This window comes from Gymnodraco acuticeps, unplaced genomic scaffold, assembly GCF_902827175.1.
Source record: "Gymnodraco acuticeps unplaced genomic scaffold, fGymAcu1.1, whole genome shotgun sequence".
In the NCBI taxonomy this organism is placed as follows: Eukaryota; Metazoa; Chordata; class Actinopteri; order Perciformes; family Bathydraconidae; genus Gymnodraco; species Gymnodraco acuticeps.
Window position 1 is genome coordinate 778,390 of NW_022990652.1, and position 288,358 is coordinate 1,066,747.

The 288,358-nt window shown below is 41.1% G+C and overlaps 1 protein-coding gene and 1 long non-coding RNA gene across 2 annotated transcripts; both read left to right on the forward strand.

Moving 5' to 3' along the window:
- The first annotated feature begins 22,204 nt into the window (after nt 1-22,204).
- On the forward strand, nt 22,205-23,642 carry LOC117554893. The gene is made up of 3 exons (XR_004570332.1): nt 22,205-22,363; nt 23,094-23,182; nt 23,424-23,642. It is a non-coding gene; the product is annotated as an uncharacterized LOC117554893 (long non-coding RNA).
- An 83,396-nt stretch (nt 23,643-107,038) lies between these two features.
- On the forward strand, nt 107,039-111,938 carry LOC117554892 (coiled-coil domain-containing protein 106-like). Its single transcript, XM_034229462.1, has 4 exons — nt 107,039-107,086; nt 108,267-108,416; nt 109,709-109,948; nt 111,617-111,938. Exons 2-4 carry the CDS (start codon nt 108,287-108,289, stop codon nt 111,910-111,912), a joined length of 666 nt encoding a protein of 221 aa, XP_034085353.1. The 5' UTR covers nt 107,039-107,086; nt 108,267-108,286; the 3' UTR covers nt 111,913-111,938.
- Nucleotides 111,939-288,358: the final 176,420 nt, after the last annotated feature.

Below are 288,358 nucleotides of genomic sequence, written 5' to 3' on the forward strand. Positions count from 1 at the left end.
TGTCATACCTGACGACAGCGTGGTTCCTGGAGCAGGTTGATCGTTGGTTTGATCTGATGTCATCTCGCCATCCAATTACAGCCCTGAGCAGGCTCAAGATGGAGGAGTACCAAAAGGCCATCACCTTCCTCCAGAACATCGTCCATCTGTTTCGTGGGATAAAGATAGGTCAAAAGGGAGGTTGGAAGCCTGTTCAAACAGGGGTGATAATGGCAACAACATCAATTTTGGCCATACAAGAGGAGATGCTTACACAAGGACACAGGTTTGTGTTAACGTCAAGGTTCACACAAGACTGCCTTGAAAATACATTCAGCTGTGTGAGGTCTAAAAATCCTGTCCCAACTCCAGTGGAATTCCATCATGCACTGAGAATCATATCTGTGGGGCAGTTCCTCACCACCATCAGCTCTGGGAGCTACCAGGAAGACCACAGTAGCTTTTTGGCAGACTTCCTGGACACAGGGGAGCCAAAAATCACTCCATCAGTCAGAGTGGAACAGCTGATGGCGGTGAACAGAGCAGCAGCACCTGACCTCACAAAAACTGAGAAATGTATTCTCTTCCATCTTGCAGGCTACATCGTCCACAAAATCATCAAGTTTGCCAGCATCTGTGAAAAATGCAAAATTGCAACAGAGCACCATGATGAGAGTCCTTCTGGTGACAACAGCTTGTTAGTGGACTTGAAAGACTTCAAGGCAGGTGCTCTTTGTCGTCCCTCCCAAGAAGCCTTTGACTTCATTCACCAAATTGAGGAACTATTTAGGACCAAGACTGGTTCCTCCCTCATGCAGCTCCCCAACGCAGTGGGTGTCTTGGAGAAAGAAGCTCAGGCCCTCTCCAGCAGGCTTCCGTCATGCTGTGGAGTACAACAAAAACTCGTAAAAATATGTATACGGCTGAGGCTGAGAATTGAGGCAAAACAAATCAGAAATGACAGAAAAAAAATAAAATTAAAAGATGGCCATTTTGGAAGCAAGAGCCAATCCAAAAAGGTGAAAAGGAACAACAGCAGCCAAGCTACCACATCCAGCAACCCCCAAACAGATCCACAGCTGCAATCATTTCCATTAGCCGTTGCAATGGAAATATTTGGACTAAACATTGCTCTTCCACCTGCCAGCACCCAGCTAACATCACTGCCCCTCCACCTGCCATACAGTAGGTTACTAACAAGATTACTTATATAATACAGTGATAGAATACATGTTTAGTATGCTTACTTATATAAAACAGTAGTATTAAACTTACCTTGTGTTTTCACACTCACTTAAGTCCCTCTCCCTTTGCCATCAATCCAAAATCAGCTGAGCTGCAACATTATACAGGCAGGTAATAATCAACATAATCACAAGGACACAATATGGCTCTGCTAAAAACACTCACTCTTACACGCACCAAAGTTATATTTATCTAATATTTAACTCCCTCCACCCCCGCATACAATCCCGTTTAGAAGCCCCTCTTCTCTAATTCAACAACGTTGGACCAAATGACATTTACAATTAAAAGGTTGTTCAACGTCTGTTGCTAACTTGCTTCGGTATCCTAGCTTGATCTGTTATCTGTAAACGTTCCCTAAATCTACTGATTTAGGGATAATCCACTGACATCCTTTAATACACATGTTAATTTGAATCAGATGTACTGATAATATCCGCAATATAAATCTTTAAACTTCTTCTTACCTTTAAAAGTCCGTCACGAACGGTTATTATGCTGCAACTCTACCGCTCTGCTAGCCTTGGCGCTAACTTCCGGGGAACGAATAAGAGGCTCCACGATCCGCCATTGCTGTAAAAAAGTGGTCCATTGGAGTGAACGGAGATGTCATAACTCTTCTATTATACGGCTCTGGTAGGTGTGTAACAGTGTAATGCGTATAGTCTACTCCAGTGGTTCCCAAACTTTTTGTGCCCAAGGCACACCAAAGGACAAGTACAGATCTCAAGGCACACCTATTGTGCAAAATAGCCCTTATAACACTTGTTATCACTCATATCATGTAAAATATCTGTAAATGTGCATAATTATTTACTAATGCCAAATAAAATGTGACAAAGACAACTATATTACTCATGAAATATTTATTAACGAAATATTTCAGAAATTAATTTGAAACTTTATCAAATTAGGCTTCATCAAAGCAGCAACACACTCATTTAAACCAGACAGGTCACAACATTAAAAATGAGGCAAAGGAAAGTCAGCAGAAATTCAGCACAGAGAACTGTCAATGCAAGGAAGCTGCATTGTCCATGGTCCTGAACTACCAATTATAAATGTAACATTTCAGCAATCAGCATTGAAACATGTGCTATTGTAAATATTTTGCCGATTTACAAATTAGTGAGATACATGTGCCTGTCGGGGCGCGCATACTTTTTTAATCCTTTGTGGCACTGAGGAGAGCGCCACTCGCAAGTCCTGTTCAACAGAGAGCCGTGACCTCCTGTTGTTCTTCATGTAAATCAGAGTAGAGAACGCCAACTCCAGAGATGGGGTCGTTACTAAAAAAATGTAATATATTACACTACTTCGTTACCATCTACATAAAGTAACTCGTTACTTTACTCGCCGAGCACGTACGAACTGCACATGCGTGAGTGGCAATAACTTGTCTTACCAGCAGGCGGCGGTAGTGTGTATTTGTCATTCAAAACAGGCAACAACCGGAAGACAGAGAAGAAGAACAGACTGCGTGATATAAACAAACAACAAATAGCGTGTGCGGTAGCTTCACCTTAGCATGTGTTCTTTGCAGGTGTGTGTTGAGGTTTGACGTGGTGTTTCCAGCAGTGGATAACAGCTTCTGGCCTGGACACAGTTTGCACCTCACCGTCACATTCCTCTCTATTCTTCGGACGAACGCAAAATAATGGGCATACCTTCACCCCTCGAGAGTTATCGCTGACTCAGCCATGTTTATGCAGCACTGCACGTGGAGATGTGGACGCGCAAGTCGCGCAGATTGCGTACATATAAACCTACAAAGTACTGATATAGTAAATTAAAAAATAATTATTTTTGTGTAGTTGTATATTGCAATAATAACGTATGGTTGTCACAAAATCCCACGGCACACCCGGACTTGCCTCACGGCACACCGTTTGGGAACCACTGGTCTACTCTACACTCTACCTTTCAGCAACGTTTTAGGGATTTAGGCTCAGTCAGCTCAGGGACTGTTTGGTTACTTTAGTTTGGTAAATGAAATAAATGTTTGAACTTTGTAGTAGTTCACTGTAGTTGCTGTCATAAGTCATTTGTAGACTAAGTGGCAAAAAGTGTTTTTTTTACATTTGTACTTTGTAGAGAAATGTAGACACAAGTTGGAAGGGAGCACAATAAACCTGACGAGTTTGAATTTGAGTTGATTATGAGTTTATTTTCAATTGATAATTAGCTCACAATAAGTTCACTTTAGTTACTCACACAACTTGACATAAGCCATGGGTTCAGGTCCGGACTTATAAGTCCGGACCTGAACCTGAATGTGAGTCCAGGTACGCAGCACTAATCATAAATATATCAACAATTAAACAACATCTTCAATTTATTTTCACAAAATACGTCTCCTTGCAGTATCAATAGTAATTCGGCTGACTTTTATATTTGATCCAATTGGTAGATAGGTTATATTTACACCATAACGGTGCAGAGCTGATAGAAAAGGACTTGTAGTTTTTAAAGATATTACTGATTTTCTTTGAATATAAGAATGTAAATACTGAGTTGAGAGAATAGTCAGGGGATTTGGGTGATGGGAGACACATCTATGGAATCACAATTTCAATAGATTACCATTAAATGACGGATATACCTTTCTGTCTGTGATGTTTTACAAATCAGATATTAATGTTAGAAGTAAAACATGAGAAATAGTATCGCAATATCCTGTAAAATTATGTAAAAACATGAATAAAACTACACATCTTCAGATGTTATACATAAGTGTCCTACACTAATAATACAAAGTTATTATTAGTATGCTGTGTGTACCTTGTGTGCACCGCCTAGTGGTTAAAGCAAGTTATTGAATTATTTTTGTTGAATGATATATCATCAATATTTGATGAAAAAAAATTAAGAGTACATACTTTCATAGGGGGAAAGTAGAAGGTCAATGATATAAATATAGAATATAAAAAGTCAAGAAGATACTGTAAGTGATCTCGACAATAAAACAGTTTAGTGCCGGATGTACAAAGATATTAATAGGAGGATGTGCAAAACAGACAAACTAATTAACCTTTATTAACACATTAAAGAATACTTTAGGTTAAGGTCTTATTTTAAACAAGAAAAAAGCTTTGGGGGTATCTATCTACCGATGAATATTAAGCCTGACAAAGTACTTAACGTCTAATATATTGCTTTCCTGCAATGTTAACTATGTTGAAGCACTTATTTTAACTGATAGTATACACATTAATTACAGTATACTCTTATGTATGTAGATAGTATAAGAAATGTGCAGAATATGACAGTTTAATGGTGGAGGTACACACATATTGATAGATGTCTTGTAATGCCCCCGACGACCTCCAGAACCACCGGCCGATCTCCAACCTTCCCTTCCTCAGCAAAACTCTGGAAAGAGTGGTCGCCGGCCAACTCCATCAGTACCTGTCCAACAATGAGCTCTATGAGCCCTTCCAATCCGGCTTCAGACAGCAACACAGCACTGAGACCGCCCTCATCAAGATCACCAACGATCTCCTCATTGCTGCTGACTCTGGCCGCCTCAGCATCCTCATCCTCCTGGACCTCTCTGCAGCATTTGACACCATCTCTCACAACATCCTCCTCACCCGCCTCTCAGACCTCCTAGGTGTCACTGGCACAGCGCTGTCCTGGTTGACATCCTACCTCCACAACAGGAAACAGTTTGTCTCCATCAGTGGCTCAAACTCAGCCCCGGCCCCAGTCCACCACGGTGTACCCCAGGGCTCTGTGCTTGGCCCCCTCCTGTTCACCATTTACATGCTCCCCCTCGGCCAGATCATCCGACATCATGGACTCAACTTCCACTGCTACGCTGATGATACCCAATTGTATCTCAGCACCACTCCATCCTCCCAGCTCCCCCCTCAGTCTCTCATCAACTGCCTGCATGACATCAAAGTATGGATGTCATGCAACTATCTGAAACTAAACAGCATGAAAACAGAGCTCATGGTTGTGGCACCCAAGGCCCTGCTCCAGAAGGTTGGTGACTTCGTCCTTGAGGTTGACGGCTGCTCCATCTCCCCATCTCCTGAAGCCCGCAACCTGGGTGTCATCCTCGACTCCACCCTTTCCTTCCATTCCCACGTCAAATCTGTGACCAAATCGGCCTTTTATCACCTGAGGAACATTGCCAGACTCCGACCGTCACTCTCGGAGTCGGTTGCCGAAACCCTAGTCCATGCATTTGTCACCACCCGCTTGGACTACTGCAATGGTGTCCTGTTCGGGGTTCCCAACAAAACCCTGGACAGGCTCCAGTATGTCCAAAACTGTGCTGCTAGGGTACTCACGCACACAAAACCGTGGCAGCACATCACTCCCACCCTCATCCACCTACACTGGTTGCCGGTCAAGTCCCGCATATCCTACAAAATCCTCCTCCTTACCTACAAATCCCTCCATGCCCTTGCCCCCCAGTACCTATCGGACATCCTTCACCCACATGCCCCACCCCGGAACCTGCGGTCCTCAGACTCTGGCCTGCTTACCACCCCCCGCACCAAACTGCGAACCTACGGGGACAGAGCCTTCAGTGTGGCAGCCCCCACCCTCTGGAATGCTCTCCCTGCGGAGATACGCAACATCCCCACACTTGAAGCCTTCAAAAGGGCCCTCAAGTCCCATCTGTTTGTCAAGGCTTTCGGCCCCTAAATCGATCTGTTGTTCTGTTTGTCTGTCTTTTGTTTTGTTATGTTTGTCTTTGCACTATTACTTGTGAAGCGACCTTGGGTCCCCTGAAAGGCGCTATAGAAATCGAAGCTATTATTATTATTATTATTATTAATGCACTGTTGAGGAACCTGCGACCCAAGTTGTGTATATGATCAATACACCTTAGAAAATCTTGAAAGGGATGTGCAAAATAGCCATTATACAGTTTTTAATTAACTATTAGTAGAGAATAACGAGTAATGAATATACTTTATAGAGATCTGCAGATAAATGTTTAGTCTTCTCAAGCACCAACTATCAAATATCTCTCCTGATTGTTGGCACTTGACAATCACCTTCCCTGAATTTTACTCAGGTGTAACTAAAGTCTGCTTTAAAGGGGACCTATCATGCAAAATGCACCTTTGGACGTCTTTTATACATGAATATGTGTCCCCGGTGTTCCAGGGAACTCACCAAGTGTCAGAAAACACAACCCTCTCTATTTTCCTCCTTCGCCAAATCTCTAAAAAAGTGGCTGAAACGGATCTGAAAAAAACGGATCCAGATTTCAACACTTTCCTACGTCACAAAGAGACGTGCTCTGCTTATTGGTCAACTCTCCACCTATCAGGGGAATGAGCCACGGCCACGTGCATTGCCGGGATCAATACCAACCATCCGGGAGCAGGCCAGTGAGGACACATCCAATTTTGAAGCTGTAAGTTTTTATTTAGCGGTGTTTTTCCTGATAAAGCTATCTCTAGCTTGTAGTATGTAGCATGTAGCTTTGCCGTATCAATGTCGCCTCAAACCCAAATAGTAATCGGTTAGGTGTTTATATGTTTTTGTAACATTTTATATTGTACGCTCCGCAGTCTTTGCTTTGTCTTTTATTTTAATTATCAGGCATTTGCTAACATGTTCAGACATACTGCCGTAATGGCCATCTGTGTGAAGGCTGTAAAGCCACGCCCTAGCCGATAACACAAGTATTTATTCTCCTATTTATTAGTATTTTGTATCCTCTAAAATCATATTGAGTAAGTTATAATAACAAACGTAATCTTCTGTAGGTAAGTGCCGTTTTTTGCAGCGTTATATGTAAAAGCTTTTGTGATTGTAGTCTGTAAGAACGATCAGATATCATCGATCTGTAAGCTACGCTAATGAGACATGCCGTTTTTTGCAGCGTTATATGTAAAAGCTTTTGTGTGTTTACTTGTTTGCGCACATGAATATAAATGGGGGTGTGTGAGGATACAACACTGTGTGTATGTATGCGAGGGGGGACACACACCACGAGTAAAACGGAGCTAAAGCCCCGTTGGTCTGTTGTTGTTGACGAGGCCTTACCTCTAGCAACAGGCTAATTAGTGGCTAGCACTCATTACAGTCAGTCTACTGAGCTCAGCCCCTCTCCAACACATCATCTGTATTGAGTCAGAAACACAGCATGCACGTTACGGTTCAAAACTAACTCAGATTGGAAAAGGCTAAGCAAAGAGCTTTGCTAAATAGAGAGTTTTAAGCCCCATCTTTTGGGATTTCAGACGATATTTATCCAAATAGTATTTTCTCATCCTGAATACTAAATTGAGATGATTTTGTTCTAACTATGTTTTCTTCTTTACAGGCCAGCACCTCACATACTTACTAATTAGTGACAATTTGTACATCCTTTGCTATTATTTACATTTGTTTTTATCATGGCGGAAATGAAAGACTGTACCTGGCAGCCCTGCACTACAATGAAAACGCTGAGCGTGCACAAGCCACTACATCCCCTGGAAACCCTCTGTATAAACTGCAGTTCCCAAAGGCCAGGAAGGGAGAATGCAGAGCAAAACCAGTAAAGACTGACCCCACATTCCGTAAGTGTTTAAAATATTTATTATACAACTATTTACAAATATAAAATTAGAAAGAACTTTCAGTTTTTTACATGCATATACTAATCTAAACCACATTTTTTGTTGTGCTTTTTTTTAACATTGCACAGGCTACGTGGCCAACTTGATGGACCTCATCTTCGACCAAGTCTTTGTGGACCCTGCACCATTATGAGCGACCTGACAGGGACGAGGTCATCGCCGGGTATGCTACACGGTTCAATTTGGCTGCTGTCTGAACCCAACATCGACATTTTGCGGATCAGGAAACTCCTGCCTCCTTGAGGACAACGCAGACCGGAATCACCACTCTGATCCTGCGTCCAAGGAAGCCCCAGCACCAGCTCACAAAGCTTCTGTAGGCTAGATACCTGTGACGCCTGAAATCATTAAAAAAAATATTTAGTGTAATTTATACAAAATACAAGTACATTTCGTTTTTTTTTTATGGGTTCAAAGAACCGTTCATTTTGACAATAAAGTTCAGAGTTGATATCAAATGTGTCGTGATTATTCATGTTTGGATGGGTAAAGAATATTCTGATTTCAAAAGCATAAGGTTGTGTGTGGACTTTTTTTGTCGTACACATGGGTGTGTTATGCCATTGCTGTGTAATAATATATATATATATAATAGTACATGTACAATGAAAGATTGCATAAAGCCATATACACCAGTATTTATTTCCATGAACAATATTAGCATTCGTTTTACAATTTCAGTCAAAAGAAACAAACCACTCACTGCTCTATTTGCCTCAACTGTAGTCCACCATGTTCAGCTCTGTAAATATTCAATGCATTCTGCAGGGAGAACACATTCAGGCACACAGGCTCCAATCCAGGATGGTCCACCATACAGGTTATAGAGTCCTCAAGTTCCTGCATCCGTCTTGACACCTAGTGTGATAAAGATATATTGAATGACATGTTAAAAATGTATTCTCTAAACAGAAAACTTAGTGAAGCTATCAAAAATGTTACCTGTGGTATCTCCATGCAGCACACATTCTCCGTTCAGAAGGCATCGTGGCGCAATTTGCACATGTACACCTGTAGAAAGAAGTCAATAACTGAGCTTTTAAAAACACATGAAACTACACACATTGCTGACAACTGAGGTGTTGTTGGAGTTATACTTTTTATCACCCTAAGTTATTGAACTTTCCAACGGTTGTTGCACGATGTTGGAAGAAAAGGACTAAACTATTAATAAACGCAATGAGGCCATTGTATATATGCTGAAAATATGAATGTCTCCCTTTATAAATATATATATGTATCGCTGTTTTTGCGTTACAAGCTCTAAGTTATAAACTGTACACATAGCATTCTTGCTAATTAGCCAAAATATGAACGGAATAAGTAGCAAGCATCGTAACAGAGTAAAATAAATAGGAACAACAGCTTGTCAACTAACCATTCAGAAACGTCCTGCTGCAACCGAGATGTTTCCACCTCCACCAAAACCTCCGCTGCTTCAGGGTCAGTCTCTGGATCAAATTGATAATACGCTTGAACACATGCATTGCTCTGAGATGACATGTTTATTCCACACTCGTAATCACAGCAAGCATGTTAACGTGACTCTCACCGGCTCATGCCCCCCTCTTCTGCAGGGGGCGTGGTCAGCTGCTGCTCAGAATTTTCAAAGACAGGCTTGGAAAAGAGCGAAAATGAGCGAAACGAGGCATGGCTAAAAAATGATCTGTTTGGTATTTTGAAAAATAAAATGTATAAATATACCTTATATAGGTATGGTCATACACTATATCATTTAAATATAGCATGATAGGTCTCCTTTAAGGATTGTTTATATTTCACATCATTAATCAGAATCTGCAAAGTAACTAAACTAATTGTAGTGGAGTAGAATTACAAAGTAACAATGAGCTGTCATGTGGGTATATATTAATGCTGCCCATACAAGCGATTTTCACCCATTTAGTAATTACATGTTTTAAATGTGTACACACCAATGTGTTTCCTATCGCCTAAACCTCCAGGGCTGTACACAGTTTAATACTGGCAACTTCTAATTTTTGGAAAAACGTCTTTTAAAACTACAATTCCCAGTAGAGACGTGCCATAGAGAGAACAGGTTGCGAAACACAATAGCCAGCATGTGTATTTCTCGGGGGGCGTTCGAGTCCAGTTTTGAATAGTCTGCCGTGGTTTCGTTCCATTTCAAAGAGCTTGACGCTCGGCGTAACCTTGGCGCACTGCCACTCCAACATCACGGGGTTTGTCAACGGGACTGTAGTCCCAAACGATAGCTGGGGATTATGGGTAGTGTAGTGTCTTCGGCCATCCTAAATCTCGAAATGTCCCGTCTGTTTCATGGTGACTTTATTTACGGCTAAAAAGCATGCTAAAAAGCCCAAGATTATAGAATTAAACGAATAAATAAAAACAAGGATAATTGTGTGTTATTGTTGAGTAAATAACAGTGTGTTATTTAGAAAAGAATAACAAATTAGAAGGAAAAGATTTAAAAAAATACAGATTTCAGTATTTTGAGGCTCGAAACCCCATTTATTTTCCTCACAGACGACAAAAAAAGTCCGACATTATACGATTTAAAATAAAAACAAATAAATAAAAAGATAAAACACTGGCATGTAATTTACGTTAGAATAAATATAATGGTTTTGAATAATAGATGAGAGTAAAATCTACGTCACTTTACAGCCCCGCCCACTTTTGGGGAAACCAACGCTGTCATTTGAACGGCGATCAAGCCTGAAGCCACAGAGCTCTTCTGTTATTGTCCTTTCTTCTTAGAGGAAGTACAGAAACACGTAACTGTGGATTTGTTTTGATGTTTGAGCTGCAATAAACGACACAGCATCTTTTTGTCATATTAAAACTATTATTTTCTGCCTCGCTCATGATTTTAATTTAAACATATATCGAGCCCGATTGTCGATTTCAAAGGTGTGCTCTAAAATGATATTTATAAATGACTATTATCATTATTATAAGCAAGACAATAAATGGCAAAGATATGTAGAAAATAAACGTATTTAAGATACGTTCATAAGGAACGTAACGTGGGAGAAATTATGTTTCTAGAAGATATGTAGAAAATAAACTTATTTTAGATACGTTCATAACGAACGTAACGTAGGAGTAAATCCGTTTCTAGCTAAACGTAATTTAGAATGCAGTTTAGTTCTGTGGGAACGTAATTTTTAGGAGACAGGGTTGCGCGGGTGGAAAAGACAACAAGACTAGAGCGAGAGACGACGCTGCGTTCAAGGACCATCCAGCACATCAGAGAAGCAACGCCAGCGGTGCACTGTCGGCATGACGACCACAAGCTACGGTGATTAGACTGTGTCAAAGTCCCAACATTTCAGGATAAAGCCAGGAAGTGCTCTACCACATCCTTCAAGTTAAAGGTGGTGTGAGAAGTGGTTAATCTGGAAATTGCAAATAAGGACCCAGGTCTATCATCTATGCTAAGCCTACATGCTGGTGATGAAGCTAATGTGTTGGTGTTCATGAATGTTATGTCAAAGGGTTTAAAGACGAAAATTAATCATATAAGAAAGTAAAGAAATGATAAGTTAATATTAAAGAAAGAAGATATTATTTATAAATTCAAGTTAAAAAGGAAGAACGTTTTCACATTTTATGAAAGGTATTAAACTTAAAGGACAATTTACTTGAGCTTTAAAGGGTCATTCCACTGATGACAAAAACATTTTCTTCATAAAGTATAAGTGATGTAATGCCTTTCTAAGCATATTTCACTACATTTAAGGTTTATTAGTAACAAGCTAACTCTTATTCTTGTTATTGTTATTTTGTTGTAAAGCTGAGATCAAGTTAAACTTGTTAAGGAGTGCATACATTTGATAACCTCACTGATTACTTACATTTATACATTCAGAGATCCAATTCAAGCTTAGTAGTTACATATGCTCTATTACAGTCGGTTATAAGTTATTAAGTCATCTCAAAATGTCAGAAGCAGGGACTGAGACCTGCCACAAAAATGCCAAATCATCTGCTCAACTTGAAACAACAGAAACAGAGTTGGCAGAAGAAGTGGAAGAGCTACGAAGAAGTGAAATAAATCAAACACTAACAGAAAAAGGAAAATAACTCCAAGCTGAAAAGTTGAAAAGTGTACAACGTCACTACAGAATCGTCTATGAGAAATGGAGGTACCATGTGAGAATAGGCAAAGAAATACTGAATGATGACGCCTCCAAGGATGAATTGAGAGAGCTTATTGCAAATATAAAAAGCTCTTGCTCAGATGTAAAAGCCATGTATGAAGAGTTACGTTTCATACATACTCCTGAACCAAACCTGCGACGCAGAGTTGATACATGCATATTATTCTCAGGATTCATTATTCGATTGGCAGAGAGACAGCTTGAAGAGAATACAGCAGACTTAAAGGAAGAATCTTGGCCCAATGTTAGATCTGTTCTAATGTTAACTGTGATGGTTATTCTCGCGTCCAGGAAAGAGAAGCTTAAAAAGGAGACTAAATGGAGTCTCTGAGATGTTTTCAAATTGGTACTTTAATTCATAAAAGGCGCGGTACAGTCACAAACAGGATATTGTCCGACAGAAAAACAGCTGTCTCTGGCCCTCGCTAGCAGAGAAAAGAGGCCGAACCGCTCAGGTGCTGCTCTTATATAGCTTCTGCAGGCTCCTCCCTGCGGGCCGGCCCTCCACATCTTAATGTCCGTTGTTACGTTTAAACAGAGGATTCAGGCATTGTACATTCAATACATACTTAAACACGCCTCTTCTCCTCATATTGTCTTTCATCACTTTTCCTTTAACACATTCTAAACGTTGTAGTTAATATTCTAAAAAATACAGAAAATACTTCACGGCTGGTTTGGTTTCTGGTCATTCCGGAAGTTGTCACATCTTACCCACGTCTGTAAACAATAACTTTATTCAAATAAACTATACCTTCATTTAATATTCAGCAATAATAATACGTCTATAGTTGCAGTGTTAAAATCAGTAGGTTTCTGTGTGCATCACTCCATGTCATTTCGCTACTAAATTAACCTCTATAAGAAATGGTAAACTAGCCACATGCTAACCGGAGATGAAGGATTTTCAGAATAAAAGCTTAACTGGTTGTGCACAATAATTTTCTGGTTTTTCAGTATAAAACAGCATTTAAACTGAAGGTACATTTAAGGTACATTATGCCATCAAAACATTGATTTTAATTTCTAACAATCCCTCCTTACACACCTAAAAGGTGTGTATAATACTGAAATCAATGAGTTCTTCATCTGAACTCTGCATAGTACATAACTCATATCAAAAACATACAATCAAAATGGAATGGTTCGAATATCCTCAATTTTACAAAAATACAAAAATACTTTGACTGTGTTCAAACATAAAAGTTTTCCCTTGTGCATAACTTCTAGTGTTAACATTCAATATGGTTCTTCAAAATAGCAGGAATGGCTTGGTATCAGAACATTTCTTCCTCCCTCCTTTCACAGAAACCGTTCTCATACCACGCTCAGTGTTAAGTCACTTGTTTTTACAAAGTGAAAAGAAACTACCCATTTTAGAATTGTAATGATTCGAAAATACATGAAATCTACCATATAGAACAGTGAAAAATAATAAAAATGAAATAAACTATCTTGGAATAGTATAGAGTAAATTTAAATAAAAATACACTATCTTGTAATATGGTATAAGTACATTGAAATGGATTCACTCCATTTTAGCATTTTATTTTGCTCACTTCTTCACATGATTTCATCATTTAAAGAATCACATCGGCTGGACATTCATTGAACAACCTCATCTCTGAACATCCATATCGTTTAACATCATTCAAACTAACTCATCATTTTCATCAACATCTGTATTGGGGTGGGCCGTCTTGTTCTACTAGCATTTGTAACTGTCTCCTCATGAGAAATGTACCCTCCCTCCTTTCATACCATTTAAGGTATGAAAGTAATATGTTCTCTAGAAGAGGCCGTCGTGATCAATCGGTATTTTAGGACATGGAATGAGTGCTACATTTAGGCCTCCCCTGGTCGCCCCTATGCTATCCTTGTACCCTGGAGCCTAAACTCCCCCTGGGACTGGTCTCTTAGCCCTACTGGCTTTGGGGTGGTCTGTTCTAATGCAGTGATAAAGTCCCTGAAATGGTGTGAAAACCGGTGGAATATCAATAACTCATTATACTAATTTATTTTCATTTCTGGTCTACTTAAATAACTATGCTAACCCCCTTTAACAGTGTGTGGAACCTTGGGTGCTTTAACAAGGACTTCAAAAACAGAAGTCATTTAATGGTTTGTAGTTCAATTCAGGAATTTTCACTCATGGCAGATATGTTTCTCCTTTTAAATAACATCTCTAAATGTCAGGTCATCACTGATTAAATGGAGGAGCATTAGGAGGTGGTGGCACTTGTCTTTTAAAACTCATACTCTGGTGCCGTGCGCTCCCTCTGAAGCTGCAAGTAAGATTTAAAACATCTGCAGGGTGGGTTGAGCAACCCCTTCTCCCTGAACGATATTTGTTGTTGAAAATATGCACCATTAAAATGAGTGATCCAAGGCCCCGCATGTATTACTCCCAATTGTACTAGTTTTTTCAAAATTAAAATCTTCAATCGCTCTTTGCCTAGTGTCTTTTTAAAACTCTACATCTTGGACGAGAAACAAATGTTGTTTCCACCTTAACAGTTCTCCTGTGGTAATAACCATGCTACAATGGAGAAACCAATACTCTAGATTGGAATACTTTCTTTGGCTTGGTTCCAGCTCTACCTTTAACATTTTCCATTCAAATAAAGATTTGCCTGCTATCTATATTGTAACAAATTAAATCTTCCCCAAATTCTCACATGAATAAGAATCTCTATAAGAATAATTTGTTTATATTATGAAAAGATTGAATAATATGTTCTACCCTCAGTGTGTTTTTAGGATTATTTTCTAATAAGTGTGTTTATGTGTAAACTCACTCACTCCTGTGTTCCTTCTCTCCCCCTCTGGTCGTCAAGCCACGACCCCCTCACGTTCTGCTGGCCCATGCCAACTCCTCTGGTTCTGTCTCCTCCTCCATCCTGTCTTCTCCTCAGTCCATCCGCACTTGGATCTTCCCGCTGTAATTCTTTTCAGTGGCCCAACTGCTTTGCATTTCATCTCCTCCTTTTCAGTCTCTTGGCTGTTGCATGGAGTGGTGTATTCTGCTCTCATGTCCCACTCTGCTCTTGTGCCAAATCTCACGGCTCAGTTTGGAACTTCATGTCCTGTTTGAGGGACCGATGAGAGTTTGCCTCTTTGTCAGCATGCTGGTTTGGTTCTGGATGCCTCAGGTGGAGATGGTTCTGGATGCCTCAGGTGGAGATGGTTCTGGATGCCTCAGGTGGTTGTTGGTTCAGCTCGGGTTGTCTGTCTTTAAACCGGAGGAGGAGTCTCCTGTGGTGAGGTCATTTGTCTGAAGATGGGGTCGTAGCATTCTGACAGGCAGAGAGAGAGAGATCTCGGGAGGCATTACCTATAGCTAATTCTAACACACTGAGGTAAAATATATCCAATCCTTTCCACTCTATTTTCCTAATCTTACTATCTGTCTTAGATGTTAAATGTCATCTAAACCCAATTAATGTCTACTAATGGTTGTGCCATATCCCTAAACATTGTTTCCACCCACTGTAACATGGCTACTCCAAATAACTCTTTCAGGAAACCATTTTCTTCTATAAATTAAAAATACCTACATGTTTCAAGCACCACATATTTCACACACTATAAAAGAACGTCCCCATATTTTCTCCATTACTTTAAATCTCACTGTTATTTAGAACATAAGTAACTTTTGTGACTGAACATATCTGCAATGTCGCCACAATCTGCTGGGGAATTTTGTTCATAGAGTTTGTACGTACAAAGCTGTACTTGTGGGTTAGTAGCCTGTTTCTACTGTAATCATTTTCAATAATTGTGCTCAGTTCACCGGTTGGTTGTCCATAAACTTAACAGGGGTGTTTCTGGCACAGACTAAAACATGGATCCAGTGTATTTTTAGATTCCCCTAATCTGTAAATTCCCATCACCTACATATCCCAATCACTTAAACCCATCTCATCATTTGATACAAGAACTGCATATATGGGGGGTGAATCATCTTGATTGTAATCGCCTCACCTTTGGGACCAAGTATTTCTAACTCCTCCTCTTGTTGCTCAGCTGATCTTTTGGCTCTGGGGATAAGTGAAACTCTCTGAAACACAGCTGGAGTTTTGTTAGTGATGTGGGCATTATCTATGAGTGGACTAATGGATCCATGTCTTACTTGATATTGTACTCCCCATCCAACCAGAAAGGTGCCAAGTGTAATGAGCACAATCAACAATGCTATTCTGACTCTTATCCCTAGGGGACCCCACAATAGCTTTGGCTTTGTTCTTGACATCATCTCTATTTTCTCCCTTGGTGTCAGTTACAGAATTTAAATAATGAGTACTATAATAACGTATACTAAAATTTGACTCTTTTTCAGATGTAAAACAAAAATAGGTTTTCACTTTAGTGTACTATCTATAAAAATCTATAGACAATTCCTCTTTTGAGCTGTTTCTATCTTTATCTTATTTATATTTATTGTTTTGTTCCAGCTCTGCCAAATCAGTCCTAACTCCCAATAATGTTCTGGAAGTTGCCAGTGAAGGGTGACAATGTGTGAGGTGGTGTCAATTTGCTCCTTTTTCTTTACCTTTAAACCGGAGCGCGTGTGAAGTTCGTTACAACTTCTCACTGTTCCGTCCACCGGGGATCAGCTCACTGTCTTTTGTGAACTTTCACCCTCACCCAATCACCTGGCCGAACAGGAGTCTCTTCTGGTGTCTCGTCTGGTATCTCTGTAGCTTTCTTAGCCTGTGTAGACAAAACTTAGATTATATTACTCAGAGTTCTGACATATTCATCACTTCTATTCGTCTAATATCCAAAACTGGACCACTCCCTCCTTGGAGGAGGCCCAAGCTTTGGCATACCTTTTGTCGTTATGAGACCTATTATTAACTACATGTTATTATTTACTAACTACAACGTCACTGAAATCAACATATCTGTATAATCATGACACTCCCTCCTTTGAGCAGAACATGCTCAATTAATATTGCAATGATTACCCTATTCTGAACAGGACATGTAAAACCCATAACGTTGCATTAAATAAATATAACTTCTCCGTGTACCCATAAGGCGTACAAAATATCGTATGATGTATGTTTTCTGCTGGTATAAAAACATATTCACTCAAATCTGCCATTAGCACAAAAATGGTTTACATGTTGCAATAATGGCTTTTGTCATGGTATTATGCATCATTGTTGCTGCGAAAAACAATACCCCTGGTGTCGCTAATGCGTCTCAATAATTCTAGGATTAGAGGATTGTTTGATACTGCTGAACAAAGATATAATAAAATAATATTTATCTAAACTAGAGGGAAACATACGAACCATTCTCACAGAGGGTGACATGCAGGAGAACATGAAGGGCTGGTGGCCCTCTCTCAAAATGAGATAGTGCCTTACGCACTACACAATAAATCAGTAAAATTACTCAAGAATAAATAAATAAAAACTGATTCTTGAAACTGTTGTAAAAACCCTACAACTTCTTCATCCAAGCTCTCAATCAGTGTTATGTTATTTAATCTGCAGCTCATTGCCTTAAAACAGATACTTCAGACCGATTATAAAATTGTGTTTGAGAAAAATGTAATCTGACTCCATAAATCACATAATTGTTTGACTAAAAAACTACACTTCCACTAACAATAAATGAAGTTCTCCTTTAAACACAGCCCCGGTCTTCTGACGGGGTCTATCTATGTACTGGTACTGTAATGTTGTGCCAGTCTCTGTCGCTCTGTCACTGTTCTCCCGCTAACAGTCACTCTCTAGTTCTGCTGGGTTCTTGTTGACTTCTTCACTGGTTTGAGACAAGCGACCCTATCGGACACCTCCCTTTGTAGCCAGACTTCACCACAGCAGAATCGAGTTTCTGTTTTTAGGTCTCAACAGCTCCACGTCAGGTGTATCGCCGCCCCTTGAACTGCAGTCGGTGTAAACAGGAGGATTTGGTATGGATCCTCCGTCTTGGGCGAGTACTAGGTTTCCGTCTTCATATTTTTGGGTGGAAACCCCATCGTCTTGACCTCACTAGCTGTGTGGACACAACAGTTTTCTGTGTGGGGGAACAACATCACTCGTAATGTCTTTCCTTCTCATAATTACAAAAATAGTCTGCTAAATGTTCTATTCTGTGGATGCTTTATGTGTAAATGCAAATGCTACTCTCGATTCTGTTTTTACATTAAACCTCTCCCTTCTGTGGTGACATATATGGCTCAATGTAGCTGGATTTCAAAATACCCTTGTGCTGAAGATGCATCACCTGGTGGTCTGGCCCTCTGAGCTTCCTCATTGTTGTGGTTGATACCAGGGTGTCAGTGGCATTTGGGTCATGTTTGGCAATGCTGTTCGTCTTTGACATCCCTGAGACCCCCTGCTTCTGTCGTAATCATGGAAACCTCCCCCAGGGTAACTACATGGAGGGCCATTGTTTGGTGCATGTTGCCTTAGTAGTTGCGGGCAATCTCTGGTCCAATGGCCCATTTGGTTGCAATGGTAACATCCCTCAAACCGTAAACGTCTTCTGCCTGTGCCTCCTTGGAAACCTCCTGGTTGTTGGTTCTGCATCTGATTCTCTGGCACTATCTGAGATTTAACTGTTTGAGGTGTCTGCTCTGCATTCTCTGGTTCTTCCTGAGCTTGGATTGTTGGAGGTGTCTGCCCTGCCTTCTCTGGAAGTTTCCCCTCCCTTCTCCTTGTCTTGTTCCTACAAGCTACGGTGTCTTGTTTTTTCTGCTATGTCTTCCCTCACTGGCGGGTCTGCTACTCGGACCACATTTATGCTGTGTGCCAATAGGCTGGCATATTCCAGATGGAGTATCAGACTTGTAACTCTTATAAATCTTTCTTCATCTTCACTCCAGATAGTTCTTTTAATTGGAAAGGTTAAAGCATCTGATCAGATTATTACCCTTTCCTTGATATCTGCGGTTGAGCCTGGCTCTGCGTCTAGTCTCAATTTAGTTTCTTTTGGTGACATGTTCTCTAACTATTCGAATGAATATTATTAAGTTATCAAAGATTGAAACACTAATCCTCCGACTAGCACCTTCGTTCCTGATAAATAATATCCTATGTCATCCGAACTTAACTTTAAATCTGGGTAGGTTTTTTTTTTTTTTTTTTTTTTCGAATATATATTTTTTTTTTTATGATTTAAGTTTTTTTTTTTTTTTTTTGTAAAATATTAATAAATTAAAAGATAACATTTTTTTGAAATGTTAAAATAAAAATTGTACAGTGTATCGTTTTTGACTTTGAGATAAGAAAATCGAAGTCTTGTGAAAATCTAAATCTACTGTGTACAGTGCATACTGAAATGTATGGAACTATGTAAATGTCATAATTTGTGTTAGATTTAATCAATTGGTGTTTGAATATTCTACAGTCTAGTTTGAAAGTCTATGATGTAAAGTTTCTCATATGTTAATTAGAAAACACTTTGTAATTCTGTCCCGGCGAATGTGTTCATCAATAACACTCAAAATTAAGCTTCAAAATGTTATAATATCTTTGTAATAATTCTGTATTACCAGCAGAGTGCGCTGTTGTAATTTCCAGCTTAATCCACTAGGGATAGCTGTTGCAAAACTGACCTCTTTTTAACAAGAAGAAGCTTATTTCCTTAAAAATGGGAAGAAAATGTGAATATGGTTAAACAACACAGCACATAACCGCCAAAACACACTTGCAAACAAGAATATCTCAAATAAACCGCCAATACACACTTGCAAACAAGAATATCTCAAATAAACCGCCAATACGCACTTGCAAACAACAATATTTTCAAAACCAGACTCCTACAAATACCAAACTTCCCACGGTAAGATAACCTGTCTATTTTATAGTTCCAACTTCTGCCAATAAATATGATTTGTCCTTATCAATATGGAGTGCCTAGCCTCATGTGAGTGGGACTGTGTGTCAAAACAAACAGAGTACTTTCAATTAGCATTTCACGAAATAGCGACTGCCGTGTGGCTTATTTTCAGCATGAGGACAAGACAAGATGGCAACTGATTTTCCAACCTTTGACCTGAAGAACAAAGGGATTTGAAAACACCTCGTGGCTCTCAGAGGGGAGTTTAAATAATGGCGGGGTGTAATCTTGTCAAGAAAATTGAACACAAAACAACACTGCAGTTTAAAATAACATTTCTATCTAGTTTACTATGAAAAAAATGGGCTTTATCTTATTGATATCATCACTTAAAGTTAGGAACCCTTACGCATAAGCTATAAACCTATCTACGTATTATTTGACTTTATAGTCCACTATTGGTCAACTGCTGCCATTTCGACACGCTAGGTGGGAGTATTATGGTAACTTATCAGCGACCATTAAATGACCGTCGTCAATTTAACGTAATGCTGTTGTAACTCCACATCTCGTATTCCACCCGCAATATCTTGGTTGAAACTAGAACAGTTATGACCACTGATAAAGCTTACACCTTAATCAAGCCTTTCCTCAAAAGGACTTTTTTAAAACAGTTCTCAACTGTTTTCGACTAGCACTGTCTTCAGTTACTCAACCCTAAGTTGATTCGCTATGCCTTGTTGGTTTTCAATTACTTGATCCTTAATCAATTCGCTATGTCCCATAGATCTTAACAATAATCGTTAAATGGACTTATATATCCTTACGTCATAGGCTAATTTAACTACTGACGTAACAAGGGACACCTACATGAAAACACAACAAGACACCTACCCAAAGTACAATGGCCACACACATTTATATTTTAAAATACTACACACACACAAATTAATAGCATGCAGGGTTAGATATATGAAAAAAGAAATTTGAACTCACCCTGATTGTGAAAATGCAACGCCACGTGTTATGGAATTCTTATTGTTATAAATGTGGTTGTTTTAACATTAAATACACAGCTATTTTCAGGATCCGCTGGCCTCCGTCCAACACAAACCTATTTTGTACTGCATAAACTATGAAGAATTTGATTTAACAGGTTTCCTCTTACCAAGTATTCGAGCTCGTTGTGTCGAACGGAAGCCGCGTCTCCGGAAAACAGCTGGTTGTGTAGTCTCTTCTGTCCAACGAGAATCACGTCGCGGAGCACCAATTGTTAACTGTGATGGTTATTCTCGCGTCCAGGAAAGAGAAGCTTAAAAAGGAGACTAAATGGAGTCTCTGAGATGTTTTCAAATTGGTACTTTAATTAATAAAAGACGCGGTACAGTCACAAACAGGATATCGTCCGACAGAAAAGCAGCTGTCTCTGGCCCTCGCTAGCAGAGAAAAGAGGCTGAACCGCTCAGGTGCTGCTCTTATATAGCTTCTGCAGGCTCCTCCCTGCGGGCCGGCCCTCCACATCTTAATGTCCGTTGTTACGTTTACACAGAGGATTCAGGCATTGTACATTCAATACATACTTAAACACGCCTCTTCTCCTCATATTGTCTTTCATCACTTTTCCTTTAACACATTCTAAACGTTGTAGTTAATATTCTAAAAAATACAGAAAATACTTCACGGCTGGTTTGGTTTCTGGTCATTCCGGAAGTTGTCACATCTTACCCACGTCTGTAAACAATAACTTTATTCAAATAAACTATACCTTCATTTAATATTCAGCAATAATAATACGTCTATAGTTGCAGTGTTAAAATCAGTAGGTTTCTGTGTGCATCACTCCATGTCATTTCGCTACTAAATTAACCTCTATAAGAAATGGTAAACTAGCCACATGCTAACCGGAGATGAAGGATTTTCAGAATAAAAGCTTAACTGGTTGTGCACAATAATTGTCTGGTTTTTCAGTATAAAACAGCATTTAAACTGAAGGTACATTTAAGGTACATTATGCCATCAAAACATTGATTTTAATTTCTAACACTAAACTCAACTGACTCTTCATTATCTCCACTGTCTTGTCGATCAAAATGTAGCTCTGCTCATTCTAGTCTTCTCTCAGTCAAAAGATTTGAAGCTGCAGCTGAAGCCGCTGCATCTCAGGAAGTCCTAGCAGTTTTAGGTGAACAAGAAAAGGAAGCAACTGTAGCGACGCGTCGACGACATCGACGCGTCGACTTCAAAATATCGTCGACGACATATTTCCTCGTCGACGCATCGCCACACACACGTGGGTCACCCAAAACAACAACAAGCAGTTCGCAATCGCACTTTAAAAACTATGGAGACTGAAACGGCTACCACCTCCTCCTCACAGGATTGCGCACAAAGCCCTGCAAAAAGCCCCCAAATAAAAACATCTCGCCCTGGGTCTTCAAAAGCATGGGAATACTTTAAATGTAGTCCAAAACGCAAAGGCATTGTTATTTGCAGTCTTTGCCAAATGGAGTTGGCATACCACACTAGCACAACAGCGATGTTGGAGCATTTAAAGCGGAGGCACCCCCTTGTCTCTCGTGGAGGGAAAAATTATAAGTAAGTAGGGCCTACTAACTTTGGCTAAATTAATTCCACGTTTGTGTAGTGTGTTGTGCAGCTTGAGTTCTGTGCACTTCGGTAGTGCTAACTATCTTATAGCTCTCCGTGCGGTTTGTTCGTGCTTGGTTGGTTAGTAGTTAATGTTAGCTACCTAGCTAGCGGCGCCAGCTGTGTGTTAGTTAACGTTTGTCAGCATTTAATGTTGGCTGGAATGGTAGCTAGTTTACGTCTGCAGAACACCGCTATCTAGCCGCTACTAACCCGGAACGAACAACCTGCACAGAGAGCTAACTCATGTTGTGGTCGTTTACGAGTCAAACATAACATTAGACTAACGTTAGTCAGCTTATAGTATCAATGTATGTCAACTAACGGAGCCAAGCAATGTCCAGGCCAGGGCTGCACGTAAGCTGGTGCGCAGTTGTCATGAATTAATTAATGTTTTTATGAGCATTGAAAACATTAAAATGAGCACCAGCACATCCAAGTGTGATAGGGCTCATATGCGTTGCACTACCAAACATTTTCACTGTGTAGATATAGTACTCTACAAGCTTTTAGATAAACATGAAATGCATTGTTGGACTTAACATTGTTTAAAAAGTAACCACGTTAGCCTTCAAGTAAGCTAATTATACCATAGCACTACAATGAGTTTAAGAGTAGATTTAATATGCCCCACTGTCATAGCTGTTGTTCCATTGCTCATTGCTGTTGTGTTTTCTAGGACAAAGCAAAGAACCACCTTGCTATCTTGGGAAAGAGGCGCAATGCACTCCACAGAAGGCAGCCGAACTCAGCAAAATAATCTTGAGAGTAAGTAATTATTTGCTTCCTTTGAGCATCCTTTAGGAGGGAATGGCTGTCCTGATCCCATTTATTGTGTCCTGATTTATTAGCTAGTTTTTAGGTGTTTCTTCACTTGGCCTTTTTATTTGTGTCCTTGTTTGGATTGTGTAATAATTAAGCTTATTACACTGTAAGCAACATGGCTCTATGAAAGGTGCTGTGTTATTATTAATAATAATAATAATAATATATTTGTTTTATCTTACAGGTGATCGTCAAAGACATGAGGCCTTTGCCATAGCTGGCAAATAAAAGCTGACAGAATAGTAGTTAAGAGAGTCAGTTTCATTGTGCATCAGGTTCTGTGTTGGGACTGTTATATTGTGTTAAACACTCAGGAATTTCTGTACTGTGCACGGCACAGTGTTTGTTTTTGCACTATATTTAGATACTAGATACTAGATTTTTTTGTTGGACAGTAAGAGTAAACAGGCTGGCCTTTTTATTTTGTATAATTGTATTCTATATTTCTTATTTTGCTGTGCAATAAAAAAAAAAAAATATTATTAAGAATGTTTTGGTATTTATTTGAGATACATTATGTTTTTTATTAATCGAACAACAGAAAAATAATCGTTAGATTAGTCGACTAATCGATAAAATAATCGCCCGATTAATCGTTTTCAAAATAATCGTTTCCCCCCAGCACTAAGCAACAGAACTTCAAAGGCTGGAGACTGAAGATAAAAAACAGATGGCAAAATTTGAGTTTGAAAAGCAAGCCAGACTTCAGGCAATGCAAGAAAAGCAGAGAAAGCTTGAACGCCTAGAAGAGGTTAAAAAGCTGAAAGCCGCAAGAGCTCGAGTCAAGGTGTACAATCGAATAGAAGAAAATTGTGAAGCAATCGACTCACTGTATGATGTTGAACCAGCTAGAGAAACCCAAGCTCTGTACTCCACAACTCCACCATTCGTTTATCAGTCTCAGCCAGTAACAGCACAAGTCATCAAAGCTTCAAGTCCTCCGTTCATACCTCAGCCTCTACAACCTGCAAGTCAAGCTTATAGTCTCCACAGTCCACAGCAAGTACCACAAGCTCTACCAACCTCAATGCCCTTAGCTCAGATGCAGAATAGTGCTGACTTGGTTAAAATACTAGCAGAAGCAATACGTGCAAATCACCTTCCAACACCAGAGCCTGCATTATTCACAGGAGATCCTTTGAAGTTCAAAGACTGGCAACTATCCTTTGAAACTTAAATAGACAGGAAAAACATTCAAAATAATGAAAAACTGTATTACCTAAGAAAGTACATAGGAGGTGCTGCAAATAAAGCAGTAGAAGGATTCTTCCTGTTAGGCACCGAAGCAGCATATGACTCTGCCTGGCAGCTGTTAGAAAAACGTTTCGGAGACCTATTTATTATTGGGAAGTCCTTCAGAGACAAGCTACATGGATGGCCAAAGATGAGCTCTAAAGATGGCTGCGAACTAAGAATTTGCAGACTTCCTTAAGAGCTGTGAGGCTGCAATGCCCCACATTAAGACATTATAAGTACTGAATGACTGCAACGAGAGTCAACAAATATTGATGAAACTGCCAGATTGGTTGGTATCCGGCTGGAACCGAAAAGCAATGGAGGCCAGACATGCAAACGGTGGTTACCCACCATTCAAAGTGTTTGTAGATTTCATATCAAAGGAAGCAGATCTCGCATGTGATCCCATATCCTCGATACAAGCTATCAGGAGTAGGGCTGAACGATATACGGTGTCATGGCGATAACCGCGGTATGCGCATGCGCGGTATTCACACCGCAGGGACGTGCGGTTTTATTCATTTAAAAAAAAAAAATGCTAACGTACTTTAGCACAGAATTCAAAGTAAAGATACCCTTATTACTTATCGAAACTGCACATACAATATATCCGATTAAAGCTGAGACTCCACAGATTATTTAAGTATAGTATCTAAGCGATCCGATCTCGCAACAGGGGAAGCAAAGACAGACATCACAACACGTACCTTTTACGGAGCTTTTACGGGAGATCGTCTCACCCTAGCTGTCAATCTGATCAAAAGACGTGTTCAATGGCATTAAAACGAGAAAGAAAAAACGCGGCTGAATCGGTTGATCCATAGGTTGATAATGTATCTGTGGCTTTGAAGCAATTGTTTATAATCCATAATTCCATTTTTATGTAAGAATTGGAGCACAAAAGTTAGCAGCTAATGGTAGCCACCAGAGTGTATGCAGCTTCCGGTTTTGGCTACGCGTCACTCTCACTCCTTATTTGTTCATGTGTTGGTGTGTGTAGAACTTCCCCTGAATGCACAGCAAACCACCAATCACAATCATTCTGTATCAAGATTGATGCAAAACAAGTGATATTTGACCTTTTTAGACAGATTTAGCACAAAAAAAACCCTCTTTTGGGGCCATTTGGGTGGATTTTCCATATCTCTGGCCCACCTTGCTGGATTTTGACATGTGACATCTCTTTCTGACCGTCAGAGCCAATGGAATCGAGGGCAAATCACAGAGTCCTTATTTGGTAATGTTTGTGTGTGAGACTTCCGCATAGCCAAGACCGGAAGCAGCAGCCACTCTGGTGGCTACCATTAGAAGCTAACTTTTGCTCTGCGATATTTACATAAAAATGGAATTATGGATTATAAATTAAATCATTTTAAATCAGACGTTAAAAACCTATGGATTAACCGATTCAGCCGCGTTTTTTCTTTCTCGTTTTAATGCCATTGTACACGTCTTTTGATCAGATTGACAGCTACGGTGAGACATCTCCACTAGAAGCTACGTAAAGGTACGTGTTGTGATGTCTGTGTTTGCTTTCCCTGTCCGAGTTCAGATCACTCAGTGATGATACTATATACTTAAATAATCTGTGGAACCTCAGTTTTAATCGGATATCTTGTAAGTGCAGCTACGATAAGTAATAATAAGGGTACTTTTATCTTGAGTTCTGTGCCAAAGTGCGTTAGCATTTTTCGCTCAGGGGTCATTTAGATGCTTCTTATGAGACTTGTGTTTTGTTTTGGTAAAAATGGTTTGTATCGTCAGTTAGCTGAGATTATTTCCGTTAATCTGGTATAACACATTAATAGGTTCTTAAATATTACGATCCCTTGAGACACTGTCGTGAAAAAAAAAAGTAAAGTACCCGCCGGGACTTTGAGGTTTAACAGGTTAAAAAAAACGCAATATATACCGCAGGGGGGGGGATAAATCGCGATGTCAGTTTTTTTCAATACCGTGCAGCCCTAATCAGGAGTGTCGAAAGTGAAAAAACAAAGAATACAAGAAGCCAAACTATTCAAGCAAAGACACTGTCCACAAACACAGCACAAAGTAGCATCCCAGCATGCATCTTCTGCAAAGGAACAGGACATGTCCTCCCAAAGTATAGAAAGTTTGTAGAAAAGACAGTTGAAGATTGCATTAAGTTTGTGTATGCAGAAAGGCTATGCTTTGGATGTTTGAATACTGGTCATCAGTCAAAGGCGTGCAATGACAAAAGCACATGTGAAAAGTGTCAGAGGAGACATCCACCAAGGGCGGTGGTGGAAAAGTCGATAGGGACTTGGCTTGGCAACTGGAAGGTCACCAGTTCAAGTCCCGGCAAGACCAAGTGCTACCGAGGTGTCCCTGAGCAAGGCACCGTTCCCTACACTGCTCCCCGGGCGCCGTTCAAAATGGCAGCACACTGCTCCTAACACAGGATGGGTCAAATGCAGAGAAACAATTTCCCCATGGGGATTAATAAAGTATATCAAATATCAACGTGTTTGCATGACGACAAGTTCAAAGGCAAAATGTCAACAACCTTTAATGGAGACGACATCTCAAAGGACAAAACAGACACCAAAGAAATCGCTGCAACCACCAACAGAGTTATACAAGAAGGCCCAAGCACACAAACGTCCGCAATCATACCAGTCTGGGTCTCATCCACAAAACAGCCAGAACAAGAAGTTCTTGTCTACGCACTCTTGGACACACAGAGTGACACGACTTTCATTCTAGATGAAGTGGCCCAAAATCTTGACACAAACAAAGAAAATGTTCGTTTGCGGCTATCTACAATGTCAACAAAGTCAACAGTCATAACCTGTCAGAAACTGACAGATCTTCAAGTGAGGGGATATGACCTGGAAAAAAAGATTTCTTTGCCAGCTCTTTTCACAAGAGAGTTCATTCCAGTTGACAGATCACACATTCCTACCTCAGAGACAGCTCTAAAATTGCCATATCTGGAACAGTTGGCAGACAAGATTCCACCACCATTGGATTGTGAAGTAGGTCTTTTAATCGGATATAACTGTCAGCAAGCCCTCCTTCCAAGAGAGATCCTTTCCGGTGAAGACAATTATCCATATGCACAGCGGACGGATCTTGGCTGGAGTATCATCGGCTCCTCGAATCCAGCAAAAGACTACAGTGACACAAAGGGAACTAGTCACAGAATCATAGTGCGACAAGTAACACCTGCTGTCCAGCCAGCAATTCAGCTGAAGAGAGAAGTACACTTTGTGTGCAGAACTCAAGTAAAATAGATCAATCCAACAGAAATAATCAAAGTCCTCAAGTCTGATTTCACTGACTACAGAAAATAACCCAGCCGACTACGCCTCAAGGGGGCTGAGTGCAGTTCAGCTCGAAGAGTCTAACTCGCAAAAAGGACCTGACTTTATTTTCCAGCTGAACCTCCCATGTGAAGAGAAGGTGGGAGAAGTGCAAACAAACAATCATGAACTTCGAAAAGTTCATGTTCACACAGTCAAGACTATGGAAGAAAACTCGATGGTGAACCGCTTCTCTAAGTTTTCTGACTGGTCCAGGGAAGTGAGAGCCGTCGCAAGACTCAAGAGATTTGCAGGAGAATCCAAGGGATTTCAGCCAAGAACTGATGAAGCAACTAGCCTTGAAGAAAGAAGAGTGCAGTTCTTTGCCAATGAATTATGTCAAAGATGGAAACGAGAATACCTGCTAAACCTCCAACAGCGGCAGACATGGCCAAAGGCATTGCGGAATTCACAAGTAGATGACATTGTCATTCTGCGAGATGACAGCCTACCAAGAAACGAGTGGAAGCGTAAGCGAAAGCTGAAGTTACTAGTCAGTAACACTACACTTGATAAAGGAAAACCACACACTAGACTAGTCTACCTCGAAAGACCTATTCATAAGGTAGTCACCTTACTTCAGGCCACTTAAGTCCCATACATGAGAGTATAGTCATACACACTGAAAACACTTGACTGTTTCTTTGCATTTTGTTTGAACGAAAATACCACATTTGAGTTAATGAGTGATTTGGTGGGAGTGTAAATGACGTAACGAAGTTGCCTTAATTAAAAAGAATAACACAATTAATGTCATAGTTCAATTAGATAAATAAATACTTTATTTCATGTTATTTTATAATTAAATATGGCATGATTTAATACAGTTTGTTTTACATGTTAAACCGATATGCGTGTGTGTTTCTTGTGCCTAGGAACTAATGTTTGTTCATGTGCTGGTACTGCGTGTTTTGCTGTTACACTGTACAACTCAACGTGGGTTGACGTCATTTTTGAAGCTCTGCTGAAGTCGGTGATAAAGTTATGCAGAAAAGGAACTAAATTAATCTCCTTTCACGACAAGCGGCCAACGAGGTATTAGTTTTATGTTTTCATTTTCTTATTTTCATTCATATGTGTAGCACAATATGCTAATATGTTTGGCTATGTATACGTGTCATTTCGGTGTTGTAGTTCTCACGGCGTAACGGAAGAGGGAAGGCTACAGGATGAAAACTCCCAAGAAATAAATGCCCGTTTTAAAGAACCGACCTGTGTCTGTGTCGTGAAGAGAGCTACAGTATGGCTGAATATTAAAGACACATTCTATACATATTTACAATGATTGTTTAGTGTTTTAGGAGGCTAACATCAGCTATTTAGTAACAGAGACACATACAACAATGGGACTAGATGGAAATCATGGGTCCAACTAGAGATGTCCCGATCCGATCCCGATCACGTGATTTTCAAAAGATCGTAATCGGGAGAAAAAAATCGGCGATTGGGAATTTTTTTAATTTTTTTATAAAATATTTGTATTATTTTATTTAATGTTACGAAACAAAAATGACCATGTTCACGTCTTAAAGTCATCCTGAGGACTTAGTTTTGGTTTAAAATTACACAACATCATGTATGTGTTGCTTTCTTTGAGCTTGTTTTCAGACCTGGTTGCTTATTTCTCTCAAATCTGGCAACAGAGTGGGCACAGTGTCTAATAGTAGCAGTAAGCTAACGAGAGGCTACTTTCAGCTGGTGAGTCGGGACAGAGAAAATGTCAGGAGTTTGGAAGTATTATAAAATTGAAAGCGAAGGCAGTGTAACAGCCAGATGCAATGTTTGCAAGGCGGAGGTTCCGCGTGGTGGAAAGAACAGAGCTACGTTCAACACGACTAATCTAATACGCCACCTGAGAAACAAACACCAACAACAACACAACGAGTACACAGCGGCCACTCAGGTAACGGCACTGAAACAACCAACACTTTCAGAGACTTTTAAAAGGAAAGAGAAACTGCCCCAGAACAGTGAAAAGGCCGAAAAAATAACAGCCAAGATAGCTGAATTCATCGCGTTGGATGACCAGCCGTTATCTGTTACCTTTTTTTTCTCTTAATGCATTGCATAAAGATCGGATCGGGAAAAATCGGTATCCGCAGATTGTCAAAATGAAATGATCGGAATCGGATCGGGAGCAAAAAAAGGTGATCGGGACATCCCTAGGACCAACCACATTATAATAATACAAAAGGTCATGTACATGTATATCCGTCCAATCGTTGGGAAGTTTATTTATTTCCTGATCAAATTGATAAAAGCTATCCCTGGATAGCAAACATTTTTATTGACAACAACATTAATTACAGTAGAGTAAAAGGTCCTAGCATGCATGAGTAGTGCTTCTGTGCAAGCGTGATGCTGTTTACCTGAAAGTTGAATTACTATGAAGGTTTTAGCTAAAATGCATGTTTATGAAAAGTAGGATCAACAACTGGATGAATTGAGTTCGGACTGCCCACCTTCACATTATTTCATATAGACTTTTCTCAGTGTTTGGATTCTGAGGGGGGTCTGGGGGGGTCCGAAAACCAGGCAGTATCTGGTGTGAGGGGTAGGGGTAGGGTTAGGGTTAGGGTAATGTGAATCGAGTGGCCCATGGTGGTGGTGGGGTTCTGGTATGGGCAGGCGTATGTAATGGACGACGAACACAGGCCACTCGATTCACAACATTACCCTAACCCTAACCCTACCCCTACCCCTCACACCAGATACTGCCTGGTTTTCGGACCCCCCCCCAATAAAGCAAAACTGCACGTTTCAGAGTGGCCTTTTATTGTGGCCAGCCTAAGGCACACCTGTGCAATAATCATGCTGTCTAATCAGCATCTTGATATGCAACACCTGTGAGGTGCGATGGATTATCTCGGCAAAGGATAAGTGCTCACTATCACAGATTTTTGCAGATTTTTGAACAATATTTGAGAGAAATGGTTATTTTGTGTATATAGAAAATGTTTTAGATCTTTGAGTTCATCTCATAAAAAATGGGAGCAAAAACAAAAGTGTTGCGTTTATATTTTTGTTCAGTGTAGTTAGAAGTGGGAAAAGCACACTATGGTTAATAATTGAGTTGCAAAAATAAGTTACGAGAGGCATCACTGATGCAGCCTGTGAGAAAATGGTGAATCATACACCAAAAGAAACAAAGACCTGAAAAACAAATACATTGTTTTTAAATTGTATCTGAAGCTAGCAGTGTTACATAGTGAATCTGAGTACATGTTTCCAATAGCAAGTACAGCAGGGGTAAAAAGTAATTTACATTAGTTTAAAGGCTTGAAAGAGGGATTGACTCATACTATCAGTACTGATATCAGTCTTCCATTCAAGTCCAAGTTAGCAGTCTTCTCCAGCTGTTTGAAAGGATAATTATCACAAGTTATGCTTGATAGAATGATTAACATTGATTGGGAAAATGAGACTCTATGGAAAAGGAAGCTTTCAGTTTGACATATCAAAAACAATCTTCAATGACAAGGACAAGAGCAAACACAATAAATGGCCTTTATGCTCTTAAATAGAGGGTTCAGATGGAGGGTGGCGGAATACAAATATTGATTTAATCATACAGCCTTCTTCACCCAAGTTAATGAATCATTATTTTCACGTCTGTACCCCGAGGATAGATAAAGTATTGTCTGACTGGTCCAGTGCATTGGATGATTAGCACTCTCATTAAGAGTGGAGCTGGAGTGTGTAAATCTCAAGAGAGATGGAACATCGAGAGCAGTTGTACAAGCAGTGTGTGCAGCCGTGACACACACTCTCTGCAATGTCCCTCTCTGCTGTTTATTGCCTGGCACCTGGCACCACTCTGAGACACTCTAATTCCTTTTGTCAAGAGCTATGAGTTATCTTTTCATTTTCAATTGGCTACGCGTCAATCATATCTAAAAATATGATTTTATTTAGGCTACATTAACACCAATAGGGATAGGGTTAGTGGGTCAGGCTTTTACATTTTCGTTCAAATAAAAAAAAATGGTGAGGGTCATATTTGTTAAAGAATATAACCCACATAGCAATCTGACCTGACAGCTATGTCAGAAAGAAGTGCCTGCACAGTGTACACATGACAGGAAATATCACATCCATCCTACAGTCGTCATTGCTGACAAGGCGATGCTGATGTGAATTAGAATTAGCCTTATGACAGAGTTATATGTAGGTCACAGGCTTCAGGACTTCATTGAGATTTAACAACATAAATACTAACTTTACATTCTAAGAGGTGCATATAATCTGGTTTAAATACTGCTGTAAAAAACACATGAAATGAAAAAATGTATTAGTGTTGCGTCTTTCATCAGTTTTCAAAGTCAATAACGCTAATGACTGCCCCACTTTTGTTGTGGTTTCTCTTCATTCATTCATTTTATTTTGAAGTACTCACCTCACCCCCTCTTTTCACATTTACAACCTTCAAAAGGAAATGTCCTGAAAGGTTAGTATTCAAGGATTAAAGGATAATTTGATAATTTGTCGCACAGTACAATGCTGTGTAGCTGAGTGCATAATGGTACACTGGTTAAGCATGACCAGAACAAACCAAAAGTGCAGTTGTTGATGTTGACCTTTTCAGAAATGTCTGAGGCCACGTTAATTTACAATAGTAACTGACCATCCAATAGTGGAATATAAATCTAGTTTGTAAATGTTATGATGTGTTTTAGGAACATCCCAACACTCTCATCTACTTCCTTTGCATTTCATAATGTTACCTACAGTACAGCAAGCATATTTATTTCACAAGTACCAATGTCAATACCACAATGTTACAAAAGCCATTTGACCGCAGCAATGGTCTACCCGTCCTCATACATTTGACATGTTGCTCATTGTGGTTTCTTCCTTTGTTCCACTTTCTTAGTGCCATTTTGTCTTTGTACTCAGGTTCAGTGTTTCAATCTTCTCTCCATAGTATCTAGTTTACCTGGTGTATTTGATCTCTTTTTCTTTTTTGTAATGATCTGTTTCCTGTTTTATCATTTCAAAGTTTTCTCAAACTTTGATGTAGTTTCGTACTTCCTGTTCTCTATTAGCCTTGCAAACACCTGTGCTCTTCTACACCTGCACTTAATCCCATCATTAGTTCAGCTTCTATTTGAGTAATTTTCAAATTCCTGTATGTCATAAGGGACTTCTGTTCAGTTTTGGCTTGCCTTGTCTTGTTTGAAACCAAGTCGTATATCCAAGTATTTCCTCTTCAAATGAATGTCTCTTGCAGTGATTCTACCCCTGCTCCAGTTGCCCGACAGTTAGACCCTACTTTTGTCTTGTCCTTGTCTGTTAAATTTTGCCTGACCTTCTAGTTGACTCTGTCTTCCAAACTTTTGCAATTACAGAACTTTTCGGATCCAGATTCTGTCTGTAAATCGTTCAGTTGAGTCCTCTTGCGAGTTATTCATCTAGTCGTTGCAAGCACAAAACCGCAACACATGTATACCATAAAGCTGTCCTCCCCCTCAACAAAAGGACAACACTAAAAATTAAAGCTTTTAACAGCCGCCACTTTTGTACAACTGAATGTGTTCTGCTGATGAGAGGACAAACTAATCTACTCTTCTTTAATGATTGGACCGTATCGATCGTAGATGTTTTACAGCCAGAGAGATGTATGTCCAGCTTACTCATTGTGTAGTAGGCATTAGCATTCACTCAAGACTCTGACTCAGTATAAGTGAATGTGTGCCGATTTGTACTAATGATATCTCAATCAGAACCGGCGCCAGAACACATCTACAGAGAGAGCATATGATTTTCATGGGAGGGCACACAAAACCGCCATGTGCCGCGGCCAGTGGCGGCACCAGAGATTTTCTTTTGGGGGTGCTGTGGGGTAGCTTGACGTGTCATAGAGGGTGCTCAAACATGTAGGGTTTCCCATTAATGTACCGGTGCTACAGTTGAATGTTCTACTGCAACACTCCCCACACGCACATACACAGTGTACCCGCGACTGTTACAATGAAGGCTCGATAATCAGCTCACGGCATATAGGTGTAAGCAGGGGTAAAGTGCTATTTTTTATAAGTGGGGGGTGGACCTCACATCCTCTAGGGGGGTCCGGGGGCATGCTCCCCCGGAAATATATATTTTTTTTAGGGCCGGGACTTTAACGCGTTAATTAAGATTAATTAATTACACAAAAATTAACGCGTTAAAAAAATTAACGCATTTTAATCGCACTTATTTTTGCACCGCGGAACGTTTCTCACTGGATGAGTTTCAGGCGTACCGATTATACTGGTTCACCAACTAACGTTCATGACATCAGACAACAACAAACCACAGTGAACAACAGTGGGAAATGTTGTTTTAAAAAACGGACGGATGGAAGTGTCGATAAGAGCACGGTTGTGTGCAAATTATGCAAAAAGGAATTCGCATATCACCGCAGCACATCAAGCCTCAAGTATCACCTCAATGCAAAACATATAGCAGCTAGCGTGGAAGCTAGCGTGGACGTTAGCCTCTTTTATCGCGTTCACACCAAAAAGAACCGGTACTAAAATTAGTTAATGAGAACCTTTTTATCCCCTTTTCAGTCCCTGCTAGAGAGCAGAGAGCTGCTAGAGAGCAGGGACTTTTGTACGGCTCTCTTGTGAGAAAAGAGCTATATGTCTGAATCGCTGGGCGGATTGCAAACCACGCCCCGTAAAACTCCCAAAAAGTTTTGTGCATTTTATTATCCTCGCATTAGCATTATTAGCATTAGCCCAGCGCAGAAACGCAGAGAGACTAATTTATGGCAACACAAAATAAAACATGGGAGCGGTGGCAGGGGCGGATCTAGACAAATATTCATGGGGTGGCAAGAGGGTGGCAGGAGATTTTGAGGGGTGGCATCCCCTGACAGAAGTATATGCTGACTGAAATCGCAATCATATCAATCAATTAGGGGTGTAACGGTACACGTACCCATACTGAAATTATCCGGTACGGGCCCTTCGGTTCGGTACACGTGTGTACCGAACGAATATAGCGTTAAACGTAAAAAATTGAGAACAACTTTCTGGAAGTAATCTCAGGTATATATCATAGAGCGACCAAATCATTTCATTGGACGAGAGGCATACTATGAGAGCTGGTCACAGGGATGCGTTCAAATGTAGTCAGTAATTTGAGGAACTGTCGAAATGGCGAACGCAGATAAAGTTGAGCTGAAAATCCTCCAGCATCATTGAAGTCTCCGATTTGGGAACATTTTGGTTTCGCAGTTACGTACAAGGATGACGGACAAAGACAGGTGGACCGAACCAAAGCTGTTTGTCGACATTGTTCAACTAACATTGGTTACGCGGCTAGCAATACATCACACTCATTTGAAAAGGCATCACCGAACGTGAATATCACCTGTACCAAAAGAAAAAAGACTGAAGTGCAAACCCAACTCCCACTGCATGTAAGCCTCCCCCACTCGAGAACAAGTTCAGACCGAGCCAAAGCTATTACAAACGCCAAGTATCCTTATGTTGCCATGTTAGCAAAGCGCTACCTGGCTGTGTCTGCTACCTCTGTCCCTAGAGAGGGTGTTCTCCACAGCAGGAGACATTGTTAGTGCCAGCAGATCTGCCATTTCAGCAAGCAATGTGGACAAGTTCATCTTTCTTTAGAACAACATGAAAATACAATGAAAAGCAAGTCCAAATGTCAAGCTAGCTGCTTAGGTACTAGTACAGTTCAAATACAGATTATTTCAGTTCATCGAAATGCTGCACCTTAATGTTTATTTTACTATATTTTGTATTTATTTGAATACATTAGTCAGTTTAATAATAATAAAAACAAAATATTTAATGTTTTGTGATTTTTTTTCTGCTATACCGAAAACGTACCGAACCGTGACCTAAAAACGAGGTACGTACCGAACCGAAATGTTTGTGAACCGTTACACCCCAACAATCAATGTTAACTTGGAAAGCCACAATATTAATATTTTAACTCAATCACATAGGTGATATTATTGTGGCACATCAGTAAAGCCTTACATATAAGGTGGCAGACGTAATTTAATGAATTTTAACTGAACAATAACTGAATGAGTTTGTCTCACTCTTAGACCAGCAGGGGAACCAAATCTATGCAGACTGCTGCAATAAGTACATTAATTAACTGTCTCATCGATGTTTGTCTGAATGGATATGATAATATTAACAATCATATTATTCCTATCAGCTGTCAATCACTGTTAATAAATAATAATAATAATAGATTTAATTTGTTAGCGTTTTTACAGGTGCTCAAAGAGTCGGTTTACAGATATAGTGAAGAACTGCATGATTCACATATTCATTTATTATTGAATAAACTATATTTTTTGGAGGAGTTAATGATGAATGTTCATCAAGATGCTTGCTCACCCTCCTTCAAATTTGAAAAACAAGTAATTATATCATTATTGATATACAGTTACAACCTTGACTTTACATCAGAAAGAACAAACATTAAAGAAGTGACTAACTGCATCAGTTAGGGTTAAAAAACGTGTATTCAGCTAAAACATAAACATCGCTGCAGTTATTATCCAGTGGAAGGTCCTTACTTACTGGCCTAGTTAAATCAAAGTGGTTACTTTCTGTTGGCTGGGCAGTGTAGTTTTACACACCGTCTTATTTTACTTTCTCAGGACTTAAAACTGTTTTTTGGGGGCAGACCCCCTCAAAGAAAAAAATATATACACGCATACAAGGTCATCATCTTAACAGTTTGTTATTCTCATCGAGTCATCCGTGAGCAGAGCATCAAGTTGGCATGTCTATTACAGCTGAATGTGGCGATTACTATTTTGTTCAGCAAAACGCCTCACAAATGTATTAAGATCAACAGCTGTAGTGCGTTTTGATTCAATGCTGAGTACAGCCAAACTGACAGTCTCTTCTCTGTCATTGTAGACCGCAACTACCTCATTCCTTCAGTGCTTGGGTCCGAAAGGCTTCTCGTTTTGCGCCGTCCCCCCGTTCAAGTGAATTCGCCACCAATCATATTTCCACTCTCGCGCCAGGACCGGGGGAGGGGTTACATGACGTGCATCTTGTGCTGCATTCACTTGCACTCGGACATTAGAGACTTTCTCTCATAAATGTCCGATGAGCCACAACTTTTCTTTCAAAACAAAGATGCCAACTGGGGTGGCAGCTGGGGTGGCAAGGCTATTGTTTAGGGTGGCAGTTGCCACCCCATGCCACCCCGGTAGATCCGCCCCTGAGCGGTGGAGATGAGGAGGTGTCGGCGTTCTGGCGATTTACTCGGAAGGCTGCTGGGACTCCCTAATCCACCCCCAGGTTCAAAGAGTTCTCATGAACCTTTGTGGGAAAAGTACTGCGGTGTGAATGCGCCTAATGGTATACTAAAATCCATGTGAAAAAAATTGCTTCTCACTGTTCTCAGGTCAAATATTTATATGTGATTAAAAATGCGATTAATTTCGATTAATTAATTACAAAGCCTCTAATTAATTAGATTAATTTTTTTAATCGAGTCCCGGCCCTAATTTTTTTAATACTGAAGTTAAAATTAAGAGATCTGGATACATCTCTCAACACCCATATGAAACATAACTGTAAACAGATGTTCTATTTCTTTATGGATATTTTACAAATCACTCCCCTTTTAAACTCTATTCTTGTTTTACTGTAGTATTTCATACCTGTTTTTCATATATTACTCTTATATTACTATCTGACATCACATACATCGTAGCATTAAAGTTCACAGTTTATTTATAATTAAAAAAATTAAAATGTATATTTTTTGTATAAATAATATAAAACGTGTTTATTGGGGGAGGGCAGGAATGTCAAATGGGAGGGACTGGCCCTTAATATGCATTTATTTTTTAATTCTACAGGCTCATATGCACTGGAAACCTTATTGAACTTGTGATGCACAATACAGTGGATCGAAGATAGGCATTTATTTAATTAAATAATTGGCATTAACACTTTCTTTTTCTTTTTTTGTCAGTTTATTGAACATGTCAGAAACAAAAACATACAACAATATATATATATATATATATATTCTCTTTTTTCCTTTTTTTTTTTTTTCTCACTCAAATTAATAATTATAACAAAGTACAAAAAAACACATAATAATGGTTGGGTGCTTGCAATCCAACTCTCTTTTGCCTTTGGTTGAGCACTGTTTTTTCTACCACACTACTTTGAATAATGGGGGTATAATTGATTTCATCTATTTTATTTGCATTGATTTATCAATGATATTCAAATGACACAACCCAATATGGCTTTTATGCCCTATTGGTATTGTACGCATCATAAAAAAGGTATCTATAAAGATGGCACATCGTAAATGTTATTGTAGGCCCAAGGGTAAATATGCACATTTATTTGATAAATAGGTATGTAGTAGGTTCGTAGCTCCGTCTTTCCTTCAGCGAGCTTTGTCCTGTTTGAACACCCCTGCTCGAGAATAATGAGTTGCATGTTTATATTTAACACAAAAAAAGCGAATAAAATAACATCACAGTTATCCTTCTTACTTTGTACTTTATGACCTTTAACTGGACAAACTATATTCATTTTGATTGAAAGCTTTTTTTCACCATTTGTTTCCCCTTCATGCTAACAGTGTGTCCAAATCCGGACCAATCATTCTTCACACAACAGATCAACCCAGACAAACTATGTTAAGCACTAATGGTATAGGAAATATGTAACAATTTAGAAAAGTTAGGCTTCTTGCAAAAATGAAATTAAAGAAAAAAGACAACACAGGGGACAGGGACTGACAGAAGTTTGGTCTAACACAGGAGAATAAATACAATACCCAGAATGAACCTCAGCTGGAGGTGCAGCACGAATCAGAATTGAGAGACTGAAGATGTGAGAGCGATTGGAGGAGAGTGGGTTGAAGAGAGTGAAATGATGAAGAGCAAACCTGTGTGGTTAACCAGAACTACTTTGATCTTCTTCTGTGACCTGCTTCAGCATTGACCTTTGTCCCTGCCTTTTAAAACATCCATTATTCACAGCACCGGGTTGAGGACAGGGCAACCCCAACCTGCTCAGTTACACAGGTGGAGAAAGGGCCAGGTGGGGATGGATGTTTGGGATGGAGATATTTCATGCACCTTTCCATACTTTGTCTTCTTCTCCCCTTTTGGAGATTTAGGACAACATTTAGGAAAATATTTAAGTTTCAGTATCAGAAACAGGTTTAATAACCTGTTAAGCCCGGGAACCCCTGCCCCCGGGGCAACATCTTGCAAGTAACAGCGTCTGAGGGCTTCTTAACATTTAAGTGACAAACTATGAATGTGTCATACACAATTAACAGAAAGAAACTCAGCTACCTGACGATATGAACAATTTTTACCGAAACAAAACTCAAGTCTAACGCCGAGCCTCTGAATTAGCACTAAGCGAAAGAGTGCTAACACACTTAGCACATAACTCACGGTAGATATATGTTATACTTCATTGGATCTGCACAAACTCGATAGCATATGAAAGCTGAGATTCCACATATTCCAATGGTATGAGTATCATCACTGTGTGACCAAAACTTGCGGCAGCGAAAGCCAGGAAAGACAACACACAACTTCACTTTACGTACCTTTACTGTTTTCTGATCAAAAGTTGTGTTCAAGGGCATTAAAATGCAGATACACGCTGCTGAAGGTTAATCCAATGTCTCTATGTCCCTTTGAAATGATTACTGATAATTCATCATCATATTTATGGCAATAAGCGTAGTTTCCAGTTTTCAGAGCGTAACATAGCTTTTGGTTTGGGCAAACTGCGTGCGCATCACTCTCACTCCTCAATGGTAACGTGTAGGTGGATTCAGGAACTTCCCCTTAATTCTATTGGCTCTAACGGTTCCAAAGTGGTGTCAATCACCAAAATCAACCAATGGGTTCTAGAGATATGGCAAATACACCCAAATGACCCCAGAGGTGGGTCTTTGTATCTAAACCTCAAGGTCAAATTTCACTTGTTTTGCATCAATCTTGATACAGGGTACTTATTATATGTTATAGTTTGGATTCCTAAAGCTTTTAGTCTACAATCCCATCATTCAAGGGTGGTTATCACTATAAGTAATGTTTTTTTTTTGGATGAAAATCTGAATTTACTTTAAAATAAAAACATCTATATTGATTCTGACTTTTCTACATCCAACTCACAGGTTTATCATTGCTTTGAGAAAAAAGATTAAGAATGTACCCCTTTTAGAAGTGAAGATATAGTCATTTGTTCTGGGCATGTCATTTTCGAGCCTTAAACCTTACCTAGGTGCCCAAGTGGCACCTAGTAAGGATGCCACCTGGGCGCCTCCCTAGGGAGGTGTTCCAGGCACGTCCAGCTGGGAAGAGACCAAGGGGTAGAGTAGGACCAGGTGGATGGATTATATCTCTTCCCTGGCCTGGGAGCGCCTTGGGATCCCCCAGTCAGAGCTGGTTGATGTGGCCAGGGAAAGGAACGTTTGGGGCTCTCTACTGGAACTGCTACCTCCGCGACCCGACCACGGATAAGCGGGAGAAGATGGATGGATGGAGATAGAGAACTATTTTATGAAAACTATTACTAACATTAAGAAATATTACAAATAATAAAAAATATAGTCAAATAAAGCAGTATACATATAAATAGAATAGAATAAAATATGGAATACAATTTGGCAGTAATACAACAATTTAAAAGAAGATTCAGAAGAAAAACAACAAAGAAGAGTCAGTTCAGACTATACAACTAAGTTTATTTTACAATATATTGCCTTTGTAAATCAAGTCACCATTTCCATTTCATAATATAAACCACTGGAAAAGATGTCAGCTCGGATGGAAGAAGACATTTTTTTTTTTTAAAGCTTACAGGCTTCAGGCAGTTTGATTTTACTCAAACTCCAATTGTATTTACCATTTATACACGGTATTAAAGCACTGTGATTTAAAGCCTTGTGATAAAGACTAAGGAGTAAAACTTAATTGACTAGTTTTAATGTAAAACAGTCATGGTTGAAGAGCAGTGAGATATAAATATGTGTGATTTATGAAGCTGGATTTGTTTTATTCTATTTGCAGTGGGTTATTTTAGATCGGTATGGATTCATTTTAGAACGTAGTTTAATTAATACCGTGGTAGATTAAGCTATTACTGTTTTATTATTACATGATTTGGAAACCTTTCCGCGGGTGAAGAACAGGTTGCGTAACAGTAAAAGAGGCCGGTGGGTTCATTGGTGTTAAACTGAGTTGCCTCATATTGTAACAAAGAGAATGATTTCAAAGGTTGGAAAGATTGTTGAGGTCCCTCTTTATCTCTGGAGAGTTTGACCCTCTGATGATCCAACAGGGTGAACATGTGCTTTATCTTCAATGCAACTGAGGATGAGCCTTTCATATTATACTTGATTGTGCTTTATTGTACTTAAATAGTAGGTTCTTCATAAATGTTATGTATTCATGTTTGCTCACAGTTAACCTATTCTTGGTTGCAAGCTTTTTAGGAACAATAAGACAATGTAATGCACTTTCGTCCTCTGCAATCAACGTTTTCTTTTCATACAAGCAAGGAACTAAATGAAAACCTGTAATGTATGTTTAAAAGTGATGAAACAAAAAATTGTAATAACAATTTCAGTTTCTTCAAGGCTTTATTAAATGAATACTTAATTCAAACTGCCCTGCAGACACAGTAAGCGTTTGGTCAAGTTCTTCATGCTAACTGTTTGTCGCCAAACTAAATGAGCAAATAGCTGGTGAAGAAACAAGTGAGTATTGGATTTAAATTCGTGAACTAGACAATAAAATGACTTAAAAAAAGATGACCAATGCTAAATGCTTTCGATAGTCAGGTTTGCGTGTATTTTAGCTTGTTGTGGAAGTTTGTTTTATAACGCCTAGTGGCCAATCACGTTCAATTAATACATTGTTTATGTATTCTTTTTTTTAAATCAATTAACCTGTTAAGCACCAAGCCTGTTTTTCAGGTCTCAGGCTCGAAATGACAATCCCAGAACAAATGACTATATTTTCACTTCTTAAAAGGGTAAATTAATAATATTTTTTCTCAAAGCAATGATAAACTTGTGAGTTGGATGTAGAAAAGTCATAATCAAAGTAGATTTTTTACTTCAAAGTAAATTCAGATTGAACATAGTAAAAAAATGTAAATTATAGTTTCCGTCCAAAAAAAACCTATTACTTATAGTGAAAACCACCCTTGAATGATGGGATAGTAGACAAAAAGCTTTAGGAATCCAAAATATAACATATAATAAGTACCCTGTATCAAGATTGATGCAAAAACAAGTGACATTTGACCTTTTTAGAGAGGTTTAGAAAAAGAAAACCACCTCTGGGGTAATTTGGGTGTATTTGCCATATCTCTGGAACCCATTGGTCGATTTTGATGATTGACACCACTTTTGAACCGTTAGAGCCAATACAATCGAGGGGGGTTTTCATCATAACATTTATGTCAATAAGAGTAGTTTTCATATATAGCTGCTATGAGAGCTACGAGAGTGTACGAGAGCTTCCGGTTTTAGGCATGCTGGCTGCGCATCACTCTCATTCACCAATGGTAATGTTGAGATAGATTTAGGAACCCCCTCTCGATTCTATTGGCTCTAACGGTTCAAAAGTGGTGTCAAACATCAAAATCAATCGATGGGTTCCAGATAAATGGCAAATACACCCAAATGACCCCAGAGGTGTTTTTTTTCTTCTAGATTGATTCTGACTTTTCTAGATCCAACTCACAGGTTTATCATTGCTTTGAGAAAAAATATTATTAATTTACCCCTTTTAGAAGTGAAGATATAGGGATTTGTTCTGGGAATATCATTTTCGAGCCGGAGACCTGAAAAACAGGCTTGGGGCTTAACAGGTTAATAGAAGGTCTACGGGGGTGTTACGGCCCACCCTTTACTCCGTGGTTGTGGCTTGTGGGGAGACCCGCAACATAAAATAATACGCGCAAAAACTGGTACTTGGGTAACAAGCATTTATTGATGTCCAGCCGTTTTACACACACAAGCGAACCGGAAAACAAAAAGAGGTCTGGAGGACTGGCCAAAAGGAACAAACAGAAGGAGGGAACCCGAGCCAGCCACACCACGGGCCGTAGGACCCAGAGCTTCCCTCCCCTAACCAGAAATCAAACACATACCCAATGGGAAAAACTGGACTACCAGGTATTTATCAGCAGAATGGTCTACAGCTCAAACATGGCAGAGAGTGTCTTCCGGCGTTAGGATAAGTGAGAGATCCTTCTCCTCCAGCTTCTCCTTATATATACACGGCTGAGTAGAATTTGGAACACCTGGGCAGAGGCTGAGCCAGGGGCAGACCAGGTGCATCTGCGCAGCAGGGAGACAGAAAGACAACAAGTAGGGGAACACGTAACAGGGGGCAACAGGATCCTCAGTTGGGGCCATAGGAACGAGGGATTTAAAAGGACAAGAATAATTGGAAGATAAAATACTAAAACGGTTATGATAGGAGCCAGCCATATGGCTAGTCGGCTGAGGGAAGGGAGGGGCAAAGCAGGGAAGGAAAAAGGAGAAGTAGAACAGGGGGCAAGAAGAGAGAACAAGAATGTACAATGCTAAAATATAAAACCATAAAAGCTCACAATCATATATTTATTATTGAAGCAATAAAACAATAAATCAATGGAGATATGCCGTTTGTTAGTAGCAGGTGAGTTAAAAAAACGCCAGTAGGGGACCGGTGGGACCATTGGGAATCTGTAGTAAAAAGTGGCAGGGTGGACAGGTACCCGCGATGGGTAAAAACAATTTGGAATAGGATATGTTTGTAGAAACCACTTAGTGGGTATCGTTCTGACTGCTGGGTGGCTTGAATGGTTCCAGTACGTGGTGAAGTGGCTTGGGAGGAGTACTCAGTCTTCAGTGTGCACACGCTTTAGAATTGGATATGCTAGGAAGGTACTTACCAGCCAGGGGAGGACAGAGGAGGGGCCACAACGTCCTATTGTTCTTGGCAGAACCCAAACAATATCCAAAAGCCAGAAAGCAGGCTATCCAGGTATACAGAGGGGCTAGCTGGGTAGTCAGGGGAGGCCAGGCGAGGGGCTGTGACGTCCTGTTGTTCTTAGCAGAGCCCAAACAATATTCTCCAGCTAGCAATCATGCTAACCAGGTAGGCACAGAGGGCCTGGCAGTTCTGGAGACAGGTTTTCAAAATGTTTGTTAAAGCCATGTGCTACAACAAACGAGTGTGCTCCTTAAAAGGGTGTTACGTTCTCAAAAATCTTGCAGACATGAAACATTATTATTCATTTGGGGGTCATGATTCTGGCAGACAGGAAAATATGAGTCCAATATTAACTCTTTTATATCCTCTATTACTAAATCCTGAGTGGAATACCTGGCTGTTTGCTCCACATGTTAACCAGCTAATAGCTAACTGTTTCCTGTTAGATGTCGAGCAAGTACTATACTTGGAGCTTTGTTCTCTGGAAACAGTACCTGCTGCGGCTGGAAATGAGAGTGGAGAGACTGAACCAGAATAGTCAGGATGTGGGCCATAAAACCAAAACAATGAGCTGAGAGACATTACAACGCTTCATAGAGCTGAGGGGAACTGCAAAGTAGGGTGATAATTCTCTGTGAGTGCATCAGAATGAGCACATCTTTCACATAACACATGTCTCTTGATCCATTGTTAATTCAAAACTATGGATTGGGGAAGCTTTAAAGACAAACCAAATTGAATCTCCTACTTTAGACAAATGTCTAATCTCCCAAATCGGTGCCTGATGTGCGCTTACATGCATCCTATTTGCCAATTTGTCAAATGTTTTCAACATCTGTGTCTCTCTCCACATGGTTCAGGAAAGTACAACAATGTTTTTCCTCCCGTGCACAGTGTGGATTATGAAGTGCGGGTGAAGCGAAAGGCTGGCCTTCTGCAGAACGTCTGTGTTCTCTGATCAAAGTCAACTATTGTTAGATTTCATCTCTGCCTTCTATGCTTTTTTATCTAAGAATTGGGGCACAATACCACCTGTCTTAATCATGTCATTTCCCTGCCTCTGGGTCTAAATGTCAAAGCTTAACATTGATTTGGTATGTCACTCTTAAAGAATACGTGAACACCTTACCTTGTGAAACTGAAACATTCCTTGTATACCCTCCAATCCTTTCTGCCTGTCTCTCACATACACACTCACACTTGTTATGTTCAATTGTGATTTCATAGAAAAGTGATTTTAAAACATGACAGCACAAAGTGAGAATATTTTCTTTATCTTTGATAAACTCAAATGGATAGTAGACTTTCAATTGAATCACTTAAGTTTGGGAATGTTATGTCAATAAATACAAGGTTCTACAACTATTTTTTCTCTAGTACTTATTAACGTTGGGCAGGGGATCTCTGGGGGAGAGAGCAGGTCAACAGGATATGCCATATAAAGGCAATACATTGTCTGTCATTATTAGACACAAACCCCAACAATTCCATGATTTGATTTAGTATAAGAAAAGTTGAAAATCCTTGAGGAAACTGATCAGACACTATTTTAATATAGCTGGGAACATCCATCCTCTGTATGACCTTACTTATTTAGCTTGTGGTTGGGGCTTAACAGGTTAAGTTTCACGATGGTGTAATTATCCTAGAGGTCACAACAACGTTTATACATTGTGGTGAAGTTTTTAAAAAAGGTATCCCTACAATGAAATGCCCTAATAGTAGTGTTAATTTCGTCAGCTATTTTTTTATTTAGTTTTAGTCTTAGTCCTGTGTTAAATTTCCTTTTTAGTTTTAGTCATATTTAGTCACCTTCATCCTGTTTTTATTTAGTCAAGTTTTAGTCGACTAAAAGTCTGAGCATTTTAGTCTTATTTTAGTCGACTAAAACAGTAAACATTTTAGTCAAGATTTAGTCGACTAAAAGTCTGAGCATTTTAGTCATATTTTAGTCAAAGAAAACTAATTATTTTAGTCTACTTTTTGTCAATAAAAACTGTTGAGTATTTTTTAGTCATCAGATTATATAGAACATTTCAGTCAAACTAGTCTAGCCAAAACCAATAATTTGTCATTTTAGTATATATAAATAAATAAGATTATATCTTGTCCTTATTTGATGAAAAACACAGGTTGAATGATTAAGAATGCAGCTTTGCAGAGAGTATCTGCTCAGGTTTGTGGTGTTTTTACCAGCTGTGTTATGGCCACATTGCTTCCCTTCTGATAAAACAATGCATTCGCTTTTTTTCTCCGCCTCATTGTACCGAAAATGGGCCCAAATATCACGTTGTTTCTTTCTCCCAAGCAGTGGTGGCTTTAGACTTTTTCGTTGTCAGTCATTTTGACGGATCGTAACATTTCCGTCATAATCCATTATTATCCGTCGAGTGCACAATTTATCAATCACTCGCGCTGACGGGGGGGTATTCGGTTAACGCGAGTGCGACCACTGCTCCCAAGCCCTGTTGCCATTTCATTTTCTGTTAAATAAGGTTAGTTAGACCATGAGTTAGACCCGAGTCTTCCTGACAGTTCATATTGTGCCGCTGCCCGGTGTAATTCAAATCTACCGCCGCGCGCAGCACAGACACACAGCTGCTGCCCTGCCGCAGCACCGGAAATGGAACTGCTGGGAGAAAAACTGACTATCAGAGATGTAACGTTATCTTTGATAATATTTCGTCTCCTCATTTTTCGTCAACGAAAGTAAAGAGAGATTTTGGCATAGTTTTTATTTAGTGAACTACATTTTCGTCTCGTCACTTTTCGTCAACGATATTGCATGATGATTTCGTTACAGTTATTGTTTACTGCCGTCGGTGCCGTCTCGTCATCGTCTCGTTTTCGTCATGGAAAAAAAGGTCGTTGACGAACATATTTCGTCATAGATTTAGTCAACGAAATTAACACTACCTAATAGGGAGTAACCTCGTCACAAAGGAAATGGTCCGGATCAACAAGTCTCAGCTCTCCAGTTTAACTCTATGTGAGCAATTGCAAAACTGTTTAGGCACAGGATTTGTTGTCCAAAACCCTATAAGATTAGCATTAGGCATGTATGCAAAAAGGAGACTATTGGGTATCCATAGAAGCCATTTGTATTCACCTATCTTGAGTTGAAGCGACCCCTGAGTTTATGCCAGTTATTCCCTTGCCAAAATGTAACTCTCCAGCGGTTTTTTGCCTCCTTACCGAAATACTACCGCTTCTCAGAGGCAGCAAATTCTAGTGAAGTGAAGAAGGTCAAGGCAATGCCTCCGAGAAAATCCCTAATATTTGGGGCTACACTGAGGTTTGGCAGGATTAACAGTTATCTAGCTGCTTCGTCAACCTCACTTGCACTCCAGATAAATCAGTGTGGGTCTGTCTTTAACGAGAGGCCTTATGCTAAAGTCTTCCTCTGAACACCATGAACCTGTCCGTGTAAAAAGGACACAGGAAGAAGACCATCAATTGCGCTTTAATCTCTCACTTGCAACCTGCATTATAACAGTTGGCCTAATTGAATTGATAGGTTTCCTTTGGTTTTATTATTTATCCGGTTGTTAAAACACATGAGCTTTCTCCACATATTCAAATTAAAATATGAAAGGGATAAGCAGGTGAGGCACTATAAACTAGAATATTGGCAAAACTCAGGAAATAAAAGTGTAGCCTTCAATGTGTAATTATCTACTTAACTATACCAAGTTGCAGTTTCAGTATCACTTTTTGTAACAGTCCCCCTACAGAAAACCCTAGATCAGGGATGGGCAACTTTGATGGTGGTGGGGGCCACATCATTGATGTACTGGCCACCAGGGGGCCGCAGATTCACTTGGAACACACACACACAAATTCCATGTGTTGTATGTAATTATTAACAAATATACTAAGTCTGACATCTTCATTGACATTTTACAATCAAAGGGAACATCCCCAAAAAATGGGAACATCCTCTAATAAGCTCACTATGTTTGTATTGAACAGGTTATTAAACAGTGGAATACAACTATTTTAAACTATTGGAAAGCACGGAAAATGTGTGTGTATTGAGATTAACCATTAGATGACATACACATGAAGTCATGAATACTAACCCAGACATTAGTTGTCTAACTTGAACCTAAAACACTTGTAGCCAGTCTCTGCATTCCCCTTATTCCACAATAAGGGGAATGTCAACACAGACACCTGTCAGCCCGCACTCTGCTGTTCCTCAGCACCACTCCCCCTCCCTCCCGCTGAAATTATGAATGAAAAGCGTAATAATCATAGATAACACGGCAGTTTGTTTTCATCTGATTTCAAATAAACAAAGTCTTGGTTTTAAGAATATTAAACTTGTTTCGCCAAATTCAGATGATAAATACAACTTTTAAGCTTGTAAAGGCATGATTACAAGAGGCAACTTAACGTCACAGCAGACATAACAACAGCCGGTGTTTCTTGTGAGGGTTTCCCTGGGAAACAAACACAATACACACAAATGCGTCACAGATTATTTCGCGGTATTTGAAATCATCTACGCAGCTCGCGACGTAACTAGGAGTCTAGTGGACGGTATCAGTACTACAAGTAAAAAAAAAAAGAATATTTACATTTTTATTTTTTTTAATTAATTACGTTGTTTAGAAATTAATCTGAGGGCCGCAAAAAGAGGAGGTGGGGGCCGCATGGGGCCCGCGGGTCGCCATTTGCCCATCCCTGCCCTAGATAATGATGAAAACACGCTTGCATCAAATACAAATGTCTGTTTTTGTTCTACCCTCCTGGTGCCTGTTTGTTTGGCTGTCAACTATACATATTATTGTTCACAGCCTGCAAATGTTACAAGTAATTGAGAAAGCAGAAAATCAAAGAATGCAACCCCTATTAAGTCATTTAGGGTGCTATTTATGTACCCTTTAGCATCATTTTCAATTTGCTTACCTAAAGTTAAGTTAAGAGGAAGTGCATTAGTGGTCCGTTTAGGAACTGATAGTACATTGAAACCAATACTGAAATCTAGCATGTTCCATAGATAATATCTAGATGTACAGAGCATAACTATAATCTGCTGCAAGAGCTGGATAATGACTATTTCAAAGGCCTATTTGTTCTTAATGTGGAGTTAAGATCCCCCAAGCTGCATTATCACCAACATCTCAGATTGTATCCCTAAAAATAGCTCTGTTTTTTTGTGTAGATTGGAAATGTGTTAGCTGAATGTAAAAAAGAGATGAAGAATGTTTTTACCTACATTCAATGGTACATTTTGAGGGTCACTCTTGTTTGTAGTATTAATGTGTATTGTTGTCCAATTAGCTTAAGTATGTAGCATGGCTTTGTCATAGGATTTCATACTTCTCAGTGATACAAGACTAGGCAGGCCATGTCCTGAGGGTCTGGGGGTTGCTCTGAATAATGATGGGATGCCAGATGGTCTCTGTCAGACAGGCTTTCTCCAGTGGATCTGGATGCTGCCCTGTACAACATCATCAGCCTGTCATAACAAACTAATAGACAGAGAAATAAAATAAACAGTCAAGAAATAATTAATCATGTGATGTGTAGCGTTTTTGCTCTGTGGGGGTGTGCAGGTGAGCCCCTCATTGTTTTATCCCCCACAACCTAATATAATCCACCACCTGTCACACACATACCTGTAGAGTATGGGTAGTGGGGGCCACAGTTTTTGCTGACTGAACAAACAGGTCCACTGGCCGACCAATAAGCTTGTTTTCACACACTTCAATGATTCCAATAATTTGTATTAATGTGCATTGACAACACATATTGGATAGCACGCTACAACAGACAGTCCTTTGCAATGGCAAGGACACACACAAACACTTTCAAACACATTGTTTGTCGTGATACATTTAAATAAAAATATAAATTCTACTTTTCTTATTGCCTGAACTTGATTTGATTGCCCTGTAATATACAGTACAGTATGGTTATTTTTGGGTCGAAGTGAGCCTGCTAATAAGAAACATTTGGCATTTCACAAAAGTTATTAATTTAGCTTTACATCATACATTTTAGTCCTCTTAATGTCGTCTAACAGAGGCTGCGGTATTAGCAGCTTTGAGACGTTTACCAATCAAAGGACATTTCATTTATTTTAGTTGACCTACCAAAACTTGTGAATCTTGTGTATCAATATTAATCCCACTGTTATTGTGGCCATTTCTCTGTTGTTATATTTCATGGAATTAGCTGGGTAGTGTAGGCCTACTGGCCAAAGGAATTGATTTCCTACAAAGCTCTTTATGGTCAACTATTTTTCCAATGTGCAGTACATTAGACCCAGCGCCATATAGACTGAGAGTTACGTCCTCTCCGTTCACTCCAATGGACCACTTTTTTACAGCAATGGTGGATCGTGGAGCCTCTCAATCGTTCCCCGGAAGTTAGCGCCAAGGCTAGCAGAGCTGTAGAGTTGCAGCATAACGGAGCGTCCACACAGCAGCGTGCGTTGACGCTTGGCGGTGGGCGTGTCTGAAGCTTGGGGATTTTTTGCGAGCAACGCGACCAACAACCAATCACATGAATCTCCCGCCCCCGACATACAAAGCAATAGCAATGTTAAAATGAAGTAAACTGGATATAAAATCCCCAAACAGGCAAAAACCTACCAGTTTCACCCACTGTCTCTGCCACCTCCCTCCATGCCTCGCTCCTCCGGTTTGTATCCCGGTAGATGAACAGAGACTGATCATACAGCACCGGGTGATTCACTACCGCCATAATGAATTTTCCCTCCATTTTTTGGAATATGAGGAAATGACCTGCGTTGTCTCTCCCAGCATACACGCGGTGTGATTGGCTAGCGCTTGTACTGGCAGATTTGCATAAACGGGATTTCATTGGCTGACGCTTCTGCCGAGGCGCCAAAAGTTGAACATTGCTCAACTTTTGAAGCGAGCAACGCCAGCAACGCTCCACGTCGCTTCCCAAAATGCAGTTCGGCTAAAGTGACGTCACCCCATTCAAAGTGAATGGGCAGAAGCGTTGGAAGCTTCAACGCACGCCGCTGTGTGGACGGCCCGTTATAGACCGTTCGTGACGGACTTTTAAAGGTAAGAAGAAGTTTAAAGATTTATATTGCGGATATTATCAGTACATCTGATTCAAATGAACATGTGTATTAAAGGATGTCAGTGGATTATCCCTAAATTAGTAGATTTAGGGAACGTTTACAGATAACAGATTAAGCTAGGATACCGAAGCAAGTTAGCAACACACGTTGAACAGCCTTTTAATTGTAAATGCCGTTCTCTTAATGTCATTTCGTCCAACGTTGTTGAATTAGAGAAGCGGGGCTTCTAAACGGGATTGTATGCGGGGGTGGAGGGAGTTAAATATTAGATAAATATAACTTTGGTGCGTGTAAGAGTGAGTGTTTTTAGCAGAGCCATATTGTGTCCTTGTGATTATGTTGATTATTACCTGTCTGTATAATGTTGCAGCTCAGCTGATTTTGGATTGATGGCAAAGGGAGAGGGACTTAAGTGAGAGTGAAAACACAAGGTAAGTTTAATACTACTGTTTTATATAAGTAAACACCTTATCTCCCCAAGGCAATTTCCCATCCAATAGGTGTGCTATATAGGTGTGTATAACCCTTTCTCCTGTCTGTTACTCCCTCTTTCAGCACAAGAACCAGAGGGGGATTCAATGGAGCCTGAATACCTGCACTGAGACCCTCACCCTGCACCCTGAGTCTCAACTCTGTGTTTTTCAAGCCTTTCCCTGTTTTTTTGTATTAAACAAAACATTAAGCTTTCCCAATGGTGTGGTTTTCGTTTTGTGAAAAAGTGCAAATGCAGTGTTTGTATATAATTACCTCACATATTATTTTGCTGTTGGTTGTGAAATTGCTCCTGCTGACTTGAGCCAGCCATTTTTTCCTCCACTCTGTGTCAGTGGGGAAGCCGTACATTCGTACTCCTTTCTCGGAGCGATTTGAGCATCCCCAGGCAGCACAGCAAACCATGGTAGCGACTAGGAGGCAGCACAGCAAACCAGGACAACACGGAGGAAAAGGCACAGATAAACTGCATGATATGCTATTCAATGTTTATTGAATTCCATGTATTTGCAATGGATGTTCCTAAAACAACACATTTAACATCATCATCATCATGCTGCTGCTGCTGCTGTTAGTCCTTTGATAGTCACCTGTCGGTCTCCTGTCCTTTCTGAAAGCCATAAAGATGACATTAGTCATTTAGATAACTTGTGTCCTCAATTACCATGGGATTACTGAAACTACCATGAATTTAAGAAAATGGTAGACATTAATCTAATCTGAATTTTAAAGCATTACTTTAGATCCCCTCCCTCTAAATATATCAATAAACATTAGAAAGTGATGCTCCTGACTACCATACAAGTTTAAGAAGATAATATTGGTTTTAAAGAATTCAAAGCTATAAATAAACCGCAACAGGCTCTTTAACCAAGGCACTGTTAGCCTACCATGTAAACTAGTTGTTCACACTAATCCTAATATTCTTAATATTAGCAAATTCTATTTTATTTTTTAAAACATATTGATGTAAATACATACACATATCGATTTGTTGTATAAATATTCCAAATCAAAACCTTTATTCACTAATAATTACTAAAAATCGTAGTTCTATCTACTGTTATCAATGCATTCACATTGCCCGCCATGAACTTCCGGGGAACGATCCCCGTCTACATGAACCACGTGACGATAACCGTTTTTGGACTTCCGTTGTCGTAACTCTTCTATCTATATGGCGCTGATTAGACCTATTTAAATCACCATCCACATCACAATCCACTTGACTGGTTACTTCCTTAGAACCAGTTTAGGCCAGGTTTGCTTGATCAAAGCTGTATATTCTTCATACCCATATTCACTTTGTAACCATTGGCATTATCAGAAAGTCTACTCAGAAAAGGGTTGTTCAAACATTGGCTTCACAAGCAGACCTCAGTGCCGCCACTACTGATAACAATCCATCAAGGGGCAACAGTCAACAGCAGGTCAGATGATAGGAAAAGGTGATACGGTTTATTGGCCTTCGCTGCCACCAATCTGTGCTAGCTCCAGGACAAAGTGCCCAGGAGGCCAGAGATGAAAAGGCCAGAGTAGGATAATACCACCACATATGACTTGGGTGCTGAGGGAGAGATATGTCTCCCAGAGGTGCCAAAGCATGGCCCACATACCTGCATATTATAAAAGAGGAAGGTGGGGGAATGAGTGGCTCTACTGAAAAAAGTGACTAACAATTGCTTTGAAAGTGTGAACAACTCCAAAATGTATCTATAGACTCATGCAATTCACTCCTAATGAACAATATCAACAGATGAGCAATCATGTTGAACAATGTAATTACCATGGGAATAATGATCAATTTACCCAGCAAGGGGACTAAATATGGTGGTACATTTATACACTGTTTAGCCACTCACCCAACAAAACACACGCTGAAGTGAAAACAATTAATAATTGCATTTTTTTGGATAATCACTCAAACGTTTTTAGCATTTTGAACTTGACATTAACAATTTAGTCCCTAATGAGGAGTGTCACAGGCTGTGTCTCGCTGTGACATGACTCCAGCTGGAGCTGTGATCATCCTAAATTCAAGGTGACAGCAAGACAAAATCAACACAACAACCCCTAGTTTTTACACAGACAATTACTAAATTTAGTACATTCAGCAGAACAGCAGATAGTGGCCAAATCATGTTACTTTGCTCAAAATCGAATGCCTTAAAAGAAGAGCAATTTATCGTGCAACTATTAATCATTGCTGCCACCTTTACAATTGTCAATCCAACGGCAAATTATCTTTCAATAACTATTTAAGAATACAACACCTAAGCAGATTGTCGATATTCTAGTGTTGATTATGTCTAATGTTTATTTCTTGCTCTGGTGAGGCTTATTCAAAGACTATGAAGAGCTTTCTTAATATAACACAATTAGAGGTGCACATGGGTGACATTATTCACAGTAGGGCCTATATACATCATAATATAAATAACAAGACTACTTAAGTTAAACCTACACCTAACCCTAACAGTAATCCTTTAAGTAAATAAATATACATTATAAATAGGAGCTACATCTGTAATCGTATTACAGATCAGTGGTGGTTATGTTCCAACACAAGTTGTGCTTAATTCAAATACATGTGTTTTAAGTCTTCATAAATTACTTGGAGTATAGTTAACTTGAATATGTTGCACCATGGTTTTCAATATTTATTATAAGTGATATATACAGTACAAAAAGTGAAAACAAAGTTAAGTGCTATTATCTGGGTCCAGGTCATGAGGGCACTAGGCTAAGCAGACCTCCACCACTCTTGGGGATCCCAATGCAATCCAAGTTAAAAAAATAAAGAAAAAGTAATCCCTCCAGCTTGTTCTGGGTCTGCCCCAAGGTTTATTCCCAGTTGGACATGCCTGAAATATCTCCGTAGGAAGACTTAGAGAAGTGCCTCATCTGTCTCTTCGCAGCGCAAAAGGAGCAGCCGCGGTTCAATGTGGAGCTCCCTGTGGAGGTCTAAGCTCCTCACCCTGTCCCTGAGGGTGAGCCCCAGACGCCCTGCCAAGGAAACTTATTTTGGGATGGTTGGTTTTATGGGTTAGATCAACTCGAAAACCAAGAGTTTTACTTTCAGGGTTACATTTGAAACTGGGTTAATGTAATGTGATTATTTTTTTGTTGAAATTGATTTCACTGTAAGTCTTTGGTTTTTAATCATTAGCAGACTTAAAGTAAGCATGTAGGCCTACTTTCCAATCTGAGGGCATATATGCAGGGATCAGCCTAAAAAAATCAAATGGATTACATAAGATAACTTACAGTTCAGACAAAGGCCTGCTTATTTAAATTCAAAGGACTCTTCTGTTAAGATCCAGTTGCAACATAACCTCAAGAAACAACCCCAACAGGATCCTAACAGCTCGAAGTGTAGAAGCTGACAGAGTTGGCCCAGTTACAAGGCCTAGTTTTCACTGAGGCTTCACGCTTAAAAAAAATCAGTGAGTCAGGAAATATCCCACAACTGCTGTTAATGCGCGAGGTTCTTGAATAAGTTAACAGCAGGAGGAGGCGACTTGTGACACAGAGATTCAGGTCTGCTTAACAGATTATTTGTTACTCAACGATGTAATAGCAGCACACATCACATCTTATCAATTCCACGATTAGTTCCTCAATTCAAGCTGCCACGGTTTTAATTTCTCAGCAGTAAGCTGGAAAATTATTGTCTAGACATTGTCAGTAGTCACACATTTCTCTTGAGAAATTGAAACAATACAGAAAAAACTATCAGTTCATAAATGAATTACGATGGAATGCGTGCAGTAATTACAATTATGATCAAATAAAGTTATATTGATGTCATGACTCCCCTCTAACTTATCTTATAAACTTTTCACAATCAATGCTCATTTACCTTTCTCAGAATTTGGAAAACAATTTAACTTAATTTACTCATTAGGGATTATTAAAAACATGTGGTAATGATTTTATTAACACCACTTACTGCAAATACAATGAATTACTTAAATCCCATGCTTTCTTCAACAAAACTTTTTTTAAGGGTTGCATAAATTAATAGAAAATAACTATTATTTTGCATGCATATGATGCCTAAAGTTTATCTGTAATTCAGGCCTTATTTTTCATCTTTCTTGTGGTACACATATACAAAGGCCGTAGCAAGAGCTGTTTTGTTACTAGATGCTTAAATAGGAGAGACTAAAAGGCTAATTCAGTTATGAACGTTAATTGCCATTATCACAAGGACGGATGAGACTGACTGTGGTTTAATAAGAAAATCAAGCAATCATATTACTGTTAAATTGAATTTCTTAGCAATAGTTACACATTTCGGGGTGGTGCCTTGAAATTGTTCCCTTGCTTTTCTTTGTTCTATGTTGAAATGTGTGGGTGTTTGTTTGTGTGCATGTGGGCCTGTGTGTCATTCCTCGCCTGATACTCACTCTCTAGTTCCTTGGTCCATGTTCATCTTGTTATGACCTGGCTCAAAAGGCCACAACAAAGAGGAGACACACCATATCAACGGTTAATAAAACATGCTTATTTAAGCAAACAATTCAAATGAATTAAGTGCAAAGTGAGTAAAGCACGAGGTGTGGACGTCAGTGGTATTAGTAGTGTAAATGCAGGGTGAGGGTTGCATGGACGTGTATGTGTGAGGTTGTTGAGGTGCACAAAGTAAAGCAACTGAAGTAACAAATAGCATACTCAACAGAACCTCTAGGGGAGAGCAGAGAGGAGCATATAGGCTTTAAGTAGCTGCAGGGCACCAGACCCAGGTGCCCTGAGTTACTGCAATCAAGGCTGGACACAGCACAGCCACACATTACATTACATTGCATTTAGCTGACGCTTTTACCCAAAGCGACTTACAATAAGTGCAATCGACCAGGAAGACACAACCTTGAAGAAAACAGAATCAGGTTTCATAGAGCCAAACATTTCAAGTGCTACTCAACTGGCTATAGATAAGCCAGTCCTTTATTAGTATATAAGTGCTCTGTTAGCAGTTCTTTGTTAGTAATTCTATCGCTCGAAGTGGAGTTAAAAGAGATGAGTTTTCAGTCTGCGCCGGAAGATGTGCAGGCTATCTTCTGTCCTGATGTCAATGGGGAGCTCATTCCACCATTTTGGAGCCAGGATAGCAAACCCACGTGTTTTTTGCTGATGGGAACTTGGGTCCCCCTCGCAGCGGGGGTGCAGCGAGTCGTTTGGTTGATGCGGAGTGCACGTGCTGGGGTGTACAGTTTAACCATGTCCTGGATGTAGGAAGGGCCAGATCCATTCGCAGCATGGTATGCAAGTACCAGAGTCTTGAAGTGGATTCTAGCAGTTACCGGAAGGGAGCGGAGTGGTGTGGGAACATTTAGGAAGGATGAAGACCAGACGAGCCGCTGCATTCTGGATGAGCTGCAGAGGTCGGATGGCACATGCAGGTAGACCAGCCAGGAGGGAGTTGCACCATCTCCAGATGAACCCACAGGGGCATCACAATCTACACACCTGTTCTCAATCAGCCTCGTTAGTCCTTCTTTGCTCCCAGAGTTTTTCTCAGCCAATCAGCTTCCTGCTGCCTAATCACCTCATTCCCCTCATACGAGGCTCTCCTCCCATCTCTGCACCTACACTTTATCCCCTCGTCAAATTTATTTGGAATTGTGGCGGTATGCACCTTAAAGTTGTTTGCAATCTGCCAAAAACCGAGAAGAAGAAGAAGAAGAAGAAGAAGAAGAAGAAGAAGAAGAAGAAGAAGAAGAAAGAAGAAGAAGAAGAAATAAGCATGAAAGAAGCAGAATAAGAAGACAGAAAGAAGAAGAAGAATAAGCTAAAAGAAGAAGAACGAAGAAAGAAGATAAGAAGACGAAGAAGACTAAGAAGAAGAAGAAGAAGAAGAAGAAGAAGAAGAAGAAGAAGAAGATTTGGAATTGAGACCTGCTGGTTTTCAGTTCAGTCCTCCTTGGATCCTAGGTTATGTTCATTTAGGGTTAGGGTTGCCTTGCCTGCATGAACCCTGTACACAAAGTTATTAAGTTCCTGTCACAATACATCTTCTGCCATCTGCTCCCATTTACTGTACATTACAGCAGTATATTATCTAAGCATCTTGTGAGACGGAGGTTTCAATATTTATACAGTACACAAACAAACACATTGGCTGATTTAAAAACAATTCTGAGTTTAATGTTGAAACAACCATTATAAACAATTCTAACAATGCTATGAATTACTTTGGAAATAATGATTAAACATATATATCATATAAATAATGTGGTACCATTTTGTTGAAGGTGGTGCTATAGTTACATTATATGACGTTAACCTTTTAAAGAAATCAGAGTATTTTCCTTCCTTGCTTCTGCACTTCTTTCCTGGTCAGCATAGGCATTTTACTTGAACTTGATCTTTATTGTGCAGTCTTGGTGGAGAGTATGTTAATATGCATTGTCCCGCTTCCAGGCCTTGATAACATCAGAACATCTAGAAAACTGTTGTTGTGAGTGTGCAAGTAATATTGGTGTTGTTGAATGTATATATCACTCGTAGACATTTGTTTATATATCCGTGAATGAGCCATCTGTATTTCTGAAATGTTGCCATCTGGATTTTTTCACCAAAATAAATGTGTCATATCTGGAATTACACCATTTAATTTCACTCCGGACAAAAAAGAAAATCCATATATTTAAGTGTTGATAACGTCATTGTATTTTTTGTTTTTTCCCAACTGAAAGCACCTACTGTACAGTACTGTATCTGAGGTGGACATATAAGTCATTGTGACAAATAACGTTTTGCAGATGTGGTCTATGATGCCCAACCACAAAAGCAAGAGGGAACAGCTGTGACTGTAACTCTATTAATTCCAGAGATTGCTTGTGCAAACGGTGTGAAGAAATATGTTGAAAAGGCTATTACAGCAGTGTTTTCCAAACTTATCAAAATGGCAGGAAATGATTGAATATTAGCCCATTCAAGTGAGTTCCTTTGTTCAGCCGTGTGCACTGATGTACAGCTTTGTCTGACTTATTAGCTTTTTAATACTGTGCATAAATCCACTTACCCAGTCTGAGCATGTACTGTGTGTGTGTGTGTGTGTGTGTGTGTGTGTGTGTGTGTGTGTGTGTGTGTGTGTGTGTGTGTGTGTGTGTGTGTGTGTGTGTGTGTGTGTGTGTGTGTGTGTGTGTGTGTGACAGAGCAATTCTAGGCCCCTTCACCTTTGCTAGGCCTGCAGAGTGTGAGTTGACGGAGCATAAAATATCAAAAGTTACAATATGTACAAAAAAACACCTGAGTCAGCTACAGAAAGTATCCTATGATAAACTAGAGGATTAACAGGACTGGTTCAAACAGAAAAATGCCAATGCAGGAAGTAAACATGCCTGATTTGTATATGATTGGAGGTCTATTTTTTGCGAGAGACTGGTGTTTGCATCCAATCACAAACCTTGATAACCTTACCCAATCCTAATTCAAATGATTTAGTTGCCTTGCATGTTAGTCATTTTGTTAGTCATAACAATGAGCTTCCAATATCTAGTTTTTAGACCCGCTGCTGACGGTCAAAAAACAAACCACAAAATGTGTTATCTTCTGCAAATTTAAATGTCAAGAATGGTAGATTGTCTTTTCTTGTGCTGTAAAGGCATTATTAAAATAATCCTCCATGTAATGGCCTTCATATATTTGATGAATTCTTCAATCATTGAAGCTCAATCCATATGTCGTTGTGCTCATATTGGAAAAGACCAAAGACTGTCTCAGATTGATTATTCCTTTTTCCAATTAAAGCGAGAGACCTGCGGGGGGACATGAGTCGAGTGAAGTGATGAAAAAAAAACCCTCTTCACAGGTCTGACGGTGCTGCCAGTAATCACTTCTCAATATCAGACCCATCGAAGTCTTCGCGTTATCGTCATTGGCATATGATGTAATCCCTTTCTTCTTCGTGCTCTCAGGCTGATAAATTGGGTTGTCACCATATAAGGAGAGCAAGCGGAAGCCAATCAGATTGAACTTTTAACAGCCCATATTCTTAAAATGATTTATTTTAGCGCCCTGAGGTTACTGAATATTTATAAAAAATGTTGCATTACAGATTTTAACTTGATGTCCATGGCAAAACATGTTGTAATTCATATTTCATAATACCATGTGTGCTGCATGGGGTCCGCAATTAAAATTCACTTGAATAATGGATGCACTGTTTTTTTTATTTTAAACCATTTAATATATGCATATAGTTGTTTGTATTTACATTAACAGTTTTCTTAGCAAAATGCAAATGTGGACACTCGTCTCAGATTAACCCAGGAAATGTTGAATAGACATGTGGAAAACAGGTAGGGAGGCTAAAAGGCTAATCAGATACAGCTGGTGAGGAACGCAGCACGGAATACAACTGATTGGGAAATCAGAAACAGGTGAATTCAATGACACTAGTGTGCAAATAAAAGGGTCATCATAATGGTTTGCAGAATCTAAAATATGTGCTAATGCAGCTAGCCATACACATTAAATACTATTTAACAATGTGACAAACACTAAGAATCCCACCTCTTTTTGCATACTTAGATTTGTTATGTTCAACTATCAGCTTCTCAGACATTAGTTTTGTAGGAAATAAATGAAGTTGCCAACGGATGTTTTAGCTGCTTCGGATAGTGTTCACGGTTTGGTGGCTAAAACTCAAAGGTGACATTCATTCTTAGTGCAAAAACAAACACTTGGTGACATTCACTACTATTCACTATTTCCCATGGCATTTTGTTTTAAACAGTGCACCATTTTCCCGTCTTAAAAAAAAAGAAGGAAAATACATTCATGATCAGAAAGAATCCAAGTTAATGAGTTCACTTTGTTAGTTTGTTTTACGGGTAGTTTGCCAGTTTGATCATATTTGTACCATTCAATACAGTCAATAATTGATCTTTTTTACAGTCCTTTTCTCGAACGCAAGGATTAATTAAAGCAGACGAATGAATCAATAGCTTTCATCTAATGTGTGTTTCATCACCTGCACCCTTAACATTTGTGAGAATTTAGACGGACCTACTACAAATTATTTCCCCATATTTTAGAGCAAATGTAAATCCAAAATCTGCTTACAATGTGTATGTAGCATAGTCCACACTACATACTAGTATGGTAGTACACAGTGGAGAAGCGGGAGGAAGTGTTTGTGGAGAGGGAAGGACACCTGAAAGAGAGCGATCACTGGGGGTCCTGGAAGAGAAAGAAGCATGTGTGTGTGGTTGTGTGTGTTGGCGTGGTTTTCCTTTTTGTTCTCCTGCCTGCAATCTGCTTGTTAGCTCTCCCAGACCTGTGATCAGCTCATCAGCTTGCGGTATTTCTACCCCGGCCCTTGAACAATTCCTGGCCAGGTCGCTATGTTAACTACAGGGTATAGCTACACTTCAAGACCAACTCAGTACATTCCTAGTTATCTTGTTTTGTTGTGTTTTCAGTTGGTAGCCTGTACCTCCTGTGTCCCAGGATCATCACTCACCTGTCTGTCCTCCTGCTCGTCTTGCCTGCCAGCAATCTACTCGCCTCCCAGCTCTCCCTGCTTGTCATAGTATTTATTTTTCTGTTCCTTGAAACTTTACTACTTTCACTCGATACATCTTTCTCACATCTCAAATTTCTCTTGTTTCCTCCTGTACTATTATGAGCTTGATTTTGCAGCGAAGGTTGCCAACGAGGCAAATTGAACTCAAACTCTTCGCAGATAAACCCTATCTACATCAAATTTGAACAGTTATATTAAAGAAATAATAACTTTACGATGAAGTATTTTAAGGCCTTTGAGTTTAAGATAAACACTTTTTTAACACGTCTTATGGTACATTTTCCTCAATTGTACAAACTTCATGAGAGTTCGGGCCATTGACAGGACATTTTCAGATACTGAATCTTTGTAATAGCAACATCTTATGAAAACAGGGTGTCATTTGTCTAACATAATTGTACATTTATAAATCATGCTCACACTTGATGTACAGCTATATAATACATGTTTGGTGCATTTCCCTAGCGCCATCCTTTGAAACAGAGAAAGGGTTTAGAATTGAACATTACGTCATCTCTGCTACGGCCTTCTCCATACTGAACATAACATTGTATTTAACTGTACAGAGCATCCACTTTATTACAGAAACAAACTATTAAGTCCAGCCAGTACCCCAACATGTGGGAAGGTGCAAGCGCCAGTTATTGGAACTTCTGGAACCAGCAATTGTTAGTTTGTAGAAATAAATGCAGATTTAGTTTCCGAAAAAAAATTCTACAAATGTGAAGACTCACTATGTGGTGCCATTGTGTTGTTATGCTACAGGGAATGTTAACATCAATGCAGTTTTCCACTGGCAGGACTGATGCCTCTGGGCATTTCTTGCCTGCAGTGAGAGTTTCAGCTGCCTGGTATTTTGCAGAAATAAAACTCCCTTGGTGTTTCATCCATTATATTTTCACACAAGATGTGAAAATGGTTTGTATTCCATATGATGTAACAAAACCTTTAGCAAGCTACTTTTACCGACTAGTGTGCCAAGAGGTTGTGTTATATTGTTAATATGTTGTGTCGCTTTAATTGTTGAGTTTATATTTCTTGCCAAGAGAAAAATATTGACTCAATTGTTGGACATATGATTTTGCTTTCCAAATTATCCTGGTATCTTCGAATTTCGGCCAGTCGCCAAATGTATTCCCAATAACTCATTGTAGAATTAGCATTTGTTATTATTTATTTAATATTAAAATCCTTCTGTTGGCATGTATTTAAAGACTCTTATACTATTTCTTGCTGTAGTGTTTGGTGCCCTGTACGAGACCTCCTTGTGATCCTTTCCAATTTGTCTTTATATGTTGTTTTGGCAAGGTATTCTGCTTTTTGTATTGCCATAAATAACCCAGACGATCTGCTGTACTGGAGGCCAATACAAATAATCCTGGAGGGCCATCCAACAACCATTCCTTCACAATCTACTTGGCAACATATTTTATAAGTAATGAATGTGGCTTTTTGGAACTTGCAAGGCTATAACAGGGATTAAAGACTTCAGAAATAAACTTTAAGCCCCAAGAAAACAATGTATTGCTTGCTAGCATGTTACACCACTATGAATTGCATTCAAAACCCAACTGCCAATTACCCTTCTAGCTCCTAAAAAAAAAAAAACACTATGCAAATCTTCTGTTGTACTTTAACTAATAAAATGTGTGAACATAGATGTGTGGCTCATGGTGTTTCCTGCCACCAGCAGCCCCCACAACTGTGAGGCTAGAGGCAACATCTAGCAATCCTCTGCAGTTAGCAAGTACACAAACACAACTGAAGGAATCTTGGAAACCATTTCTGTTCAAGGGTCAGCTTGAATCCAGACAGCAATTACCGTACGTTTCTCAGAAGCAGGGCCAGGGTTTGTTTGAGGGGTGGCAAAGGCCACAAAAGGACCACAAAGGGACGCTGAACAACATCAAAATGTCGCAAAACCACTACTAAGTGATGCAACATTAACACGAAAGGATTCAAAAAGAATACATGGGCTATAGAGTCACATACTAAAACCATAGAGATGCAAAGCAACTACAAAGGTACACAATATAACCACTTGCTGTTTGCCTCTTTTTTCATTTGGAGTGTATTTATCACATTCATTTAATATGGTAGTTAGATTAAAGGCCATACTTTAAACATTTTTTTTTTTTTACTAATTTCTCAATTTTGCCCAACTTCTTTGAATCTCTGTCCTACTCTACACCACATCCAACAGTTTGCTTATGCTATTATAAAGTTGTAGCTAGCCTTTTTAACTGTATATCATTTCAGAACATCATTCCATATCAACTGACAGCAACATATTGACACATTTGCAGGGCCTAAATGTTATATTTTTTAAGGATATAGGCCCTGTAAAGACTCTCAGTAAATATTTTATATTTTTGAAATATTGCATTAATTATATAACGTGCTTCCATTGCATTTCTATCATACCCATGCAGAGATAAGATAAAGCTGAATGGGGAATTTGTCACGTCGCCCACTGTACAATGTCATCAACTCAGTCAAAGCTGCTACTCCATCACTGTCATTGTTGTTTACTATTGTGCTGCATTGCGTCTCACTTAGGTGCAGTGCTCTATTCTGCGAGACCCATCTCAAACTACAGAATAATATCAGACATACTGAGAACACGTTTTAATTAAAGGTTCTGTATAAGTTCAAGGCTTTTATTGGTCATACCGTATGCACGTATGACTCATACGTACATAGCTACAGTGTAGTTATGATGACACAGGCTCCTCCAACAGTGCAACACAATAAAACAGAAAAAATAGTGCAATAAGAGTCTATATATACAAGTGATTGGAATATGATATATTAGATAAATCATTTCTAAGTTGCAGCCAGATGAATGTTATGGATGTTGTTTCAGAAGTTCAGGTGTATGCTGTGTTTTATAACCTCCCTTGTGCTGTTCAGTTTTCACATGTAGTTTCTGACACAGTGCTTAAAAAAAACAACAATTAAAGAAAAGTCTGCAACACATAGTGAGAAAAAAAAGATGCATTTCTTTCAAGTGTGAACCAAAGCACTAGGGAACTTTCCAGCCAGAGAGCTGGTTCTGTTCCAAATACATGTTTATCTTAATTGTGTTCTAAATACTGCCATATTTTCGGTACTATTGTAAATATAGATGTCTGCTAAAAAAGCTTTAGTATTAGGAGCCTCTATTTTGTAGGTTTTGTTACAATTAGATGTTTTCTGTAATCATGTATGTCCCCAAACAAGCCTCTGCACTAGTGAAACTACATCAATATGATTAAATATAATCAGATTAAAGTTAATAATGTAAAAATAAGTGCATACTGCATTATGTGAGGTTTTACAGTAGTGTTCAGGAACACTGCAACTGCTTCAGCCAGTTTAATTGAAAAGATAATGGGACAATTAGCTTTCAGTTAATAAATGAGTTAATAAAGTGCCACACTGAGACCTTATCATTGCTTTTGTCCTTGCTGAAAAAAACTGAATAAAATGCAGATCCTTCCGGGAAAAGGGAAATAAAACTATTTATGATACAATATTTAACAGCGTTCTTAGCTGATTTGTAGGTGCTTTAAAGAATCCCTTGTGTCTGAATATCTGATGCCAGTGAGGGAAATACAGACGGTACTTAGTTCCTCAATTAAAAGGGAAAAAAGAAAATATGTCTTCTATTTCCATTTGTACTATATCAGGCATTATGAATAATTTGCTATTCAACCCAAGAGACCTATGAGCTGACTTCTCTGAGCGCGGCTTGGACCGCCAGCGCTAGTTATTCAAAATAATGTGAAAATATAAATGGAATATTTAATATAAACCATATCATTATTGCATTTGTTTTTCATGAATTGTCTTTATGACTAATTTAAAATCGTGTTACCTTAGTATAAAAACTATAAATCATATTACAATTATATGCTGCAAACATCAAACAATATATATTGTGCCCTCATTCATAATTAAAGGGGCCCTATTATGCTTTACCCTATTAGCTTGTTGTTCATGTAGATGGTCTGCAAAGGCTAAAGTCCCCTCCAGAGGGAGTTTCTCTCCCATACACTCGCCTCCATTGGACTTATTTGTTTTCCTCCATAACATCATTTCATTTCAAACCTTTATTTAACCAGGTAGGTCCCATTGAGATAATGTATCTATTTTTCAAGGGATACCTGCAATAATTACATCATGTTACGTTCCCAATTAGGCTAGGGGAACTAAAGGGAAGAAACACAACCAGATTGGTATAATTATAAATGGTTTTATTATAAAGCAAGGTGTAACAAAATGGAAGGCACGCAGCCTGAACAAACAAAAGGGCACCGGTTGATGAATAACCGAACAAAAGGAGGACTCAAAAGGAGTCTAAAGGCATTCAGAAAATAGATAATAACGGAATTAAATAGAAACAAAAACCCTCACTATAAAAGTGGTACAGACTAACACAGGAAATATACAAAACACACAACTAAACTAAAGGCAACAGTCACAAAACCCTAAGCTACTCTAAACACTATATAAACTACTCTAACCTCTAACTAAGCTACTCTAGGCACTACTAACACACAATATCACACTACCTGACACAGACCACACAAGTTAACCACAGAACGAGAGTAAGTAGAGAGAGGCGTCTGTCCCACAATACAGAGCCTCCAGAGTGGTGATAGTCCGCAGCCTTTGTACTCCTCCCCAGCAGGTGTGCGCTGCGATTGGACGACGTCAAACCAATCCCCATCTTCAGAGGCGGACCAGAGGATGGACAGCTAATGATGTTGGGGCAACCACACAGCTCATTTGCATAATCACACACACAGCTGCAAACAATCCCAGACAGGTTACTGAGCAGGCAGAAACAGCAGCCGTAACACTCCCCCCCCTTAAGACACAAACCCACAGGTTTTGTGAACCTAACACACTAACGAACTCCTAATAACACACCCTAACATCTCAACTCAACCTGGACAAGCATCGGCCAACACATTCTCTGAACCCTTTAATGACGGGTGTCTACTGTGGTAGTCCCGCACAATAAGAGCCCATTGCAGGAGACGCTGATTGTGTTTGGACAAGCTGGGGCAGAATAGAAAGGAATCGTAACATGTAAACATCACAATTGGCCAAAGGCTGGGTCCAACATGAACCTTAACATGTTGTAGAGCTAACAACAAAGCAAGAGTCTCCTTTTCAATGGTAGACTAGCGGACCTGATGTTTGTTGAACTTACGGGAGAAATAACAGACAGGATGATCAACTCCATCCGCATCCTCCTGCAGTAAAACAGCACCGGCCCCTACTGCACTGGCATCCACCTCGAGTTTAAAGGACTTAGCAAGATCGGGAGCAGCAAGCACAGGAGCGTGACTTAAGAGGGTTTTTACACACTCAAAGGCATGTTGGCACTCAGGGGTCCAAACATAGTCCACCTTGGGACTTATCAAATTAGTCAGGGGTTGGGCTAGAGTGGAAAAGTTTCGGCAGAAACTGCGGTAGTAGCCTGCCATACCGAGAAAACGGCGGAGGTCACTCCTGGTGACGGGCACCGCACATTCAGCCACCGCAGCCACCTTAGCTTCCACTGGTCGGACTTGGCCTTGCCCAACCTGCTTCCCTAAATAGGTGACAGTAGCTTTCCCAAACTCACACTTGGCCAGATTTAACGTAAGCGACGCCTGTGCGAGCCGGGTGAATACCTGCCCCAGGATCTCTATGTGCATCTCCCACGTGGGCGTGTACACAATGAGATCATCCAGATAAGCGTCATGCTTTGTGGCTGCTCCTTACGCTTAAGAATCATGCAGTCAGCAATAACATGTCCAGGCTGATGACCAGTGCTTGAATTGGAATGAAAAAGGTGCCAGTACTCTAAAATCAGCAACTTTTTCAAGTCAATTTTATATATACAGCCCACAAACAAGAATTTGGCTACTATAATGCTGGTGGGTTTGTCTCTTTACTACTGTATATTTTAGAAAGGTTCACTGTACTTAACATTTTTTATGATAGGCAGCGGATATAGCTAAAGCTCAGTAAGGTCAATATTAACTGAAAATATAGCAATCAAAGTCTAGATCTTCTGCTGAAGACACATGAAGCAGAGACCTTTCAGGTGAGAGCCCCTCTGGTGGTGTTCAGCATTAATGACAAGGAAACAAAGCTCTGGTCAGAAGCATTTTTTATAAAAAGCTTTAACAAAATTAAGTATTTCTGTACATTTTGAATGCAATCTAACTTTCCAACTCAGAAAACGAAAAACGAAAAAGTGCCAAAAGTCTTCTCACATGGCTGAGCTGCTTTGCAATATACTTCACCACTGAAGAATACAAATATGTATAAAGTAAACTATGATGCAATCTAACTTTCCAACTCAGAAAAATTATAAAGAGCATGAACAAAGAACATGTAAAAACAAATGCAAAATTTGCACAATCTAAAATGAGAAACTGTAACTGCAAGTAACAAAGTCTGAGCCATGGTAAAGAGTTACATTGAACACCAAGCTGATCAGATAACTCCCTGGTTGGTCTGAAGTCCTTCTATCTCCAGGATCTGTACAAATCGGCACATTATGCCAAAAGTCTTCTCACTGGGTGAGCTGCTTTGCAATATACTTCACATTGTTAGAAAAGGCTCCAGAAGGCCTTGGGGACATCAGTATCAGGGGCTGGAGCTGGACAGGCTCTTTCATCAGCACTTCTCCTTCCCTTTGCCAGCCAGGACCTCACATACTGTTCCGGATGGAACTGTCCTAGTGATGGTCCATTACATTTAATGAAAACCAGGCTGGACAGTCGGCTGACAGAGAGAGCATTCCTTTTTGCAGTAAGGATATCGTTCATGCAGCTGAATGCCCGCTCACACTCACTAGTGGAGACAGCGATGGTTCGGACTGCTTTCAGTAGAGGCTCCATGGCAGCAGGTGTACGGGATGCCCTGGTTTCCTTGTATTCGCGAAAGCCCTGAACAGTCTCTCTTCTGTCCACTTTCAGCACTTCGCACAAACGTAGCACCTCTACGTCCCCATACTGTACGTCTAACTCCTCTTCAGGCCAACTTCCAGGATGGATAACTTTCATGTCCTGGATTAGCTGATTGTCCCGGGCCTCCCGGCCATGTAATGGGATTTCTCTTGTGCTGACATGAGAGGAGGTTGTGGAAGTCATTCTGTGTCTCAGATTCTCTACCATACTGCGGAAAAACTGACCTGCATGAATCTGTACAAGCCTGCCATTCTCACGCAGGGCAACACCCTTGAAGGACTTCTCAGCTAGAGCTGTATGAACTGTAGTCATGTGTGGGCCAGGCATGGTGACCATGGATTCAAAAACTCGTATTTCTCGAGTTAAGAGCCTATCTGCTGTAGGCAGTGTCATCTCTCTTTTTTGGAGTTGCCGAGAGAGGTCGCTGAGCTCTGTGAGCGCATCGTACATCAGTCCCAGATTGCTGACAAACGTTGCAGATGTGAGCACATCATCCAGGCCCTTGTACTTTGCTCTGTCTCTGGAATCCCTGCTCGTGTCGTTTGCAGCATTTGTGAAGTGATCATGAAGCACTCGGTAGTTTTCCCAGACTGCTCTGACGCTCCTTTCACTTGAAGCCACCCAGCGGATGGAAAAAAAAACACGCCCTATCACCAGGAGACGCTGTCCGACTGCTTGCGCACACTGCGCTAACTGCCTCTGATTTTTGGGGGAGGCATGGAACAAGGAATAGAGTTTGTCAAAAAAGATCTGGAAATGATTGAGCCCTGAGACCTCCTTGACCACATCCCCAACTGCCAGCTCTAGACGATGATTGGAGCAGTGCCACACAAACAGGCTTGGGAATTTACTACACAACTGGGTAGCAACGCCTGTTCTCTTCCCTAGCATGACTGAAGCCCCATCACATTTAAAAGAAACTAAACACTGACCTAAAAAGTCCTCGTTAAAATCTCTTCCAAGACACTCCATTAACGCCTTTGTGATGTCATCAGCCGTTGTTCCATCCAACTCGATCAGCTCCCAAAAAAACGTTTCGGGCTCAGCATCAGCTAATGCTGAGCGTAGACACACAACAAGCACCGTTTTACCACTAATAGTGGTAGATTCATCGACCAAAACACAGAGTTTTCTTTGGTTTTCTGGAATGTCTTTTGCCATTTTTTTCTTCAGCTCATGAGCTATGTGGTCGATGATTTCGCCACAGGTTTTATTGGAGTGCAAAACCCTGCCCACGTTCAGCCCATTCAGTTTCTGTACATTCAAATCAATTGGCATGTCTGTGAATGGCCGGCTATGTTTGCCAATTTTATATGCCGTTCGAAAAACTAGTGGTGGTGTCTAATTCAGATGTATGCATAGACTGCACTTGATGTTGAATAGTTTCACGTGAAGCAGATGTAAGGATGTCAGCAGCTTTTACATGGGCTTGTGATTCTTTATGTTCTTTGATTTTTTTTCTCAGGCTAGCTTGTTGTTTGCCCTTGTCAACACCGAAATGAGACACTGCACACTCACCCCATTCAGTTGACAGTTTCAGTCCTTGTCCAGTGTGTATTCCCAAAGATTTGACATCTCTGCATATCCGACATCCTAGCTTCTTATCTTTAAGAAGGAGCCATGCATTGGTCTTGCAAAAATATTGCACCTGGTCCGTTGTCCAGCAGTCAGGTGCATCGCTTTGCCCGGTGTTGGTGGTGGCAGTTGAGCCAGCAGCAGCTAACGTTAGAGGCTCTGGAGGAGGCGGCGGAGCTAGTGCTAATGCTAATGCACTAGAACTTGGAGCAGGAGGATCAACCAAAGAAAGCTCCCCATCAGACACAATTTCCAACACAGGCACAGCATTCTCTGTATTTGAAGTTTCTTCCGGCGACAAACGCTGTCTTTTTGCACTTGTATTAATCCACGCTAACATTTTAGAAATGCTAATTTGTGACGTGACTTGCTTTCCTTCTCTCGGGGGCGTGCCTGCTCTGTTCTATCACTCTACATAGCCACCCACTGGGTGGGAGTTGCACTGCATAAACACAACACACGTGCATCTAGGTATGTAAATTGTAAAGCATTAAAACATAGTTTTACTAACAGTTTTCAGTATGTTGTTACTTCGGCATTATTATTATTATTATTTTGAAACGTGTATTACTATTAAATCACGGTCAAATAGGTTAATTTTGACATAGTCGTTTCCACCACAGTATTTACATGGAGAAGATAAGCCCCGCCCCCTCTCCAGCACGTTCTGTTTGAATGACAGGAGTAAACAGCTGACAGCCGCTGTGAAACTCCAGCGGTTAGAGCGATGAGAATGTCCGTTCGGCACCTCATGACGCATCTACTGAGTACCGGGCGGCTGTAAATATATATGGATGTATAATAAGAACGGCGGGAGAGTGTTGAGTACTGGCACGGTGCATGAGTACCGGAGTACCGCCAGCATGCCGGTACTGAGCAAGAAGTGCCGGTACTCCATGGGTCAGAACCAGAAGTGCCGGTACTGCGTACCGGTGAGTACCGGCCCAATTCCAGCACTGCTGATGACAATAGTGACATTCTCTCTCCTCTTTGCTCTTCGTAAATACTTTCGCTGGCTGACCAACAGGTGCACCCGACATGCGGCGAGAGTTCTCAGCAACAGCCGGAGAAAACACCGATTTATGGATTAACACGTATTCGTCAGCCAGCACCGCAGCAGCAGAGAGAGAAGTCACTTTGTTCGTTTATGTACCCCACAATACGATCAGGCAAACCCCTTTTAAATTCCTCCATAAGAATTAATTATTTCAAAGCCACGTACTCCGCAGCGTTACAGGAATCAATCCACTTGCTAAACAACATCCCCTTCTCCCTGGCAAACTCGACATGGGTTTGATTCAGTGCTTGAATTGGAATGAAAAAGGTGCCAGTACTCTAAAATCAGCAACTTTTTCAAGTCAATTTTATATATACAGCCCACAAACAAGAATTTGGCTACTACAATGCTGGTGGGTTTGTCTCTTTACTACTGTATATTTTAGAAAGGTTCACTGTACTTAACATTTTTTATGATAGGCAGCGGATATGGCTAAAGCTCAGTAAGGTCAATATTAACTGAAAATATAGCAATCAAAGTCTAGATCTTCTGCTGAAGACACATGAAGCAGAGACCTTTCAGGTGAGAGCCCCTCTGGTGGTGTTCAACATTAATGACAAGGAAACAAAGCTCTGGTCAGAAGCATTTTTTATAAAAAGCTTTAACAAAATTAAGTATTTCTGTACATTTTTAATGCAATCTAACTTTCCAACTCAGAAAACGAAAAACGAAAAAGTGCCAAAAGTCTTCTCACATGGCTGAGCTGCTTTGCAATATACTTCACCACTGAAGAATACAAATATGTATAAAGTATGATGCAATCTAACTTTCCAACTTAGAAAAATGATAAAGAGCATGAACAAAGAACATGTAAAAACAAATGCAAAATGTGCACAATCTAAAATGAGAAACTGTAACTGCAAGTAACAAAGTCTGAGCCATGGTAAAGAGTTACATTGAACACCAAGCTGATCAGATAACTCCCTGGTTGGTCTGAAGTCCTTCTATCTCCAGGATCTGTACAAATCGGCACATTATGCCAAAAGTCTTCTCACTGGGTGAGCTGCTTTGCAATATACTTCACATTGTTAGAAAAGGCTCCAGAAGGCCTTGGGGACATCAGTATCAGGGGCTGGAGCTGGACAGGCTCTTTCATCAGCACTTCTCCTTCCCTTTGCCAGCCAGGACCTCACATACTGTTCCGGATTGAACTGTCCTAGTGATGGTCCATTACATTTAATGAAAACCAGGCTGGACAGTCGGCTGACAGAGAGAGCATTCCTTTTTGCAGTAAGGATATCGTTCATGCAGCTGAATGCCCGCTCACACTCACTAGTGGAGACAGCGATGGTTCGGACTGCTTTCAGTAGAGGCTCCATGGCAGCAGGTGTACGGGATGCCCTGGTTTCCTTGTATTCGCGAAAGCCCTGAACAGTCTCTCTTCTGTCCACTTTCAGCACTTCGCACAAACGTAGCACCTCTACGTCCCCATACTGTACGTCTAACTCCTCTTCAGGCCAACTTCCAGGATGGATAACTTTCATGTCCTGGATTAGCTGATTGTCCCGGGCCTCCCGGCCATGTAATGGGATTTCTCTTGTGCTGACATGAGAGGAGGTTGTGGAAGTCATTCTGTGTCTCAGATTCTCTACCATACTGCGGAAAAACTGACCTGCATGAATCTGTACAAGCCTGCCATTCTCACGCAGGGCAACACCCTTGAAGGACTTCTCAGCTAGAGCTGTATGAACTGTAGTCATGTGTGGGCCAGGCATGGTGACCATGAATTCAAAAACTCGTATTTCTCGAGTTAAGAGCCTATCTGCTGTAGGCAGTGTCATCTCGCTTTTTTGGAGTTGCCGAGAGAGGTCGCTGAGCTCTGTGAGCGCATCGTACATCAGTCCCAGATTGCTGACAAACGTTGCAGATGTGAGCACATCATCCAGGCCCTTGTACTTTGCTCTGTCTCTGGAATCCCTGCTCGTGTCGTTTGCAGCATTTGTGAAGTGATCATGAAGCACTCGGTAGTTTTCCCAGACTGCTCTGACGCTCCTTTCACTTGAAGCCACCCAGCGGATGGACAAAACACGCCCTATCACCAGGAGACGCTGTCCGACTGCTTGCGCACACTGCGCTAACTGCCTCTGATTTTTGGGGGAGGCATGGAACAAGGAATAGAGTTTGTCAAAAAAGATCTGGAAATGATTGAGCCCTGAGACCTCCTTGACCACATCCCCAACTGCCAGCTCTAGACGATGATTGGAGCAGTGCCACACAAACAGGCTTGGGAATTTACTACACAACTGGGTAGCAACGCCTGTTCTCTTCCCTAGCATGACTGAAGCCCCATCACATGCAAAAGAAACGAAACACTGACCTAAAAAGTCCTCGTTAAAATCTCTTCCAAGACACTCCATTAACGCCTTTGTGATGTCATCAGCCGTTGTTCCATCCAACTCGATCAGCTCCCAAAAAAAACGTTTCGGGCTCAGCATCAGCTAATGCTGAGCGTAGACACACAACAAGCACCGTTTTACCACTAATAGTGGTAGATTCATCGACCAAAACACAGAGTTTTCTTTGGTTTTCTGTAATGTCTTTTGCCATTTTTTTCTTCAGCTCATGAGCTATGTGGTCGATGATTTCGCCACAGGTTTTATTGGAGTGCAAAACCCTGCCCACGTTCAGCACACTCAGTTTCTGTACATTCAAATCAATTGGCATGTCTGTGAATGGCCGGCTATGTTTGCCAATTTTATATGCCGTTCGAAAAACTCTGATAGTGGTGTCTAATTCAGATTTATGCATAGACTGCACTTGATGTTGAATAGTTTCACATGAAGCAGATGTAAGGATGTCAGCAGCTTTTACATGGGCTTGTGATTCTTTATGTTCTTTGATTTTTTTTTCTCAGGCTAGCTTGTTGTTTGCCCTTGTCAACACCGAAATGAGACACTGCACACTCACCCCATTCAGTTGACAGTTTCAGTCCTTGTCCAGTGTGTATTCCTAAAGATTTGACATCTCTGCATATCCGACATCCTAGCTTCTTATCTTTAAGAAGGAGCCATGCATTGGTCTTGCAAAAATATTGCACCTTGTCCGTTGTCCAGCAGTCAGGTGCATCGCTTTGCCCGGTGTTGGTGGTGGCAGTTGCGCCAGCAGCAGCTAACGTTAGAGGCTCTGGAGGAGGCGGCGGAGCTAGTGCTAATGCTAATGCACTAGAACTTGGAGCAGGAGGATCAACCAAAGAAAGCTCCCCATCAGACACAATTTTCAACACAGGCACAGCATTCTCTGTATTTGAAGTTTCTTCCGGCGACAACCGCTGTCTTTTTGCACTTTTATTAATCCACGCTAACATTTTAGAAATGCTAATTTGTGACGTGACTTGCTTTCCTTCTCTCGGGGGCGTGCCTGCTCTGTTCTATCACTCTACATAGCCACCCACTGGGTGGGAGTTGCACTGCATAAACACAACACACGTGCATCTAGGTATGTAAATTGTAAAGCATTAAAACATGGTTTTACTAACAGTTTTCAGTATGTTGTTACTTCGGCATTATTATTATTATTATTTTGAAACGTGTATTACTATTAAATCACGGTCAAATAGGTTAATTTTGACATAGTCGTTTCCACCACAGTATTTACATGGAGAAGATAAGCCCCGCCCCCTCTCCAGCACGTTCTGTTTGAATGACAGGAGTAAACAGCTGACAGCCGCTGTGAAACTCCAGCGGTTAGAGCGATGAGAATGTCCGTTCGGCACCTCATGACGCATCTACTGAGTACCGGGCGGCTGTATATATATATATATGGATGTATAATAAGAACGGCGGGAGAGTGTTGAGTACTGGCACGGTGCATGAGTACAGGAGTACCGCCAGCATGCCGGTACTGAGCAAGAAGTGCCGGTACTCCATGGGTCAGAACCAGAAGTGCCGGTACTGCGTACCGGTGAGTACCGGCCCAATTCCAGCACTGGTTTGATTATAACCCTTTCTGTGGTTCCTAAACCTCTGCCGATAAACTTCGGGGACTAATTCGTATACCTTAAGTATGGCTCCCTTCACCAAGTCGTAATCCAGACTGTCCTCCAGCGAAAGAGCAGCAACCGCCTCCTGAGCTCTCCCGTGAAGTTTACACTGGATTAACAGAGCCCAGGCCTCAGCCGGCCACCGTAGTGCCGCTGCAATGCGTTAAAACGCACCAAAATACGCATCCACCTCAGTCTCACGGAAAGTTGGGACAAATGCAATATTTTTCCCTACATTGAAAGCCTGTGGATGAGAAGGAAGTGAGAGGCTTTCTCCAGGATTGCCAACAACACCGGATGCACGCAGTTGGGAGTCTAGCTCCAGCTGCCGTATCCGGATCCGGACTTCTTTATCTGCCTCGATTTTCTTTATCTCCAACTGAAACTGCCTGTCTTGCTCCTTGTCTTTAGCCTCCAACTGAAGCCGTGCGAGACGGACCTTTAGTTTACTCCCTTCCTGAGAGTCTGAACTGCCAGGAGACGGTGGACTATAGCAAGACGGCGTGGCCGGTGCTTTACACTGCTCGCTCCCCTCGCCGTCACTACCCTCTCCTTTAGCAAGAACCTTAGGCACAGTGAGCTCAGCTGGTGCAGGCAGCATCAGAAAACCCCTTTCCACCAACTCATCCACCACCAGAGCCTTTAATTATTTTTTGAATGTTTGCCTAGTCACTGCAAGACTGAAATGTTGCGCTAGCTCATGTAAATCATCTTTACCATACCGGTCTAACTGCACACCTTACCAAATTGTTTTTAGCTGTACAAAACCACTTATAACCCCAGGAAAGTATTTAAGGTGTCCCGGACGAGCCCCCACGTGTTACGTTCCCAATTAGGCTAGGGGAACTAAAGGGAAGAAGCACAACCAGATTGGTATTGGTATAATTATAAATGGTTTTATTATAAAGCAACGTGTAACAAAATGGAAGGCACGCAGCCTGAACAAACAAAAGGGCCAAAAGGGCACCGGTTGACGAATAACCGAACAAAAGGAGGACTCAAAAGGAGTCTAAAGGCATTCAGAAAATAATAGATAATAATGGAATTAAATAGAAACAAAAACCCTCACTATAAAAGTGGTACAGACTAACACAGGAAATATATACAAAACACACAGCTAAACTAAAGGCAACAGTCACAAAACCCTAAGCTACTCTAAACACTATATAAACTACTCTAACCTCTAACTAAGCTACTCTAGGCACTACTAACACACAATATCACACTACCTGACACAGACCACACAAGTTAACCACAGAACGAGAGTAAGTAGCGAGAGGCGTCTGTCCCACAATACAGAGCCTCCAGAGTGGTGATAGTCCGCAGCCTTTGTACTCCTCCCCAGCAGGTGTGTGCCGGCTGTGCGCTACGATTGGACGACGTCAATCCAATCCCCATCTTCAGAGGCGGACTAGAGGATGGACAGCTAATGATGTTGGGGCAACCACACAGCTCTTTTGCATAATCACACACACGCACACAGCTGCAAACAATCCCAGACAGTTTACTGAGCAGGCAGAAACAGCAGCCGTAACACATCACTATTTAAAAGTCATGCTTCAATTGGCTAGCGTTCCAACACATTGTACTTGATAGGCTAAGGGGTCATGGGACATCTAAGTGGTTGACTAATCACAACAGAGCCAGCCAGCTAACCAATCAGAGCAGACTGGGCTCTGGTTTCAGACAGAGGGTGAAAAGAGCTTTTGCAGCACAGGTAGTATGAGAAAAATGAAGACCTTTTTGAACATTAAAGCATGTAATACTGCCCCTTTAAATCTTGAAAGAACCCTTATATATCTATAGGTTTCAGCTTGAGACATTTTCCAGGGCAGTTCACATTTACCTCCTAATTCCAAGCTGTGCTTCACAGTTCATTGTATTTTCTCAATCTCCCTGCTGTCTGCAAAGTCGCAAGTTCATCTCCTATTTTCCCCTTTAGAAAACTACACGGAATGGATTCTGTCACGGCGAGGGCTGACTTCATTTTTCACACAGAGAGAATAGTCGGCAGCTCAAGGATGAGGGCCACTAACAAGTGCCTGCGCTCCTGTTATCACTGCTACCCACGTAATTCTACATAATCACAATGTAATTGTATTGGTGCAACACTCGCACTGTTACTTTCCACAGTGTGTTTTAGATTTGTGGTGTTCAGGCTTTGGGGGACAGCTTTGAATAATGTTTCTGTCTTGCAGCTGTTGTACCATCTCGGAGATACTAATTGCACCCATTTTCGCTGGACATGTTCCCATTTCTCTCTCCTCAGATAGAGCAGTGTTGCGTTTCTCTTTGGCCTAAGACAGATTTTCCAGTGAAGGCATAGTTAGGGTGAAGGATGAGAGAAAATAACTCAGTGAGAGAGGAAATTAGACGGGTAAGAACAACACAAAATCAGCGGGAAAATGTGGAACTGAGGATCTTTCAAATCTTTCAAATTAGTGTCACTGTAAATATGGCAAGTCGCTTTCACACTTGCTATTCCTGGCATGATAGTGTTGTAGCACTGCAGATTCAGAAATATGTTGTTTTTGTCCAGACTTTACTTTATATCCTTTTCAACCTTGAAAATGATTTGTTCATCAAGTTTAAAAAAAATCATAAAATATTACTTTCCCTAGAAATTCTGGCTCAAGATGCAACCTTGTTAATTGTTCTATGTTTTTTAAAGGATGTTTGCAATACCAGTTATCATTCATAACACTCCGTTCGATGTCTCACTATGGGATGCGCCTCATCGCGGAGCAAACAGAAGCATCAATCTCATTACGCCAATCCTGATTGGCTGGTGATCTTGACGTCAGCGTCAGGGAATCCACCCCCTATAAGTAGCTTGCGCTACGTCGCATGCGTCATTCAAACACCTCTTCTCACTTCAGAGCACATCTCAATGGTAGCCGGGCTAGCTTAACAGTCCACAGACTGAACCCAAAGCTAACTTTCGGTCGACGGGCGCTCGCCGGCTACTCTTCTGCTTCGCAAGAAGACTGTTAATGCTAACACACCAGTTAGTATTACAATCGACCTCGCCGTTTCTTTCCTCGGAAATTAAGGTACGGTTTTGATTTTTTCAAGCTAGCAACACACCTGTTGCTAGCTTGCTTTCCCTCACTACTGACACCACAGTAGCGAGGCTACGTACCTGTTACGAGCGGGTCCTCTCCACGCCACGCGCCGAACAAGATGGACGCCTCTCTCCCTCACACCAGAGGAGTCAGGGACTCGGAGGCTCGGCTCTGCGGCTGCGGGTTGAAAATATCAGGCACAGACTCACACCAGGTCTGCTCGTCCTGCCTCGGGCTGGAACACGCCCAGGAGGCTATTGACAACCGCGGCTCGTGCGGGCATTGTGCCCGCTTCACCCTAAAGAGCCTCCGCGACGGTTAGCACGCCAAGCTAGCTTGTCGGGACAGGACCCCCTCATGTCCGCTGATTTGCCGGCTGGCAATCAAGACGCGGGGGCGTCCGCCACAGAGATTGAGCCCCGCACTGTGTCGGTCTGGGGCTCATCAACAGCGGCAGCTGCGGAACCGGAGTCCCGCGCCGTGTAAGGCTGGGACCCGGTGGCGGCAAGAGACGCGAGAACGGAGCCCCACGCTTTACCAAGCTGGGGCTCCCGGCTGGACCTCACCATGGTTTCGCCCGCGGAGGATGTCCTAGAATTGGATTATATGTAGGACGAAGAGGGTGCCTCTGAGTTCCTCCTGTCTGATTCGGATGAGGGTTAGGGTTATTTCTATCATTGACCCCTATTTTGTAGGCTACTCTTAATATTTAAATGTTTTCATAAAAATTAAACTTATTCAACAACTAAATTCAATAACGTGCTTTAACCACTAGGAGGTACGGTTTAGATCAGTGGTCTAGTTAATAAAACATAATAATATCAAACATAATATGACTATTCACTTTATTGTGAAATTAAAACAGAACGGTAAAGGAACATACAGTTTCAGTCTCTCAATGTGAAGCTTATGCATTGTACCATAAACGTGTATAGACCTGTAACAGTCAACTGCATGAGGAGTTGGAAAGGTAGTTCAGAAAATCAGTAATATCTTTAAAAACTACAAAAAAATCCCTTTCTATCAGCTGTGCACCGTTATGGTGTAAATACAGACTATCTACTTATTGGATCAAATATAAAAGTCAGCCGAATTAGTGTTGATACTGCAAGGAGACGTATTGTGTGAAAAGAAATGGAAGATGTTGTTTAATTGTTGATATTTTATGGTCCACGTCACGTATTCAGTTTTGGCGGCATCTCTTCCAGTTTGTCAAAAGGTCTTCTGATCAGGGCTCTATAAATACATATCTACGGCAGATATGTAATATTTAATGCAGCCGAACCGTGTATTACAATGCCGTTATGTGATGACTTACAAAGAGTAAAGCAAGAACACTCGGAATAAAGTATTATTATTATTTTATTAAACGTTTTCCGATTTCATATCACATAAACACCATATCCCGACGTGCATTGCGGCGTGATTTTAGCCTATCAAAACCTCTGAAAAAAGAAATGTGTCTCTCAGAATCGAAAGAGAAAACCCTATGGGAAAAACACAAAAGCATTGTACACAATTTAAACCAATTAATGTCGTATAATTAACTAGGATAAACTGATGTTTTTTAGTGGATGAGTACTGCAGATATCACTGTTAAATCATTTGATCATTGGTTTTATTATGAAAACGTCGAGACCGGAAATACTGTTTTCAACCCGTAACTTTACATGGAAGCTTGCCGCATATACACGTTCTCCTGACGAAACCTCAAATCATCTTCGTAATAATATCTATCAAACTATAGATCCTACATAACGACTGGACGTGGATTCTAAAAGTACAATATATACTTCTCGCTAGAAATCTAATCATAAAGCGTTTTAATGGCCAAACTATCCTACAATTTAGGATTTTACAGAGAGGGTTATTTGTGAATAAACGACCATCTGTAACGTTTGCATTCAACGGGAGCACGAGAGGCCGACAACTTTAAAACGTAATTATAGGTCGTATTAAGCGCTTGAACAAACGACATATTTGGTCGTAATAAGGGCTTAAACAATCGACCCATTTGGTCGTATGAGTTGGAGGACTTGTTGGCCGTTTTATGGAAGGGGCTCACAGGCTCCTCCCTGTTTCCAGGTCACTGGTGTCCTTATGGGACTTGGCAGTGGTTTTAGATGGGCTCACTCTAACCCCATTTGAACCCCTTGAAGAAGCTGACATGAAGCACTTGTCACTCAAGACAGTGCTGTTACTGGCCCTGGCATCCGCCAAGCGAGTCAGTGACATTCATGCGCTATCTGTACATCCTTCATGCACCCAGGGCAAACAAGAGTGTTGTTGAAGCCCAACCCTGCCTTTATACCTAAGGTGGTTGGTTCATGTATCCCAATTGACATTGAGGCATTTCCTCCGCCGCTGTGTTCCTCCGGGGAACATCAGCCGGATTTGCTGTGTCCAGTCCGTGTTTTACGCACCTATATGGACAGATCAAAAGAGTTTCGTCATAATGACCAACTCTTTGTGTCCTGGGCTAACCCTCAGAAGGGCAAGCCCGTTACTAAGCAACGGCTCTCCCACTGGATTGTGGAGGCAATTGCTTTGGCCTATACGAGTCAGGGTTTGCAGGCACCTTCGGGTCTGCGTGCTCATTCGACTCGTGGTCTGGCTACATCCTGGGCTTTGTTCAAGGGTGTTTCCATCCAAGACATTTGTGCAGCAGCGAGCTGGTCCTCGCCGCTCACTTTTGTCCGCTTTTACAGGCTAGACGTCTCTGCTCCTAGTGTGGCCCGAGCAGTGCTGGGCACCTTGTTGAGTCAGAGCTCTACCTGTTAAGTTCTGGTTGGTTTGGTGAATTTCGAGATAAGCTCGTCTGGCAATACGGGAGTTACAATATCCCATAGTGAGACATCGAACGGAGTGTTATGAATGAGAACTATAGGTTACTTACGTAACACCAGTTCTCAGAGTAACATGTAGTGAGATGTCTCACCAGACGGCCCTCCATGCTATGGTGAAGCGAGAAGAGGTGCTTATTTTGAATGACGCATGCGACGTAGCGCAAGCTACTTATAGGGGGTGGATTCCCTGACGCTGACGTCAAGATCACCAGCCAATCAGGATTGGCGTAATGAGATTGATGCTTCTGTTTGCTCCGCGATGAGGCGCATCCCATAGTGAGACATCTCACTACATGTTACTCTGAGAACTGGAGTTACGTAAGTAACCTATAGTTTTAAAACAAATCCAATATTTTGTAATAATTAATTATGTTATTCTAATAGTATCAGTTACAAAAGTAGTTTTAGACACATACGCATTAGTATCTAATCTAAATACAATTATCAAACCTGAAAATGAGCACAATAGGGCCCCTTAATTTAGTAATCCCCCAAAAATCAGATTATTTTTTATAGAAAGAATGCAGTTAATCAGTCACAGCAACAATGACATGTTCATAACAAAACATAAAGAACAAAGTCAATAACTATTACATCATAAAAAGATATCCGATACTATGGCATGGTGATTACAATTTTAAATAACAGAATCAGAATCTTCAATGCGCTCCTCAAGCCAAGTTGTGTGTATCTAAATGAAATACTACACTGTACAGTAAACCATGTGTGCCATATATTACACTCCTAAATTCCAGCATGTTCCACCTCCTCTTGAGGAAAATCTGCTCTCTCAGAATTCGGATTTAAATTATTCTGTCATGTCTAGGAAACTAATAGTGAAAGTGTATTCTTTATGTTAGTTTTGTCATGTCCCTTTGCCCTGTGCTTTATGTTTATTCCCTTAATTAATCATCCCTCTCATTTCAGGCCTCCAAGCTCCCCGCCCCCTTCTGTCTCCTGCGTCCTTGATTGTTTTCCCCGCCCTGATTGTTTCCAACTGTGTCCCCTTTACCTGTGTATATATTGTGGTAGCTTCCTCCTGTTCATTGTCAGTTCGTTGTCTTACTATGACCCACGTTCCTGATGACCTCACGGACTTCCCACGGATCTACCTCATTGATCACTTGCTAGTTTTCCTCGAAAGAGTATATTTGTTTTCCTTGTTTTGATTACTGTGCTCAATTCCAGTAAAGTCTTTATTTTTTGAGAACACTATCTGTGTCGTGCAATTGAGTTCATGCCTCAGAGTCTCTCCTTGACAGTACGAACTGACCATTAAAATGAACTCAGCCGACTCAGACCAGCTAAAGAACGCCATCCGCTCTCAGGGCCAACGTCTTGGGCAACAAGAGGAGCAGATGGCCGCCATACAGCACGGAGTGCAGCACCTATCCAACAGCCACGGGGAACTACAATCATCGGTGACAACCCAGGTGAATCTGCTGGCAGCTGAGGTCCAGCGTGTGCTCACTCACCTGAAGGCTGCTTCTCCTCCCACGACTCCCCCGGTTCCGGCGGCGACCGGTTCCGATCCCAACCGGTCTACTGAGCCTCACAGTACTTCCATGCGTCTGGCTCCACCCGAAAAATACTCCGGAGACTCGGAGGGCTGCCGGACGTTCATTGTGCAGTGTGAGTTACACTATCACCACCAACCGGCTGCTTTTCCCACGGACAATTCCAAAGTGGCTTTCATGATCTCCCATCTCTCCGGCCGAGCAGCAGCGTGGGCTACGGCAGAGTGGTCCCGAGGCTCCCCCATCTGCGGGTCTCTGGAAAACTTCATAGACACTATGAGAAAGATCTTCAATCAAACCACGCCGGGCAGGGAAGCAGCTCGGGCTCTGATTAAGCTGAAACAACATCAGCGGAGTGTGGCTGACTACGCCATCGAGTTCCGGACTATGGCAGCCGATAGCGGCTGGAACTCCGCTGCATTGTTTGACGCTTTCGTCAGCGGTCTCTCGGATTCCCTACAAGACCAGCTGGCGCCTCTCGATCTGCCCGCTGACTTGGACTCTGTCATATCCATGGCAATACGGATAGACAATCGTTTGACGGAGAGGAGAAGGAATAAATCCAAGGATGCGGTTGATCTGCCTCCCCAGAGGAGACGCTCGCCGCTGGATACTACTTCTTCTTGGAGGCCCCGTCACCCCTCACCGGCGTTCCGGACAACAGCGCCCCCTGGCTCCGTGGAGGAGCCAATGCAGTTGGGCCGCGCCAAGCTTTCGATGGCAGAATGTCAGCGTCGATTAAGGGAGGGTCTGTGCTTCTACTGCGGGCAGCGCGGACATCCACAAGCGGCTTGTCCGGTAAAAGAGGAGGCTCACCAATAAAGAGGAGTACGTTGGTGAGCCGGATCTCTTCTTCTGATTTTCCTCCTCGCACCCTGACCCGCATCCAAGTAAAAATCAGAGACAATGTGGTTACTCATGGTGCACTCATTGACTCAGGGGCAGACGAAAGTCTGATGGATTGGGGTTTAGTTATAAAATTGGACATAAAAACTAAACCTCTACCCCAGCCTCTTGAAGCGAGTGCTCTTGATGGGCGGCTGTTGTTTAAAGTGACTCACCAAACAGAGCCTTTAGAAATAAGATGTGATGATAACCATCACGAGACAATGTCATTTCACTTGTTTAATTCAGCCCAACATCCACTCATTTTGGGGTTTCCCTGGTTGAAACTTCATAACCCTCACATTGATTGGCAATCTGGGAGGGTGGAGGGGTGGGGAAAGAATTGCAGAGATCACTGTGTTAAGCAGGTAGCGGAGATTGACAGAAGAGGTAACACTGGGAGGGTTAGGCAGGGAACTATCCCAGAAATATATTTTCCTGATGTTCTTTCAGTCCCTTCCTGCTACCACGATTTAAGTGAAGTATTCAGTAAATCCAAGGCTCTGACTCTTCCGCCTCACCGCCCCTATGACTGTGCTATCGACCTGATTGCTGGGTCTGCAATTCCTAAGGGTCGACTATATGCTATTTCAGGACCTGAGAAAGAGGCCATGAAGGACTATATTTATGCCTCCCTCAAAACAGGCCTTATTCGCCCTTCCTCATCACCAGCAGGAGCGGGGTTTTTTTTTGTTGGGAAAAAGGATGGGTCTCTTAGGCCCTGTATTGACTACTCGCATCTCAATGACATTACGGTTAAAAACCGGTACCCCCTTCCTCTCATCTCGTCAGCTTTCGAGCAGCTTCAGGGAGCCAAGGTTTTCACCAAGTTAGACCTGCGTAATGCTTATCATTTAGTCAGGATCAGGGAGGGTGATGAATGGAAGACGGGTTTCAACACCCCTTCAGGCCACTATGAATACCGTGTAATGCCATTTGGATTATCAAACGCTCCTGCTGTGTTCCAGGCTATGATCAACGACGTGTTGAGGGAGTTTCTGAACCGTTTCGTTTTTGTATATCTGGACGACATTCTGATCTACTCCCCTGACCTTGACACCCATAAACAACATGTCCGCCAGGTTCTACAAGAGCTGCTCAAGAATAGGTTGTTTGTCAAAGCAGAAAAATGCGAATTCCATGTAGAGACAGTCACTTTCTTGGGCTTCATCATTTCGCCAGGTCAGGTTAGGATGGACCCAGAGAAGGTTAGCGCAGTAGCTTGTTGGCCTACCCCTGACTCTCGTAAGAAAGTGCAGCAGTTTTTAGGCTTTGCAAATTTTTACAGACGTTTTGTGCGGAGGTTCAGTGCTATTGCAGCCCCTCTTCATGTCCTCACATCCCCTCAAGTGCCTTTTTTGTGGTCTCCTCAGGCTGAGGAGGCTTTTTCTCGGCTTAAAGGAATGTTCACCTCTGCTCCCATACTCACCTTGCCGGACACCACTCGTCAGTTTGTGGTAGAAGTGGATGCCTCCAACGAGGGGGTGGGAGCGGTCCTCTCCCAGCGACTACAGAAGGACAACAAACTTCACTTTGGTGTCTTCACAGGTCTCACTAAAAAATCTATTAGAAAGCTGCAGCTGATTCAGAACGCTGCTGCTCGAGTCCTCACTAACACTAAGAAAGTGGATCACATCACTCCAGTTCTGAAGTCTTTACACTGGCTTCCTGTGTGTCAAAGAATATATTTCAAAAATACTGCTGCTGGTTTATAAAGCACTGAATGGTTTAGGCCCAAAATACATTTCTGACCTCCTGCTAAATTATGAACCATCCAGATCTCTCAGGTCTTCAGGGACTGGTCAGCTTTCTGTCCCCAGAGTCAGAACTAAACATGGTAAAGCAGCGTTCAGTTATTATGCTCCAAATATCTGGAACAAACTCCCAGAAACCTGCAGGTCCGCTGCAACTCTGACTACTTTTAAATCCAGGCTGAAGACTTTTCTTTTTGTCGCTGCTTTTAATTGAACTATTCATATCTGAGACTGCACTGTAACTTTTATCCATGTATTTTTTCTTTTAATGTTTATTTTATTAGCTTTTCTTTTTAATGACTGATTTTAAATGCCATTTTCTTAATCTCTTTCATTTTTTGTAAAGCACTTTGAATTGCCTTGTGTTGAAAAGTGCTATATAAATAAACTTGCCTTGCCTTGCCTTGCCTTCACCCCTGCGCTTTCCTGTCCAGGAAGCTCTCCCCAGCAGAGAGAAATTACGACGTGGGAAACCGTGAGTTGCTGGCCGTGAAGCTGGCACTGGAAGAGTGGAGGCATTGGTTGGAGGGAGCCGAGCATCCTTTCGTGGTTTGGACCGATCACAAAAACTTGGAATATATAAGAAAGGCCAAAAGACTGAACTCCCGCCAGGCTAGGTGGACCTTGTTTTTCAACCGTTTTGACTTTGTTCTTTCCTTCAAGCCGGGGTCTCAGAATGTCAAGCCTGACGCTCTGTCCCGTCTGTTTGACCCTGTGCCTGCAGTCAAGGAGCCGGAACCCATCATCCCATTAAACCGGGTGGTAGGAGCGCTGACTTGGTCAGTAGAGAAGGAGGTAATACGAGCCAATGCTGGAGCTCCTGCACCAAGGGGTTGCCCGCCTAACCGGCTTTTCGTTTTCCTCTGCAGGAATTCACAACTGGTGAAAAGAGCAGCAGACCGAAAATGCCGACCAGCTCCTGTATACCAGCCAGGCCAAAAAGTCTGGCTTTCTACACGAGACCTTCCCCTCCACGTACTCTCCCGTAAATTGGCTCCCCGGTTTGTGGGTCCTTTTCCCGTCACCAAGGTCATCAACCCGGTTTCAGTGAGACTACGGCTTCCCAGGTCCATGAAGGTACATCCCACCTTCCATGTAGGGAAACTAAAACCCTTGAAGGAGAGCGCTATGGCTCCCACCGCCAAACCCCCCCCCGCCCCCCCGGATGATTGATGGAGGTCCGGTTTACACCGTCAAGAAGATATTGGCTAGTCGGAAAAGGGGTAGAGGGCGACAGCTACTGGTTGACTGGAAGGGTTATGGTCCTGAGGAGCGGATATGGATTCCTTCCCGCTTCGTCATAGATAAAAGCCTCATTGAGGATTTTGACCGCCTCAACTCAGAGGAGCCTGGGCCGTCAGGAGCCGTCCCTAGAAGGGGGGGTACTGTCATGTCTAGGAAACTAATAGTGAAAGTGTATTATTTATGTTAGTTTTGTCATGTCCCTTTGCCCTGTGCTTTATGTTTATTCCCTTAATTAATCATCCCTCTCATTTCAGGCCTCCAAGCTCCCCGCCCCCTTCTGTCTCCTGCGTCCTTGATTGTTTTCCCCGCCCTGATTGTTTCCACCTGTGTCCCCTTTACCTGTGTATATATTGTGGTAGCTTCCTCCTGTTCATTGTCAGTTCGTTGTCTTACTATGACCCACGTTCCTGATGACCTCACGGACTTCCCACGGATCTACCTCATTGATCACTTGCTAGTTTTCCTCGAAAGAGTATATTTGTTTTCCTTGTTTTGATTACTGTGCTCAATTCCAGTAAAGTCTTTATTTTTTGAGAACACTATCTGTGTCGTGCAATTGAGTTCATGCCTCAGAGTCTCTCCTTGACAATTCAGTGTGGTTAATTGAGGGCTAGGAATGCTCAGAATCTGTAAATGGTCCAAGGCTATGTGTAAGGTGGCCATGCCTAAATGCAGAAACATCAAAGTACACAAAAATAAAAAGAAAAGGAAATTGGTACTCTCATTTGGTCTGCATATTTGGCAGCTTTTCTTTCAACACCCGAGTTTCCATCCTGTGGGCAGAACCATCCGAAAGTGGTTGTGGAATATGCTGTACTGTAAATTGTATATTAGTAATGGAGTTCAAATCCCTCTCCATAAACCACATAATGAGAGACTCCGAGTTCAGCAGAGACAAATCTCCTTTTCCTTTTTCTCGAGAATTTGCATCATGACCTGCCACACTGATGATTTTGCTCAGCTTGTTTCTCCGCTTCGCCCACCAAGGGGGTTTGAAGTGATGAGCACCGTGAGAAGTGTAGGAAGGCTGTCAGTCTTCTTGATGTCATGGAGATGCCAGCGTGCGGAGGTGCATAATAGAGCAGCATCTAAATTCACAAAGTGCATGACGACGGTACACCACTCGTAAATAAATCCTGCTTCTGTCAGCTGTGTCTTGCTTGGGGGCTGCAAGACACCACTTTTGATATAGTGCATTACAAATCACCAACAGTACTAGGATTTTTTTCATGCATATTATACATACAATGACAGTGTTCAGTCCCAATTCAGGAAGTAGTCTCCCCCTGTGAGAAAAGTTGTCATTTTAAGGGTGTAGTGCTTTAAGCTTTCCCAAACACATGCACAGTTCAACAGAAATGGAACACGCTGCTTTTGAGAGCCTGCAGTCATTGTTACTATGGCAATATAACGTAACACCACATGCTTAACAGCATGTCAAACAATTTAGCCATCATTGACATGGCCTCACTTTGCTTAATACAAATGGATAATACACGTATCACTAGGCCACCAGGGTGGGTGGAGGGGGTCAGGAGGACGGGACTGAGCTGACTGCCCAGAGGCACAGCAGAGGACCAGGAAGGGATCTCGGGCGGACGGCCCGGGGGCAAGGCAGAGTTCAAAAAGGGGGATTCGGGCGGACGACCCGGGGGCAAGGCAGAGTCCAAGGTGGGGGTTATGGAGGGGCGAAGGCCACCGCGGGCGAACTCAGGGGGCCGAGCATGAGGGCGAGGACTGCGGCCGGAAAACTCAGGGGGCCGAGCATGAGGGCGAGGACCACGGTCGGAAGAGTCAGGGGGCCGGGCCCGAGGGCGAGGACTGCGGCCGGAAAACTCAGGGGGCCGAACATGAGGGCGAGGACCACGGCCGGAAGGGTCAGGGGGCCGAGCATGAGGGCGAGGACCGTGACCGGAAGAGTCAGGGGGCCGGGCCCGAGGGCGAGGACCGCGGCTCTCAGGGGGCCGGGCTCGAGGGTGAAGACCGCGGCTCTCAGGGGGCCGGGCTCGAGGGTGAAGACTGCGGCTCTCAGAGGACCGGGCTCGAGGGCGAAGACTGCGGCTCTCAGAGGGCCGGGCTCTCAGAGGGCCGGGCTCTCAGAGGGCCGAGCTCGAGGGCGAAGACCAGACAGCTCCGGAGGCCGGGCAGGAAGGCGCTGACGGGACAGTGCCGGAGGCCGGGCAGGACCCGGTGTCGGAGCTGGTGGGACAGGCCTCGGCAGGATCCCCCACGGAAGAGGACCAGGACACGGGATTTGCAGGACCCCCGGCAGGAGAGCAGTCGGCGGGGCCTCCAACGGCACAGGACATAGGATTGGCAGGACCCCCGGCAGGAGAGTAGACGGCGGGACCTCCAATGAGACAGGACAAAGGGTTGGCAGGACCCCCGGCAGGAGAGTAGTCGGCGGGGCCTCCAACGGCACATGACATACGATTGGTAGGACCCCCGGCAGAGGAGTAGTCGACGGGGCCTCCAACGAGAAAGGTCACAATAAACACTCAACAAAAAAATTAAAAGACTTAAATACAGGCAGAATTAATCACAGACACAGCTGGAGAGGGTAGGCAAAAATAAACAAGGGCAGCAGGTTATTAGACACAGGTGGATAGGATCATGGCAGGGCAAACAATCACAAAAGGCAGGAAACCACAAAGACAACATTTAAAGACACACATGAAAAAAGGACTTTGTTTTTACGAAATAAAACAGGAAACACAAATAGCATGATCATGAAATTAGAGATCGACTGAATGTTCCTTTTTAAGAAATATTTTGAGGTTTGCTATTTTGATTACAATATCCCATTGTCTGCTGAGATTCATTCATGCTCTCATTAGGATAGACTATGTTCGTTAAATGCTTTCTTAGCACACTTTGTATCGCTGCACGGTTGAATCATTATCCCTGCAGGTGCAAGGCAGCAAAGAAAGGATGGTTGGATGGTTTATAGCTAAATTAAGGCATGTACAGCCTTTAAGGTACTGATAGGCGGAAAGGCAGACTGGTAGAAAGGAGAAGGACAGGATGTGTGTAGCTTCAACTGAAGAACACGCACGTATTTTTGCAAAAATAAAGACTTCTACAAACTGGTAGGGAACGAATTAAACTGCTTCAGTGTATGGGCTCTTTCACACAGTCTCAAGAAAATATATTCGACAGTTTCAAACATTTACTAGAGGCTGATTTTATTTCATGCCTTATACATTTTTACCCTGCTGTTCCAACAGAAGTTTAGAAAAATACTGGAGCCAATCCTGAATAAAAGTGATAATGATACCATATTCAGCCTTCACCATAACGGCCTCTGACATTAAAGATATCATGACTCGCCTATCAATCCATTCATCTGTCCTCATTTGTAAACTTGTCCTGTGTCAAGAAACAACTTTTCTTGAGTAAATCACCACCAAGTGACACTCTCTCGACAGCAGTGGTTTCTCAGACCTTTTCCTAGTTACATTGCCTACTCTAAATCCAAATGGCTTTTCCTCCCACTGTATGCCGGAGCTTTGAAGTAAAACACGGTAGGGCGTATCACCACAAGGTGTCTCATTTGCTTTGCTACTGGCTGTGTCACTCCTTTGTGTATTCATTATAGTTTGAAATGCAGAACTTCCATGTCCCCCTGCCAGCACTTGGACTCAGCTGACATATTGCACAAGTTGCAATGTTTTAAGAAAAACCTTGCAGGGAGAAGGAGTTTGTCTTTGTACATTTGTCTGCATAAACACACATAATATATTTCGGGTAGGTTTTCAACACTTTGGTGTTTGGCAATATGAGGAGAACTGGAGCCGAACACTGTCACATTTTATCATTTCTGATGTTGGAAAAAAACAACCCAAATCTATTGTGGCGTACAAGCACTGTGTACTGTTTTAAGGCTAAAACAAATGTTGGTCATATTCAATTACAAATTTTACATTTTTGGAAATAGTTGTTGACTCACTGCTGAGAGTCAGTCAATACCTCTTTCTAGTACAGTATACATAAAGATGCAGCCAACAGTTGGGCTAACTTCGATAAACAGCTAGCACACAGGTAAAACCAAAAGAAAACTCGGCAACTCTAAGGGTACGTTCACACCTGCCTTATATAGTCCGGTTGAATCGAACCCTGGTGCGTTTAGCCAATTGGTGCGGTTCATTTGGGTCGGTGTGAACACAATCCGAGACCTCTTAAGTGTACTAAACAACCGGACTCTGGTCCGCTAAAATAGGTGGTCTCGGAGCGCTTGCTTGCGAACTCTGGAGTGGTTCATTGCTGGTGTGAACGCAGTCCGCACCAAAACATTGGAAGCGTATTATTTACGTGTCACAAGAACGCGGATATCTTCAAAATCTTTAGCGAAAGAGTCTTTCAAGACATCCGCGGTTGTTTAGTTAAAGATTGAAGCAGAATGAAGTGTTGAACAGTGTCGTGTAAAGTAAAAATTCTCCGTCAGCTAGGCTACATAAAATGAAGAACACCTGTTGTCGGTGAAACGCCCCTGCTTACTGCAGAAGGTCTCTCATTATGTGTTATAATCAGGGGTGCACATCACTTTTTGAGTGAGTTACTCAGATGAGTACCAGGAGACAGCGTTTGGTACTCACCCCACACGAAGCGTGGTCCTCCTCAGTGTCTCCTTCACTGTCCTCTATTTATACTTCTTGCATGCTAGATGATGAAGATGCACCACCCTGTCTCTTTTTAAGCCTCCAATTTGCTTTCTCCAAAACTTGTTGCCAAAACTGTGAAGTCCTTGCATTTCCTGAGGCCAAGTTGAAGGATCAAATACTAAGAAATGATCACATGACTTGAAGTCATATCTGATTTCAGATGTGGGAAGTTACTAAGTACACTTCTTCAAGTACTGTATTTAAGTACAATTTAGATATATTTGTACTTTACTTGACTTTGATCTAATTTGTAAAATTAGTTGTGTTGGGTAGATATGTAACAATGGATGAAACCATTTTTGGAGTGAGTTTTTGTAATATCATAAGTAGACATTAATTATGTTGTTTAGATGGCATTTAACAACTAAGACAGATAGTATGATTAGAAAGAGACAGAGTGGAAAGGGTTGGATTTATTTAACATCAGTGGGCTAGACTTCTTATAGGTAATGTGTACCGGGACCTGGACTCCCCCTCTGAGTTAGAAAGGCTTTGATCCCGACCCTCCAAGCAGACAAAAAGACCTAACCCAACAGGAGACTCCTCCTTCTCCATCGTACAGACAGAGAACCAGAGCTGAACCAACAACAACAACAAGACTACATCAAGACTGCAGCCAGAACTATCTCCACCTGTGGCATCCAGAACCAAACCAGCATGCTGACAAAGAGGCAAACTCTCATCGGTCCCTCAAACAGGACATGAAGTTCCAAACTGCGCCGCAAGATTTGGCACAATAGACATGAGAGCGGAATCCGCCCTCCATAAAAACAGCAGAGAGACTGTAAAGGAGGAGTGCAACAACAGTGGCATGATGGGGCTGCAGATGTGATTGGGCCAATGGCTGCCTAAAAAAGTTACAGTGGATGGATTCAACAGCTGATGGACTGAAGAGAAGACGGCATAGTTATTACCAGACTTCGGTTTTAAATCCTTGATAAAGGAGGGAGTAATTGTTGCATGTTCGGACACCCAAGGTTCCACACACTGCTAAAGAGTTTAACATCGTTTTTTAAGTAGACCAGAATTAAAGATAAATGAGTATGAAATGCAGAGCGACACAGATCCTAGTAATGTTTTGACTCAAGATAATAGTTATTGTACACAAGTTTCTGAAATAGATAATTAGACATTTTAATACTAATTAGGTGTAAATGGATTGCAGTAGTAGTACTCGAAGGAAGTGAGTTTTGTACCAAGTTTCAGGAAAAGTGGGAGGCAGAAGTCCCAATGACGAGTGAGAATCATCTTGAAAATTATAGTTGAAATCGTGACATATTTTTTTAGACAAAGGATACTGGCCTATGCTGAAATGTCAAAGTCTCTGCAGAGCACACACATGGCCAAAAAAGACGGAGACCAACTGACCTTTGACCCTGACCGACAGTGTAACTTGACAAGGCACTGTGGATGACTGACTCTGGGGTGAACCTGACCAAACTTGACATGACAACCAGACAGTGTGAGTGTGAATGAATGCCGGCATGTGATCAGTGTAACTGCATGATTCTAAAACAATAACTAACCAAGCATGTTTTTGGACTAACATATTATTTTGGAGCTCCAAGGGAAACGAGAGGTTTCCTAAAAATTCCACAAAAAGGGGAAACCGCACATGTGATATTTTCCTCTCACATGAGTTGGCGGTTTGCAAATGTAAAACTACAATCTGAAGATTCTGTTTCTTTTAGGCTGGAAGGACGGAGAGGAACACTTCTTTTCACTGAAGTGTTCACTGTGGAAATAATGATAATGATGTCAAATTTAAAATAATGTTCGTTATGTCCCTAACCAATTACCTGACAGTTTGTGTTCCCCTCCTATTACAGGGGTTTGTTACACATGATTTCATGTGTAAAAGGGGGGAGTGAGTATAATGTATAAATGTCAACATGGCTGTAAAATTCACAATTTAAATTTTTCTTTTAAGGATTGACAGAAACCTTCCGCCCCAACCCAGATGTTCAAACTGAGCATTGAATGTAATTAACCTGCTCCATATCTGGGGATAAGATACTGTTTGATGAATGTTGAGATGTTTCTAAATATTGATTTGAAGTATAAACAGGTAACAAAGAAGCAGTGGCCAAGGGGCTACTGTGAAACCGAAGAAGTTGACCTGTGATAATTAAACAATTTTGTAATATTTTAACAGACATTAGAGTAACTGAGGTTTGAAATGTAGAAAGAACATATTACAGTTAAGTTAAGCTAAAACATAGTAATGTAATGAGACAGAATTTAATTTAGACAACATCATGTAACTAGCCTGGTAAAGAAGTAAAAGCCATATACTTTATTATTTAGGTCATTATAGGGATATACATTTCATCTAAATTTATAATAGAAAGACATTTGATGACAGTTTGTTGGAATTCTGTATTCATTTTTTCAGCGTGATAATATCTAAGCACTGACAGGTAAGAGCAGTATCACCAGGAAATCATTCACTTTGTTAGTATCGTGATTTTGGTTGTTTTTGAATCCATAACATTAGTGTGTTTCTTTGCCAGAAACATTAGCAGTTCATATTAGATTTGGATTTTAAATAGGATTTCATTTAAAAATAAACACGGATGCTGGTCAGAAATTCAGAGCTATTGAAATATGTTATTTAGTTTACCTAAAGATGTTGAGGTTCTTATTTAGTTGGCACAGTTCAAGTATTAAGATTCTGAAGCTGCACTGGCAGATAGGAGGTCTACAATTAATTTGGAAAACCTGTTCACAGACGGCTGTTGTTTCAAGACACCCCACCAACAGGCTCCAAGTGGGTCAAAACAGCTGAGCGTAGGCTTGAGGGAGTTGTATCAGATTTCTCCACACAGGTCGCTGGCGCCAAAAGGGGGACCCGAGAAGCACGAGGCGGACAGCAGAGTTCGTCTGGCTGAAAGTCATCAGGACAAAGTGGCTCAACCCCAGGCTCTCCGACCCCGACCGAGTGACCCAGCGGACCTCTTATGCCGTCTGCCTGGGAGAAAAGGGGGACAGCTCGTACCACGGGAGCCAGTGTGCGGCGGGGAAACCACCTACTAGGACCAGGGGACGACATCAGGACGGACGTGGCCCTGGCAGACGTGGACTACTCGGAAGCAGCAGACTGGAGGAGCAGGACCCTGGAGACATCTCTACAGCATCGACCCGGAAGCCGCCATCAGCGGGCCGGAGGATGAGGAGGAGGAAGACATCTCTCTAGCAGGCAGCCCAGAAGCTGCTGTCAGCGGATTGGGGGGACAAAGACACGGCAAGCCAGGACGGCACAGGGGACTTGTCGAGGCAGCAGAGGAGTCTACTTCGCTCTGATCAGTTCTACCCGTGAAGGGAAAGCTGCATCTCCCCCTCCCTATTAGCTGTCCTTGTGGGCTATTCCTCCGAGGGGGGGGGGGCTGATGATTCTAGCACTCAGCTACCCCCTCATGGTTCCTTCACTGCCATGGAAAGTGGTGTTCTGTCTCCATGAAGGTTTCAAGTACTCTAAATGCCAGCTTCGGATGGATTTATGGACACAGTAGAAAAGAATGACCGTGGGTATATTTCAAAATGCCTTGTCTAAGTTTATCTCTGGAGAAGGAGATAAAAAGGGGGATTTGTAGAGTTATATTTGTATTTATTCATGTTAGCAAACTATGGATAAGCTTAAAATGAGAATAATTTGGGTAAAACTGTGAGCTGCATTTGGGGCCTGTTGACATGTGTTTTTGAGGACAAAGGAAGATGGGGGAAGGTGAGAGCATGTCCTGATTTGCATTCAACTTAGAACGAGCTACAGTGGTTGTGATATTAAGAGAGGTCCCTTGGGTTTCTCTGGTGGTTATCAATAGTAGCAGTTAAGTGAATACTGTTCAAACAATACCTGTGTTTGTGTTTTATATTGATTTCTCTGTTTTATCCTTTCATAAATGTAAGGACTACAAATGGCTATAAACATTCTGGGCTGGTTGGAGTAAACAGGGTTTTATTGCTCTGTGGGGGAGGTGTAGGTATGCAGGCCTTGAGACCTTTTGTTGTAAAGTGAGCCTGTTTGGTTTCCTGCTGGCCAGCGTTGCGTCTCCCAATGAGATGACCTGAAAAGATGACCAGCTGACCTAACACCAAACCCCTCCTTCTTACTCTGGTATATATCCGGTGGATCCCTGGCGTTCGGCCTCTCTTCACATGCTGCCCTCGGGTGAAAGTAGCTCTGCAGCACGCGAACCAGGGCAGGAGTAAGCCGGCATTACTCCTTAAGCATTACAATATAACTGTAATATATCATGTTGTATTGTAATGATTGTATTGCATTGTCATATTGCCATTAAAGTAGATTATTGTTAACGGTTACTTTGTAGATATGGATTCCTTCCTGTATTATAACCAGCTTCATAGGAACGCGCGGAGATTTGAAAAGCGGACCAGTTATCCCTCCAAATCTCCAACAGTACTTCTTCCACCTCTGTCTGATTTCAAACTCTTCCATAACACCCTGAGTAAGTTTTCAACTGTGTGTTTTACTCCACTTTGTTGTAAATAAAACTGCAGCAGCTTGACCACAGAGCGTGAACGTTGTGATCAGCTGATTTTGCGCAGTTCTCCAGTGTGTGCGCGGGGCACAGAATGTGCGCAGGGGAGTCTCCCACTGCAGCCAGTCATAGCCGCGGGAAGTAGGGGTGCTGGGGGTGCTGCAGCACCCCCTGTTGGCGAGTGGTGTACATTTGAAAAACTGAGTGACCACCTAAATAAAAATGATTAAACTACATTAAATAGTTATGATTTTACTTAAAATAAAATTAGCTGTATACAGTAGCATATAATAGTCATAGTATATATTTGTATATATCAGGTGGCTTGAATTTATTTTCCAAATAAAATCCGAGTCATCTAGGTCGTGGGAGAGTGACGTAATTGACGCGACACACACACTGCAGAGTGACAACTTTCTAGAATGGCGCAAAAAAGGATTTTGGATTTTTTTCTCCAACAAACAACCCAATAAAAAGAGTGGACCACCAGCTACTCCTCAGCCCACCACCTCTAACTAGAGTAATATGACACAGAAGAGACTGACACATCTGACTTTGATGCATGTCCATAGTAACATTTTGGACAATGTGGATGTATCTGCCAGTGCCACCCCTCCCTACAGGCCAATCACGCAGGCTGCATGCGGCCCCGCCTTGCGCAGGGGGCCCCGCCCAGAGGGCCTCAGCTGCTGTGCGCAGTTCTCCGCTCAGTTCTCCGCGCATCCCCCGCGAGAGTGAGAGGTGACAAGAGGAGCACGTCTGTAACCCGACACCGTTGCAATGAATCGACATCTGACCAATCACGGCTTTGATACGGCCACTAGTGCAGGTGAAGAGATGTCGGTGAAAAGACAGTTTCAGTCCGGCGCAAAAAACAAAACATGAAGAAACTAGCGCATCACTCGAAGGTGGGTTATTGTATGAGTCAAATGTACAACTTACGAATGTTGTATAAGTCAAATAGCCAATTGCCATCTTAAAACATCAGCTGCAATTCACGACATGAAGAAGGCAGTATCTGCAGAGCATATAGGCTAATGGAGATGCAGTTATTTCCAGTATTCTTTATTTACCATTCATTCATTATGTTATGCCTTTTATCTGCTAATATACAGGAAGAAGAGTGATACTGTCTGTCTACTTGGCTTACATAACAGTTAAAGTTTACAGCCTAAAAAACATGGAGCATTTGTTCCCCTTTTATTCATTTTTATGTCAATTTGCACATTTCATGGTGATGCTCAGCCTCTCCCCTTAACTCCTAACAGTCATCATCATGTCAACCACAACACAGAGAAACACTGATAGAAATGTGTGTGTAGTTGATTTAAGAAATATCAGTTTTTGAGCATGTCATAAGCATGTTTTGTCTTGACTATATTACAACTATATTATAATAAAACAATATAGTATTTTTATTATTGAATTGATTATGATTATTAGTAGAAGTAGTTTATTTGCATTAATTATGTTTTTATCTTTTTGAGGCTAGTATTTGGCAGGAAATGCAAAATTCACCTGTAAACGCATACTGAGTGACATACATGCACATTTACCATTTACCTCACTGTATAAAAAAGTAACCGTTGATAATAATAATAAACAGGAATTATATTTGCAAAGTAGCCTACTTTGTTTCCAAAAAAAAAAAGTTCACTCCTGTCGGTTGGGGGGGGGGGGCCTCATCTCACAATGTCGCTTGGGGCCCCAAGTTGGCCAGGGGCGGCCCTGGTATCTGCTCTAATGAGGGTCTTCATTAGTGCCACCCCAGGCTACATTTGGAGTTTTGTGAAGCCCCAACACAAGGTAAGACGATATTTTTCCTTTAATGCTGCTGCCGCTGTGCAGTGTTTTGCCTTGTCAATCAGTTCAAATTGAATTCATAGTTTTATTAATATTGTAAATAATATTTTCTGACTATTTGTAATGTTATGTAGGTTTGTAAGACCCATAGTTAGCATGTGGGCATGTGCAGCTGTTGCTAAGGTCTATAATGGTTTATTAAAGTTAAGGCAAGACACCCCAGGTGAATAGGGTAATTTCTCCAGTTAATTACCTACAATAAGGCAATTGTTTCTTATATTACAAGTTTTCTGAATATGCAAATGAGCCATTATCTCATTACATTTGCGCATATTTTAACACATTTCAGGAACCGAAATCTGAACTTTGGATAAAGCCAGGTTCAACATTATCGTTTCATTTTGTAGTCATATTAGCATCTAAGGCTTTTACAGAAGGGATTTTGGATATCTCTTTTTATCACTCCATAAATCAGAAAATACTGTAACATATCTGGCCAATCAAGGCAGGTTATATGACAGGATATGCTCTTGTAATATTCTTTCAGATTGACCATAAATCCATGCCACCATACATTATGATAACAGCAATCTATCAAATACTGTAATAAGATAATACCTTTGCATTGCTTACCTCTCTGAAGAACCAGCACCTTACCGTGGTAGAGAGGTTTGTGTGCCCTGATGAACCTGGGGGCTGTGTTGTCTGGAACCTTGTGTTCCTGGTAGGGTTTCCCATGGCAAATTGGTCTCAGGCAAGGGGCCAGACTAAGATTGGTTCAAAAGACCTCATGAAAGACGACACAAGAAGTGAGGATACCCGGCCCGGAGGAAGCCCGGGGTCCCCTTCTGGAGCCAGGCCCAGAAGGAGGACTCGTCGGCGAGCGTCTGGTGGCCGGGCTTGCCACGGAGCCCGGCCGGGCCCAGCCCGAAAAGGCAACGTGGGCAACACCTCCGCTTCTCCGTCCCGCGGGCCCACCACCTACGGGAAACATCGATGGGGTCGGGTGCGCTGCCAGAAGGGTGGCAGTGAAAGCGGAGGTTCTCGACGGACCAGACCCAGGCGACAGAAGCTGGCTTTGGGGACGTGGAACGTCACCTCTCTGGGGGAGAAGGAGCCGGAGCTTGTGCGGGAGGTGGAGCGTTACCAGTTGGATCTGGTTGGGCTCACCTCTACGCACAGCGTCGGCTCTGGAACCTTACTTCTGGATAGGGGTTGGACTCTATTCTTCTCCGGAGTTGCTCAAGGTGTGAGGCGCCGGGCGGGTGTGGGGATACTCACAAGTCCCTGGTTAGGTGCTTCGTTGTTGGAGTTTACCCCAGTGGACGAGAGGGTCGCCTCCCTATGCCTGCGGGTTATGGGGGGGAAAACTCTGACTGTTGTGTGTGCTTATGCACCCAACAGCAGTTCAGAGTATACGGCCTTCTTGGAGACCCTGGAAAGAGTGCTGTATGGGGCTCCTGAAGGGGACGTTTTAATCTTGCTGGGAGACTTCAACGCACATGTGGGCAATGATGGAGACACTTGGAGGGGCGTGATTGGGAGGAACGGCCCCCCAGATCTGAACCGGAGTGGTGGTTTGTTACTGGACTTCTGTGCTAGTCATGGATTGGCCATAACAAACACCATGTTCGAACATAAGGATGCTCATAAGTGTACGTGGTACCAGAGCACCCTAGGCAGAAGGTCCATGATCGATTTCGTTATCGTATCATCGGACCTGAGGCCGTATGTTTTGACACTCGGGTAAAGAGAGGGGCGGAGTTGTCAACTGATCACCATCTGGTGGTGAGTTGGGTTGAGTGGCGGGGGAAGCCTCTGGATAGACCTGGTAAGCCCAAACGTGTAGTTCGGGTGAACTGGGAACGTCTGGAGGAGGCCCAAGTTCAGGAGGCCTTCAACTCACACCTCCGGCGGAGCTTTTCGGGCATTCCTGTGGAGGTTGGGGACATTGAACCAGAGTGGTCGGTGTTCAAAGCCTCTATTGCCGAAGCCGCGGCGGGGAGCTGTGGTCTCAAGGTCCTAGGTGCCTCAAGGGGCGGTAACCCTCGAACCTCCTGGTGGACACCGGTGGTCAGGGAAGCCGTCCGACTGAAGAAGGAGGCCTTCAGGGATTTGTTATCCCGGGGGACTCCCGAGGCAGTTGCAAGGTACCGACAGGCCCGAAGGGCAGCAGCCTCATCCGTGGCCGAGGCAAAGCAGCGGGTGTGGGAGAAGTTCGGAGAAGACATGGAGAAGGACTTTCGGGCGGCACCAAAGTTGTTCTGGAAAACTGTCCGACACCTCAGGAGGGGGAAGCAGGGAACCATCCAAGCTGTGTACAGTAAGGATGGGACGTTGTTGACCTCAACTGATGGAGTGTTAGGGCGTTGGAAGGAACACTTTGAGGAACTCCTGAACCCGACAACTCCGCCCTCTATGTTAGAGGCAGAGCTGGAGTATGACGGGGGATCCACACCAATCTCCCGGGGGGAGGTCACTGAGGTCGTCAAACAACTCCACAGTGGCAAAGCCCCGGGGGTGGATGAGATCCGCCCGGAAATGCTGAAGGCTCTGGGTGTTGAGGGACTGTCATGGTTGACACGTCTCATCAACGTTGCGTGGAAGTCGGAAACAGTACCGAAGGAGTGGCAGACCGGGGTGGTGGTTCCCCTTTTTAAAAAGGGGGATCAGAGGGTGTGTGCCAATTACAGAGGCATCACACTACTCAGCCTCCCCGGGAAAGTTTACTCTAAGGTACTCGAAAGGAGGGTCAGGCCGATTGTCGAACCTCAGATTGAGGAGGAACAATGCGGATTCCGTCCTGGTCGTGGAACGACGGATCAGCTTTTTACTCTCGCAAGGATCCTGGAGGGGGCCTGGGAGTACGCTTATCCGGTCTACATGTGTTTTGTAGACTTGGAGAAGGCGTATGACCGAGTTCCCAGGGAGTTACTGTGGGAGGTGCTGCGGGAGTATGGGGTGAGGGGGGTCTCTACTCAGGGCCATCCAATCTCTGTACTCCCAAAGCGAGAGCTGTGTCCGGGTCCTCGGCAGTAAGTCGGACCCATTTCCGGTGAGGGTTGGCCTCCGCCAGGGCTGCGCTTTGTCACCAATCCTGTTTGTAATATACATGGATCGGATTTCGAGGCATAGTCATGGGGGAGGGGGTCTGCAGTTCGGTGGACTAAGGATTGCACCACTGCTTTTTGCAGATGATGTGGTTCTAATGGCTTCATCGGTCTGCGACCTTCAGCACTCACTGGATCGGTTCGCAACCGAGTGTGAAGCGGCTGGGATGAGGATCAGCACCTCCAAATCTGAGGCCATGGTTCTCAGCAGGAAACCGATGGACTGTCCACTCCAAGTAGGGAATGAGTCCTTACCCCAAGTGAAGGAGTTCAAGTATCTCGGGGTCTTGTTCTCGAGTGAGGGAACAATGGAGCGTGAGATGGGCCGGAGAATCGGAGCAGCGGGAGCGGTACTGCAGTCGCTTTACCGCACCGTTGTGACGAAAAGGGAGCTGAGCCAGAAGGCAAAGCTCTCTGTCTTCCGGGCCATTTTCGTTCCTACCCTCACCTATGGTCATGAAGGATGGGTCATGACCGAAAGAACGAGATCGCGGATACAAGCGGCCGAGATGGGTTTTCTCCGCAGGGTGGCTGGTGTCTCCCTTAGGGATAAGGTGAGAAGTTCGGTCATCAGGGAGGGACTCGGAGTTGAGCCGCTCCTCCTTCGCGTCGAAAGGAGCCAGTTGAGGTGGTTCGGGCACCTAGTTAGGATGCCACCTGGGCGCCTCCCTAGGGAGGTGTTCCAGGAAATTGCAGGACATCAAATTGTATGATAAACTGAACATTTTCTATGTGTGTGTTACGCACACATACACACACTAAATTGGATATATAATGTATTCAAATAACAGCAGCTGATTTAAAAACCATGATGTTTATGCAAGTAAGCCTAGTTCATGTCAGTGTCATTATCTATACTATACGCTGAAATAAATATGTTGTCACATTAGCTAGCTAGCTACTTGTCTAAATGGTATCTTGCCTCCATGGGTAGCTGAGGGAGAGAGAACAAAACTGTACATCCTAGAGGCCTCCTCACACTTGATATCTTCATTTTGTCCATACACAATCCCCACATGTTACTATTTGGTATTACAGCACTTGAAGTTAATTGACAAGGGCATTGACATTTGTGCATATTTCTTGTAGGTGTGTTACAAAATAACAAAAATGTGCCAAGAAAACAATGTACCGTCATAGACATTAATTTGTGAATTGCTTATCCGGGCCTTCTGGTTCCTTCCTATAGCAATCCATGGTTCTGTGTGAACATGCCCTCTAGTTAAGCTAACTTAATGCTTAATATTAGCAAACAATGTAGCAGAAGAATGTCCTATTCCTACCTACAGCCGATTGCATAACAAAATATGGGGCCCTTTAGTTTGCAAGCATTTTATTCTTACCAGATGTGATGGTCCTTGGTCTGGGAGGAGACCATCTTCATTTTGTGGCGGCAGTTTTTGCATTTCAATTTGCGTTTCATCAAGCCAATTGTTTGCAACCATTTTATTAATTTTAAAGTTGATTTTTTTGTTTCTTTAACATAAACTGTTCTCATAAGTTTTCTCTCCAGTGAAGCCATCGGACCGAGCTAGTCAATGTATATATTTATCTACCAGACATCCCAAAAATGCAAAACTGGCGCACTTTAATTTAATTGGCTGGAGAACTTATGGGATACGCTTGATTTATATATAAACACCTCCCGGAACCAGCGTTATATGTACAGTCTATCTATGGTGTTGGCAGAGTTGACACGTGACTAAATTATATTCACCAAGCACTTCTACCAGCGCCATACTTCTACTGCCTGATTGGTCTACTGCGCAAGTGCGCCCTTGGATTTCAGATGTTTTGGTCGTCGAGATGGTAAGTGTCAACTTCCTTAGGTAACATTGTCTTTTTTTAGAAAGCATTCCTTATTACTTGCATGTGAACCAATATTGCTATCTCACTTTTATTTTCAGCATCGACATGGCATTTTTGCTCAGGTGCATTCAGTAACCCGCCCCTCATCTGACAACGGGAGCAGTGCCGTTGGTCCCGTGCATTGTACCCGCGCAAAGTCACGGAGAGAGATTAATGAGGCAGTAGAAGGAGGCGATACCATACAAGAAAGTGGTAAGTTGGGTTTATAAATGTGAAAGTAGTTGACGTTTGTGTGCTAACTTCACACTCTAGATATGCGAACTATCCTGACAAACTACCACTAACTTTATTAGCTATGTTAAATAACCGATATGCATGTTTAAGTTAACATGCATATCGGTAAGGTTAACATTGTTAACCTTTCCTACCAGCAAAGCTAACGACGTATAGCCATAGACACGGTCTTAGGAAAAAGCTAATATAACAACTAAAGTTCAAACCGGAGAGACGTGATGTAAGAATTACATATTTATTGTTTACACGTCATATGAATGAAATGATTGCCATGATAATACAACAGGAGAATGTAATGGTGTTTGGCGATTAGGCCCCGGTTTGCAGGATAATCATTCAGGAGGGAAAGCACCGCTCCGATGAAATCCCCGGGGTCTAGACACTGGTGGTGGTGATGAGTAGGTGAGACCGGTCTGAAGGAGGAAGGTTTAGCTTTGTCCTGAAGGAGACAGGAGGCGAGAGGGGTGGAGGCGGGTTGCGTGTGATCATCTGCAATGACAACTGACAGGGAGGAAGAGCAGGCATTTAAGGCATTTAGCATGTGCAGCTATTGGCTGCTGAGGGGTGACGCCCTCGTATTTAATGAGGGGGGAAGGGAGCCATAGAGTGACGTGTGAGTGACTCGAGTTAGGTCTTCCTTATTGAACTTGCGCTAAAGCTTTCATTTCAAACCGGAGAGACGTGATGTAAGAATTACATATTTATTGTTTACACGTCATATGAATGAAATGATTGCCATGATAATACAACAGGAGAATGTAATGGTGTTTGGCGATTAGGCCCCGGTTTGCAGGATAATCATTCAGGAGGGAAAGCACCGCTCCGATGAAATCCCCAAAACCAGTGAAGTATGAATACTGAGATGAACTGAGTTGCTTACCTTGTGGGGTGACTGGTGATCTGGGAAGGAGAGATAATAGATTAACACGTATATGAGCGACACTGTGCCGGAATCACTGCCGGAGCTTACTGGTCATGCTGAGACTCTGACTGCCGAAATCAGTGCCGGTCTTACCTGAAAACGACCTGCGGGTCGCATGCCTGGCCAGCAGGGCTTGACTACGCCGAGGAGCGAGCGGTTTCGTTTTGTAACGGTGGCCCAACGTCCACGACACCGAAGTGTACGGTAGCCTTCCGCTACGACACCGAAGTGTACGGTGGCCTTCCGCCACGCCTGACTTCGCAGGCTATATATATATATATTTTTTTTTTTTTCTTTCTCTTTCCTTTGTTTTGTAACTGACACCGAAGTGTACGGTGGCCTTCCGCCACGCCTGACTTCGCAGGCTATATATATATATATATCTTTTTCTTTACTCTTTCTTTATTTCCTTTGTTTTGTAACTGACACCGGAGTGTACGGTGGCCCGAGTCCACGCGGACTGCAGGAAATACATTTTACACTGATACGTTTGAGCAAGGCCTGGGAATGAAATACCTGTGTGCCGGAGATGAAGCCCGTTACATGTGGTTGCAGCGTGAGACGAGACATTATTCCCTGTGGGCGGGGCCCGCGGAATTAGGACAGGAATGCAGTTTTGAATATCGGGAACCTTAGTGAGACATGTATACTTGTGAATGTGTTTGAGCCACCACCAGTTATATGTATAACTACCATAGTTAGGGTCTGAGAGATCTTTGGGAAGCCCGTACGGCGCTGATGTCCGGACGAATGAAGGTTGTGAAGGCGGAGGAGGACCACCGTCTTAGTTGTTGTAGGGATGAGGTAGAGAGACCTTGATTAGCAGCAGAGGTGGCTGCACCTATCCTGAAGGAATGCCCCGGGTATGATATGGGTGATAGGCTGGATTTAGTGAGAACTTGCTTGAGGTAGAAATTGACGGGGCCATGACCCTGCGAACCACTCTCCCTGGAAGAAACCCCCCAAAACCCATGGATGGGCGGCATCCGTGAAGACCTCATTGAGTCAGAGGAACGCACGAGGCCATCGTAAAATAAAGTAATTCCGTTCCAGTGGGCGAGCAGGAGGGACCAGAACCGAAGGTCTGAGCGGCAGCCTTCGTCTAAGAAAACGCAGTCATGGAGGTTGTCGACCGCTGATGCTGCGTCCAGGAGGCGGGAGATGAACGAGCGCCCCTGGGGGATGACGTGCATGGCGAAGTTGAGGTGTACGAGAAGGGAGAGCGACTGTTATTTTGTGATAACTTGTTGCTCGCAGTATGACTTGGTGATGTCCTGGATGCGCTGCGATTTGTCTGAGGGGAGAGACGCCTTCATGTCTATGGAGTCGAGGATGATGCCTAAGAACTCTAAGCGTGTGACGGGACCTAACGTTTTCTCTTTGGAGAGAGGGACACCTCACTCCTGAAGCAGTGTTTAAGCTTGGCCAGTGAGATCCCTGAGCTGTCCTGTGGCGGGTTTATGGGGAGGAAGTCGTCCGGTAGGTGAAGGACGGAGGGGATTCTGACGATGTTCAGCAGGATCCAATAGAGCGCTTCCGAGAAGAAATTGAAGATGCAGGGGCTGCTTCTGCACCCGAAGGTCAGTCGAACGCGAAGATAGAGTTTGGACTCCCACTTAATACCGAACAAGTTCCACTGAGACGGATGAATGGGGATGATTTGAAGGCATCGGTAATGTCCGCTTTGGAGAGCCGAGCTCCGTGCCCTGTGAACTTGATCATCTTATTGCATTATCCACTGAGGCATGGTGAAGGGAGAACTGATCTGGAGGGATGATGCTATTGACGCTGCAGAATGGGCCGGAGCAGGGAGCGGACAGATCGAAAATCAGCCTTTTATTTACGTGTGGCTATTCCGATGGGATTTGAACGGAACACTGAGAAGGGGGAGGAGCTAAAAGGACCGATTATATATCCTTTGAGAAGTTCTTTGTCGATGAGCTGGGAAACTATGTTGGGTTCTTTAGCGGCTGACTGTAAGTTTCTTGCTACGAAAGTCACTGTGGGAGATGGGAGGACCCCTACCCTGAAGCCTTGGGAGAGCCCTGACGGGAGATAGTCAACAAACACGGAATCTGTAGATAGCGCAGCTGCTGGCTGAGGGATGTTAATGGGAGTGGAGGGGTGATATTCCAGAATGTTTTTTTTTTTTTTTTCTTTTTTAGTTATTTATTTATTTGTTGATGTTTCTGGCGCAGAGCCACTGTGACGGCCCGTCCACACGGTGGCGTGCGTTACAGCTTCCAAACGCTTCTGCCCATTCACTTTGGATGGGGTGACGTCACTTTTAGTAGAACTGTATTTTGGGAAGCGACGTGGAGCGTTTGCTGGCGTTGCTCGCTTCAAAAAGTTGAGCAATGTTCAACTTTTGGCGCCTCGGCAGAAGCGTCAGCCAATGAAATCCCGTTTATGCAAATCTGCCGGTACAAGCGCTAGCCAATCAGACCGCGTGTATGTTGGGAGAGGCTACGCAGGTAATTCCTCATATTCCAAAAATGTGAGGGAAAATTCATTATGGCGGTAGTGAATCACCCGGTGCTGTATGATCAGTCTCTGTTCATCTACCGGGATATAAACCAGAGGAGCGAGGCATGGAGGGAGGAGGCAGAGACAGTGGGTGAAACTGGTAGGTTTTCGCCTGTTGGGGATTTTTTTTTTTCTTTTCTCCAGTTTACTTAGTTTTAACATTGCTATTGCTTTGTGTGTCGGGGGCAAGAGATTCATGTGATTGGTTGTTGCTGCTGTGCGGACCAGTAGCGTAGGCAGAAATGTACTTTAGGGTGGGCCAGATTTTTCTTCTGCGCATCGGAAACTAACCACGATCCCGCCGGTACCGGTGGCAGATTACTTTTAGAATACTTCCTTTCCTCTTCTTTTTCTTCCTCCCTCCTCTTCTTTTTATCTTTTCTTTTCCTCTTCTTTCTATCTTTCCCTCTTCTTTTTTATTTCTTCTTTCTCTTTAGAATACTTTCTTTTCCATAACAGATGGGTATGTTTTGGTGAACGGGAGACACGTATTTTACTGTTTTAATGGCTTATGAAGAGCACGAACACAACATTTTAGTGTCATTCTTGACAGCTCTCTCATCTGCACCGCACATAAAAAGAAAAACTCACCCAGACTGCATTATTTGTACTGTCTTAAAACCTTTCCTTGGAAAAGTTTATGCATTGTAAGGTGTCCTTGGGTGCTTTGAAAGGCGCCCCTAAATAGAATACATTATCATTATTATTTATTATCTGAAACGATGTAATCACTTTTAAAACTTTTCCCAGTTACTTGCCCCATGCATTCGGCAGCAGCAGGCCATTCAGTTAGATTTGATCCCGTTATGAATGTCATCATTTCGACAATAAATAAATGCTACATAAACGTTATCTTCCACGTTTTATCTAAACATCTCCGTTTCTACCTTCCAATATGTTTTGAAAGAGAACTCTCTCTCTCTCTCTCATCTGCGTGCGGGGCGGGGCCTCACGGACACGCTGCATCTCTCGCTCGCAGATACGCTGCAGCGCTGTGCACACGGTTCTGCCGGTAATGAATATTACATTGTGAGGAAACTTTCGACCAATAATTCCAATAAGTATTCACTTCAGGTTTACGAAAGTAACTGCACTCAGTTTACTCGTTTTTCAAATGTAACGCCAGCTGAATATACTGATTTTTTTTTCTTTCTTTTTTTTCTTTCTTTTTCTTCCGATTACGTAACACCGTTACATGTATTCCGTTACAACCCAACCCTGTGTAAGGGTCGAGTGCAAACGTTTTCGTTAAAACTGGTACCTGAGTGCAACGGAAGTTGAAGCTCCTGTGGCGGAGTCTTCCAGAGCCTGGAGGCGAGCATCGATAGCTATCATGGAGCTAGCCAGGGATTGCAGGGAGCCGGCCGCGCTACTCTCCATAGGGGTGTGTGACGCTCCCGGACTGGCGAGCCTGAGAAGGGGTGGATTTTTTGGAGGGGGACGGGATCCTGGGAGGGCTCGACTTCCTGCCCTTTTTTACCCTCCGCGGCTGCGGCCTCGTCCTGCTCTCTGGGAAGCTGGCTGGAGCTGCTGCCCCGGACTGGGGAGCTACGCTGGAGACCTGGTCCGAGAGCTATCGCCGCTGAGAGAGAGTGAGGCCTGGGGCTGTGGGAAAGCCCTGCTGCAGGAGCCGGGCGATGAGGAAGTCTTCCTCTGTTGATAAGCCGCTGTGGGGAGCCGAACCGGGATCGGAGACTTCCAGAGAAGGTTCGTGTTCCGAATTGTCCGAGTTGGACATCTTGAGCTAGTTGTTTCTTACGGTTTTTCTCACGAGAAGCAGTATTGTATTGCAACTACCATTGCGTGTGATCATCTGCAATGACAACTGACAGGGAGGAAGAGCAGGCATTTAAGGCATTTAGCATGTGCAGCGATTGGCTGCTGAGGGGTGACGCTCTCGTATTTAATGAGGGGGGAAGGGAGCCATAGAGTGACGTGTGAGTGACTCGAGTTAGGTCTTCCTTATTGAATTTGCGCTAAAGCTTTCATTTATCCTTACTGGAGCAGCAGGGCTAGCGGTTCATATAGAAGGTTCCTTGGTAGCTCAAACAGAATGCTAGCTAAAATGCTTAGTTTGAATCTTCTCCTTAATGAGACCCGCAGGATCGCGGCCGACTTTACTGTCTTTAAGCGGCTGTACCGGGCTCGGTTTTGAAGCTGGTAATGATGATATCATATGAAAGTAGATGACCTAATGGCATACAATGGTACCAACCACGTGATGCTAGCTTGTCGGCAATGGGGCTAAAAAACATTCTACATTTTGGAGGGAAAAACTGACATGGCAATTTCCACAGGGGTTTCCTTGACATCTAACTTCAAGATACCTGTATGAAAATGGGTTCTATGAGTACCCACGAGTCTCCCCTTTACAGACATAGGCCTACCCACTTTATGATAATCACATGCAGGTTTGGGCAAAAAACGTTTTTTACATGCAGTATAATGTGTTAATTACGCCTTTTCATAATGGTGTATTTCAATATTTCTGCATATTGGGGGCCCTATACAGTCTTGGAATTGCATTAATTGGGTTAGACTGTAAAGCGGAGACTCTTGTGGATCCAATGAGCTCAATTGTATTAATGTGTGATGATGTTAGTCCCCATAGTAGTCATTTCATAGTGAGACCATGTTTTGAAACTTGACATCAATGTATAAAATGAGATGTTGTGACATCTAGGATAATCACAGCCTCATGAAACTGTTCCAACCACAAACTAGAGACATTTAGAGAATGTGTAGCTTTCCTAGCTATATTGACAATAAGGGGGTTTCTGAGCAGTTCCAGAACAGAAGTACTCAAACATGTGAAACGTTTTTCATACCAAATCATCGTTTTAGCCTTCTGACATGTATTCCTAATTTGTCATGTCCTATTTTGCAGCTGGTAACGTGGAAAGTAGTATGCCTGTCAAGCAGCATATTGCATGGAGAAAGAAGGCTGAGATGCTCCAGTCTCAGGTGGATGAGCTAGAGGAGGAAAATGGCATACTCAAGCAGCAGCTTGAGGACAATAATTCTATACAAGAGCAAGGTTTGTACAGGTGGAGCAAAGTTTTACATTAGGGCTCTCCAGAACCTGTGTGGCTTCAAACATAATTATGGCGCAGTATACCACAACAGTATTTCAGCTATTATTGAATATTATTGCCAGCCTTTCAATATTATTTTTTCTCAAGTAACTATTTTTGATTTGGCCTTATATTTTTACATTTAGTGCATGTAGATATTTAGCTGGACAATGTGTAGGGTCACGAATGGCGTGTGTCCATATAGCGTTTTTCACTGAAAGAAAACTGCTGGCAGGGCGCTTGGGAGCACTTCATTTGTTTTTATGACAGTATCTTGACATCGCCCCTTTGCTTTTACCTATTTGGGCTACTATCAATTGCATTTAAAACTGTATAGCCTCCTATTGGCTGCTGCTTTATGTGCATCTTTTGAATTGCAAACAAAAATGGCTGCCAAGCCATCTATTTTTTTATTTATTTATCAGGGACAGTGCACATTGATAAACATTACTGTAAATATGCCAGTTAGCCAAGAGGCTATTTTTCATCCGTAGTCCCTGGACATGTACTTTCTACATTTATAGGTCTCTGCTCAGTGTTATACAAAAGGGGTTTGTAGTTTGTTCTTGATATTCAGGCAGAGTACTGCAAAAGTATTTTGCGTTATAAATCATACTCTTGAAATGTTCAACAAAAATATTAAAAACAATTTAACAGAGAAAATAAAAATTCCCAGGGAATTCATGTCTCTTATTTGGGCTATAATATTTACAATATTTCAGCTATTGTTGTCATTTTTAAGGAATTCCTTTAGGAATTTAATTAACTTCACTTGTGTATAGGCTGTTGACTGCTGCCTTGTCATAGCATATTGGCTCTCCATTTAAAGATGAATTGGCTTAGACCACATGAGCACTAATTGATTGGAATTCATGGAAATACACTAATAGTGATAGAAACATTCTACACAATGCAGTTTGAAAGTAGCAGACTAATGCATTTTCTCATACACAACTCCTTTTTGTATATATAAAACACAAGACATCCCATCTAAAGTGTTGTGCACATTATTTGTACTTCTGCAATGTTTCTTCATACCCAATCTAACCTCCACCGCATCAATTAGTATGCAATTCAGTTCATGTACAACCTCAAACCACCTTAGGTTATCAGTTGCTCAAGCTCAGTCACACCAATGTAATTCTGTAATGTTGTATATTGTGATAAAAGCAGACTCCTCTGGGCTTTAGGCAAATCCTTTGTGGGGACTCAACTTAAAGTTTATTTCTGTTTGTCATTTATCATTCATCAACAGATGGGAACTTGGAAGTAATGGCCACTGGAGATAAGGAGCCGGAGCCCATGAGGTTGGACTCCAGCACGGATTCCAGCAACGATTCCAGCACTGACTCCAGCACTGACTCAAGCTCTACCTCTGACTCTTCTGATGAGGGAAAGAAGAAAAAGAAGCAGAAGAAGAAAGGCAAGAAGAGAAGCAAAAAAGGGAAGAAGGAAAGCAAAAAGGCGAAGACGTCAAAAGGAAAAGTAGAGCGAGGTATAATAAACTAAGACACCTGCTGAATGTATTTAGGTGTTAGGTAATTAGGTTATTATTGTGAGCTTAGTGCTTTATACTGGGTTTGGGTTGGGGCATACAATCCCATTGACCAATCATCATCACTCTTATCACCAATGTACTCTTCATCGTGCCGGAGTGGTTGGGGTGTAGGTTGAATGAACTAAAATAGAGACACACCACATGCTTACTAGAGGTGTAAATCTTCACTGGCCTCACGATTCGATTTGAATACGATTCACCTGTCAACGATTCAAATTCCCAACGATCCTCGATGCATCTCAATGTATTGCATCCTCAATTTTCTATATTACTGCACATAGCAAAACATGTTATCAATTAATACAAGCAGTCAGATAAATCTGAACTCCCTTTTTTATTTAGAAAGTGCTTTCAAAGATCTGACTGTACAGACTTTAATATAAAAGCTTCTTTTCAATACCAGTATCTGTGTGAGCCACCTCACATAAACTTAATAAAAACAAAACTTAAATAATTCTACAGTGCATTACAAGTGTGTTGTAATCTACAACAATAAGGTTTTCACATAGAAGCTCAGTGTTTCCCTAGGCTGACTGCTTTGGGGGGGTGAATGGGCAGGGAGATAACTTTTCAGATTATTCCGACATCATGTGAATGCAGCACAAAGTCGATGGCATTTACACTGCCTAGCAGCTACGGACCTTCCCTTACTCATAGTTCTTCTACTATGCGATATCTATGAGCGCACAGCAGACGTTTGATTCTGCAAGGAAGTGCAACCAAACAAAAAGTTGGGGATATTTAAACTTTTAGTGGCGAAGCGCAGCCAGAGAGTACCCGCAGCCAATCAGTAAACAGAGTCCTGACATGTTGACCTATGTTATAAAGAATTTCTTGTCGCCTGAAACACATGAACACGCCTCAGAAAAATGTCATCATTGTGGCGATCTGCTCTTCGCAGCTGCCTGATGTGAATTTGGCATAACAGAGCAGCTGTTATTGGTAGTGACAGCAACAAGTTAGTGGACTGCAGATCGTTTGAATGCCGCCTCACACCTCCGCACACACAGACACCCTGTGTGTGCGGAGGTGAGAGGCGGCATTCAAAGTGTAAAGCTCTGCCCTCGTTGAAACAGAGATCAGAGGAGAGGAGAGAAAATAGCGCAACAGAAAATGACAGCAGAACGCAGTAAGACTCTCACTAAGCTGATATGAAACCAAACTCCTGATTATGTTCCGTCACTGCATCGATGCAGAATCGTACATCGCGATGCATCTTATAAATGGAGAAATGTCCACACCTCTAATGCTCATCTACTATGGCTGTTTGAGCTGAACCTGTAATGAATAATGAAATATAAATAATGTTCTCACCAGTTTTTACCACCAATATGTTTTTTATCAATAAATAGCCAATTATCTAACTAGATTTGCACACTGCACATACAGGCACACTACCTAGTACCTACTATAAAATACAACACATGTTCTAAAACAAATGGGAAGTCACACACATTCATCCAAGTTGTAGACCCTTTTCAAGAGAAAATATGTGAGAAACACTATGGCTCACCCTGCAACTAAGACATTGCACACAATACACACCACAACAATTATTGGGGGGCCATAACATTTATTGACATTAATGTATTCTTTATTTTTCAGTGTCTTCCATCTCAGATGTGGTGGGAAGATATCGGCGTGTCCTTAGACTGGTGCAGAGAGGCTTCAAGATGACCAAAGCTTTTAAGAAAGCTCATGTTTCCAGGAATGCTGTGAAAGACACTGCAGCAATTGCTGAAGTATTCCTGGTGGACAAAAGTGTCCTAGACCAGTTTAAGGGTAAAACCACACTTTTAAAATTAGCCCAACTCTGTCAGAAGAAAATAGTCGGTGAACTGGCAGAAAAGATTGCTGAAATGAAAAGCAACAAACAGCTCATCCCCTTTTCTGTCAGGTAATTCTGAATGTGGGTTGAGTGTTGTTGTGGGGGGTGTCACTACCCGATCTGCAGTGCGCATGTGCGAGATGGTCCGCCATATTGGATAACTCCGGACGGCAACCGACGGCAACCCAAGTAGGACAACATTGACACAGTGGCTTTTGGCAAAGCTCAAAAGGAAAACTCGAGAGAGATGAGTTATTGTTATTACAACGTGACTTCACTATTATTTAACAACTCTTTTTATTGGGTTCTTTTATTTGGGGTTATGCACATTGTCAGAATAAGTGAGGAATTAATTTAACTTCTGTTAGACAGCTATCATACTGAATACATATTGACTGTGAATGTATGCAAACATGTTTGGCATATAGCTGTCTAACAGAAGTTAAATTAACTTCTCACTTATTCTGACAATGTACTTAACCCCAAATAAAATAATCCAATAAAAATAGTTGTTAAATAATAGTGAAGTCACGTTGTAATAACAATAACTCATCTCTCTCGAGTTTTCCTTTTGAGCTTTGCAAAAAGCCACTGTGTCAAGTGTCCATCTTGGGTTGCCGTCCGGAGTTGTTCAATATGGCGGACCATCTCGCACATGCGCACTGCAGATCGGGTAGAGCTGCAGATCGGGTAGAGCTGCAGATCGGGTAGTGACAGGGGGGACGTTTTTTCATTTTGGGAAGCTACTTTGGGGAAGTGTTTTGGCGACCTGTTAATGATTATGTTTAGATGTCCTTTAGTAGGATTGAATGTGGTTCACAACTGTTCAGTGCTTTTACTTGTAGTATGTTATTAAAATAAAAAAGCTTTCTTTCTCTGATATGCTGCCTATAGTGTTTGTTCTACTGTGCTTTATAACCTGGTATTGACTTCAGTTATCCAGTGTTCGTGATCAGTTGTGCAAAACATTTCGCTTTATTTCCCATGTCTGTTGCATATAATTAGTGGATGAATGTATGTGTTCTGTTGATAGGTTATAGACTTTCTACTGTTCTCAACTGTTTTTCACTTTAATTGGATAGTCCTAACACATGCCTACAAACGCTTAGTGGATAACCTACTAAAAGTATACAAATAGTCAACTCTAGATTAGTTGACGATCAACAGATAGTCAACTAAACTCTAAAGTTGCTTATCTGTTGATCATCAACTAATGCTTAATGTAATAGTCAACTAAACTTGAGTTGCTTATCTGTTGATCATCAACTAATGCTTAATGTAATAGTCAACTAAACTTTAGTTGCTTATCTGTTGATCATCAACTAATGCTTAATGTAATAGTCAACTGAACTTTAGTTGCTTATCTGTTGATCATCAACTAATGCTTAGTTACTTGTCGGTTTTGAACGGTGCTGTTGAATGTCAACTGACACATGTCAACTGATGCACTGTTGACATGCTACTAAATGTCAACTGATGACTTATAGAGTGTTAACTATGGACTATCAAAATAAAGTGTTACCGAAGTCTGCATCACCGACTGTAGGACGTTCGACATTTTCCGTTATGAGTGGAGGAGCGATGAATGAGCTGCAGATAAACTACAATGCTAACAGTGAATTAGCCCCGAGCGAAAAATGCTAACCTATCACTCCTAGTGCGCTTATTACTTATCCTAGCTCCACATCCAACACATTGTTTATGATCGTAAAGACACAGAATCTAAGGGTGCCCACCTCTATAAGCAATAAAACTGCAATTCCGTTATCTGCGTTATCTGCTGTGCTCCGTGCACTTTGAAATCTAATCAAAAGTTGTTTACCTCAATTATTTGGCGTTTCTGCATCGCCCGGCTCTTTCGTTCTTTCAGTGGTTTCTTGTGCTGAAATGTGGAGGGGACGGCTCCGGGTTTCAGCCTCCGACGTGCTATTAATGCTTCTCCAATCTCCACCAACAGACTTCATGATAGCAGGATCAACGTCGTATGCATCACACGCGAAGTGGTCAGAACACAACTTGCTCCATTTTGTCGGTTGCCATCCAACACGATTCACTAAAAAAATCCATTTTTTGCGGATGATTTGGTCTTTGGGAAATGCATGTAAAACTCTCCCAGATCCCGCACCGTTCGTACAACAAAAAGCTCAACAATAACCCATGTTAATTCAGTTTTCTTTTCGAAAAACATGTGACCGAGACTGCCGAGTCGGGATATTTGGTCCAGAGACTGTTTGGCCACTATTACGTCACGTGCGCGGAGGCTGCTGGGAATTGCATGTCAGAAATTCAGATGGCTTTGGGTCGAGTTTTGGATCTATAAAAAGCTTTTTTTTGGGTGTATTATCTCGATTTAAATAAAATAAAAAATACAGGCAGTCTTAAAAACAACATTTCTATAAAAATGTAGCATATTTGGAAGCTTTGCATTTGATCTAATCTAGTACATGACCATTGCATGTATGATATGTGTAATGTGTATTTGTAAAGCGCTTTGAGCATCTGGAAAAGCGCTATAATAAATGTAAGGAATTATTATTATTATCTTTAAAGAAAGATGTACAACAGCAAACCCACCATTTTATGTTTTTTTCCCCAAATTATTACTTGACCAGGACTAAGCAGTAATGCTAAACTACTATAGTTTACAGTACAAAACAGTATTTGCAAAAACATAATATTATGAAAATTACTATGAAGTGAGGAAATATGAAAAATAAAAATCTGAGAAATCCTATAACTTCATCAAATATATCTTTGCTCTTCAGATCGAATGTCTTCCAAAACTGCTACAAATCACTATATAATGCACATGTTCTACTCTGAAACCACCAGTATGACCTATTCTGGTAGGGTATAGGTTAAAAAGCTACATTATTATGGCTAGGTAACAATCCGGTTCATGGTTAAAAGAAAGCAATCTTGACTGTTGGTAGGGAACAGGAAGTGTTCAATAAGAGATCAGATTCTCTCCATTGGCTGCGTTTGACCATAACTTGTTGTTTTTCTTGAGGACTCAGAAGAAAAACTGTTCCCAGAAACATGTTGTATCCTATTTTTCTACAGGGCAAAGTGGTATAATCTCCAAAGAATTGCAAACTTTCATTCAGACATAAAAAAGGAGTAAACAGCACCCCTGTAGCTTTACAGAGATATACTTTGAATTTGTACTGCAGCCTCCTCGATGGTGTTGCTGGGTATGTTTTATTCTGACAAGATACTGTGAACAGCAGTACGAGTCTAAGCTGTGTTAAATAATTAGCTGCAGTCCGATAGTGACAGAGGACTGGTGTGCAAGTCAAGTCCTCCTGCCCGAACTTATGTTCCTACTCACATTGATATATTGGTTCTGTAGTCAGTGCTGGAATTGGGCCGGTACTCACCGGTACGCAGTACCGGCACTTCTGGTTCTGACCCATGGAGTACCGGCACTTCTTGCTCAGTACCGGCATGCTGGCGGTACTCCGGTACTCATGCACCGTGCCAGTACTCAACACTCTCCCGCCGTTCTTATTATACATCCATATATATATATACAGCCGCCCGGTACTCAGTAGATGAGTCACGAGGTGCCGAACGGACATTCTCATCGCTCTAACCGCTGGAGTTTCACAGCGGCTGTCAGCTGTTTACTCCTGCCATTCAAACAGAACGTGCTGGAGAGGGGGCGGGGCTTATCTTCTCCATGTAAATACTGTGGTGGAAACGACTATGTCAAAATTAACCTATTTGACCGTGATTTAATAGTAATACACGTTTCAAAATAATAATAATAATAATGCCGAAGTAACAACATACTGAAAACTGTTAGTAAAACCATGTTTTAATGCTTTACAATTTACATACCTAGATGCACGTGTGTTGTGTTTATGCAGTGCAACTCCCACCCAGTGGGTGGCTATGTAGAGTGATAGAACAGAGCAGGCACGCCCCCGAGAGAAGGAAAGCAAGTCACGTCACAAATTAGCATTTCTAAAATGTTAGCGTGGATTAATAAAAGTGCAAAAAGACAGCGGTTGTCGCCGGAAGAAACTTCAAATACAGAGAATGCTGTGCCTGTGTTGGAAATTGTGTCTGATGGGGAGCTTTCTTTGGTTGATCCTCCTGCTCCAAGTTCTAGTGCATTAGCATTAGCACTAGCTCCGCCGCCTCCTCCAGAGCCTCTAAAGTTAGCTGCTGCTGGCGCAACTGCCACCACCAACACCGGGCAAAGCGATGCACCTGACTGCTGGACAACGGACCAGGTGCAATATTTTTGCAAGACCAATGCATGGCTCCTTCTTAAAGATAAGAAGCTAGGATGTCGGATATGCAGAGATGTCAAATCTTTGGGAATACACACTGGACAAGGACTGAAACTGTCAACTGAATGGGGTGAGTGTGCAGTGTCTCATTTCGGTGTTGACAAGGGCAAACAACAAGCTAGCCTGAGAAAAAAAATCAAAGAACATAAAGAATCACAAGCCCATGTAAAAGCTGCTGACATCCTTACATCTGCTTCACGTGAAACTATTCAACATCAAGTGCAGTCTATGCATACATCTGAATTAGACACCACTATCAGAGTTTTTCGAACGGCATATAAAATTGGCAAACATAGCCGGCCATTCACAGACATGCCAATTGATTTGAATGTACAGAAACTGAATGGGCTGAACGTGGGCAGGGTTTTGCACTCCAATAAAACCTGTGGCGAAATCATCGACCACATAGCTCATGAGCTGAAGAAAAAAATGGCAAAAGACATTACAGAAAACCAAAGAAAACTCTGTGTTTTGGTCGATGAATCTACCACTATTAGTGGTAAAACGGTGCTTGTTGTGTGTCTACGCTCAGTATTAGCTGATGCTGAGCCCGAAACGTTTTTTTGGGAGCTGATCGAGTTGGATGGAACAACGGCTGATGACATCACAAAGGCGTTAATGGAGTGTCTTGGAAGAGATTTTAACGAGGACTTTTTAGGTCAGTGTTTCGTTTCTTTTGCATGTGATGGGGCTTCAGTCATGCTAGGGAAGAGAACAGGCGTTGCTACCCAGTTGTGTAGTCAATTCCCAAGCCTGTTTGTGTGGCACTGCTCCAATCATCGTCTAGAGCTGGCAGTTGGGGATGTGATCAAGGAGGTCTCAGGGCTCAATCATTTCCAGATCTTTTTTGACAAACTCTATTCCTTGTTCCATGCCTCCCCCAAAAATCAGAGGCAGTTAGCGCAGTGTGCGCAAGCAGTCGGACAGCGTCTCCTGGTGATAGGGCGTGTTTTGTCCATCCGCTGGGTGGCTTCAAGTGAAAGGAGCGTCAGAGCAGTCTGGGAAAACTACCGAGTGCTTCATGATCACTTCACAAATGCTGCAAACGACACGAGCAGGGATTCCAGAGACAGAGCAAAGTACAAGGGCCTGGATGATGTGCTCACATCTGCAACGTTTGTCAGCAATCTGGGACTGATGTACGATGCGCTCACAGAGCTCAGCGACCTCTCTCGGCAACTCCAAAAAAGAGAGATGACACTGCCTACAGCAGATAGGCTCTTAACTCGAGAAATACGAGTTTTTGAATCCATGGTCACCATGCCTGGCCCACACATGACTACAGTTCATACAGCTCTAGCTGAGAAGTCCTTCAAGGGTGTTGCCCTGCGTGAGAATGGCAGGCTTGTACAGATTCATGCAGGTCAGTTTTTCCGCAGTATGGTAGAGAATCTGAGACACAGAATGACTTCCACAACCTCCTCTCATGTCAGCACAAGAGAAATCCCATTACATGGCCGGGAGGCCCGGGACAATCAGCTAATCCAGGACATGAAAGTTATCCATCCTGGAAGTTGGCCTGAAGAGGAGTTAGACGTACAGTATGGGGACGTAGAGGTGCTACGTTTGTGCGAAGTGCTGAAAGTGGACAGAAGAGAGACTGTTCAGGGCTTTCGCGAATACAAGGAAACCAGGGCATCCCGTACACCTGCTGCCATGGAGCCTCTACTGAAAGCAGTCCGAACCATCGCTGTCTCCACTAGTGAGTGTGAGCGGGCATTCAGCTGCATGAACGATATCCTTACTGCAAAAAGGAATGCTCTCTCTGTCAGCCGACTGTCCAGCCTGGTTTTCATTAAATGTAATGGACCATCACTAGGACAGTTCAATCCGGAACAGTATGTGAGGTCCTGGCTGGCAAAGGGAAGGAGAAGTGCTGATGAAAGAGCCTGTCCAGCTCCAGCCCCTGATACTGATGTCCCCAAGGCCTTCTGGAGCCTTTTCTAACAATGTGAAGTATATTGCAAAGCAGCTCACCCAGTGAGAAGACTTTTGGCATAATGTGCCGATTTGTACAGATCCTGGAGATAGAAGGACTTCAGACCAACCAGGGAGTTATCTGATCAGCTTGGTGTTCAATGTAACTCTTTACCATGGCTCAGACTTTGTTACTTGCAGTTACAGTTTCTCATTTTAGATTGTGCAAATTTTGCATTTGTTTTTACATGTTCTTTGTTCATGCTCTTTATAATTTTTCTGAGTTGGAAAGTTAGATTGCATCATAGTTTACTTTATACATATTTGTATTCTTCAGTGGTGAAGTATATTGCAAAGCAGCTCAACCATGTGAGAAGACTTTTGGCACTTTTTCGTTTTTCGTTTTCTGAGTTGGAAAGTTAGATTGCATTCAAAATGTACAGAAATACTTAATTTTGTTAAAGCTTTTTATAAAAAATGCTTCTGACCAGAGCTTTGTTTCCTTGTCATTAATGTTGAACACCACCAGAGGGGCTCTCACCTGAAAGGTCTCTGCTTCATGTGTCTTCAGCAGAAGATCTAGACTTTGATTGCTATATTTTCAGTTAATATTGACCTTACTGAGCTTTAGCCATATCCGCTGCCTATCATAAAAAATGTTAAGTACAGTGAACCTTTCTAAAATATACAGTAGTAAAGAGACAAACCCACCAGCATTATAGTAGCCAAATTCTTGTTTGTGGGCTGTATATATAAAATTGACTTGAAAAAGTTGCTGATTTTAGAGTACTGGCACCTTTTTCATTCCAATTCAAGCACTGTCTGTAGTCACATAGTTTAATAGTGTCTCAGTCAGCTGTGCATTTTTTTTCAGTCGGCTTTAGGGCTAAGAGTAAAAAAAGGAACACTGATGCTAAAACCTACTCTGGAAGTGGGCTGTAACTTCAGCTCCCTAAGGATTGATGGCTCTCAGCTTGAAACCCCCCTGCTGGGTTTCATTGATATTCAACAGCTTTCAATATTTCTTCATGACTTAGTATCGATCGGAGCAGGACCATATTTAACGCTCCTCCAAGTATGTGACTCTCTGTCAGCAGTGACAGCTGTTCTAGTGGATTCTAGTAAAGGGCCTTTTCGATTCATGTTTTCTTCCTGCTTGCGTTTGAACCCTGTCATATCTATGACTCATCTTCCTTCTTTCCCTTCTTGCTGTTCAGACTCAAATCGTTTTTCCTTTGGTTATTCTCATCTTTTGAAAAAGTCGGCCTAACTGCTGAAATACTTCAGATGTAACCTATGCTTTCACTTTAAATCAACCACAACTGAGAAAGTTTACTCAAAGTGCAGTTCAGAAGATGGTGTTACTTTCAGTTTTTGAAAAGTAATACTTTAGATCTCAATGTATGGGTTACGGACCCACTAGGAATGAGGAAGGCAACACAAACCAGATGGTTTTGGTAAATAGTCATAATAAGGTTCAATGAAATAACAAAAAGGGTGTACAACAAAATAAGAGCAAACGTAGCCTAAGCTGAACAGAGGAACCAAAAGGGCGCAAGTATCCTGCTAATAACTGAAAGAGGACTCTCGAAATGAGCCTATTTACACACCTGTAGTCACTACCAATCACTACTAAAGGATGGAGGCCACAGGGAAATGCAGCTAACAAGGGGAAACAAAACACGCTCTAAACACATAACATAACACGCTACTCTAAATACATAAATAAACACACCAAACACACAACACTAAACACGGATCACAAGAGTCAAAACAATCTCCTAGCTTATGTCTGAAATGTCCACACAGGAGCAAGATGTGTGAGGCGTCTGATTGCAGCAGAGCCTCCCGAGTGATAGCTGTCCCCAGGCTTTGTAGAGTCATCTCTGGAAGGTGTGCGCTGGGATTGCACGGGGATTGGAGCGCGTCAGGCCCGGCGTGCTCCAATCAGTGTCTTTGGAGGCGGAACCAGGAAATGGTAGCCAATGACGTTGAGGCAACTACACAACTCATTTACATAAGAAACAGGATTAACAGGACCGGAGAGGCGACAGCCGTCACAGTATGTCTTGACTTTTCTTTAAAGTGTGTCCGTATCCAGGATTTCCTAAATACGTGGTCCAAACATGCTAGGGGGGTTCGGGGGTTTAGATTTTTGGGATTTCCATGATCTAGTTTGGTGCTTTTTAAGTCCTGTGGGGGGTCACAAATTGAATGATATTGATTTCAAACCATGTCAGTGGGCTGCAGCATAAATACTTTTTGAAAGTGTAATGCATAAGAATCAGTTGATTGTTACTATTAATGATCTGGACATGCAGAAGAGGCTAAAATGATCACACAACATTGTCAACATTAATTGTCCATGTCTCTCTCATTTCCATAACCTGCACCCTCTCTTCCATTTTCTTTTGTCTCTCTCCTTTCCATAACCTGCACCCTCTCTTCCATTTTCTTTAGTCTCTCTGTCTTCTTCCTGTTCATTACTTTCTCTGTCCTCTACTCTTTCTCTTTGTTCAATCCCTCCCTCGTTGTTCACTTTTTGCTCCTCCTCACTTGTCACTCCTGCCAGTGAATTAAAAGCAATTCAGCAATTTAGTTCATTTCACTTGTTTGTTTGCATTTTTTTAAAATTGTAATCTGATTTAAAATTTAAATTAGTTTGATTCTCAAAAGAGAACAACAATGTAAGCACATTGTGTTTTATACAATTGTATGTTATTAAGACATCATAACTGCAATAGATGTATGTTGTTTTACAATTTTGCCTATTGTCTATATTGTAAATGAAGACTATTCTCATAGATAAATAGATGGATAGATAGATAGATATATAGATGGGGTTATTACATTCTTTTGTGTGACTGTACCTGCAGTTCCTCCCTGACTTCCATCACTTTCTCTCTCTCTCTTTTTCTCTGCCTGTCCTGTCTCTTCCTTACCAAAGCTGAGCTTCGACTGATGTAGTCTTTTCATTATATCTGAATCAGTGTAAAAATAAAACAATACAATGTTATATCTTCAATGTTTTATTCAAATTGAAATGAAAGAAAAGCATTACAACGTTTGTTAAAAGGTAATCCTTCTGACATTGGATGAATGTAATTAACTGTAGCTCTCTAACTAGTTTAATCACGCAATTTAAACCAAAGTATAGCCCATAGCTGCAATATAAGTTAGTGTGCATGTTGTCGGACGTCCACTGACTAACGTAGAGCGTTCACACAGGATCTGCTGGTCCTATGATGTCCTGATGAACAGAAACACAAGCAGCCCGCTGGACTCAGATCTCTAGATACCTCATCATTCTCCGCTGCTCCGATACATGTCCGGGCTGCGGTGGTTTGTTGATACGATACATGTCGTCTTCTTCTGTTTGCTTTAATCGAGGCTACAGAGTTATGCAGCGCCCCCATCGTCAGTAAATGGAAGTACTACAAATAACCCCGTTTAGTGCAATTATTTCACAAGTTTTGTTATACACAGCTCGAAAAAAATTACCGAGGTCCGGACCTCGGTGACCTCAATGGTGAATACGGCCCTGCCCGCGCCGACACCTTCCGCCGCCGATTCGACATGTTGAATCGGTAGGCCAAAGGCCGTTGGCCAAAGATATCACTCTGATTGGCTGTTCAGCTTAGCGAATCAGTGCATGAGAAGCGAAACGGAAGTGAGCGACCCAAACAACAGTACGTGTACATCTTCTGGCACACCATCATCCTTGCTGTGATCAACGCCTGCCTCCTCTACAAGCGGGAGTGCAAAGCTCTAAAAATGCCAAAGCAGGAGATCCTGAACAGGAGACAGTTTCAGGCAGATCTAGCATCCTCTCTCATCCTGGTAAGAATGCATTTCTGCTATTTGCCGTTTGTAATATTTTTTTATATTTGACTGTAATATTTTTGACTTGTATCCTAATGTATTTTTGACATGTATCTTGATTGATTCTGTTCTAATCAGGTGAACACAACTCTGAAAACACCCAAGAGAGGATGACCATATTCAGGCAACGGGAGCCCAGCAGCGACTGTGACATCAAGGAGCCCGTTGAATGCTCAGAAGAGACCATCCTGCATTTTTAAGGTATTTAATTATAATGTTTTTCTATATTTGGGCTTTACAGGGTTAATACACTCTGTTGCTTTTCCAATAATACAAATCCAACCATTTATTGTGAGGATTGAAGCTGAGAAACAAATCCCTACTACCCAGTTTGTGTTGCTACTGTATATTCTATATATTGGAGTGTGTGAACCAGTTAAATATACAGACTAGCTAAAGTCCCAGTTACATATTTTTTCTTTCCATGTAAGCTAAAACAGCTAGCTACAAATTATTCTAACCACTCCCACAGTTACATCCTCTGGTTAAAAACATGTTAGCTGATTGTGTCACTGTAACGGGGAGTGTTGGAACCCAAATGCAGCGCACAAGAAACTGGGAACAGTTCGTATTCAGGTTTATTTAGAAAACTCAGCTGGTGCAGAGCAGGGCAGGTATTGCACACGACAATAAAAACAAGTTAAAAAAATCAGCCTGTCCTTCTCCAAAAAACGACCAAATAGGCCGATTGTTCAGCAGCTTATTACGACCTATAGTCACGTAGTAGTGGTCGTGTAAGAACCAACAATTTGCGGCATTTGGGCTGATGCTCCCGTTGATTGCAAATGTAAGGTCGTATATTCACAAATAACCCTCTCTGGAAAATCCTAAATTGTAGAATAGTTTGGCCACTAAAATGTTTTTTGATTTGAGTTCTAGCGAGAAGTGTATATTGTACTTTTAAAATCCACGTCCAGTGGATGTGTAGTAGGATAGGTTTGATAGATATTACGAAGATGATGTGAGGTCTCGCCAGGAGAACGTGTATATACTACGTCTTCCCCCTATTCATTTCTATTGACGGCAGCGTCCATGTAAAGTTGGCGTCAACCCTCACGGGGTGAAAACAGTATTTCCGGTCTCTAAGTTTTCTTAATAAAACCGGAAGTATTCCCCTCACTGTCAAATTATTTTACAGTGATATCTGCATTACTCATCCACTAAAAAACATCAGTTTATCCTTGTTAATTACACAACATTGATTGGTTTAAATGGTGTACAATGCTTTTGTGTTTTTAACCTTCGATTCGGAGAAACAAATAGTTTTTTCGGAGTTTAGGATGGCCGAAGACACTACACTAGGACTGGAACTACAACATCCACTTTGCTTGACAAACCCCGTGATTAGTCCTCAAGCTCTGTGATTGGATGTTGGAGTGGCAGTGCGCCAAGGTTAGGCCGAGCGTCAAACAGCTCTTTGAAATGGAATGAAACCACGGTAGACTATCCAAAACTGGATTTGAACGGGTCCAGCCCCCAGAACTGCACAAGCTGGCTAATTGTGTTTCGCAACATGTTCTATGGCACGTCTCTACTGGGAATTGTAGTTTTAAAAGAGGTTTTCGTATTTCCCATAATTAGAAGTTGCCAGTATTAAACTGTACATCCCTGGAGGTTTAGGGGATGGGAAACACAATGGTGTTATCAAATTTAAAACATATAATTAATACATCGGTGAAACCCACAGCTACAGTAAGGTCAGAAGAGCTTTATTTAATAGCTGGTCTTATGTCTGTGACCCCTCCTGTTGTTAATTGATAAGCCTGAAACATGCACTTGTGAAGGTTCAGAGGCACATTTTGCAAATATGGCAGTAGCCATCGATCATCTTAAGATAAGATATACTTTATTGATCCCAAGTTGGGAAATGTTTTTGTTACAGCAGCATGTACAACATGCAATTTATTGTTACTTTGTAATTCTACTCCACTACAATTCAGTATTTTTACCTCACTACATTTATTTTAGTTACTTCTGATTCTGATTAATGATGTGAGATATATACAACCCTTGAAGCAGAATTTAGTTACACCTGAGTAAAATGCAGGGAAGGTGATTGTCAAGTGCCAAAATAAACTATGCAATATATTATACATTAAGTACTTTGTCAGGCTTAATATTTATCTGTAGAGACCCCCAACGTTTTTTTCTTATTCAAAAGAAGACCTTAACTTAAAGTATTCTTTAATGTTTAAATAAAGCCTTATTAGTTCGTCTGTTTTGCACATCCTCCTATTAATATCTTTGGACGTCCTGCACTAAACTGTTTTATTGTAGAGATCACTAAGGTTTCTTCTTGATATTTTCTATTCTATATTTCTATCATTGACCTTCTACTTTCCCCCTATTTTTTATGTAGGCTACTCTTAATATTTTAATCAAATATAACATATTCAACAAAAAAATTAAATAACGTGCTTTAACCACTAGGCAGTGAGACTTAAGGTCAGGTTTACAGTGTTAACACAATAAATAATACTTTCCAGTATAAGTTTCCAGTTTAGTTTATGACGGATTTATTTTGTTATCCACACATATATTGTAACACCAAATCAACAGAAAAGATGGTCTTAACATGACCCAGTGGTCTAGTTACTAACACATAATAATATCAAACTAATATTATGTTTGATATTATGAATTTTATTGTAAGATTAAAACAGAACGATAAAAAATAATACAGTTTCAGTCTCTCGATTTGAAGCTTATGCATTGTACCATGAACCTGTATATACCTGTAACAGTCAACTGGTGAGGAGTTGGAAAGGTAGCTTCTGAAGATGTTACAAATAACACACAGCATACAATGCCATAATAACTTTCTATTATTAGTGTAGGACACTTATGTATGTATAACATCTGAAGATGTGTAGTTTTATTCATGTTTTCACATAATCTTACTGGATATTGCTATATTATTTCACATATTGTAGTTCTACACATTAATATCTGATTTGTAAAACATCATAGACAGAAAGGTATATCCGTCATTTAATGGTAATCTATCGAAATTCTGATTCCATAGATGTGTCTCCCATCGCCCAAAACCCCTGACTATTCTCTCAACTCAGTATTTACATTCTTTAATTCAAAGAAAATCAGTAATATCTTTAAAAACTACAAGTCCTTTTCTATCAGCTGTGCACCGTTATGGGGTAAATATAGACTATCTACCAATTGGATCAAATATAAAAGTCAGCCGAATTACTATTGATACTGCAAGGAGACGTATTGTGTGAAGAGAAATTGAAGATGTTGTTTAATTGCTGATATATTTATGATCCACGTCAAATATCCAGTTTCGGCAGCATTTCTTCCAGTTTGTCCAAAGGTCTTCTAATCAGGGCTCTATAAGTAGAGAACTACGGCAGATGTGTACTATTTAATGCAGCCGAACCGTTTATTACAATGCCATTATGTGATGACTTTCAAAGAGAAAAGCAAGCACACTCAGAATAAAGTATTATTTAAAAAAAAAATGTTTTCAGATGTTATATCGCATAAACACCATATCCCAATGTGCACTAAAACATCCAATCACCGAGCTTCAACGAAAGCTGAGGATTATGGGTAGTTCGATGTTTTAGCCTATCAAAACCTCTGAAAAAAGAAATGTGTCACTTAGAATCAGTGTTGGGACTAACGCGTTACAAGTAACGCGTTACTGTAACTACATTGTGCGTTATTCCGTTACTGCGTTATTTTTTTTTGGGCAGTAACTAGTACTCTAACGCAATACTTTTTACATTCAGTAACGCAGTTACCGTTACTACATGGTGCGTTACTCCGTTACTGCGTTAGTTTTTTTATATAGTCAACAGCCAGGCGAACAGAGATGAGAACTGTACTTAAGTACTTGAGTAAATGTACTTAGATACTTCCTGTGTCACATGCGGAGACGGGCTGTGGGCGTGTTTGTGTTGTTTACTAACAAGACTATCATGGCGGCGGCGGAGCTCAAGTCTAGTTTCTCCACCTGGAGATATTCTCACTATTTCACTTTTGTCGAGCACAAAGAAAAGAATGTTTTAGTTAAATGTAAGTTGTGTCTTGGCGGGTCAAAGATCCTATCTACTGCCCAAACCAGTAATTAAAATATCTTAAAACATCTGCAAAAACAACATGCTGGGACGAAGCTAGTAGCTAAGACCACAGAGACTCAGCCGACGCCACTCCACCTCCACCTAAGCAACAGCGGCTGGATTTTAACCAAGGGACTGCTGGCCAGGGAAAAGTCGATAAAGCCATTGCACTGTATGTTGTAGAACACATGCAGGCTATTGCTACAGTGGAGTCACCCGCTTTCAGGGAGCTAGTTAGCATGATAGCATGTCCGGGCGGCACACGGCATATGGGACGGAACACTTTTTCCAACTACCTGGAGAAAGAAAATACAAAAATGGAAAGCCAGCTAATATCGATGCAATCCAGATTGCATATAATGCATGTCAAGTTGATCAACAGATTGTATTATTCTCCAATGCAATAACAGTACTGAAATGAAGGCTATAAGGGCATTAATGGGAGACATTTTTTCAAGTAACGAAAACGTTACTTTTCACAGTAACGCATTACTTTTGGGTGTAAATAACTAGTAAAGTAACTGAGTTACTTTTGACATGAAGTAACTAGTAATGGTAACTAGTTACTGGTTTTCAGTAACTAGCACAACACTGCTTAGAATCGAAAGCGAAAAACCTATGGGAAAAACACAAAAGCAGTGTACAGAATTTAAACCAATTAATGTTGTGTAATTAACAAGGATAAACTGATGTTTTTTAGTGGATGAGTATTGCAGATATCACTGTAAAATCATTTGACAGTGAGGGGTACGGAAGAGGATTAGGGCCACATAAAACATTTTTTTGGGAGGATTTGAAAAAAAATATTTTTTTTTTTGTTCTGAGAAAAAAGTCAGAATTCTGACTTTTTTCTCAGAATTCTGACTTTTTTCTCAGAACAAAAAAACATTTTTTTTTTTGGGAGAAAAAAAGTCAGAATTCTGACTTTAATCTCAGAATTCTGGCTTTTTTCTCAGAACAAAAAAAAAAACATTTTATTTGGGAGAAAAAAGTCAGAAATACCGGTAACTGTAGAACCAGCTTCACTGCGATTTACACATTGCAGATGGTTGTAAAATGACTTATTATGGTTTCCTCTTGGACCCCTCTGGCGCGCAGAAATTCACTCACGTCCTCCATTGTTGCCTACTGCAATGTGTAAATCGCAGTGAAGCTGGTTCTACAGTTACCGGTATTTCTGAGAAAAAAGTCAGAATTCTGAGATTAAAGTCAGAATTCTGAGATTAAAGTCAGAATTCTGACTTTTTTCTCAGAACAAAAAAAATAATATTTTTTTTCAAATCCTCACAAAAAAATTTGTTATGTGGCCCTAATACTCTTCCGTAGAGGGGAATACGGTTTTATTATGAAAACTTTGAGACCAGAAATACTGTTTTCACCCAGTGACACTGACTTTACATTACGATTGCTGTCAATAGAAATGAATAGGGGGAAAGAAGTAGTATATACATATTATATATATCTAATATACATATATATAATAATATAATATAATATATAATATACATATATATTAGGGCCGGGACTTTAACGCGTTAATTAAGATTAATTAATTACACAAAAATTAACGCGTTAAAAAAATTAACGCATTTTAATCGCACTTATTTTTGCACCGCGGAACGTTTCTCACTGGATGAGTTTCAGGCGTACCGATTGTACTGGAGCACCAACTAACGTTCATGACTTCAGACAACAACAAACCACAGTGAACAACAGTGGGAAATGTTGTTTTAAAAAACGGACGGATGGAAGCGTTGATAAGAGCACGGTTGTGTGCAAATTATGCAAAAAGGAATTCGCATATCACCGCAGCACATCAAGCCTCAAGTATCACCTCAATGCAAAACATATAGCAGCTAGCGTGGAAGCTAGCGTGGACGTTAGCCTCTTTTATCGCGTTCACACCATACAGTCTATGGTTCACACCAAAAAGAGCCGGTACTAAAATTAGTTCATGAGAACCTTTTTACCCCCACGAAAGTCCCTGCTAGAGAGCAGAGAGCTGCTAGAGAGCAGGGACTTTCGTACGGCTCTCTTGTGAGAAAAGAGCTATATTTCTGATTGGCTGGGCGGATTGCAAACCACGCCCCGTAAAATTCCCAAAAAGTTTGGTGAAGCTGCCATTTTATTATCCTCGCATTAGCATTATTAGCATTAGCCCAGCGCAGAAACGCAGAGAGACTAACTTATGGCAACACAAAATAAAACATGGGAGCGGTGGAGATGAGGAGGTGTCGGCGTTCTGGCGATTTACTCGGAAGGCTTCAGTAGAAGCTGCTGGGAGTCCCAGCAGCTTCTACTGAAGCCAGTCCCCAACTCCGGGGACTTCCGGCCGGGGACTTTGGGCGGCAGTATACGCCGTGAAGTGGTTTGCGGCCTGCCAGTAAACCCAAAGCAGAAGAAGAAGAAGTGACGTCAGCGGCTTCATTTGTTCTCATGAACTAAGTTCTCATGAACCTTTGTGGGAAAAGTACTGCGGTGTGAATGCGCCTAATGGTATACTAAAATCCATGTGAAAAAAATTGCTTCTCACTGTTCTCAGGTCAAATATGCGATTAAAAATGCGATTAATTTCAATTAATTAATTACAAAGCCTCTAATTAATTAGATTAATTTTTTTAATCGAGTCCCGGCCCTAATATATATATTAGACGTTATGGCTGAATTCTATTTCAAGTGCCGTAGCTCTAATCCGAAAACCATACATCATACTGTAAAACTAATAATAATAATAATTCCTTACATTTATTATAGCGCTTTTCCAGATGCTCAAAGTGCTTTACAAATACACATTACACATATTTTTTATACATGCAATGTCACAAGTGACTTGCCCAAGGACACAACGGCGGCGGGTTTCACCCCTTGATCTGATGATCATTGCACAGCGCACTGCGCCACACCGTCTATCTTCACGCCTCAAAGTCATCGAGGCGCTTTTACAAGTACACATTGATATTATACATGTACTGTGGATATTACCCACAGGAGCAAATCCGGGTGAAGTGTCTTGCCCAAGGACACAACGGCCTGACGCAGTGGCTGCAGGAGCGGGTTTCGAACTGGAGTTCCCCAGCACCCCCCTTGATCTGATGATCAGATGCACAGACCACTGCGCCACCCGTCCCGTACTAAGGTTTATTACTGTAAATTGACCAATGGAAAACAAAAAACACAGCTACAGAACACATAAATAAAACAAGGATAACTGTGACTTATTGTTGAGTAAATAACAGTGTGTGTTTTAAACATTGGTCCTCGCTGCAGAGATTTCTCCACTTTATGATTTTTCTTTTTTTTAATGATATTGTCAACTGTAGATGTTTACAATATAGTAAGTTATATTAAGCTAGGAATTTAATGAAAACATATTTATTTACTTTTGTTTCAACATTGGATATTTTGTGTTTGTGGTGGATTCAATCGAATATTAAGAAAATGATTTATGTAAACATGTTTTACTTACATTTTACGTTTTTTTTATTTGACGCTTTTTTTACAGTTGTATGTTTACCTTAAAATTACAAAGAAATATCTTATAGTCTTATAATAGTAATAGACTTTTATATTACGAGTTACATATTTAATTACAGATAATACTTTTTATTTTACGTACATCTGCATCTATTTTCTGAAAGTGCAAAAATACTGTAAATATTATATAGTCAATTTACTGTAAAAAAAAAATGAAATAAACGTTATTTGTTGTTATTGTCAAAATACTTAAAATAATGTTTTGGGCTGTTAATTTATAGTTAATATCTATCATTTTACAGGATTTTGCAAGTTATTTAAAAAAACATGATAATTACTATAAAAATGTACAGTTATTTCCTGTAAAATTACGATCTTTTTTTACAGTGCATGTATAGTTTTCATCTAGGAGCATCAGAAGTTGTATCAAATATATAAGGTTACAATATGCTATCCACATGTATGCAAGGCAGATGCTATAAGCACCCGGCTGACTGTAGACAACAATGCTATTTTCATCCGGATGACTAAAGTCATTTATTCTATTTACCCCTGGGGGTGTTTGGGGTGGGTTAGGTGATAATAGCCAAGTATCTGTGTTGTAGCTATTTCCCCCGGGTGCAAATAGACACTCTGCTTAAGAAAAAATACGATTAAATTGGTCATTTTTATATTGTGCCAGCCTTGGTCATAAAAGCTCATAATGTCATTATACCATTGAAACGTTCATGTGTGTGCATGTAGGTGTAAACAGCATCAAAGTACAGTACATGACATATTTGTAAGTCGTACACATATATCTTAAATAATACAATTGCTAAATGAATATATCGTGTTTTGTTGTGAGTGTGGTGTTCACAAGAGATATATTACATTTATTTTGCTGATGTAAATCAAGTTCATGCGGTATCCATGCCCATTTTGACTCTAAAATAGTGGAAGGAATTAGAAAAGGTTGCTGTGCTCCACTCAGTGGATTTATCTATACAGCATTTGCCTTATCTTCAGCCAAAGCTCTTAAATATATCAGAACACACACTTCAAAGGGAGTATCACTCTTTTATTTAAGGTAATCATAGTTTCAGGTTGTCTTTAAAATAGTTAAATCAAAAGGCATAACCAAGTTGTTATCTCGGGTTCAGGTGGAAGTGCACTTTCAATCAAGTGTTGAGGGAGACAGAAAACATGTTTGATTATTATTCCGCATGATGAGATGATATGAGCCAAATAATTATTCCGCAATACCATTGTTTGAGAGAGAAGTCTGCTCCACTCTTTGTCATGGAGTTCCCCGGAGTTGGCCTCGAGCAATATAAATACCATGAATTAGAATTGAAAGGATGGCAGCAGGTGCCGTCGAGCCGTTACATTTCAGTGGGTGGATGAACACTTAGTGACAGAAGATAGCTATTGCTCCCTTGGTTGCAGCAATTATACTGCTCAACGGGCACCCAGTATATAATGAGGGGGAAACTTCACCACATCTTTTTTGTACGTGTCATCCTGATATATCCTTGCGGCAGAACAGTATTGTTATGCTCGGCAGGATTAACATGACATCTATATTAATGTAAGGCTTTCATATGGGAGATAGAGACCTGTGCAAGATTTTATATGTGCAATGTTTTAAAACCAAAGACAATGCCTCGTTTTACAATGGAGGTTTTATTGATGGGATATCTCAGAGCAGCGCAATACATACCGAAGAGGGCATTCTTAACTCTAACCCCCATTGTGGTCAAGTGTATAGATGGAATCACCAATATATTAAAAATACTCCAGATAAGACACAACTTTTATAGTATGTCTTTCAAGTGTGCTGTTTGAGGCCTAAATAATGTTTCTGCATTCAAATCTTGTTATTTTATGTATGTACTATGGATTTAATTGTAATGTTGTCTCATTATGTTTATTATGTAAGGGGTGTTATCTGATACGGGATAAGCTTCCCTTCATACAGTGTTTGCAGAAAGATTAAAAGACCCCTTCCAGGTGATGGTATTTAAAAACATGTTGATATGTCATTTGTGAAGCTTATACTATTGTTAAATCATAGAAGTTACTTGTTTTACCACCTTGGTGTGGCATTTTAGATGGACTTCCTTTTATATTTTCATTCTTACATGTTCTATACATTGTGTATATAGTGAAGGCCTCCTAATAGTCAGAAATGTAAGCAAATCACTTCTGAAATGGAGCATCAGATGGTTTCTAAGCCTCCGTGTTTGAAGAAAACTGGTTCAAGTCAAGCAATCTTGGATGCCAATGCCAAGTGCCCACTCAATAAGCAAGAACATGTGAGAGTGAAATAATGTGCCCTCCTAATGGAAAATGGTGTGCTTGTCTCTCAGTCCTCAGTCCACCACTAAACCACAAATAGGTAAAAATAATGATTTATACTGTGTCAAAACTCTCAAGTTACTGCACACTGCAGAGTCAATTGTCAAGTTTTTATCGTGTAGGCAGCGGTCACTGAGAACAAATTGTCTTTTTGACGAAGACAATATGAAAACAGAACAATATTTACCCAACAGTTCCTTTAGATAAGACATAGAAAAAAGGCCACCATCTGGAGAAAGTGGGTGGCTACCATCTGGACACATGTAGAGCCTGCGTCATCACTCTGCTGTAAGGTAAAGTCCTCTCTTTTGGGAGCAGCCACTTCACCTGTGTGTTAATGACTTGTTGTTTACAGCGGAGGTGACAGAGGTCCGATCATCAAGTCTCTGAGAGAGAGGTGACCAAGAAGATTTGGGCCATGTGCCAAGGTATTCAGGTTGTGGGTGATTATTCACTGTAATACATTAGTTGCAGAGGGGATGCTGGATTGAGGAATCTCTTGCTTGTATCTCTAAATTCGACCAGGATTCTTTCATTGCCTTGGACGTCTGTTACAATAGTTGTCTTAGACAGAAAAATAGGTTTGTCACTCAGCAAATTCACATCGTTTTTCACTATTATCCAGTTTCCTTTCACATTGCTCAACCACAGACTCTGAGAAAGACAGAGCAACACAGCACTACAAAAAACATATTTTAGTTTCAGAATCTGCTTGTAATATGTCTTTCTACTTGGTGCACCGATAACATGGGTTCATCCTTCAATTTGATATTCATTGCTTTGGCCATCTGCACCAAAACTTGTCTCGGATAGAAAGTAAGAATCATCCCTCTTCAACCTCTCACAGTTTTTCAGTATTAATTCAGTTTCCTCTGCCCATTACTCACCATAGCATTTGAGAAATACAGCAAGACATTCAACCAATAAATAACCTTGTTTCAGAATTAGCTTTTCTTGTGTCATATCATCTTATCTCGTCCAATAAAAAGCAAAGATAGTCAGTCAATGAATGAAACTTTGGTCTGCCAATGGGATTAGTCTTTTCCTTTTTCTTAATCTTCAATAAGCATTTTTCATGCCACCCTGGTGCATTATCAATGTCTTCGTCCATCAGACATATTAACTGTGTTTTCGGAGACTTCTATTGAGGACAAAGCCTTATAACAGAATTGTGTATGGATCTGTATATGTTGTGAAACCCTCTTGAGTTGGTCCTTCAGTTACACATCAATGATTAACTTGTCAAGCCCATCATCTCTGGTTTTTGATAGTTGTTGAAGCGCAGTATAATCGACAAGGTAAGGCATTACCATGATCACCATTCTGCTTGGTCAGAGTCCTCTTTGTCCCCTATTACTTTAGAAGAGCCTCAACAATTGTATTTCAATTAATATTTAGAAGAAGTCCATGCTGAAAAACTCCTCAAAGATGACAGTACTTTACTCAGAATATTCCTCTCCTTGAAGAGGCCGGCTCTGCTTGTACTGACCAATCACAGTTTATTAGAATCACAACCAAGAGCCACTTGCTTTCCCCCTTCAGGGATCAGTGTCAAAATAAATATAATTTCCCCGGCTGAATGAAATATGTTTAATATGAAAATAGACCTAGAACCAATCCCAGTCACCTTGAGCCTGTTTTTTGGCCTCCTCCCTTGACTGTTAGAGGGCTGGATGAATTAGAAATAAGCTTAAGCCTTGAGGAGACAAATGCTCTACTGGACAGATGCTGTTTGAACAGCAAAACTGGTCTTAGGATATTCAAATAAGATGATGAAAATTAACTAATTAGAAATGAAGGACATCTGGGTCAAGGAAGTGCTCCTATGGGACTAGAATGATCTCAATGTAATATTGGGTTTGAGCAACGGACAATCTCACACTATCTGTTTCAATATGTTCCTTTAATCATAAGAACATTGTTAGTGTTTAATTTGTATTTGCATTTATTAATAATGATCTGTTTGTCATATTTGTTCTGGTGAATTATGAGAATGTGGTGTACGTTATAAACCAGTATATTGGTTAGGGAAATATACAATAACCAAAATCAAATGTTGTTTCCAAGCTTTTTATCTTGTGGCCCCTTCCAACAATGCTGTGTGTACTTGGGAGCCCTTGTGCCATCAGTCTATGTATTGTTTGCAGACATACAAAGGAGTACTGTGTAGCAGACCTCCATTTTCTTTTCTCACACCACGTAACTAAACCACCTTACATTTAATTGTAATGCAACATGTTGCTCATGCATCAATGCATTGGTATGAGTTATCATATTACAACACAACATTATATATCCTGTAAGTGCTTTTGAATATTTAGGTATAATTTGCTGATTGTACTAAAATGTTTTTACCTTTTAATAGAGTATGTTATCATATTAAAATATTTCTACTGTAAATATTTGTTGTTCATCTGAATACTTCTTTCACAACTGCAGTCTTGCAATATTGAACATATTATTTTCAGACATTGATTTACATTAGTTAATCTGTCTAAATTAGATCAAGAAAAGGGTTTTTAGAAGATAAATGTGAATGCATATAAAACAAAGCAGCGCCTCTAACAGACAGGGCACAACAATCGAATGTGGTCAAAGTTTCAATATGTCATTTTGGACATATATTAAGTATCATTTGTAGATATATGATATATTATACGACACTGCTAATTGGTTCAACCCCTTGGACACTGGAACATAAAAAGGTATCAAATCTCTGATGCACCATGGTCACACTCAACAGGCTCATTAAAAGGTCATGGCAATTTTTTTATTAAAGATTATGTGTTTCCTTATTCTTAATTAAAATCATATAAATATCCCCAGGGACAAACAACTACCATGTGTACATGCAGCTAGGAATACATTGTGTCATTAGCATTAGATTGTATTTCAAAACGAGAGTCTTATTTATTACACTCCTTAGGGACTATGTCCATACTGTGCAAGACCACACTCACAAACAGTTTTTGTTGTTCACTGACTATATGAGTTCTGGGAGTCCATGCCAGCAGCATATCTAATTAGATGTAATTTTGCTTGAAACCTTATCAAAGCCTGCTCCGTGCCACAGCCTCTGCGCTCAGGAACAAATGACATCGGGACATTAAAGTGCCATGCATGATTGCACTGCTTGATCTCGCTCTGACTGTTTGTTTCGCCTTTTGTAGAAAGGTATCCCGGCTGCGATAAGTCACACAAGGGTGGTCTGCCTCTGATAATCGCTCTGTTAGACAAACCGTGACCTCCCTTGCTTGTGTTTTTATGCAGAAGTTTAATGAGTTCCAGCTATCTAGACTGCACAGAATGAAAGTGATTCCAAAAGAAGAGAAGAACGTGATGTAGGGTGAAATTGATACAGAAATGTGTATGATAATATCAAAGCCAGAGAGTGTGTGGTTTCTTTTTACTTTAATGGATTGCCTAACACATTTACTGCACACAGACAGTACAGTTGATATCACTAATGGTGATTGGGCATAGGTTTATTTGATAGCAACACATTAATAATCAACCAAGTACAAAAAGTACAACAGTATTACTTTCATTAGTTTGATAAGGGTATAATTGCCCTAATGAAACCCATTAATTTGATAAGGACATTTGCTGTAATCAAACAACTAGCAAATAATGTTCACAAAGTCAAGCAGGCACATCTTCCACTAGCTTGTTGCATTGTCAACAAGCTAAATTAACCCTGCTTTTGATGAAACCATGAAGTCATGATGGCATTTTCCTGCATACATCAGTGGTCACTGATAATTTCTACTCCAAAATCCTTGAGAATAGTTGTTCAGTGCATCTATGAAATCAAAAAACATTCAATGTCACTGGGCATACACACTGTGTGGTTTTGAAAGGCTCAATCTCTGAATGATAGGGTTATGTTTCATTACCATAGCTTTGCAATTACAGTGAATTATTCACAATATGATACAGAAAGCAGGCAGAAATCGAATTTATTTACAGTACATTAAACTCATGTTTTCATGAGTTTTTTCCCTCCTATTCGGGATGGTGAAACTGCTGTGATTTAATTTGAGATGAAATGCTACAAACATGTCTTATGAACCATATCCTCTTGTGAGATGAAGAAAATAAAACTATTTTACACCAGTTCTACCCAGTGTCTATATGGATGGAAATAAATGATGCTTACACTTAGCATTTAGAAGAATGAGCTAATTTTTGTGCACAGAAATATCTTGATCTGACGCAAATACTTACATGACTGAATCTCTGTGAGGTTTATATAACAAAGTAGAGGACATCTGGAAACTCATTGCTCGAGATCTCCAGGGAGTCCTCAACCTAGCTTGAGTTTTGGTGGGCGGGGCTTATCCAGATCCAGAACTAGCACATGTGCTTCAGGCATCTTTTAATAGTCTGTATTTAACTTTTTGTGTTGGAGAGCCATGTTAAACAATACATTTATCGCGAAAAAGTAATTTTACGCACTTTAAAACCTATCCGGAGGCCCACATTAAGCATTAACCACATTGAGAGTTATGATTTGTCTTCAGGAATGAAAAGTGGTTGGTGCTGTGTGTTGTAGCCCCCTGTGTAAACTTGAAATACAAATTACCTCTGTGTGGTGTGCCCGCCTGTGGCAAGGCACTAACAGCAAAGTCATCTCAGGACAAGAACATTAAAGTACAACCTTCCTTCAGGCCAATCAATATTCCGTATAATTTAGGTGAGAGGGTATGCTTAATTTTTAGTGATTATTAATGGGGCACGGGAAAGGACAAGTGACCCTTCTTAGCAGTTAAATCAATGTCAGCACTTGCCTCCTTTCCACCCATCATCACCTCTTTAGGGAGTGTCACAGTTTAATCTGTCTCCATATGCAGCTCGCCCACCTGCTCTGCGTCATACTTTCATCTCATGAGAATGTCAGTTTATTTCTTAAAGTTAACTGCAAAACACTAACATGGTGATAATAGATTTTAATATTCACACTTCAGAGGGTAAAAGCAAGACGTCAACAGACGTATAAATACATACTTACAGAGAGGTTGAGTGCTAGTGAATTAGCTCTTTTGACATTCAACATTTATTGAGGGATAAATAAATGCTTTTATCACTATGTTGTTGGCATTAAATAGAGTCAGTGTTCAAGTACTGATGACTCTTTATGAAAATAACCATATTCCTGTCATTGTATCCATAAATCAACTAAGTAGGAGTCACATTATGACTTTGTATCAAGTTTGGACATTTGGGTGCATAAGAACTCCCTAATAAACTGACCTTCATTTTATATCATTATCATTTTCTAAAAGCTTATATGGATAATGTGTTAACAAGCAATTGTCTTTAGAAGGATTCCAGAATGAGTCTTTAAACCCGGGGATAATTGAGCACTTTGGCACTTCCATTTCCTACATCTTAAATACATTGTTTTTTTTAAGGGTTTTTGGTTAGAAGCCTGAAATACATTTTTGAAACCATAACATATGTGAGTAAATAGCCCACTTTGGAATTTCTGAATCTTCCATTCGCCTCAGAACAAGAGGCTAAAAGAGTCCACTAAACATTAACCCGCCAATTGAAACCAGCTTAGTGTTTGTGACCAGATTGTAGTTTGATTGCTACCAAACATTAGCTTGTAATTAACATTTAAAAATGAAATGTCCAAACTAGGGCCCGGGGGCCAAATGCGGCCCACGGACCATTTTGAATCGGCCCTCAGCTAATTCAAAAAGTATAATGGAATATGGCCCACAAATAAAACTTGTGCTTGTCTTGTATTGTACTTGTTAAATATACATGTAAAAATGTATTACACAGTAGTATTCATGTGTTAATAAGATCACTTTTCAAATAAATTCACTCACTAAAATATAAGAAAAAAGCCCAATGATTTATTTACATAACAAGCTTGAAATCTACCCTTCATATTTCTCCTTATTATAATCAATCTGAGGCTTCTGTTTTAACGGATGAGCTGCTTATAAATATATAAGTGATTTTTGAACTGTTCACCAGCTAGTCACTTTCTTTGTATGTCTATGTGATGTTAAGATGATACATTTAGCTCGACTAAGCTTGTTTAGGTGTTGATGAGAAGTTAGAAGCTGCAGAGTGTGGTGATAATTTTCACCTAATGTTGGAAATGGAATAAGTTGTGGGTTTCGGGATAGCTATTAAATATATTTATACATTTTTAGTTTCAATGTTTTAAATGCAGTGAATAAGGCTGACAACTATTATTCAGATAAAGAAAAATTATCATCGTCGCAAACTCTCTAAACATACTGCTCCTCAATCAATTTAAATCAGGGTCAACTCAATCCACTTGGGATTAGTCTTTAATGAAATTCAGCTCTTCCTTTCTCGTTGTGGGATCCCTCTTCTTGTATTCTAATTATACGCAGCGATCTATGCATGAAGAGTTACTTTTTGATGAAATACCAAAAAGCAATGCCAATATTATCATTGGATATCATTCCGTAACTGTTAATTTAGGATACTTATTGGCCTAAAATGACAGCATGATTTGATTTTACTGTAAGGCTGATGGGTTTTTCTTTATTTTCATATCAATTGTTACTATACATACTGTCACGGTAGAATGAAGGAAGCAGGACCCAAATGCAGATTTAAACTGATATACCTTTATTTCAAGGATAATGAAAAATAGAACTAGGACAGACAGAACACTCACCGGTGAACACAGTCAACAATGAAAGACGAACCGACAAAGACAGACAGAAAAACCAGAACTTAAATACACACAAGACTAATCACACAAACAAGACACAGGTAAGGAGGGAGGAGAAAACACAGGGGCCATAGGTGAACACAATCGGGTGATCAGACACACCAGGGAAACTAACGACAGGGAACCACAGACAGATCCAAACAAGACAAAACACCACAAAGACAGATCGTGACAGTACCCCCCCCCCCCCCCCCCCCTCAAGGGACGGATCCCAGACGTCCCAAAAAAAGAACACAAATGTCGAGCATGAGGGCGAAGGCAGCGGCAGGAAGAGTCAGGGGGGCGGGCTCGAGGACGAGGGCAGCGGCAGGAAGAGTCAGGGGGCCGGGCTCGAGGACGAGGGCAGCGGCAGGAAGAGTCAGGGGGCCGGGATCGCGGGCGAAGACCACGGCTCACAGAGGGCCGGGCTTGAGGGCGAAGACCAGAGAGCTCCGGAGGCCGGGCAGGAAGGCGCTGACGGGCCAGTGCCGGAGGCCGGGCAGGACCCGGTGTTGGACGGACAGGAACCGGAGCTGGTGGGACAGGCCTCGGCAGGATCCCCCACGGAAGAGGACCAGGACACGGGATTGGCAGGACCCCCGGCGAGACAGAGGATGGCGGGGCCTCCAACGGAACAGGACAAGGGGTTGGTAGGACCCCCGGCAGGAGAGTAATCGGCGGGGCCTCCAATGGCACAGGACAAAGGGTTGGCAGGACCCCCAGTGGAACCTCCAACGGACCAGGACATTGGGTAGGGACTTGAGACGGGACTCGAGAGGGGAACCAAGGGGGAACTCGAGAGGGGACTCGAGAGGAGACTCGAGAGGGGAACTAGAGAGGGGACTCGAGAGGGGACTCGAGGAAAGAGGAGGGACTAAAGGAGGGACTAGAGAAGGGAACTCGAGAGGGGACTCGCGAGGGGAACTAGAGGAGGGACTAGAGAGGGGACTAAAGGAGGGACTAGAGGAGGGAACTCGAGAGGGAACTGGAGAGGGAACTGGAGAGGGAACTGGAGAGGGAACTCGAGAGGGGACTCGGGTAGGAATTTGAGAGGTGACTAGAGAGGGGACTCGAGAAGGGACTCGAGAGGGGACCTGAGAGGGAACTGGAGAGGAGACTTGAGAGGGGACTCGAGAGGGGACTCGAGAGGGGACTCGAGAGGGGACTCGAGAGGGGACTCGAGAGGGGACTCAAGAGGAGACTGGAGAGGGAACTGGAGAGGGTGGAGAGGGGACTCGAGAGGGGACTCGAGAGGGGACCCGAGAGGGGACTCGGGTAGGAACTTGAGAGGGGACTCAGGTAGGAACTTGAGAGGGAACTTGAGAGGGAACTTGTGTCGGTCGGTACACCGACAGGACACGGGGAGCTGGCGTCGTCTGGGGAGCCAGCAGGAGACGCGGTGCTGGAGTCGGCCGGTACGCCGACAAGACTCGGGGAGCTGGCGTCTGCTGGGGAGCCAGCAGGAGACAAGGTGCTGAGTCGGCCGGTACGCCGACAAGACTCGGGGAGCTGGTGTTGGTTGGAGAGCCAACAGGAGACGAGGTGCTGCAGTCGGCCGGTACGCCGACAAGACTCGGGGAGCTGGCGTCGGCTGGGGAGCCAGCAGGAGACGAGGTGCTGGAGTCGGGACCATGACTGCTGGAGCCGGTACTTGAGCCGGAACCATGGCTGGAAGGGCCGGCACTGGAGCCGGATAATGGCTGCTGGGCAAGGAACCGGAACACGGATCCATGGCTGTGTGGGGTGGTACTGGAGCACGGTACCATGGCTATGTGGGATGGTACTGGAGCACGGAACCATGGCTGCTGGGTCCGGCACTGGAGCCGGAACCATGGCTGTTGGGGCCTGTACTGGAGCCGGAACCATGGCTGCTGGGGCTCGGGCTACTAGCCTGGCCTTGCGACGACTCCTCTTAGCAGCCTCCTGAATACTCCGTGGACCTCCATAAGCCTGACGAGTTCCGGAATACGACTCCTGGACAGGAGCAGGAACTGGGGCAGAAGCACGGGTTGACTTCAGGCGGAACCCACCAAGGCATATGGTGCCAGGTTGGGAATTGGGAGACAGGGAGCTAGCATGCCTGGAATCACATGCTTGAAGGAAGTCCAAAATCCAGTCAGGTAAAAACTCAACAAAACATGGTTTCTCTGCTGCCAACCGGAGCGCCTCTACCAGAGCGGCCCTCTTCTGCCGAACACTGGACGCTCCCTTCCACCAATCGAAGCAGCAAGCCAGATCGAAGGTTAAATGCTGTAATTCAACCTCCCATGGATCATCTGCTGGGTCCATTTTGTGGTCGGTTCGTTCTGTCACGGTAGAATGAAGGAAGCAGGACCCAAATGCAGATTTAAACTGATATACCTTTATTTCAAGGATAATGACAAATAGAACTAGGACAGACAGAACACTCACCGGTGAACACAGTCAACAACGAAAGACAAACCGACAAAGACAGACAGAAAAACCAGAACTTAAATACACACAAGACTAATCACACAAACAAGACACAGGTGAGGAGGGAGGAGAAAACACAGGGGCCACAGGTGAACACAATCGGGTAATCAGACACACCAGGGAAACTAACGACAGGGAACCACAGACAAATCCAAACAAGACAAAACACCACAAAGACAGATCGTGACACATACACAGATAACAGAGCCAAATAAATTGCCAATAAGCTTATCCACAACAAGTCCACATGTTACAAACGGATGCATCGTGTGGCTTTAGGGATTAAGAGCTAATTCACATTCAGGAATAAGAACCTTCATTATTATCCCTTATGGTTCAAAACATTGCAATATCGGCAGGCTGTCCATCCACCATTTGGGCCAGATTCTGAAATATTAGTTACTATTCAATGGATTTCCTTTTAATATTCATTGTTCCAAGTGGATAAATCACGTGACTATTTCTCTAGTGCAGGTCGACATATGTGCCTTTGTGTGAAATGTCTCAAGATTTCAAAATGGATTGCAATTATTTTTGATTCAGGCATTAGCCTTCACATGTTTATTGACTTTGGTGATTGTCTGACGTTTTAACCAGCTATCATCACGTCAACATGTCAAAAATGGCATGTTACCATGCTTTTAGCTCAAAGCACCAGTTAAGCTGTAAACTTATGTTTAAAAAGATGATACTATTTTATGATGTTAGAATTTGATATTGTAGTGAACAAAAAGGTTATTAGTGAAGACATGCAAATAGGATGTATAGGAAATGAAACACTGTGAAAATTGGTCTTGCGGGATTCTGATTTTCTTAAGTTGACGAACATCCCAGCCCGACAGCCTACACTTATTCATTTGCGATACATTTTGCAAATAGAGGGTTACCATCTAAACACAACAGTAAACTGTGCGGCAGTTATATGGTTAAACAATTTCATGATACAGCCATGACCTTTAAACTTTGAGACAGGTGTAAAAACTAACAAACCAACAATATCCTAGCAGCCCACTGAGTAGATACACAACCACATTTAGCCTGAGGAGACATTTATCTTTGTATGTCTCATTGGACATAACCCAACCTTGAAATATGTTCTTTTGTGAAACATAGTACAACTGTGTACTGACATCAGCACAACCCATTATTCCCTTTTTACTCTGCACTTTAACTCTTGAAATTAGCTATTTTAAAAGATAACCAAGAGTTGCAATCTCTGTCCTTGAGAAGTATTGAATTGTGTTCAAGAGATTTTTTATTTTCACGCAGATGTGTCAACTTTTCTACATAATTCTTATTAGTATGCTATTCCCTCTTAGGCTGAAGGTAAAACGTTGTTCACCTCTAAATAAAATAAATAATCATTACAATGTGAGAGGGAAGGATTGCAGTGTCTCACTTCGCAAATGGATTCAAATTTACATTGAGCCATCTGATCAATTTTCCTATCTGAAAACAAGTGTACATTTAAGGGCAAAGGGCTGTTTTCCAATATCAAGAATAATTCATTAAGGCAAGGCAAGGCAAGTTTATTTATATAGCACTTTTCAACACAAGGCAATTCAAAGTGCTTTACAAAAAATGAAAGACATTAAGAAAATGGCATTTACAATCAGTCATTAAAAAGAAAAGCTAATAAAAGAAACATTAAAAGAAAAAATACATGGATAAAAAAATTAAGGGTCAGTTTCACTTAATGGACACGTTTTTGAAATAAGTTATGCCTTAAAACTGTAGAAATATAGAACCATAAATACGCCTACATCTTGTTTGCCTTAGAATATAAGTATGGTAAATTGCAATTAACTGAAGTAAACCTACAAGCTAGGGTTTCATGCCTGGTTATAATATCCCCCTGAAATGTATTCAGCTATTATCCTTGGAGGTGGATTTCTCATCAAAATGCAACTACTGCATGACTGCCGACCCTTAAGCCAGGATCCAATTAATTGGATTTTACCGTCATTTGAAATTAACTAAAGGTCAAAAGCAAGACCTGATCACCAAACCCTCCTCTCTAATTACAGTATTGAGTAAAAAGTATATTTTACTTTTTTAGAAATAAATAATATAAAGCAAATTCACTTTAGTTAGACATGTCCGCTCTGTGAATCACATGAAAATGAAGGACTCTGGTGCAGGGGGTGAATAAGGGTTTACCAATCAGAGGCTAAGCATTTAATTCCTACCCCCTTTGATTAATATGTCGCTGAAAACCGCTGCATCTGAGGCATTGGGGTGTATGTAAGTCACTTTGGATAAAAGCGTTATTCACCAAAGGTTGTCCAATGCGCAACCAGACAAACATTCACCCAGGAGGGTTGCACTGATTAAGTTGCTTTAGCTGATCAGCTACTCGTGTATACCACTAACAACACCCAGTCTGTCAATGACTTGTCTGCTACAAACAACATTTGTTTCCTTTGACAAAAGAGCTTACAGGCTTTGATGACAGCAGTGTGACCCGTCTAGACACATTATTTGTCTCCCTTTTTAATAAATAAAACAATTAAATCCATCTGTAATCCATTTAAAGTTCACATCACGATATTGTGGTCTTAAAAAAGGGATACTTTGTGTGACGTTGGTTCAACTTTAAATTAAGAGTTAGGGTTAGGATTGTTTATGTCATATCTTTTTCTAACATATTTTAGACTTCCCGTGGCAAATGTATCATTCATTTAACACATTTCTACTCTAGGTGAATAAAAGAAAAAGCTAAAACAACCCTTTGTGCATTTCTGAACCTTTAAATAATAAGAAGTCATTGTGTCATTATACACCCATTTAGGAATAATGTTCCTAAATCTATATTTTACTGCTGACACTTCTCCTTTTGTGAACTCTGGCAGAGCATATCATATGCAAGGACAGAAAGTTCTAATTTGATCAAAAGCCCTTGGTTTAAAACCCACTTTAATTTCCCTCGGACTGATTATAGTTTTATGATTCTTAAGAGATTGGACCATGCAGTATCACTTTGAAGTCAGAGTAATGTTAAGACCCTATGATGTGGTTATGACTTCCCATCTTCCCTTGGAGCACCCTTGATACCCATTACAGTAAATTATCCTGTTCCTTACCACCATGGGGGCATTCTCAGAATCCCAGTTGTAACTTCATGTTGAATATCTTGAAGTACTCTTCATTGATGTTGCTAGATTCTCTTTGCGAAGTCTCTCCTGTGAATTAGAATACTTTGCCTTAAAATATGTCCTGCCTGCTGTGAATAATATATGTCCATCCTCATGAACACAATGCATGACACTTAAACTACCTTTAAAATTAGGTAAATGCAGACACATTATTTGTGTTTAAGTCATGAACAGCAAATTATTCTTAGTCTTTTTGTGTGCTTTCTTCAGTAGAGCTGGCTACTTTCTATTAAGTGTTTGGCTCAAAATACCAAACAGATCGTGCATTGCAGCATCCCATAATCCCCTCTGTTTCAGCCCCATTTCAAAAGTGCTGAGTCTCTGTCTTTTACTTTAGATGAAAATAAGGAGCCCCTCCCCACGCCCCTCTGTGAGATAATTGGTTAAAAAGAACACAATGGTGCTCTAGGAGGAGATTCAGGTGATAAGGTGGGTGGGGTGGGTTACCTTGGTTGGTGATTGGCTAATGGTTACACAAGCCAAAAAATCGTTATGACATCATAAGTGGCCAAAATCAGGTTTTTATATAAATGGATCAGGACAAAAAGAGAGCGAATCTTTTTTCCTGAAATGTTCAGAATCTCTTTACACATACATGTTTATGTATAAAAGATGTGAAAAACTGGATTTTGCATAATAGGTGACCTTTAATTCAATATTCGTTGTTTGTGTAAACATTTAGTCTCGCGGTTAAAAAAAACACTATAAAAAATCAGGATAAAAACTGCTCTATTGTTTTGGACATCGCAATATTCTATGGGTTGATTTGACCATTTGCTTGGATTGATGTCCATCTCATTGGTGTCAATTGGCGCTTCTAGTTTAGGATCCAGCCAGAGGGTTAGCAGGTTGAGAGCTTTATGAATTGGCTGAGTTTGTCGTTGCTTGAGAGGCTTTGGCCCTGTAAAATATCTATTAGTCCTTAAAGTTGAAGAATGGGTGTACATTAAAAACTGTAAAACAGCTGGCAAAAGAGTAATACACATTAAATAAATATTTGCAGTCACACTACTGATATTCATCGATATCACATAATTTGTGTACATTAGAGACTCACCAAAAGCATTACAACAAACACATAGTCTTAATTAAACTAGTTGTTATGAAAATATATATGCTTCCTTCTTTCATAAATATATCCCCTTAACTAGTAGTTACCATGAATTAAATTGCCACATTTTTGTGTTCTGAATAGTCAATTATATACAGTTTGTATAAGATAAATATGTGCATGTTTGTTTGCAAATGCAGCAGCTTATAAAAGTGATTCCCATTCAATTTCATTGACTTATTTTCAATATTTCCCTGACTTCTGGCTTGCTTATATTTACAGATTCCACATGTCTTCATTGTTTATTTAATGATTACACTGGAGTAATATAAATGCAATACAACTTTAAGATAAAAAGCCAACTCCTTTTCAGCTCCAACTAATAACCGACTCAGGCTAACTTTAACAACATGATGGACCCACTATCAAGGTCTACATGGAAAAAGTGAAACAGCAGTATTTTGCACCTCATTTGTGCGTTCCATTTCATGTTTTGTTCTTTTGTGCCTCCTTGTATTGATATTCTGTGTGCTGTAATAATATCTCATTGCCTGCAGTGACTTGCATTCCTCTACACTCTTTTGCCAGGGATACTTTTATCTGCACTGTGTTCTGCTTTCTAATGCTAATTGTAATTCCATCCAGCGAGCCTCTCCCTGACTACCACTGATTCCCTGCAGACAATTGAACTGTTAATGAGATCTGATGGACAGATGGAGCATCATCGTGAGGGCAGCTACTGTGTCCTCTGTGACTGGGGGGGGGGGGGGGGGGGGGGAGAGGTGGGTTAGACAGATTTCTTCGGGGTTCTACTTGAATTCCTATACTCCAATACCCATACTATTGAATGTAGAGTTGTCAAAGTAAGCAATGATAAGGAGCTGTTAAAATTATGCGCTGTTCATTTAAAGGGCAGCGGGTCAGATAATGAAACAGTGCATACCATTATCCTTGGCAATAAAGACCCATTCATTGAAGCAAAAAAAAGAAGAAATGTGACATATCATACCATAGACAGGTAATTTTCATATCCCATGACTTACTGTAGCAGCATGATGTATAATTATGGAATGTAACATACTCTTTCAAAGCTGAATTGGTTTCAGTGTACTTTAGAGGAAGTCATTTTCTCATATTAACTGAAATGTATTGAGAACTAAGTCTGGAAATTGCCCAGTGTTTTCTTCAGGAGATCGTCCATGTCGGACACATTCTCAATCATTGTAAATACTCTATGTTTTAGGTGAGTAGTGGCGCCATTGGTAGAGTGTGCAGGAGGCACTATATTACACAGTCTCATGTGGTTCCTTGAGCTTTCTCACGATACAACATCGACCCTTAACAACACATTTCCCCAAGTCTTGTTAGATGTTTGTTTCAAGCCAGCCATGACAGGAAAAGTCATTCACACGCTATTTGTCTGCTGTGAATGCTATTGACAATAGTCCTGAATGGCTCTATTCACACATGAGCTCAATCAGACATGGCAGGGTGAAATCAGAATCAGAAACAGGTTTATTGGCAAGTTGGTTAACACATATGAGGAATTTGCCTTGGTGCATATGGTACATATACACACATAAACACAGTAAAAAAAGATTCATTGCAATAAAAGTCGCAATATTGACATTAAATATAGATATACCAAAAATCGACATACAGTGTAATATGACCAGTTCGTTCAAAGACCAGTCTGGTAAAGTATAGAAAATGTCAAGGTTAGATATTGTGCGGAAAGGAAATTATAAATGCAGGTGAATCGTAGGGCCTGACAGTGTTGTTGATTCCACTAAGATTACTGTTAATGTGCTCGTTAGTTTTTATTAAAGGTGGGGTAGGTACGTTTCAGAAACCAGCTCGAGTGCACTAAAATTTGAAAGTACACAGCCGAAAAGAATCCGCCCCTTCCTTCAGACTTCCTTACAGAGCACCTCCTCCAACACACATGGACGCGCACATGACGTCAGCAGACTGGTGAAAGTGGCCGCCTGTTGCTGGCGAGTCATTGAAGTACTGCTGCAATGCACGCCCAATGACGGCACGCCCAATGACGGCACGCCCAATGAGGGCACGAGATACATTTGTGCGTGCACGAGATGGAAGGCTGACAGACAGGGCGGCGGCAATCCAATTGGTTGTACTTTTTACAGTACTACGGCTTCCACAGATGACATTTTTTTATGGATTTTTTGTCAAAGCACTTCAGATATTCATTGCTATCGGGATGTTAAGAGCATTCCATGGAATATAACAAAAAGTGTATCTCGAGCCGGTTTCTCAAACTTACCTACCCCACCTTTAAAAGGGAGATTTCACAGCAAAATAATTTATGCTTCATGCATTCTTTGGGATCTTCCTCTGCCAAACCTAACTGTATAACCATTTGATGTAGCTGTGCAATGACAGACAATGCCAATAAAAATGTACTTACAAGCCAATGATCAAATCACGAAACGGGTGAGAAATAATTTCAATCAATTCCCATATTTAACCCTATAGTATGGAAAAGAACATTGTGAAAATGCTCTGAAATTAAGCAGTTTGACCGGAGTCTGTCTTCAGAGTAACCTTTAAAGACAGAAGGTACGCTCCGTCAGTCCTCCGACTTGTTCTCAAGGCTGTCCTGGGATTACAGTGCAAATCCAGCCTTAATGAGAGTTGTTACCATCGAATGCACACAACCAGACTATCACGCTAACGAAGACTGTTGGATGAAAAAGAAAACAATCCTCTCCTCCAATCCTATGGGGTTTAATGTTGCTGTCTTGATCACATAACTTGACAACATGTCCAATGCTTGTCATTCCAATGCTTTGAACTTGATCTAATTTTGCATTTATTGTAGAGTTTATTTAGATCAGTTATTCAGCTGAAACAAGCTATTCCCCCATTATTCAACCTATTTAATCTACTAAACAATTAGTGCAATTACTGGCAATGCCCATGGCAGTTCTCTTGAATGTAGGAGAACTGCCAAGATAAAAATAAATGACAATAAAATAGAACATCTCTGTGACAGCGCGGGCCACTGCCAAGGAAGTTCCCATAAGTGAAAAATAATGTGTGCATGCGCCCCATAATATGGGATCACTCCAAAATGAAATGTATTATTATTTGGCCCCTCCACTAAGTTTCCAAAAAATCAGTTTATCCCTTATCCTGTTCACAAACCAACAAGCCATACCGAAAAAACATGGCCTCTTTGACGGATGTTTCCGGCCGTAGTGTAAATGACAGATCCTGAGGTTTAACAGCTCTGAAATATCCAGAAACTATGTTGGTCAAACAAACTGTCAGTTGTAAAATAAACAGTATCTCTCTCTTTTATATTCACCTAAATGAGTTTACCCCCCAAAAATAATCTCATAAGCTTTCTCTGATATGCGACTATGGTTGGCTCTAGCTGGGTAAAGTCCTTTGATATAAATATGGGGTTATGGGTTTTTTTAACGTAAATACCCCAAAGAATGTCTGATACAAAATGTGTTAGATTTGTTTTGTTCTACTGCTAGTTTAAAGCAACTTAAATACATAATGAAAACTTTCAATGCAAAGATTTCCTTTTAAATCAAGCAAATATGTGAACAAACAAATACAGACGCTTATTTCAGTTGATTAGGAATTGGGTGATTCAATGCATACTAAAACTTAAGATCATTTGGAAAATGTCCACCTGTCCATCATTCTTAACTCTGCCCTGGGTAACATTATAATTAGCAGTTAATTTAGAATACATTCTTAAGTTCCAATGATCCAATTGTCTTTAATGATTTATAAGAAAGTTTGAGTAAGGCACATGATATCCCAGTGTCTCCAATAACATCAGTCATTAACAAGTCAATGGCATCACTCTCATGATGAAGACAATAGAAAGACAGGTATTTATATATTAAATGTGCTTGTTAAAGAGTGGCAAACATAATGCTGTATTTTCGACATCGTCTATCATCAAACATTCAATGGAAATAAAACATACCCACGTTAGTCATATTTATTATTTCATTTCAGATTCTTCTTTATTGAACTCTTGTGAGCACAAACATGTTTACCTGCCAATATAAACTTCAGAAGAAAGTGCGACCAAATTGTCCATTATCGTTAAACCTCTGTGGGTGAAATAACAGCATGACAACAAACAACAGCTTTCATTTGTGTGATTTTCGCAGGCTCACCATCAAACGGATTGCACCACAGGACACCTCATACTGCGTTATTCTCTAATCTGCTCCGACCTGAAATAGAAAAACACAACAGCGGAAACGACTAATAGGGATGCAGGAAGTCCAACACGCTGTCAGAAAAAATAAACCGCAGTGGCCACAGCGGCCGTCTCGCTGTAACGCTTTTCTTTAATGACAATGAAAATGCTGCCCTCGCAACAGCAACAGATTAAAGCAAGATTGTAAATAACAGTCCCTTATCTTTCCTTCTCTGTCTTATGATGTTTTTTTTCTTCTGTTACACCGGCTGCAGGTTGGTTCCCCCCCCCCCCTTGCGGTCTTCATTTGTCTCTGTCTGTCTCAGCTTCTTGTTTAATTAGCTGGAAAAGTCGGCGTGAGGCGCGGAGCTCATGAAATACAGCCTTGTATGAATGGTTCCATTTATCCAGATAGCCGCAGCCTCCAGCCCTGTGTGAATATGACTCCTGGAGAAGTATGACATATACTATAGTGTGCTTTTTCTCTTCAGTTAGAAGTGATAGATGCCTGGGAGTACACATATTTACAGAACAGATTCGTGCCACTGCTGCACATCCATTTGTTTCTTGTCCGTTGGTGGCAGGGGACAAAGTAGGCCTACTTCACATTTCATTGTATACAAGCACACCTTATCTGCATATACTCTAAAGCTTTGAGTCTAATGGTGTAAAGTCCTTTGGGATGCTACTCGCTGCTCCTTTACAAATGATTTCACCTGGAATGATAGTTGCTTTATCTAAATTAATTACTACTGTCAGCAGTTGGGGGTTACAGGACAGAGTAAGTAATGTGCCTGGTCAAGAGGAAGCAACAGATTCCTGTTTTTGTGCACAAGGAAGCTTCCCATTGTTATCTGCCCGAGTGGTTCCAAACATTTAATGAGTGTATGAGGAGTTGGGGTTCCTATCTCACTTTTTGCTGGTTGTCAGGCTTTTCTCCAATGTGAAGCCTTCTTCTGGCAACTCAGTTCACTGGACCTTGACAGCATTTCATTAGACGGGAGGTCCTCAGGGTTTCCAAGGAGAAGAAGTCTTCCTCTGTGTTGTTGTGTTCTGGCCTGCAAAGACCTGCTAAAACAACTGTTAATGAGATTAGAAAAATACTGCTGCCCCTTCACTGCAGATGGACCTCGTGCTCAGCGGTGTGTGCTTTTTTTCTATTTCCTTTGGCATCACAGATGTCAAGTGTTAGTATAAATGAGAGGCAAAGGCAACTCTCTCATTGCACTTTAAAACTCTGTCTCCATAAGGCTTTGTCCTTTTGGCCCTTATGTTTTTAACAGGATATGCAAACTAGTGTCAATACACTGCAGCAATGGCGAACAATACATGTAAAGTCCAGTGGAAAAGCTTTTTTATTTAGTCTGTCCAAAACAAGTACAGTTGAAAAGTTTAGCATCTGATTATCCAAGGACGCGCTTTATTAATTGAACAAACAGGCGTGTGCTCACTTATTTTCTAATTTTCACAGCTTATTTCCAAACCGTAGCCTAATGCTTTTGACCACCTGTTATCTGACTTTTTCCTGGCCCATCCCCAGAATACCATTACATATGCCCCATTCATTCATTGGTTATTCAAGTAAATGTGCAAAATGTGCAATTCATCTTTAGCCTTTTGGCCCTGTGGAGATTAACTGGCATTGGGCTTGAGGAACACATAGATCCAGTGGTGCACTCAGAACATATTCATATTAATGAGAAGAGGTGAAAACTGCTGTGGAGGTGAAACACGAGGTCACTTGACACCGAGGTGCCAAAAGTGACAAAACCCTTTCAAGTCCAACACAAAATGTCTCTTTAATTAGAAATAAAACAGAGTAGCTACCATGATGACTTTTCTGGCACATAGGCAGGTTAATATGTTAAAGTAATTAATGCATTAGCCAATAAAGACGGCACAGTGGATAAGACAGAATAAATGCTCTGATCCTTGTTTATTTTAGTAATCACGGAATCTCCCCTCTGACTCAGTTTGAGATATGGACTCATACATGTACTGAGGGTCTATGAAAATAGGAGAAAAACATTTTCTAATGCTATTATTCCCATTCAACTAGGGAATGAGTTAAGCACAATTTGTTAATGTAACTTAAATTAGTTTTTTCCTCAGCTTGGTTATGGGATATAATAATTGGTAATCCTTTCTTTATGGGTTTTAGAAACTGAGAATAGTAACAGGTTATTTGCCCAAATTGAAAAAAGTGGATAGTTTGTGAGTGGGGAAATGGAAAAGTTCACTGGAAATCACTTTTAACTGGTGTGGACATATTGTACTTCCACAGACATGAAATGCTAATCAGGTCTTTCCTAGACTTCAATATTGACTGTTTTATGTAAACAATTACAATGGAGAACATGTTGAAATGACATTGGCAGCAGTCAAAGAGAGAATTATGATTAAGTCTGAAACTCAATGTAAGAAAACATAATTCAACATTCATTTTTTAAAGGAAATAAAGATAATTACTTCACATTCGAGACACATCATACGACAAAACCATGGAGATTCATAAAACAATGTGTGGTGGTGTCTTTACAGTTCTTAAGTAAATGAAATACTTCCATTAAATATAATATCACACTGTTCAAGTGTAAAATTATCCAAGCTTGCTGCTGCGTGATTGCATTATATTTATTGGTTAAGTAATGAAACAAGTGCAACAAAAACAATTCAGTGGTGTGTTTATGTTGTTTGGTGGTACAAAAACATTACATGCTTGGTAAATCATTAAAGAAATGTAGCTTTCTGTGAATGTATGGTCTTGTAAGCGACCTAGCTTATGAGCTGGGAAACTGACAGCTTTTTTAGAGTTTTGATTACCCTTCAATTACGCTTTAAAAAACAATAAGGGATACCATCTTAAGTACGAAATGATAGAGAAGGTAAACATTCCGCACAAAGAAAAGTGTAAAGGTTGGAAGTCAATTGTTAGTGACCAGTACTATTGTGTTAGCAGTTACCTACAATAGTTTACCAAGAATCTTTGCAAAAAGTCATTAAGCAACTAGAATTTGCCGGAATATGAATGACTTGAATGAATGGCGAGTGCCCAGTGTACAGAATATATTTTCCAAGGGGCCTTTTGTTTAGTTAAAGTGATATTTTCTAACCAACCATTATTCCTCTACAGATTTGCATGGACAAAAAAAGGTTAAAATATATAAATACAGGAATGTATCATATATTGTGTGTTCTTTATCACAAAAAATAATGTGTTGCATTCATGTCACCTGCTTAACAAACTAAGAATGCCAATGAATTCTGACAAAGGGTTATTTAGAGAGGCCCTTTTAGTGACATCAATCTGTAACACTCAGACTTCTATTAGCTTGCGCTCAGACACATTGTACATACTGGGCTAAGGGGCAGTATGGCTAGTTATTTAGCCTGTCATGGCAACTGTTGGTATTTCTGGTTTTCTGGTATATCTAGCAAGCCATACTTTTCTGCGACAATGTGCATATTACTGTTTTTAGAGATTAAGAAGGCAATATCATTATTAGAAGGATAGCCAATGCAAATGATTGCATTTCGGCCAATTAAGTCCACCTCTGTTGCTGTCAAAAAACAGACTCTTGACCTGCTCAAGACAAATAAAAACCAATATGTTCCTGATACCAAACATTTTGTATTGTCGGTATCCATATGCATATTAAGTAGTTTGCCATCATGGTCCGGTTCCTGCGTTGTATGTCACATACATTGGATTACATTATTATGCATTCTCACTCAATCTTCCAATTAATTGTATTTAATTTGCAGAGGCTGTTGTTACGGTTTTGTTACCATGCTAAATAATTATCTATTACAACCTCAGATGAGTTTAAAAGACAAACAATCCAGAAGATGTACACATTTCTGCAGTTGAGGTACACACTGTTCCAAACAAATACCTCCAGTGGCTGCAAGTAAATGAGGCAACTGGGGGTGAAGCCTGCCAAGAGCACTGCTGGAGTCACAGCTGTTCAAATGGAAAAGGGTGTAGACACTTATTATAATTCTGGAACGCTCACTCTGATCACACATTGGTGCCCCCCTAATTGTCATCCTCAACAAAGATGAAGTGGATTCCCGCTGCACCAAACATAATAAAGGAGTTGAGTTGGCCAAAATGGGTACAAGGGCAGAGTAAATAGTTTTTGGGAACCTGTGTGTGCAATAACATGGGTATGTCTTCTAGCTTTCAATGTTTCTGTCAAGTTAGGGTTGATATTTGTATTGAATCTGAAACTGGAAGGGCATTTTGACCCAGAAAGGCTTTTGATTGATCAGGACACTTTAGCCTAGAGGCTCCACAGTGGGCCTTGCAAACATCTTCATTACTTTCCCTTAAACCCTAGGAAACACTCTGCAGTGATGAATGAGGAAGAGGCAGGGGGGTACGCTGGAACAGGGGTGACAAAGCCCTGTGTCACAGCAGCACACAGCTGGACAAGGGCAGAGGAATGGAAGTCGGTTGGGCAGGCCTAGGGAGGAGGGGTCTTATAAATGGCCGCCGCTGTGGGCCAAATACTCAATTAGCTGATCTGACAAAGTGGTCCATCTCCTTTGTTTTTTTTCAGCGACAGTGTTTGTCCTCGACTAACAGGTGGAGAAGAAAGAGGAAGGGGTGGAGGTGTGATCAGACCACAAGGTCACAGAGGATGTTTTCAAGCTCATTCTTCATCATTAATTAAATGTGATGCAAAGAACGTTCAAAGAAAGGATTTGTTTTAACAACCTTGGCTTTATTATCAGAGTTTTTGGCTGTGATGAAATGTCACTCAGCAACTTAATTACTGGAATATAGGGCTGCAGGGAGTCGTGCTTGTAAAATAGCCCACTATTTCAAATTAATTCCTAAAGTGAGTTACTTTTTTAACTTGGACGATGGCCAAAGCTATTTAATTAATAAGACACAACTCCTGGGGTTACAAGGGCTACACAACAGAGTAGATGGGGCATTGCAAACATTATTCACAAGACTTTTTTTTAACATATGAAAACAGAGGTGAACAATCAAATATTAGTTAAGGACATTTTGGATTTGTAAATCTTAGTTTGTATTATGCAGAAAGTAGCTGGGATAAAGGGTATTACACTATTTTAAACTTGTGTTCACCACAACATGTCATTCAACACGTGGTTTTGACCTGCTATCCCATTAATAATGAATGTAACAAGGCTTCCTACTTACTAGAAAGGATATTTTAGGAACCGATTTATAGAAAAACACATAGGTCTGAGTGTGCCTGATAAGCACCTGTTGTTATAATACAACGGTTGCTAATGAGTGACTTAATAAGAATACACGCCATTAGCCGCCCATGCGACCAGGCTGTTTGTTTAAAGCGTTACGTTAACTATTTTACTTCTGGCAATTCCATTTACGCTTCCTGCAATATTAAGTCTAATGGAAAAATGTCATCACTGGTCTGTTACTTAGAGAAACAACTGAGTATGTGTCAAAATGATTTCTTGATGTAAGGACCGTCGTAATGGTTACAATATTGAAACTTGGTAATGGTTTGTGAATTGTTAAATATTGCCAGATAACAGAAAAAAAGAGCACCGTTAAATCCAACGTTCCATTGACCGATCCCTCCATTATGACCTTCTCTCTTTTTTTTTGTCACTCGGCAGTTATCTGCTCAGTTAGGCCTACATGTTATTAAGGCTATTAGGAGTGATATACAAGATCACTGCACCACGTTTACTCTTAATGCATATTATGTGTTCACCACCATCTCTGTTTCTATACCATATATCTGGTTCTGTGTTGACTAAGTCCCGGTCAAGTATTGAGTCTCTAAACATGTATTTGTCCACAATCTGTGCTTGTCTATATATCACCCAGGGAGAGTGGAGGGCTTCATTAAGACGCCCTCTATCGTCCTGCCGATCCATTTGCAAAGTGTGATCAGTAATTATCCTCTCTCATTACTGCGACCTGGAGAGCAGAGCCTGAGGAGCTCGCTGGGACCATGGCTGGGACCCTTTAGATAACACTGTGACACGGGGAGCTGTAGAGAACACCAATACTTAAACACTAACTACACAACACAAAACAGCCCTTATTTGGAGGCTCCAGCCAGCTGACAGAGGCTCTCTGAAAACATATTGAGGAGGGTTCCCTGGAGAGGATATGCACTGTGGAAATAAGCCAAGACCCTATACACACACATACATGTACAAACACACACCAACCAAACTTTATACGACATGTGAATATATTTTGCGTGTGGAAAGTTAACTTACTTTGCCACTGTCAGCTCTAACAACTAACACTGAGGATACACACATTTAATACTTAATATTTTGGGCATTTATTGACCCTTCAAACAGCTCTGGAATTGGCAACTTTGTAGGTAATACATACATTGAATAAGAGTCAATGAGAAAAATGTAACATTTTGCTTGCCATTCATTTCGATTGACTGTGTTAAAACTGTTACTTGTTTTTTGTATAATATCCAATCTTTCCACATGGGCACTAACATGGGCCCAATTGTCAGTATTAGACCAGGTTAATCGGCCATATACCCAGCACATGTATGATCGCCCCATCGGCTGATAAAGGTTTATATATGTGTGTGTCTTTCAAAAGAACATTCTGCTTTATAATCTATCGTATCATAATTGTTCATTTTTCTGTCAATGTGTCTCTAATTCATCTGACATGCGAACATTTCTAATCAAAGCATCTGGTCAGTAAAGCTTTATCTAAATCGATTTGATTTGAAAGAGAGCTAGAGAGAGATTAGAGTCAGTATGGGGGTTGTAGAGCAGGCGTCGTGCTGTAGCCAGCAGTTAGACGGGTTGGGACAGAGAGCCCTTTGGCAGCCTCAGTAAGGCTTACAGCTGAAAGCTTTGCAAAATGTTCGCCCTCGTTTTGGATCTACACCATCACCATTATTTAGCCAGGGAGCTTGCCAACACTAACTGCCTAATTAAGCATTCAGCAGTGCTCTCACTCTGACTTTGAGGTCATTTTCACTCTGGTTTACAATACCATGATTTAATTTAGGAGATACTACATCACTAGCTTATTGTTATAGATAGAAAGCTCTTGGAAACAGTTTTAGTAAGGCTGGTTTAATCACATAAATTAAACAATTGGCATTATCTGGACTCAGATGTTTGTATAAATCTAACAGACATGACAGGATCAGATCTGTTTTTGGCTTTGCAAGTAAATATAATTGCTGAAAGATTTTACCGGTCAACTACAGGGTTTCTTTCAAAAATATCCTCATGCTGTATTTCTGGCCTTTTTTTCTCCTAAATCACAGTTGGGGATCATTGTACATGGGTTCTTAGTTTCCTGAGTCAATGCTGAAAACAAGGAGTAATTGGACCTTCTCAGTATGGGCACTGGTTACACAAGCTTTATGAAATCAGACTTGCTGTGCTTGGCCTAGGCAGATAGAAAAAATATGTATCAATAGGCTTTGCAAAACATTCTGCTTTCAATTACCTTAATGTATTCAATATTCTTCTGTTTTTCTCTACTTGTTTAGACCTTGTCAAACAGAAATACAGTTGCAAGAAAAAGTATGTGAACCCTTTGGATTCTCCACACATAGCGTTGTTCCTTCCAAACAACTCAACTTTTGTTTCATCTGTCCACAGAATATGTTGCCGGTAGTGCTGTGGAACATCCAGGTGCTCTTTTGCAAACTTCAAACGTGCAGCAATGTTTTTTCTGGACAGCAGTGGCTTCCTCCGTGGTGTCCTCCCATGAACTCCATTCTTGTTCAGTGGTTTACCTATCGTAGATTCGTCAACAGAGATGTTGGCATGTGCCAGAGATTTCTTTAAGTCTCTAGCTGACACTCTAGGATTCTTCTTCACCTCATTGAGCATTCTGCGCTGTGCTCTTGCAGTCATCTTTACAGGACGGCCACTCCTAGGGAGAGTAGCAACAGTGCTGAACTTTCTCCATTTATAGACAATGTGTCTTACCGTGGACTGATGAACATCAAGGCTTTTAGAGATACTTTTGTAACCCTTTCCAGCTTTATGCAAGTCAACAATTATTAATCGTAGGTCTTCTGAGAGCTCTTTTGTGCGAGGCATGGTTCACATCTGGCAATGCTTCTTAAGAATAGCAAATTCAAAACTGGTGTGTATTTTTTATAGGGCAGGGCAGCTTTAACCAACACCTCCAATCTTGTCTCATTGATTGGACTCCAGGTTGGCTGACTCCTGACTCCAATTAGCTCTTGAAGAAGTCTATAGCCTAGGGGTTCACATACTTTTTCCACCCTGCACTGTGAATATTTACATGGTGTGTTCAATAACAACATGAAAACATATAATTGTTTGTGTGGTATTAGTTTAAGCAGACTGTGTTTGTCTATTGTTGTGACTTAGATGAAGATCAGAACACATTTTATGACCAACTTATGCAGAAATCCAGGTAATTCCAAAGGGTTCACATACTTTTTCTTGCAAATGTATACATGTATTTACCTGATCGGTCTGTTTCTGAAGTGGATAGTTCTCTTGTAATAGTTTGTTGAACAAGGTTGCAGAGAAAATGGTCTATAACCATGTGAATGGTCTGCTTTAACTGAACTACTGCAAGCGATGCAATGAGCGGTCCTTTTATTCTACCTACTTATCAATGATAACAGAGGCTTGGACTTCTCTGCAATCTTAATTTAATTGCGGCTAATCCAATAATGGGAAGAGGCAAAGGCTAGTGTAGCTTACACAGGCAAGGGTGTTGCTTGATAGAAGCTATTCAAACCGGCAGAGAAGATATACAAACTTTTGATAGTAGAAGCCTTTCACTTGTATATAAAAGCTCACCCATGTTCACCGTTGTCATGAAACGGTAGGATCAGCATAAGAGATCAAAACCCTAGGTTGTTCACTGTTAACATGTTTATGTTTAAAGTGAATTGTGGCGTTTTAACATGGAGTCTATGGGGACGGAATCGCTTTTGGATCCAAGATAAAATGGCCATTGGAGGCACTGCAGTTTCTGAAACTTTTGTGTTGGTTTTGTTTGAAAGTTTTCCATTTGGCGCTAACTGCCCAGAGACCGGGTTTTTGGGAGTTCATCTTTCCTTCCAAAATGATAGGGTTGAAAAGATTTAACTTAACCCAACCAACTAACCTATTAAGAATATTATCATGCCATTAAATGGCCGCCATCCAGCCACAAGTGGTCATTTGACGAACTGCAGTTTTTGACACTTATGTGTGACATCATTGTTACCAATACGTACATTATGTGAGGTAGGCAAAGTCAATTAAAATGACTTAGCATTGACATTTAGAGCCTGACCGGGAATTCTGTTTTTGTTTGGCCTGTTCTTAGACTTTGTCAATTGGACTTCTGCCCTTTGCCTCCATCATAATATCTGCAGTTACAGCAACCATGTGAATATTTGTTTATATGTAGTGTTGAGTGGGATATGGTTAGTTAGTTGGTGTTTAATAATACTGAGACACATTCTCATATCAGTAATTGCGCAAGTGAGCACAAATAACAATCCCTGATTTTCTCATTAAAAGTGATCTCTTGGAAGATACATATGGCTGCAAAAGACTGTGAGATAATTGACAATATACTGTTATATTAAAAAAAGTCGGCTCACTGTAAGAAGCATATCCCAGTCAAAGTGCAGGGAAGATATGTTTTAATGAACTAGACGTGAATGGATCAAATTATGGACATTAATAATGACATAGATCCAAGAACTCATCTCCATGGCATGTGACCATTACAAATGTGTTTTTTAAGGATGTAATGCTCCTTTACTGGTAGTTATGGGTATTAGATTTCCAATTTTACAATGCAACGTTTAAAAGTGGCATCTTATTTAAATGCTTTACTCTCATAACATTTGTAAATATTTATTTTGTATAGGAATTATCATAATTATTTATTTGAAGTCCTGTTCAACATGTCAGGATTTCAACTGATGTGTTTTGCTAGCATATTTAACAGGTGGTGCAAAAAATGACAGAGGGAAATCAATTTCACAGACATAATGATATCACAAAGATGAAAAGTCAGCCACCGTAAACCAATCCCCTCTATTCCCACGCAAGCACTCAATTGAAAAAAAGGTAATTAATTGCGTGAAAGACACCAGCACAATCAAAATTGTATCAATTGCATCATTCAGAATCAGCATAGCTAAAGTTGATTATGTGCCGCTGAATTACAGAAAGTGAAATGTAATTATTTCCTTTCTAATTTCATAATTACAGTGAAATATATGAGCCCATGGCATTCCCAGCTATCTAAAACCTTTTATTTCCTTACTGTTCTTTGCAAGTGTCATCATTTCTTTTGATGGGAAGCTTGAATTTCATTTTGAACATGCTTTTGGAATCAAATCTGAAGTTGAGTGTCCTTAAATAGTTTTCCCACTTCTCCAATCAACCGTAACTGGATGCATCTGCAGCACGGCAAGTGCAGCAAATGGATTTATAACCAGCATGAGCATATTATACATAATTCTAGTATGAATGGATAAGGTTTGCCTTTGTTTGTCACTGCTACATAATGGCTTCTATTCCACAATGGAGGTCAGTAGAGAAATCTTCTAAAACAAACAACATACTCTCCATACAAACAAAGCAGCGTTAGAGAGAGACTATTTGTTTCCTCAAGAACTGGCCTCAAATAAAATATTATGGGATGCTGAGATTCCACACTGTGCTGAATAGACTCCCTCTAAGGAATTCAACAAGATATATGGGTGTGCACTTTTGTAGCAGAAAATAACTACTTTCATTTTAACGGTTTATATTATCCAAAAGCCCGTCCTTTAGTACAATTAATACTGTGAACTTTTCCCATTCAAATATCGATTGAGGGATTTCTATTAAAGAAGAAAACTGACTATGACATTTAGATTAAAATAATTCCTTTACATGAGGCATGTTAACACACTGAAATGGCCCTGGCAATTAAAGTCAGAGGCAGATTCATGTTTGATTAAAACAGCAGGCTACTGTGAGAGTAATTACGCGGTATTATGTTTATTCTGTGTTGTGCTAATAACTGTCCAGGCCTTCTCTGGGGGAAGACTTTAAATGCAATATGGGCGACAATGAGAAATGCAAAAGATGAAATGTAAAAGGTCATCCTCAAGACATAGAGGATTCACAAAGGAAGACGCGAGAAAGAGATAGTGAGTTAACTGCCCTTATAATACGAGTTCACATTCCGCTCAATTATTTATCGAGCTCAGCACACAACAGTTACTCACAAGGATATGTCAGGTCAGCGGACTCTTCAACTTCAGACCTAATGCTCTTCAACATGGCTCACTCTCTGTCAGGACTGTGGACCGCACTATTCCTCTCTCTACGTGGGTGTTTTCATGCTTGGATTTATATAACAGTGACAAATGCACCAAACCTTCTAATACATCTCTTTTAGAGCAGGTAAGATAGTTGGTTTGACCTTCGGCACCCAACATTTCAACAGTTTGACTTAAGCCGCAATAACACATTTCGTTCTGGAAAACAGAAAATCTTGGTTCACAAAGGAAACATTTCTCTGACTTGATTGCTTGCAAGGTTTTCACTCAGTTTGAAAAGATGTTCCTACTCCACAAAAGATGTTCTACAGTTTTATATATGTAAGGGTTAGGGTAAATTAATCCCCAAGTACATTCTTTTCAGCCCCTGTATTATGGAACTAAGCTGCTTTTCCGTGTTTTTTTTTCCATGAAAGATATTTAGCATTTGTAGCCCTACATGTAAAAAGTCACTATGAAAAGTGATTTTTGTAAGATGCAAGATAAACATTGCAGTTGACGTTATTTTGGCTTTTCAAAACAATAGAATCAGAAAGACAATTCTATAGATTGTTCTGGCAGACCTTCTCTCAAAGTGCCTTTTGGATAACAGCACACTGACTGGACATGATATTGTCTTTGATAATAGTCAAACTGGACTAAACATGTGCAAGACAAGTGTTTGTAGTGAAAATGGTGAATGTTTCAGTGCCAGAACTTCTAAAAAGCCCTTATTTCGGCCGAAACAAGAAGTAAACACTCACCATGACGAAACACTGATTTCCTGCTGTCACTAATGTTACAAGCATAGCGAACCTAAATGTGCATTATTCTTCATCCAAAGGTAATATATTTCTGACAATGCTTTATTTTCCTATTGACAAGCGCACTTATTTGCTTGGTATTTAGAATCCAAACGACTTTCACTGTGGTCTATTACCCCTGAATTGATATGAACCAAGTAAGCTGGGCAGAGTCATTAAATAAAGAAAAAGTCATTAAGCAAAATTAGCTTGCTGCTGTAAATATTACCAGATGAAATGCCACAACGGGGTACCTTTCACACTCAAAGAATAAGCCAGATAATGGCTGGGCTAATGTTGTGCTGCACATTTACCTCATACATTCACGAGTAATTAAAACATTTATGGCAAAGAGGTGTTTGTTAAGATTGTGTTTGTTTTTGTCCAAGGTTTCCCCTTTGTGGGTTATTATTAGCTGGCACATTTCCACTCTAAATATCCGATAAGTCTCTGGAACCCTGAAATCCAACAGTGGATGAATCAAAACTATTAAAAAAAGACAAGCACACACTTCCTATGAAAGGTGACTGTACAAGCTCTTAAGTATTGCACACTTTAAATGCAGTCATTTGGACACCTCTTAATGCAAGTGTGCCGCACTTATTACCCAGGTACTTGTTGTTGAAGCATAAAACGCATATCTAAGTGGACTGGATTTGCACTTAGCGGGTTTAATCAAGTTTTCCCTCCAAGGCAATACTAAAAAATGCATGTAAACCACATTAGGGCTAATGGATTGAATGGAAAAAAGTAGTTATTCTTTCTTGAAATGTGATTTGTCTATAGTACATTGAGCAAGGAGTTATTCCCCTAATTGTGCTCTTGTTGGAAATAAAAACAAAGTATATGATAAGTCAATATTACATTGTTTAAATAATTAAATGAACTAAATTGGATTATTGCTGTCATTACATTAATGGTCACTGTTTTTTGAAAGTTGTGTAATTACCCTAACCCGCAAAATGTAAATCAAGCTGTGATTTTAGATCACATAAGATGTTTTTCTACTTTCAAACCAACAATGGGAGCGGATAGTAGTTTGTAAACATAAATATGTTAATACTGACATTGTTTAACTTTTTCGTAATTAGCTATTTGCTTATTATTAACTTGCAAACAATCTTTTAAATCTACCGGGGCCACCAGCCATGGGGTTATTACCCAAAGGCCCCTAAACCTTTGATGCCAATATTTTAAAGCTAAATTTTGCAAATACTCTACTCTGACTTACACTGTGAATAACTTCCTAACAGATTATTTAACAATCAAAAAGCCATGAATTTGCTGAAAAAATCTTTGATGTAATGGCATTCACTGATCTTCTCTGACCTGGTTCATCATGCCCTCTAATTATTTTAGTTTCCTTACCTGAGGTACAAAAACGTTTTTTGCTTAGCTTTTCCCCAATGAGTGTTGTCCATTATATTATATAAGCACTTAAAGACAGAGCAACTAGGATTTTGAGGCTACTATAAAATAGCTTGTAATTTGTAAGTTCAGCGCCGTGCGAGGGTTTGAATACGTGTTCCAACTCATGAACAATAATTAGTTCTTCTTGTTCTCCTTCAATTACTAAAATAATTTAAGTTGACTTTGGTTTCTAAAGCAGTTTCTTCTTGTGTTGATTGTGGCCACAGCTTTTGAGATATGAATATTACAATGTCATATACATCGAAAATGTAACAACAATAACCTTTATTATTTGCTATTCATGCTGCTATTGACATACGATTAGCTCCACAATGAAGCAAATAGCTATATCCATTGCCTTTCACCTGAATTCTACAAAAGCAATACACCATTTATTGAAACCCATGCTACAATTGTTTATAATAGAAAGCTAGCCACATTAATTGTTTTTGTATTAAGACTTATAATGCTATCATTGATTCAGTTTAGAATTCACTAAAATACAGAACACTGATTGCCTTGATTGTTTTAAATCAATTATTCCTGTATTTTCACCTGTTAATAACAGCTATTCTTCCAAGTGCCATAGACACAAACAAGGCTGTGGAATGTTGCCATATAAACCATGGGTGGGTTTCTTTCTAACGTCTCTTTGTTATAATGCAGAAGGAGGGGGGGGGGGGGGATTAGCAAGAGAGTGACTCCTGGCGGGCATGGCTGCTTTTGTTCAGGTCTCACCACATTATGCACAAAGGGTGCCATCTCGGTTTTTTTTAACCTTGTAGACATCCCGAGACAAATCTCATAAAGCCCAGACTCTGACACCGACCTGGCAGTTTTTACTGCGATTGGGTATTTAGTGACTGATCGTGCAGTCAAAATATGGCATCATGATAGATCACAGCATTAAAGTTGATATGCAGAGGCTCCCGTGGTGTATAATGTCGCAGTGGTTTCTTGTAGATTTGATTGTCTCAGCTTAACATGTATTATTTTCACTTTATTACATGGCTTATTTGGATACTCAATACTGATTTCAATTTGGACATTCCCAATGTTGTAATTCTTTGCTAACAGACCAATGCAGGAGAAAAGACAGTTGCTAAGGAAGAGCAAGGGACTATGTACAGTCATATCAATCCGCAGAGAGAAGTCTGGTAAATTTAACATCAGCTGTGGACAATAAACATTCTTTCTATTCGAAAAGAAAACACAATGGGGCGGTGGTGGCGAAGTCGATAGGGACTTGGCTTGGCAACTGGAAAGTCACCAGTTCAAGTCCCGGAAAGACCGAGTGCTACCGAGGTGTCCCTGAGCAAGGCACCGTTCCCTACACTGCTCCCCGGGCGCCGTTCAAAATGGCAGCACACTGCTCCTAACACAGGATGGGTCAAATGCAGAGAAACAATTTCCCCACGAGGGATTAATAAAGTATATCAAAACAATGGAATATTATTTTTCTATATCTGTGGAGAGCATGAAACTTTGAAGGCTAAACTTTCCCTGGTTGAGAAAATAAAAACAGCGCAAGAGAAAAAAAGAGGTTAAAAGACAGAGTGCTGGAGAGAAAGAAATTAACAGAAGAAGACAGACAGGAAGTAAACACTAACAGGAACACGGTATGGGCTCTGGCAGAGTTAAAAGACTGGTTAATGGAAAAGCAAATGTGAAGAGACTTGGGAATTTACAAAAAACCTTGATCAGTTCTACTGTCACTTTAACACTGCTGTCACTGCAGGTCCTGTTGGTGGAATGCAATGGAAGGGACTTTTTGTTACTAAGCAGAAGCAAAAGGATAATTTTTTAATCAATGAAATAATTTTAAATCAATATTGTGAGCTGAGTTTTTTTAGTCTAAATCTGTCTAATTTTACTTCAGGTCTTTGTGTGTTTTCCTGCCTTTTCTTGATTGTCGTTACTAGCCTTATTACTTCCACCTGTTTCCCATTAGCCGTGCAGGCACCTGTCCTCCAGCACACCTGCACATTATCTCCTCATTAGTTCTGATTGTGCTTCGGTCCCGGTCTTTTTTATGCATTGTCTGATCCCTGTGTATCATTCATCGTGATGTTCTGTTCTGTTTGCCTTGCCTTGCTTGAAGATCCCTAGATTTAAGTCTTATATAAATTAAGCATCCAAAAGAATAATTAGAATGCACAGACAGGTACGACTTTGATAAAAATAAGTAAAGGAAGGCTGTGTCCTCAAAATGAGTGTTGTTTCTACAGGTTTTAACTCGTACATATTTTAGCTGTTTAATTAGCACTAATGGCACTGCCAAAGAATATTGATGATGCAATCTACATTTTGACAGCAACCTCTGAATAAGAGTTGGTCATGGTTTCTGTGTCAATCAGCCATTGGCATATTTGACCATCTGACCTACCCTAACAGATTGTTCACACTGAAGGGTTTTACAAAGGCCATGTCCAATCACAAGTCTGAACCAACTCTGAAGATTGGGGTCATTGCCCAAGTGCCCTACAATTGCATTATCTCTAATTGCCGGTAAGGGGCAAAAAGGAATCTGTTTTTATAGAAGTCTATGAAAAAAGACTCTACTTCTCACTTCATTTATGATTGGTGTAAATATTTTCCTGATGTGTTTATGATCTCAGCTGTTAGTAGTCTTCTTTACAAGAGTTTGATGTTCTCTCTGTCAATTATTGTCCCATTTTAAGGTAACAAATAGATCAGGGCATGCTTTAGGACGCAGCTACTTTGTGATTAGGTTGTATCACACAGCGTGGTTTGGGTGCTCTCCCTATTTTGCTCTTAGAACTTTAACCTTTTACAGTTCATAGAATGAAATGTTACATTTTGTTTGCCTCAATATGTCTTGTGTATCGTGTACAACCCTCATCTTAATTCCAAAAAAAATGGCGGCGGCCACACTCAAGACTTCTAAACCGTAGTCTTTCAACTAAAGGTTACAATGATGAATAATGATAAATCTTCCACTTCCTATAGACAGTATGTGGATGAACCATACCTCACATTTAAACACCAAACACTGGCTGCATTGAACTATTTGATCAACTGCCAGAAAGATATACCCTCTTCGGTTGAGTCAAACGGTGCAATCATTCATACTTAAGTTGAAACTAAACATAAAGGCTCGTGTTCAGTCTGTTTCTCTGGCAGGCATTGCTGATGGCTCTCCTCATCCTTCACTGTGGGGGATGTGACAGAAGAGATGAGAGGGGAAGCAGACAGCCCTCCGAGGCAGGTCTCTCTGCGGCGTTCTTCTAGAAAGGTCACTTGTGCTTTGAGATAAATAAAACAACACCTGGCTCTTAGAGGAGCTGCCGGCTCCATGCCAATTCCTGCAGAGAGACAGAGGTCCCAGGTGCCAAGCGCAGCAACCACTTTGAACTGCCTGAGGCTGAACATTACACCCTTTATCCTTAGGATGAGCCAACAGCACACATACCTGACAATACAATTATTTGCTCTAAGTGAAACTCTACAATAGACCACACAAATCTATGTATTGGGGTGCATATTTATGTATGACATTGAATTGGCAACAAGGACTTTGCTCAGAAAAAAAATCTTAAAGGAAAACTTCCAATTATTTTATGAATGCAGAATTTGAACAACACATGTAGGGTTCAGGTGTTTGTCCTTGAATGTTCCAGACATTGTGTTTGCAGAGCTTTGTACAAAACACTTTTATTGAATTGTACAAGGAATGCTTTCTGCAGACACTTTTGAACATTATGTTCAGGTTATCGTTACCTCAGAACAAAACACAAATCATGTTGATGAAATCTCATAATGGATATGTGGGATTCAGTACCATCATGTTGTACGCAAGCACTAGTGTTAGACATGACATATGTTATTACGTTTAAATTACGTAAGATGTTCGACCTCTTTTGTTTTGTATTTTAGTTTTCTTTGTTGCCTACTGATTAGTGTTTTTCTATGCTTTTTTTGTGGGCTTCTTCTTACCCAAATACATTTTGTGGGAATGCTGGTACAGCATTCCAACTACTTGTTATTCGACGCACACAATTCTTTATTATTCCGCCGGGTTATTTTGTACCTCTTCTTCTCCCACATTCCACATCACAGAAACTCCGTTCAAACATCAAAACGTTCAGCTCGGTCGGGAATCGATTGCTTTTACTTTTCTTATTCATAACTTTCATAATTCCAGAGATACATCCCATACATCATCACATTTTTAACATGGAGGTCAATGGAGAAACTCTTCAGACTTGAAACATCTTCATGCAACTTCAACTGCTAACTGTTCATTCATACTATCACTCAGAAACCTCATTCCAACTTTAAAATGTTACACATCTTTATGACATTATTCCTGTAACACAACTTTTAAATCTGATTCATACTTTTAGAGATATTAAACATTGTTCAGACATTGGTAAAGAGGCCTTCTTCAGATTTTAGAGTGTGTGATGTCACAGTGATATCATGCGACAGTAGAGTGGAGGACAGATTTAATTTTGCCTTCATATTTTCTTTTAAACCTGCCATAATTCCCAAACCCTACATTCCTGAGACATCATTTTTCATGAGAAACGTAGGAAAACATCTCGTAGCTTGAAAAATAAAAAATAAAACACGATGATGTCATAACTCCAACTGATATGCTCAGAGCAGCAGACTTTAGATAATGGTTAATGGTCCTGCCCTCAACAGCTCTACGTCAATTATGGGGTGTCATCATATGCCGTTTCCATCCCTTGCAATAAAACACGATGTCGCTGTAACTCCAATGGACACGGTCCGATCGTCCCCCAAACTTCGCTTGTATATCACCGGTCCACGCCTCAACAGCTCTACGTCAAATCTGACATCTCACCATATGCCGTTTCCATGGAAACGCATCCCTCGCCATAAAACACGATGTTGTCGAAACGCCTATGAAAAGGGTCAAAACAGCACCAGACTTCAGATAATGGTTAACGGTCCAGCCCTCAACAGCTCTACGTCAATTATGGGGTGTGTTCATATGCCGTTTCCATGGAAACGCATCCCTCGCCATAAAAGACGATGTCGCTATAACTCATATGAAAATGTTCAAAAAGCGCTCAAACTTCACGTGTGCTAACAGTCCAGCCGTGAAGACATCTACGGGACAGTCTTGAGATTTCTTCAAATGCCGTTGCCATGGCAACACAATGCTCACCATGAAACACGCTTTTCTCATAACTTCAGTGAAAATGCTCCAAACGGCCCAACACTTTACAGGTTTGGTAACGATGCAGCCATCAACGCATCTAAGCGTATTATGGGATGTCATCAAATGCCGTTGGCATGGCGACGGATCATTCACCATCAAGTTAGTTCAAAAGTTTGCAGTTCAAATATTCTGCTGCTTTACCAAGCCTTTTTACTTTATTTTCTTCTCTCATCACACATTCAAGCCCCCAGTGTTCATGTATCATTTCAATCTAAATTCTTCACTTTCTTCTTACACATTACATTTCAGCATAGCAGTTTAGCGTCATCTTTTCAGCAAAAAGCATTCCCACTAGCAATTTAGTCAGGAATTGCATTCTCCAGTTTATCTTTGTATTCTTTACATTTTTTATTTGATGAGGGTGAGGTCTGTGAGCCTGTGGTTTCTTCCTCTTTTTCCTATTTTCATTTTAAGAAATTACTTGCAGGGCATTAATAACAGCTAAATCCAGTTAAAACTAAAATGCATTAAATAACTAAATAAAGAAAAAATAAGAAAAAAAAAGCTGACACAACACAGTTTGTTTTGTGTTATCCTGTAACATATATCACAGTAGAAGATACTTCATAGAGTCTCAATGAAAGGTTTCATTTTTTTCCTTCTCTCTTCTAGTTTGAAAATGTCTTTGATGTGCTTACTGACGCTTCACACACCATCGTTAAAAGACATTTCTAATCCCAGAGGTTCGTCTGTGGCCACCTCTTCCTATTCACCTTTGCACCTAATGTAGGACGTGAAAGACCCCAAGCTATGATTGTCAGGGGCTTTAGTGTGTCGTATGACATGTCTCTTTGTCTTTGCAAAATCACAGCAAGATCATAATCACCTGATATGACATTGAGACCATCGCATACTTTAAATGTTGGTCTGACCCTGATTCAAAGAAAAAGCCGACATTCTTAGAGATATGTGAGGAAACCTTGACTGATAAGCATAGCAAAGTAATGCATTTGCGACAAGTTTGCACTTATATGAACTCAAATCTATAGTCCCACAGTTAAGCAGCCATTAAACCTGTGAAAATAAGACAAAAATACACTTTTTTGGCTTTGTTTGGTTGCCCTATGTTGGTGGTGTGCAAGGCAATATTGAAATATTATTCACTTGGTATTCAGTCAAAGTAAAGTTACAGGAATGGAGAAGGTCAAACAATAAAAATGTTCTACCCCTACGTCCTACCAAACCAGAGTTCTGGCAATACCTTTTGCTAGGGCAGTCATCAGCAATGGCAATCCATTCTTTATGGATTCAATGAGCCTGTCAAATGTTTGCACTCTTCACTAAACAGTCTAAACATAGTTACAGAGAATGAGAGAAAAATCCTTCAAAAAGCTTTTCTTTGAAGATTGCCCTGAATTAAGCTTTTCTTTGAGTCTTTCCTTTCCGGTTACAATTGAGTCTACAAGGCCAACTACTTATCTGAGGCCTACCAGCAAACAGCTTCTCACAAATCATTTAGACTTTATATGCAGTAGACCTTTCCAGACATTTATTATTGATGCCTCCATTATATGCTCAGGTCTTAAGCTATGTATTGAATTGTCTGACTAAGTTGAATAACATTCCTCAACTCGCTTTACATAAACCAATACAGTTTTTCTCGATTGCTAACACACTAAAATTATACATAAAGCACAATTATTTTAACTGACACTCAAAGAGCAAAACATCGGCTCAAAACTCTAAACACGTTTTCAGCTTTTCACACAATTTGCAAATCAACATGGCACTTTTTGCAAACCACTGCACACGTTTCTCCACGTAAGACACAGGAATTTGACATAAAGTCACGTGTTAGCTGGTTTAAAACACTGATATTCAAAAGGCCTCACACATACCAATGATCAAGAAACACGTTCCACCTGACCAAACACCTGGTAGCATAATTGTTGGCTCATCAATCAGGATGTTAGTACCATAAAAAGACCACAGGTGAGTACTTTCTTACAGCAACAATGGAAGCCAACATGGAAGCAAGAGGAAGACGAAGAGCTGGGCTGAGAGTGAGAGGAGATAGGAAGAGTACTCTCTAATGAAATGAAATGTTATCAACCATGGTTTGACGATGAGAGAGGCTGGACGGAGGGTTCAGCCTAATCTAAACTGATTTACTGTTACCTCTGTAATCCGGACACTTACACTGTAGACTTGAAAACAGGTTAGTTACCAGTTTGTAGCTCTGCGTAACTCATGATATATCAGTGCTTATATCTGTTGTGTGACACGTATTTACTTCATTACTGTAATTGAATTGTTGGCATGTTGCATACTATAACTGTACAAAAGTCCCACAATATACTGTGGTACACTCACTTTTATGCAACACAGACACTGACCATCCACTATATCTTTGTTGTTTATCTGAAGGACTGAGAATCAAAGAGGTGGAAGGCTAAGGATTTTCAATGAGGCGCAGGAAGCAGCAGTTACAAACTGGGTTTTGGCCAACCATGCATCACACTTAGAGAGATCCGAAGCATAGTAGCTATGTGCTGAGATGCATGCTGCACAATGTTATTTTTGAATAAAATGTGATTTTTTTTCATCAACTCATTTGTATTTCTTCACTTACTGTATTTCTGTAAACTCAAGCAATCTTTCTCTGCAGAAACCTCTCTGTAAAGAGCATAGCCCATACAAGATGAAAGTGCTTTAGATTATGCTCAGCAGCGTGTAGTTGGGTGGTCAGACCATCTAGTATTATGAATTAAGTGTGTTATATTTGGTGCTAAAGTTTGCATTTGGAAAGTGTTTATGTAGTTTTGAGGACAGTTCTTAATTTAGCAGGAGAAATTAGGTGTTTTGCACTTTGGGTGTGTGGTTTTGTGAAATGTGTTTAGTGTTCTGAGAAACTGAGCAATTTAAAAAAAAATGTGTGTTAGCAATCGAGAAAAACTGTAAATGGGATATTGTCACAAAGGGATATATTAAAAATGTCAGGCACTTGGTCACCTCTTTAGCATGATAGTACAAAAATAACTTTACAGAAGCAATGCACAAAATGATATGTTTTGAGTCTTTATACATTGTATAAGATGCTGATTTCACAGATGTGGTTTCAAATATGTAGAACAATTTTTTTTCTGGGGTAGGGCATTACAAAATAAGCATTAGCATGAAAGCCAAGAGTGGAGAGAAGGAGCTCTGCAGAGGAGATCAGACACATGAATTCAATTCAGCTGGTCTGTCAACCCCGTCATTGGAGCCGCCATGCATGTAGAGCCATCATTCCCTCGTGCACAATCATTATTCTGGACAAGGCGAACGCATTCAGGTAAAAGAAACTCAACAGCGCGCAAGGAAATGAATGGGTAACAAGAAACAAAAACCAATAACAGCGAGCGGAGGGTGACCCGGCAGAATGGATCATGAAGGACAGCGTTTGTGTGTGTGTGTGTGTGTGGTGTGTGTGTGTGTGTGTGTGTAGAAGGGATTGTGTGTGTTCATCGGTTGGAGATTGTTTGGGTATATAGTGAAACAATGTAGGCTATATGGCGCTCTATGTAAATAAGGTTAATTTATTTGATGATGCTTGGTGTTATTAAAGAGTTTGAGGCATTTGTGAATAATTTGTTGGGAGGGTCTTAAAGGTCCCATTAAATCAGATGAATAATTGATCTCATATTTAAGGGTTTTTATATTTGTTTCTACATGGCAATACAATTATTTACTGTTTTTTAAGGTACTTTTTTTCTTGTGTTTTGCAATCTAATATGTTTGATTCTGGCCTTTGTACCATTGTTGGATGTCATACTACTCTTTTTTACTTTTCCACATTTCTACGCTGTCCCCTGTCTACAAATAATGCAAAAACATACATAAAAATACAAGAAAATAACTCATATGTTAAAGCTTTATTTAGAGAGAAATGTATCCCTCCTGTTTTCGGAAAAGCGCCTCTTCATATAATATTAAGGATAGCCATTGTGCGGACATACAATCTAGTATATGCAAAACATGTATATGACGATGATGTCAGGCAGTATTCAGTACATACTGTATGAGCCTTTGGCAGCTGCCAAGAGCTTCACTATGCTGTTGTTAACCGACATCCACACAAACACACACCTTGGATGGTACTGCTGTTATCTCTGTAGACCTTTAGGTTGTATATGCCGAGGTAGAATCTACTGCCTGAACTGTCCGGTGGACAGCCCCCTTGCACTTTCACTTTACATGGTTTATTTCCTTGACAGTTTATTAGATGCACTGAGCTACATCCAATACAAGCGGGCTGCAATAAATCCTGCCTTCATGAGGCTTATCATATTCAGTTTTTTGTTGACACTGTCATAGAGGCGTTGATTGAATTCCAGGGTTGTCTGTGGAGACTGTTGACCAATGTGGTGGACAATTTGTTTCATAAAATCACATGCGGAACAAACAGCAGACAAAACCAATATACAAGCTGACACAAGGGCATAAAGCTTCTCATGCACACCCCACACATTCAGAACTCAAATGTGTTTTGTGTCAACAGCAGGGCACATCTGATCTCAATTCCAAATCTCTCTAGAGGCAAAACACGAAAGACATATTTTCTATTGCCTAGACAAACCTACCTGCCGATTAAGATAATGACCTAAGAACTAGGGGTGGGGTAAAAGATCAAGACATTATGAGGTGGCATTTGCCTTCAAAACACCTCTTAAAATCAATGGTGAAATGCACTGGGAGCTGTTTAAGATAGGCAAACACTATGGCAATAAAGTGTATGTTGTTCTTTGTCGCAACTGGACAGAGTATAAGTCATCCCCAAAGTTCTTTATTTTAAGAGATCGGTAAAGGATTTTCATTCAAATTGCAAAATAACAAAGGAAGTACAGTTCGAAATCATTTCAAATATCCATTCCATCCATGTAGAATACCTAAAGACATTAAAAAACTGTCTCGCCTTTAAATGACTGTAGTCAAGGTGTGCAATTTTGTTATATTGACCCAGGAAAAACATACATTGAACATTTTACCCGGGGGGAGAAAACATTGCTGAGAACATAAGATCTTCGAAAGGTCTCCTTAATGTGTCATATTAAGAGTCATATTGGGCCTGGGAACAAAGAAACCCTGGGGACATAGATATGCTTCAGTGGAGTTACGACTAGATATTCTCAAACTTGATCTCATTAGGGTTTATAACGTTGTAATCCAACTAACCTTTGATATATTCAACACTTTTCCCATGCAGTTAAGAAAGAAGAACAATTCAGAGCCAAGAGAGGGAGGTGAAGGTTTGGAAAACCAGGAAAAAATAAATGTGCATCAACATTCTATTTTGTCAAATAAATGACTTTATTTTCCCTTCCTTGGGAACAGTTTGAATAAAACATTCTTGAACACACTTGTCTTCAAGGGTTTTTTAATTGCAATGGAAATTACAGCTGCTGCTGCTGCTACTGTAATTAGTCTCATTGGCCTGTACCGAGTTTCTTTATTTTGCGGGAAAAGGGGGGCACTGTTTTTCTTTTTGTTGCACTCATTTGGTTTCTTTGTCATTGTTTAGGTTTTGGTTGTTGCTAGTCATTTAATTGATAGTGTGGAACAGCATTTGAAGTCCTTAACAATATTCAGTTATTTGAAATTGGGAGCTTTCGTAGTTGACTGACACAACCCTTAAGATTAATGGTACATTCTTGAGTCTATTTCAAATCAAATGTGGATGACGGATTAACACCTTAACATGTATGTTTATTGGTCCTGTTTCAGGTAATCCATGTAATGCGTTCAATGAAAGACATTGTGCCACATATTGTTATCATTTATCAGTCGTCTTCTTGCTCTGCCCTTATTTTAAAAAAGCGGAACCTAATGGCTGACTGATAATCAGTGCTCCATCTTATTATCATGCCCCAATTCCCCCTGGCCCATAATATACCATGCCTGGCTAAGTCCCAGTAAAAAGAAACGGACTCAGCACTAGCAAGACAAACAGAAGAAGCAGTAACAGGTCTATCAATGAGGCCACAGCCCCAGCTGGTTCACTTGGGATCCAGCATTTTCAGCTATTTGGTGAAAACAGCACTCACATGTCATAAGAAATGTTTAGTACAACATGCTTAAAGCAGCTATAACCAAACAGACAAATATTCCTTATGATGATGCATTTGCGACCCATGGAGGTTTGAATTTGGGCCAGTGGAGGCTAACGCTAACACAAGCAGTGTAATTGGGATGGTTATATTTTTAATTTGTTTGCTTTGATAGATGGTATACACAGAATGACTCTTGTACTGCACTGTGGTTTCTGAGAGAAAATAACTAGGGTTGAATGATCACACTCTGTGGATTATTAACACTGAAGAATACTACATCATAAATGATGCACCTGATTTTTAACAATATGCAGTTTTTGCTATGGCCTTCAGGGCGTTCTGATTTATAGCAGGATCTAGCACCAGGCCTCTGCCCCGCTGAAAACATGAGCTTAAGTATAATAACTCACAGTAAACTTAACAAGATCTATGATGCGACTCTTAGCTACAGACTCACTTTGTATTACACTTTCTCGTACCATAAACAACACTTGTTAGTCTAAGACCAAAACAGAAATGTACTAAGCTGGTAGTTTTAGGTAACAGAAGATAGAAACATACTTTTTACTTCTTTAAGCTTGAAGATCTGAAATTACAGCATCAATTGAACTCCCAGTTGGCACCTACGTGCCTAAATCATATTACTCGGGGAATAGCTGCTGTTGGAGTCTGGCATCTTTTCTAAATAGCCTTTAAATGCCTTTTCTTTTTCTTTTATCATTTGTATTACATACCTATCTTACACAAAGCAATTGGCAATATGCCAACAGCGGGAGTTCAATGTTGTGTCAGGTACGCCCGGATTGAAAACGATGCTCTTGATTGACAATTAGTGGCCACTTTAAACATCTGTCCGGATTCCACATAATGTGTTCATTGTGTCAGTGTATTATTATGAACAACCCATATAATCATTCCAATATGTTGCGAGGAACACCTAAATAAACTATTTGTATTTGCTTTACAATTTGGATGTCTGGTGGGGGCTAATTATAGAGACACATGTGGAATATGGAAGAGAGAACCGTTTGTGAAAGAGGTCGGTCGACACACAGTAGACTGACTTCATGGTCTCTCTTATGTGTTGCACTGAAGAGGATGTGCAATGATATATATCTGTGGGATTGCTAAATAGATATATCTAAGCCTGAGGAACTTGGCTGGACAGACGTGGCCAATCTGAACATCTGCTTTTCGAACAAAGCAGCTCTGTGGCTAGACAACATTGGCTTTCATGCAAATGCCCCATTCACCATTATGTCCAAAACTATAATATGTCACTCTAATTAAGGCAAAATAAGAATAAAAGCCATATTAGTGTCAGTAAGGTCAATAATTTGCTGAGCGATATAACACAGTCCTTTCTCTTTTGTACCTCAAAGCCATTTATTAAACAAGCTAACGATTTACAAAACTCGGTTCAATATTGTTGAATAATGGTGTTGATAACTCCTCTGACAATTCATGTCAATAAATCTTTCTTCTACAAGGGAAATGGCCTAAATGCCACTGAGTTTAAAGTGTTAACGCTGTTATATAATATATTAGTGAAGAAATATGGATATTTAGTGTTTATTTTACACACAGAATGGGCGCCACATGTACAAAAAGTTATTTACCGAAGAGTATGGTCCAACTACGGCCCTTTGTTCGATGCCATTGTCTTTCTTTTCCTTTCCAGTCCATCTTTGACTGTATTTGTTGCGTTTTATGTCGATACAAATGTTCACATGAACAACATGCTAAGTAATCCATGACAAACTGGAGTTGAGACCAGGAGGCGGAGTCGCAGTCTTACACGCTTCTCTGCACTCTCTCCTAGGCAGTCATCCATAGGAATCCCAAACCCAATAAAATACCCAATATTAGCGGTGTGTGTGTCTGCCCAAGGACAAGTTAAGGTAAAACCTAATAGAGGTGTCATACATAATAACCTAATAAAAGTAAATGTAACAACTACTACAGTGCAACAAAACAGGAATATTAAATGTGGTCTCTTAAACATAAGATCTCTAGCATCTAAAGCAATATTGGTAAATGATTTAATATCAGATTATAATATTGATATATGCTGTCTCACTGAAACTTGGTTGAGACATGAAGAATATGTCAGCATAAATGAGGCCATTCCACCCAGCCATATCAATACTCATATTGCCCGAGGCACGGGCCGAGGAGGTGGAGTTGCAGCAATCTTTGACTCAAGTTTACTTATCAATACTAAACCAAAATTAAATTATACCTCCTTTGAAAGTCTCGTTTTTAGTCTTACGCATCCGACCTGGAAAACTTTGCAGCCAATCTTATTTGTTACAGTGTACCGTGCACCAGGTCCTTATTCAGAATTATTATCTGAGTTTTTATCAACTTTGGTTCTTAAAACAGATAAAGTAATTATCGTAGGTGACTTTAATATTCATGTTGACGATGATAAAAATAGCCTTACTGTTGCATGTAACTCTATATTAGATTCTGTTGGTTTTTGTCAGAGTGCAAATAAACCAACCCACTGCTATAATCACACTCTTGACCTTGTTCTGACTTATGGTATTGAAATTGAGCAACTATTAGTCGAACCGCATAATCCTGCTTTATCCGACCATTTCTTAGTAACTTTTGAAGTACTGTTACGAGACTACAAAGCATTCGTCAAAAGCTCCTGCAGCAGAAACCTATCTGTTAGTGCTATAGCCAAATTTAAGGAAGAGATTCCACCAATACTTAACTCGATAGCATGTATGCATGTAAGGGAGGAAACTTATACAAAATGTACACCACCCCAAATTGATCATGTTGTTGATAGTGCTACAGATGCGCTGCGAATAAAATTAGCACTTATTTAATAAATATTATGAATATGTCTTTATTATCAGGCTATGTTCCACAATCATTCAAAGTAGCAGTGATAAAACCGCTTCTTAAAAAGCACAACCTCGATCCAGAGGTTTTAGCCAATTATAGACCTATTTCCAATCTTCCGTTCCTCTCAAAAATTATTGAGAAAGCGGTCGCAAAACAGTTGTGTGATTACTTAAAAAACAATGATTTATTTGAAGCTTTTCAGTCTGGCTTTAGAACACATCATAGCACAGAGACAGCTCTGGTTAAAGTCACAATAGACCAGGGGTGGCCAACCAGTCAGAGGTTAAGAGCCACATTTTTTCTATGTTACTTCAAAGAGCCACATCAAACACACAGTCACTGATATCGCTTGTTTCAGTTTTTTGTTTTCTGGAGACAAGATTTCAACCACGTCACTGATGCATTTTTGTGGCATTGGGATATATTTTTTTTAAATCCTCTGGAGCAGAGAGAGGAGCTGTGGATTATTGTTATTGATTATTGCATCAGTGTTTCTTAGGGTCAAAAACACTAAACTCACAACTTAAAATGAAAGCGTTTAGTTTATTTAATAAAAGAGCACATGTTCAATGTGAAAAGTGACAGTAGTTATAGATTATTTGCAATTTGGTGTTATATATATATTTAAAAAAAAAAAATTATATATATATATTTTTTTTAAACACCTTGAATTTCAGGGGGGGCGCGGGGCTCCGTTGGCGGGGCGCAGCGCCCCTCCAAGACAATGGTAGGGGAAACACTGGATAATGTTTAATCAACGATAGGTTTCCCCCCCCCCTCAAAGGTGATTGGTTCACTGCATCGCAGGTATTATTGTGATTGGCTCTTGGGCCACATCAAAATTATACGCGCTGTCATCCTCTCATACTGACACACAACATACATAACACGGGACGAAAGTAACGGAGCGATTTTATCCGAGCCCAAACAACTTTGACCGGCCAAATTACGTCAGAATTATCAGCATTCAATACTTAACAGACCTACTAAATATCAGGTTTAACTGTCAGGAGTAGCTAGTGTTGTCACGATACCAACATTTTGGTTTTGATACCAAGTCAAGAATTGCGATTCCGATTCTTTTTCGATATTTTCTTAAAAAAAGGGAAACAGTCTTAAATGTAATTATTGTGCTTTATTTCACACCAGAACCATAACACAAACTTTTAAACAATGAGAACAATAAATAAAATAAATGACAAGAATTCGTATTAAATACAATTAATAAATGTCTTACAGACAGGCCTCGTGGTGTCCGTGGCTTGCCCTCACTGTCAGAGATATAGCTAAAATACTTCCAAATTTCGCTTCTGGCGTCTTTTGTCAACAAGCCGAGGCGCAGCGGCAGTTGCACTCCCACTTGCAGCCATGCTTCTCGTTTTCTCACATGCTCTGGCAGCTAGCGCGTGCACGAGAGAGGGGAGGCACTTAGAGCGTGCTTGAGAGGGGCGGGACTGCAGGCACGGCTGCAGTGCAGGGAGTGGAAGCAGAGCGCTGAACACACACGGCTCTTATTAAAACGGCGCTTTCTCACCGGAGTACTTTTCCCCGTCATTCTTAAAGTACCGATACTAATGAAACGGAGGAATCGTAACGTTTTTAACGGCAGGGTATCGCGGTACCTTTCAAGTATCGGTACACCGTGCAACACTAGTCAGGAGTCAGTGTCTCTCCCCCAAACTCACACATAAAATTCGATATGAACTGAAGAGCCGCATGAAACTAGGCAAAGAGCCGCATGCGGCTCGAGAGCCGCGGGTTGGCCACCCCTGCAATAGACATTCTAATAGCCTCTGACAAGGGACGTGTCTCTATTCTTGTTTTGCTCGATCTCAGTGCTGCATTTGATACTATCGACCATGATATCTTATTGCAAAGACTAGAGCACTTAGTTGGCATACAGGGAACTGCTTTAGACTGGTTTAGGTCCTATCTATCTGAACGCTCTCAGTTTGTACGTGTCAATGATGAATCTTCCACGCAAACCATAGTTAGCCATGGAGTGCCACAGGGCTCAGTGCTCGGACCTATTTTGTTCACATTATATATGCTTCCGTTAGGCAATATTATAAGGAATCATTCTGTACATTTTCATTGTTATGCGGATGATACTCAACTATATTTATCAATCAAGCCTGATGAAATTAATCATCTAAATAAAATTCAAGACTGCCTTAAGGACTTAAAAACGTGGATGACCTTCAACTTTTTGATGTTAAACACGACCAAAACTGAAGTTATTGTACTTGGCCCGAAGAATCTACGAAACAAATTATCTAAGGATATACTAACTATGGATGGCATTAATTTGGCCTCCAGTGAGACTGTAAGGAATCTTGGTGTTATATTTGATCAGGATTTATCCTTTAACGCCCACATAAAATCAATTTCAAGGACCGCCTACTTCCATCTACGTAACTTTGCAAAAATCAGGCATATCTTGCCTCAAAACAATGCAGAGAAACTAGTCCATGCATTTGTTACTTCAAGGCTGGATTATTGTAACTCTTTATTATCAGGGTGTACCAATAAGTCAGTCAAGTCGCTTCAGCTGATTCAAAATGCTGCGGCTCGTGTACTAACCAGAGTTAGGAAAAGGGACCACATTACTCCTGTTCTGGCTGCCTTACACTGGCTCCCTATAGAACACAGGATAGAATTTAAAATTCTTCTTCTCGCCTACAAAGCCCTTAATGGGCAGGCGCCATCTTACCTTAAAGAACTCATTATACCCTACTGTCCTACTAGGGCATTGCGTTCCAAGAATGCAGGGTTGTTGGTTGTTCCTAGAGTCTCTAAAAGTACAATGGGAGCCAGAGCCTTTTCTTATCAAGCTCCACATTTGTGGAATCAGCTTCCAGTTTGTGTTCGGGCGGCAGACACCCTATCCGTTTTTAAGAGTGCGCTTAAGACCTTCCTTTTTGATAAAGCTTATAGTTAGGGCTGATTAGATTCAGCCCCTAGTTTTGCTGATATAGGCTTAGTTTGTCGGGGGACATCTTACTTCTTCCTTCTCTCTGTCTATACCTGTGTACTCTCATGTTCCGATTAACCCAGCTTCCCCAAATGTCTTTCTTTTTGGTGTCTATATACGCCAGGATCCGGAGTCATGGATGATCCTGCGCTCCTCTGTCCTGGATCGCGAGCCCTGGATCTTGAGTCGTGGCTGTGGTCCTGGATCATAGGTCCTGGATGGATATCCTCGTGGATTCATCTTCCTATTATACACATATGCATTTCCAAACATTTGGACTACCTATGTTGCAAATGTATTATCTTTTCAATTTACACACGGCATCTATTGCACGTCTGTCCGTCCTGGGAGAGGGATCCCTCCTCTGTTGCTCTCCCTGAGGTTTCTCCCATTTTTCACTTTAAAACTGTGGGTTTTCTTCGGAAGTTTTTCCTTGTACGATGTGAGGGTCTAAGGACAGAGGGTGTCGTATTGTCATACTGATATTTTGTACAAACTGTAAAGTCCACTGAGACAAATGTAACATTTGTGATATTGGGCTATATAAATAAACATTGATTGATTGATTGATTGATAGTCGACATCCATTTACACCTACACATTGGTATAGTGAAATACAACGTAGTATATGCCAACCCAGTCTCACAGCATTTTGTGTTATAGTCACAACATTTAATCTATTGATTCGTGTTCACCAACACAATTTTCCCCTTTTTTTTCGTGTCACACAGAATGATTTTAAAAGCAATGTATTTATATTGGTAATGTGTTTCGTGCCTGCAACACGTATTTTTGTCCGGTCGGGTCTTGGAAGACCGGAAGCTGTGTGGTTCATAAAAACATGTTCTTACTCAATATCAAGCCACAATTATTGTTTTTATTTTAAATTGTATAATGTCGGACTTTTTTTGCCGTCCGTGAGGAAATTAAATGGGGCCCAGAGCCTCAGAATACTGAAATCTGTATTTTTTCAATCTTTTTTTCCTTCTAATTTGTTATTATTTTCTAAATTAACACACTGTTATTTACTCAACAATAACACACAATTATCCTTGTTTTTATTTATTTGTTTAATTCTATAATCTCTGGCTTTTTTGGCGTCCGTCAGGAACTGAATTTCAAAATAAAATAACCGGAAACAGACATAGGCCTATAAGGGACATTTCGATATGAAATCCGAAAAAATTATTCGGAGTTTAGGATGGCCGAAGACACTACACTACCCATAATCCTACTACAGTCCCCGTGATTAATCTTCAAGCTCTGGGATTGGATGTTGGAGTGGCAGTGCTCCAAAGTTACGCCGAGCGTCAAACGTCTTTGAAATGTCACAAAACCACGGCAGACAATCCAAAACTGGACTCGAACAGGACCAACGTAGTATATGCCAATTATTCTCTAATAGTTCATTAAAGACTGTATATAATGGCTATTTTGCACATCCCTTTCAAGATTTCAAGATTTCCAAAGGTTTATTGACATATCATATACACAACTACGGTGAAGTTATGCAATGAATGAAAAACTTGGGTCAGAGGTTCCTCAACAGTGCATTACAAGACATCTATCAATATGTGTGTATATCCACCCTTAAACTGTCATATTTAGCACATTTCTTAATGTACTATCTACAAACATAAGAGTATAATTCATATGTATAATATCAGTTAAAATAAGTGCTTCAACATAGTTAACATTGCAGGAAAGCAATATATTAGACGTTAAGTACTTTGTCAGGCTTAATATTTATCTGTAGATACCCCCAAAGCTTTTTTCTTATTTAAAAGAAGACCTTAACCTAAAGTATTATTTAATGTTTAAATAAAGGTTAATTCGTTTTTCTGTTTTGCACATCCTCCTGTTATTAATATCTTTGTACATCCAGAAAGGTATATCCGTCATTTAATGGTAAGCTATTGAAATTCTGATTCCATAGATGTGTCTCCCATCACCCAAAACCCCTGACTATATAAATTCTTTAATTCAAAGAAAATCAGTAATATCTTTAAAAACTACAAGTCCTTTTCTATCAGCTGTGCACCGTTATGGTGTAAATATAACCTATCTACCAATTGGATCAAATTTAAAAGTCAGCCGAATTACTATTGATACTGCAAGGGGACGTATTGTGTGAAGAGAAATTGAAGATGTTGTTTAATTGCTGATATATTTATGATCCACGTCACATATTCAGTTTCGGTGGCAGTTCTTCTAGTTTGTCCAAAGGTCTTCTAATCAGGGCTCTATAGATAAATAACTACACCAGATGTGTAATATTTAATGCAGCCGAACCGTGTATTACAATGCCATTATGTGATGACTTTCAAAGAGAAAAGCAAGCACACTCGGAATAAAGTATTATTTTCTTCTTTTTTTTCGGATTTCATATCGCATAAACACCATATCCCAACGTGCATTGCGGCTAAGCAATCCAATCACCGAGCTTAAACCATAGCTGAGGATCTTGGGTAAAGGAGGGGAGGCTGTGGCTCAGTGGATAGTGTGCTGGACTTCAAATCAGGGGATAGCAAGTTCGAGTCCCACTGCAGTCAGCATGTCGTTGTGTCCCTGGACACTGTCTTCACCCCAAATTGCTCCTGTGGGGATTGTCCACATTACTGAATGTCACTTTGGATAAAAGCGTCTAACGAGTGACATGTAATGTAATCAGTTCAGTGGGTGTGTATCTGTTTCCGGTTATTTTATTTTGAAATTCAGTTCCTGACGGACGCCAAAAAAGCCAGAGATTATAGAATTAAACAAATAAATAAAAACAAGGATAATTGTGTGTTATTGTTGAGTAAATAACAGTGTGTTATTTAGACATTTAGAATTAACAAATAATAATAACAACAAATTAGAAGGAAAAAAAAAAAAATACAGATTTCAGTATTCTGAGGCTCTGAGCCCCATTGCTTTTCCTCACGGACAGCAAAAAAAGTCTGACATTATACGATTTAAAATAAATTAAAAAAAATCTTGGCTTGATATTGAGTAAGAACATGTTTTTATGAACCACACGGCTTCAAACTCAACAGCAGGAAAACAGAGCTCATGGTTGTTGCACCCAAGGTGCTGCTCTGGAAGGTTGGTGACTTCATCCTTGAGGTTGATGGCTGCTCCATCTCCCCATCTCCTGAAGCACGCAACCTGGGTGTCATCCTTGACTCCACCCTTTCCTTCCACTCTCACACCAAGTATGTTACAAAACCTTTTTCCATCTAAGGAACATTGCCAGACTCCGACCGTCACTCTCGGAGTCGGTTGCAGAAACCCTTGTCCGTGCTTTGGTCACCTCCCGCTTGGACAACTGCAATGGTGTCCTGTTTGGGGTCCCCAACAAAACCCCGGACAGGCTCCAGTATGTTCAAAACTGTGCTGCTAGGGTACTCACACATACAAATCCGAGGCAGCACATCACTCCCACCCTCTACCACCTCCACTGGCTGCCGGTAAAGTACTGCATAACCTACAAAGTCCTCCTCCTCACCTACAAGTCCCTCCATGCCCTCCAGTACTTATCGGACATCCTTCGCCCACATGCCCCACCCCAGAACCTGCGGTCTTCAGACTCTGGCCTGCTTACCAAAACCTTCGGGGACAGAGCCTTCGGTATGGCAGCCCCCACCCTCTGGAACGCTCTCCCTGCGGAGTTCCGCAACATCCCCACGCTTGACGCCTTCAAAAGGGCCCTCAAGTCCCATCTGTTTGCTAAGACCTTTGGCCCCTAATCTATTTGTTGTTTTGTCTGTCTGACTGTTTGTGTGACTGCCTTCTGTTCTCATTCATAACACTCCGTTCGATGTCTCACTATGGGATGCGCCTCATCGCGGAGCAAACAGAAGCATCAATCTCATTACGCCAATCCTGATTGGCTGGTGATCTTGACGTCAGCATCAGGGAATCCACCCCCTATAAGTAGCTTGCGCTACGTCGCATGCGTCATTCAAACACCTCTTCTCGCTTCAGAGCACATCTCGATGGTAGCCGGGCTAGCTTAACAGTCCACAGACTGAACCCAAAGCTTGCTTTCCCTCACTACCGACACCTCGGTAGCGAGGACGTTTTTTGCGTCGACGACGTACCTGTTACGAGCGGGTCCTCTCCACGCCACGCTGCGAACAAGATGGACGCCTCTCTCCCTCACACCAGAGGAGTCAGGGACTCGGAGGCTCGGCTCTGCGGCTGCGGGTTGAAAATATCAGGCACAGACTCACACCAGGTCTGCTCGTCCTGCCTCGGGCTGGAACACGCCCAGGAGGCTATCGACAACCCCGGCTCGTGCGGGCATTGTGCCCGCTTCACCGTAAAGAGCCTCCGCCGACGGTTAGCACGCCAAGCTAGCTTGTCGGGACAGGACCCCCTCATGTCCGCTGATTTGCCGGCTGGCAATCAAGACGCGGGGGCGTCCGCCGCAGAGATTGAGCCCCGCACTGTGTCGGTCTGGGGCTCATCAACAGCGGCAGCTGCGGAACCGGAGTCCCGCGCCGTGTCAGGCTGGGACCCGGTGGCGGCAAGAGACGCGAGAACGGAGCCCCACGCTTTACCAAGCTGGGGCTCCCGGCTGGACCTCACCATGGTTTCGCCCACGGAGGATGTCCTGGAATTGGATTATATGGAGGACGAAGAGGGTGCCTCTGAGTTCCTCCTGTCTGATTCGGATGAGCAAGAAGACGATATCTTCGTGTCATCGGCTCAGGCTGCAAAGCCGGGAGCGATGGCTGCTCTCCCGGGCGATAGCACACCAGCTTCGCCCTGTCTGAGCATGGACCTGCAGGCCGTGTGTCAGCGTGCCGCGTATAGACTAGACATCCCGTGGCCCGAAATGGCCAAGGAGACCTCCAGGTCCCGTTACGAGGGGAAACATTTCTCCAAGCAACGAGGACAAAGAGGCAACTCCTTCCGGTCTTCCCGGAGATGTTGGATGAGGTGTCGGTCTCGTGGAGAGACCGGCCCTTTAGCAACAAGGCCCCAATCCAGGGTGCCTCTTCCCTAGACTGTGACGGTATGTAGAGGCTCGGCCTGCTCCGCATACCGCCTATGAAACCGCTGGTGGCAGCCCACCTCCTACCGAGGCTGGTCCCGTCACCAAGCAGGAACCCCACGCTGCCAGCGAAGGCGGACCGATTCCAGTCGACCATGACTGAATGGTCCTACAGAGCCGCAGCGTTGTCCGCCAGGGCTTTGAACGTTTCCTCGCTGCTAACCGCATACCAAGCGGAGCTCTGCGAGGATATGTCAAGCAATCCTGGACCGGCCGTTCTGGACGAGATGGCCGCGATCACAGACATTTGTCTCCGTGTTCAACGCTGCGCCGTCCAGGCCACGCGTGGACAAGGCAATGGGGATCATGGTGGTGCAGGAAAGAGCTAGATGGCTCAACCTCACCAACCTCCCAGACCGGGAAAAGGAGGATGTGCTAGACATGCCCATCGTTCCCGAGGGGATTTTCGGCTCCGCTCTCGCCTCCATGCAGAGGAGATGCGAGTCGAAAAAGAAGGAGGACGAGGCCCTCCACCTCTGTCTCCCTCGAAGGGTCCAGCCGCTGCCTTCACAGCGGCAGTCCTTTGCCCAAGCTGCCTCGAACCCTGCTCGGTTCAAAACATCAGGGGTCGCAGCCCGCCCCGAGTCCCCAGCCCAGGCAGGAAACGAGGGCGAGTTGGCCTAGAAAATCTCCGGTTCCGGCTGCAGCCCAGGCGCAGCCAACCCAGAATTTCGGCCAGCAGTCGAGGAAGAAGAAGCGGGCGGCCTGACAGCCCCCCCTTCTCCCCTCTGTGACAGAGCTGGAAGTCCACGGTTCCCCAGCTCTAGATGTGTTCCCGCTGCCTCGAGACATGCCTCAACGCCATCCTCAAGTCCGCAAAAAACACATGTCACAATATTGTTGTTGTTTCTCACATAAACCATTTTCCGCTGACGCATCCAGGCTTCAGGCCAATGGCGCAGCTCAAAAAAAATGAAAAGAAAAACAATAAAAACAATAAACAGTCCGTCAACTGTTCCCCTTCTGAGAGCAGCTACGGCCTCTCTCAAAAGGCGGATAATAGACGGGTCTGAGAAGGCACCACCGTCACGCGCATGCGCAGTGTCGGTGGGGATTGTCGAAATGGGGTACCACCGTGTTCAGACACTAGAGGGCCCCATAACACAACAAATAGAGACTCAGAGGGGAAGAGACGTGACATCTCCGCTGGCTCTAAGGAGCATACAGTGGAAGATGCTCACAACATCTGCTTGGGTTTTCAAGACAGTAACACGGGGCTACAGACTCCAATTCGCTGTCACCCCCCCCCCCCCCCCCCCCCCCTCACTTCTCGGGCATTCTGTATTCACAAGCCCGAGGAGAGTCAGCCCATATTCTAGAGAGAGAGATCCTCTCACTTCTAGAAAAGAGGGCTATATCTATAGTACCCGCCGAGCAGAGTCAGAGCGGCTTTTATTCCAAGTATTTCCTCGTTCCCAAACGGGGAGGGAACGGGATTCGGCCAATACTAGATTTGAGGGTTCTGAACAAATATCTAAAAAGATACAAATTCAGAATGCTCACTCACCTGGCTCATATCAGCTGCTGTGCGGGCAGCCATGGCAGCTCCCACTACGCAGGGACATACTGTCTCAGGCGGGGGGGGGGGGCGATCTTTCACCCACACCCAGAGCGCTTGGCACTATGGGCCTGGCCCGTGAGTGGTACAGTCTGAATACGGTGGGACTCCCTCAGAAGGTGATAAACACTATTCAGAGTGCGAGAGCTTCCTCCACCAGGTCTCTCTATGACTGTAAGTGGAGGGTGTTTGAGGAGTGGTGCCTTCAAAAAGGACACATCTCTTTTCAATGTCCTGTCGGGGTGATTTTATCATTTCTACAGGACCGGATTGATAAACACAGAGCTTTCTCTACGATCAAAGTGTACCTGGCTGCTATTGCTGCATGCCATGTGGGCTTTGAGGGAAAGACGGCTAGCCAACATCCTTTGGTCTGCCGTTTATGAAAGAGGCTCACAGGCTCCTCCCTGTTTCCATCCGCCAAGCGAGTCAGTGACATTCATGCGCTATCTGTACATCCTTCATGCACTCAGTTCGCCCCAGGGCAAACGAGAGTATTGTTGAAGCCCAACCCTGCCTTTATACCTAAGGTGGTTGGTTCATGTACCCCAGGGCCGTATTTACCATATACATTGGGGGGGACACATCCCCCCAATATTCAGATACACTCAAAATGTCCCCCCCAATAAATAGCAAAAAAAAAAAAAAAAGTTTTTATTTTTTTATTAAAATAAAATTGCTATTCTATGACTTCTTTATTTTGGTTATTTGTATACTTGAAAATCTATATTTTCTGTTATTGTGAACTTCACCAAAATGATATTTCTTTTCATATGTAAATTGGTTCCTTATTTTGTACCCGGGGGTGTATTTCGCTGTTGCATGTCTGAGTCCACCTTCAGTTAGCTTGATGCTCCAAGCAGGTCAGTCATGTTTTAATTTGCCCTCCATCAGTTCTGGTATATTTCTAGTTAGCCCTAAAGTAATCTATATTATTTTATTTCGTAATGGTAATGTTAATGAACCCTCCGGTTTAGCTTCTTTGTGTAAGTAACTTGTAGTTCTGATGTTAAAACCAAACTTTTCAGGAATAGTAGCTAACTAGCTGTGGGCTAGCTGGTTTCAGTTGTTAGCCAGGGTTTGGCGGGCTAGTGTCAGCTAAGTGGAAAATGACGGTGTCGTTTTGGATGTAATCCAATAGATATTTATTCATGTGGATTATTTCTATTTTATTTTGTAATTTGTAGGGTGTGGAAAGATTTAAAACTGTGATGTGTGACATCTATGGAATACCAAAGGTGCCAGAATGTATTAAATAATAAATACTCTACAATTATTATGAAATAGTATTTCATAATCGTCAGAAGCATTTAAAAGATACTCACACGCAGGAGGTTTGCAGTGTACATCATAGCTTGTGCTGGGTTTAGAACGCTCAGAATTGCTAATAAACATGTTTAATTATCTTATATCCAGCGCTGCTGACCCGTATTCATCACATCAGCAACTGCAGATCGCCGAGGTCAAGCTGTAAGCATGAGCAAGAGGAAGGGTGGCAGTGACATTAGACAGTTTTTTGGGCAGCCTCAGAAAAGAAAAAAAGTAAGTTAAGAGCAGTGAGAAAGTGAGTATTGTTACCAGTCAGATAGCTTGTTTACTGATAATATTTCTTCCATGTTCACTCTGGTGTGTTCAGAGTAAAGAGAGAGAGAGAGGGAGAGAGAGAATGTGAGTATGGCGACCAGACAGGGAGAGTGTGCGCTGGTGACATGGAGGTAAGTCAGAAAGGAGCTATATTGATGGTTAAGACAGAATAATGACAACATAGCAGTCTAATGTTAATGTTAATTTAAGATGAGATCATCCTCATATGTATTTCAGATAATACCATCAAGCAGGGAGAGTGAGTTTGACAATGAGAGAGAGAGCAGCAAGGCAGGCGAAAATGAAGGTACAGGAAAGGAAGGGGAGGAGCTTGGACTTTGCCCAAATCATCCAAATGTGAAGGTCATACCCAGTCAAACCCTATCAAATTGAATACTCTACATTCAGGAGAAGTGGTTTGAAGATCATACATGGCTCCATTACAGCCCCTCTGTAAAAGGGGTCCTCTGTTTCTATTGTGCTAAATACTTTGCAGCACAAAAGTCTAAGCTTGCGTCAAAAGCAGATTCAGCGTTTGTCAAGACTGGTTTTAACAATTGGAAGATGGCACTGGAGAAATGTAGTGTGCATAAACACAGCCAGTGTCACAAATTAGCTGTGATGACTAGGATTCAGGAGCCAGAGCCTGTTAATGTGCAACTTTCACGTGAGCTTGAAAGACGGCAGCAACAAGCAAGAAGAAATCTGATTGTTGAGGGTGTGAGGTACTTGGCGCGGCAAGGTCTGATTTTTCGAGGTGATCAGAAGGAGAGTGGGAATTTAAGCCAGCGTCTAAAGTACAAGGCAACGGGCGATGCAGAGCTGACCTCCTAGCTAAAAGGTCCCCTCGATTTCACCAGTCCGGAAATGCAGCACGAACTGTTGAAGGTGATGGCCAATACAATCATCAAAGAAATTGTGTCGGAAATAACATCAATGCCAGTGGTCCAGTTCGCAATTATCATTGATGGCACCCAAGATATATCAGGAGTTGAGCAGGAGTCAATATGTGTGCGCTCTGTAGATGCAGATCTACAACCAAAGGAAGAATTCCTGGGAATCTACCAAGTGTCATCAACAACAGGGCAAAATATAGCCAAGATGGCATGTGATGTGATGACGCGCCTACAGCTTCCTCTGTCTCAACTCCGAGGACAAACTTATGATGGTGCCGCAAACATGGCTGGACGATTGCAGGGAGTACAAGCCATTTTAAGGAAAGAACAACCGCTGGCTGTGTATTGTCACTGTGGTCCCCACTGTGTGAACTTAATTACACAGGCTGCCTGTGGAGCCTCTCCACTAGTAAGAGATGCAATGGGTCTGGTCCATGAATTGGGGGGCTTCTTTAATCAATCTGGCAAGTTCAAGTTGATTTTCCAGAATATCGCAAAATCAGAGCATGGTTCAAGTTTCACCTCATTGAAGCCTCTCTGTCCCACCAGGTGGACTGTACGTACCCCTGCCATCCGCTCAGTTCTCAAGCAGTATGAGTCAGTACTGATGGCCCTTGAAGAAATGGCATCATGCAGCTCACCTGAAACTTCAGTCAAGGCCAATGGTCTTCATGGAACATTTCTTAAAGGGAACACTGTGCTCGGCCTTTTAATGGCTGAAGACCTGATGGGGGATTTGGAGTGCCTGAACACCTCCCTGCAGCTTAGGAAACAGACCGTTTCAGGCATGTTGGAGGCTGTAGACCATGTCAAAACAAGCATGCAGGTCAAACGAACGGAGCAGCATTTTGATGTATTGTTCTCGAAAGCAACTGCTGTGGAAAACAAAGTTGGACCTACAACAAATTCAGATCCCTCATGTCCGCAAACCTACAAAGCGTTACACCGGTCAGGCTGCAGCCCATATCCATCCCGATGCCCAGTCCTTGAACAGCGTCCAATTCTACAATGCCTTGGACACAGTGAATACTCAATTCATAGAGAGGTTTGAACAAGCTGGATTCCACAAGCTGCAGCAGCTTGAAAATGTGCTGCTACACGGAGACATGTACAAGGTGGTAGAAGAGTATCCTGAATTGAATTCAAGACTACTGCAGGTAAAGTGCAGCTGGTCATGTTTGGGGCTAATTACACCTATGAAACAAGCTCAGATGTTGCTAGCATTATTCGGGAAATGGTGCCAGAGGTGAGAGGTCTCTTCGGTCAGGTGGAAGCTTTAGGAAGGCTTCTGTTGGTCGTCCCTGCCTCTTCTGCAGAGGCTGAGAGGAGTTTTAGCGCCCTGAGGAGGCTTAAGACATGGCTTAGATCATCGATGAGTCAAACGAGGCTGAATAATGTGGCCATATGTCATGTGCACCAGAAGAAACTGGACAGACTGGACCTTGAAGGAATATGCCAGTCTTTTATCAGTGCCAACGATAAGCGCAAAAAGGCTTTTCGGTCCTTTACTTGAGGGTTGGGCTTTTTGGGCGGGTGTCTGGGAGGAAGTTGGGGGTCTTTTTGATTTTGAATGAGCGGCAAGCAGCTAGTGCGAGTCGTGGCTGTAAAACAAAAGGGCAATAAAGTGTTCCTGTTTCTACTGAAATTGCGTGGCACAGACCTTTCTATGGATTGAAATGCTTTAATGTGATTATGGTTATAGTTGTACTTTATTCATCCCTAATCTCTGCCATTACAAACAACAAAACAAGAAAAGCTAAACTAGATAAAATAGGGCGATGTAATACAATGCACAATTAGACATTATGGTAAAACATTTTAACCAGTTAAGCCCCAAGCCTGTTTTTCAGGTCTCAGGTTTGAAAATGACATTCCCAGAACAATTGACTATATCTTCACTTCTAAAAATGGTTAAATGAATAATCTTTTTTCTCAAAGCAATGATAAACCTGTGAGTTGGATGTAGAAAAAGTCAGAATCAATATAGATGTTTTTAAAGTAAATTCAGATTGAACATAGTAAAAAAATGTAAATGATAGTGTCCGTGCAAAAAATAAACCATTACTTATTGTGAAAACCACCCTTGAATGATGGGATAGTAGACTAAAAGCTTTAGGAATCCAAACTATAACATATAATAAGTACCCTGTATCAAGATTGATGCAAAACAAGTATTTCCAAGGCACACCTTTTTATGATCATTATAGTTATACAAAATAACAGAATAACAGGTATGAAATCATTCCAACTCATACTACAGTTTAAAAAGGGAGTGATTTGTAAAATATGCATAAAGAAAAAGTAAATCTGTTCAGTTCTGTTTCACATGGGTGTTGTTGAGATGTATCTATAGATTTAGTCCCTAATGTTGCTCTCAAAGTGCAGCAGATTGATGCTTTTAACTTCACCATTTAAAAAAAAAATCTTCCCGAGGGAGCATGCCCCAGGACCCCCCTAGAGGAGGTTAGGGTCCCCCGCCCCGCCCACACCCCCCGTCAAATTGTCCCACCCACATTGAGGATGCTTCCTACACCCATGCCTGAGACACAGTTTCGTGACTATTGTTGTGTTTTGCCCCCACGGGCAGGGGCATGGGGTTTAACAGGTTTTAAAGTATCCAATGTATTAGTGATTTTTTATGTATTTTCCTTTAGAATGGCAGGAAATTAGTATTCAATTTTGTATTGAATTTTTGGTGCCCCCCAATGTTGACTCCATGAATACGGCCCTGATGTACCCCAATTGACATTGAGGCATTTCCTCCGCCACTGTGTTCCTCCGGGGAACAGCAGCCGGATTTGCTGTGTCCAGTCCGTGCTTTACGCATCTATATGGACAGATCAAAAGAGTTTCGTCATAATGACCAACTCTTTGTGTCCTGGGCTAACCCTCAGAAGGGCAAGCCCGTTACTAAGCAACGGCTCTCCCACTGGATTGTGGAGGCAATTGCTTTGGCCTGTACGAGTCAGGGTTTGCAGGCACCTTCGGGTCTGCGTGCTCATTCGACTCGTGGACTGGCTACATCCTGGGCTTTGTTCAAGGGTGTTTCCATCCAAGACATTTGTGCAGCAGCGAGCTGGTCCTCGCCGCTCACTTTTGTCCGCTTTTACAGGCTTGACGTCTCTGCTCCTAGTGTGGCCCGAGCAGTGCTGGGCACCGTGTTGAGACAGAGCTCTACCTGTTAAGTTCTGGTTGGTTTGGTGAATTTCGAGATAAGCTCGTCTGGCAATACGGGAGCTACAATATCCCATAGTGAGACATCGAACGGAGTGTTATGAATGAGAACTATAGGTTACTTACGTAACCCCAGTTCTCAGAGTAACATGTATTGAGATGTCTCACCAGACGGCCCTCCTTGCTATGGTGAAGCGAGAAGAGGTGCTTATTTTGAATGACGCATGCGACGTAGCGCAAGCTACTTATAGGGGGTGGATTCCCTGACGCTGACGTCAAGATCACCAGCCAATCAGGATTGGCGTAATGAGATTGATGCTTCTGTTTGCTCCGCGATGAGGCGCATCCCATAGTGAGATATCTCACTACATGTTACTCTGAGAACTGGGGTTACGTAAGTAACCTATAGTTTTTGTTATGTTTGTTTCTACTCCTGTTCTTCTTTGTAAAGCGACCTTGTGTCTCATGAAAGGCGCTATATAAATCCAAGCTATTATTATTATTATTCAAAGTTTATTTATATTGGACAATGGACATATAATGTTTCACAAGTCAGAACTGCATGTCCCTGGGACAGTACATCCTCCAAGCTCTGAAGTAGATCAGACAAACTGTTTATTAGATATGCAAAGAACATTTCCACACAAAGACAGATTTCTTGCTTTATTGTCAGATTTGTTAGTAATATCTGTCAATTTGAAACTGGTCAGTCATAAATCCCGCATCTAAAATGAAATAGAAGTATATAAAAACAAATAACGAAAGCCATAGAAGCGTTCTTGTTGTCAAAGGTGAGTTATGAGGGATTTCTATGGATTTATGAAATTGACAATAAAAGATGGTGCTTAGGTTTGGGGACGAGGGGTTAGGGGTTTCTTTCCAGGATGTCAGGGGTCATGTAGCATTATTATGGCTATGCTGGACAGGGTCAGCTCGGAGATAAATCGCTTGCTTTTGTTGTACAGGACAGTACTGTATGAAGTTTTATGTTGTGCCTTTGGGTCCCGAGGGAACCCCAGTTGAGCAGAGCTGTGTTCAGGGCCCGTTGGCAGATATCCCAAAGTGTCTGCATGGCTGATATAGGGCCAGGCTATCTGCTGTGACAACTCCTTATTAAAATCAAATGCGTTTGTCCTTTTTCTCACTCCCCTCCCCTCATCTCTCCTTCTCTTTCTGTTTTTCCCTCTGTTCTCTCCCTCCACCTAGACTACAGGGGAGTTGGGGGACTGGAAGAGGACATAAATTCACCGTGCCGCTCCAGGCAAGGTCTTAGTCAGAAGCTCATTTCTCATAATTTTACCTAAAGTCAGCAGTCTGCCTGTATAATTACATCGGGCGTTAGTGAATGCATCTCAAGGAACCCCCGTGCTCGCTCTCCAGTGTTGAGTTATTTTGCACAATAAGTGGTTCCGAGAAAAATAATCACTCGGTTGATCTGTGACAAAGGAATGGCGGCTGCAGAGAATACGAAAGTGAAGAATAACTCTCCACTGCATTAAACATGAAATAGTGTCATTATGTAAAATTGTAATAAATTATGAAAGCGGCATACATCTTCTATGTAAAATACTATTTAAATACTGCATTGCCACCAAAATCCATGTATCCCTACACCTGTCTTTACAATGTAACACGCCATTGTTTTCATCTTTCATAGAGAAGACAATTATCCTTGTGACACATTTTCTGTAAGCACAAATTGAAAATAAAAGGACTTTTAATAATAAACCTGGAATGCATGCATGAGGTTCCCCCTGTGGAGTTGATGACTTTGCCCTAATCCTTTGTCCTTGTTTCATTAGTAATTACTTGCCCACTGAAATATTAATTTAGTATTTTTTAACTAGCAGTCATTACAGCTTGGGGTTATACTGTTCTGTCAAGAAGGTCAAATCAATTGAGCAAATACTAATAGTGACCAAGACTCTGGTTATATATGTTGCACTGAATCAGGCCTATAAAACACTGCATTTGTGTGTGTGTGTGTGTGTGTGTGTGTGTGTGTGTGTGTGTGTGTGTGTGTGTGTGTGTGTGTGTGTGTGTGTGTGTGTGTGTTGTGTGTGTGTGTGTGTGTGTGTGTGTGTGTGTGTGTGTGTTGAGGTGTGACTTTGCAGTGATTAATGTCCTGCGTCCGCTTTCTGTGAGAGGGAGATAATGCAGGAGGCTGTGGCCTTTGTGTTCTCAGTTTGTGTTAATGCCTGCACCTATCAGGAGATTTTAAAGGGCCTAAAGAATCATGTTTGTGAGGGTCCGCTAATGGATTGGCTGCAGTGAGGTAGACCCACAGAATGGCAAAATAATTGACATTTATTTGTAGTGTTTGGTCATTTTGTAGGAGGCTCAGTACGAAAGAGTCACTTTATGATTGTGCACATACATAGGGGAATCTAGTCCAAAATATAAACCCCACTACCTGTACAATTGGACAAGTCAGTTGCTTGAGGGTGTTTAAAGAGGCCCTATTATGCATTTGGGGTGTTCCCTTTCCTGTAGTGTGTAAATCGACTGCAAAGTCTAAAATCCCAAAGTTCACCCCAGAAGGAGTTCAGAGCAGACTGGGCTCTGATTTCAGACAGAGGGTGAAAATAGGTGCTGCAGCACAGGCAGTACAAGAAAGATAAAGCACCTTTTGAACATTTGTAAAATGTTACAGTAGAGGCACAAAAGACAATTATAAAACCGGAAAATTATGTCCTAATATGTCCTATTTACAGTGGGTGGTACTTAGTCAGACAGTATGATACAAAATTATGTTTTTTTCTAGACATTAATGCATTTAAACATGTTCAAGTTGTGTTTTTTGTTCACCGATAGAAACCTAAACATTATAAAGATTTGTCCCCTTTAAATAACATTTGGCAGGTATGTATTTGGGATATCATAGTAACACATGCTTCTTATTACTGTGTTCAATGTTCTGCTTTGCCCTGTATCTTCTTTTCACAGAAAACGTATTATCGTGTCACAGTGGGATAAACACAGGTACACACCCTTAAATTAATGATGTGGACATCAGAGGAGAAACCTTCGTTATTGATATAAGAAGCTCCTGTATTTCGTATTACTGTCTGTCAAGTCAAAATACCTACAATTAAAAAGGTCTACTGTTATGTATTACTCTCCACTCTCCTCACATGATGTTTAATATCCATATGTTATAAGCAAGTTTGTTCATTTTTTTATCTGATGCTAACCACATGTTCCATCCTTGGAATAATGAAGGTCAATTTGGCTCTCAATCATGGCACGTGCAGATAAATTCTATTTTAGTGAATTTATTAATTTCTCTGCACATTGTCATGACACGCACGGCAGTCGGATGCATTTGATTATCACAGTGCAGCTAAATGCAAATTGATCTATGTGTTGATTGCATTAGAAAATGTATAGATTAATATTTACCACAAATTATCTGCAAGCACAATTCCATATTCTTTTCGACTAGTGAAAGGCAAAAACTGTTGTTTTTTCCCTGCTCAGACTTTGTCCCACAGTGCCAGAATAGCAGGAGATACTAAATCTCCAAAGACCAGCCCGGCTTGGAAAGTGGGTTTGGTTTTTTTTTCCGTCTTGGTGTAAATTCCTTAGCACTTCCACCTACTGAAAGCAAGCATTTCTGCCGGCCTGACAAATGTGCAAGCGGAGAAAAAAAACAGGGGTTGTACAATGCACATCAACAATAAAATAACACCTCCTCAGCCTCCCTTGGGAAGTAGGAGGGGAGAAAACAAAACTTTATCTCAGACTGTCTTTTTCAGCACCACTCACTAACCAGACCGCTAGCTGGCTACTGTGCTAAAGAGAGTGTTGAGGATACTGTATGTGTGGACAAATGGGAATGCCATCCCTTTGATGGTATAATGTTACATTTATATTCACTGAGCGAAAGGGAATCCTCTGAAGTTATAGTTATTGTAAGACGTTCACCTGGTTACATTTGCTTTAACTTTATTTGCATCACATATGAATTTTAATAAGGTGACCATCTTAGTTGATCACAGTGCTTTTCAACATGGCTTGCATGAATCAGTATCTCAATTAAAGAAAAGGGCAGGAAGGCGTGGAACGAAAAAAGTAAATGAAAAAAAGTAAAATAAAGCCATATACATTTATTATATTAATAAATATCTGTCTTAATGTCCACCAGATAACTTTTTACATTTGATCCAAGACAGTTGAACAACCCTTTGGATCTAAAGGAGCCCAAATATGCTTTTTGGAGTTTCCCCTTTCCTGTATAGGTTATACAGGTTTTTTGTGCATGTATATGGTCTTCAAAGGCTAAAATCCCAAGATACCCCATGAGGGTGTTTTTCTCCCACACTCTCCCCCCCTGCCTGAAATGCCTGGATTGTAGTCCTCTGGATACTTCAGTGAAAAAGTCAAAACGCAACACTTGCACTTCTATTGCCTAGCATTCTAACATTTTGCACATCATACGCTAAGGGGCGGGACATCTCTTAGCGGTTGACCAATCACAAAAGAGTCGGCCAGCTAACCACTCAGAGCAGACTGAGCTCTGGTTTCAGACAGAGGGTGGAAAGAGGTGTATGAGAAAAATAAAGAGCTTTTTGAACATCAACGCATGTAAACATGTCACAGTAGAAGCACAAAAAACATTTTCAAAACCTGAAAATGAGCATAAGAGGGTCCCTGTTATGTAATAATATAATAGTAATGGAGAAATAAAAGTGAAGGAGTAAGACCGAGACAAAGAAACAAATGAAGGAAATTGGGTGATAACACCGGCAAAGGAGATGAATAAAAACTAATTGAAATAGGAAGACAAAAAAAAAATTCTAAAGTTAGAAAGGAAACATGTAAGAAGAGCAATTATTTCCAATTTCAGATGAAGGGAAAAGTAGAAGAGGACTGAATGTCTGAGCATAGAAAGGAAAAATGGTGTTCCCCCAGGCTTCGGACTTAGAGGTAAGCCGAGTCCACAGTTTGCCAACACAGAAAAATACTTTTCAGAATATTCTATTTCGAGGGAATACAGCATGGCGTGTTCCTGCAAACATGAAATATGGGAGAACACAATGAAAAAAATAAATTCAACCATCACTGTAGGAGATTTGTTTGTGTTAAATAATAGAGTGATACATTAAGATTATTAATGGTATTTGACAGATTGCTGTTTACAGAGATCAGACTATTTTGAATACTCATATTCATCTTTAAATATATGTTTGCAGTGCAAGAAGATTGTTTGCATTAAATGACAAAACAATTAGCATACTAAAAATCTAATGTATTCTAATTGTCAACACTAGTTTTCTGCTGATAATGTTGTTTGTGGATCATTCAGGCTACACACCAGTACACTACAATGGATTTAAAATCTTACAAAATACAGAATTAAGGAGAAAAATACAATAATTTGTCCAAGTGGCATTGGAGTGACCTACAAAATAGTTGCCTTGTTGCTGATGAGTGTCATATTTCCATTGTCTCTGGGTAGGATAATTTAATTCCAGGAAAAACCAATTGCCAAGAAGAAGAGCTTCGAGTCCTGACTGGGTTTAACAAGCAAGGTCAAGGCAAGGTTTTTCTTTTCTGCTGCAGCTTTTCTGCTGTTCACAAACCACCCTACTGCATGGCTGGACCTAGCCTCTGCTTTAAAATGCGATGATCGACGGTGTCAAACGCTTTTGAAAGGTCAATAAATAGAGCTGCACAACTCTGCTTATTATCTAAAATACTCGCCACATCATTCACCACTTTCATTGTGGCAGTGATGCTATGAGGGGAAGAACTTGCCCCAAGCAGCGAGGATGAGGAAGCATCTTCTCCCAGTCTTTCCAGAGATGTCTCGTGGAGAGACCGCCCTTTCAGCAACAAGGCCCCAATCCAGGGTGCCTCCTCTTTGGACTGTGTCGGCATGGAGAAGCTTGGCCTGCTCCACATGCCGCCCATGGAACCGCTGGTGGCAGCCCACCTCCAACCACGGCTGGCTTCGGCACCGAGCAGGAACCCCACGCTACCGGCAAAGGCAGACCGCTTCCAGTCAGCAATGACCGAACGAGCCTATAAAGCCGCAGCTTTGTCCGCCAGGGCGCTCAATGCCTCCTCGCTGCTGACCACCTACCAGGCGGAGCTCTGCGAGGACATGACGATCAAACCTGAGCCTGCCGTGTGGGACGAAATCGCAGCGATCACGGACATTTGCCTCCGTGTGCAGCGCTGTGCAGTCCAAGCCACGGGCAAAGCACTGGGGATAATGGTGGTACAGGAGAGAGCCAGGTGGCTTACCCTGACGAACCTTCCAGACCGGAAAAAAGAGGACGTCTTGGACATGCCTATTGTTCCCGAGGGCATATTTGGCTCCGCTCTAGCTTCGAAGAAGACACGAGGCGAGGACGAGCTGGCCAAGAAAGTCTCCGGTTCCGGCAGCAGCCGCTCAGCCACCAGACGAGGAAGAAGAAGAGGGCGGCCTGACAGCCTCCTCTCCTCGATAAAGGAGCTGGAAGTTCCCTGTTCTCCAGCTCCAGAACACGTTCCAGTGTTAGATGCTCATGCGTTTCCGGGGTGCAACCATGCCCCCATCTTCCCGCCGCCTTGAGTGATGTCAGAACGTCATCCTCAAGTTCGCGCCATGAGGGAAATTGACTTAACATCAACGACAGCAAGCTCCGCTGCTCGTTTAAGTCACACATGCCATCACTATTGTCTTTTAATAAATCATTTTCCACTGTCGTTTCCAGGCTTAAAGCCAAGGGCGCAGTCAATACAAATGAAAAGAAAGACAATAAAAATAATAAACAGTCTGACGTCTACTCCCCTTCTAAGAGTGGATGCTACCTCTCTCAGAAGGCGGACGATGGACGGGGCTGTGAAGGCATCACCGCCACGCGCATGCGCAGTCTCGACCGGTAATTGTCAACCTGGGGTACCACCGTGTTCAGACACTAGAGGGCCCCATAACACAACAAATAAAGACACAGAGGGCAGACAGGGATGTGACATCTCCACTCGCTTTGAGAAGCGAAAAGTGTAGGATGCTCATTGCTCACAGATTCTGCTTGGGTTTTCAAGACAGTAACACGGGGCTACAGGCTCCAATTCGCTGTCACCCCCCCTCACTTTTCGGGCATTCTGCATTCGCAAGCCCGGGGAGAGTCGGCCCATATTCTAGAGCAAGAGATCCTCTCGCTACTAGACAAGAAGGCTATATCTATAATACCCTCCGAACAGAGTCAGAGCGGCTTTTATTCCAAGTATTTCCTCGTTCCCAAACGGGGAGGAAACGGGATTCGGCCTATACTAGATTTGAGGGCTCTGAACAAATATCTCAAAATATACAAATTCAGAATGCTCACTCACACATCTCTGTTGCGTCTCGTGCGCCAAAACGATTGGTTCACATCAGTCGACCTGAAAGACGCGTATTTCCACATCCCAGTATATTATCCACACAGGAAATATCTGAGGTTCGCCTTTCAGGGTGTCTGTTACGAGTACAGAGTACTTCCCTTCGGTCTGTCTCTCAGCCCACGAGTGTTTGTACAGTGTACGGAAGCCACATAGCCCCGTTAAGACAACAGGGTATTCGCCTGGCAACTTATCTGGACGATTGGCTCCTTCTCGCACAGTCAGAGCAAGAGGCTATTACGCAGACGAATGTCCTCTTAAAACACCTGCTCGACCTGGGTTTCGTAATAAACACAGAAAAGAGCATGTTGTCCCCAGCCCAGACTGTACTCTTCCTGGGCCTACGCCTGAATTCGGTGCCCTTTACAGCCCGCCTGTCAGCAGAGAGAGTAAAAGCCTTCAGGGCTTGCCTCGCTCATTTCCAGCCACGCAAATATGTTCTCTTCAGATCACGTCTGCGGTTACTGGGGCTCATGGCGTCAGCCATCCTGGTGGTACGACTGGGACGCTTACACAATGAGGGAGTTTCAGCGCTGGGTAGCTGCCCTCAGACTGGACCCCGTGCGTCATGGCGCGCGGAGAGTGATGGTCACTATGAAATGCATAATAGCACTGCGCTACTGGCTGCACCCGACTTTTCTAGTACGGGCGTGCCTATGGGTGCTGTCCTATCGCGGAAGGTGGTCACCACAGACGCATGTCTGACGGGCTGGAGGGGGTATATACGAAGGTCGACCTGTGAGGGGTCTCTGAAGCAGAGACCTCCAATGGTCACACATACATTATCTGGAGCTTTTAGCGGTGTTCCTCACCCTGAAACGCTTTCTGCCTCTTCTCAGAGGACATCATGTGCGGACGTCTCCTCTCTCTGAGAGCGACGCATGTACCAGGAGTGATGAACCTCGGGGCAGATCTGCTGTCCAGAGGTGCACCACTATATGCAGACTGGACTCTACATCCAATAATTGTGAGTCAGCTGTGGGTGTGTTACGGCCAGGCCGCCGTGGATCTGTTCGCATCAAAAGAAAACGCTCAATGTCAGCTGTTCTTTTCAATGCGCGATTTAAACGCACAGTTAGGCGTGGACGCGCTCACGCACGTTTGGCCTCCAGTCCTTCTGTACGCGTTCCCACCCCTGGCTCTGATACCCCCAACTCTGGCCAGAGTGAGAGAACAATGCCACACACTGATCCTAATAGCTCCACACTGGCCTGCAATGTACTGGCTGGCGGAGATATATCCAACACATCCTCACTCCCAGGTCGGCCTATGTTGACGTTATGTCAAGTCCCCTGTCGGCTTTTTCCAACGCAAGGGGGGGGGCCTTAGCGTCCATTTTCAACGCAAGGGGGGGGGGGCCTTAGCGTCCATTTTCAGCTTTCCGGGATGTCCATATGCTTCTATGGACGCTCATGGAAGCACGGCATTCGTTTGTGTCGGCTGCCCTTAAAGGCAATGTGAGCGTCCATTCTCATTGGATAACGGAGAATTGTACACCCGGAAGTAAGTATTCCCCTTACTGTCGATTGATTTTACAGTGATATCTGCACTACTCATCGACTAAAAAAACACCAGATTATCCTTGTTAATTACACAACATTGATTGGTTTAAATTGTGTGCAATGCTTTTGTATTTTTTCCCCTTCGATTCGGAGAAACAAATGTTTTTTCGGAGTAAAGGATGGCAGAAGACACTACACTACCCAGAATCCCCAGCTATCGTTTGGACTACACCATGTGCTCTGTTTGACAAACCCCGTGATAGTCCTCAAGCTCTGTGATTGGAGAGTGTGCTCCGAGGATTACGCCGAGCCTCGAACAGCACTTGAAATGGGATGGAATCACGGCAGACTGTCCAAAACTGGATTTGAACGGGTCCACCGCGTCCCCCCCTCCCCCACCCTGTCCCCAGAACTACAAATGCTGGCTATTCTGTTTCGCAACATGTTCTCTATCTATGGCACGTCTCTACTGGGAGTTGTAGTTTTAAAAGACGTTTTCGTATTTCCCATAATAAGAAGTTGCCAGTATTAAAGTGTGTACATCCCTGGAGGTTTAGGGGATAGGAAACACTCACATTTAAAACATATAATTAATAAATGGGTGAAAATTGCTTGTGCCCATAATGGGCAGCATTAATATATATATACACACATGCCAGCTAAGGTCAGAAGAGCTTTATTTAACAGCTGGTCTTATGTTTGTGACCCCTGTTGTTAATTGATAACATTACATTACATTACATTAATTGATAAGCCTGAAACATGCACTTGTTAAGGTTCAGAGGCACATTTTGCAAATATGGCAGTAGCCATCGATCAGCTTAAGATAAGATATACTTTATTGATCTCAAGTTGGAACATTTGCGTTACATCAGCATGTGTAACAGTTAAATATGCAGTGGTGTTTATTTGTAAATCATTTAGTATAATCACACAAATTCTGTGTTTTATATTCAACAATTCTGTGTTCTTTATTTATTGATTGTTCAATACCTGACAAGGTCGGAGATGAAATATCTACATACATCTTATAAGAGTATAATACATTATGTATAATATCTGTTAAAATAATTGCTTCAACATAGTTAACATTGCTGGAGGTACGCACAAATATTGATAGATGTCTTGTAATGCACTATTGAGGAACCTGCGACCCAAGTTTTTCATTCAATGCATAACTACACCATAGTTGTGTAGGCCTATATGATATGTCAATAAACCTTAGAAAATCTTGAAATCTTGAAAGGGATGTGCAAAATAGTCATTATATACAGTCTTTAATGAACTATTAGTAGAGAATAACGAGTAATTAATATACTTTATAGGGATCCTATTAATATCTAATAATAAAAATAATGAAATTCAATAACATGCTTTAACCACTAGGTGTCCCTTTATATCAGGTGTGCACCTTTATGGTGTAAATACAGCCTATCTACCAATTGGATCAAATATAAAAGTCAGCCGAATTAGTGTTGATACTGCAAGGAGACGTATTGTGTGAAAAGAAATGTAAGATGTTGTTTAATGGCTGACATATTTATGATCCACGTCACGTTTTCAGTTCCACATGTTTGTCTAGAAGTCTTCTCATCAGGGCTCTATAAATACAGAACTACGGCAGATATGTAATATTTAATGCAGCCGAACCGTGTATTACCATGTCGTTATGTGATGACTTCCAAAGAGAAAAGCAAGCACACTCGGAATAAAGTATTATTGTATTTTTTTTAAATGTTTTCGGTCTGTTTCCGTTATTTGTTCATGACGATGTGCTGTGAGATGTGAGACTGGAATTGCACAGGGAAAAATAACGTAGGCTATATTTAGATGCGGATTTTGTTAAACTAATATGTTTGCGCTGTGGACCAACACTATACATTGACGGGGAAGGGGGTAGCAATAAAGATAACACCATTAAACAGTTACACAACATAACAGAAATAATATCGATAGCAGCGTCCCTAGCAACCACCTTGGTAACAATGAAAACGTTATGGACGCAATTTCCTGAAGTAATCTTCGTAATAACCAGCAAACTAAAGATCATGTACATCCACTGCACACATAATCTGAAATAACAACTCATATTTCTCGCATCAAATGACATCAAAACACATTTTAATGGCCAAACTAACTTTAAAATAGGCATTTTCCATCGAGAATAAAATGAAGTTCGGCCATGTTTTTTTTTTTCTGCAGGGAGAAATTTGAAGATCACGTGACGTCAAACAGAGCACATAGTGTAGTCCAAACGATAGCTGGGGGTTCTGGGTAGTGTAGTGTCTTCTGCCATCCTTTACTCCGAAAACATATTTGTTTCTCCGAATCGAAGGGGAAAAATACAAAAGCATTGCACACAATTTAAACCAATCAATGTTGTGTAATTAACAAGGATAATCTGGTGTTTTTTAGTCAATGAGTAGTGCAGATATCACTGTAAAATCAATCGACAGTAAGGGGAATACTTACTTCCGGGTGTACAATTCTTCGTTAGCCAATGAGAATGGACGCTCACATTGCCTTTAAGGGCAGCCGACACAAACGAATGCCGTGCTTCCATGAGCATATGGACATCCCGGAAAGCTGAAAATGGACGCTAAGGGCCCCCCCCTTGCGTTGAAAATGGACGCTAAGGCCCCCCCCCCTTGCGTTGGAAAAAGCCGACAGGGGACTTGACATAACGTCAACATAGGCCGACCTGGGAGTGAGGATGTGTTGATATATCAGATGCTGTGCGGGCAGCAGCTCCCACTACGCAGGGACATACTGTCTCAGGCGGGGGGGGGGGATTTTTCACCCACATCCAGAGCGCTTGGCACTATGGGCCTGGCCCGTGAGTGGTATAACCTGAATACAGTGGGACTCCCTCAGAAGGTGATAAACACTATTCAGAGTGCAAGAGCTTCCTCCACCAGGTCCCTCTATGACTGTAAGTGGAGGGTGTTTGAGGAGTGGTGCCTTAAAAAAGGACATCTCTTTTCAATGTCCTGTCGGGGTGATTCTATCATTTCTACAGGACCTGATTGATAAACACAGAGCTTTCTCTACGATCAAAGTGTACCTGGCTGCTATTGCTGCATGCCATGTGGGCTTTGAGGGAAAGACGGCTAGCCAACATCCCTTGGTCTGCCGTTTTATGAAAGGGGCTCGCAGGCTCCTCCCTGTTTCCAGGTCACTGGTGCCCTTATGGGACTTGGCAGTGGTTTTAGATGGGCTCACTCGACCTCCATTTGAACCCCTGGAAGAAGCTGACATGAAACACCTGTCACTGAAGACAGTGTTGTTACTGGCTCTGGCATCTGCCAAGCGAGTCAGTGACATTCATGCATTCTCTGTACATCCTTCATGCGCTCAGTTTGACCCGGGGCAAACGAGAGTGTTGCTGAAGCCCAACCCTGCCTTTGTACCTAAGGTGGTTGGCTCATGTACCCCCATTGACATTGAGGCATTTCCTCCGCCACTGTGTTCCTCTGAGGAACAGCGGCCGAATTTGCTGTGTCCAGTTCGTGCTTTACGCATCTATATGGACAGGTCAAAAGAGTTTCGATGCAATGACCAACTCTTTGTATCCTAGGCTAACCCTCATAAGGGCAAGCCTGTTACCAGGCAACGGCTCTCCCACTGGAGATTGCTCTGGCTTATACGAGTCAGGGTTTGCAGGCACCAACGGGCCTGCGTGCTCATTCTACTCGTGGACTGGCTACATCCTGGGCTTTGTTCAAGGGTGTTTCCATCCAAGACATTTGTGCAGCAGCGAGCTGGTCCTCACCGCTCACTTTTGTCCGCTTTTACAGGCTATATGTCTCTGCTCCAAGTGTGGCCCGTGCAGTGCTGGGCCCCGTGTTGAGACAGGGTTCTACCTGTTAAGTTCTGGTTGTTTTGGTGATTTTCGAGATAAGCTTGTCTAGCAATACGGCAGTTTCAATATCCCATAGTGAGACATCGAACGGAGTGTTATGAATGAGAACTATAGGTTACTTACGTAACCCCAGTTCTCAGAGTAACATGAAGTGAGATGTCTCACCAGACGGCCCTTCTTGCTAAGGCGAAGCGAGAAGAGGTGCTTATTTTGAATGACGCTGCGACGTAGCGCAAGCTACTTAAAGGGTGGGTGGATTCCCTGACGTAGACGTCAAGATCACCAACCAATCAGGATTGGCGTAATGAGATTGATGCTTCTGTTTGCATACGCGTTGTGGCGCATCCCATAGTGAGACATCTCATTTCATGTTACTCTGAGAACTGGGGTTACGTAAGTAACCTATAGTTTTTATGTAAGAATGATATCCTGTCTAAACATCAGTCAGGCTTCAGAAAGCAACATAGCACCATCACTGCGACAATGAAAGTGGTGAATGACATTACGAGTATTTTAGATAATAAGCAGAGTTGTGCAGCTCTATTTATTGACCTTTCCAAAGTGTTTGATACCATTGATCATCGCATCTTAAAGCAGAGGCTATTCAGTATTGGCATATCCAGCCATGCAGTGGGGTGGTTTATGAACTACCTCTCTGAAAGGTCCCAATGTGTTCACTTTGATGGGCTCACTTCTGAGTGGTTGAACATTGCTAATGGTGTTTCCCAAGGTTCTGTTTTAGGTCCACTTTTATTCTCCATATATATCAACAGTTTAGGTGAAAATGTGGATGAAGCTACTTTACATTTGTATGCGGATGATACCGTGATGTATTGTGCAGGTCCCTCATTTAAGGAGGCTGGTGTTAAATCACAGGCTGTTTTTAACATTATTCAGACTCAGCTCGCTGAGCTTAAGCTTCTTTTAAATGTTGAGAAAACCAAGGTAATGCTTTTTCAAAAGCAAAAAAGACTCCAGAGACTGCTTTGGATATTGTTACTATGCAAGGACAAGTACTATAAGTGGTTACCTGTTATAAATACCTAGGTATATGGCTTGAGGATTGTCTTACTTTTAAACTTCATGTCAATAACCTGCTTAAAAAGCTAAGGGTTAGACTAGGTTTCTTTTTCAGAAACAAGTCTTGTTTCTCACTTGAGGCCCGGAAAAGGCTAGTCACTGTGACCTTTTTACCTGTGCTGGACCATGGTGATTTGATCTATATGAATGCACCTGCCCATTGCATGGAAAAGTTAGATGCCGCCTAACACAGTGCACTGAGATTTGTTACTAACTGTAAAGCACTTACTCATCACTGTACCCTGTATGCCAAGGCAGGTCTGCCTTCACTAACTGTACGGAGGCTCAGTCATTGGTACATGTTTATCTATAAAGCCATGTTGGGTAAACTACCAAGTTATATATGCTCTTTGATCTCACAGAGAGTGGCAAGTAGCTATTGCCTGAGATCACAGGATGTGTTTGTATTACATGTGCCAAGTTCTAGGACTGTTTTAGGTACTAAAGCTTTTATGTGTGCTGCTCCTCTAGCTTGGAACACTATGCAAAAAAAATTGAAACTGAGCATTTTGGTTCCCTTGCATCATTTTAAAGCTCGGATAGATTAAATGTTATTAGATATCTGTCATTGTGAATAGGTTGCTGATGTATACCCCTGTAATTATGTTCTTGTCCTTTTTGTTTTCTGTTGTTTTTATGTGTAACCAATGTGCTGCAGGTCTCCCTTGAAAAATAGATTGTTGATCTCAATGGGATTTTCACCTGGTTAAATAAAGGCTACAAACAAACATGAATGTTTTATATCCATGTAACGGTAAGAAACTCATCGAAACTGATCATTTTAATAAAAGAAAATTAAAAAAACACAATGTGGATGGGGAAATAAATTCCCAGCTGATCCGTTTTACTCCTTCGGAGTGTGAATATGAGAGAGTCGTTTGCCGTTGAGGGCTAACAGCTGCCGTTTCATGCATCTGTCTGCCTGTAAGTAGTTTGACAAGAGGAGAGTGATGCGCTGTACTTTGTCTGAGGGTAGAGAAGCCTGGAAAGACATTGAGTCCAGGGTGATGCCTAGAAACTCAATGGAGGTTGTAGTCCCTGAGGTTTTCTCTTCAGACAGAGGAATGCCAAGGTCTGAAAAAATGTTGTCCCCCCTTGCCCGTGGCAAGGGGGTGAGGATGGTGGAGTGACAGTGAGAAAGTCGTCGAGAAGAAGGAGCACATAGGGGTGTCTGTGGTTTTTTGTCAAGATCCGGCACAGAGCTTCTGAAAGGGAATCAGAGATTTTGGGACTGCTTCTGCAGCCGAATGTAAGGCGTACTGAGAAGTAATAGGCTCCCTTCCAGTATACTCCAAAGAAACGCCGGAAGTCTGGGTGAATAGGCAAGATCTTGAGTGCGCTGGTGATGTCTGCCTTAGAGAGTCATGCTCCACGGCCTGTTGAGCAGATGAGGGTGATGGCGTGGTCGATGTTTGCGTATTGCATCGAAAAGTCTGGGCTTGGAATGACGCTGTTAATGCTCGGGATGGCTAAGCCGTGTGGAGAAGACAGGTCTATTATGAGCCTCTTTTCCCGGAGTATTTCCGAGTAGCTATGCCTACTGGACTGATGCGGACACTGGAAAGGGGGGACTATCGAATGGCCTATCATGAATCCTTCTTTGACTTCTTGGCCAGTAAGGTGTCGAAGGTGTGAGGTTCTGTTAAAGCGGACTGAAGGTTGTGGCAGATGTCAGATGTGTCAGGCAGTATTGCTATGCCTGGGTGGAAACCATGGGTGAAGCCATTGGTGAGGAAATAAACAAGCTATCTGGATGATTCACTGAGGCGGTAGCTAAGTTGCTTATCTTGACGGGTGTGCTGAGGTGCCGTCCTAGTCAATCTGCTAGTGTAGTTGGGTTGTGAGGGCAGGTGCTCCTGGCATGAGCGCCGCCGCAGAAAGAGCAGATGTGCATGAGGCGGCAGCTAGAAAGAGAGCAGCCTAGGTCATTGAAATTGTTGCACACCATCCTGCCTCCCTGGTAGAGGATTGGCCTTCCGCGTCTGTCGACGCCCTTTGAAACGGGGGCGTTGAACTGGTGAACGCTCGTTTGCGGGCCTAGGGATGATGGGAGGTGGGGGTGCGGTAGGTGACAGGCGGTTGAAGGTTGAGGCGTTGCCTCTTGAAGGAAAGGGGAGTGAGCGGGGTGGCTCGGGTGGTGGGCCGCTGACTAAGCACGCTGAGGCCGGGTGGGAGGGGGCTCCGCATAATTGGCCAGAGAGGGATGCGCGTGCTGCGAAGATGCGGCAGTACAGCTCGGAGTCCAGAGCGCCCCCAGTTCCCTGGTTGAACTGCTTGATGCGGCCGGCGGCTTGGCTAGCAAAGTGGACGTGGTAGGTGTAAAAACCTGAGCCTCCGAAGCGTAAGGCCATGTCGAGCTCTATGAGGAGGTACTCGTCCAACTCGGTTCTGCGTGTGGGATAGACTGAGCAGATGACGTCGCGGTAAAGGGAAAAAGCTAGGGCGAACTCTGCGGGGGTTAAGTCCTTAGACCTCAGAGGTGATGGATTTCGCAGCTGGACTAAACCGAAGTTGGTCTGCATTTCCCTGGGCTGGCTAGTGTCGATGATTGATGGCTGTAGTAGCTGAGCCAAGTCTACGTAGCTACCTAGGAGAATCTGCTGGCGCAAGACGGGGGACACGGGGAAAGGGCGATAAACTGAGGAGGCTGGCTGGATGGGTGGTGTTGCTGTGGCTAGAGTGTAGCTGGTTGCACAGGGAGGAAAAACATGTGGGTGTTGGGGAAGGGATGGGGTAGGGATGGGGGGAGGGGGAAAGGATAGACCAATTAGGAAAGAAGGTACTGGGTAAGAGTCGGCTAATGGGTTAGCATGTAGCATGGCCCCTTGGGTTACTGGGTGAGGCGCTGTTGCTATACGGGGTTAGCTGCTAAAGCTGGAAGATAAGCAGAAGCTGGGTTGCTGTGGACTGCTGAAGGTAGAGAAGAAGAAGAAGAAGAAGAAGAAGAAGAAGAAGAAGAAGAAGAAGAAGAAGAAGAAGAAGAAGAAGAAGAAGAAGAAGAAGAAGAAGAAGAAGAAGAAGAAGAAGAAGAAGAGAAGAAGAAGAAGAAGAAGAAGAAGAAGAAGAAGAAGATGAAGAAGGAGTATGTGCAAGGGATTTGTGAAGCCTGTGAGCACAGGGATGAGAAAAAGGTTGACATGAGCTGCGACATGTCAGACACAGAGAGAGCAGGCACAGAGGGCAATACGACCTGGCCCCCACCAGGGGGTGCTGGTGAGTCGGGCTGTGTCCGTGGAGGAGGACGGAGGCCTGTGACGTCACGACCCGTGGTGTGCGCACGCCGCGCGGTGGTTGGCTCTGGAGCAGGAAGAGCTGTGTGTCTCGTTGTTCTTGCCGTTGTGCTGCTGTAGGCTTTGTAGAGGTTGAACAGTCTAGCCTTGTTGTCATTTCGGTGAAAGTGGATGCCGTTTTCTTTCAGGAAACGTTGGAGTTGAATGACTGTCCACCTCCTGAGTTCGGGCTCCGTTTCAGAGCGCGGCTCCGTCCGAGAGGCGTGTCGAGTGCGCCGCTGCGAGTGGCCGGGGGCTGCTAATGAGGCAGGCTGCCGTTGGTGGGGAGATTGGAGCTGGCTGTGCCTGTTGTGGCCCCGGTTGTTTGCCCTCGCTGGTGGAGTAGACGAAGCCTGGGACCTGTCTGGAGTTGGAGGTGTCTCGTTGGGGGAGCTTGAGTGGGAGCGGTGGCGGCTGGTGTGTGGGACACTGATTGCCGGGCGCACGCGGCTCCGTTCAGATGCTTGGCTTGGATCCAACTGCTTAAACGTGGATGGCGGGTTGCCGATTTCGAAGAGATCTTTGTCTGACTCCGGTGAGTTAATCAGCAGTTCGGGATCCATGGTGAGTTGAATGTTCTTGTGGTAGCGTTTAGCTTGTCTGAACCGTGACGACGCGCGGCGTGAATCACGGTCTGGCTGTCAGTCCTTGAAAGGATGGAGGGTAATAAAAAAAGTCAATCAAAGAACTAGATTCCTATACCGGATCTCCTCTCTGGTAAACAAAAACACCCTGAAAACTCTGGCAGGAGCACTCATTCAAGGGTACTATGACTATGCTTGCACGTCATGGTACCATAGCACCTCCAAGGCGCTAAAAATTAAAATTCAAACATCGCAAAATAAACAGGTCAGACTACTGCTTGACCTTTCATCTAGAACCCACCTCACCTCTGCCCACTTTGACAACCTAGGATGGCTTAGAGTAGACGACAGAGTACAGCTACTTGCAATGGGCCTGGTCTACAAGATCCACTACACCTCTATGTATGTACATGTCAAAATTATTCCCAAAGGTCAAGGAATACCATGATCATAACACCAGAGAGAGCTCCACAAATTATGTGAAACCCAGATTTGGCACAAAAAAGGGGGAATACACGTTTTGCAATTATGCCACATCAAGGTGGAACATTCTTCCCACAACTGTAAAGGAAAGTAAAACTATACTTACCTTCAAAACCTCTCTTAAAGAGCACCTTCGGGGGAGAGCATTGCAAAACTGGCCCCGGTAATGGTACAAATCTCAACCTGTCGTTCAATGGACAGCTTCCCCCCCCCCCCCCCATCTATGTATATACTCGCATTTTAGACTCTGTTACTAACTGTATATCTGTAGACTTGGTATGTCTTAAATGTCCGGTTAGGATGTATTAGAACGAAATCTAAAATGAAAATTGTAAATAAGCAATTTGTATGTAAAAAACCACCTGTATGTAAATTGTAAATAAGCCATCTGTATGTCAAATATGTCTTATGTCTTAAATGATATGATGAATTGGAAATGGGGGACCCTGATGTAAACAAGACGAAAGTCTTTCTCTGGTCTGCATCCCCTTAACAATTGTATGTTTTGAGCTGTACTGTACTGTACCCAATATACAAGCTGTTAATAAACTTTTCAATCAATCAATCAATCAATGGAGACAAGCAGTGGCCGGAAGTTTTGCCGGATATAAATAGGGGTGGCCGTGGTTCGAGGCAGAGTTTTAGGCGTGGCCATGCTCCTGAACCTACTGTATGTTAACAATTTAACCTCATTTGTTGCCCGGGCAATAGCCCGTTTGTCATTTTTGTCTGACCTGCCCCTCTGGAGAGAGTGAGAGTTTTTTTTGTTTTCTATTGTGGCCGATTCAACATGATAAGCCCACAATTAGTATTGTAGCGTCTCGCTGCGGGAAACACACCTTTTCAGCGCTGTCATCTGCCCCCAGTCACCTGACTTTGTTTACAATCTGACAGCTGGAAGCAAAGGAAAGCCTCTGGCCTCATATGGCTATGGTGATCACAACCAGGGCCGCCCCTGGCCAACTTGGGGCCCCAAGCGACATTGTGAGATGAGGCCCCCCCCCCAACCGACAGGAGTGAAAAATGTTTTTTTGGAAACAAAGTAGGCTACTTTGTAAATATAATTCCTGTTTATTATTATTATCAACAGTTACTTTTGTATACAGTGAGGTAAATGGTAAATGTGCATGTACGTCTGCATTTCCTGCCAAATACTAGCCTCAAAAATATTTAAATATAATGAATGCAAATAAACTACTTCTACTAATAATGATAATAATCAATTCAATAATATAAATACTATATTATTTTATTATAATATAGTTGTAATATAGTCAAGACAAAACATGCTTATGACATGCTCAAAAACTGATATTTCTTAAATCTGTATTCTAGTTCCCTCTGTCAGCAATGTATCAACAACTACACACACATTTCTATCAGTATTTCTCTGTGTTGTGGTTGACATGATGATGACTGCTAGGAGTTAAGGGGAGAGGCTGAGGGTCACCATGAAATGTGCAAATTGACATACAAATTAATAAAAGGGGGAAAAATGCTCCATGTTTTTTAGGCTGTAAACTTTAACTGTTATGTAAGCCAACTAGACAGACAGTTTATCACTCTTCCTCCTGTACATTAGCAGATAAAAGGCATAACATACTTGAATGAATGGTAAATAAAGAATGCTGGAAATAACTGCATCTCCATTAGCCTATATGCTCTGCAGAGACTGCCTTCTTCATGTCGTGAATTGCAACTGATGTTTTAATATGGCAATTGGCAATTTGACTTATACAACATTCGCAAGTTGTACATTTGATTCATACAATAACCCACCTTCGAGTGATGCTCTAGTTTCTTCATGTTTTTATTTTTTTCCCTCTTGCTTGTGCCGGACTGAAACTGTCTTTTCACCGACATCTCTTCACCTGCACTAGTGGCCGTATCAAAGCCGTGATTGGTCAGATGTCGATTCATTGCAACGGTGTTTTGAGCTGTACTGTACTGTACCCAATATACAAGCTGTTAATAAACTTTTCAATCAATCAATCAATCAGTGTCGGGTTACAGCATGGGTTACAGACGTGCTCGTCACCTCTCACTCTCACTCTCGCGGGGAGTGCACGGAGAACTGAGCGGAGAACTGCGCACAGCAGCTGAGGCCCTCTGGGCGGGGTCCCCTGCGCAAGGCAGGGCCCCATGCAGCCTGCGTGATTGGCCTGTAGGGAGGGGCGGCCCTGATCCCAACAAATGCCTGCCTGCCTGGCGTTAGAGTATAGGGGACACACCTCTTGACACCGTCGGTTATTTACAAAACACCTAAATATACTTGTTATTGTGCTTCTGTCTTTCTGTGTCTTTTCATCTGCTCCGTAAACTCCCTCGACGGGGCCGCTCGCTCTCTTTTCTTCATCGCCCTCTCACGGAGAACACTTCACTGTCCTGCTTTATTGTAGGATTTCTGCCACTTCAGTTTGACCATCTGTTATTAAATTATGGAATACTAGATACATAAGTAATTAGATACCTTAACGTTACTGCGCTCATAAAGAATGATAAGAATAATGCGTATTGAACTGGTTTCGTTAATTAGTGATTTTATTTAAAGGTGACCTATCATGCTATATTTGAACAATATATTGTATATATATATATATATATATATATATTGTGATATTTTAAAACATTATCGACTCCGTCATGGAACCTTTGGACAGAAACGTGCCTTGCCCTGCATTCATGTAGACTGGCCTGCACTCTCACTTATCAAGATACAAGTTAAAATAATCATCTGTTCCTATTTATTCAAGGACCCATATGCCACTTTATGTAAATCTCTGAGCATGAGGTGGGGTTAAAAATAAGTAGTTGGACATTTTATTAACTATATCAATATCATGACCATGTGGTTCAATTTCTTGCAAACCAGCCTTTTTTTTGATGGCTTAACCCCTTGTAATGCATGTGAATAGCACCTCTGTTACCGTCTGTTAACAGCTAATGTAAACTGTCTCGTTATGATTTCAAGACGGATGTGATTTTTGTTGTTGAGGAAAACACATGGTGTGTCCTGATTTGTACTCAATTTAGTGTTTTATTTGTATATACAGGGAACAGCAGAGGTCTAAGTGCAACAGGCTCGTGATGCATGGCATGAAGTTATACGTTGCCCACGAGCCAGATGCATTTGGAATAACCATCAAGTAATAACTATGTGTCTTTATGTTAATGAGTTGTGCTTTTAAACAAACTTGAAATAATAACATCTTAATTAAATGTATTAACATATTCTTAAAATAAAAAAGCTTTATTTCTCTGATATACTGCCTTTAGTGTTTGTTTTACTGTGCTTTATAACCTGGTATTGACTTCAGTTATCCAGTGTTCGTGATCAGTTGTGCAAAACATTTCGCTGTATTCCCATCTCTGTTGCATATAATTAGTGGATGAATGTATGTGTTCTGTTGATAGGTTATAGACTTTCTACTGTTCTCAACTGTTTTTCACTTTAATTGGATAGTCCTAACACATGCCTACAAACGCTTAGTGGAGAATGCCTACTAAAAGTATACTGATAGTCAACTCTAGATTAGTTGACGATTAACAGATAATCAACTAAACTCTAAAGTTGCTTATCTGTGGATCATCAACTAATGCTTAATGTAATCTTTAGTTGACATCTTGACTCTCAACAGATTATCAACAGATAGTCGACATGACCCTGTTGACTTTCAACTGACGGATTGATTTTGAGTAGTTGATTGTCAATTTTGAAGATGTTGACACAATCTACAGATAGTAAGGTTGAATATTGGTTAATAACCTGTTGACATACTGCTAAATGTCAACTGATGACTTATAGAGTGTTAACTATGGACTATCAAAATAAAGTGTTACCACGTGTGTGCCATGTCTCAACGACTCACAAAGTCAGGCTTTCAAAAAGAAAAGAAAGGAGAGAAAGAAAAGAGAGAGGGACTAAAGGGCGACAGTATGTCGGTGGGTGTGGTCCATGAGTGGTGGAAATTAGTCTGTTAGCTAAGCGTAGTCCATTGTAAATAATAATTGTTATGTTGTTTTTTTTACTAACCTGACATTAAGTACTGTTATTATCCATATAGAAAATGCAGAGGTTTTTAATTTCACTGCTCTTTTAGCAGACATGTAACACATGCAGATACATTTTTAGCAGCTATTCATACTAAATCAGCTGTCCCTCCCCCTGATGCCAGGACCAACATATCCATCTTTAGGCTCAGCAGCCCTGTCCCCCCATAATGCTGAACCTGAACCAGCTTTTCTCCCAACTGAAGGAGGTGAGCAGCATTGTGTTGAATGACATGCCACATAACATATCTGAAGGGAGACTGGAATACAATATATATATATAAAAAAAAAAAAAACCTAACATCTTAATTATACATTTCAAACACAGTATTTTCCCACATTATATTAGATGTCACTTGTTAGACGCTTTTATCCAAAGTGACTTACATACTCAATACTGTGGACAATCCCCACATAGGAGCAATTTGGGGTGAAGTGTCTTGCCCAGGGACACAACGACATGCTGACTGCAGTGGGGTTTGAACCTGTGACCGCCTGATCCGAACACCAACGCACAACCCACTGCACCATACGCCTCCACCACATATTTAAGTTATATTTATTTGGATTGATGCATACGTGTTGAGAATGTTCCATTCAAAAATGTTATTTTTAAAAAGGCATTTACACCATAAAAGATGACTATTGAGATATATTGTCAGGAATGTTAGTCTTATATGTATGGCCAGAGGGCAGGATAAACACATTTACTACCCAATAGCATTGTGAGGCTGAACAAAAGGACCTTTTGACTATGTAAATCTAGTCTTTTAAAAAAACTAAAACATTACTGACTTTTTTGGATAGCTTAAAGTAATGTTGTAAAATTACAACCGGGGGCCTTACAGGGTTAATGGCTATTGTTTATCGTTATTTACTTCAAGATGTTTATTCTTAACCAATAATTGATTTTAAAAACTCTTATTTAAATGATGTGTGTGTGTGTCTCTGCATTTCTGAGAGAATGTGCTCATAGGGCTGCTGATCACCATAAGCTAAACAGTCTGTATATTGCACTGCATTTGTATAATGTAAGCTTCGTTGATACTTTGCCTGTGGGAATAAGAAAAAAATAGTTAGATATACTGAATATTATTTGATCTATTCCACCACTAGCTTAATCCCAAATAATGTAGAGGTGTGTTGTAGGTGCCTTAAATAACCCCTTATTTTATAGTGAGGTGTATTTTTATGTTCATATAATAGTGATTTCAATGCCACCCCAAAATAATCACTGGTTCCATCCTGGCCACCCCACTGAAAATGTCCTGGCTCCGCCACTGGCTATCGAAGATCAACAATAGTTAGGGATATGCCTGCGTGTGAGAATATAAATCATCAGATTGAACATAGATGACACACACACATGCCTTTTCCCCTGTAAATCATTGCTTCTATTTATCTATTATACTGCCATGGTGGTAATTTTGTCCCACTTAAGAATTCACCATCTGTAATCATTTGAGTTTGTTTGAAAAATGAAGAAATCACTTAGGTCGGTTTACACGAACATGACATCTAACTAGGATAGATTGATTTATTTCAGACTTGAATGGGGCACGGTGAATGCGGCATTCCCTTGTGGATCCAATGTACCGACGGAATATCATACAATAGCACAGGGACAAAAAGCTAAATTGTGTGAGGGATAGGCTATACATGCACTGAGAAAGAGGAAAGCGAGGGAAGAAAAACCCAGGTAGGATCTGTTTTGGAAGACGCTAATAGAATTTTACATTGTGAATGAGTGGAGGGGACAGTAACCAAATGAGATTTCTACATTGACCCTCACACATAAAGCCCTTGTGGCACACAAGACAGAGGGTGGAATATAACTTGATGCAAAAAAAGGGAGGAAATTAAAAAGTCATTCTCACATGGTTGTGAAAGGCGAGGTTTATAAACCCTTGTCACATACTCCCAATAGGCATAACCCCATTTTCATATACAACTAATTTAATCAAGGTGACTTCTCCTTCCTGCCTCTCCCAGGATAAAGACGGGAGTTTGCTGTTCCCTTGTGCCCACAAGCCAACATATGCTAAGATTTGTGTCTGCGGTTCATCCCCCGTAGAAGCTTGGAGCGGCACAATCTAATCTGCAGTGTGGATCACCTCTCCTTGCTCAAATTCTCCTGAGGAGCGTTGTTGTTTTAATGACTGCCCTAAAACTTTTCCTCTTCCATGTCCAATACTTCCCATCTTTTCAAGGTCAGACCATTACTTTGTGGTAGGTCTGAACTTCTATATTATAGCAGTTAGAATAGAGGTACTTTTGAAGATTAAACTAATAATAACTAAATTAATGTACATGTAAACATTATGTGAACTGTTGATGACATATTCCATTACCTTCAATTAAAATGGTTGATTGTTTCCAGTCAGCATTTGCTCTTTTTTTCCATATCTTAATTTTAAATGGTTGTTCATCAGTGTAACAGGTCAACCCTATCATTCATTAACTCCACTGAACAGATGTGTTTTGTGAAAAAACAAAGAAAATAATGTTCTTTCTTTTCTCAAGCTATATCATCCATATTCACAACTATGCATAAGTCATGTCATCCGTTCATCAATTTTTTATGCAAGTGTGTTCTTGTTCAGATCAACGACCTATTTCAAGACACGAATGAGCTGTGACAGAGTCAACCATGTGACAGTGAAGAAAGAGAGCAAAAAACAAAATCAAAGACTGCGGTGTCAGTGGATGCCGTGCTGGGGTTTGTGGTTTTGCACAATTGGCTTAGTAAACAGCTGCTGCACACACATCAAAGAGTCCGCGGCACAGGGGTAAAGAATGTTTAAGTGAAGAAGTGCGAGGATCCGTTTCTTTATCCCAGACTTACCCCGATGGTAGTGGGAAAAACCAATGCAAACTCTTAAGGCAGATTCATGAGCCTGCAACCGATGCCCTTCTACAAGATAAGTATGAGTGTATATATTGATTTATTCTCTGCTGCTGGGTTGGAAATCAAAATTGATTTCTGAGTCTGTGTGACTCTTAAACCCCAGACAGAGAGGATTGAAATTTATGAAGCTGACGTCAGGTTACTGAGGTCCCATCATCCAAGTCCAACATAAATACTGATTATGAACTAGTTATTGATTAATGTGGTCATCTGACCAGTGTTTAATATTTATGAATCCAGGCATAGCAATATTGGTCCGTCCATCAGTCAGTCACATTTGTGAAACATATTTTTTAAATTAACACCTGACAAAACTAATGACGTTCCAATCAGCTTTAGGTTATGTTAAGTAGTAATTTGCATTTTAGCATGCTAACATTCTATAATAAGAGGGTTAATATGGTATGGCAAGCATGCAGCTATGAACATTAGTTATGAATTGTCATTACAAGCACTTAACGTTAGCATTTAGCTCAAAGCACCATGCCCATATATAGCCTCACAGAGCTGCTAGCATGGCTGAAGACTTAGTTTTCTCAAATAAATGCCACATTAGTTATTATAATTTCGCCTTAGTTTCCAATCTTAATAGGGTTAATTCCCATACTCTGTTGTTCAATGTCAAACATTTTAACATCAAAATGACTTCCTGCCTGAAGACCTTCATGGGTGAGATTTTTAGTTGTTTATTTGTATTCGAGAAGAAAGAAGATGATTCTGTGGAACAGCTGTCTGTGAGGGACATTTTTTTCTTGCAAACCTCACAAATAGTAACCATTGGTTACGCAGCACAATAACATACAGTAGAACTAGCTTATTTAGATTATTTGAAACCCTTACGAGATGTACCACTTTAAATCAGTATGTTTGAAGGTTCTGTAGCTGTATGGAATCAATGTAGTTTCAGAGACAGCTAAAAAATAGAGGTCTCAGGGGTGTTTTTATCTGGTCTCAGAGCAGAGACTAACCGTATAGGAGTGATATGGGGCTCTTAGACATTCAAACGCCAAACAAGACACATTAACCAAATTCACATAATTGATTATTGCAACTTCTTGTGCAGTTTTGAAAATCCTTTAAACTCTTTTGTAAGGCAAGAAGCAGCTACCCTATGTTTTGTTTATTAATTCTTTGCACCCGAGAAATGTTTCATCCTTAGATGATGAACACAATGAAATGCATTGCAGTGGGGACCATCACATACTGAAGTACTGGAGATTACTTCCCTAGAAACACAACCAGTAGTGACTGTCTTTTTTAAGGTGATGATAAGAGTTTGATTTTATACCAAAAAGCAAAATTAAGTCTACCAATATTATAGGGCCAATTGTTTTGCTCCTTTAACAATGGCACAGATTCAGAGGTACTGTATGGACAGTGAGTGTATTTCAAATGTGTGATACAGGGCTCACATTTTCAAATAACTTTTGAAATAGTGTTAGTATGTTGAGAGCCAACATGTTCCCGTTATACCCTCATCTCTCTTCCCTTAACGATGTGTTGTCTGATACCATGAGACCGAAGGATAGACGACAAGCCAAGAAGATAGACTGACAGATAGATTAGATGAAATGAATAAATGATGTGCATGAAATCACAGGCACACAAGTCTTTGTACTTCCTCCCAGAGGAAGGTGGAGAGGGTGTGGGATTTCAAATTTCAAGCTTCTAACGCTCTGATGCAGTTTCACCTCGAGGGACCTTATTAGTCGATGGGTCACTACACACTGCACCCCTAACAGAACACACTCCTGTGCCTATTCCAGAGCTTGTCTTGATTAATTACCAACAGAAGCGGTATCCAGCTGCCACAGCCAGGAAGGAAGACAGAGAAAGAAAGAGAACAGAATTGCTCCCGCTAATGCTACAACTACTTTTTGTATCCCTCCTTTCAAAACCAAAGTTACAGGTTCAATGAATAAGAGACATCTAAATGCCTCTGTTGGTCAACACTTTTTCCTCCTTTCCTTTTAGTTAATTAGAAACCTATATCCCTCATACATCAGGGGGATATGTGTGCTCCATCTGCCATCGCTATTTTGAGGAGGGCGCACAGCACTTAATTACATAGAGGTCAAGTAGCATGTTTATAATTTGATCTATTAAACGAAGCACTAAACCATCTTTGTACACTATTAAACCCACTTACAGTTGAACTTTTTTAGCAAAACTCTTTCTAACGAAGCCACAGTCTTGTTATTCTGTGTGACTGGCGAAGCCAAACACAGTATATTATTCGACATACTTACATACTCGGCATCTTATTTTCCTTCTTCGGCCATAAATGTTGTCCTTGTACATGTCCGGCAGTGTTGACACGAAACACACAAAAAACACTTAAAAATTTGCAGGCTAACCGGGATCGGGTTGCTATGTCTTTTATAAGAGATTCGCCTAGCCGTTTTCACGCAAATCGTAGAAAACTGCAATAATTTGCCCCATAGGAATGAATTGGAAATCCATTTGAACAGAGCTCAAAAACACCCCACTTTGACCCCATACTGATTCCGCATACTTTAACGTAGAACAAAAATTACAAGTTTGAACGGTTCTTGAGACTATGGTCTAGTAGTCGGTCGTTAACTACATCCAGTGGAAATCTAAAGATGTTCAGAAACGACGCAGGAATGTGGTACGAGAATACAAAAATGTAATAGATAAACAGTTAAAATAGTCAGCTAAAAGTGAGCTAAAATTAATGGATATTCTTTGTTGTACAGTACCTTAACAATACTACTAATGCTATTAATAATTACTCAGCGGGGGTAATGTTAGCATCGGGACGCGCACCCAAGTTTCAGTCACACAGTCAACATTTCTTGGAATTTCCAGTGTTTCCCTCTTCTCTGTCTGAAATGGTTCTTGTCTCACTATCAGATATTGACCCTGGATCTGTCACTCAGTTTGACGTTTGGCACGATCTTGTAACCAACTCTACCTTAGGGCTCTCCAGTACCAATGTCCCCCTGTATTTGCCCATTAGGCTGGGCCTTAATCTCTTGGCAAAGTCATCCCACCCATTTTTCAACACCAGGGGTTCTCCAGTCACGGCCCCTACACACAGCGGCGTGCATTGCCGCTTCAACGCTTCTGCCCATTCACTTTGAATGGGGTGACGTCACGCCTCGCCGAACTACATTGTGGGAGCAAAGCGTAGCTTTTCTCGCGGTGCTCGCAGCAAAAGTAGAGCAATGTTCTACTTTTGACGCTTCGACGGAGGCATCAGCCAATCGAATCATATGCCAGTACAAGCTCTAGCCAATCAAACCGCGTGCTTGTGTGTCTGGGGCGGGAGATTCATGTGATTGGTTGTTGGTCGAGTTTCAGTCCCCCCCGCCGGCAAGCGACAACGCACGCCGCCGTGTGTAGGGGCCGTTAGAGGGAAACAAGTATAAGACCCTGCAAGAGGTGGATCGTCCATCTCTGCATGAACCTGACTCCTCTATTCAGCAGTGCGTGGAGCTGCTGACCCGGCTTGACATCCTATTTGCCTCAGGCTGTGCTGTCAGCTTCCTTCAACTCTGCTTCCTTACAAGTCCCTCGACTCCCTCTCTCTCTTCATATGTAATAATGAGTGACTCCATTCCAGAACCATTAGGGCTCTATAGTCTGTCGTGTTAATGCATCGTCATTTTGGAGAATTTCCATAGCTTTTTTGTCATGTGGTTGTCCATGTTGCCAGAAATGGAACCACTATGGCTCCAAGTCAAATTATTGTATGTCGGATGTCCAATTCCAACTTTGCATTACATTTTACATTTGATTTATTCAGAAATTGTAACTGTTGGAAGTCTTAGGGCCCATGTCCACATAGTGCTTTTGTTTGAGTACCAGCATCTCTTTTCAGTGGATTTCAATGACAACTGAGCGCATGCTATCACATGCCGTTGCCTCTTAGTGATGTCACTGCAGACATTAGAGGAGAGGCTTGCTTTTTAATAGATAGACACTATCATAACAAAGATTAAAAAGCCCATTTATTTTGCAGGTAGTCCGGGATGACTGTTGCTGCTGGTGAGTGAGGGACTTTTATTTCGTACGCAGATTGTCCTCTTTGCCTTACGGCTGTCAGACTGAGGGCTGAGAAACTCATTCATACAGAGAGTGAGAGCAAGCACCTTTTGGCAGTCCTGGTGTTCATGGTGGTCAAACAAACATATAGTAGCACAAACAGATAATATCAAAGTCGGCAAAGCTAGTCTGATATAAAACAGCCGTAATACGTTGTCAAGATATCGTTGGCATAGAAACAATAAAAAAGCGCTGGGAGTGTTTTTCTGATGAAAAGCTGGAAGGAACCTCTGCCAACTGCCCTGTCAGTTGACACAGGGCCTTAGGCAGGCGCGCCGGATTCATTTTAGAAGTGGGGGGGGTCAAAAAAGTGCTGTGTATGGCCCAATCCCAAACCACGCCCTACACCCTACCCCTACACACTCCCCCTCCGTGACGGAGTGAACTCCGTGGAGTGACAAATGAGGCTCCTCCTGTCAGATGGAGGGAGTAAATACAGCGGCAAGGGCTGAAGTCGAATAGTCCATTTAGCTTAGGAACCTTCCTAAAGGAGGGAAATTACCCGGAAGTCCCTCAGTGGCAGCCAAGTGCCGTTCGAATTCTCTACATGATAGGAAAGGAGGTTTCAAACTTCCTTTATAACCTCCTTTAGCTTAGGAACCACTGGACCTCCCTCACCGAAAGGAGAGGAGAAAATGCTGCCTCACAATGCCTTGCAGCCTCAGCATTTGCCATCACACAACAGTCGTCCGTTCACGGAAACAAACGATTATGACCGAGAAATGATATCATGAAAGTTACGGTGCTTATTAAGCATTTTAAAACGTATGTGGTAAGTTGCCAAAGTGCTTTGTTTTGAACGTTCATCAGTATTATAATCAAAAAGAGAAATATGAACGTTAGTTTTGACTGAAATGATCAAATAAAGTCAACATCTCACAGTCTTTACTGAGCTGCGTGGGGGTTGTTCAACTTTTAAAATATGTTTGACTGGTGATATACACAGTGATATATGTTAAGGACTAACGTTTATAATAAATACATCTGTATTGATTTTAAGATATTTTCATAGTTCATACAATCTTTGGGATCATTTGTATTAATGTGGACCGGAGGGAGAGGGCGACGAGCATAAGTTTCATTTTCCTTTTTTATTTAAATTCCAACTTTTGTCATGAAGAATTATGTTTCTCTGTTGTCCCCGTTCATACAGCATAAAACAACAGCATCAGAGCACGGTGCAGAGTCTCTAGAGGAGTTTACAGTAGTCCGTCGTTCTTTTTATACATCCATGTTGTAGTCCGCTGTATAGAAAACTAGTTTCCATAGTTTCCCCACAGCAGCAGACGCACATTTATGACGTCCGCTGGCGCATCATAAACACGTCGGATAGTGAAAGTGCAGTCAGATTCTCTAAAGTACAGGGTTGCGTTCCGATAATCCAAAAATCAGCTCCTAAATTCTAACCCTATCTCCTATTCCTTGACCTCTGAGTGAAACGTCACGGGGTTGAGGGATAGTGGATAGGAGAATTCAAAAGGATTTAGGAGAAGAGACCGCGGTGCTTTAGAGAATCCGAATACAGTTTTCTATATAGCGGACTACAACATGGATGTTTAATAAGAACGAGGGACTACTGTAAACTCATCTAGAGACTCTGCACCGTGCTCTGATGCTGTTGCTTTGCTTTATGAACGTGGACAACAGAGAAACATAATTCTTCATGACCAAAGTTGGAATTGAAATAAAAAAGGAAAGTGAAACTTATGCTCGTCACCCTCTCCCTCCGGTCCACATTAATACAAATGATCCCAATACGTATGATTGTATGAAAATATCTTAAAATCAATACAGATGTATTTATTATAAACGTTAGTCCTTAACATCTATCACTGTGTATATCACCATTCAAACATCTTTTAAAAGTTGAACAAACCCCGCACAGCTCAGTAAAGACTGTGAGATGTTGACTTTATTTGATCATTTCAGTAAAAACTAACGTTCATATTTATCTTTTTGATTATAATACTGATGAACGTTCAGAAAAAAGCACTTTGGCAACTTACCACATACGTTTTAAAAAGCTTAATAAGCACCGTAACTTTCATGATATCATTTCTCGGTCATAATCGGTTGTTTCCGTGAACGGCCGACTGTTGTGATGGCAAATGCTGCGGCTGCAATGCATTGTGGGGCAGCATTTCTCCTCTCCTTTCGGTTAGGGAGGTCCAGTGGTTCCTAAGCTAAAGGAGGTTATAAAGGAAGTTTGAAACCTCCTTTCCTTTCATTTGGAGAATTGGAACGGCACTTATCATGGCTGCCAGTGACGTACTTCTGGGTCATTTCACTCCGTTAGGAAGGTTCCTAAGCTAAATGGACTATTGGAATGCAACCCGGCAGTCTCTTCTCCTAAATCCTTTTGAATTCTCCTATCCACTATCCCTTAACCCCGTGACGTTTCACTCAGAGGTCAAGGAATAGACGATAGGGTTAGACGTTAGGAGCTGATTTTTGGATTATCGCTTTGGGACAAACTCCCCTCTCTCCGGCAGAAACAGGAAATGCCGTAACTGTATGTAACAACGGTTTCAAATCAGTATCTCTTTGACAAAAAATGTAAATTAATACGGTAACTAAAATAAAACTCCAAAACATTAATTGTGTTTTTTGTAAAGCTCTTTTAGTTTTAAACCTGATGTTTATAAGCTTCTTAGTTTTTGCAACAGTCTGTAAATATACACAACTTTATAATAAAATGCACACATTTACCTTTTTCTAGACTAAACACAGGTATGATCCTAAGTTAAAAACATATGAGGTTATCATGATGTTGTTAACATCACAATTTATCAGTATCGTTTAGTGGTTTTGCAAATAATTAACCACTCTCTGTTTTTGTACCATTCTACGTTGAAGTACCTTCTCTTTGCCCAAATAATCTAGCGGTCTCCTTTTTTTCGACAGTTACAGTAGCTGTACAGCTTTACCCGTCTCAATGTCCCGACAACAAACCTCCATGCAGTCGGAACCAGCCTGTTTCGGTTCAACGAAGGCGGTGGGGGGTGGCGGCGGTTTTGACAGTCTCTGCGGCCCCAGAGCTGCTGCTTTTGGGTTTATCTGGCTTCGCTGTTTCTATGATTGATGAAGGTCCAGGCTCCGGAGATGTGGATGTCAGGGATGTGACCTTCCAGTTGTTAAATGTAAGTTTAGATTGACTGTATTTAGTTTTTTTCTGCGCTGGTTCTTCTGACATGTTTGCAAGTGTAGGCCTATATATTCTTTCTATAGGTTAACTGCTGACACACACAGAACAACGTAACAAATAAACAAATCTAAGCTTTTTTATTGGTTGTAATTTACATGGATACATTTGAATGGTGTGATAATGTCCTATTTGATTGGGTTAAAATGTACATATTCTTCCTGTTATTTCTGCCTGCTTTATTTTACCTAATGCAAAGTGACCTGCTCCATCGAAATCAGTCGCATTGACCCGAAGACACATTTTGAGTTGTACTGTATACACTGTTGGAAAGAGGAGATTCTGAGCTTTCTAATGATATCAGGATTGTTTTTGTACTCCAAATATTAAGCAAAAATATGTCATATTATATAATGACTGTCACAAAGTCATCATTTTGAGAACAAGGCCTTAAAAGTTTCCTCTTCTCTGGATCGATCTGATTGATTATTAGCAAATGATCAAAATAGTACGGAGGGAAGATATTTTCGTTTGGATTACTGGTCTCGGGAAACCCGCGAGTGTGTGTGTATACGTGTGTGTTTGTGTATTTTTGCGTTTGTGTGTATTGTGTTTCCCGGGGAAAACACTCACGAGAAACACTGGCTGTTGTTATGCCTGCTGTGACGTAAAGTTACTCCGTTCTCTGCTTGTAATTATGCCGGCGAGTGAGAGGCGAGCTGTCAACTTCCCTTTACAAGCTTCAAAAATGCCTGTAGCTAATGAGAATGAATATAACAATCAAAAATAACAAAATATACACAGCTAGATCAGATTGCGTTTTAGATGCGACTTTAGAGTAGAGGGGAATTATTGAAACGGGATTTGTACGGCATCTGCCGCTGCGAAAATGTGGGGCAGGGCTGAAAAGTGGGGGGGCCCCGCTTCCGGCGCCCTTGGCCTCATGTACGATCCTATAGTAACCCAGAGCTCTTCAGTACTGGCTTGGTGTATGTAATATATTTTTCCTGACCACAACAGAAAAGGCCCTGCAGTTCTGTTCTAGGCCATATCCGTATCGGGAGTCTTTTATTCCGTATATTCGGAATAAAGACTCCTGCATTCTCTCAAAAGCAGTCTATAGGACATATCTTCAAACAAAGCTGTAAATATGAAAGATGCAGCTTTTTCAAAAGAGTACAAAAGGCTGTACCAAGCTAGGAGCAGTAATCAGATGTTCTGATGCAAGCACAGCATGTGAGGAATTCCATCAGACAGTAATAAGTGTTGTTTACCTTGATGGCAGGTTAGATGTGTGATGGTGGTGTTTTTGTGAATAATTTTAACAGTTGCTTCTTTTGAAAATATGCTGTTTCTCCTTGTTTACATCCACCAGCTATATCCAGTGAATATGTGCTGCACAACTTGATGTTCTCCATGTGTAGGAAGCAGAGAAAGCATATTTAATGTTACAATTAATGTTCCTTTATTGTTTTCTCTCATAGTTATTGAAAAGTTTCAAAAAAGCCAGAGATACTGAAGGACAAGACAGCTGTCACGATCTGTCTGTGTTTTGTTTTGTGTTGTCTTTTTCTGTCTTTGGTTTCCTGTTTTATTTTGAAAAGTGTTCACCCCCTATCTTGCCTGTTGCTTTCTGTCTGTGTTCCCTCCTGTCTGATTACCCGATTGTGTTCACCTTCTGCCCCTGTGTTTTCTACTCCCTCCTCACCTGTATCTTGTTTCTTTGATTAGTCTTGTCTGTATTTAAGTTCTGGTTTTTCTGTCTGTCTTTGTTAGTTCCTTGTGTGTATTGACGTTGTTCACGGGGAAGAGTTCTGTTTTGTTTCATTTAGCCTTGGAATAAAGGTGTTTTTTCTGTGAAATCTGCGTTTGGGTCCTGCCTGCTTCGCTCATCCCTGACAACAGCATTGTTACATTCACAGAAGGATTCATATTTGCAAGCTGTATAGAGACCAGCAGAAAGAAGATGGAGAATGAAGTCAGCACTGCCAAAGTTAGAGCATAGATAGCATAAAAAGGCTCATCATAGGCATATCTTGATTGGCTAACCACTTTTATGCAAATTCTGCATGAGTGGATGTGTAAAAATTTGCCTATATGGACTTTATAGGGCTTTGTTCGAGTGTAAAGCATGTGTGAAATACAATGGAGCAAGATATTATATCTTCTTTATGCTTCTGCAAAAATGATCTGAATTTTTAGAAGAAAGGTCAATGGGGAAAGTATACATCGTGCTGTAGTGATAATATAGCACATCAGTGCAGGCAACAAAAAGGGTGTGGAACTTATTTGCAAGATATACGACCTTTGTTGATCATGTTTTATGTAAAAAAATGCATGTATATAGCACTGGATAAACACTCTATTTCAATAACGTGTTGCTCCTGTTTGATTTCCTTTGAGAGCTGTGCTATTTTGGTGGGGGAATATCAGCAGATATGTTTTTTTGGTCCTCTAAAAAGTATTGTCATTTACCATGACGTATTTGATCCCAGACGACATAATTGCCAGGGAAATAGGAGCCATTATGTGCTGAGGTTGCTTATATGTGCTGGCTTAGATAGTCTGACCTAAGCCATTACATTCCTCTCTAAAGACAGTTCTGCACGATAGAGGTTGGCTGATGCTCAAGTACTTCTGAATTAAATTGCAGGCTCTGAAACGCGACATGACAGACAGGACAGTCTCCATCAGGTGAAATGGTAGGAAGCATCCCGTCAGGGACAAACACAGCTGCCTCAGGCAATACAAATATTAATAATTGAATAAATATACATGCATAATGAAAAGGCCATTAGTTTCAATAGAAGCATGATTCAATTATTTAGAGGAAATCGGTAGAAATGGAAAGGCGGGATTTAAAGTAAACTATCCTAGGTAAACCTCGCTATATAGTTTATTTACACATACAGGTTTGTGTGCATTAGTAGGAGAAACATATCGTCCAGGTACCATGGGGAATTATTGAATCAATAACACAATAACACAATATTCCTTCCTGTCGTTTCATTTGTACATTGTTTACATCTCCATCACAATCTTCTCTGCTGTGGCATTCTCTTTTTTTTTACCAACTGTGAATCATTTGAAGACCACGACAACATTGGGAAGAGTTTGTTTTGAATATATATATATATATATATATATATATACTGGCTGTGGTAGAACACGTCTGTACAAATAAGTAAAACAGGGACCAGAATATCAGCCATCTTTCCAGCTCTGATCCTCCCCATCACTTACTTTGAACACACTATAAAGTCCCTCTTCTTCCACGCCTTATAAATTATATTTCTGCCAAAGTTTTAGAGCCAATTCCATTTTGAATGTACAACAGAAGATATTAAACATCAAGGAACATGTATAATAACATCCAGTGCATCTTTCTTCTTGCTTTAATGTTCCCCATGTAAAAATATTTCAATATGCAAGATCTGGCAAGGTAATGGAGAAATATAAATAACAATTTATCAGGCTTTTTTTCTTAAAAATAAAATACAGCAATGTAGCATTGTTTGGCAAGTACAATTTTTTTAAAACTAGTTACACTCCCCATTAGCAAGTGAGGAAAGTGGTGAAATGAGTGGCTGCCTTCGTGTTGTTTGGGCATTCAACAGAGAGGTTACATCCTAAGTTTCCTAGTTGTGTTCTTGTCCGTGGATGTCTCTGGGCCTTTAGTTTCAGGGGGAGCTTGTTTTTATTCCATTTTCTGTTTGGCCTACGCTTAATAAAATGCTCCGAGTCCATTGTGCTCCGTGTTTGCTAAAGTGTGTTGCTAATCTCAAAAGATATTGTTCCGCGCTTCCTTTGTTACTTTGATCAAAAGTTCCTTCATTGGTTTTTAATCATTCTGCTTCATAAAACAATTGTATAATTAATAAGTGTGATGCAACTACTTTTTGAATTTGTTTTGGCTCACGGGCTGTTATTTCTATGAATATGCAAAAATGTAAGTGCTGCTTATATTCGTGTATAATGTATCTGAAGAACATTTGTTTCGACCCCCTATGATTTATCACACATTTACTAATCATTCACTTAAATTAGAAGCTGTAGGATTGCAATACCTAAAGGCAATTTAGGATAAACAAGGGTTGCTACTCAAACTGTTAGCCTAGCTTAGAGAATTAGTTTCGGCAGCATAATGATTTGCTCTGCTGTGTTATTGTGACAATAAGCACCTTTAACTGTCTGCCTCTGGCCTACAATTACCTACCTATGGCGTACCGCACCATCGTGCATTTTCTCATTCCCTTTCAGTGCTATCATCCTGTATAATATTGAACCAAGAACAGCTCATCTGGCAAACATGTAGAATTATTCATTGACTGCAGCACAATCAATGGGAGTAATTGATGTTGTTGTGGCGGTAATGAATATAGCAGTTTGTCATATAAATGTAATTAAATATGAAACGGGTGTCAACTGCTGACCTTGAAAGGGGCAAAAACTGCTGTAAGATGTCTGCGAAATACCCTTGGGTTGCACTGCTTCATCTTGAGTGTTTCTGATTCCAAACCATATGCCTCAGGAACAGAAAAGGTAGAAGAGAATCTTGTCCTCTGCGCGCTACCTGCTGAGTAACTATTAGAGCCTCCTGAGGTCGATACGTGAGCAGGCAAGTGCTGAGTCATTGGAGATGCCACAGCTTGAGTGTGTGTGGGGGGGGGGGGGACCGTGCAGAAGTTCAGAGGCATCCTATGTGCGCTCCCATGGGCGGTTCGATGGAGGTCTTTGGGGAGAATCTTCACGCAATGTTCAGCATGTCTGATCTCAGCGGGGAGACCGTGTATTAACATGTGTCTGTCTGCAGGGGAGGCGGGCACGGAGGGATGGGAAAAGAGCAGATACAAACCATCATTATGCAAAGAGTGGCTTATGGTGATGAGGATAGAAACAACACAGCCAACAGCCAGTGACAATCCCCAGGATGTCACAGACCACCACCCACCTCGTCATATTTCAATGCATGCCCACCTCTGGATAGTGATGGGACAGTCTGGTAAAAGGCAACATAATCAATCAAAGCAGGCAGCCTGACATTCAACACAGCATAACATTTCAAAGGGGCAGTTTTTTCTCTCCCGTTTTCTCCACTCTGGTTTGCAATAGTGCACGGCAAACACTACGGTCACTTTCTCCCAACGGCCAGCCCATTACACCTGCAGGTAGTATTTATTTTTTCCCCCTTTCTCAGTCATTTGGTGAAGAGGTCATGGTAAATATTTTATGATATATGAATAATCGGAGGAAGGTATTAATGTGATGAAGCTTTCTTGTCATTTTATTTTTCAAAAGTAGAGACATAAAGTTGGTGAACCTAGGAACAAATATACATCTGAACACAAACACAAACACACATTCAAACATCAAGGCCAAGGCTAATGCTGATCTCAACCAAGTGTTTTTGTTGACTAAACCTGATGACCCAAAGGCAGTGGGTGACCTTAGGCCGGTGGTTATCCACAATGAACCCATAACTCAGGTCAGCTCCTATAAGTACCTTGGTGTCCATCTAGATAATACACTCAGCTGGAAGGCGCATGTTCAAGGTCTGTGCTCTAGACTTCAACAGCGATTGTACTTTCGGAGTCGACTCCGGGCTTTCGGAGTCGACCAGAAGTTCATGTTACTGTTCTATCATGCAGTGTTGAGAATGGAGAGCATCATAGGTATGGTATTACTGCCTGGTATGGTAACTTGACAGTGCAGTCAAAGTCACAGATCGCTCGCCTGGTACAGACTGCTATGAAAATTATGGGGGTTAAAAAACATAACCTACTTCCCCATGTAGGACAAATAATAAAAGAACACCAACTCATAAGTATAGAAACATGTGGTTCCACATGCATTCTGCTGGATTGTTGGAGGGGAGCACATGAGCTTTGTCTGGGAAACAGCTGTGCAGTGTTTTCTTTTAGTTTTGTGAGTAATTAGCAAGATTTGAAATACATTTAATGCAGTCACAGTTACGCATGATAATGCCATGTTTGAGTCATTAAGATTGTGGAAAAATATACCCAGAGCTTGCACAATAGTGTGAGACAATAGTCAGCTATAACACTGATAAACTCAAACCTATTAGAGCGAGAGAGTGATGAAGGAAAAATGTTAACCGTTCAGAATGTATTACATCCCAAAAGTTAATGGGCCTGTCTTGATTGCGTGAAAAGGGCTTACAACTGAATGTATATACCTTCCTGTTCATCATAACTGCTTTCCAAATGCCACTTTAACAAACCAAGCAGGTCTAAAGAGTGAATTGTCTTTAAATGCCAGTTTTATGGAAGACTATGAAAAAATGTACCCACATTTTCATTGTATTTATTAAAGGTCCCATGTCATGGCCATTTCTGCTGATCATAATTCCATTGTTGAGGTCTATTAGAATAGATTTATATTGTGCAATTTTCCAAAATCACATTGGTTTCTCATACAGCATCTCTGTATAGTATGTGTATTCACTCTCTGTCCTAAACGGCTTGTTGGAGCTCCTGCCCCCCCTCCCTATGAGCCCAGTGGCCGTCTGCGGGACAGCGAGACACAGCGAAACCCAGCCCGAACACACACACCCGCAGCCTGGCTGGGAGTTTGTGTGTGTGCTCACACACCGACTCACAGCCTCGCTCAACGGCTCAGCGGACGTAACATAACGGCTCCACGGATTGGTCCAACCTTCATAACACACAAGGGGACGGGTTATAACCGGAAAAGCATGACATGGGACCTTTAACTCACTAAACATTTTCTGACACATTGATTGTCTTTATTGCTAGTTTTAAGTCTTCTTCAATATTGCATGATGTACATTTCAACACAATGGCCTCATGTTATGTACAATTGATGCTAGAGCGGCGTATGCTTTTGGCCATGGCTCCCTTTTTCATGCTGTAGATGGCCTAGGTTTTGAGCATGTTTTTGTTTTTAGGAATATTCCATGTTGTTTTTAGAATCAGGATCAAAACCAGATTACTCTATTGTCCAAATATGCATGAAATGGAAATGTATGTTAAGCTTTTGCATTTTAGACAACCCAAACTATACACAGCACGACAAAAAAATACAAAAGTGGAATATTTTTTCACCAAAACAGTGCATGATACCTTTAACCTCTTGTGTACTTTACTGAACTTCTAGTTCCAAAAAACCAAGATGCCGACATACTGATACCAGAAGAAATGCTAAAATGGAGGCTTCACAACTTTCGCCCATAAACTGATGGTCGACTTCACGGTTACGACGTATTTTTCCTATACAGTTTTTGTTCTAAGTACGAATAAATAACCACTAACAAATGCCTGCTTGTCACTAAACAAACACTACTTACACGTTAACACAAAGCAGATGTTGCTACTGCTAAGTTGTCTCTGCTAAGTATTTAAATAAGCACGCATCAAAAGCAGTGTGGCAATGATTGATTGTTTGTTCAAGTCTTTGTGTGTAAACCTCAGGCTCCCCTGGCTCTGTCCTGCAATCGACTGACAGCTGTTCAGCCCAGCCGGCCCGAGGCGGTACATGAAGCTCCATCTGATGTCAGTTTGTCTGGTGTCAGCAGGGCAAGGTGCTTTGTTTTCTCCCATCAACAGCCTCACCTTGGGGCCAGGAGGATCTTCGGAAGGGGCAGAAGTTTCAGAGCCGGTAATGAGACATACTGTACGGTTGAGAGTCCAGAACAAGTCCATGAAGACAGTCGCATAAGTCTTTGCCTTCCCATGTGAGAAATTGCCATTGACTGCTAGGATTAATGAGTCCCTCTTACAGAAAAGTGTGGATATGACACTAGCTATGCAGTTAATGTTCCTGTCAAACGGCAAGCAATTCTGACACATATCTCAGACTACAATCAGTCCATGCCCTCCTCAGCTAGGTAGTACATTCAAATTGAAGAATATGTGGTAAAGTTAGTATAGAATTGAACAGTGTGACAAAAAGTGTGATAGCTTGGGTATATAAGAATAGTTTCCTGTTAGTTTCCTTGCTAATTGGAACGAGGTTTGACTTGGTGGTTGTCAAATTCCTGGACTTTGTATAATGTCTCCTACTAGAGGTGATGGCATATTTTTAACCGAGTTACTTCAGGTGTTATTTAAAGTAAAGGAATACATATTTTCCTTCACATGCCCTTTTCTACCAAACTGCAAGCTTTACAGTGAAGCACTGATGTCTTTGGCTAGCTTTGAATACCTATACTGCAGTGCATTGAGATGTCATCAAACATTCTTGAAAATAAATGCGGCTTTACATTAGGTACCTCCATGTTATGAATTAGCCTGAATAGGAGCTGATTGGTAAATTCAACCAAGTGTCTATGTTTCCTAAGCAAAGGTCAAAATTGTTATTTGCACCAAACTTTTTAACATAAATATAAAGAAAAACGATTGTAACTAGTGAGCTAGCATGAAACCTTGTGTCCAAGTACCTGCTAAATAATTTCTGCTTTTTCTGCTGAGTTACCCTTTACATTTGTTTGCCTTTTTTATATATATATTTTCCGTGAATAACTGTGCAATATGGCTGCTTGATCTTCAGAACTGTTACATTTTCTAAATTGTGTAATTCTTTTTTAAAAAAAAACATGTATTGGTTTTGTTTTTTATGCATACTTCTTGTTAAACATTAGGCTGTCTTTGGCTCTTTTCTGCTGTAACAAATGTAAATGTCCCCTCTGTGGGATGAATAAAGGTTTTCTGATTCTGATAGATAATTATCAAAGTAAAGAAAGCTAAAGTTACTACTGTCATTATTAATGATTACTTGATTCTAGTTCATATTTGATGACATGGGCCATCATTATTTAAGCACTGTATAATTGCAGTAACAAGAAAAAAATACATTGTCCTTAAAAAGTCATGAATTTATCATATGAACATATCAAGAATATCACACATAATACAACAGAGTTTGATTGGGTCAAGTTATTTTCAATGGATTTTATCAACTAAGTATTTCAAATGTTGTGTAAATGGCTTTATTGACTTTCACTTATTGTATGTCAGGATCCTTTAAGGCCCTGTCACACTGTCCCGAAATTGACACCCGATGGACACACGAATATGGAATTGTGAATTTCGCACGAAGATGGCCCCGAACCACACACGAAGGAAACATTTACATTACATTTAAGACATACAACTGCAATGAAAGTACCAAAAACAATTATGTTACAGTACTATGATACTGTACTGATATCTTCAGACTTTGTTCTTTACTTTATCCGTCTTTATATGTAGAAAATATTACGTTTTCTCCGTAATGTTGTTTCCATAACAACAACAACTTCCTGTCAACTGTCCTTCAAAATAATATATTATATCCTTTTTAGTTTCACAGAACACAAATTGGGTTATTTACATAATATATTTACATGATTTTGTTGTGCAATAAAACAACCCGATGGACGCACGATAAAGGAAATGTTCAAATTCGGCTGTGATCGTAGCAACATCGGGCCATTCGTGAGGGCATCTTAAGCCATCGTATGACCGCCGGTGGAGTTTCTCAGGCTCCGGCAGCAACTTCGTGAGCGGTGGCAAAATCTTTGGCATGCCAAAAAATTGCCGAAGGACCTTGCGAAGGTTCATTTTCGTGTTGAATTCGTGTGTCAATTTTGCCCTTCGTAAGGCCATCGTGAGGGCATCTTGTTATCATCGGTGCCATCGGGCATTCGCCCCGATCAGAGTGAGGGCGAATGCCCGATGGCACCGATGATAACACGAAGATGACACGATTTGACAAGATGCCCTCACGAGTGCCTTACGAAGTTGCCGCTCACGAAGTTGCTGCCGGAGCCTGAGAAACTCCACCGGCGGTCATACGATGCCCTCACGAATGGCCCGATGTTGCTACGATCACAGCCGAATTTGAACATTTCCTTTATCGTGTGTCCATCGGGTGTCAATTTCGGGACGTGCAACAAACTTGCAACAACGACCCTAAATAGTTCCATGAGGAGAAACGCACAGCAGCTGCAGAAACAATGCAAATGAAAAAAATAAATGTGCCAAAATACATACTCATTAAAAACATCTGCCTCAACTTAACAACACATGCCCTATAATTAGAAACAAATAACCCATTTGATGAAACAAGCGCAACTTAACTAAAAGCACATAAACAAAACCCTGCAAATACAATGCTAATACAAATATACAAAAAGTTCAAAACAAAATGGAAACGACGACACTAAAAAGTTATGCATCCGATAATATTGGAAGGAATCATGCAATCATACTGTTAAAATAAACCATGTGTTTTGGCACATTTGTGTTTGAAAATGCAGTATGTTTCTGCTTATGGAATTTGTGAGCCGTTTGTTTGAGACTAAAGAGGGGATATTATTGGAAACCAACATTGAGGTCTTGAAAACTTGGCTCAAGAAAAGATCACAGAAACCCCCTTACAAAAGAGGGTGGCAGCAACGAGAAAAATTGTCCTGTTTCACATTATTTCCAGTTCAGTCCTCAGAGGTGTGATGGGTGTTGCTTAAAGATAATGCCAACCTCATTTTTCACTCCAAAGCATCCATTTCCCCATTCAGGCTCAAGCTTGGACACTACAGTCAAAATCAATCTGGATATGTATTACCCCGAGCAGTTGGCAAAGGAGTGTCCGTCTTTTAACCATCTGCTAAAAGTGAAGTGTTAAATCCAGTGCGGAATTGTTACAGAACAAACACTGACGAATATCACGAGAGCGCTCTTTGTTTTATAAAAAAAATCTTGATACAAATGGTGCTTTTTGATTCATCTCTTGTCACGTTACACAATTATTAGCAATTAGTGCTCAAAGTCAGATACATTTATCCCCAGTCTCTGTGTTGATTCATTTGTTGAATGGCTCATTACTTTTTGGTTTGAGAGTGTGATACGTTTTAGGGTGCATCATTAGTAACAGAGTGAGAAATGTGGTCCTTTTTTGCAAAACAACAGAGTAGCAGCATGTTTTCTAAACCTGTGGTGTGTGCTATTCATAAAACATAGAAACATAATTTACATTATATAACTTTCTATATCGAACACGTGAGTTGTAACTTCTAAACCTTAAGACAAGCTCTGGAGTTTCATTGTAAACTAAAAAAATGTATGTTTGGACTAAGTGTTTGTCCCCTAAAGGCATAGTTTCTATACCACAAATGTGTCACGCACTTATTGTAAGTCGCTTTGGATAAAAGCGTCAGCTAAATGCAATGTAATGTAATGTGTCCAATGCATGTCTGTCTTTTACAATTTTCAAAGATAACAATATTACATCCATGCTTGCTTGCTAGCAGTGTTTATCTTCATTGGCTCATTAGTAACTGTGTGTGTGTAACCCTAACCCCTGCCATCTGTAGCTCAGCGTAATTGCGTGACTCCATTGCCAGAACTATGCATAGCTACATGGATGTGAAATTGTAAAACAGCTCTGCGCCAACTTTGCTCTTGCTTTTTGATCGTCAGAGTAGTGACGCCTGACTAAGCGGAAGTACTACACACGGTGACAGGCACAGCTTGAAATTGTAGCGCTGCTTAGCACTGCCCAGTTCTAATTATTTGAACTTTGAACTTTTCATACGCACCCAATCAGATAAGAGCCTTTTGTAGTGCCACAAGCTAGCAGAGAACGTAACCATAGAAACAAAACTCACCCATATATTCTATGCTTTCACTGCACGCAACCTTGTGTTGAGCAAAGAGCACATTGTGTATCATTTAAATGTAGCTTTAGCGCAAGCACAACACAAAAGCCAACACAATTGTATCTGTATTGCGGCATTGCACTTAAAATGGAAAGTGGTAAAGGAACAACATTTTGTAAATAAGCTGAACAATTCTTCAAAGATTAGGATCATGACTTTCTAAATGTTTTCCGTTCCTACGGAAATAAATAATCTTGAAGGTTTTTTTTTAAATAAATATGTTTAAAGTATCTGAAAATAGTCGCCAAATATATGGGTTATAGAATAGCAATTGAGCCTGGAGCCCAATAATGAAAGCCTTTGCCTTTGGAGTATTTAACAAACGTGGTTTATGGCATAGAAATCTCAAATGGTGATCGCTTGGAAATGACATCCAAAAACAAACCTAAATTCACCACTTTTTGACATTGGCACTGCCATAGAGAACACAAAAAGACAAAGGCAGAATAGGGTTGGACACCTTGGGGCAGAAGGCACCTCAAGGCTTAGCATTTCCTCCACTGATTATCCCCCACATTTAAGACAACCAGTTCTACAGATTTGATTTATTTCCAAGGCAAAATAACCTCACTGTGTGAGACGGGCTGCCAAGCAATCCCTGCCCTCAGCCAGAAGATACAAAATGCATGCACCTGTGTACCAGTTGCCCAAAATAAAGGTTCTTCAATACAGCTATCCCCCTCAGTTATTTCTTCTTGAATATATGCTTGAAATACATGAATCTATACATGTGCCAGTGGTGTCACTGTCAACCTCAGTTCTTCAATGCTGGTGTGCCCACACAGATGAAATATGCATACATATACCATGCGGGCTTACTGAAAAGGTTAGTGCGTTTGTTGGCTAGTGTGCAAACAAGGCAGGAGTAGTGTAGGTGGCAAGAGTTTGGTGTTGAGTGGGAGGAAAGGAGATTGCTCAGTGTCAGAATGTGCTAAAACATCTGTTACTTGCACACCTGCTGGTTGGTGAATAATGCAGCCTTTCTGATGGCTCTGCACGTGTTGGATGATCCTGCCCACTAATAGTGTTAATTATGTTGCGATCAGTATGTCATTTACGTGTGGCTGCTTGCCAATTGATTAGGGTGTACCTTCTCCGGATGAAAAGGCATGATTTGATCCTTGTCAACATTCTTTAGCAGTCGGGTATATAAAGGTTAGTCAGTCGGTGCACCTTGCTCTTTTCTCCAGAGTTAAGCCTCTGCTAGAATATAAGATTATACCCAAAATACTGCGGTTTGAGTCCCATGTGTAAACAAATGTTATGTTTACTGATAGTTAGTTATGCGACACTAGGACTCTGAGTTAAAAAAAAAACGTGCCCGTAGAATATTTTATTTTAAACCATGATCTTTGTTCTCGTCTGATTTGACGAATTGACATTAGGAACAGCATAGTACTGCAATCTGTCAGACAGTTTCAAAATCTCCTTTTTTTCTGGCAAAAGCTGACATTCTTTAAGTAAATATGAGAAAGATCTGATGTAATATCGCCAGCTTGAGACGACATTCTTTTAGAGTATGCGGTTTGAAACCTTCATTTTATTTTCAAGAGACGGGTGGCGCAGTGGTCTGTGCATCTGATCATCAGATGGTGGTGCTGGGGAACTCCAGTTTGAAACCCGCTCCTGCCGCCACTGCGTCAGGCCGTTGTGTCCTTGGGCAAGACACTTCACCCGGATTTGCTCCTGTGGGTAATGTCCACAGTACATGTATGATATCAATGTGTACTTGTAAAAGCGCGTCGATGACTTCGAGGCGTGAAGATGGACGGTGTGGCGCAGTGCGCTGTGCAATGATCATCAGATCAAGGGGTGAAACCCGCCGCTGCTGCGTCTGTAAAGCCGTTGTGTCCTTGGGCAAGACACTTCACCTGAACTTGCTCCTGTGGGTATTGTCCACAGTGACCATTGCATGTATAAAAAATATGTGTAATGTGTATTTGTAAAGCGCTTTGAGCATCTGGAAAAGCGCTATAATAAATGTAAGGAATTATTATAATTATTATTATTATTATATTTTGATGCAAGTCTAGCCAGTGGAGATGAAAACTCCACCATGCAGTGATTCCATGCTGCACAACACTTTGTATTATAGATTAGAAAATAATAACCAGACTTGTTTACTTGCTATAAATGACCCCAGTCTCAGAAGAAAAGTCCAACACTTCTTAGTATCTTGCTACAGATATATTCTCTCTGACCACCAAAAGATAAGCAACATCAACAAACATAGATGCCTACATTTGTTTAAAGAGGAAGCTTGTTTAATGTATGTGTTATGGACTGATGGAGGATAAGAGGTTACTGGAAGAACAACACGTTTTTTCTAGAGTTTCTTTAGATTAGTAATACATAAAATAAAAATGTACACTACCACACAATATTCAGAATAACTAAAGCAGTTTAGTATTACCTTATAGGTCATAGTGATTCATTATGGTTTTCTTTTTTGGCCTAGATCGAACATTTGATTTAATTTAGGACCCAAATCTGATTGGGAAAGAAAGGATTTCTGTATCCAACTTACTCTACAAAAATCTGTCCCTTGTCAAATGAGAGCCAACATTTGATTTCAGACACATCAACTTGTAATGTGTGTACATTCACTTTTTAAAATGCATTATCAGTTTTTCATTTAGGTGGCCAACTTTTTTTAGCTTATTTTTCTTCAAAAGAAACAGGTTAATTAATGCTATAAATCTTGAAAGGTAGTACCAACGTATTATGAACTGCGTGAACATATACGTTGGGGTTGAGGCAGGCAATTTATTATTCTACAAGATAAATACAGTAGTGTTTACCTAAAATCCCAAACTAAGCTTTTCTACAACCTTACTACTATAGCAAATGCATTAGATGTTATCTATAACCAAAGCTTAATTGGATCCAGCCTGACCAAGGTTAGATAAGATGTGCACAAACTGCCCTTTAATGAGCTTGTACCTCGAACATCATTCTGTTCTATACAGACTTGTTATTGAGGGCGATCACCTCAGTTAGGGTCCTCATACAAATAAAACCCCTCACCAAGGGCAGCGCATACACAAAGAGGCTAGAGCACTTGAAAGCAGTAAGAGCCCTTAATATCATAGTTGTACTGAATGCATTTTGTTTTATTTAGAGTAGCTTTATGGTTCAGGGGCATCATCAATTTCCATGCATAACGTTTCATCCCAGGTGGTCTGCAGTGCTTCCATTGCTCAGTCTTTACGCATCCCAACAAATATGGAAAGATATAATTATTCTCTATCATTACCGTCCCTGGCAATGTCATAGGGTGCAACGGTTTCCTTTGCTAGGTCATTAGCAGTAAATCAAATGGAACATAAGCACACTAATGAACAGAGCTGCGAACACTATTTATACAGAATATGTGGTAGGGCGGACACGGTGCAATGATTTAACATGCTGACTGAATGCTTCTCAGTGTCCTTTTCGGAGATCATTTATCTAATTAAGTTTGTTAATAATTCTGCTAACCCTTTGCAGTCCAGCCTCACAGTATACCAGTGTTTCACTCAGTGGATAGAAGTGTTGGTGTTCTTTCAAATTAATTTAGAGGAAAGGTCCTTTGGAGTTAAGGTATCAGCCAAAGAGTTCAAATGCATTACATTTTGAACAAAGACAGACCACCTTTGCCCTCACTGTATCCTGCTGGAGCGAGCCTCAGCTCTCCCTCCATCTGAGAAAAAGATCCCAACAGCCAAGCACTTTTCTTGGGGTTAATTGTATGTGACATCCATAATGCGACTCCAGTCAATGGTTATCTCTTTCTGGATGGAGAGCAAGTTGTTTCAATCCTGTAATAAGTTCTAGAAATGCCTCTTTATTTGCAACTGAAAATCTAACAATCTCCTCATTATAAAATTGTACTAAGAAAAGTTCAAATCCCTAATTAATTTCATATTGGAACAATTGATTAACTTGACCTTTTTTGAAACTGGTTGCACTTGCAGGGATAATGACATGCTACACCATTGTGATTAACACTGATTATAATTATTTTACATAAAGGAATGATAATGAGCTTTGAAATTACCTTGTTTTTGGTTGAAATGGTGATCAAAAAGAAAGTAAAACAGAACAATATGTCATAATGGCTTTCTCCAACCCAGTCTCACATCAAAATGTGTAATAGCTACATGGGTCCAATGAGCAAAATGTATTAATTTCACAAGAACAGCTTTAAAATTGTGAGATGTATTTGGCCTATTCTCTATGATTAAAGCTGACTTATTATGCTTTTGGGTTTTTTATTTTTTGATATCTTTGTTCTATAGTTTTTTTGGTGAAACTAATGCATTTCTGGTTGTGGACCAACGTAGCTTTTACACATTTGGATGCGAGACTGATTTATTTTCTCAAATATATAAGCAACCTACATACCTCTTGTAATTTAATGACCATGGGAATGTAAAAACAACCCAATATGATCTATTCAATTAAAACAACAAGGTGACTAAGACTTTGGTCTCTCCATATTGTGCTGCTTGGCTGAACTGCTGCACTAATGATGAGACTAGGGGAAGGCAAACTCCCAAAGCTCTCTGTGTCCCTTTTATGAAGATGGAGGGAGCCTGACAAATACATTGGGGAGAGGAACTGATTGGTTAAGCATTTTCCTCCGAGGAACTTTATCTGCGTCACAGAGCAATGGTAGTACATAGTAATTACCACTCTCTCACACACACACACTACAATATAAACCCACACACTTGGAACACTTGTTTTTTTTTCATCTGGATTTTTTTAAATATAGAAAGCAAATTATTTTTCCTCCGTAACATAATTGGGTCAGTTGTAGACTCTTGGTCACCGTGGCTGCTCTGTAAACCTAAAGTATGACTCCCATTAGCTGCAGTTCTTTTCCCTTGAGCCATGGGGGACACATGGAAGGTAATTACAGAACATAATGTTATTAATTAGTCTGAGCTATCATGCTACCAATAGAGCTGAACTCTCTGCAGATGAGGTTCTCAAAAGCCACAGAACAATGCCTGATGCGGGGCTACTTTTTGACGCGGCTCTTTGTCTGCCATTTCCGAGTCTGTTTTCCGGCCATATTACTAAACAAAGAAACAAGAAAAATGTATCCAGGGTATTGGTAAAGATTGATATTATTATTTTTATTATGGAATGATTTGTCCTGGTGGGTAATGAGACTCCCTTCGCATGTCAGTGTTATCATTAAGCAAACTGCCTCCTGATTATGGGTGTGAAATTTCCCACCTCCAGCATGATCCCCTCCATGTGGAGTTTATATATAACATAATTTAATCTCGTTACCCCAGTGGGCCATATGCATCGGCGTAATGATGGAAATACACAAGTAGGTGTTATGTTTCAGCACTTGCCAATATGGGTGCTGAGAATCGCAAACTAATTGGGGTAAGTTGACTGTCATTGATTTGAGTTTTATTTCGTAATTTATAAAAAGAGGTATTTCCCTCTGTCAAAATGTTAACAACTAGAATATGTTTGTTTTTAAGTGGCAATTGACAATAGTTTGCTTCAACTTATCATTATGGAGTAAATGTTGATGGCTTTTGGATTTCTTTCTCATTATGCTTTCATTTTGCAATTTCATCTACCACCAAGTATAATCGTCCAGGAAAATTAATTGATGGCACAAAGCCGTGGAAAAAGAAATGTAGTGTCTCATGTGCAATATGTTTTTCTTTGCAACAGTGGCCCCAACAATAATACCGCTTGGGTTTGCTACTTCAATATATTGGTAACTGGCTTTAGGGCGGTGGTGGCAAAGTCCATAGGGACTTCAGGGTTTCCCACACATAGACTTTACTTGGGCGCCCGCCCAGGTATATTTAAATCCGCCAAAGTATATTTTGCGACCCATTTAGGTTTAATCTTTTTGTATCCGTCCGCGAGCACGACGCCATCTGCGATCGATGAACTACCCCTCCTGTACCTGTTCGCTCTGCTATCGCGTGAAGGATCTGCTTTATGCGCTCCGCAGTAACTCCGCTGCGAGGCTCCGGCGAACAGCTAATGAGCGTGCTCCACTAGCCTCCGCTCTGACCTCTCAACTGCATGTGCATATATCTGTATATGTGTGTGTATGTTGTAACAAGTGTGTACGTATGTACTTGTATAAAAACGCATTTGTGTGTGTAACAGAGTGGAAACTGAATTTATTAAATAATAAAGGTTCTTCTTCTTCTTCTTCTTCTTCTTCTTCTTCTTCTTCTTCTTCTTCTTCTTCTTCTTCTTCTTCTTCTTCTTCTTCTTCTTCTTCTTCTTCTTCTTCTTCTTCTTCTTCTTCTTCTTCTTCTTCTTCTTCTTCTCTTCTTCTTCTTCTTCTTCTTCTTCTAACTTTACTCTCAGAGCATGAAAACCCATGTGTCAGCATTCAAGATAAAGATAGCACCCATTCCTAAAATCCAACTGCCCACCAATTCACCTCAAGTAGTGGTAATACTCTTCCAGTAAAGTCAACAGCTCTCTTGGATTAAGATAAAGCATTACAGTTCCTTAGAAAGTAAATAATTGTATTGAAGCACAATCTATTATATCTCAACATATCTCATTATTGTCATTGTTGGCTTTCATACATATAGCTATAATAAAAAGAAGAGTAATCCTGCTTCTATTCTTTATGGTTTATTAGGGGATGTTACAGAGACTGGGCATATTTGGTTCTGTCCAATAATGAATTACCTCCTTGCTGACCTGAAATAAGATTAAATAATACATACATTCCACGTGATTGATCGGGTAAACATCTGATATTTCAAGCCAGGAGCCATTCCGAATATGTTTCAATATACCTGTGATATATTGTGTGATCTTCTTTATAGAGTTTGTACAGTAAGTTTAAGTCTAGGGAATTGCCTATGTGCTTCTTAAATAAATGCTAACAAGCTCCGTATTTGACTATTCTCAACAACAGAAGGTTTTTTATCTTAAAGTTGCTAAAAAGCTGTCAGAATTGGACAGCATCAACACACGACAAGCAGATATTCGTTGACAACTAAAGAAGAGGTCTGATTCATACTACACTAAGCTGATCAAACAAAACACACACTTTTAACAGCTTGTCATTGTATTTGTCTCGGAAAAAGATGGGGGGGAAAAAAGGCAGAATGCTAACAAAGCCTGTGAAGGTCCTCCAGGAGAGGAGGAAAAGGAATACCTACCTTTATTCTCACGGGACACTTTGGCAGTTATGATACATTTACTTACTTAACTGAACAGGAATCATTTTCTTTCATCTCTGTTCGTGCCTTACAGAGGATCAGTAAGATACATCTCTTACCCTGTTTGAAGTACTGTTACCTGGAGACACGCTGCTGGGCTGCCGCACTGAGCTTATTTGATATACTGAATTTCATGTCAACTGTGGCAATCCGCTCTATGCATCATGTCTAGTTTCAAGTGCGGGGAGAGGATATAAGAACATGATAGTGCTATTCCTTAAAGCTACGGCTGCTGGATGGCCTATTGCTGTGATGTATTGTTATAGGGATGGTTTACTGTAGGAACAGTATAGGCGGGGGGCGCAGGAGATGGAGAGAGATAAGGTTCACTTTAGATAATCATCACTCAGAGTGTCATTGCATTATAATAACTGCTATAAGGACCATGTGAACATGAAAACAGAAACAAATCATTCTTATCGACAACACATTCATTCAAAATGCAATTTAAAGAAGCAGAGAAATGTAAAATTAAGGAAGTTTTGTCCAACATTTACAGATATAATGACAGACATATGTTTGAATGTTTACATGTTTATCTTAGTTTTGATGATCTCGCTTAGACATATTTAATTAACGCTTGCCATGTTTGTTACTGAGGTCCTAAGAGTGCAGTTGTGAAGTTATTTTTCTATTTTTAAGGTCCGCCCAGATTGCCAGTTAGCGCCTTTGCTAACCGACAAAATTGTAAAAGACGCTCGATAAAATGATTGACAAACATTTTTTTAATCAAGAATAGGAGCCTTTCTCTAGTAGGAGAATAGTAGGAGAATTCTCTAGTTTCTAATTCTGTTTTTCTTTTACAAAAAATAATGTCTGTCTGCACCACAACGGTACTGGTGGAAGCAATGAGGATATTGATGGATCCAGATAACTGGAGCGGCCAAAAACAGCAACTGCAATTTAAATAAAGACGTCTTTATTAGTGTATGCCAATTTCTGCTGACAGAGGTGATAATTTCCATTAAATCCAGATCATTTATAAGGCCCATATATTGAGTTTCACAATCCAACATATTCAAATTGCCCGCTGTTAACATTTTGGTCCCTTTTATCAGTCATTGTGCACATGTGCGTATCTGAGGTACCCACAAACTTTGAAATAAGGAAAGACAGGATTCAACAACCCATTTATATTTGGTTCCCATTCAATATCCAATGCAGACTCATTAGAATATAACTTCCCTCCATCACTTTAAATATTGATAATTACTGCTTACTATCAGTAGGGCAATACATAATAAATAGCCTGTTACAACTTCTATTTAATTCCTTCTTGGATTTAATTTAAATCAACTGACCCATTTAACCTTAATGCATATTAAACTAAGTTGCCTTAATTGTATGTAAATGAATAATAGCAATGATTTTGGATGAATACATATACCTGAAATAAAAAAGAAACACACATAAAACATTTGTTTTACAACAGCTACGCCCATGGGTAATATCACAAAACAGCCAGAATCCCTGGTGATTAGGTGTTACCGTTTGGGTTTATTTGGTTCATAATCATGTAATTTCAAGTGAATGAGATGTTCACCCCCTTGAGAAAACACAGGAGATAAAAAATACAATAATCCCAACAGCAGTTTAAGAACAAGTGTTATGTGTGATAGTAGCACTTCATTCTATTGCAATCAAAGTGTCACACATTATTACCAAATGTGTTCGCAAATATTGTTCTAATGCTTCACTACCTGGTGGCATAGTACTGTTGCCTGTTGGCATGTTGTGTACCACCTCCTCATGGAGTTTAATAGTGTAAAATAATGCTAAAAGAGAACGGTTAATAAGATTGTAACACACAAGACAGGGTCCTCAATTTGAATGGCTTTGTATCAATGATTTATGTTTCACACAGCTTCCTTTGCAAGGCTCCTTAAGAATAACAGTGTCAGTACATTTTATTTCAATATAATTGGAAGGCTTTAGGCTGCAAATGAAAGAATCTCCTCCCATCTAATTTGTAACATTGTTACGGCCTATAGCATTTTGGACCCCAAAGCAAAAGACTGGAGAGAGATGGTCAATAAACAAAAAGCTTTATTCAAGCAGAAAACAGAAAATACGGCAGTGGAGTCAGGAAGTTGGCTGGCACTGAGTCGTCAGGGACAGGAGGCAAAAATCCAAACAATTAATCCAAACGACGAGGAGAGCAGCGAGACACACCGGAGGGTCGAAACACAGAGGAATTATCTGGCAGGGAAGTGGCATGAGGACCGGGCTTATAAATCTACAGGTGAAGAGGTGCGTGGAAACAGGTGTGCCTCGTCTGCTCCTGGGAGGAGCCAGCCAACTCCTGTCACACGCCAGCCCTGCAGAGGAACACAGAGAAGAGAGGGGTGAGACAGGAAAAAGCACACAAAAGCACACAGCAAAAAAATAAATAAACAGAATCATAACAAACATAATGTGACCCATTTCACACCCCTCACGGATACAAGGTGTCAATATTGTTTGCATACTGTATGTGTAAATAATATGCTTGGCTTTCCGTTTATTGGAGCCTTTATTGGCATAGCAGATCCACTTGAAAAAAACGTGAATCTCCAAAGGTCAATCCGCTCTTGAGCTTTGCACCTTCACTCCCCGGCAGGTTTATTCTCCGACAAAAAGGGGCCAAGGGGAGAGTGCACCGCTCTCTGCGTGAGCCAATTAGAGCTTGTTTATTTTCCTCTGCTGTCTAATAAACGTCACTTTCTAGTTTTAATGGCTTGGAAAGGGAGTATGATTACTATCCGGGCCCTAGGTGGGACGGAGTGTAACACAGAGCCATGTCTTCCAGAGGCCGTTCATCATGCAGAACGGCTCTCGGCACAACATTGTTATGAGAGGTTATGATAATAGAAATATTTATAACACCCTACTGACCTCTGTGTACAAGTACAACAGCCACCGTGAGGACCACGCTGCTTACGCATAAAAGCAGTGAAAGCACCTGAACACCTTCAGGAGCTTACTGCCTGCATCATTTATTTAAAAACCTGTGAAATCCAAATGTAAAGAACTAAAGTGTGGAATATGTAATATGTTTTTCTTGCAACCTTTAGGCTGTTGGTTATAGTAAAATTGTTGATAATATATTGTTCACCAGCTATTCTTAACAATTCACCTGCCTTTAGTATTGACTATCTTCTCTTTCCCAAATGGAAGAGTTTCATTCCAGTTTCATGACAAGTGTTTGCTGTGTTTTTAACCCTTGTGTGGTGTTCATATTTGTGTTACTCAGCCAGTGTTCGTGGTTCTGATGGACCCGCTGCCTTTTTGGGCTTCAATTCAACACAATCAAACTATTTTATGTTAAAATACTCAACAGATATTTACTTCATCCCAATTACAAGCAATATAAACAGCATATGGTTAATATTTGCCCTTTTACATTTGTTAGATCACATTCATGAATTAAAGTGCTACTTGTTCTTTTGCCCACTGACCGGCTGGTCCTGTGGCTCGTCTTTTTTTTGCATCTAGCTGATGCTCAATCTCATCCTCTTCTTCAAAGTCACTGTCAGACTCAGAATTCTCAGAAATGTGATCCTCACATTCTGAAACATCTTCCTCTTCCTCTACATCATCATCAAATGGTTCTCTCTCTTCCAGAATCATTTACAAGGCCCTCTGAGCAGAGAATCTTTTGGCCATCTTGATCAGTTGTGATAAGGACCCAAACTGGCAAAGCTTTATTTATTGTGTCTCGCCCCAAATTTCCAGCTGGGATAGAATGTGAAAACAATTAAGATTGGTTCCCGCAAGACATAATGCGGTAATGTGAGAGCAGACAGGTGTTGGTGCTTGAATGTATACGCGTGCACGTGCGCACGCGCGCACACACACACACACACACACACACACACACACACACACACACACACACACACACACACACACAACACACACACACACACACACACACACACACACACACACACAACACACACACACACACACACACACACACCACACACACACACACACACACACACACACACACACACACACACACACACACACACACCACACACACACACACACACACACACACACACCACACACACACACACACACACACACACACACACACACACACACACACACACACACACACACACACGGCCCAGACAGGTGCACAGGACCCGAACACCCTGTATGTAATGTAAATGTGTAGGGGGGGGGGGGTACAGTGGGTGGCCATTGAAAATGTGTTCTGATATATGTTCTTCACAGAAAATGAGCCAAGGCCATTGAGTGTGGGTTTGAACAAATAATTTATCATATCATTTTTCTTTAGATAAATAATGAAAACGGGTCCCACAGACCCGAATACCAAGGGTTAATCCTTGCCATTTATAAATCCCAATAGAATGCACCCTATCATAAGGTTATTAAGCGGATTATTAGCTCAAATGTATTGGGAGTAGAAATTAATATCTCAGGAGGTTATTTGCATGACCAACTGGCATTCATTAAATAAATAAAAGGCTTCTCATGATAAAATGAAGGATAAATATATATATATTAGGGCTGTCAAGTTAACGCGTTAATAACGCGTTAATAACGCGTTAACGCAAAAAAAAAATTAACGCGATTAACGCATGTGTATTTTTTGTCCTCGGCCGCCCCGTAGTTTCAGAGCGCATCGAGTTTAAAATACCATCTACAAGCTGATGCTGACAGCCCCGCTCCTGCCGCCCGCTTGTGGCAGACCACACTTCCACGCTCACCGGCAGGCACCGACTGGCTGTTGGAGGACCGGGAGGATGTGTGTATGTGTGGCCCGAGCGAGCGAGAGAGAGACATTACGTGCATTGTTGTTGTTAGCATCTGGTGCTAGCTAGCTGCGCTAATGGATATGGAGCTGTTTAAATGAAAACAGAGGATCGACATTTCGCCACAACTGCGCCGAGCACTTGACTTTATGCAGGAAGCCAGACAGTGGGACATTGTATGAAAAGTCAGCACACTCAGCACGGATAGTGCGCAACATGATTGCAGCGTCCAGGCAGCTCCCGTTCGAGCATATGCCTTGAGTTGCACATAGCTCCAACGATCCATCACACACACACACACACACACACACACACACACACACACACACACACACACACACACACACACACACACACACACACACACACACACACACACACACACACACACACACACACACACACACACACACACACACACACACACACACACACACACACACACACACACACACACACACACACACACACACACACACACACACACACACACACACACACACACACACACACACACACACACACACACACACACACACACACACACACACACACACACACACACACACACACACACACATTGTATTATTGTATGAGAGAGGTTCCAGGTTGAATTGAGGCGAATATTTGTAATGTTCAGAGGTTGTTGTGTTTAATATTCATGAGAATATTTGTCATTGTTCAAATGATAATAAACATTAGCATAAAGCATATGTGTCCACTCATATGTTGATAAGAGTATTAAAAACTTGAAAAATATTCCTCTAAGGTACATTTAGAACAAATAAAAAATGTGCGATTAATTTGCGATTAATCGCGATTAACTATTTTAATCGACTGACAGCCCTAATATATATATCTTTTTTTAACCTTCAAAATTCTAACTGAAGCGAAAAAAAGAGAGGTTATGTTCTCGCCATGGTTATCTCTCCGTTTGTAGTGAATCCAAATCAAGATGCAAACAAAACATGTTACTATTGTTACATTTTAGAAACAGCTGTCAAGATGTTTTTTGAAAGCTCTGAGCAATACAAAAGAACACACATATCTTACATTTTTTGTTGTTACTACATTTTGACAAAAAGCTCAAACTTCTGTTTGTTTTCATCAAATTTTGACCAGGGTACTTCATAGTTAAAGTGCTTTTCTGTGAGTACTCTGAATTAATCTTTCCATCCAATAAGTCCCATCTTATCTTTCTCCTCTCCCCTTCTAGCTTCCTTTTCTTCTGTCCTTCAGCTCATCGTCCCAATTTCCTTTCGGCAGCCATTTATTTTCATTGTTAATAACTTACAGTAATTGTCTCTGGCAGTTGGGCTCAGCACTTTTTAGGGAGCTATCTGACGTAGACTGGCGATGCAATAGAGACCAGAGGCTATGTGCTCTTCACTTTGAGTGGGGGGAGGGCAGAATTTAGGAATCGTCTGTGTACCATCACTGATTGTGCCTGCTGGCGAACAAAATAGCATGTTATTTTATATTAACATTAGTTGTGAGTCAGTGACTGAGGGAAATGAAAACAATTAATACATAGGTCAGTTACCTTAAGCCGTTGAAGTGGCTTATTGCTCAGCTAGAATCTACATTAGATCTAATGTATTCACATGTGTAATTTTTACTTCAGTTTTGCTTAATACAAATAAACGATGCTTACAAATCATTAAGAGCTTCAAGCAAGGCCCCCTCGACACTACACTGAAAATAATAATTTCAGTCACAATGATTTAGAAACAATAACCCTCACTGAGATACTTGGTATCCCTACGATTCAAATGATGACGCTCCATAAAGATCCAAGTTTTAAACACATGTTGAACATTTAGAATTCAGGCAAAAGCACTTGTTTAGGTTTTGAAAACACTTTGTGCGTTTATAGTTGTACTACCAGCGAAATATCAGGTCTTCATTTTACCCAAGTTTCTAAAGGATGGATACTAAATGAATGCATGTCAATTGTATATTTTGTGTTCATTTGTGTGGTATATCAACAGCACATGTTGGCCCTAACTATGCCCCTTATTTAACAGCATGTGTTCAGTTTTAACAAATTCAAATAAAAAGAGATAAAAGATATTGTGACCTTTTCTGACCACTTCTTCAGTAAATGTTCATAAATGCTCAGTAAGGTCAGTGTCTGGTAGTTTTGTTCTTGTGAGTGACAGTTCTGCAGAGCCATAATTAGTCTTGTTAGTCTGGCCTTGGCACCAGTGTTTGTTATTTCCCTCTGTACCCCACTGTGTGGTTTTCAGCAAATCTTTTCTTGAACTAACAGTATGTCTCTGTGGATTCTCTGTACCTGGGTCCAAGTTTAGTTTGTGTCATGAAGACTCAGTTAGGATTGACCATGTTTGTGGCATTTCAGTTAAGGTCACCATCTCGGGGAAGGACCAGGCGGAATTGAACTCCCTTGAGGAGGAATTATCGATAGTTATACCGGCACTGGAGGACAAATGGACAAGCTACGGGGCAAGCATGGCTTAGTTGAGTCAACTCCGTACAATTTCTGGAGCAAAACCAGTTTCTAGGCCCATCCTATAAGCATGTAGGTCCTGTTGTGAAACCCTGCCTGACCAATGACATTCGATCTTGGCATTTGATTCTTGGCAAATTGTCCAAAGTAGCACTAAAGCAAGGTTTAGCATCTTGATTTCTCCTTAGGAAAACAACAGCCAGGGCAAATAATTATGCCACTGAGAAGCTATGTGTAGAGGGCTAGAGAGCCTGTAGACTCAGGACAAGCAGCACCCAAGCCACTACTCAGCATATGCATGCTGGCTTGCCTCTTCAACACCTTCCAGTCTGTTTTTTATTTTTTGCATCAATAGTTGGATTCTCCTCCTCCATGGACCCTTGACCCAAGCTTCCTTGAACCTTTGAAGTGTTTGTGCAATCAAAAGCCCTGTGGCACTTCTACCAGCCTTGCATACTTATAAACATTGATAGCAATAACAACCTTCACAATGAGGTGTTTATTATTTTATCTTCAAGGACTGAGGACTCAATACAATTTAGATTTTTGTGGTTGATTTTTTGATTTTCTTTTTCTTGGTATGATAACATATTTACTTTTTCATCTCTGAGCATGAGACAAGTTATTGAATTAAACTATAGTTTCAAGTTATTGCACTCATCTTCAATTAAATAAATTGCATACGCCTACTCTCAATTGTCTCAAGTCATGTCTCAAACTCAGGAAGCGCTGCATATTTTAGGAGTCGTAAGTGTTGAGTACATTTAGTTTTAATTACACAGGCTAGTATCACCAATAATGTATTTGACTCTCATTGGTTAAAGAAATCTGACCCAGTAACCCTCTAAAAAACAGATAAAAACTTACGCAGAACAGAAGAGAGTTACATCATCTAAGACAGTGGTTCTCAAACTTTTTTCAATAATGTACCCCCTTTGAAAATTCAGCCAACTACCCCCTGATCAGCGAAAAAACTATTTGTCAGGGAAAAAATGCCTATATAAAGAGGTACAGTACAGCCTTGCACCATCGGTGTCTGATTTATTAAAACAACAACCTTGTAACTGAGAAACACTTAAAAGCTAAATTTCAAATGTTTACAATCCATCACTAAATTCATGGCAAACCAATTTGTATATCATGCAATAACACTAAGACGACATTAGTTGCATGGAACTGATCTTTTTAATAAGTTGTACTTACAATTTAGTGAGAAACATGGGCTTGAGCTTCACTGAGGATCTTTGTCATTCTCGGTGACAGGGAGGCAAACTGCAGTTATTACACTTCGCGTTTTGAAATATGTGTAACTCTGTTAACATAAAACCCACACTGCTCAAACTTCGTAACTTTTACTAAAATTGGTATATGTATTTATTTATTTATTTTGGGGCGGGGGGAATGAAGAGAAAAAAATATATGAGCATTTTATGAGCATGGGATTTTGACCCCTCATATAAACAAATGCATAATGCTGCACTATACTTTGCAGCCACAAGCCGTTGCCAAGCAACGCTTATTGTTTAGGTCCTTTGATAATCAGGCAGTCATATAATTAACTATAACTAGCTAGATCTGATAGATTTGGACATAAACGCGAGTGAAGTATAACCGGACGCGAGAGAGAGATCAGATATCAGATCAGCTGCTGCTGACGGAGAACACGCAGCTCTGCATGATCACAGCTGTTGAGTGGAGCAAAATACACTAAGCTTGTTTATCTACTCTGGAACAAGCTAAACTAGTTATAAATATATTTATTATTTACTGTCGGGTCACTCATCACAGGTTCAGCGAGCTGCACGAGACTGACGGGCTGTCAGGAGAGGGAGAGGCAAAGCGTCTTTGAGTTTCATGAAAAGCGCTATAAAAGTCCCATGTATTATTATTATTTTTTTTTTTTTCCCCCATGTTATTATCCAGAATTACTGTAAACCTTTGAATAAAGTAGTTAATCTACTATTAGTAGTTTGTTTAAATGCATTAATGTTTTTTTTCCATTAACATAAAATAAATCTCACGTACCCCCTGCAGTACTCCAACGTACCCCCATTTGAGAACCACTGATCTAAGAGGACAGACATGAAATAGATGTTGTTTGTTCAGATTAGTGAAACATTTTAAAATGATAGTATTGACACGACAACAAAATAGATGATTTAAAAGTATATGAGTCCAGGAGTACAATTGAGGAACCTTCAGATGTTCCATAACATATACTGTATGACTTCAGCCATAGAGTCCTGGAGAGGACAGACAAACTATCCCACAAGAGCTACACAAAAAAAGCACACCATTCAGAGATAGGAGAAAATAAACAAACCCAGAGTGGGAGAGAGAAACAAGGACAAGATGCACACAGGGGACTGAGAGACAGACGGGAGCAGAGGCTGAGTCTCCTGGAGGACAAAAGGTCCAGATTCAAGACATCTGGAATGAGGCACCGACAACCCTGGACACTAAGTCCCAGGAGAAAAAAGGGAGGAGAAACTGGATAGAGAGAACAAGGTGGTTGTGGGAAAAATAAATGAGGGTTGGAGGGATTCAACATAAAGTATATCAGCAGCCTTGGATGAATGGTCATTCACTTTTAGGCTCTATTTGTACCAAATCAGGCGGAAACCTAGTCCTCCTATTCAATTGAAAGTGTGTTATACCCTTTCGGGGAAACAAAACCCAACATCAAAATGAACAATCACGAAACCAACAATAGAGCTGAACAAATCTTCTATGACGGACTACAAAGACATTAGGAGTTGTGCAGTCACTTGGTGAAAATCAACCACTTAGGTGACTGTTACGTTCCCCTCTAGTATAGGAAAACAACACACACCAGAATGGAATTGGTAATCATTATAATAGGGTTTAATGAGTAACAAACCGGTGTACAACAAAAAGAGGGCAAATATAGCCTAAGCCAAACTAAAGAGCCAAAAGGGCACAGGTAAACTGCTAAACAGAAGGAGGACTCGAGCCTAGTTGACACACCTGAGATCACTTCCAATCAACACTAAATGGAAGGAGGCTGCAGGTAAATGCAGCCAACACGGGGGAAACAAAACACGCTACTCTAAACACATAACAGAACACGCTACTCTAAACACATAGATAAACACCCCTAACACACAACACTAAACACGGTTCAGAAGAGTCAAAACAATCTCCTAGCTTAAGTCTGATGTGTCCACACAAGAGCAAGATATGTGTCTGATCGCAGCAGAGCCTCCAGAGTGATAGCTGTCCCCAGGCTTTGTAGCGTCAACTCTGGCAGGTGTGCGCTGAGATGGCACGGGGATTGGAGCGCGTCGGGCCCGGCGTGCTCCAATCAGCATCTTCGGAGGCGGAACCAGGAGTTGGTAGCCAATGACGTTGAAGCAACCACACAGCTTATTTACATAACAGGATAGCAAAACAGGTTTAACAGGACCGGAAAGGTGACAGCCGTCACAGTGACACTCACACAACAGCACAATCCAGCCTTTGGATTTGTTGTATGTATTTTTGTAATTGGAAACAAATTGTTCTTTCAGATAAGTAAGACCACGCGAGAGCCAGACACAGCAAATTGATCAGACCCATTGGACTAGTACTATACCTTGATCTGGTAACCAAAGCTGCAGAAACATTTAGGTGGAATCTGACCCTAACCCTAATTTACCAACTTGACTCCTTAGAAAACATAGCATTCCTTGTGTTCATAATACAGATAATCAGTATTATCTGTAGATATTTCTCATCTCTATTCACCCTTGGTCTAGGGCGAAATCGTTTTCATAGCAATGTTTGCCAATATGTGACCTGCTCTATCAAATCAGTCGCATTGACCCGAAGACACATTTTGAGTTGTATACACTGTTGGAAAGATGAGATTCCTAGCTTTCTAATGATATCAGGATTGTTGTTGTACTCCAAATATTAAGCAAAATATGTCACATTATATAATGACTGTCACCGAGTCATCATTTTGAGAAAAAGGCCTTCAAAGTTTCCACTTCTCTGGAATCTATCGATCTGATTGATTATTAGCGGAGCAAATGATCAAAATAGTACGGAGGGAAAATATTTTTGTTTGGATTACTGGTCTGGGTGAAGTGTGTGTGTTTATATATTTTTGCATTTCTGTGTATTGTGTTTGTTTCCCGGGGAAAACACTCACGAGAAACACCAGCTGTTGTTATGCCTGCTGTGACGTTAAGTTACTCCGTTCTGCGCTTGTAATTATGCCGTTACAAGCTTCAAAGTTGTATTTATCATCTGAATTGTAACGGACCCTGCCATGTTATCTATGATTACTATACGCCTTACATTCATAATTTCAGCCGGAGGGAGGGGGGGGCGACGCTGCGGAACAGCAGAGTGGCGAGTGAGAGCTGTCATCTTCCCTTTACAAGCTTCAAAAATGTATTTATCGTGTGATTTTGGAAATAAAAGTTTCATATTCTGAAAGCCAAGACTTTATTTAAAATCAAACAAAACACCCGAACCCTGAAAAAATAGTTTTTTACGCAAATCCACGTTTATTTTGAAATGAGCCCGTTGGGACTTCCGACTGATTTCGATAGAGCGGGTCACATAGGCCTACTGTATGTCAACCCTTCCAGTTCAAGCTCTGTTAGGTGTTTTATGCTACGTTGCCAAACCAAGAAGCTGCAAATAGACTCTATTTACTGCCCAATATAAAAAAGGCGCAGATCTTTTATCAAATTGCAGATGCTGGCTTGGAAGCATCTGGTTGCCCCTTACCTTCCTTCCCTATGAACAAACAGTATCTTCTTGTGAAGCTGACAATTGAGCGGCCCGACCAAGCAAGGAGGCAGAGGCAGAACGTCCAAAATACAACCCGGTGTGGGCATTTATTAAGTCAGGAACACATGACACACAGCCTCAATCCTGCTGTTTCTCCCTGACCACAGCCTGCAACCACAAGGATCTCACACACACTCTCCCAAACAGCCAAACCCCAGAGCCTAAATGCCCAACCCAATCAACCCAACCCAACAGGACCCAGGTGAGGGGGGAGGAGACACCACAGAGCACCAGGTGCACACATACAATGGCCACAAAAATGGGGAAAGGGGAACACATTTCAAAATAAAATACAATAAACACTACATGAATAAATAATATAAACATGTGCACATATGCAAGGCCCGAAGCCATCAGTGACAAAGTTACCTTCGTCACATTTCCTTACCCCTCTCCCCAGGAAGCACAGTGTCTTAACAGTCTCGGCTTCGGGACAACCAGTCAGCCACCCGGTTTTACTTCCCTGGCCGGTACTTAACCGCAACGTTGGATGGCTGCAAGGCAAGGGACCACTGCGCGATGCACATGGTTGCGTCTCTCTCTGGCCTTGGCCATTTTGCTTTCCTCCATGGGTCTCCACTCCGCCCGGTGTTTCCTGGACTCCTCTATGTGCTGCGGAGTGGCTCTGACCTTCTCCAGCCTCAGCGGCCTCTGCACCGGATCCTCATCGTACCCCTTCCTAACACGCTCATCAACCAGGAGCTTCTCTGTCTCAGCTGTACTGTCTGCTTCAGCATCTGAAATGGTTACCTTTGGGACGTCTATCCCCACGGCAACAATCTGCTTCCCCTTGTGCAGCAGGGTTTTCTCAGAGGGGGCCGTGAAGTCGCCAGGAAGCTTCCCTTTCTTCCTCTTCGGGATCTGATTCTTCCTCTCCCGGCGCTCCTGCTGTTTCTGCTGCATGACGTGCTCTCTCTCCTGACTGATTTTCTCAGCCATTTTCACCCGCTCCTCCTCTGCCAGTTTCTTCTTAAGGCCCTGACACACCAAGCAGTCACCAGAGGACTCGCCGACGTCGGCTGTTGCGTCGCGGTGTTCTCCTGCGTCTTGGCCATGTGTCGCACGGGAACACACCGCAAAGACTTCAGTGCGTGAGTGGCAATAACTCTCCTTACCAGCAGGCGGCGGTAGTGCGTATTCGTCATTAAAAATAGGCAACAACCGGAAGACAGAGAAGAAGAACAGACTGCGTGATATAAACAACAACAAATAGCGTGTGCAAACTGCAGCCTGGTTATGATCCACTGCTGTCTGCCCGTCTTTGGTGCTCCACAACTACCCGAAGGGGCAAGTCTCCTGTACCGGGTGTACTGGGTTCGCAGAGAATCCCACTTCTTCCTCTGAAGCACACAAATAAACGATGTAAGCATTGTGGCTAGTTAGCATGTCCAATTCATATCTATATGCAGTGCCAAACTGCACAGCTAGCAACAAGATAACAACAAAACACAAGGTTGAAATAACAAATTACATTTCACGTTAACGTCACTGTACGCTGGCAAACAATAAAAAGCCAACAATATCTGCTAAAGAGCTCAATTGATGAAAAAGATAATCTTACCCGAGCAACCAAGTTGCGTTTCAATCTCTCGCCAGAGTCCGGTTTTCACTACTCGGTTCGAGTACCTTTTCTCTGTGATGTCGTACAGAGCTGGCCTCTCCTGGATCAATGTGATGAGCAGGTCTTCGTTTGCGTCATTCCAGATCGCCATGATGAGATGAAAATGAATATCAGTCTGTGTGTGCCTTCTTAAATAGTTTGTTTACGTCCCTCACTTCCGTTTCGCTTCTCATGCACTGATTCGCTAGCTGAACAGCCAATCAGAGTGATTGTTTGGTCCGACTGCCAGACCCGATGCATGGCCGATTCAACATGTTGAATCGGCCATGCATCGGGACAGGCAGTCCAAATAAGGCGTTTCACGGTCGACGGTGCGCGACACACCAAATTGAGTTTGGGCGACAGGACACGCTTCGTCTCCCGACTTACGAAAACAGCCGAAATCGGCCTGGTGTGTCAGGGCCTTTAGAGAGCCGGGACTGCGGCCTCTCTAAATGAGCGGGATCTGCCCGGGACCGCTGCAGTTGCATCAGAAAGGCTATCTGCTGCTTCATCTGGATGAGCTCCCTCTCGCGCTCCTCCTTCTCCTCCGTGCTGCGCTGCAGGTGACGCTGCAGGCTGATGTTCACCTTCTCCAGCTTCTTAGCGACCGCTCGCTCAAATTCCCTCTCCATCTGGCGGTTATTCTCCTCCAGGATTTTTACCAGCTCCTCCCGCTTATATGTTTCTTCCTCCTGTTGTTTTCTACGGTCCTGCTCCCGAAGCTCCATGCGGTACTCTTTAATCTGCTGCATCACTTTTTCCCCTCTTTGGGTCCGGTCCCCATACCGGACGTTGATGCGGTCGAGCTCCTCAGCCAATCTGCCGTCTTGCCTCCGGAGTCTCCATTCCTCTTCTATCTCAGATACCTGTTGCTGTATCCGTAGAAACTGCTGCTCTCCGGCTGCCTGAGACTGCATGAGTAACATCATCATCTCCGTTAGTTCCTCAAACTTGTGGTTATTCTCCTCCAGCATTTTCACCTCCTCACTTGGTCAATCCCACTTCTGACACCAATTGTGAAGCTGACAATTGAGCAGCCAGACCAAGCAAGGAGGCAGAGGCAGAACGTCCAAAATACAACCCGGTGTGGGCATTTATTAAGTCAGGAACACATGACACACAGCCTCAATCCTGCTGTTTCTCCCTGACCACAGCCTGCAGCCACAAGGATCTCACACACACTCTCCCAAACAGCAAAACCCCAGAGTCTAAATGCCCAACCCAATCAACCCAACAGGACACAGGTGAGGGGGGAGGAGACACCACAGAGCACCAGGTGCACACAATCAATGGCCACAACAATGGGGAAAGGGGAACACATTTCAAAATAAAATACAATAAACACTACATCAATAAATAATATAAACTGTATAAACATGTGCACATATGCAAGGCCCGAAGCCATCAGTGACAAAGTTACCTTCGTCACATCTCTTAATGAGAAAATAAAGCATGAGCTGTTATCATGAGTAGAACAGGAGGGGCGATAATCACAATTCTCCATCTGAGGCGAGAACTGCATTTGAGATGGTTCAAGGGAGCGGAAAGTTTTGGCAGCATCTGACACTGTCCCCGACTGGTATTTTCTTCAATTCCTTTCTAATAAATATATTGAATTGCTGGAAATCAAAGCAAAGGAAATATATCTATAAGTTAAAAGGAGGATTACTGCATACTGCCTGAAGTTCCTGCTGCAACATGAGAGAAATGATTGCCATGCCATTTTTCGCTACTCTAATACATGTAATGTGTATACCATTTAATCCGTACATCAAGGATGGTCTACTGATCATTTTGTAACTGTTGTTACTGAACTTCCTCCTACAGTAGTTCCCTCGTGCTTATTCAACGTTCTATACTGTATGCTTGTGGACTTTTGAAGTTAGATCCAACATCCATTGCACAGCAGAGGGTATCAAATACAATGTTTATTTTCAATTGCAAATGCCTATACTTAATCGTTTTGCAGAACAAGCCACAAGCATCAACAAAATCCAAATGCGTGACTGCATATATAATCTGGGAAATGTTACAGCGGCTTCAGAAAGCATTCCTCCAAAATGTTGAAATGAAAGAGCAAAGAAATGTTAAATATTCAAACTCAAAAATATGCAGACTCTTTCTTGATGTTTTTTTTTTGGCAAATTTATTTTTACTATATTTGCTAAAAAATGCAACAATATGTGTACTAGTTTTCTGTTTACATCAACTCTATTCATTCTGCAAATACTGTATACAAAAAATTCAATATTTGTGTAATACTTTATTTGATATCTGTCGTATGTACACAGAACTATTTTAAGTCTTTTTTTCTCGGTTTTCCTTTTAGATTTTTCTTTTTTCTATGCAGATTTAATTGAGCATGTTTGAAGGGAGCCTGAGAACTAAGATGTTCAGTGCTAACCACTGCTTCTTTGTAATTGTTCTGCTCATGAAATAAAGAACTTAAATGAACCACTTTTCCTATTCTCATACTCCAATCCTATATTCTGTCTATACTCATTTCCTTCAGTGCTGCTTTCTCCTTGTGAGCCTAATGAAGATTTCCATGCCTCTTCAAATCCCTCTTCCAGGGGTTCACTCTCCCCCTGTCTCATAATTAAGTCAGTATATGAGCCGTAAAGACTGAACTCTCCCTGAAATAAACCCTGAGAAATCTTCACCATCTGCTGCTTCCCTCTCCATCTCCACTGCGGCTTCCCACCATCATACCCCTGCTAGACTCCCTCCCACATGTTTAAAGAAGAAACAACATTATTCATAGTGAGAAAAAAAAATGTTTTGTGCAGAATGTACATCTAGAAAAAACTTTTCTTACTTTCCAATCTGTCAAGACCAACCAGTTATTTTTGTTCCATTAAAATCCCAACCCTAGTAAAACACTTTCTATCAAATCTTTATCTGTTCCCATCAATCCAGCACCGAGGGAGAAAGAAAGCGAAACGGTCCATCCACTTTATAACTGTTATTCATTCATTAATCATATTGTTCATTTCCAACCAGTCAGTAGATTCAAGTGAAATACAGAGTGTCAGAGTATGACTGGCCTGAGGCAGACTATTTTATTTAAACCCTTACATTTTAATACCCTTTTCTGAAACTGTATGTGCTGTGATCCCTAAAGATACTGTACAGAGTTAAACAGTTTGATAATACATGTGCAGACTTAAAAAAATATTTGTAAAACGTTTTTCATATCTAAAAATCACTCACTGCATACATGGAAGTAGCAATATAAAATGTCAGCAGATAGTGTATACAGTAGTGACTTAATAGCTTTAAACTCTGTGCACTGAGCTCTAATTAGTCAGTAGGCAGTGCTTTCACCTGAGTTGATCTCTAATCTTGAACATAACCTACTTTGAAGTTACCTCGCTAACACCAAATCCTGTTTTGTAGGCCTCAGGTCTACCATAGCGAGTAGCTAATGGTCATAGGCGGAGTTTGACATTTGCGCTTGGGGGAGCAAACCTTTTTTACTGACGTCAGTACACAGTTCCAACTATTGCGTAGCGTGCTACGGATACAGTAGCAATAAATAAAGCCAGCTTTCACCGCACTGAGTATGACTTTTCCACATACGAACACAACTCGTCCCGTCATGCACGCCTCATGCCCGCACACACTCATATGGAAGGGGCGGTCTCTCCCCCCCAACAACAGTGCACATCTAATTTAATATTTTACAGGACTGGCTATCACACAATAAACTACTGCTTAACAAAACAAAATCTTATACCATGGTCTTTGGTACCAGGCAGAGGCTCAAATCCAAACCTAATGTAGTAATAACATGTACTGTAAGGATGGCACTTCTCTGCATAAAGTTGATATCTTTAAATATCTTGGTGTATGGCTAGACTCTGAACATTCATTTAAACTACATATAAAGCATGTAATACAAAAAGTCAATTACGGAATCGGTGTTTTACACCGCTCTCGCAATTGTTTTACGCTCAGTGTCCGAAAGAGAATTACTTCTCAACTTATTCTTCCGATTATGGACTATTGTGATGTTGTCTACCAAAATGCACATAAATCAGATCTTGCTCCACTCAACATAGCCTACAACAGACTATGCAGATTTGTTCTTGGTTGTCCTTTTCGTACACACTACTGCACAATGTATAACCAACTTAAATGGCCTTCTTTAAATGTAAGAAGACACACGCATTGGCTTCAGCTGATATTTAAATGAATTTATCTTAACTATCCCCCTTATTTAAAGCAGTATTTTGTACCCTACTCACCAATTCATCAAGTTAGACATTCCGTTCAGATTTATTTCTCTGTCCCCTCTGCAAAAAAATTGATTGGCAGAAGAGTGTTCATGTTCAAAGCCCCAACTGACTGGAATACTTTACCTGCTGCTATTAGATCTATTGCATCATTGGGTATATTTAAACATGCATTATCATCTCACTTTCAACTGGTCTGTACTTGTTATTAATGAAACTGATATTGATGAAACTGATTTGCTTGACTGTCTCAAATTGTAATGATTGTATGCATTGCTTGAATTGTACTTAATGTATACATCTTATACTTATTTGATAACGATATCCCTTGGTTACTTGAACACGCTACAATATTATTAACCAGTGTCCTACTTAGTGCAGAAGTAGACACCTTAAACGTCCCAGAAATTGGACGTTTTAAAAATCGCTGCATACCCGTTACTGCTAATTATTGTAATACAATAGCTGAATCACTTGTATGCAAAAAAAAAGCGAGGGAACTTGTGTCCTTAACCTCATACGTCACACACACACGTCACAACATGGGACTGCTCAAAAATGAAATTATTTCAAACAAATATATTAATCAGATTTGTATTGTAACAATCATTTTATTACATCTATTAAAATATTGATATACGAAATATTTGTATTGGAACAGTTTTAGACGTAGTAATGCTATAACATATATAAACTAGGGTTTACCGCGACCGCTAAACTGCCGAAGATGAAGTCTATGACGCTATCACGTAGAGCTACGTCGATCCTTGCATAATGCAGAAGTGGGCGTGGTTAAATCTAAACTGGGTTGGAAACACGATAAACATAGACCGGGTAGGCTGGAAGGTCAGTGTATGTTTTGGTCATTGGATTTTCTTTTCACAAATGGATATTCAAAAACAAAAAACGACTGGATATTTGATTTTTGTTTTCAAATTCAAAAACCAAATTGAAATACAAGGCGTTTTTCTTTATCATGGTCAAAAATGGATTTACTAAACTTAAAAAACGGGATGATTTTCATTTTCTACTTCTCAAAACAAAAAATAAAATCACTAGAAATCAGAAACAAAAATCCCCCGTTTTTTCATATTCTGCTACCGGAAGTTGTCTTTCAAAATAAGAGCGCAGATGAGGACGGTCAATCCGTGTATCTACGGTCCATTTGTTTTCACAACGAAAACAGCCAAGACACATATTGAGCCCAGATAATTAATGTTATTGAGGGCTGGAAATATAATAGGCCTGTGTCTAAAATGGACAACATTGTTAGGAGATTTCAACTATACAGCGATTCTGCACTGCGGTCACTCAGCCGTCTCTCGAGTTTGTTATTATTTTTTCTGCCAATAGTTATTCATGAGATCGATCCTGTTGGACTCAGTAGCCTACTAGTGAAACTACTCCCACAACAAGTACTATGAAGTACTTACTGTGTACATTTTGAGTAATCCTCTGTCAATGTCCCCTCCCGCAACCCTGTCTCCTAAAAATTACGTTCCCACAGAACTAAACTGCATTCTCAATTACGTTTAGAGAGAAACTTATTTTCTCCCACGTTACGTTCGTTATGAACGTATCTCAAATACGTTTATTTTCTACATATCTTCTAGAAACATATTTTCTCCCACGTTACGTTTCTTGTGAACGTATCTTAAATACGTTTATTTTCTTTTTGGAAATCCCCTGACTATTCGCTCAACTCAGTTTACATTCTTATATTCAAAGAAAATCAGTAATATCTTTAAAAACTACAAGTCCTTTTCTATCAGCTGTGCACCATTATGGTGTAAATATAACCTATCTACCAATTGGATCAAATATAAAAGTAATCCGAATTAATGTTGATACTGCAAGGAGACGTATTGTGTGAAAAGAAATGCAAGATGTTGTTTAATTGTTGATATATTTATGATCCAAGTTACATATTCAGTTTTGGCGGTAGTTCTCCTGTTTGTCCAGAATTCTTCTCATCAGGGCTCTATAAATAAAGAACTATGTCAGATATGTAATATGTAATGCAGCCGAACCGTGTATGTGTATTACAATGCCGTTATGTGATGACTTTCAAAGAGAAAAGCAAGAACACTCGGAATAAAGTATTTTTTTTTTAAAAAATGTTTTCGGATATCATATCGCATTAACATCATATCCCAACATGCATTGTGGCTAAAACATCCAATCAACGAGCTTCAAGCTGAGGATCTTGGGTAATCTTTTCAGTGGGTTTGTGGTGTGTATCACTCAAAATGTCCCTTATACTGTAGGCCTACGTCTGTTTCCAGTGACTTTATTTACGGCTAAAAAGCCCAAGATTATAGAATTAAACGAATAAATAAAAACAAGGATAATTGTGTGTTATTGTTGAGTAAATAACAGTGTGTTATTTAGAAAATAATAACAAATTAGAAGGAAAAAAAGATTTTAAAAAATACAGATTTCAGTATTTTGAGGCTCTAAACCCCATTTATTTTCCTCACAGACGGGAAAAAAAGTCCGACATTATACGATTTAAAATAAAAACAAATAAATAAAAAGATAAAACACTGGCATGTAATTTACGTTAGAATAAATAGAATGGTTTTGAATAATTGATGAGAGTAAAATCTACGTCACTTTACAGCCCGCCCACTTTTGGGGAAACCAACGCTGTAATTTGAACGGCGATCAAGCCTGAAGCCACAGAGATCTTCTGTTACTGTCCTTTCTTCTTAGAGGAAGTACAGAAACACAGACACAAACACACACACACACACACACACACACACACACACACACACACACACACACACACACACACACACACACACACACACACACACACACACACACACACACCACACACCACACACACACAAAGAAAACATTTTGAATTCATATAGAGTTGTTCTTTCTATTTCTTCTGAATTGTAGAAATCCTTGGTGTTTCAATACATTACATTACATTACATTACATTGCATTTAGCTGACGCTTTTATCCAAAGCGACTTACAATAAGTACATTCGACCAGGAAGACACAACCTTGAAGAAAACAGAATCATATAAGTACATCAGGTTTCATAGAGCCAAACATTTCAAGTGCTACTCAACTGGCTTTAGGTAAGCCAGTCCTTTATTAGTATAAAAGTGCTTCGTTAATAGTTCTAACGCTCGAAGTGGAGTCGAAAGAGATGAGTTTTCAGTTTGCGCCGGAAGATGTGCAAGCTATCTGCCGTCCTGATGTCAATGGGGAGCTCATTCCACCATCTTGGAGCCAGGACAGCAAACCCACGTGTTTTCGCCGATGGGAACTTGGGTCCCCCTCGCAGCGACGGCGCAACGAGTCGTTTGGCTGATGCAGAGCGTAGTGCACGCGCTGGGGTGTACGGTTTAACCATGTCCTGGATGTAGGAAGGGCCAGATCCATTCGCAGCATGGTAAGCAAGTACCAGTGTCTTGAAGTGGATTCTAGCAGTTACCGGAAGCCAGTGAAGGGAGCGGAGGAGCGGAGTGGTGTGGGAGAATTTAGGAAGGTTGAAGACCAGACGAGCCGCTGCATTCTGGATGAGCTGCAGAGGTCGGATGGCACATGCAGGTAGACCAGCCAGGAGGGAGTTGCAGTAGTCTAGGCGTGAGATGACGCGAGCCTGGACCAGAACCTGAGTCGCTTTCTGAGTCAGCTGGGGACGTATCTTCCTGATGTTGTAAAGCGTGTATCTGCAGCAACGGGTTGTAGCAGCGATGTTTGCAGTGAAGGACAGGTTGTTATCTAGGGACACACCCAGATTCCTTGCAGTCTGAGTCGGGGAAACAACTGAGGTGCCGATGTTGATTGTTAGGTCAAGAGTGGGACAATCTTTTCCCGGGAGGAAGAGCAGCTCAGTTTTGTCAAGGTTGAGCTTGAGGTGGTGAGCAGACATCCACTGAGAGATGTCAGCTAGACAAGCAGAGATGCGTGCAACGACCTGGGTCTCTGAGCGGGGAAAGGACAGAATTAATTGGGTGTCATCAGCGTAGCAGTGGTAAGAAAAACCATGCGGGCTAATGACTGATCCGAGCGAGTTTGTGTACACGGAGAAGAGGAGGGGACCAAGAACAGAGCCCTGAGGGACCCCCGTAGTTAATTGACAAGGGTCGGACTCAGACCCTCTCCAAGTCACCCTGTAGGTACGGTCTTTCAGGTATGAGGTGAGGAGGGAAAGTGCAGAGCCTGAAACTCCAAGTTTTTGGAGAGTGCGAAGGAGGATCTGATGATTCACCGTGTCGAATGCGGCAGACAGGTCCAATAGGATGATGACAGAGGAGAGGGATGCAGTTTTGGCAGTGTGCAGTTCCTCCGTGACAGCAATGAGAGCCGTTTCTGTGGAGTGACCTGCCTTGAAACCAGACTGGTGCGGATCCAGAAGGTTGTTCTGATTGAGATAACAGGAGAGTTGTTTAAAGACAGCGCGTTCAAGTGATTTAGACAGGAACGGGAGGAGAGAGACAGGCCTGTAGTTTATAACATCAGACGGGTTGAGAGTGGGTTTCTTTAGGAGAGGGTTTACTCTTGCCTCCTTGAGACTGTTTGGAAAGTGACCAGAAGTTAGAGAAGTTTTGATGAAATGGGTGAGAAACGGTAGAATATCAGGAGCGATAGTCTGAAGGAGGTTTGAAGGGATAGGGTCCAGAGGACAGGTGGTAGGGCGGGCAGAGGTAATGAGGGTAAGAACCTCACTTGGAGAGAGAGGGGAAAAGGAGGTAAGTGGGTTGGTGGAAGGAGGGTCTGGTGACCCAGCGGTAGGTAAAGGTGAGTCAGAAAAAGAAGAGCGAATATCATCAACCTTTTTTTCAAAGTGGGTAACAAAGTCGCTTGACAGAAGTGAGAAGGGGGGAGGAGCTTTTGGAGGGTCCAAGAGGGTGGAGAAGATGGAAAATAGTTTTTTAGGATTGGAATAGGAAGATTGGATCTTATCTTGAAAGAAAGTGCTTTTTGCCTGAGAGATCGAAGCAGAGAAAGAGGAGAGGAGAGCTTGATAGGTTAGGAGGTCGTCACGGTCGTATTATATCATTGTTGCCCTGAGGCAACAAACCAACCCCTGGTTGAGAGGTGTGGGGGGTCACATTTTATAATTGATATAATATCATTGACCCCTAAGCTCCTAAAACACATGGTGAAACATTGTTTTTCCTCCCAAAATAAAAAGTCATGCCATAAGGGATAAGGCACTATTAAAAATATTCTTAATTTGCAATATTTTATTTTAAAAGTGTTCAGAAAGACTGCATCAAATATGCTATATCTATATATCTATATAATATCAATATTGTTATTAACTTCAATCAAAGGCAATTTAAATAGCGGGCAAGACTTTCCAAGGAGTAAAAATGCTGCTGCCGGACTACTGACCGGAGGTATTGCTGGATGCTTACCATCCTCTTAAAATACTCTGTCCAACAATGAAGAAAGGTGTTTTAACGCTGATTCAAAATAGCAGAGAAACATGCATTCTTGTTGGGACATTGACAGAGGATTACTCAAAAAGTACACAGTAAGTACTTCATAGTACTTGTTGTGGGAGTAGTTTCACTAGTAGGCTACTGAGTCCAACAGGATTGATCTCACTCGCGAACAGTGTTGGGACTAACGCGTTACAAGTAACGCGTTACAAGTAACGCGTTAGTCGGTAACTACGCAACGCATTACTTTTTAAATCCAGTAACGCAGTTACCGTTACTACATGGTGCGTTACTCCGTTACTGCGTTTGTTTTTTTATATAGTCAACAGCCAGGTGAACAGAGATGAGAACTGTACTTAAGTACTTGAGTAAATGTACTTAGATACTTCCTGTGTCACATGCGGAGACGGGCTGTGGGCGTGTTTGTGTTGTTTACTAACAAGACTATCATGGCGGCGGCGGAGCTCAAGTCTAGTTTCTCCACCTGGAGATATTCTCACTATTTCACTTTTGTCGAGCACAAAGAAAATAACGTTTTAGTTAAATGTAAGTTGTGTCTTGGCGGGTCAAAGATCCTATCTACTGCCCAAACCATTCAAATCTCTTAAAACATCTGCAAAAACAACATGCTGGGACGAAGCTAGTAGCTAAGACCACAGAGACTCAGCCGACGCCACTCCACCTCCACCTCCACCTAAGCAACAGCGGCTGGATTTTAACCAAGGGACTGCTAGCCAGGGAAAAGTCGATAAAGCCATTGCACGGTATGTTGTAGAACACATGCAGGCTATTGCTACAGTGGAGTCACCCGCTTTCAGGGAGCTAGTTAGCATGATAGCAGGTCCGGGCGGCACACGGCATATGTGACGGAACACTTTTTCCAACTACCTGGAGAAAGAATATACAACAATGGAAAGCCAGCTAATATCGATGCAATCCAGATTGCATATAATGCATGTCAAGTTGATCAACAGATTGTATTATTCTCCAATGCAATAACAGTACTGAAATGAAGGCTATAAGGGCATTAATGGGAGACATTTTTTCAAGTAACGAAAAACGTTACTTTTCACAGTAACGCATTACTTTTGGGTGTAAGTAACTAGTAAAGTGACTGAGTTACTTTTGACATGAAGTAACTAGTAATGGTAACTAGTTACTGGTTTTCAGTAACTAGCACAACACTGCTCACGAATAACTAACAAACTCGAGAGACGGCTGATCGAGTGACCGCAGTGCAGAATCGCTGTATAGTTGAAATCTCCTAACAATGTTGTCCATTTTAGACACAGGCCTATTATATTTCCAGCCCTCAATAACATTCATTATCTGGGCTCAATATGTGTCTTGGCTGTTTTCGTTGTGAAAACAAATTGACCGTAGATACACGGATTGACAGTCCTCATCTGCGCTCTTATTTTGAAAGACAACTTCCGGTAGCAGAATATGAAAAAACGGGGGGGTTTTTTTGTTTCTGTTTTCTAGTGATTTTATTATTTGTTTGGAGAAGTAGAAAATGAAAATCATCCCGTTTTTTAAGTTTAGTAAATCCCTTTTTGACCATGATAAAGAAAAACGCCTTGTATTTCAATTTTGTTTTTTCAATTTGAAAACGAAAATCAAATGACCAAAACATACACTGACCCTGGAACGAGCGGCCGACGAAATGAGACGGTCTAGCCTACGGAGCGCTATGTATTTACGTCACGTGATACGCGCTGTTCGGTTGCGCTGCTCCAAAAGCCTGCTATCAAATTAGCTACAAGTTAACTCAGCTGAAAAGGATCCAGAAACTTTGCTTATACTTTTTCCTTTAACAATTTTTTGGAGATCACCGACGGCGATGAAATAAAGAGGACCATGGCCAGGTAAATAAGATTAAGCTGTTCCTTTAGCCCCCAGTAATGTTACATTAGTAAGTTAACAAGTAAATTATATATAGCTGATGTAATTTAATCATATTATTTCATATTTAAAATAAGTCTTAATTGTTCTGTACTAATAAAACAATATGTTTTTTTAAATGAACAAAAGCATGTTGTATAGATTGATTCTTAACAATATTAGTTTTCTAATCTTAATATATAGCTGTGATTATAACAGTTTATATTCTCCTTCTTCCCCTAAACCAGCCCAGATGATGTCCCACTGACACCAGATCAGCACCTCCAGGTCCAGCAGCACTGTGACCCCCCGCTCTGCTGAAATACACAATTAAATAATGTATATGACCTACTTGTTGTATTGATATAAGACATTTTAATGACCTAGAGATATCCTATTATTCCACTGCTTATTTACACATACATAATGGTTAAAACCTCAGTAAATGAAATAAACAATGTGTTTTTAAGGGTTAAACAATTACTATTTTAATTTAAGGCGAGACACCCCAGGTGAATAGGGTAATTTTTTTAACTTAAAGGTATCAGCTAGAAATGTATCCATTTAATTACTTACAATAAGGCAATTGTTTTTTGTATTACACATTTTCTGAAATAGAATGTTTAAATATGCAAATTATCCATTATCTCATTAAATATGCACATATTTTAACACATTTCAGGAATCTAAATCTGAACTTTGGATAAAGCCAGGTTCAAAATTATTGTTTCATTTTGTAGTCATATTAGTATCTAAGGCTTTTACAGAAGGGATATTGGATATCTCTTTTTATCACTCCATAAATCAGAAAATACTGTCAACAGCCCTAAAATATCAATTGTCGCCATGTTTTTAGGTATACAATGTTGTATAATTCAGGCTATGAATGATATATGAACAAACCCTTCTGTAAAAACCTTCATAATATTGATAGGAATATAACTGGAGGGTTTGGTGTATGTACGTGCTACTGAAGTTGACATTTCAAACTCAGAGTAGGAGAAAAAACTCATTTTGAGAAAACTTTTTTTAAAAATGTTTTATTGAACATTTTTAAAACATACAAAAGCTCGGTGAGGATATCATCAACTTATCAACATAAGTGCAAGACATTCATTCACAATAAGACAAAAATAATACATCCAATAAGAGCCAGGGGGAGAGAAAAAAGCATAAAGGCACAAAAACATTTGAGAGGCATTAAGCTTACTTAAAATAATAACCATTTGGAAATGTCATTGCAAATCTTTATAGACATGTTACAAGATTGTATTTTCCTAAGGGACAGAAAAAAGGACTTGAACTCATTTATGAAACAGGGAAAGGAGGGCTTGCCTCCTCTCCATTTACTACAATGTAAATGGTATTTACCCAAAATAATAATTATATTTACCAAATCAGATATGGGAGAATCCAAATTATCAATATAATATAAAATGTGATATATTTTGAAGGCCGGAATGTTTGTTAATTTAAGTAACAACCAATCTCTCACATTCGACCAAAACAATTTAGAAAAAGGGCATGAGAAAAATAAATGTTCCAACGATTCATCAGATAAATTACAAAAGGAACATGGTTCCACTTCAAATTGAAATCTTGAATTTAAAAAAGTAGAAACCGGGTAGATTTTATGAACAATTTTTAAATGAGTTTATTTTGCTTTAGGAGAAATAGGCCATTTTATAAAATAAGATAGAGCTTTTTCCATTACAGATAAAGTGTCTAAATCGGTCCCTTGTGGAAATAAGCCTCTGTTCAAATTGTGAAAAATGTCAGATTTCTAAGATGCATCAATAGATGTGTTGTTCTTAAGATTATCGCCAATAAATTCCAAACTAGTTAAAACTGATACAACATTTGGGTACAGTAAAGTATTATGAATCATTTCAATAAGTGGTACAGGAATTGCTTTACAGATTGTGTTATAATCTTTAGCAGTACACGTTATATTGTATTTCGTTGAAAAAGCCAAAACATCTAGCAGTTTACCATTGCAATCTAGTAAATCACTAACAAACAAAATACCCCTTTCATGCCAATCACTCTAAAACAAGGATTTTCTGTTTATAATAATCACTCTATTGTTCCATAAAGTAGATCCATGAGGAGAAAAATTGTGGGTAAATATCATTTTCCAATAATGAAGTATCTGCTTATGAAAATTTGACAATTTGGTCGGAATCTTATTAACCTCAAAATCACATTTTAAAAGAAAATCAAACCCTCCTAGACGTTTAAATATGGCCTTTGGAATATGGAACCACATGGATGCTGGCTGGGACAAAAAAGCTTTCAACCATTTTATTTTAATTGTTCCAATCATCGATTCAAAGTCTAAAGCTTTAATTCCGCCTTTATCATATTCTTTAACAAGCTGTGACTTTTTGATGTAGTGAGTTTGTGACGAAGATGGCTTCGTCACTGTGGACTGACGGCTTCGGGCTTTGTATATTGCACATGTCTTTTATTTTGAAAAGTGTTCCCCCTCCCGTTCTTTCTGTTACTCCTGATTATGTTCACCTGGTGCCCTGTGTTGTCTCCTCCCCCCTCACCTGTGTCTAATTGCTGATTAGTGGGTTTGTATTTAGGCTCTGTGTTTCCTGTTTGGTGAAGGCTGGTAGTGTGGGTGAGATCCTTGTGGCTGGTGACTGTGTTCACCTGGGCAGCAATATTGAGGCTGTTTATCCTGTACCACAGCGATGAATAAATGCCCACACCGGGATATATTTGAATTCTCTGCCTCTGCCTCCTTGCTTGGTCGGGCCGCTCAACGGTCAGCTTCACATTTGGTGTCAGAAGTGGGATTGACCAAGTGAGGAGGTGAAAACGATGGAGGAACTGAGGGAGATGATGAAGTCATTCCTGCAGTATGAGACAGCCAGATTCAAGCGGGAGGAGTGTCGTTTGAGGAACATGGAGCAGCCGTTTTCACGGATACAGGAACAGGTTTCCCTGATAGAAGAGAAAGAGGAGCAGCTCAGGTTGCAGAGGCAGGAAGAGGAGATGCTGAGAAAGGAAGAGGAGATGCGCTTAGTGGAGGAGGCTCGTCTGATACACCTGCAAGAGAAGAAACTTGCAGAGGAGAAGAAAATTAAAGACGAGGAAGATGCTTTTCTAGCGGAGGAGGAGCGGGTGAAAATGGCTGAGGTAATCCGTCGGGAGAGAGAGCGCGTCATGCAGCAACAGCTGGAGAGAGATAAGGGCTCAGGCTCATGCAGAGGCCCTGTCAGCCGCTCAGACTCAGGTGGAGAAGCAGGTGATGAAGACGCTGCAGGCGGAGAAGGTACATGGAGAACCTGACGGAGGCCATCGCGAAGGAGCGGGAGAAAGAGTTGAGGAAGAAAGGGAAGCTTCCTTCCGACTTCACGCCCTCCTCTGAGGAAACCAACAAGGGGAAGCAGAAACACCGGGCGGAGTGGAGACACATGGAGGAGAGCAAAATGGCCAAGATCAATAAGTGTCGCAGGAATAAGGTACTGTTCTCTTTCGGGAGAGGAAGGAGGAAATGTGACGAAGATGGCTTCGTCACTGTGGACTGACGGCTTCGGGCTTTGTATATTGCACATGTCTTTTATTTTGAAAAGTGTTCCCCCTCCCGTTCTTTCTGTTACTCCTGATTATGTTCACCTGGTGCCCTGTGTTGTCTCCTCCCCCCTCACCTGTGTCTATTGCTGATTAGTGGGTGTGTATTTAGGCTCTGTGTTTCCTGTTTGGTGAAGGCTGGTAGTGTGGGTGAGATCCTTGTGGCTGGTGACTGTGTTCACCTGGGCAGCAATATTGAGGCTGTTTATCCTGTACCACAGCGATGAATAAATGCCCACACCGGGTTATATTTGAATTCTCTGCCTCTGCCTCCTTGCTTGGTCGGGCCACTCAACGGTCAGCTTCACAGAGTTGTATTTCTCCACAAGAATTGGAAAATAATTGAGTTGTTTTTTTTAATATTGGCCGAAGAGACAAAACATGAGTGGCATGGATAAATAATAGGGCCGGGACTCGATTAAAAAAAATGTATCTAATTAATTAGAGGCTTTGTAATGAATTAATCGCATTTTTAATCACATATAAATATTTGACCTAAGAACAGTGAGAAGCAATTTTTTTCACATGGATTTTAGTATACCATTAGGCGCATTCACACCGCAGTACTTTTCCCACAAAAGTTCATGAGAACTTAGTTCATGAGAACTCTTTGAACCTGGGGGTGGATTAGGCAAATGAAGCCGCTGACGTCACTTCTTCTTCTTCTGCTTTGGGTTTACTGGCAGGCCGCAAACCACTTCACGGCGTATACTGCCGCCCAAAGTCCCCGGCCGGAAGTCCCCGGAGTTAGGGACTGGCTTCAGTAGAAGCTGCTAGGAGTCCCTGCAGCCTTCCGAGTAAATCGCCAGAACGCTGACACCTCCTCATCTCCACCGCTCCCATGTTTTATTTTGTGTTGCCATAAGTTAGTCTCTGCGTTTCTGCGCTGGGCTAATGCTAATAATGCTAATGCGAGGATAATAAAATGGCGGCTTCACAAAACTTTTTGGGAGTTTTACGGGGCGTGGTTTGCAATCCGCCCAGCCAATCAGAAATATAGCTCTTTTCTCACAAGAGAGCCGTACGAAAGTCCCTGCTCTCTAGCAGCTCTCTGCTCTCTAGTAGGGACTTTCGTGGGGGTAAAAAGGTTCTCATGAACTAATTTTAGTACCGGCTCTTTTTGGTGTGAACGTGATAAAAGAGGCTAACGTCCACGCTAGCTTCCACGCTAGCTGCTATATGTTTTGCATTGAGGTGATACTTGAGGCTTGATGTGCTGCGGTGATATGCAAATTCCTTTTTGCATAATTTGCACACAACCGTGCTCTTATCGACGCTTCCATCCGTCCGTTTTTTAAAACATTTCCCACTGTTGTTCACTGTGGTTTGTTGTTGTCTGAAGTCATGAACGTTAGTTGGTGCTCCAGTATAATCGGTACGCCTGAAACTTATCCAGTGAGAAACGTTCCGCGGTGCAAAAATAAGTGCGATTAAAATGCGTTAATTTTTTTAACGCGTTAATTTTTGTGTAATTAATTAATCTTAATTAATGCGTTAAAGTCCCGGCCCTAATAAATACGTTTAGATATACCTTCTGCTTTAGTAAGAAGAACTCTGCCAAAAATAGTAAGATCTCTAGTTAACCAACGACTGAGAGATTTCTTCATATCTGTGATACGGTTACCAATATTAAGATCTTCTTTCCTGATATAATTTTTAGAAAATGTTATTTCTAAATATTTCACTTCAGGTACCACTCTAATAGTCAATAATGGAATCATCACATGAATGGATAGGGAGTAATTCACATTTTGAAAGATTAAGAGATAACCCTGATGCTTTTGAAAAAATTGAAATTGTGTTTCCTTTTCCATGGATTTATTCTTTAGGAAAATGGATGTGTCATCCGCAAATTGACTAATTTTAAATTCTTTGTCAAAGAGGGTAATGCCTAATATTTTGTGATTCTTTATAATAAGCGTTGTTAAATAGCGTTGTTTGGGGAAATAGGGCAACCCTGTCGAATACCACGTAAAACCTTAAACCTAGGGCTCATTCCAGGGTTCAAAGATACAGAACTATAGATGTCCGAATAGAGCATCCTAATTATGTTGCAGAAATGTTCACCAAAACCCAGAAATGTTAGAGTTTCCATTAAAAAGGAATGTTCAAAAGCATCAAAAGCCTTATAAAAATCCAGAAATAGTACGAGCCCTTCAGTATCAATAAACTCCTGGTAATCGAGCATATCCAATATCAGTCTGGTATGGTTATGAATACTTCTGCCCTTAATAAAGGCTGATTGACATTCATCTACTAGTTGATTCAGACCTGGGTTTAACCTGTTAGCATAAACATGTGCTAACAGTTTGCAATCATTACATAGTAGGGTAATAGGTCTCCAATTATCCAACAAAATATTATTTTTATTTGGTTTTGGAATTAAGGTAATAAGGCCATGTTTCATGGTTGGTGAAAGGTTTCCTGCTGAAATGCAATCTGTGAAAGCCTTATAAAGCATTTTTCGCACATCTGACCAAAAACAGATGACGGTAAAACTCTATGGTTATACCGTCCAGCCCTGGTGATTTTCCACCAGACATTTGCAGTAATGCACTATCTAATTCTTCAATTTGTAGTCGATCGTCCATATAATGTTTAAAAGGATCATCTATTGTCTTTTTGAATTCTGTAATTTTACTAAAAAAATTATCACAATTTTCTTTAGAAAACTTTGAGTTATATAAATTGCTATAAAAAAGTCTAATTTCTTCGTTTATCTGGTCTTGATTTTCAATAGTGACATCATTAACACTCAGTTTTTGTATTTTCTTTTTCACTTGTCTTTGCTTTTCAAGATTGAAGAAATAAGAAGTGTTTTTATTTCCTTGCTCAATCCATCGGACTCTCAAATGAATAAAAGCTCCCTTAGCTTTTTCCAAATACATATTGTCTAATTGAGTTTGTAAATTGTTCAGTTTAATTTGCTCATCCAATGATAACTCAGCTTTAAGGCATAATTTATGAATTTCACTTGTCATCTCTTGTTGTTTTTGTTTCTTTAATCTAGAGGAGTATTTACTGGAATTTATCGCAATCTGTCTCACACTAAATTTAAACCATTCCCATTTACTGAGAGAGGACATATCCAAAGCCAGAGTTTCTTTTATCAGTTGTTTGATCTTTTTACAAAAATCTGCATTCTCCAAAAGATTATTATTGAATTTCCATATAGGTTTAAGATTGGGACTGAAGTTGCATAGTAAAAAGGACAAAGAGATGACACAGTGATCAGTCAGAGGTGATGCTGAAATGTCACACTTTGAGACATTATTAGTTAAACTAATAGAGATTAACCAATAATGGAGCCAAGAACACTGACCATTGTTAGAAGAGTTAAACCAGGTATATTGTGACTTTGAGGGATTATTTATTCTCCAAACATCAGTTAAATTAAATTTAGAGGCCAAGTGAATAATAGAATCATTAAAATTATGACAATGACCCCTTAAAGGAAGACGATCTAACCACTCATCAGGAACTACATTAAAATCCCCTCCGATTATAATCTTATCAGTCATATAAAGTACTTTCCATTCCTCTAATTTTTGGCACAAGATTGAAAGAAAATTATTGTTTTTAATCTTTCTGTTATATCCATAAACACACACCAGTATGTAATTAGTCCCATTAACATCAGTCACAACCATTAGCAAATGACCGTGTATCACTCCTGTGGTCAATTATATTTCCAGGTAACCTGTTAAATCAAATCATCACTCCAGCCGAATGTGATGTTCCATGGCTGAAACAAATGTTGTCTCCCCATTGTACTTTCCAGAACTTAGTATCTGCCTCTGCAGAATGAGTTTCTTGCAGAAAAACACAATTTGCCTTTTGTTCCTTACAAAAAAGAAAAATTGCCTTACGTTTCACATAGTTTTTTAGCCCCCTAGCATTTAAGGATATGAACGATAACATTGAAAGAGCAAAGATAGAAACCTTTAAGAAAATGCGCAAAGGAATGCTATATCGATGCGCAGGAGTGAGTAACGTAGCCCTTAACAAACATATTTAGTGCAATAGCTCACAACATTTTGAATATAACCTGAGACAAGTCCAATCCTAAAAAAAAAAACACTCAAACTGAGAACTTCAGCATACCTACTGAGGACCGAAAACCTGCTCCCTGTCCCTCCAGTTAATTACTGCAGTGTTTTTCACGTTATTCCAGGTCCACTCTTTTGTTGTCAATCAGCGTGAAGCCTTCCTTCAGAAAAGCTCTCTTCCCCTTTCTCCTGGCTTCTTGAACCAGTGGCCACAGCTTGGAGCGAGCCTCCCGGTCCTCCTTGGAGAAATCCTCTTTGAAACGAACGTGCATCTCGCTGCAGACTCTCGCATCTTTGGACTTTTTCCAGATCTCGTCACGAACAGTCCTCATCCCGAACTGAATGATGATTGACCTCGGTGTGTTGTTGGAAGTAGCTGCATTAGCCTTCATACCCAGCCAATGGACAGTGTCTACTGAGTCACGCAGCTTTTCCACAGACAGCGGAACAACTCTTGTGAGTATCCCGATCACAGCTTCTCTTGTGTTTTCTCCTTCTTTTTCAGGCAGACCATTCATCCTCAGATTCCAACTCCGTTTGTAGCGGGCTTGCTCCTCGCCAGACTTACTAAAGTGTTATCTTTCAGAAGATCATCAAACTTTTTCTGAAGAGCAGAAATGTCTTTCTTATTTTCTTTAGCTGCTTCAGTGTTTGCTTCAATGCGTTTTTCAAACTTTTTTAACAGCTCTGTCTGTTCATCAATTTTTCCGGATAAGACTTGTATTGCCTGGAGAATGGTGCTGCTGCTATCCTCTGCCATTTGTGTTTCGCCATGAACCTTTGATTTATTTGGATTCGGTCCTTTAGTTGGTGTGTGGTCCCAATGTATTTTGTGTCCCTTAGAGTTGTCCGCTTCCATGTCCTCAATATCCGAGTCGTCACACGCCTCACGGAGAACTTTTAAGTTGTAATCGTGGTCGGTCATGCTAGCAAAGGCACTTTATGTCAAAAGTGTTGGTAAGTGAAGAGTTAAAGTAAAATGTGACTATTTAAGCTTCTATAATAACTTAAAGTGTATCATGAATAAGCTATTGCCTGTCAGTTTTGCAGTCAAGGACTCAAATCTAAACTTTTTCTACAAACCTGTAACGTTGCTGCTTCTCACTCCGCCATCTTGAAGTCCCTCCTCTCCATTTTGAGGAAACGACCTTTAAAGATTGCAGTGAGGCGCTAGCTAAACCCTCCTGTTCTTTGGATGACAGCTTGCGCATCGACGCATTCCGTGAATGTATTTCATGTTCGGGGTAATTTGTTTTTTGTATAACCTTGCTTCGTGCAAGTAACAATTGTTGTTGTCTTCTCTGTGAAAGTTTTTTTCACCGTTCTTTAGCCATTTTGAGATTTCAATTTCTAGCGGAAAGCTAACCAGGAAGTGTTTTAGCACACCACGTGACGCATCTGAACGAATCACGTTGTCAGAAATTGACACCAGCCAATGAGATTTCGTTTCTTGGTTTAAGACCCCTTTGTACTTTCACGATTGTTTGCTGATACAAAGGAAATGACCATATTTGGATCCGATGAGATTGTGCAGGAGAGACACAGCTTTCCAACGATATCTCTGATGACATGGTGCACACAGCGGTCGCGGTACTTTATGTTACGTTAGAATGCTAACTTTTGGTGAATTTCGGATAAATCTACAGACGCAAACAGACAAACTATAGTCAAATAAACACTTAAATGTGTATTTTGTACGTTTTCCTTCCAAAAGCCTGAACGAAAACATGCTATAGAATCAAAATAGCACAACATCTCAAAATTGACCGACCAGTACTTGAAAAACGATGTTTTTGCCTGCCGTGTCTCACCTTTAATTTTGTATTTTCATCTTATCACAAAGTATAGGTAAGAATATATCCATCTTCTCTCTGCAGCTTCATGTCTTCTATTATTATAACTTTCATCATTGAGACAGAGGAAATCAATCATGTTATTTAACATCACCAGCAGTAAAAGTTTAAAACAAATTGTTTATTTGTATTCAGCAAGTATATGGAAGCAGCTGTGTGGGGAATCAGACAGAGTCAAGCTATAATCGTTAAATATCTATTAAAAGAAAGGACACATACAAAATATAATTCTGAAACTAAGACACAAGTCTGTAGGACGGCAGTAAGCAGAGGTCTGGGTGGAGGATGTTTCTGATCGTTGTTTTGCTTTCTCCAGAACCTCGGGGTGTCCAGATGGATGGCAGCTCTGTCCTGATGATCCGCTGGGGTTAGGGGTCCTTCTCCAGCACCTCGGGGGGTCCTAGTGGATGCAGCTCTGTCCTGATGATCCGCTGTGCACTTTTCAGATTAGGGGTCCTCCTCCAGCAGATCCATTTATCCAGAACTGTCCTTATTACGGATAAAAACAAGAGAAAAAGGACAAAGTGAATTCATCATATTAAACACAGGGTTGCAAAAGTATTATTGCAAAATGTAACTCGAAGCATTTTCAGACAAACAATCCTTAAAGGATCATTTAAAATGTAAAACTGTTTTGGTTTTTAAAAAACTAAAGAGATGAAATTACAGTCACACTTGCATCCCTTTGACAGCACTGCAAAAACAAAAATCAAGCAAAAAGCTGCTGTCTATTTTTGATTGTCTTATTATTATTATGGGATTAGGATAAATTAACTAAACTTTAACCTAAATAAAAGATGATCAAATCTGGTGGAAATATTTAAAATAGGCTTTTTTTTAAGCCCTACCTCAAAGCAGCATGAGCTGAATACAAAGGTTGAAATGCAGTGGCGGCTGGTGGAAAATAGTTTTGGTGGGGCTGTTGATATAGTGAGTAAAAACATTTTTTTTTGGGAGAAATGACCCCTTAAATTAGGACTTCTGGTGATGTGATGGCGCGTTTCCAGTAGGGGTGTAACGGTACACGTACCCGTACCGAAATTATTCGGTACGGGCCCTTCGGTTCGGTACAGGTGTGTACCGAAGTGTACCGAACGAATATAACGTTAAACGTAAAAAATTGAGAACGTGAACAACTTTTTGGAAGTAATCTCAGGTGCTGCGTCGCAGCATTCAGAGTAATTTGGTCACATTGGGTTCAACGCGTCATAGAGCGAGCAAGTCATTTCATTGGATGAGAGGCATACTATGAGAGCTGGTCAGAGGGATGCGTTCAAATGTAGTCAGTAATTTGAGGAACTGTCGAAAATTAATGGCGAACGCAGATAAAGTTGAGCTCGAAAATCCTCCAGCATCATTGAAGTCTCCGGTTTGGGAACATTTTGGTTTCGCAGTTACGTACAAGGATGAAGGACAAAGACAGGTGGACCGAACCAAAGCTGTTTGTCGGCATTGTTCAACTAAAATTGGTTACGCGGCTGGCAATACATCAAACTTGCACACTCTTGAAAAGGCATCACCCGAACGTGAATATCACCGGTACCAAAAGAAAAAAGACTGAAGTGCAAATCCAACTCCCGCTAGCATTTAAGCCTCCACCACTCGCAAAAAGATCAGACCGAGCCAAAGCTATTACAAACGCCAAATATCCTTATGTTGCCATGTTAGCAAAGCGCTACCTGGCTGTATCTGCTACCTCTGTCCCTAGCGAGAGGGTGTTCTCCACAGCAGGAGACATTGTTAGTGCCAGCAGATCTGCCCTTTCGGCAAGCAATGTGGACAAGTTAATTTTTCTTTAAAAAAACATGAAAATACAATGACAAGCAAGTCATAATGTCAAACTGGCTGCTTAGGTACTAGTACAGTACAGTTCAAATACAGATTATTTCAGTTCATCGAAAAGCTGCACCTTAATGTTTATTTTATTATATTTTGTATTTATTTGAGTGAATATTCACAGTTTAATAATAATTAAAAACCCAAAACTAATAGTTTATGTTTTGTGAGTACTAGTAGCCTACAGTAAAGTTCAAATACAGATTATTTCAGTTCATCGAAATGCTGCACCTTAATGTTTATTTTATTATATTTTGTATTTATTTGAGTGAATACATTATTCACAGTTTAATAATAATAAAAAAAATATATATATATATGTTTTGTTCTGTGAAAAAAAATTCTGCTGTACCGAAAACGTACCGAACCGAACCGTGACCAAAAAACCGAGGTACGTACCGAACCGAAATGTTTGTGAACCGTTACACCCCTAGTTTCCAGTGCAGCGCGGAGCTCGCTTTATGCTGCGTTCACACCGGACGCAATGCGAATATTCGCTTCGCTCTAAACACTCCTATCGCTCTAGTCGCTCGAGTTTCACCGCGGCTGCCAGCTGTGTTTACTCGCATCATTCAAACAAGACGCGCTGGCTCGGGAGCTACAACCATGGCCGTATCTACCATTGAGGTCACCGAGGTCCGGACCTCGGTAATATTTTCCGAGCTGTGTATAACAAAACTTGTGAAATAATTACACTAAACGGGGTTCTTTGTAGTACTTCCATTTACTGACCATGGGGGCGCTGCATAACTACGTAGCCTCGATTAAAGCAAACAGAAGAAGACGACATGTATCAACAAATCACCGCAGCCCGGACTTGAACCGGAGCAGCGGAGGAGTGATGAGGTATCTAGAGATCTGAGTCCAGCGGGCTACTTGTGTTTCTGTTCATCAGGACATCATATGAACAGCAGATCCTGTGTGAGCGCTCTACGTTAGTCAGTGGACGTCCGACAACATGCACACTAACTTATATTGCAGATATAGGCTATACTTTGGTTTAAATTGCGTGAATAAACTAGCTAGAGAGCTACAGTTAATTACATTCATCCAATGTCAGAAGGATTACCTTTTATCAAACGTTGTAATGCTTTTCTTTTATTTCAATTTGAGTAAAACATTGAAGATATAACATTGTATTGTTTTCTTTTTACACTGACTCAGATATAATGAGAAGACTACATCAGTCAAAGCTCAGCTTTGGTAAGGAAGAGACAGGACAGGCAGAGAGAGAGAGAGATGGAAGTCAGGGAGGAACTGCAGGTATAGTCACACAAAAATAATGTAGGCTTAACAACCCCATATCTATCTATTTATCTATAACAATAGTCTTCATTTACAATAGGCATAATTTTAAAACATACATCTATTGCAGTTATGATGTCATAATAACATACAATTGTATAAAACACAATTTGCTTACATCTTTGTTCTCTTTTGAGAATCAAACAAAACAGATTTAAATAAAAAAAAGAATGCAAACAAACAAGTGAAATGAACTAAATTGCTGAATTGCTTTTGATTCACTGGCAGGAGCGACAAGTGAAGAGGAGCAAAAAGTGAACAACGAGGGAGAGATTGAACAAAGAGAAAGCGTAGAGGACAGAGAGAGTAATGAACAGGAAGAAGACAGAGAGACTCAAGAAGATGGAAGAGAGGCTGTAGGTTATGGAAAGGAGAGAGACATGGAAAATGAATGTTGACCAGTGGCGAGCCGTCAGGGCCCTCTGTGAGGGCCTAAGATATTCTACAAAATAATATTTAAAAACATTAAAACAAATTATATATTTTTTTAGTTATATTTTTCATTAGTTTTACCAAAATAACTTGATTTAATTGTAATTAAAATAACATTTCCAAAGAAATAAATCCTTCGAATCTGCCTATTCAGTTTATGTTGGAATGTGAAGAGTTAAATGAAAGAAGCTCGTCTCTGCAAGTTACTGTGAAGAGAGGAGCTGTTGGACGTCCAGGCGGTCCAGCTATGAATTCACAGAGGGCCCCGCTATAGTAACTGAACGAGAGAGTAATGTCAAATGACAGTACAATTGACCCATCATATCTTCCCGCTAAATGGGTGGGTGTTATTATCACGGACTTTATGACAAGTTCCGCCCGCTGTGAAACGTTTCTTGTTTCCATAGCAACAACAACTTCCTGTCAACAGCGTTAACTCGCCTTCAAAATAAAAGCATGCCAAATTACACTTAAGACATACAACTGCAACGAAAGTAACAAACACAATGCAATATCCTTTTCAATTTCAAAGAACACAAATTGGGTTATTTACAGGTGTTGTTTTGTGTGGTAGAGGGTCGCTTTCATTGATGCGTTTTGCACCCCGGGCCGTTGTTTTGATATTCCGCTGAAGTATACGCTGTGACGTAATAACTCGAGGGAAGGGGTGGGGGTCAGAGGGCCTAGGTATAAAAGTCACGGCTCGCCACTGATGTTGACAATGTTTTGTGATCATTTTAGCCTCTTCTGCATGTCCAGATCATTAATAGTAACAATCAACTGATTCTTATTATGTATTACACTTTCAAAATAATTGATGCTGACATTGTCAGCCCACTGACATGGTTTGAAATCGATATATTATCCAATTTGTGACCCCCCATAGGACTTAAAAAGCACCATAACTAGATCATGAAAATCCCAAAAATCTCGGGGGGTATCCCCCAAACCCCCCTAGCATGTTTGGACCTCGGTATTTAGGAAATCCTGGATACGGCCCTGGCTACAACTACAACAAAATGAACATATTTTACCGTGATTGAATTGTAATACACGTTTCAAAATGATGCCGAAGTAACAACATACTGATACCGTTTAGTAAAAACCATGTCTGCAGACAGACGGCAGGCGAAAAATCCTTTTAAAATGCGTGCTTTCTAAATGGAGCTTGGGTCGACCAGGCTAAGCTAACGTTGTATATGCTCACGCCACACTCATAACAACGGCCTATACAGACATAAATAAACCAGCGACTGTATTCGCCATGACACAGGCAGTCTGTGGTTTGTACTTGTTTAACTTTTGTCCAGTTTCTGAACAGATCGTATCTGTCCCCGGCTGTTTGAAGAGCAAGCATGGGAAACAAAATATAGCATTTACCTGTTTGCATCCAGCTAGCCTCGTTGATACGTCTTGTCTTTTTCACGAGCTTGCTGTGATATATACAAATCTGGTTGGTCTGGTCCAAGGTCTTTAAGTATCAATTTATTTCCCAAACTTCTACTTTCGAAAGGATTGGAGAGTAGCTCTTGCACGGAATTGGGTGCGGACCGAGGTCCGGCGACTCCACCTGCACACCATTCTAAATAATGCGTCACCTTGGTCACTCACGAGTCTACAAACAAACTCACGTCAAGGCACGTAAGCAACGTGGGCGCCAGTCAGCGCCCTCGTGACCAAAATATTTGACGGCGCTGATTGGCTGAAATTATGTTTCGGCGGCACAGTTTACTATTGAGACTTTTGCAACGTGCTGGTTGCTGCTGTTTGTCTCGGGGGCTCCGCCCGGTAATGATAAACTAATGCCATGGGCAAGGCCAGGCAGGAAACATGTGATTTATCAGTAACTTTAGACATCGTAACACAATTTTAAACGAGATTTTATTGTAGATTATACATTTTACTGATACCAATTGTATGATATTTACCTTGTTCATTAAAAATAAAAATATAAAATATATATATATTTTTTTATTTGAATATTTTATTTAATATTTTTGTTGTATGTGGGAAGAGGTGGGGCGGCGCCCCTAGCGCCCCTATGGGCCGGCCGCCACTGTTGAAATGTTGTCCCCAAGTTTAATAAACAGTAAAACATTGCAAAATGTCAGAGAAATAAATAAAGCAAACAGCAGCTACACATCAGGGCAGCATTTTTTAAATCCCACCATACTGTAGGCTATACAGGTCTAAATGTTTTCACTTTGGTCTATTTATGTAATATAAAGTATAACTTATAACAGAGCCAAGATCTCTGTATGACTTTAGTACATTTTAGCGTCACTAACGTCACGTATTTATCCGTATTATTTAAAGAAAATGTACATTTTAACGAGTGTGACGTTAGTTAATTTAAAGTAAGCTAAAACCCCATACTCACATTTATTAGTGATTCCTCCGCTTGCTGCTGCTTTTAAATCCACTCTCCTGGGGAGACTGGACAGCAATTTCATTTGAAAAAAACTCACTCTTCCCTGCGCGCATTGCACCCTGGGATATGGTAGACCGTGGAGGATACATCAGAGGTATCCTCCAAATCCGGGAAAAGGGTGCAGCCCCTGAATTGAGACACGGCCTTGAGACAAGTATTTATTGTCAAATGTCCGCTATTCAGAGATGCCTTCCTAATGTGCTTCTGATAAAAGTGAAATGGGACACAATGTACTGTACAGTCCTCAATCTATTTGAAAAATGTCCTCCAAAGTTTATTTTAAACATTTATGAGCCATCAGTTGTCTGAGTTCCAAAACACAAGAGGTTATTATTCAAAGTTACTGTCTTTATAGTACAAAATGTCCCCTAAGCATTAGCTAAAGTTTGTAGTATATTCTTGCAAATAAGGAATGTAGATTTGATCTAAAATACTTATATTATAGCACATTATAATTTATTTTGAAATGTCAAGTATAACCAGGAGGAATGAATACAGCAAGCCAAACCTGGTAAAATGTTCAAAAAGGCACCTGGATGACCCTCAAATTAACATATCTAAAGTTTTTAAAGAATGCATTTGGTAAGTCCTTTTAAATCATACATTTGTGAATAGAAATAAGCTATCCCATACAATACTTTAAAATATATGTCATAGGTAAAACAACATTGTTTTTAATAGACAAAGCTCAATATAAAGCTCAAGTAAGTAACATGCGTGCAGCTAACAGCAATTAATTATGAGGCCGCCACAAAGGCACTGGTTGCCAAAAATAAATCAATAAAAAAAAAGGAATTAATGAAAAGGTATAGAAAGCAATACATTCTGGTCAAGTAATAATAAACTCTGTCGTGGATGGCAATCCTTTCATAAATTAACCCTTGTGTGGTGTTGATATATTTGTTATTCAGCCAGTGTTCGTGGTTCTGGTGGACCCGCTGCCTTTTTGGGTTTCAATTCAACACAATCAAACTATTTTATGTTGAAATACTCAACAGATGTTTACTTCATCTCAATTACAAGCAATATAAACATATATGGTTAATATTTGCACATTTACATTTGCTAGATCACATTAATGAATTAAAGTGCCCCTTGTTCTTTTGCCCGCTGACCAGCTGGTCCTGTGGCTTGTCATTTTTTTGTAACTAGCTGATGCTCAATCTCATCCTCTTCTTAAAAGTCACTGTCAGACTCAGGATTCTCAGAAATGTGATCCTCACATTCTGAAACCTCTTCCTCTTCCTCTTCATCATCATCATCAAATGGTTCTCTCTCTTCCAAAATCATTTGCAAGGCCCTCTGAGCAGAGAATCTTTTGGCCATCTTGATCAGTTGTGATAAGGACCCAAACTGAAGTAGCTTTATGTATTGTGTCTCGTCCCAAATTTGCAGCTTGGATAGAATGTGAAAAAAATTAAGATTGGTTCCCGCAAAACATAATGCAGGAATATGAGAGCAGACAGGTGTTGGTTCTTGAATTTATCAACAATGTTGCAACCTTGTGCGGGAATGGCAGAAACACAAGTGTCACACACACACACACACACACACACACACACACACACACACACACACACACACACACACACACACACACACACACACACACACACACACACACACACACACACACACACACACACCACGCACACACACACACAGAAGGCCCAGACAGGTGCACAGGACCTACAATTTCCACACTTTAGTTAGCCCCAGGACCCGAACATCCTGTTTGTAATGTGTAGGGAGGGTGTACAGTGGATGGTCATTGAAAATGTGTTCTGATATGTTCTTCACAGAAAATAAGCCAAGGCCATTGAGTGTGGGTTTGAAAAAATAATACATCATATCATTTTTCTTTAGATAAATAATGAAAACGGGTCCCACAGACCTGAACACCATACAAGGGTTAAAGCAGGTAGATAGTGGTCACCAATCCTTAAGTGAATTAACAAATTAATTCAAAAACACAAATAAAGTAATGAGTATACATAAAAAATGTCTGTTCCCTGATAGGCTGCTCAGTCCGGGATAGCTACCGGTTTCAGATGAGTCACTGCTTTTGTATGATTGTCATTAATCATAACCAACCGTGTGTCCACAGCATCCTGTCCTCAAAAAACAGCCGAACATTTCTGAAAGAAAGAAAAAATCTCTGAGTGAACGAATTGAGGTCAGAAGTAAGAATTTCTGCTCAGCAAATAGAGACAACAAAATGTGATTTTGTTCATACTTATGTGTGAAGAGAAAGTTACTGAGTTTGTTTTAAAACTGAAGGGAAAACTTAGAGCACATTCTGACTCATTCGCACCTTTATTTATTAATTGCAATACAAAAATACGTCTGTTCTGTTGTTTCAGAGCCTATATAGATATGTTAATCTTCTGAAATCTTTAGTTTTGTGGTCCGTGAAGCCCCAGTGACGTACACTCGCTGTGTGCCTCCCCTCCAGTGCAGCTCTCAGTGAAGCATATCATGTCAGTTGTGCCCAGGTGAAATATATCAATATCTGTAGGCTGATAACCGTTTAAGCCAGTTCGATCTTGCAGCGTCAGAGAGCCAATCCCTCACCTTTTATTCATCTGGCTGGCCTTTCTTCTGCTCCTGTCTGACCCGAGCCATTAATTACCCTGCAGCTTGGGTCCAAACACCGGTGACAACACGCAGCAAAGCAAACTGCAGTTATAGAAACTGATGAGGGCTGGCTCTTCTTCTACGCCAGGTTCTCCTAGGCTAGGCTGTCATAATTTTTATGTTAGCCATACATCTGAGGTGACGCCTCCCAAGTATTCCCCCTTTAGCTGCTCAGCCCTCGCTTGTACATGTTTTGTCAGGAGCAATAGGGTACTACTTCCTTGACGATGTAGCTGCAAATGCACCGTGGCAGATAGTGTGTGTGAATGCAACACAAACAATGACAAAAGCCTTTATCTCTTTTGCTGTAGCAACCCGAGGCAATGGCTCTGTTCTTTGTATCCTGTGCAAATAGAAATGTCCTCAAAGCTACTTTTGTAAAAGATTGAATTGGGGTTCTGAGAAGAGTGCTTTGAGAATAAATATGTGGAAAATGAAATAGGAAAAAAACACTTTTAAAGAGTATGCTTAGTGAATCAAAAGTCTCTCCTTTTGTCCCTGGTGGAAACACTTTTTCTCAGCCTGCAAACAATACAGCTTTGTGTGGAATAGGTTTGTGGCAGACATAAAATGTTGCCTTCAAATCATAAAGTGCCACTTAATTGTACCACTAAACGTCATTGCGCCAAACCTGAGTCTCCCGTTAGCCATTTCATGTTCACGTTAAATCCTGCAACCGTCAAGTAGTTCCTTTATAGTGTTACTTTAGCCATGTATTCTGGCATTTACGCTTGAACTATGATAAAAGTGATATTAACATGTTGGGATTATCTTGCAATCAGTAAGAATCATAAACGTGTGTTTGCCACAGATTCAATTGTCTGCGATATGCCAAAATCCAATGGAAAAATCCAATGGGATTTTTGTTGAGGGAGCCCTTGCGATGCTAACTTCTGGATCAGGCTACAAAAACACATCATCACTTGCACCAATATTAGCCTTTGATACCTGTTTACATTGTCAAACTTCATGAACACCCCTTATAATCTACTTTAAAGTTCTAATTGAATAATGTGTAGCTAATTCATGTGTTGTTTTATATTAAAGTTATGTTTCATTTTAGACCGCTTCCTGTTTATGTTTTGCCTTTATTAGGTAAACTGTCACTTGAACCTTTTTTTCAGTCATGCTTTTTAGTGCATTTCCTGCCGGTGCCAGAGAAACACTGTGATCCTAGTTCAAATTATTCTTTCCTATCCTTAGACATACTAGAATCAAAAGTGTGTTAGAGGAAATGTTGTCTTTGTATCACTCAAAAAATCAGATTTGTTTTCATCTAAATCAGGCTGTGAATGATATATCAACAATTGCCAGAGTAAACAAATTCAGATGGATAGCAAATCATCTAGAAAGTTTGGTGTAGGAAAGTATTACTGGTTAAGAGAAGGATTACAAATATAATTTTGTGTCCAGACATGTTGCAAGAAACCACAGGGGAATACCTTCACTTTCACTGAAATGGGTTTCTTTCTAATTCCTTGCTGGTGCTAGTTTGGTTCGCAATTAGTTTGAAATGTTGAGCCAACGGCGAACCAGTTTATTAACTAAATGTCTTCTCTTCACCGTGCTGACAATGAACTGTATTGCTCAGGTCAATCACGCCTCGTGACACTTCCCTCTTACTG

Coding starts and splice junctions, on each gene's coding strand:
- LOC117554892 (XM_034229462.1), top strand. CDS start 108,287: ATGCCTGTCAAGCAGCATATTGCATGGAGAAAGAAGGCTGAGATGCTC. Junction 108,417..109,708: donor TAATTCTATACAAGAGCAAG/GTTTGTACAGGT, acceptor ATTCATCAACAG/ATGGGAACTTGGAAGTAATG. Junction 109,949..111,616: donor AAAAGGAAAAGTAGAGCGAG/GTATAATAAACT, acceptor TTTATTTTTCAG/TGTCTTCCATCTCAGATGTG.